Below are 286,703 nucleotides of genomic sequence, written 5' to 3'. Positions count from 1 at the left end.
ATACATAAAAACAACAAGATGAAACCAATAAAAACATGGTGTCAGGCCATTCAAAAACAACAACAAAACTACAATTTGCACTGCATAAAATGACACAATACTAAGGAGAAGAAAGCAACGCAAAGCAAACTAATACACCTTAGATAAAAGTACACAATGCAAAGAGCTTCCAACTCAACCAACACAACAAAGACACTCAAACAAGGTGAGGCAAAACAATGCACCATAAAACTATGCAACACTTATTGACATGGGCAATCCCAGTTCCAAATGGCACCATGCAAAACAGCTCAGCGTAGGAACAGGACACAGCACAAAAGAGAATTATTTCAATGTAGGCCTGGAAGGCATCTGAGAGGTCAGTCTACCCAGCCGCCTGCTGAGAGGCAGAACCAAGTGTTAGGATATAGATATTCAGGCCTGTCTGCAAAGGCCTGTACTTTAAGAATGTAGGTGTATTCTATCACTTAGCTAGTTATAGAGGTATAAAAGAAGGAATCAAAGATCACTGTCTGTGGAATGGCCTCCATACTGTGACAGGCTAAGGCAGCCTTCAGCCAGCACAGTGGTGCGACGTGATCTGGGTCAGCTGTGCAGCCAGACCCAACGGGACACAGATCCAGTCGAGGTCTCTGAAGTGCCCAGCACAATGGAGGCAGCGGTTTGGGTCGCAGTCGCTCATTGCTGCCTGGCACAAGAGGGCTGTGATCTCGGTCCAGGTCTCAGTTTTACCTGGCACAACAGTGGTCTGATCTCACTCCAGGTCTCTTCCAGTGCCTGGGCACAACAGGGCCCAGGATCTCAGTTGGGGTCTCTGCAGTGACCTGGCAGAACAGGCCACGCTCAAATGATAAGAGCCCTGATCTCAGTCACACACCTGGGGAGAGGCAGTGCGGGAAGATTTTCGAGCATTTGATATCAGTATTTCAGAACTGAGAAGAAATTGGGCACAAACTAAATATTTGCCAATATAAGAGAGAAGCACCAACACCTGGGAGATTTTGTGTCACCATGTTTAAAGGCTCAAGAGAAAAGATGGGAAATTTGAGGGATTATACAAGGATACTGAATCAATAAGAGAATGGATGGATTCTTCTTGCCTCACACTCACATGGCTGGCAGGGAGCCCTGGGTGATGTCTTTCACAGGGGAAAGGAGTGGGGCTGAGTGAGAAAGTCATCATCAGTGGGGAGGGCTTGGCAGTGGGTCTGGGAATGTGACTAGCAAGTGGTGGGGGTGCAGTGTATATTGGAAAAGGAGTAAAGAAATGCAAACAAACATGGTACTTAATTAAAATCTGTTAGGCTCCAAAAGGAGCATAGTAGATTGTGCTGTTTTTCAGATCTTCTCTGAGCAGTGTTTTGAGCAGAAGATGAAAGTGAACAGAGTAATAAGAACCCTGGTGGAAGTGAAATGTGTCCTTGAAACAGTCTCTGAGCTGCTGATAGCTTTGAATCCAGAGGCAAGCCAAGAAAGACTTATGTGGATGCAACACCCAGCTGATGGGGAAGGAGGAAACTGCCCTTTGCAGCACAAAGAACCTGAGAATAATGAATGCATCTGGTCAGCAAACAAGCTGACTTCAGAAGACTCAGATTATGGCCTCCAGAAAAGCGGGAGGTGAAAAATGTCAGCCTGAAAATAAGGGGGACAGGTTAACCCCATAAGGAGCATGTGTGGCTACAGAGCATGAAATCTGGAAGCTGTGGGGAAACTGAGGCACTGCCACCTCATAAATTTCCATAAATGGTCAGTGAGTGGGGTAACTCACTAGCCTGACTATAGAACAAAATAAGGACAGCCTGAAGGTAATTCTTCTGTTTTTCCCAATTAGCAAGGACATTTGTAAAAGGAATTGGTATTATTATTAAGAAATAATCTGATCTTCACCAGGGGGTGGAAATCACTTCTTTGTTTTTCAGACACTCTCTACAACCATGCTGGCACCAGTGTGAAGAATAACCCAGAATACAATGGATCTATGTTGTGTGATGTTTGTCTGTGGTGCTGGTCTTGCTGCTAGCATGAGGTGGGTGGGGATGGTTTCAAAAGGCTGACCCGGGGGAGAGGAAGAGGTGTATGGGAATGCAAAATGCTCAACTGGGAGGCCAGCACCTGGGTAATGGCTACTTATGGTGCCTGGAAATAGAACGCCAACTACAGGTGGGCCCCACAAGCCCTATGGGAATAATGAGAAGGAGGAGCCACTGGGAATCAATGGAGGGTGATGAAAAATGGTGCACACTCAAAGGAAATGTTTCATGGCTGTCAGCCCTCTCCCATGACTCATGCAGGAGCAGGATCCATGGCCTATGGCAAGGGGTGGACAGCCTGGTACTGTGTAGGAGGGGTTTTGCTGAAATGCACATTATTTCCCTGGGGGCACAATTACACCAGCCTAACCAACCAACCACACATACACATGCTGCTATCTGACTTTGGTGCACAAATGATCTGTAAATCTTATTGCTGTGAATAATTGCCTATTTAGCCTTTGAGCTTTTGTTGTAAGGTCTCTGTCCCTGTGGGCATGTCCACACTGCAGTCAGACACTGGGGCTGCAGCCCAAGGTCTGCACCTCCCACCTCGCAGGGGTCCTCACAGCCTGGCCTCCCAGCCCGAGCCCCAGACACCTACACTGCAATTAAACAGCCCTTCTGCCTGAACCCTGTGAGCCTGAGTGCACACTGGGCAAGGCCAGCTGGGGGTTTTAGTGGCAGGATAGAGATGGCTTCCTTGGTGTCTGTGCAGCACCTGTCACAATGGGGACCCTGATCTTGGCTCAGTGTTCGTGCAGAGCCCTGCAACAGGGGCCTGACTTCAGTCGGGGGACTCTGCAACCCCAGCATTACAGGATCCCGGATTTTGTTTAGGCCCTGCAGCAACTGGCAAAATGTGGGGCAGGATCTCTGTCAGGTCTGTGCAGTGCCCAGTACAGTGGTGGGGCGTGATCTGGTCGGGGTCAGTGCAGGGCCAGGCCCAACGGGACACGGATCTCAGTCGAGGTCTCTGAAGTGCCCAGCACAATGGGAGGCAGCGTGTTTGGGTCACAGTCATGTGCTGCCTGGCACAAGGGGGCCGTGATCTCGGTCCAGGCCCTCAGTTTTACCTGGCACAACAGTGAGGTCTGATCTCACCTGGGGTCTCTTCAGTGCCTGGCAGAACAGGGCCCAGATCTCAGTTGTGGGTCTCTGCAGCACAGGCCACGCTCAGTACGTGATAAGAGCCCTGGATCTCAGTCACACACCTGGGAGAAAAGCGGAAGATTTTTGAGCATTAGATCTCAGTATTTCAGAACTGAGGAGAAAATGGGGCACAAACGAAATATTTGCCAATATAAGAGAGAAGCACCAATGTCTGGGAGATTTTGTGTCACTGATTTAAAGGCCTCGCTGAGAGAAAAGATGGGGAAATTGGAGGGGATTATACAGGTGATATTGAATCAACAACAGAATGGGAGGGATTCTTCTTGCCCCACACTCACATGGCTGGCAGTGGAGCCCTGGGTGATGTGGCTTTAACAGGGGAAAGGAGGGGGCTGAGTCACAAAGGACTATCAGTGGGAGGGCTGGTAGTGGGTCTGGGAATGTGACTAGCAAGTGGTGGTGGAGCTGTTTGGTTGGGCAGGTTGGGGAGGGGGAAGTAGCTGGACTGGGAAACCTGGGCTGGGCCGTCCCATGGGGACACTTGCCCTCCCTCCCTTCCTGGCCCTTCCCAGGCCCTGCTGCCAGCAGAGGAGTGGCCCCCCAGCCTCCAGCCCTCCAGAGGTGCAATCCTCTCTGTCTCAGGCCCCAGCCTCTGCCCATTCACCTCTGCCCAGCTCAGGAATCGGGAACCATTTCTCACCCGTGACAAGGACAAATCCTGCAGGTGGAATGGGGAAACCCCAAACCTGAGACCTGAACTGGCCACTGGCGAAGGGGAGAGAAAATGGGGCACAATTTGGGGGGGACAGGGAACTTCTCAGGGTTGGGGGAGGGGGCCACCCTGGGCGCGGCTCGTGGCTCTCTAGGGAGAAAGGGGGCAGGACGGGGGAGGAGGGGTCCCCACTGGGAGGGGGCAGCGGTAAATCTGAGGGATCTCAGCCCCCTTTCTCTCCCTCCCTGGGCTCCTCGGGGGTCACCTGCCCCCGGCCATGTCCGGGCTGCACCGACATTTCCTGCCCGCCCCAGCCCGGGTCTCACCCCAGCCCTGCGTGAGATGCCGGGTCCCTCCCCGGACACAGGGCGCAGAGTCACTGCCCGGCCCGCCCCCGGGCCTCGCCCGGGGCCTGGAGGCTGCAGCTTCGCAGCGGGGCGGCGGAGCCCAGGCCGGGCACGGGGTTAATGAAGGGCCTCCGCCGCGATCTGCGCATGCCCAGAGCTCCACCGGCACCAACCCTTCTCCGGCCCGGGAGAGGCTGCCATGGGCCCTTGGCGCGAGCAGAGCCCCAGCGCCCAACGTGGCCCTCGCAGTCCCTGGCTTCTGGCTCCTCTGCCAACGTCACTTCCGCTTCCGGGAGAGTCCGGAACTACATCTCCCAGCCTGCCCGGGCCGTTTCCGCAGCCCAGGTAAGTGAGGGTTTCAGCAGCTGTGAGTCGGCCCGGCTGAGCTGCTGTTGCCCCCCGGGCGGTGTCTGTGCGGGGCCCGGCCGGGGTTTCTCCAGCTGGGCCCCGCCCCTGGCTCTGCTGAGGCTCCCGGTGACGGAGCCCGGGGCGGGGCAGGTCCCGGCTCTGCGCGGTGCCCCCCCATCGCCGCCCCCGGGGCCCGGAGCTGCTGCCGCGCTGAGGCCGGGAGGATCCTTCCTGCAGCGAGTCTGAGCCGCCCCCGACTCTGCTGTGCCCGGTACCGGGGTGAAGCGTCCCCGCCCGGTGCCCCCTTCCCCGCACGGGCGGAGCGGGCAGCCGGGGAGACCCCGGGAACGGGCAGTGACCCTGCTCCCAGCCCGGGGCAGGGCGCTAGGGGAGGGGAGGGGACGGAGAGGTGTGAGGGGGAATTAGGGGGCAGGTTCCCAGATCTCTGACCCCCGGCACAGTCACTGCAGCCTCCTGCCCAGGGTCACTGCCCTGTGACCGAGGTGAGGGGCAGAGAGAGAGGGAAGAAGAACCAGCCCGGACTCCTGTCCCCTGCGGCAGGAGTGCGCTGTCCCTGGGGGCAGGTCAGGGGACCCCAAGGGGGCTCCTTTGGGTCTGGTCACTGGTCCAGGGCTCTGGTTCCACACCCTGTTGCTGGGAGGGCTTCACAATGTCTTGGTTTGTTCCTGCTGCTGGGGGAGCACAAGGGGACAGGAGGGCCGGGAGCCAGGTCTGTGCTGCACTGTGGGGACTGAGCATGTTCTCAGCCTGGCAGAATCTACAATCTCTGTCCCCAGGAAAGGGCCTGGGGAATCGTGATGTGAACTGAACTGAAGCCTGTTCTGGAAACCTCCATAACTGCCCTTCTCGCCTGCCAGGCTGCAGAATGACGCCCACCTCCGCTCCAGCTCGTCCCAGCCTCCCATGGGACAGGAGAAATGGCTGCAGTGGAGCCACCTCAGTGTAGGGGTTATTGGGGGTTACAAGGGTGGGTTCCTGCTGGAGGGGAGGGGCAGGAAATACTGAAGAGGTGGCAACTTCTGGGGAGTTAGGGCTGGAGGGGCAGGGAACACCTGGGTGAGGAAAGGAGTGGGACAGTGTGTGACAAACCTGCTGGGACTTGTTAACTGTGTATAGATTTGGTCTCTCACCTCAAAAGATATTCTAGCACTAGAAAAGGTTCAGAGAAGGGCAATTAAAATGATTAGGCGTTTGGAGAGGGTCCCATAATGAGGAAAGATTAAGAGGCTAGGACTCTTCAGCTTGGAAAGGAGAAGACTAAGGGGGGACATGATAGAGGTATATAAAATCATGAGTGATGTGGAGAAAGTGGATAAGGAAAAGTTATTTGCTTATTCCCATAATACAAGAACTAGGGGTCACCAAATGAAATTAATAGGCAGCAGGTTTAAAACAAATAAAAGGAAGTTCTTCTTCATGCAGTGTACAGTCAACTTGTGGAACTCCTTACCTGAGGAGGCTGTGAAGGCTAGGACTATAAGAATGTTTAAAGGGGGACTGGATGAATTCATGGTGGCAAAGTCCATAAATGGCTATTAGCCAGGATGGGTAAGAATGGTGTCCCTAGCCTCTGTCTGTCAGAGGATGGAGATGGATGGCAGGAGAGAGATCACTTGATCATTGCCTGTTAGGTTCACTCCCTCTGGGGCACCTGGCATTGGGCCACTGTTGGTAGACAGATACTGGGCTAGATGGACCTTTGGTCTGACCTGCACGACCGTTCTTATGTTAACATGGGCCTAGATCCTCAGAACAAACACTTGGGTGTTGGGGAGAAAATTCAATTTGTGAAACAGAAACAGACAAAGCAACTCCCTGGGCGGGGCTGGGAAAACTGACCAGATTTCCAGGGCTGAACCCTCAACCTGCGAGCCAGGGGCTGGTGTGACATGGAAAGGGGGCACCCAGCAGGAGGTGTAGGAAGATGTCCCAGCCCCTCACATCCAGCTGCTGGCAGTGGGGAGGGTGTTGGGTTCCCTACCATGGGCTGTGCCTGGACCCTACTGGGGCTCCATCTCCTGTATCAGCCTCTGGCTAGTAGGTCTGTGGTGGATCTGCTGGGAGAGACAAGGGGCTCTCACTTCTGTCCCCTCACCCAGATGTCTCCTGGCTGCTCTCAGCAGTGTGGGGATAGGACTCTGCTGACTCTCTCAGAGCTTCCATTTGATTGGCTCCTTTCCTCCATGACTAGTGGGGCTGTGAGTGGGGCAGCAGGTCCTGAGTGTTGGGCTCTTGCTCTTCCAGGGGCCAGACCTTCAAGGAGGTGGCTGTGTATTTCACCAGGAAGAGGGGCTCTGCTGGACCCCACTCGGAGAGCCTCTGCAGAGCTGTCATGGAGGAGAACTGTGAGACTGTGACCTGGCTGGGTAAGGATTCCTGTTCCCTCAGTTTTTAGAAGGAGAAATACAGAGTTAAGGTTCATGCCAGTCCCCCAGTGCCACCTCTGCTCTGCCCTGTTTCAGCATCACCCCAACATGCCAGAGACACCCACACTAGCCCTCTCCCCTCCCTGTTACAGAGCGCTCTGGGAACAGAGCAGTACAGCACAATGTCTAACGTGTTCTTCTCTTTGCTAAGATAATATTCGGGTTCAACTCCATCATAGCAAACAGCAGCTTCCTCCCCCTGGCCTGCTCTCCAGTACCGAACCTCCTGCACACAGGCCAGCTGAGCCTTGCACAGTGATACTACCCCCTTGCCCTCAACCTGAGTTATCCTTTTGAGTCACTCCCTTCACTTACCCTCACTAAGCCCCACAGTTCACTGAACATACGCCCCAGGGTGCTGACAATCCCCATGGCAAGAACACACCCTTGGGCACCTTTGCTGACCAAGCCTACAACACTCAGCATGGAAATGAGGCAGAATTGCCCCCCAAGTTTCACATGCCCCCCTCTGCATAGCACAGTCACAGCTCTGCCCAGCTGCTCCAACCCATCCCTCCATCAGCAAGTCACAGCTACAGCTGGCCCAGTGCACACAGCTGGAGGCATGCGGATAAATGCTGGGATTCCTACCTGTGAGCACAGCACAGACAATGTCTTAGTCTTTCCTCGGATCGATTATAGGTTCATAGATTTTAAAGCCAGATATGACTATTAAGTCATCTACTCTGACGTCCTTTATATCACAGACCATAGAATTCAACCCATTACTGCTGCATTGAACTGAATACCTGAGTCCTGTGGCAGTTGGTTAACCTTTGCACGGCTCATGCAGAACCATTCTCACTGGTTCTGGCCAGCTACAGGGTTAAGGGTTGGGAAAGTTTACATTAACTTTTCATTTCCTGGTCTGCAGAGGTTTAAGTTTACTCACTGTCCATATGGTGTAAGGCAGGAGACCGCACTGGGCAACTTTAACTCTGCATTAATGTAGCTTATGAGCATTTAGTTTCCTGTTTTAAAAAATGGATGCTTTTGCCGCTATAGCTGTGTCTGTAATTGAGCTTTGGCCAGCAGAGCCATGTTGGATGGTGTGCGTCTGTGCGCATGCGTGAGTGCACTTTTTCACAGCCTTAAACAATAGAGCTGGACTGGCAAAGCTTTTAAGAGCTACCTAAGACCGACCTAACTAGTTCCTCGACAGACACCTGACACGCCCCCTTTGGGTGAACGAATATGCGTGTACCTGGTCCGTGGGAACCCAGTAAAACATTAGGCACCCTGTGCCCTCTGCCAGGTGGCATCAAGAGGTCCATGATGAGTCATATCCTCCTCCAGTCGCTGCATTAGAGTGTATTTAGAATGAGCCAGCTGATCCCCGCTCCAGCCTTCTGCTTTGGGTTCCACGGGCTCTGTCCTTGGGCCTCTTCTTTTCTTCCTCTGCACCTTATTTCTGGGAATCTCATCCGCGCACACACACATTCAACTACCATCTCTGTGCTCCTAACTCACAGTTCTGCCTCTCTGCTTCTGGCCTGTCTCCTTCTGTCGCAACTGAAATCTCGGCCCCTCTCTCTCTCTCTCTCTCTCATCTCCTCACTGATCTCCAGCCATCAGCTAAAGATCAACAGCTGAAGCAAAGCTCTTAATATTCCCCCAAGCCTCCCCACCTTCTTTCTCTACTGCCGCAGACAGCACCATTGTGCTGCCTGTCACCAGGCCCATAACTGTGCACACGGAGCTCCCTCTGGGGCCTCCTATCCAGGCTGTGCGTGACCTGGCATTTTCTTTGCGTAACATCCTTAACACTTGGCCTTTCCTATCCATCCGTGCAGCTAGAGCTCTTAGTCATCCTCTCCTGTCTCGGTTACTCCAACATCCTTTTCTCTGACCTCACCTTGCGCATCTCCATTCAGAAGGAAAAAGCGCCCTCCTGGTCCTCGAACATGACTTATGAGGAAGGTTGAAAGAACTGGGCATGTTTAGTTTTGAGAAAAGAGTGAGTGGGGAACTGAGAACAGTCTTCAAATATGTCAGGGTGGTTATAAGAGAGCAGTGATTAACTGTTCGTCACGTCCACTGAAGGTAGGAGGAGAAGTAATTGGCTTGATCTGCTGCAAGGGAGGTTGAGGGTGGGTAACACCAAACCTTTCCAGCGATAAGGATAGGGAAGTGCTGGAATGGATTACAAATAGAGGTTGTGGAATTCTTGTCCCAGGAGGGTTTTAAGAACAGGTCAGACAAACTTCTGGCATATTTACACCTGATCCTGCCGCGGGCGATGGGAATGGAGTAGATGACTCCTTGAGGTCCCTTCCAGCCTATATTAGAAGATTTTAGGATTCATTGCCTTAGCCCTTCGCTTTGATCACGTCTCCTGGTGGAGAATTCGAACCATTTTGTGGCTCGTCTGTGGGTGCAAATTTTGTTCCTAGAGCCCTGAAAATCTGCAGATATCCATGGGCCATTTTTATGGATCGCAGATCGAATGCGGATATAAATTTTATCCATGCAGGGCTCTACCTGTCTTACTTCTGTCTATACCTACAACTTAAATCTATTTCGTACACAGTGACTACATCTGAAATAACATGAGATCACCATAACAATGATCAATGAATGATAAACAAACTAATTGGCTCCATGAACCACGGAGACTCTTCCTTTTCCATCCCCACCTGCAAGAGCCGCTGTCTTTCTTCTCTGCATGTTCTTTGGATCTTGAATTTGTCCCTCCTGAAGTCACATGGCCTGATTCTTATTTTCACATTCTCCTTTGGCAGAAGAATTGGTCTGTGGCTCTTGAACTACACCATGTAATTTTGCCAGCTTTCTCCACACAGTGTTTTTTATGCTCCTCCTTTATACCTGACTCACTAGGTTCCCTAATGCCGCAGGATGTGCTCCTGACATCTAATGCTGCTGAGATCCTGCCTTCAGTGATATCCCTGCCCTTCCTGGTCCTTACTCCACTGAATCCCCAGCCCATGCTTCCTGTTCCCAGCTTCCCTGGACTCTCTCTTTGGCTCTGGACCTGTCTGTCAGCAGAAGCAGTGCCAGGGAGACTTGCCCTCTGTCTGGAGTCGTCACTTTCTGGGAAATGCAGTTCCAGTCTCTGTTTTTTAGGAGCCTCTTTGATAATGAGTGTCTGGCTGTGTGTGTTCCCAGCAAAGATGGGGATAGTTAAATTCCTCCTAAGCAGAGTGTTGTGCACCTTTGAGCACCTGGGGAGCTGGCCCTACGATTTTATTGTTTAAAATGGACTGAGGTTAAACTCAAAGAATGTTTTTTATGATGATAAATGGCCTATGAATTCCCCTGAGCTCCTTTGTTTTCTTTCACTTGAGCAGGGTTTCCAGTGTCCCAACCCTCTGTGATCTTCCAGCTGGAAGGAGGGGAAGAGCCGTGGGTCCTGGATCTCCCTGGTTCAGTGGAAAGCGAGATCCTGGGAAGTCCCTGCACAGGTGAGGAAACATTAAACCAACCCAGAAACTGTAAGTGCCTGAGAGAACCCGCTGGGATTCCCCACCCAGACTCTGTGAGCTCAGGACAGTCCCCAGCAGATCTCACTCCTGGCTTCCTACAGATGATGATTGACGCCTTGGCTGGAGCTCCCTCCCTTCCTACTGCGTGTTTGGATGGGATGTGGGCAGGGCCGGCCTTGGGGAAGTGGCACCTTGGGCAAACTTGCATTTTGGTGCCCCTGGCTCCCATGGGCTCCCTAGGCAACCCACGTTCCCTTCCCCCCAATCTCTGCACTGTGTCCCTTTGCCCCAAATGCCTGCTCCCCCTCCTGCACCCCTAATCCCTACACCCCTTCATTCCTAACCTCTGCCCCCCTCGTATACCCCAATACCTGCCCTCCTGAGCCCCTAACCCCTGCACTGTACCCCCTTCACTCCAGCCCTTGCACTCCACTCCTGTGCCGCAGTCATTAATGGTCTGGAGGATGGCGTGTGACTGCACTCTCAGCAAGTTTGCAGATGACACTAAACTGGGAAGAGTGGTAGATACGCTGGAGGTAGGGATAGGATACTAGAGGAGACCTAGACAAATGTAGAGGATTGGGGCCAAAAGAAACCTGATGAGGTTCAACAAGGACAAGTGCAGAGTCAGCACTTGGATGGACAGAAGAATCTCATTCACTGAAAACAGACTAGGGACTGAATGGCTAGGAAGCAGTTCTGCAGAAAAGGACTTAGGGGTTACAGTGGATGAGAAGCTGGCTCATGGAGTCAAACAGTGCCTTGCCCTTGTTGCCAAGAGGCTAACGGCATTTGGCTGTAATACGGGGCATTGCCAGCAGATCGTTCCCCTCTATTTGACATTGGTGAGGCCCTCATCTCTGGAGTATCTGTATCCAGTTTTGGTCCTACACTACAAGAAGGATGTGGAAAAAATTGGAGAAGAGTCTGGCAGAGGGCAACAAAAAATGATTATTGGGCTGGAGCACATGATTTATGAAGAGAGGCTGAGGGAACTGGGATTGTTTAGTCTGCAGAAGAGAAGACTGAGGGGATTTGATCGCTGCTTTCAACTGCCTGTAGTTGGGAGGTTCCAAAGAGTGATGGATCTAGACTGTCTCTCAGTGGCAGCTTGATGACCAGAGTCAAGGAGTAATGACTCCCGGGTTGCAGTGGGGAGGACTGAGTTTGGATACTAGTAAACTGACTATTTCCCACTAGGAGAGTGGTGAAGAACTGGAATGGGTTCCCTCAGGGAGGTGGAGTCTCCCTTCCTTAGAGGAGTTTTTAAGGGGTCAGGCTTGATAAAGCCTGGCTGGGATGATTTAGTTGGGCATTGGTCCTACTTTTGAGCAGGAGGGTGACTAGATACACCCTGAGGTCCTTCCAACCCTGATATTTTATGGTTCCCATGCACCCTTCACTGCTACCCTGCACCACTCTCCTGTGCCCCCAACCCTGCACTGCGCCCTGGCTCCCAACCCCGGCACCCGCCTCGCACCTGGCGGGGAAACCGACCTGATGCACAAAGCAGCTGGCACTGCTGCCTGCTCCCCCCACTGGACTGCTGCTCCCCCCGCCCACAGCCCTGGGGCTGGGAGGGGAGCAAGGGATGACGTCAGGCTTCCTGAAACTCAGGTCACCTTCCTGAGGCTGTGTAAGGGAGGCAGAGAGCAAAGGCCCTGATGTCTCAGCTGGCTGTGCCCAGGTGGGGAAATGACCTGATGCTGAGAGCCCTGTGTGCTGGGGACTGTGTGTGTGTGGGTGGTGTAGTAGGTAGGCAGGCAGTGCATGTGCCTGAGTGAGTGAGCGCGCTGTCTCTTTAAGAAAGTTCTCAGGGTCGGGAGTCTGAACTAGGCCTGTTTCAGACAGAAGCAGTTGCCGGCAGCTCCGGCCCCAGAGAGGCATCCGCCACCACAGATTCCTCTGTCTCATCACTCCCAGCTCAGTGGAAATCACTGGGTACCTGGGTTGGGAGGATCACCTCGCTATCAATCAGCACTCTCTCTGCAGCAGCAGTCAGAGGATGCCCCAGTCGGGGGTGGGACGGGGCGACCTGGGGATGAACGTGGGGCTGGTGACAGGAACAGCAGAAGAAGCTGCACACGTGAGCAGGCGGGAGAGGCCCTCTGCCCGGAGAGCAGTCACCTGACTCTGACTGCTGGTCGCCCAATTTCCTCTGCAAAGCTCAGGTTCATTCCCACTCCCACGCAGTTATTTTCATTCAAGCCTCCCAGCCGCTTTCATCAGCCTAGTTGAGCTTCTGCAGCAGGGTCAGGTGGAAATCCAACTCCTGCACCCAGCACCCTGGGTGGGAGACCTGCACGCCCCCTAGTTGGGTCGGTCCCATGGGAGAATTGATCCTCTAATTGTCCCCTGTGTGGTGAGTTTGGGGGAGTTCAGTCCTGATTTTTATTTTTCTCTCTCCAGCAATTTCTCTGGGTTTGTTCTCAGCCTTCCATCCCCCAATTTGAGATTTCTCCTCTCTTCTAGCAGGTGATGGGGTGGTGAGGGGAGAGCGAGGAGCAGAATCACCAGGAAGATGCTGAGCTGCCGTGGGTTTATGTGGGAATTACTTCAAAGAGCCAAAGGAGCAACCAGCCCCCATGAGCAGGGAAAAGCTATGAGTTACCTCAGACCAGAGGGAGAGTGAGCAGGGAAACCACTCAGAGTGAGAGAGTGGATGAACCTATTAATTGTCAGGAAACCTACAGGGACCCGGCAAACCACAGTCCAGGAGAAAATCCTCACGGAAAAGCGAAAACATATGTAGTGAGGTGGAAAACTTCCATTACCGCTCGCCCTATTCGAATATGAGATAATCCACACTGAAAGAGACATCTTACAAATGTTGTGAGTGGGAAGCTTAATCGTACTCAGCCCTTAGAGGTACCTCTCAGCGAATACACAGAGGAGAAAGATCCTGAATGCTGTGAGTGCGGAAAAGCTCATCCAGAGAGCACCCTTAACTCTCATCAGACAATCCACAGAAGAGCGGACCCTACAAATGCTGCAAGTGTGGAAAAGTTTTACTCAGAGATCAGCCCTTATCTTCACTGTGACAAATACACAGGAGAGATCCCAAGAATACAGTGAGGTGGAAAGCTTCGAGTCAAATCCTGGCCGCACTGAGGATCCACACAGGAGAGAGGACCCTATGCATGCAGTGAGCGTGGGAAAGTTTCACTACCTTCTTCTATCTCTCTCACCAGAGAGTCCACACAGGAGAGAAACCTCATGAATGCAGTGAGGAGTTTCTTCTGAGTCAAACCCTCATTAGCACATTACAGAGTCTAAGCAATTTATATATGACCCATAAGGAAATGCTATGAGGTGGGAAAAGCTCTAATTTAGAAGTTCAGGCTTTTCAAACATCATTAGAGAATCAAAGTAGATAAACTTCATAAACCTTATCTAGTCTGCTGTATTTTCTTTAATTCTTTTGACAGTTCCTGTGTCATATGTTAAGGCTGTTTGCATCTTGCACCCTGTAGTTCCTCTTTAGCTCCCACACATGAGTTGCCCACTTTGAAGCCTGCCTCCGTCTTTGGGGTGGATCCTGTGGTCTTGTATCAACCCATTGTCCCAAGTGAGTTGTGGAGTGGTGTGTCTGCTTACCAGGAATGCTACCACCTCAGGTGGAGATGGCGGTGTCTTCTCAACCAGCCATGCCAGATGTAAATCTACCTGGGTCTCATCACTGTGGTTGTCATGGAGTTCGCTAGCTTGAGTTCACTTTCCTGATGTAAAAAGAGAACTATTCTTGCACTAAAGACATGGGCCATGGATAGTCGGTGGAGTTATCTTGCACATTTCCTCCTGTCTGAGCTAACCATCATCACATTTCCTTTTCTAAACAAACCTGGAGATTCACATTTATACTCCTGCTGCCAGTGCAAAGTTATTGTTAGAGACGTCAAGTTCCTCTTTGAGGAGAGATTTCCTCATTCCCAGTTGTTCTCCGTTACCCGGGATTGTGCAGAACAGCAGTTATTTTGTTGACTTTTTCTCATTTAAAATATATTTAAGTATGATGAAAAGCTGGAGCAGTGTCAGGAAATAAGGGTCATTTTAGGCTCTGTGACACTGGAAGGAGATGGGGCGACTCAGACATTCCATCCTTCCCCATCACCCCAGAACTGTTACCTTGTGCCTGAGCCATGCACAGTTCACCCCTTTGTATTCCTTCGCTTCCGAGTCTGGTGGAGTCATGTTCTTGGCTGTCCATGCTTGGGAATGGTGCTTGTACGTTTTGATCCTAAATCAGAGTCAGTCTGGCAGGAGATGAATGTGTCAGACTTGGAAGGGATTTCAAATGGATCCCAAGCACCGTTCAAATCCCCTTTCCCTCAATGCAAAGCTGCTTCTGGGAAGGTCGGCTGTTTTTCTCCCATTATGAAGGTGCTAAACCTCCTGTAAATAACACTAATGAGAAAGGTATCAGAGGGTAGCCGTGTTAGTCTGGATCTGTAAAAGCAGCAAAGAATACTGTGGCACCTTATAGACTATCAGACTTTTGGAGCATGAGCTTTCGTGGGGGAATACCCACTTCATCGGATGCATGAGAAACCGCTGGGTGAAGCAGGTTTCAGTGGATCATGGGAGAATCTCTCATCCTGATTCTGAGACATCAGATGTAACCTAGTCTGGAATTTCACTTTAAATTAAAATGAAAGTGTCTTCTACCTCTCTGTGAGATGGGTTTTCTATCTTTCATGAAGGCTCCTTGGTCATATAACTGCATGTTAGTTTGTTTGACAGAATGTAGCTCAGATTTTTGGGAAATTTCAGACAAATTACCATTTTTACTTCAGGTTTGTTTTCCCCTATTCCTGCATGATGACATGGAGAAAATTCAAATGCAGTTCAGTCAACAGGAGAGAATACTCCAAGCTGTTGGACATATCAAAGAAACAGTCGTATGTTTAAATCTCCACTCTGAAAAGGTGAACAGAAGCAGACCCCAAATGGGTGCAACTGACCGAAGTAAGTGCACATGGTCACAGGGTAGTTCAGTTGTTTAAGTCAATATTGTCTCAGATGATCCAGGGATAGAATTCCACAGCAAGTGATTCGGAACTAGGAAAACGCCCAGGTATTTGGTTCCCAAGGTATTTGTGACCCAGTCCTTACAGGAGGTTACTCCTGAAGAAATCTAGCTAATCCCAACATTTGGGATATGCTGTCTGTGATGAGGTGTATCCACCCTGCACTGGCACTGCTAGGGGTAACTGCGCCATGTGGGCTGAAGAGGCCACACCCCCTCACCCTCTCTGGGCATGCGCCGACTGGAGACGGAGTATAAACGGGAGCAGCTCAGCCTGTGCGGACTGGGACCAAACCTAGGTTGTTGGCACAGGGGGGTGGGGGGAGAGCCCAGGGCTGGGGTGGCAGGGGCTGTGGGGATGGGGGAAGCCCAGGGCTCAGTTAGCAGGCTCCTCTGGCGGGGGACCCCAGGGCTGAGGGTGGGGGCAGCCAAAATTTTTGCTTGGGCGGCAAAACCTAGAGCCGACCCTGCCTCTACGCACCGTGAAGTAGGTAGGAGCAGATCATTATTATCCCTACTTGAAAGAGGGAGAAGCTAAGGCTGAGAAAGGAGAATTGACTTGTCTTAGGTCACACACCCAGCCAGTGGCGGAGTTGGGAAGAGAACCCAAGAGCCCTGATTTTCAAACTTACCATCGGATCTTGAATTTCAGACAGTGAATGACCTGAGTAAAGTGCTCTGATGAGCTCCAGACCAACAATAGTGACAGTAATTATTCAGCAAGTATTTGAGCAGTTCACGATTCTCTCTAACGTTGCAGTTCTCCTCAGAGACCATTAATGCAGAGAAGCAGCAAAATTCATCAAACATAGAACTGGTTCTGACTTATTTCCATGCTCTTAAAAGAGACCAACAAGGACCTGAGTCTCGTCCCTGTCAATAACCCCCTGCTCAGCCAATCAGGGTAGAGACTGAGGACGGGAGGCTGAGGGTTCTCACCAGAGAGCCCAAAGGATGGCCCAGGTCACTGGTGGGGATCACTGCCCGAGCACTATTTCAGCCCCACATTTTTGTGTGGACCTCCCACAGTGGGAGCTGCAGAGCACTCCCCGCAACACACACATGCACACACACACACGCCCTCCTGGTGTTGGGAGGGGAACAGGTAAAAGGACAAAGGAAGCAAGAGAAAAAGAGGAGGGAGGAAGAGGGGAAGCAAAAAGAACAAACCCTAATGTCCTCAGTGATTCTAAGGGACAAAATCCCAGGTGCAGAATAAAGTTCTGCCTCCTTAAGCTCGTATTTTCCATGCCTAGAATTCAACTGTCACCAGATGGATCAGACTGATCAGGTTCAAACCTCGAGGAGGCTCTTACCTTCTAAACAGGGACGGCTGTTTTCTAGTCAAATCACTAAAAGGGAAGGAGAAAACGGGAAAGAGGTTCCTCCTGGCGCTCACGTCCGTGAACCCGAATACTCTCTCAGTCCTCAAAGAGAGACCTGGAGAAGGAGACTTGCTGAAGCAAAGCCACAGGGGTCTCTGAGGTTTCCCTCGCCCCTGTCCTGCCTCCCTGATGTCAGCATCTCTCTGTGAGGTCACCACCTCCCCACCACCTCTGACCAATAGGCTGAGGTCCTGCAAAAGGCCTTTGTGATGTCACTGCCACACCCCTCCCTTGCTGGGCTAATGTCCTGCCCCTGGCCAGGCACTTTGGAGGTTTGAGATACTCCCTGTGGATCACCCCATTCAAGGAGCGTTCGTTTTAGGCAGCAAGCCGGCTAGACAGGAAAACATCAGACGCTGCTCCCAAAGCTACACTCAGTTTTTTTGAAATTAGTCGACTTTATGGCCAGAAGAGACCATTAGAGCATCTAATCTGACCCCCTGCATATCACAGGCCTCCTGTAGGACACAATAGCTACTTTTGAGGCAAACACATTCCAGAAAGGCATCTAGTCTTCATTAAATGACATCAGGAGATGGAGAATCCACCACTTTCCTTGGTAGCTTGTTCTTGTGATGAATCATCCTCACTGTTTGAATTTTTGTGCCTTAGTTGTAATATGAATTTGTCTTTCTTCACCTTCCAGCCATTGGGTCTTCTTATGCCTTTCTTTCCTAGATTAAAGAGCCCTTAAATACCCAATCTTTTCTCTCCATTAAGGCACTTCAATTAAGTCACCTTTCAATCTTCTTTTGATAAGCTAAACAGGTTGAGCTCTTTCAGTAGCTCACTAGAAGGTATTTTTTCCAGTCCTCAGAACATTAGGTGGCTCTTTGCTGCCCCAGCTCCAATTTCACAACATCTTTTTCAAATGAGGACACCAAAGCTGAAGGCAGTATTCCAGTATCAGACTCACTGATGCTGTGTCACCTCCTGTGATGTTATTGACATAATCTGTAACTGTATAGATCACCATTGCGACCGCTGTTCTATATTTGCAGCCAATATTACAGAGAAGTGGTCGTGTAAGGGGTCTATGGAGAGGTTCTGATTGGTTGAATATAATGATGCTATCTCTAGATGTGTATCATTTTTTTGTAGTTGACATTATGAATATTGGCTCTATGCTGCCTGTATTTCAAACTTGTGCTCTGCTTCAGGGAATGATACCTTTTGTTTAATTGATGAAAACATAAACTAGACACTTAGAGGATTGGTACGGATTTCAGCTGATGGACAGGTTTGCTAGGTTTTTATGCATTTGGACAGCAAAATGTTGAGTGTTCACATTCATTTCAAGCATCCTCGTATGGTGGAGCTCCTGAACATAATGGAGAATGGAAATGAAAATTTTTTTCAAGAGGGCACCTGGGTTTGAACAAAGGACCACTTGATCTGCAATCGAACACTCTACCACTGAGCTATACCCCCATTACAACAGGAATAGGGAATCGTGATCTCCAGGACTTTGAAGGACAGACCCTGCATCATCGAGCTCCTTTGCCATTCCCAGACCACAGGTGGTTTTAAAAATGGGGTTTGATTAAACTTCTTAAATGTGGTAAACACCACAGCTTGCACACCCACTGCTATAGCTTCTCCCCATGACAGAGCTGCCACCTCCTGGGGAAGTGGATTGACTACACCAACGGGAAAACTCTCCCCCCTCAGCATGGAGCAGTGGTTCTCAAGCTGTGGGTCAGGACTGTAAAGTGGGTTGTGATCCTGTTTTAATGGGGTCACCAGGGCTGGCATTAGACTTGTTGGGTCCTAGGGCTGAAGCCAAAAGTCTGAGCCCCCCCGACCCAGGGCTGAATCCCTCAGGCTTTGGTTTTGCCCTCCCCCCACCGGGGCTCAGTCTTTAGCACTCTCCCCCCCCGCCGAGTGGAGGGGCTTGGTCCCTCTTTCCAGGGCTACATATTAAGTTATTTTGGCAGAAGGAGGTTGCAGTGAAAGGACGTTTGAGAAACCCTGGCATAGAGCATCTCCATTACTGAGCTGCAGCAGCATAGACTCACTGTTTGAAACATTGACCTGGCCTTAACCTCTGAATATGTCTAGGCTTGGCTCCCTGTGGCACTGTTGTGAGCAGACCCTGGAAGTACAGCCATGGAGACACCACACACCAGCCTTGCCTAGCTGGCAAGGATCAAACCTTCACAGAAAGACACCCTTGGTTTTCTAGCCCAGCTACCTAAGGCCTCAGCCACAACCAGTTAACAGAGGGGCCTTTCTACACTCTGGTTCTGTTCTCTCTGAAGGGTCATTTCCAATTGTTTGCTCAGACCAGCTTCCCCAGCGCACTCACTGCTGTGCAGCTCTGTACGTGTGGCCATGGCTGAACAGCCAGAGTTCCTGCCCATTTCCCTACTGGCTGGAGCATGATTAGAGTGTGTTTGTGGTTAATGATGTTGCTGTAGATTGTTCATTCCCTGCCTTGGCAATTCAGACAGTCCCTTTTCCCATTGTATCGCCAGCACCTCTGTGATTCCAATAACAGAGGCAGGTTTTCTCTGGGCATTGAGATTTTTGAGGGCGTTGGTGGCTCCTTTCTTTCCTCACCCTGGAGTAAACTCAGCTTTTTATTCCATCCTTGATGACTCATGGAATAACAGCAGTAGCATGAAGAGGAGAGTGAATATCTCACTGCCAGGGGGAAGGTGGACACATTCCCTCTGTCTGACCAATGCCATTGCAGGAGAGAAGGTTTCAGTGGAATCGAATGCCCTGGCTCAGACAATAGACACAGGGAGGTTTTGCTGTTCATGGATCTGTGCAAAGGAAATGGTGTGTCTGTGTGAAAATGAGGAGGGATATGAAATGCCCACGTGGTGGTGACTAAGGCAAAAGGGAACCCTGGAGGATTAGAATAGGATAAGTTCTCAAGCAACATGTTTCTTACTTTGTCCATCTGTTAGTTTTGATTTTTATCGATGGAAAGATTTTGCCATTGGGTCGTGTGTTTACACAGCAATTGACATTTACCAGCAAATACGTAATTCTTCCAAGCCTGCCTAGTTTGCCGGTGGTGAGTTTAGAGGGACACACTCACTCTTCCCACCCCCCACGCCAGGCCTGTGCTCTCCAGCATGTCAACTTTCCACAGAGCTGGGATCCTTTGCTCATCTCCCCCCAGACCACTGCCCCACCCCCACTTCTGGGGTCCCCTTCCAACACGGTCCAACTCCCCTGCTGGCAGGATCCCTTCCCATTCCTTTCATTTCCTGCCTCCCCTCTGAGCAAGAGCTCTGCATTGTTCCCACACTGGGAATTGAACCCAGGCCGCCTGGGTGAAAACCAGGGAGCCCAATCACGAGACCATATGGGACTTGTATAGTCAATAGCACATTTACACATTCACACCCAATAATTCAAAGTAGCCATTCAAAAAAACTTCAAAAACAGACTTCAAAGAGAAATTGCAGAGTTACAATTGATTTGCAAACTTAACACCATTAATTTGAGCTTGAATAAGGACTGGGAGTAGCTGGCTCACGACAAAAGCAATTTTCCCTCTCTTGGTATTGACACCTCCCCATCAATTATGGGGAGAGGACCACATCCACCCTGACTGAATTAGCCTTCAACACTGGTTCTCCCCTTGTACAGTAACTCCCATCACTTCATATTCCAATCTATATTTATGCCTCTATCTGCAATTTTCACTCCATGCATCTGAAGAAGTGGGCTTTTTACCCACGAACGCTTATGCCCAAATAAATCTGTTAGTCCTTAAGGTGCCACTGGACTCCTCATTGCTTTTAATTCTAAGCTGATCTTAACCCTTTCAGTACCCTTACAAACGTAGATGTTTCTCACCACGGGCTGGCTGGTGGCTTTTCAGCCAGGCTCTCCCCTTTCATCAGCGCTTCAGTTGCTTGGTGTGGGGGTGTCTGTAGACGCAGGTGGCAGAGAGAGATAAAGCCTGGCAAATGTCTCTCCTTTTATCATGTCCTTTCTTCCCTCATGGCTTTGCCCCCCTCCCCCCTCAGACTCAGGTGAGCATCACTGCGTCTCTCCAAGCAAGTCTGAGCAATTCCCCTGGGGTGTCCTCATGCAGGTGAGTCATTGCATTGTAGCTCTCTTGCTGGACAATGGCTGTTGATGGGTTGTTTGACACCCTGTCCGGGTGTTGGTTACTTTCCTTGCTGTTGCCACTGGGGAGCTAATATTTGGCTGACTCCCCCACCTTACAGCACAGTGACAACCACACTGCACAATTCTCATAACTTCATATGCATGAATGGTCTACATCTATGGGTAGAGAAGTGACTTTCAGCAGATCATATCCTTTCCCTGATACCTTACAAGTCATGCTCTATATGTAAGATCACGATGATATGAAAATGAGGATTATGGGAGTTACAGCCGCTCCCCCAAAGGTATAGAATGTCACACTGAGATTCTATTTTCCTTTGTTCTGTAACAGCATTACAGAGATCCAGTGACTGACCAATGGCATTTCCAAGTGCTAAAATAGCAAGCGATGTCGGTCTCTCATTGGCCATCAGCAACTGAAGATGTGCTTTAATGAGCCGGAGCTCCAAGGCGAGGGTGGCTCTGTCCACTGCCTTCCGTTGCGCTGCTGGGCCCCAAGTCCGTGGTGGCCAATAAGTGACGCTGGGAGAAGAGAGTGGGGTGGCAAGTGGTGGCAGGACTTTTGCCACCAGGGTCTAGCTGCCCAACTTCCTCCTGGTACTGCTGGCCCCCCGTCGCCTTCAGGTAACCCAGGAACTAAGGCAGGAATAGGGCGAGGAAGCAAGTAAAGCCGAGCAAGGAAGGCAAAAGTGAATCTTGTCTTCATGGGCTGCTCGCAATGACGTCCTTTTTCTGTGCCACAGCTGACAACAACATCCCAGACAGAAAAGCAGGAGGCCAAAAAGAAACCGAGCAGCTGCTGAAGTAGTTCAGTTGGGAGCGTGCTAGACTAACAGGCTCTTCTGTCCCCCTTTGTGCACGGGTGGGATGTTTTCTGAAAGAGCAGCAGTTCCTTTAACTGCCACGAGTCCCTTATTTCAGGCTATGCAGCAGGAAAAGGCAGCATGGGCTTCTGATTTAGTTGGGTTTGGTCCTGCTTTGAGCAGGGGGTTGGACCAGATGACCTCCTGAGGTCCCTTCCAACCCTGAGATTCTATGATTCTATGATTCTGCACCGAGCTGGCCCCCCTGACCTTTCATTCTTCTCTTGCTCTTTGTCAGCAAGGGGAAGAAAAAGAAGCTCTCCCTCAAGCTGGAGTCACAAGGGCGACGTAAGGACGACTTCCTGAGTCCCGGCTCCAGTCCTCTGCTCTGCCAGCTGACCCATCAAAGGGCTGCCATCACTTTCTCTAGGTTTGTCCATCAGTCTGTGCCAGGGTGAGCAACAGACAAGCAGATGGAGTTTCTGTAGTGTAGTGGTTATTGCATTTACATAACATGTAAAATGTCTCTGGTTCGAAACATGCTGGCTTCCTTTTCCCAGATCCCCTTGCTGTTCAGGAAGATGCTCCTCCTTCTCCTATTGGCCTGTCCCTGGGATAACTCCAACCCCTGCATGACAGAGGGTGCTGACAGCAGTGGAGAAAGCACCTTGGCGTCAGGCTGGAGAACCTAGAGGAGTGCGGCGTGTCACCTTTTGGAGGCTTGTGGCTTGGCCTCCTCTGCTGTTGGAGGTTGGCCGGTGGAGGCCGGCTCTTCCTGCTGGCCTCCTCTGCGTGACTTGCCAAAGGAGGAAGTGAGGCAGGAATGGGGCAAAAGAGGAAAGTCGAGCTGAGGAAGGCAGGGCAGAAGCTAAGCACCTCAGTGCGGCTAAGTGGGGTTAGTAGAGCATCACCATTCGTTCTGCAAAGCCGGGGGAGGTGCGGTTGGCTGCTGGGAGGCAGAATCCTGTGCCTGCCTCTTGGCTTCCCAGGGATGGCTCCTTGCAGCCCAGGAGAAGCGGGGTTCTGGGGGGACGGAAAAGCAGCAATGGCGAGGCTGAGTGGGCTCCTTTCTGGCCAAAATGGTGGGCTGTGGTGGGTTTGGGAGTTGCCTGTAAGCCATAAGTGGACTTGGTGCAGTGAAAACCGCTGCTCCATTCTGGCTGACCTGGGGGCGCCATTGATGACATGGGAGTGGGGGCAGGGCGCTGGCTGTGAGCAAATGGGATGCAGGAAGCCCCAGCCTGCCCCTCCAGGGGCCCAGTCTTCTTCTTCTCTCCTGCCATGGGGAGCCCGGCCTAGAGCCTGCCCAGCCTGTGCTGCAGCTCGAGCATTAAGCCTTCCTGTGTGGCCTGTGCTGGAGCTGACCCTGGACCCCTGTGGGGCACTGTTGGGGGAAATCCCGACTGCAAATAATTCTGGCCACAAGATCAGCCCATTGGATTGAATGGGGCAAGCTGGAGGCCTGGTGCCTTAGTCCGTGGGGCCAGCAGGTCAATCCATTTTCCTGCATGTGGGGGAGGCAGCCGCTGTGGTTCGCCCTTCCTGCTTCCTGCGCTGCTGCACCCTAAAATCCCTGTCGGCCGGCAAGATGGGCTGGGAGCCTGGAGAGAGGAGGCAAAGGGGTGGCCGAGCCCCCTTGGCCCCTGCCCCTGCCCCAGGCAGCCCACAGAGACCTGATGCCTCCCCAAGGGACACACGGAGATGTGCCAGCAGCGCTAAGGCAGCTCCCTGCCCACTCTGCCCCCTCCCTCCCTGCCACACTGCTCCTGGAAGTGGCCAGCATATCCCTGCAGCCCTGAGTGCAAACACCACAGCTGACCCGCCCCCGTATCCCGCTGCCTAGGAGCCACTGCCGGAGGGGAGTGTGTGCCAGTCACTTTGGGAGCTGTGCTGCCCGAGGTAAGCACCTCCACCCCCGACCACCTCCTGCACCCCTACCCCTGCCCCAGCACAGAGGCTCTCTGTGTCTTGAACAAGCACTTTCAAGGATTGGCCAAGAACTTCTGCTCTGTTTCTGTGAAAGAGACACAAAAAAGGGAACCCAACGGACAAGTTTAGTTCGCAAGCACAAACTGGCAGGGCCAAGCCTGGATCTCTCAGTTACTCAGAAAGCTCTTCAGCCAGCTCTCCCCAAAGGCCAGTCTCTAGAGGCTTTTGTGACATGATGTACTTCAAAATAGCTCCCTGTAGCTCACATAGTCATCATTCCTATATGGCTGTGATATGTCCTACCAACCATTCCATGTAAGTTATCATATGAAAAGTCATGATCTGCTGAAAACGGTTATTCTGTCCAAATATGTATAGCATGAGGGTGTGTAAAGTTATGCATTTTGCTGTATGGTTGTTACTGAAATAGGCTATAATTTTGCTAGTGACCCCTGCCGAGGAGGGTGTTCAACAGCCATGAATCAGCAGAGGAATTGTAATTAAGGGATTTCCAATTCAGTGACAGATGCCCAAACACAACACTGTGGGGACTGCTCAAGTCTATGACTCAGTTGCACAAGACCACACCAGGAGGATTCCCCAACCTAGTGACTCAGCAGAGCCCACCCGGACACGTCTGGGCAAGTGTCTTCTAGACACTTGAACTAAGGATATAAAATAGGAGACTGGGGCATCATGTTTTTGCCTTTCTTCTCCCCCACCTATGCTGGAAGCAGCAGGAATCCTGAGAAAATGAAAGTCATCTGAGGACAGTAATCCAGGTTTTAGGGGGAATTCTATGTATTAAGGAGGGTAACATCCAGTAGGATGAGAAAATTGCTTGACCTAACTACTGCCTAGTGTAATAAGGTGTAAAGTTTAGATTTTGCTGTGGTCATACAGTGCTTAGTGCTCTGCATTCTGGCCTCAAGAGCCATGGATGCAAGTTGAGTTACGATGACCTTTTCCTTGTCTCCACATTTCTTATGTGCCTACTTCTGACACTTGTCAGAAAAAACAACTGGTTTCTTTTGGAAGCATTTGCATTGCAAGGCAGAGGCAGTCTTCTCTGTTTCTGCAAAAGATTCACCAAAAGGTGGGAAGAGCAGACACATTTGTTAAGGCACTACTGGGAGCTGCATCCCTAACTCCACTTTCCCTGGCAGGTGAGTCACCCAGCTTAGCCACGGTGCGACTCTCTGGGACTTTTCTCCCAACCGCTCCATTTTTCATCAATGACATTCAAAAGGAAGGTGACATGACACCTGTGTGTGAACATCTCCAGGAATCACAAGGATGTGTGGCGCAGGCTCTCGTGTTGCAGCAATTGCAGTTGAAGCAACCGCCATGCCAATGCCAGTCATAGCAGCGTTTTCATCAACTCCAGGTTTGTGATTTGATTGTTTCCAATGCTTCTCTCCAAAGAAGCCTTTTCCTTAGCAAGCAATGACTTGGATACCAAGGGAGGCCTCTTCTGTTTCCTAGGAAGACACAGGAAAATGTGAGCAGAGGAGACAAAAGCCATACACCAAGGCACCACTGGGAGTTGAACCCAGGATCTCCTGTTTACTAGACAGGTGCTTTAGCCAGCTAAGCCATGGCACCTGCCAGATGAAAGTATTTGCAACTGTTTCATTTGATGGTTCAAGTCAACACCTGCAAATTCTAAAGTACAGACGTTCCCCATTTCCCTCAAGACTTGCAGACCTTGAGGTGTCTGGCTCTCTGTGCACAGAAAGCCACAGCTGAGTAGACAGAGGGCTTCTAACATGTGCCTCTCCCACCAGTCACTGTGATCATATAATGGTTAGTGATCTGTGTTTCAGTTGCAGCAACCTCGGCTCAGTTCTGAGTCATGGTAACCTTTCCTTCAGCTCCAGACTTCTCATTTGCCACTTTCCACGTGTGGTGGGCTGTCTGCCCCCAAACAAGCAGGAGAAAGATTAAGGCAGCCTTGAAGAGGCTGTGCAGAACCCAGCCTATCAAGAAAGGGCTTATTGGGAGAGCCAATCAGGAGAAGGCTTGCTGGAGCAGCCCATATATAAAGAGCTGCTCAGCACAGCAAGAGTTAGTCACTCCTTGGAGTTTGAGGAGGGAGGGTTGGCTGCTATGAAGGAAGGAAGGAGCAGGGAGGGCACCATGATCAGAGTAGTGCTGGGGTAATGGGTGCATGAGCGACCTCCTGGCTGACTACTGCCAGACTAAGGCCCTATATAAAGGTGGAGGAAGGTTCTAGGTCTGTTGGGAAATGGTCCAGGGAAACACATGGCAGGGTTGGAGGTTCACACCTTTTGCCTCAGTAGCCACTGACACAGGTGGCTACACCCTGAACTGCAGCTGGCCACTGAGGCAAGTGCCTGGGTAGAGGACATCCCCCCTCACAGCAGCGGGGAGAGAACTGAGTGGGGCACAGCCAGAGGGCTGTGTCCATAAGAGGACACTGAAGTCCTGAGAGCAACATGGGTCCTAATGATAGAACAGATGGTGGCCAGACGCTACTAGATGAAGGCGCACCGGTAAACCAGAGCTAATTGCTAGGATGGTCAGCAGGAGGTGCTGCAGTGAGGCATGCCCCATGGCACCAAGACTTAGCCGCAAGGAAGGCTCTCTCTGTCTTGAACAAGCACTTAGAAGGATTCTGCTGACAGATCTTTTCTTTTTCTGAAAAGAGCTACAAAAAAAGGAGCCAACAGACATACTAGGTTCAGCAAGGAAGAACTGGCAGGCCAAGCCAGGCTCTCCTGGTTAGTAGGAAGGTTCTTCAGCCAGCTCTTCCCAAAGATCACTGTCTAGAGACCTTTTAATAGCCACTGCAGATGTTCACCACAAAAGAGATGCCAAAATGGAGTTCTCCACTGTCTGCAGCCATCACGCTACCAGGAGTTCTGTGCACAGAGAGGCCCCTGCTGGTGGGAAAAGGCTTTGGTAGAGACTCTGCTGACACCAGCCATTCTCATATAGTGTTTAGCGCTCTGTGGTGTGGCTTCAGCATCCACAGATGCCAGTTGAATTGGGGGGCATTTTTCCTGTCTCCACATTTGTCTAATGGCTCCTTTCAACACTTGTCACCAAAAAGACCTGTTTCTTTTGCAAGCGATGTACAGCTAGGCAAAGGCAGTCTTCTCCATTTCCTCAAAAGATCACCAAGCTGTGGGAGAGGAGACACATTCAGCCAAGCTGGATGCTGAATCTCCTCTTTATTCAGCAGGTGTCTGTGAAGGACACAAATCTACACTGTGTAGAGGTCAAGAATAGGAGTTTATTACACACAGTGCTGGCGGAGTGGGCTTATTAGGCTCAGAGACTCTGTTAATTAATTAATTATAATAGAATATATAGATTTTCCATGGGCGGGGGAAAGTGACGGGGTAGGCAGTTCCACACCCCAGGACAGGTTTTGCAGCAAGACAAGATAGCACATTAGCCAATGATTAACAGATTAGATAATGTCTCCACCCATGGTCTCAAGTTAGCAAGTTAACATTTCATTAATACTTTGATAAAATGTTATTAGTATAAAATATATATGTTGAATTCTGATTTGGGATCCATAGGAATGGAGCAACTCCTTTGATTGTCCAACAGGTACATTCCTAGGGGTTAAAGCAAAGAAAGAGTGAAAGTCTATGGCAATAAAGATTGTTTTCTGTGTGTCTTAAGGCAGGCATTGGTCCCGTGGAAGGGAGGTGGAAGGATGCCATATCCATGGGCGGCGAGTTCTATGGGCCCGTGGAGCCCAGGCCCCACCAATAATCCTAAAGGTGGGCCCAGCTCCAGCAATGTTTGGGCCCCAGGCCCTGTGCTTTCAGGGGTCCCCGTGCTGCCATGCCGGGCACTCTCACTGCAGCGGCAGCTCCCGGGAGAGGCCCCAGCCCCGACTGGGCTCACAGCCCATTGGCCGGGAACCCCAGCCAATGGGAGCTGCCGGGGGCGGTGCCGGAGCTGCCTGGCTGCGCCTCCACAGCAGGGAGGGGGAGCGAGCCACCGGCAGCGTCTGAGCCCTGAGCCGAGCAGCAGCATGGTCTGTCCCTATCGGACAGACTCAGCCGGGGAGCTGTGGGGGCAGCCAGACACATGGACACAGCCGGGGAGGGGGGTTTGGTGGGGACAAACAGACACAGCCGGGGGTGGTGGGGCAGCCAGCCAGACACAGCCAGGGGGTTGTGGGACAGACACACACCAGGACACAGCCAGGGGGTTAGTGAGGACAGACAGACGGACACAGCTGGGGGGGTTGTGGGGACAGACAGATGGAGCCGTGGGCGGGGAAAGGAGCAGCAATGGGCACCCCGGGGCTGGTATAAAATACACAGGATGGGGGGAGCTTCCTGAGGGGACTATAGCAACACCCCCCGCAGAGCAGACCCAGGTTGCAGCTGGCTCTGCCCATCACAGCCCCCTGCCCCACAGAGACCCACACAATCCTCTGCCCCCTCGAGAGACTCCCAATGACCCCTGTGCCCCTGTCACTCCTCTCCAGAGAGCCCTCCCCTTTGTGCCAGCCCACTCCCCTCCCCCACTGCCTCCCCTCCTCCAAAGCTCCCTACAATCTCCCCCTTTGCCTTCCACCCCCCAGCCCAGCCCAGCCCATTCCATTGGCCGGGAGGCTCCCAGTCTATTGGCTATCAGGGCCCACGGGAGCTGCACCTGAGGCAGGGTGCCTGCCTGCAGATGCAGACCTGCCTGGCTGTGCCTCCACAGCACAGGGAGGGGGAGCCACAGGTGAGCAAGCCCTGGTCATCATCACAGGCCCAGTAATTCTCTGCATATTTAATTTCACTGAGGCAAAATGTGTGCAATTTTATGGGTTGAATGATTGAATGACGTAATACCCATCTGCCCGCATTGTCCATCACTAAGTCCAGTAATTTTGTCAAGTGTTTGTTGCACAACATGGTGGTGCCTACCCCTACCTTGTGCTTCAGGGGGTGATGGGGTCCAGGGCAGCCTGTTATAGAACTACCTGATTAGTAATTGGATATGTTAGCTGGCATCTTTTTTACATGTTCGCCCTGACGTTAGAACCTGGCTACACCACTGGGAGGAGCTTCCTAGACCTGTGCAGCTGGGGCTTAGGTGAATTTTGTGATACTGTGCCCCTCCCCAGCTACCACCCTGCAGTCCCCACTCCTGCACCATGCTGGGCAAGGGGCAGCCCCATCCCCAGTGGCAGCAGGGGAGGCCACACGTGATGGCAACCTCCCCCCTCGGTACCCACCATAGGGGAGGCGAGTGGGCTTTCTGGACCTGAGAGGGACCTAGGAGCATGTGCAGCTTGCTGCTGCCAGGGAGGGTGGAGGGGAGTCCTCTTTGGCCCTAGCCCTGGGGCAGCCTGTCTGCACCCCAAGTTCCTTATCCCCAGCCCTGCCCCAGAGTCCTCACCTGACAGGAAAAACACGCAACTTAAATTTGGTGGTCAGTTTAGAGTATCATAGAATATCAGGGTTGGAAGGGGCCTCAGGAGGTCATCTAGTCCAACCTCATGCTCAAAGCAGGACCAATTCCCAACTAAATCATCCCAGCCAGGGCTTTGTCAAGCCGGGCCTTAAAAACCTCTAAGGAAGGATATTCCACCACCTCCCTAGGTAACCCATTCCAGTGCTTCACCACCCTCCTAGTGAAAAAGTTTTTCTTAATATCCAACCTAAACCTCCCCCACTGCAACTTGAGACCATTACTCCTTGTTCTGTCCTCTGCTACCACTGAGAACAGTCTAGATCCATCCTCTTTGTAACCCCCTATCAGGTAGTTGAAAGCAGCTATCAAATCCTCCCTCATTCTTCTCTTCTGCAGACTAAACAATCCCAGTTCCCTTAGCCTCTCCTCAGAAGTCATGTGCTCCAGCCCCCTAATCATTTTTGTTGCCCTCCACTGGATTTTCCAATATTTCCACATCCTTCTTGCAATGTGGGGCCCAAAACTGCACGTAGTACTCTAGATGAGGCCTCACCAATGTTGAATAGAGGAGAATGATCATGTCCCTCGATCTGCTGGCAATGCCCCTACTTATACAGCCCCAAATGCTGTTAGCCTTCTTGACAAAGGCCAGAGGAGGGAGTGTTAGTGCCTGTGCGGACTTCTGGGAAGTGCATGGGGTGGAAGGGGATGCTGGGATGCTCTGGAACCACTCCTTCAAAGCCAGTCAGGACTCTGGGGGAGCCTCCTCTCTGAGCAGACTGTCTCCAGGGCAAGAAGCTTACACCTTCCTGGGTCTGACCTCAGAGCATTCAGCATGCCCTTCCACACCATGCACTTTCCGCAGTGAGTCCGCCCAGGCGGGGTCCTGGGGCAGCCAGAGGTCCCTGCACCCCAATTCCGCAGTCAGACGTGACTCTCAGCCAGACTGTAAAACAGAAGGTTTATTAGATGACGGGAACACAGTTTAAACAGAGCTTGTTGGTACAGAAAACAGAACCCCTCTGTCAGGTCCATCTTGCGGGGTGGGGAGCCCAGAACCAAGTTCTGAGTCTCTCCCCATTTCCCCAGCCAGTTCCAAACTGACACTCCCTCCTCTGGCCTCTGTGTCTCTTCCGGACAAGGAGGCCACCTGATCTCTTTGTCCCCAATACCTTCAGTTGGCATCTTGCAGGGGAAACTGAGGCACCCATACAGTATTCAGAGGAAATATTAAGAACATTCCCACTTCATCACAACAGATGCAACAAAATGTAATACTGTATATTGAAGTAGGCAAGTGCTGCTTCTGACTTTCCACTTTTAATTGACCCTTGTAATCTTGTGGCGCTGACGCGTTGTACCTTCATTTTATATCGGCTTACAGGGCGGGAGCGGGGAGGCACCACCATTTTGGGCCCCACCAAAAATTATACAAACCTGCCACCTATGAGGACTGGACAATCTAGGAGAATGGAACTGGAAGTTCCTGCGGTTTTCAAGAAGGGAGAAGAGCAAAAATCTGTGATTTCACCTCACAGTGTTTGATAAGTGGCTAGAAAGTTATCACAGTGACTGGGCCTGGCCGGGGAATGTCGGGCAGTGCTTGGAGCCAGGATTCTGGCATAAGCTAATCAGGGAGAAGAAGTGAGGCGCAGACCCCAGAACCCCAGCCAGCCCCCACCCAGATATTCCCTGGGACCCAGCCCCAGCGTCCCTGGCCAGCGCCCTCCGAGACCCCGCAGAGCCCCCCCGGCCAGACACCCCCCACCAGATCTTCAGGGACCGGGTGGGATTCCCAAAGGGTTCCCCCCACCAAGAGACCCCAACAGCCAGAGACCCCCCAAAAGGGACCCCCACTGGGAACTCAGTCCCTCACTGCCTGCCTAGGATCCCCCGCCCTCCAGCAGGATCTGCCCTGCCCTTTGCCTGGCACCCCTCCTCCCCTGCGGGATCCTGATGCTTTACAGGGGCACCCCTGGCCTAGCACCGGGATTCTCCCCACACACTCTGTGCACTGGGCACGGCAGCGATCCCAGGAGTCTGCGGGAAGCCCAGACAGAGCCCTGGCACAGCACCAGGCTCCCTCTAACCCCTGTCCCGCCTCCCCAAGAGACGCCCACCCGGCTGTTCTGCAGCCACCAGGCCCCCAGCGATACCCACCTCCAGGACCCACAGCCTCAGGGCTGGGCACCTCACAACCACCCCCTGAAACCCCAAATCTCCAGAACCCACCAACCTGACTAGGGTACCCCCTGCCCAGCCACCCAGAGGCCTCCCCCCGCCACAATCCCACTTCAGCTGCTATCTCCCCCCACAGCCCCACCCCCACCCCACAACACTGTTACCTCACAGTGCCTGAGAAGTGGATAGAAAGTGACCACCGCCCCCTGCTGGCCAGTCACAGGGGCAGAGGGAGCCCTGGGGGATGTCTCTGGAACTGGAGTATGGAAGGCCTGCAGGGACAAAATAGGTAAGAAATGTCCATGCCTGTCACGAGCAAATAATGGCCACCCTGGATCCACCCCAGAGGTGGCTGCATCTTAGCAGTGTGGGAATCAACCCCTCACAGAGGCCATTTGCCATGGGGTTTGGGATACTTCTGGACCCACACTGCACTCAGAGTGACCTCCTCATCCCGTGCCAGCTGGAGAAAAGAAAAGGGTCCAGCCAACTCTCCCGTTACCGGCTGGGAACCACTGAGCCCCAAACAGGGGGAGGCCTCTGGCTTTGATGTGTATTAAATATCTGGCTGGTCTCTTTCTTCGGCAAACATTTTAACAGAGGTAAAGGAGGGAACAAATGATTCACAAAGGAGACGGGAAAGATGATCTCTGGGCAATTTAACCCCCTGCGACCTCCAGGATGGAGAAGAACTCAGGGCAAAGGTTCCCTCGAAGGAAGAAGTTGCTGGGATTTAGGAACACGGGGAACAGCCCCAAACCCGAGAGGATTTTTAACTGACATTTGATAATGACATAGAAAAAGGCAAAACCTGAGCTTTGACAGCAACGTTCAGAAATGAAAGAGTTCCCAATCAGAGACATTTTGGATCCATTTTGCAAATTATAGAGAGGAAAGTGGAAAATCAGAGGGATTTTATATCAATTGTTGATAGGAGGTAAAATCTGAGTGTTTCGCATCAATATTTGATAAATGAATAAAGAGGAAATGGGCAACATTTGCAAACATTTTATATCCAGGTTCAAGAATCTGAGAAAAGGTGTAAATCTCAGATTTTCTTGGTATTTTATAATTAGAGAGACAGGGGGAAAATATCAGGGCATATTCAATTAGAAACAGACAACTAGAGAGAAGTGGGGCAAACGTTTAGGTTATTTTATATGAATCTTTGAGATTTGCACAGAAAATGTGTCACAAACTGCGTATTTGGTAACATGAGAGAAAAACACCAAGATCTGGGGATTTTATATTGCTGTTAACGAACTAGTGGAAAAGGGGACTGTTGAACTGGATTTTATACGACTGTCAATACATGAACACAAAGTGATGGCTGCCCCACCCCCACCATTCCCATGGGCAGCAGGGAGCCCTGTGAGGAGCTGATTAAAAGGGAGTGGGAGGGGGAGCTGAAAGGTCCCTGGATAAAGGAAGGGGGCAGCAGTGGGGGATGGACAGGTGACTGGCAACTGATGGTTGCGGGCAACTGTGTTGGTAGTTAGGGGGCAACAACTGGGATTGGGAAACGGGGTCTGGGCAGTCCCCACGGGGGACACGTGCGCCTCCCTTCCAGCGATGACTGCTAAAATCTTAACAACCGGTTCCCTATAAAAAGTTCTGATTTAAGAGATGTGCCACAGTATGGATTTTTTGTACCAATAGGGTTACCATATGTCCGTATTTTCCCAGGAGGAATTTTTAAAATTTACCACCCAGACAGCGATTTAAGAACCTAAAAGCCTGACATCTCTGGGAAAATACAGATGTATGTTAACCCGACCTACAGTTCTTTTTTACAAAGATGGGCCTGAACTAGAACTGAGCTCCATTTCCCATGTGTGGGTCCCCGCCACTCCCTGGGGTGTGCTAGGGTGACCAGATGTCCCAACTTTATTGGGACAGTCTCAATTTTGGGGTCTTTTTTTTTATATAGGATCCTATTACCCCTCACCCTCTGTCCTGATTTTTCACACTCGCTGTCTGGGTCATCCTCGGGTGTGCACATGTGTGGGTCCCAGCTGCTCCCTGCCCCCCTCATTGAAGCAGGTGTGCAGGGTTAGTGCCCTGGGAACTGCAGGGCACCTGTGGCCATGGGGCTGGCTGCAGACAGGGGTGTGGGGCAGGGCTCGCTGGAGGCAGGGAGTGTGACACAGGCTGGCTGCAACAGGAGCTGGCTGTGGGCAGTTGGTGCAGACAGGCTGTGGCGGGGAAAGGGGCTGTGGCAGGGGTCGGGGGGGTGGCAGGGGCTGCGGGCAGGGACGGTGGCAGGAGGCAAGGGGGGTGGCAGGGGTTGTGGCAGGATGGATGGCAGGGGCTGGCTCTGGCCAGGGGGTGCAGACAGGGGCTGGCTGGGGACAGGGGGTGCAGACAGGGGTGCAGACAGGGGCTGGTTGGGGGCTGGGAGCAGGGGGTGCAGACGGGCTGGGGGCAGGGGTGCAATGGGGGTGGCAGGGCAGGGGTGCAGACAGGGGCTGGGGGTGCAATGGGGGTGGCAGGGCAGAGGGTGCAATGGGGTGGCAGGGCAGGGGTGCAGACAGGGGCTGGGGGCAGGGCAGGGGTGCAATGGGGGCAGGGCAGGGGTGCAGACAGGGGCTGGGGGCAGGGGTGCAATGGGGGTGGCAGGGCAGGGGTGCAATGGGGGCTGGGGGCAGGGGTGCAGACAGGGGCTGGGGGCAGGGCAGGGGTGCAATGGGGTGGCAGGGCAGGGTGTGCAGACAGGGGCTGGGGTGCAATGGGGGTGGCAGGGCAGGGGTGCAGACAGGGCTGGGGGCAGGGCAGGGGTGCAGACAGGGGATGGGGCAGGGCAGGGTGCAATGGGGGTGGCAGGGCAGGGGTGCAGACAGGGGCTGTGGGCAGGGGGTGGGAGGGCAGGGGTGCAATGGGGGTGGCAGGGCAGTGGGTGCAGACAGGGGCTGGGGGTAGGGCAGGGGTGCAATGGGGGCAGGGCAGGGGTGCAGACAGGGGCTGGGGCAGGGCAGGGGTGCAATGGGGGGCAGGGCAGGGGTGCAGACAGGGGCTGGTGGCAGGGCAGGGGTGCAGACAGGGGCAGGGCAGGGGTGCAATGGGGTGGCAGGGCAGGGGTGCAGGCACGGGCGCAGGCGGGGCTGGGGCAGAGGGTGCAATGGGGTGGCAGGGCAGGGGCTGGGGGCAGGGCAGGGGTGCAATGGGGGTGGCAGGGCAGGGGATGCAGACAGGGGCTGGTGGCAGGGCAGGGGTGCAGACAGGGGCAGGGCAGGGGTGCAATGGGGGGTGGCAGGGCAGGGGGTGCAGCCAGGGGCTGGGGCAGGGCAGGGGTGCAGACAGGGGCTGGGGCAGGGGTGCAATGGGGTGGCAGGGCAGGGGTGCAGACAGGGCTGGGGGCAGGGCAGGGGTGCAATGGGGGTGGCAGGGCAGGGGTGCAGACAGGGGCTGGGGTGCAATGGGGGTGGCAGGGCAGGGGTGCAGACAGGGGCTGGGGTGCAATGGGGGTGGCAGGGCAGAGGTGCAGACAGGGGCTGGGAGGGGGCAGGGGCTGGCTGCGGCGGGGGGCTGCAGGCAGGGGGCTCTGGGTGGGGGAGGGGCGCAGACACTCACACCGGGGGGGGGGCTGGGAGCAGCAGGAGGCAGCCGGGCACCCACCAGGCAGCAGCAGGAGCCCCAGGGCCAGAGCTCCAAAGAGCAGGAGCAGCAGCAGGGCCAGGAGGCAGCTCACGTGGCTCCCGCAGCGCAGCGCCCCCCGGCGGCCGGGAGGAGGAATTGCACCTTCTCAGCCAGAGCCCATCCAAGCGCCCCGGCTCCAGCTCCCCCTGCCCCCTGCCCTGCCCTGGCAGAGACCCGGCACCTCCTAGAATATCAGGGCTGGAAGGGACCTCAGGAGGTGTCTAATCCAACCCCCTGCTCAAAGCAGGACCAATCCCCAACTAAATCCCCAAATGGCCCCCTCAAGGAGTCAGCTCCCAGCCCTGGGTTTAGCAGGCCAGTGCTCCAACCACTGAGCCATCCCACCCCCACTCCAGGGGCAGCCATGGGCTGGGGAATGACTCAGGGCAACAATTTCCCACCTGCACAAGGACAAATCGCTGCAGATCAAACGGGTGGGAAAATGCCCCTCACTAGAGAAGATTTTAAACTGACGTTTGAGACTCATGGGGAGAACGGGGGAAATCGGGGGAGACGGGAGAGCTGATCATTGGAGGGGATGGGGGGGAATCGCCCCAGATTTTATAGCCCGTGTGAGACACTGAGAGAGAAAAGGGGCAGAACTGGAGAGAATTTGTATCGGGGGCGAGAGGCAAGTGGCACAAAGAGGAGAAGGATCAGTGCCCCCTCCCCTTCGCCTGCCCGCCACTCCCAGGAATTTCCTGGCTGCCCAGAGACAGTTCAACCCCGTGTCCCACTGACCTTCCCCTACAACTCCAGCTTCTCCCCTCCTGCCTGACACCCCCATCTCCCCACACCACAGGGGATCCCCGCCAGGCCCCAGTCTCTGCCCCAAATCCCACTGGGGCTGAGGCAGCTCTGAGGCTTCTCCCAGGTTCCCGGGGCAGAGTCACTTTCCTGCCCAGCCCCAGTGCCCCCGGGGTCTCACTCCCGGGGCTCCGTGGGAGGCTGGACACCAGGGATGCAGGGCGGCAGGAATGGGGTGACAGGCCTCCTGTTCCTCAGTCTCACGGCGGGACCCAGGGGCTCGTCACTCTCGGCTCGGGGCGCTGGGAAGACCCGACCGTGGAGGGCCGTCGCTGGGGCGGCCCAGCGCAGGCGCTGAGCACGTCCTTATATCACTTCTGTGGCGGGAAAAGTGCTGAGGAGATGGGCAGCTGAGGGCTGGTTTTGGCGGGAAAAACCGGTTTGGACTGGTTTGAGCCTGTCCCCTGATGGTAAACAAGTCCCCTCTCAGAGATGGAGTCCAGGGGTAAATAGTTCATATGCTCCAGATTGGATCTTATTCTAAAGCCAGTGATTTACTTCATAAACATCTTATTAACCAACTCATTGAACCTATTGAACAGTTCATACTCCTGACACCTAACAATGAGATAAAAAAAAGAACACAGACAAACCTTGTCAGTAGCAGCTAATGTCCGAACTGGGAAGCATGTGAGCTTGTTGCAGAGCTGCTGCCCAGGGACGGGAACCTCCTGGCACCCAGCCTCCAAAATCACTCAGGCTGCACTTTCTGCACGACTAGGTGCTGGCTGAGGGGCGTGGGGTGGTGGCCTCTGCTGCAGGTGATGGGAATCGCAGGTATTTAAAGCCATGGCCTAGAGGAGGGAAGTGCCTAACTCCAGAGTCTGCAGCTGCCTAGGGCCAGGGCTGAGGATTTAGAGTCCCTAGTGCAGCCGTTGCAAGGTTCAAGCAGGCTCAGCCTTGGCATTGCCACCCCTCCTGCGGCTAGTAGCTGCAGCTGGCTAAGGCTGGCCTCTGGGAACTGGCCCCATGGCCGTAGCCAGAGAAGCTACAAGTGGCTCTGTGACTACTGGGGCCATTAAGCTAGAGCAGCTAAAGACACTGGAGTTCACCTCAAGGAACAGAGGTCACCAGTAGGACAGGAATGTCAGGGGGAGCAGGGAAAGAGGGAGCAGGTCAGGCTGGCAGAGGGAGCTTCCAGCTGGGTGGGAGCATGTCCAAAGTGGAAAGGAAACAAGCATGGGGAGAGGTGGTGGTGACCAGGTAGCAGACTACCATGTAGATGGGAGCAGAGGGAGAGAGGCTGGTGGCTTCAGATTCCCAAGGGCTAAGTCCTGACCTTGGGGAGATGGTGTTTGCAGGTGGCTGGCTCACATGGCAGGATGGGGGCTGAGGGGGGGGATCTGTCAGAACTGATCAGGTATCTGCTGGCTTTAGAACTGAGCTGAGACTAGGACCACATGCCGTGACTGGTGACATGGGGGGTACTGGAGACATGGCTAGAGAAGGTCTGAATGAGGAAGGAGATAAATCTGTGGGGAGTTTCCTTGATCACTATGAAAGTTCTGCTCACTGTGGATACTGGTAAACCCACATGGGTGTACAGCTCAATGAGAAAACCCGGGGGCTGAAGGAGCTGTGTAGGGCAATGCATATAGTCATGTAGGAGTGTGTGATCAAAATGAAAAATGTCTCTGAGGTTCAGTACCGGGTTTGCTATGGCACCAATGGCACTGCCCCACCAGGCCCACACTCGGAGCCCACAGTGACTATATAGGGGCCTACAAATATGTTTGGTACCAGGACCCACAGAAGGTTAATCCGGCCCTGATGGCCTGAGCACTATTTCAGCCCCACATTTTTGGGTGGACCTCCCACAGTGGGAGCTGCCTAGCCCTCCCCCGCAACACACACACACACACACACACACACACACACACACACACACCCCTCTTCCCTGTGTTGGGAGTAGAACAGGAGAAAGGACAAAATAAGCAAGAGAAGAAGAGAAAGGAGGGAGGGAGGGATGGAGGAAAGGGGAAACAAAAAGGACAAACCCTAATGGCCCCAGTGATTCTAAGGGACAAGATCCCAGGTGCACAATAAAATTCTGCCTCTTTAAGCTCGTGTTTTCATGCCTAGAATTCAACTCTCACCAGATGGATCAGACTGAACTGGTTTCAAACCTCCAGGAGGCTCTTACCTTCTAAACAGGGATGGCTGTTTTCTAGTAAAATCACTAAGAGGGAAGGAGAAAACTCGAAAGAGGTTCCTCCTGGCGCTCACGTCCGTGAACCCGAATACTCTCTCAGTCCTCAAAGAGAGACCTGGAGAAGGAGACTTGCTGGAGCAAAGCCACAGGGGTCTCTGAGGTTTCCCTGGCCCCTCGCCCCTGTCCTGCCTGGCTGATGTCAGCATCTCTCTGTGAGGTCACCACCTCCCCACCACCTTGGACCAATAGGCTGAGGTCCTGCAAAGGCCTTTGTGATGTCACTGCCGCACCCCTCCCTTGCTGGGCTAATGTCCTGCCCCTGACCAGGCACTTTGCAGGTTTGAGCTAGTCCTGGGGATCACCCCACCCAAGGAGCGTTCGTTCTAGGCAGCAAGCCGGCTAGACAGGGAAACAGCAGCTGCTCCCAATGCTACACTCAGTTTTCAGAAATGAGTTGACTTTATGGCCAGATGAGACCATTAGAGCATCTAATCTGACCCCCTGCATATCACAGGCCTCCTGTATGACACAAGAGCTACTTTTGGGGCAAACACATTCCAGAAAGGCATCTAGTCTTCATGAAATGACATCAGGAGATGGTGAATCCACCACTTTCCTTGGTATCTTGTTCCTGTGGTGAATCATCCTCACTGTTGAATATTTGTGCCTTAGTTGTAATATGAATTTGTCTCTTTTCATCTTCCAGCCATTGGGTCTTGTTAAGCCTTTCTCTGCTAGATTAAAGAGCCCTTTAATACCCAGTCCTTTCTCTACATTAAGGCACTTCAGCATTTCAATGAAGTCACCTTTCAATCTTCTTTTGATAAGCTAAGCAGGTTGAGCTCTTTCAATAGCTCACTAGAAGGCATTTTTCTCCAGCCCTCAGAACATCTGGTGGCTTTTGCTGCCCGAGCTCCAATTTCACAACATCTTTTCACATGAGGACACCAAAACTGGAGGCAGTATTCCAGTATCAGTCTCACTGATGCCGTGTCACTTCTTGTAATGTTATTGACATAATCTGTAACTGTATAGATCACTGCTGCGACCACGGTTCTATATTTGCAGCCAATATTGTCGAAAGGTTGTCATGTAAGGGGGTCTATGGAGAGGTTCTGATTGGCTGATTATAATGATGCTATCTCTAGATGTGTATCATTTTTGTAGTTGACGTTATGAATATTAGCTCTATGCTGCCCGTATTTCAAACTTGTGCTCTGCTTCCAGGGAACACCCCAGCCAGACAAGTTGGTGTCAATTCTGCCTAGAACGAACGCTCCGTGAGTGGGGTGATCCACAGGGAGTAGCTCAAACCTGCAAAGTGCCTGGCCAGGGCAGGACATTAGCCCAGCAAGGGAGGGGTGTGGCAGTGACATCACAAAGGCCTTTTGCAGGACCTCAGACTATTGGTCCAAGGTGGTGGGGAGGTGGTGACCTCACAGAGAGATGCTGACATCAGCCAGGCAGGACAAGGGCAAGGGTCCAGGGAAACCACATGGACCCCTGTGGCTTTGCTCCAGCAAGTCTCCTTCTCCAGGTCTCTCTTTGAGGACTGAGAGAGTATTCGGGTTCACGGACGTGAGCGCCACAAGGAACCTCTTTCGAGTTTTCTCCTTCCCTTTTAGTGATTTTACTGGAAAACAGCCGTCCCTGTTTAGAAGGTAAGAGCCTCCTGGAGGTTTGAAACCTGTTCAGTCTGATCCATCTGGTGAGAGTTGAATTCTAGGCATGGAAAACACAAGCTTAAGGAGGCCGAATTTTATTCTGAATTTTATTTGATCCCCACCAGTGAGCTGGGCCATCCTTTGGGCTCTCTGGTGAGAACCCTCAGCCTCCCTTCCTCAGTCTCTACCCTGATTGGCTGAGCATGGGGTTATTGACAGGGAGGAGACTCAGGTCCTTGTTGGTCTCTTTTAAGACCAAGGAAATAAGTCAGAACCAGTTCTATGTTTGATGAATTTTGCTGCTTCTCTATATTAATGGTCTCTGAGCAGTTCATGATTCTCTCTAACATTGCAGTTCTCCTCAAATACTTGCTGAATAATTCCTGTGCACTGTTGTTGGTCTGGAGCTCATCTGAGAGCACTTTATTCAGGTTATTCAATGTCTGAAATTCAAGATCCGATGGTTAGTTTGAAAATCAGAGCTCTTGGGTCCTATTCCCAACTCTGCCCCTGCCTGGGCGTGTGACCTAAGACAAGTCAATACTTCTTTCTCACATGTAGCTTCTCCCTCTTTCAACGAGGGATAATAATGATCCGCTCCTACCTACCTCACGGTAGGTGGAGGATGGGGATCCATTGGAGAGTGTCACTAGGAGTAGTACATAATATGAGGTGTCCTATCACATTTACTCAGAGCAGATTATGACATAATAGAATAGCTGAAATACTCTAATTGATTTGGTTTTTTTTAATTTTGAAATTGTTAAGAGCAGCAACGACTTAGCTCAGACTGAAGCATCTTATCTAATGTTTGAGATCAAGTGTCTCCTCTTTGTGTGTGACGAGACAATTTAACGCACTGTGACAAACAGGAGATGCTTTTGTTTTGCAACAAAATATTTTTGCAAAGAACTTTCATCCCACTTGTTATGATTTCGAGAAACAAACTGGTTTAGTCTAAATGGGATTTTCTGACAAACGGTTTCAATGAAATTTCCCCACCATCTCGATTCCTGGGCTCCATCCCTGCCTCTGGGGGTTTCCTGTTTGTTAGAACAGGAGTAAGGACTGGTGGCTTCTCTTTCTGGCTCTGCCACTGCCTTGCTGGCCCTTGGGTAGGTCACTTCCCTTCTCTGTGCCTCAGGCTCCTCCCCATCTGTCCAATGGGAACAGGGACAATTCTCAAGCTCTGGGCAGTCGTGAGCCTGAGTGAGAGAAGGGGCGTTAAAGCCCTCTGTGAAGGATAAAGGGGAGTTTCTTGGTGTTTGCACCAAGGAATTCTAAAGTTTGCTAAAATGTCTAGTCTATGGAAACAAGAAATGGTTGGGGCCAAACTTTTTAATCACTGCTTTTTTTTTAAAGCCCATTCAGGGATGTGAGTCCCTGTCTTTTAGGTACCTGGGGTTCTTTGCCAGCAGGAGAGAAGAGGTTCCTGCCTCCATTTTTGTGGCATTAACAAACCATGTGTTGTGCCCCAGTTCTTGTCTGAGATCCCTGAAAAAGAACATCTTCCCATCCATGAACAAGACAGGACCTATCTTTCAAAGGGTACAAAGAGACCCTGGGACTTACAGACTAGCTAGCCTCACTTCCATAGCTAGAGAGATACTGGAATATATTCTTAAACAATCAGTTTTCCAGCAGCACCTACAGGATAATTTGGTTCTTAGGACGAGGAGCATGGATTTGTCAAGAACAAATCATTCCAAACCCAGCCTCTTTCCTTCTTTGGCAGGGTTCCGGGCCTAGTGGAGGTGGGTAAACAGTAGATGGGATCTATCTCGGGGTTACTAAGGCTTTTGACACAGTCCCGCAGGACATTCTCACAAGCAAATGAGGGAAATGCAGTCTAGATGCAATAAGTGTCATGTGGGTGCAGAGCTGGTTGAAAGCCCAGACTCCAAGGGCCCTTCTCCAGGTTTGGCTGCCCAACGGAGAGGGTGCACCTAGTGGGTCCGGCAGGGATCAGTCTGGGGTCCGGTACTATTCAATAGTTTCATTAATGATTTAGAAAATGGAGTGGAGAGCCTGCTTCCAAAACGTGCAACTGACACCAAGCACTTTGGAGCTCAGGACTGGAATTCAAAACACCCGTAACAAATTGGAGACTTGGTCTTCTTGAGCCAAACCCCATGGCTGGGCCCCGCTCTCTAGACTGGGCTGAAGTGAAATCCCAGAGACAGACACTCCTCCTCCTGGGCAGTGCGCTCCGACCTTGAATGGTCAGATGCTGCTTAGCTCTGTCAGAGCAGCTTTGGCTGGGGGATTCTCCCAGCACTTTCCAATAGTGGGAAGGTACGAAATCCCCATTTGCCTGCTGGGGACAGAGCCCTAGAGGGGGGAGCAACTTGCCCAGAGTCCCCCAGGAAAAGGAAAACAACCAGCAGTGGAACCAATAGGAAACCCAGCAATGGAACTCAGGAGTCCTGGGGGTGTGCTAGGGTGACTAGATGTCCCAATTTTGGGGTCTTTTTCTTATCTAGGATCCTATTAACCCCCACTCCCTGTCCCGATTTTTCACACTCGCTGTCTGGTCACCCTCGGGTGTGCACATGTGGGGTCCCAGCTGCTCCCTGCCCCCCTCATTGAAGCAGGTGTGCAGGGTTACTGCCCTGGGAAGTGCAGGGCACCAGTGGCCATGGGGCTGGCTGGAGGTAGGGCAGGAGCTGGCTGGAGGTAGGGTCTGGCTGCAGGCAAGGGGTGCGGGGCTGGCTGGAGACAGGGGTGTGTGGGGCTGGCTGGCTTCAGGCAGGGATGCAGTGGGGGTGCACCAGGGGTTGGCAGGGCTGGAGACAGAGGAGTGCGGGACTGGCTGGCTTCAGGCAGGGGTGAGTGGCAGGGGGTGTGGCAGGAGTTGGCTGGAGACAGGGCAGGGGGTGTGGAAGGGGCTGGCTGTGGGCAGGGGGTGTAGAGCTGGCTGCAGGCAGGGCAGGGAGGATGTGGCTGGTGCGGGCAGGGCAGAGGGTGCAGGGCTGCAGGCAGGGCGTGGGGTGCGGGGCTGGCCGGAGGCAGGGGCTGGCTGCGGTCAGGTCAGGGGGTGCGGGGCTGGTTACAAACAGGGGCTGGCTGCGGGCAGGGGGTCCGGGGCTGGCTGCAGACAGGGGCTGGCTGCGGGCAGGGCAGGAGGTGCGGGGCTGGCTGCAGGCAGGGCAGGGGGGTGCAGCAGGGGTTGGCTGGAGCCGGGGCATGCGTGGCTGGCTGGAGACAGGGGCTGGTGCGGGCAGGGCAGGGGGTACAGGGCTGACCGCAGACAGGGTCTGGCTGCGGGCAGGGCATGGGGTGCGGGGCTGGCTGCAGACAGGGGCTGGCTGCGGGCCGGGGGTGCGGGGCTGGCTGCAGACAGGGGCTGGCTGCAGGCAGGGCAGGGGGGGCGGGGCTAGCTGCAGACAGGGGCTGGCTGCGGGCAGAGCAGGGTGTGGGGCTGGCTGTGCAGGGCAGGGGTGCGGGGCTGGCGGCAGACAGGGGCTGGCTGCGGGCCGGGCAGGGGTGTGGGGCTGGCGGCAGACAGGGGCTGGCTGCAGGCTGGGCAGGGGGTGCGGGGCTGGATGCCGACGGGGCTGGCGGCGGGCGGGGCAGGGGGGGTGGGGCTGGCTGCGGGCCGGGCAGGGGGTGCGGGGCTGGCCGCAGACAGGGCTGGCTGCGGGCAGGGCAGGGGGTGCGGGGCTGGCTGCGGGCAGGGCAGGGTTGCAGAGCTGGCTGCAGGCAGGGCAGGTGGTGCGGGGCTGGCTGGAGGCAGGGCAGGGGGGTGCAGCAGGGGTTGGCTGGAGCCGGGGCGTGCGGGGCTGGCTGGAGACAGGGGCTGGCTGCAGGGAGGGCAGGGGGTGGAGGGCTGCTGAAAATGTACTGAGAGGTATTTTAAGGTGAAGATAACAGCATGGTTACCAGGTGACTGGCACATCCTGGGTTAAAGAAAGGAAGGGACCTGGAGTTAATAGTCTGAAGTATTTGTGTTACCAACCCTGTCACTGTCTGACCCCCCTTCAGTGCGGAGCAGGTGTGTGCGTTGCTGGGTGGAACGCACAGACTCCTGCAGAGCAGGGGCAGCTGTTTCCATGGCAGAGAGCCTGGCACTTAGGAGACTTTCTTGACTTGCTGTTTTGAAGCAATTCAGTAAAATAACGGTGGAGCTACAATGTCGGTCCAAAATTTCAGCCCCCCCGGTGCAAAAACACTATTTTAGGATCTAAACAGGCGGCTTCCAGCGCTAGGACACCTGACCAGAGAGCTCAGTGGGGGCGTAACAGCTGCTGACTCTGAGGGTCCTGGGCAAAATCCACTTGCAGGTGGAGGCGTTTGATTTATTTGATCGATAATGAGGAAGGTGAAGATTTAATCACGGGTATTTTTAGTAAATGTCATGGACAGATCACGGCAAAACCCAAAGCTCATTGCCCATGACCCGGCCATGACTTATACCATAAATACCCGCATTGAATCATGGGGAGGAGGCCCAGGGGTCCGTGGCACCAGCTGTGGGCGCAGGGAGTCCAGGGCCCGTGGCACCATGTACTGGGAGAAGCCCGGGGACCCACTGCCGCTCCAGATGCTGCCAGGTGAGGGGAGCCCCAGAGGCCAGCCCTGCTCCGGCCACCTCGGGACAGGTGCCAGGAGCCACTGAGCTGTGGCTGCTCCTGCCACCCTTGGAACCACTGCTCAGGCTGTCCCCAGGCCAGCTGCTGGGGCAGCCACGGAGTCAGCCGCAGTGGCCACTGCAGAAGTCACAGAATCTATGACTTGTGCAGCCTCCGTGACACAGAGGGATCCCTAATAAAGACACAAACCCCTCCCTGCTGTGACTGCAGCTCCTGGAAGGAAAGAGTCTAAGAGAGAAGGAGAGCGAGAGTGTCCCTGTCACCTCTCTCCCCTGCTCCCTCCCCCTTGTATTCTGTAACCCCATTTCACTGGGTTCCCTGTGCTGGTGCCATGGGGGTGACACTAGAGTTCTGGGGATTTGGGGGAGAGGAAAGGGGCTCTTCACTTCTCAGCATTTCACACAAATTTGTCTTTGGGCTGAAATTTCTCCTGTTAGGCCTCTCAGTCAGAGCTGTACCCACCCTGTTTGCGGGGGGGGGGGGAGGAAGCGGGGGGAGAGATGTAAATTGCAGAGCAGGCAGAGAAGTCGCCCATAAAGGGTCATATTGTTCTGGTTACTGGTTCTGACCGGGGTCACACGTCCTCTGACACAGGCTCATGTGCAGAACATGGGAGCTCTGGCTTGTCCTAAATGCTGTAGACTGAGAGTTCCTGGAAAGGGCAGGGGAGAGGGAGCAAGAGGAGAAAGGCAGAGACATTGGGGGGAGGAATTGGGGGGAGAAGAAGGAGAGAACAGAGAGACAATAAATCAGGCCTGCACAACTCGTAAAGCGGCGAGGGCCACATTCCTCCAAAGAAAACAGCCGAGGGCTGAAATCTCCCAGCCCGAGGAAACACCCCACCCCAGGGCCGCCCAGCCCTGCGGAAACAAACCCTCCTTCCCCAGCGCCGCCCCACCAAAACAGCTGTGGGCCAAAAAGGAAGGTTGGGGATGGGGAGGTGATACTTTATTTTAAATCAACCAGGGGCTCCCAGCTAAAGAGGTGGCTGGGAGCCCTCAGGGTCAAATTAAAGGGCCCGGGACTCCGGCGGCTGGGAACCCAGCAGGGCCAGCTCTAGGTTTTTGCTGTCCCAAGCAAAAAAATTGTGGCGGTCCCCTTCCCAGCTCTGGGCTCCCCCCATACCCTCCTGCTGCCCCAGTCCTGGGCTCTCCCCCCACCCACACACACCCTGCCACCCCAGCGCTGGGCTTCCCCCTTTTCTCCCCACCAGTGCCCTCCCTCCACCCTGCTGCTGCCCCAGCCCTGGGCTCCCCCTCACCAGTGCCCCCCCCCCCGCTGCCCCAGTCCTGGGTCACTGGTAACTCGCTCCCAGGGCGGGTCATTCAGCCGGAATTTTGGATGTGCACAAAACACAGACAGGATTGGTTCCCATATGGTTACAGAGCTGCAGTAAAGTGGAACAATTTTCAGCTTGTGTGATTGGAAGATATCTGGATGCATATTATAAGACTGTCCTCCATAAATGAGGAAAAGTTGAGGTGCCTTTATTATTCTTTTGTTCCACTCTTTCTTTCTATGGGAATTTGCCAATGCAATATCACTGTCTTCCTTTCAAAGGAACAAAAGGCAATGGCTGTTGAAAATAGCAATTCCAGTCCTAATAAGCATTTCTTGCTCAATTTTATCCTACTTTTTCTACAGCAAGTTACAGTGGATCAGTATATTTGATTTGGGAGAAATGAAGTAACAGCTGCCCAAACCGAGCTTGAGCACTCCTGAATTTTGAGGTGTTCATATCTGGAAAGCAGGTGCTGGGGAGGGCCTGTGGGCTCCATGGGGAGCATAGCAGCAAAGTGTCTAGAGCTGCATGGAGCCAGACACGCTGGTCTGAGTGGCACAGTAAGCAGTTTGGGGTTGGAGAAGGGGTAGGAGGTTCGGGGGCAGTCAAGGGACAAGGAGCAAGGGGGTTGGATGGGGCAGAGGTTCAGAGGGGCAGTCAGGGGACAGGCAGCAATAGGCTAGGCATGGGAATCCAGGAGGTTTAACAGGGGACAGGTAGGGGTGGGGTCCTGGGGAAGTTGGGTGGGGTCTCAGGAGGGCAGTTGGGGACAAGGAGAAGGGAGGCTTAGATAGGGGCTGGGGTCCCAAGGGGCAGGGGTCTCGGGAGGGTAATCAGGGGACAAAGACCAGTGGTGCTTAGATAGGGGTGTGGGGAGGGCAATCAGCGACCAGGGGCTGGAATTCAAAGGGCTCTGGGCTGCTGGCAGCGCGAGGAGCCCAGAGCCCTCTGACTCCTGGCGCGGCTGGGATTTAAAGGGCTCGGGCTCCCTGCCCCTGCGGCAGTGCAGAGCCCTCTGATTCCCGGCCGGCTAGGATTTAAAAGGCTCTGGGATCCTTGTTCCTGCAGGCAGCCCAGAGTCCTTTGATTCCCTGCCGTGGCTGGGATTCAAAGGGCTCTGGACTGCCCGCAGAGCGCCGGCGGGGATTTAGAATCTCGGCGGGCGCACAGTGAGGCTCAGCGGGCCGCATGTTGTGCAGGCCTGTGATAGAGGTATATAAAATCATGAGTGTTGTTGAGAAAGTAGATAAGGAAAAGTTATTTACTTACTCCCATAATACAAGAACTAGGGGCCACCAAATGGAATTAATAGGCAGCAGGTTTAAAACAAATAAAGGAAGTTTTTCTTCACACAGCGCATAGTCAACTTGTGGAACTCCTTGCCTGAGGAGGTTGTGAAGGCTAGGACTATAATAGGGTTTAAAGAAAACTGGATAAATTCATGGAGGTTAAGTCCATTAATGGCTATTAGCCAGGATGGGTAAGGAATGGTGTCCCTAGCCTCTGTTTGTCAGAGGATGGAGATGGATGGCAGGAGAGAGATCACTTGATCATTGTCTGTTAGGTTCACTCCCTGGGCTGCTTCTGCTCTACAACTATAATTGTCTTTTTATACCAGAATCACTAACTTGAGCACCCAATTCCATGTACAGTCCTAGTGGATGTAAGGCACAGGTAACTTTTGCCTCAGGGTAGCTTGTTGGCATCAACCCTCTCTCCCCCACCTGGAGCTGATGAAATTCCTGGCTGGAGGGACACACGCTCCTACAAGTCAAAAGGAAAGGAGCTGATAGAAAAGATCACAGGACTGACCCCAAAGAAGGGTGAGCTGCAAAAGGCAGAAGCAGGCAACTCATCTGGCAGAGCTGAGAGACCACAGTGAAGATGGTGCAAAGATCACTATACTGGAATTAGCAAATGTGATTTTTTTAAAAAACAAATCTTTGGGAAGCCCTAATAAAGACATTTCTTACAGTTCTCTCCCATTTGGATTTTCTGATATCTAATAGGGAATGACATCTGATTGAAGCTTTTCCCAAATGCAGAGCATGTGTAGGGTCTCTCTCCACTGTGGATTCTACGATGTCGGACAAAGTCTGAGTGCTCAATGAAACTCTTCCCGCACTCAGAGCATGTGTAGGGGATCTCTCATGTGTGGATTCTCCGATGTGTGATAAGGTTTGAGCGCCGACTGAAGCTTTTCCCGCACTCAGAGCACGTGTAGGGCGTCTCTCATGTGTGGATTCTCTGATGTGTGATAAGGGTTGAGCGCTGACTGAAGCTTTTCCCGCACTCAGCGCATGTGTAGGGCTTCTCTCCAGTGTGGATTCTCTGATGTGTGATAAGGGAAGAGCGGTGACTGAAGCTTTTCCCGCACTCAGTGCATGTGTAGGGCTTCTCTCCTGTGTGGATTCTCTGATGTGTGATAAGGATTGAGCACTGATTGAAGCTTTTCCCACACTCAGAACATGTGTAGGGCTTCTCCCCTGTGTGGATTCTCTGATGCGTGATAAGGTGTGAGCGCCGATTGAAGCTTTTCACACTCAGAGCACGTGAAGGGATTCTCCTGTGTGGATTCTCTGATGCGTGATAAGGCGTAGCGCAGACTGAAGCTTTTCCCGCACTCAGAGCATGTGTAGGGCAGCTCCCCTGTGTGGATTCTCTGATGTCTGATAAGACTGGAGCGCCAACTGAAGCTTTTCCCGCACTCAGCGCACGTGTAGGGCGTCTCCCCTATGTGGATTCTCTGGTGTGTGATAAGGTTTGGGCGCCGACTGAAGCTTTTCCCGCACTCAGCGCACGTGTATGGCGTCTCCCCTGTGTGGATTCTCTGATGTCTGATAAGGACTGAGCGCCAACTGAAGCTTTTCCCGCACTCAGCGCACATGTAGGGCGTCTCCCCTGTGTGGATTCTCTGATGTGTGATAAGGTGTGAGCGCCAAGTGAAGCTTTTCCCGCACTCAGAGCACGTGCAGGGCGTCTCCCCTGTGTGGATTCTCTGATGTGTGATAAGGTGTGAGCGCTGATTGAAGCTTTCCCTGCACTCGTGGCATATGTAGTGTGTCTCTTCCAAGTTGATTCTCTCATGTGTAATAAGGGCTGAGTGGCTACTGAAGTTCTCCTCTGGCCTCTGCTGAGTCTCAGAGGCTTTACTTTTCTTGGAGTGCACAACTCCTGGAAACATTCCTTTTGGGTCTTCCTGATAATGTCTCATATGGTTCTCCTTGCTCAGCATCTTCCTGCTGGGGTTTCTGCTCCTCAGTCTCACGCACCATCCTATCACCTGATGGGAGACAGAGAGAATCCAGGCATAGGTCACTCCCTGTGCCTGAGAGAAAGGAAATGTCAGAGACAGGAATTTCAAAAGGGATGAACAAACCAAAATATGTGCAGGAGAGATCAAACCTATCAGGAGCTGATTTTCCCCAAAGGAGAGAGCAAGGGATCAGTTTTGGTCTGCATTTCACCAGAACATGCAGGGGAAACTGGGATCAGATAGGGATCTGCTGCCAGTTGTTAGTCAGGATAGGTGGGAAGCCATGAGTGACATCTGCCTAATTATTCCACATCTGCAGGGAACAATCCTGAACTTGGAGAGCTCACAAAGTCTTTGTAGGGCATCCCGAATGTTTCCTGTATTCACGGACAGTTTTTGACTTGCTTTAACTAAGTCCTCACCTGTGCAGGCATCTCTTGGAAGCACTTCTTTCTCAGAACCCTGGAGGTCCAGGACCCACGGCTCTTCCCCTCGTTCAAGCTGTGAGACCACATCAGGTTTGGAATTTAGAAACCCTATGCCAGACAAAGAAAACAAGGAGGTCGGTGGAATTTGTGGGATACTTGTCACAAAGAATAGTCCATGGTTTTAAGCTCAGATCATTTTTAAGCAGTAACATCCCAAGACCAGCTTCCTTGGCTCCAAGTGGCAGGAGAGTTATTATTATTATTAATCATATGCATTACCTAAGTGCCTAAGGACCAACTAACAGTGTGTCTCCATTGTGCTAGGCACAGTACAAATGCAGAATAGTAGATGGCCCGTGCTCTGAAGAATTTACAGTCTAAATAGACAAGACAGACACAGCATGGGGGAAGGGGTAGAACCCTCTGTTAGAATGGCGATATTCAGGCCTGCCTGCAAAGCCTTCCCCACACACTTAGGTGTATTTTTATCAGTTAGCTAGTTACAGGAGTATGAAAACAAAGAATCAAAATCACAGTGTGCCTGTGTCTGGGCCTTCTCTCACTAGGACAGCCTGAGGCCTTGTTCTTAGGCTAAGGCCTTTGGCTAAGCAGCAGGGGCAGCCATAAGCTGGGAAGCGAAGGGTCACATCCTCACATCCCAAACCAGTCACACTGAAATAAGGTGCTATTGGGCTGTTAGGAAGACAGTCCTGTCTGGATCTTAAGATGGTTAAAGAAACCTTAATTTGATAGCATTCTGTCTGGCAAGAAATCACTTATCTATGGTTGTGGTTGTGAAACCCTCATTTCTGTATTGCTTTATCTTTATGGCCACCACTTTTACATTGTTAATCGGTCTGGTTCTCTAATTGTTTCTCTCTCCTGTATAATTAATGTTGCCAGGTGTAAGTTAATTAGGGTAGTGGTTTATAATTGGTTAGAGCAGGAGTAGGCAACCTATGGCGGCACACAAGCTGATTTTCAGTGGCACTCACACTGCCCAGGTCCTGGCCACCGGTCCAGAAGGCTCTGCATTTTTAATTAATTTTAAATGAAGCTTCTTAAACATTTTAAAAACCTTACTGACTTTACATACAATAGTTCAATTATGTATTATAGACTTATAGAAAGAGACTTTCTAAAAACGTTAAAATGTATTATTGGCACATGAAATCTTAAATTAGAGTGAATAAATGAAGACTCAGCACACCAATTCTGAAAGGTGGCCGACGCCTGGGTTAGAGAATTATGTCACAATATGTTAGAATTGGTTAGTTAAATTTCAGCACAATTATTGGTTAAGGTATAGCTGAGACTATTACTCTATAAATGGGGTCAAACTGGAGGGGGGAAGGAAATTGGAATAATAGAATATCAGGGTTGGAAGGGACCTCAGGAGGTCATCTAGTCCCACCCTGCTCAAAGCAGGACAATCCCCAACTATATCATCCCAGCCAAGGCTTTGTCAAGCCTGACCTTAAAAACCTCTAAGGAAGGAGATTCCACCACCTCCGTGGGAACTCATCCCAGGGCTTCACCACCCTCCTAGTGAAATAGTGTTTCCTAATATCCAACCTAAACCTCTCCCATTGCAACTTGAAATCATTACTCTTTATTCTGTCATCTGCTACCACTGAGAACAGTCTAGGCCTGGTCTACACTGGGGGGGGAGTTCGATCTAAGGTACACAACTTCAGCTACGCGAATAGCGTAGCTGAAGTCGAACCTTAGTTCGAATTACTTACCCGTCCTCACGGCGCTGATCGACGTCCGCGGCTCCCGTCGACTCCGCCACCGCCGTTCGCGGTGGTGGAGTTCGAGTCGACAGGAGCGTTCGGAGTTCAATATATCACGTCTAGATGAGACGCGATATATCGAACTCCGAGAATCGATGCTACCCGCCCGATCCGGCGGGTAGTGAAGACGTACCTCTAGATCCATCCTCTTTGGAACCCCCTTTCAGATAGTTGAAAGCAGCTATCAAATCCCCTCATTCTTCTCTTCTGCAGACTAAATAATCCCAGTTCCCTCAGCCTCTCCTCAGAAGTCATGTGTTTCAGTCCCTAACCATTTTTGTTGCCCCCGCTGGATGCTTTCCAATTTTCCACATCCTTCTTATAGTGTTGGGCCCAAACTGGACACAGTGCTCAGATGAGGCCCCATGAATGTTGGTTAGGGGCGAACGGGAACAGGGACACAGGCAAGGCTCTGCAACATCAGAGCTGGGAAGGAACAGACTGTATCGGCGTATAGAGATAAGCCCGACTGGTGTGAAGGGCTTGAATATGTAATCTTATAGGTGTAAAAATTGTACAGACTATACCAGCCTGTGACATCATCAACGAAGTGCCCATTTGTGCCTGGGTAGGGGCCCTGCTCTGGGAGGAGGATGCAGCAAGGACTCAGGATCGGTGGCCGGGGTCTCTGTGCACAGAGATGGGGAGGTTATGTGAGGAGGGGGGTAATGAGTGGGAGAGGGAGGTCAAGTGTTAAAATAATAATATTTGGGGGAAAAATGTATAATAAAGTGAAACTGAACAGAAATAAAACTGGAGTGGAGGCTCTAAAGCAACAAGGCTTCGGTAGGGATTTGGGGTTAAAGGTCTGGGATCCCCCACAGCTCCAGATCCCCAAACCTCTCCTCCCTACCCCAGACCCCCCCCCCCCCCGTCCAGGGTGCCCTTCCTCCACATTCCCCTCCGCTTCTTCCCATTACTCTCAGCCAGCACCACCTCCCGGCACCTTGAGAACTTCTTGTATTTTCTCCTCGTCTCTCACAGCCTCCTACCTCCCTGCTGCTTCTTAGCTCTAAGCCTGCACACACCCGCCCCATGTCCTGGCATATCTACTACCCCCCGTCTCCGTCCCTCCCACGGCTCGCTTATCCCTTCACCCATGGGATCCTGAACGGCAACATTACACGCTCTCCTAAAAGAGCTCATCTGACTGTCACACAAGCCAGGCATGAGTCACACACCTATTTACTCAATTTAGAATTCTACAGGCAGCATATTTTCCTCTTAAAATGAGGAAAAGGCATGAAAGCTGCAGTTATTAATGTAGTTATGAATGTATTCAATAAGGATACATTCAATGCAATTTTAAAATGACTGACGGCACCAAAAAGGCACATATCCAAAAATGATACTAGTGGGTGGGAGATAAGGCAAAAAGAGGGGGGGCAAGGAAACTTGTCAAAACTTGTATGACGAACAAATGTATACAGTTATTACTACTCAGGTTCTTCAGAGACCCCACAGCTTCTAATAACCCAGGGACAGGACTCCTTACCCAGCGAGGTCACCGTCTCATAGTTCTCCTGCATGACATCCCTGTAGAGGGCTCTCTGAACAGGGTCCAGTAGTGCCCATTCCCCCTTGGTGAAATACACAGCCACCTCCTCGAAGGTCACTGGCCCCTGAAAGAGCAAGAGTCCAACACTCAGTACCTGCTGCTCCACTCACAACCCCACTATTCACGGAACAGCAGCACCAGGGAAATGGAAGCTCCGGGAGGCACATGTTAACAGAGTCCCACCCCACCTTGCCTAGAACAAACAGGCGGCATCAGAGGGTAGAAAGAGAGAACCTTTGTGTCTCCCAGCTGACAGACAGAGGCAGGGTCTTCACGTTTATCACATACCTACTAGCCAGAGCTTGATATAGGAGATGGGGCTGGCTCTGGACCCTACTAATGGCTCCCTGGTAGGAAACACTCCCCAAATAAAATATAAGAAAGAAAAGGGAAGTCAGTAGTAAAGAATATTAGTTAGAACAGGGGTAGGCAACCTATGGCACGGGTGCTGAAGGCAGCACGCAAGCTGATTTTCAGTGGCACTCACAATGCCGGGTCCTGGCCACCAGTCCGGGGGGCTCTGCATTTTAATTTAATTTTAAATGAAGTTTCTTAAACATTTTAAAAGCCTTATTTACTTTACATACAACAATAGTTTAGTTATATATTATAGACAGAGAAAGATCTTCTAAAAATGTTAAAATGTATTACTGGCACTCAAAACCTTAAATTAGAGTGAATAAATGAAGACTTCTGAAAGGTTGCTCACCCCTGAGTTCGAAGGTCAGAATTGTAGAAAATTGGTAAGGAAGTGTGACGTTACTGATATAAATTGGGACCATATAGAACATGGGTTGCAACCAAGGTCCTGTAGTGGCACCAAATCTGATGTAAAGGGGTCAATATGAGGTGTCTAAGACCAGGTTATGGGTTGCTGGTTATGATTATGCTGTCTGTATGTATGTATCATTTTGTAGTTGAAGTTATGAATATTAGCTCCATACTGTCTGTATTTCAAGCTGGTGCTGTGCTTCTGGGAGACATCCCAGACAAGTTGGTGTTAGTTCTGCCTAGCCTGCTTGATGGCCCATTAAGGACCATCAGCTACACAACTGACCCATGGAGAGAAGGCAGACACCCCTTGTGACTCAGCAAAGTATGCAGGGACTGGCCCATGTGACCTCAGACTCCATTTTGCTGTAATTTTCCACAGTAAGGACAAAGAGGTTCTTACACCTGGAAAAGCCTATATAAGGCTAATGCCTCATCTCCATCTTTTCTTCAATCCTGCTTCTACCTCTGGAGGACTTTGCTACATGCTGAAGCTCTACACAAGGGACTGATGACCCATTCCAGCGGGGGATGTTCTCCAGAGACTTGATTTGAACCTGCAGTTTATGCCACCACTGCTACAAGCCTGAACTAAGAACTTTGCCATTACTGGATGTAATTAATTCCATTTAACCAATGCTACCTCTCATCTCTACCTTTTCCTTTTATGAATAAACCTTTAGATTTTAAAGGATTGGCAACAGCGTGATTTGTGGGTAAGATCTGATGTGTATATTGACCTGGGTCTGGGGCTTGATTCTTTGGAATCGAGAGAACCTTTTTCTTTTATTGGGGTGTTGGTTTTCATAACCATTCCTCCCCGGGACGGGTGGCACTGGTGGTGATACTGGGAGACTGGAGTGTCTAAGGAAATTGCTCGTGTGACTTGTGGTTAGCCAGTGGGGTGAAACCAAGTCCTCTTTGTCTGGCTGGTTTGGTTTGCCTTAGAGGTGGAAAAACCCCAGCCTAAGGCTGTGACTGCCCTGTTTGAGCAAGTGGTCCTGAATTGGCACTCTCAGTTGGGTCCCGCCAGAACCGCCTCGTCAAGGAAGCTATCAGAAATCAATGACCAATCAATGAAAATAAGAAGGAAGTTTTGAAAAGTATATTAATCCTAACAATGGTAGTGATAAATTACTAGACGGAAATGGCAGAATTATCAAAAATAATGCAGAAGAGGTAAAAGTGTTCAATAAGTGTTCTCTCCTGGATTTGGAGAAAAACAGATGCTGTACTTGTATCATAAGATGTTGACGACACTCCTTCCATTCCAACAAGAACTCACAAGGACATTAAACAGCAGCTATTACAGTTAGACATGTTTAAATAAGCAGGTCCAGATAACTTGTATCCAAGAGTTTTGAAAGACCTGGTGGAGGAGCGTGGTGGACTATTAATGTTGATTGTAATTAGGACTTGGAACACAGGGAAAATTCCAGAAGACTGGAATTAAGCTAATGCTGTGCCAATACTAAAAAGTGTAAAAGAGATGACCCAGCTAATTACAAGAGTGTCAGTCTGATATCAATACTGAGCAAAATAATGGAGCAGTCGATACTGGATTTTGTTAATAAAGAATTAAAGGAAGGTAATATAATTAGTACCTGTTAACAAAGGTTTAGAGAAAATAAGGATATCCTTATTAGATGAGATCAAAAGTTTGGTTGCAGTTAATATTATTGATGTAATATATCTAGACTTCTGTAAGGCATATGACTTGATTCAGCACAATATTTTGACTAAAAAACTAGAATGATACACAATAAACACGGCATACATTAAATAGAATAAAAACTGGGATTGTAAATGGGGAACCATGGTCAAGTGGATTTCTTTCTAGCGGGTTCCCACAAGGATTGCTTTTTGCCCGTGTGCTATTTAACATTCTTATCAATGACCTAGAACAGAATATAAAATCATCACGGATGAAGTTTGCAGTACCACAAAGATTGCGGGTGGTGGTAACTAATGAAGTGGCAGTAGATTCAGGCTCCAGCACTGGGAGTCAGAGAAGTTGTCCCAGCCCTGGCTCGAGGGTTATTTCCTGTTCCACAAAGAGGAGAAGTTCCATTCCCAAATCCCTTGAAATTAGGCCCTATCTGACACTACACCCCCATATTCATCATAGTGGTATGGTTATAATATGATTAGGACATAATTATGATGCATTTTGTGCAAGATGTGTCATGTGCTGAATATGATTATCCTATTTGTGTGCATGGATCATGTTTGTATTTGAAGTTATGGATATTGACTCTGTATCTGTATTTCAAAGGTGCTTACTCTGGGTAACACCCACAACGAGCCTTTCAGGTACAACAATGAAGAAGCCAGACAGAGCTGATGGCTTATCAACAAAGAGAATGGATCGTGGAAGAGCTTAGCCTTCCTGTGAATGTTTCAGCCAGCCTATGAGTCATGGCTACTATGACTCAGCAGGACATGCTAGGACATGTGACTAGACCACATGACAACGAACTCCATTTTGGTACCTGTATTTTTCCACAAACTGGACTGGGAACTGAGTTTGGAACAAATGGTTCCTGCCATATGGAAAAGCTACATAAGGTGGGGAATGAGGCCAAGAGATGATGTCACACCCCACACAAGAGAACTCCTGGAAACACTTGAGGAACAAAGACTGAACTGGGGGAACTGCTGGTCCCAGGGTAAAGGGATTTCTAGCTTGTGTATGGAAACTTGGGGGACTGCTTGTACCATCAGTCAGGGTGAGAAATTGCTAATTCAAATTCTATCCATCTAGTATGTTAGGCTTAGTTTGAGTTTTTGGTTATCTGCTAAGTAATCTGCTTTGATCTGTTTGCTATCACTTAGAATTGTTGGGATACGTTAGGGTTCAGTAAAACAGCTGGGAAGCTGCTAATGTGCTGACATGCATTGGGGACAAAGGCATAAGCAGGCAGTAATTCTTTGCTTAACAAATAAGTTGCCATATTTTTCTCTCTCTGTTGCTTGTAAGAATTGACATTGATGCAGCTGCATGAGAAGTGTAGTTGCTGGAATGAATGTCCTTTGTGTGAAAGAAAGTAAAAGAAATGTTATCTCCCCCTTCCCCTTCCTTTCCCAGCTACATAAACAAGCCCTGGCTTATGGCCCCTTCCTCCCTCCCCGAGAACTGCTCATTGACCCTTCCTCCATACCCTGAGAACTGCTGTTTAGGGAAATTTGTAGCAACACGTTATTGCAAAGAACAGTATTTTCAAGGTAAAAATGCCTCTATGATATGTGTAATACTGTGACAGTGGATAGGGGTGGGTATACTAATTGTATGAGTGTTTCTACTACTTAATAAGGGGTTTTGGGGTGTTGTAACGGATGTAGGTGTTTACATACAAACTTAGATAAAAGGCATGTGATGTAACTTATCCAGTACTTACTCGATAGTTGGGTCAAGGGAACAAGTAACACAATAAAGAAGCCTGTATTCATATCCGCCTCTGGATCAACCGGCTCCTTTTTTGTTCTAACAATAATTACTTAAAATCTACCTTTCTGCCATTAATAAACTTGTTTTATGCTTTATCTTAATCAGTGCATTTTGAATGAAGTGTTTGGGGAAAAGCTGAGCTTGGTTAGCACAGGCTTGTTGTGCACATCTTTCCCATATCGAGGGGAAGGCGAACTATATTAATGAGCTTACATTATACAGATCCCTGTGCACTATAAGATGGTATAATTCTAAATTTATACTACAGCAGGTGTGCAAGGTTGGGGAGCTGGGAAATTGGCTGTTGTCGTCTGTCTGTCCTTGAGTGGCTCAGGCAAAGCACTCAGGTAGCTCAGTTGGATGCATGGCGCCACCTGCTGTCGTGTTGGGTGATAACAGGCCCTGGAGGCTGGCTGAATCTCCAGCAAAGCAGTGTGAAAAGGGCCAGCCCAGCTTGAGGGTTAGAGGGCACAGCGGTTCCCAGAACCATCCCAGACTGCACCCCGGGGTGACAACCCATCACACCCTAAATTACATAAGTTTCAGCAGGTTTGTCACATCCTGTCCCCTCCCTTTCTCCACCCAAGATATTTCCTGCCTCCCACCACCTCCAGCAACTCCTACCCTCCTATGCATTTACTGCTCCTCTCCCTCCAAGCAGATCCCACCACCAGCTCCCTGAGAATCCCTTACCTGAGCCAGCTCCATTGCAGCCATTTCCTTCCCTTTGGGAGGATGAAATGATCTGGAGCAAAACGTGGACGTTAATCTGTAGCCTGCCAGGACGAGAAGGGCAATGTGAGAGAATGCAGGGGGCTTTTGTCCATTCCACGTACTGATCTCCCCCTGATTTTCCCTGTTAATGGACACTCTAGGTTCTGCCACACTGTGAAGCACAGAGTGACCTTATTCCAGTACAGGCCTAGCCCCCTCCCACCATGGTGTAACCCTCTGAGACACGGTGAAACCCTCCCAGTAACATCCTCTGTTATACTTACCAAGTTTGCAGACAATACCAAGCTGGGAGGGGTTGCAAGTGCTTTAGAGGATAGACCAGGGAGGGAGAGCTCAGTGGTTTGAGCATCGGCCTGCTAAAACCAAGGCTGTGAGTTCAATCTTTGAGGGGGCCATTTAGGGATTTGGGGAAAAAATCTGTCTGGGGATTTGTCCTGCTTTGAGCAGAGGATTGGACTAGATACTCCAACCCTGATATTCTATGATTAAAATTCAAAATGATCTGGAGAAAAGGCCTGAAGTAAATAGGATGAAATTCAATTAGGACAAATGCAAAGTGCTTCATTTAGGAAGGAACAATCAGGTGCACACGTACAAAATGGGAAATTCCTGCCCAGGAAAGAGCACTGCGGAAAGGGAGCTGGGGGCCATAGTGGATCACAAGCTAAGTATAAGTCAACAGTGCAAAAGGCAAACATCATTCTGGGATGTATTTGAGGAGTACTGTAAGCAAGACACAAGCAGTAATTCTTCCACTCCACCCTGTGTGGATTAGGCCATAACTGGAGTACTGTGTCCATTTGTGGGTGCCACATATGAGGAAAGATGTGGACAAATTGGAGAAAGTTCAGAGAAGAGCAACAAAAATGATTAAAGGTCTAGAAAACATGACCTATGAGGGAAGATTGAAAAAATTGGGTTAGTTTAGTCTGGAGTAGAGAGGTCATGATAATAGTTTTCAAGTACATAAAAGGTTGTTACAGGGATGTGGAAGAAAAATTGTTCTTAACCTCTGAGGATAGGACAAGAAGTAATGGCCTTAAATTGCAGCAAGGGCAATTTAGGATGGAGATTAGGAAAACACTTCCTAACTGTCAGAGTGGTTAAACTCCAGAACAAATAGCGTAGGGAAGTTGTGGAATCTCCATCATTGGGGATTTTTAAGAGGAGGCTGGACAAACACCTCAGGGATGGTCTAGATAATACTGAGTCCTGCCTTGAGTGCAGGGGACTGGACTAGATGACCTTCCAAAGTCACTTCCAGTTCTATGATTCTATGAACCAAAGGCCAGTGAAGAGCAAAATCAAAGGAGTCACTCTGGGGATTCTCCCTGTCACTGTCCCCAAGGTATCAGGTTAACTAAGTTGTTTGATGCTTTAGCCTTTGTAGAGTCTCTCCTGGGAGTGCCCCTTTCATGGGCTGGGCCTAGTTTTAGCTTTTGACAAGCGTGACCCCGGGGGCTCTGAGACTGGGCCTTCTTGCCTCAGCACATCTTGTTTCTTTCTGTGGCTCCCCAGTGAGTCCCAATGAGTAGATACTCCTCATACAGACTGTGGACATAAGAACATAAGAGCTGCCCACTGCATCAGACCAATGGTCCGTCTAGCTCAGTGGCCAATGCCAGGTGCTTCAGAGGGAATGACCAGAACAGGAATCCTCAAATGATCCACCCCATCACCCATTCCCAGCTTCTGGCAAACAGAGGCTAGAGACACCATCCCTGCCCAGCCTGCCTGTGACACTGGCAGATGAGGTGTTGCTCTTGCAAAAGCCCCATGTCTTCATTGAACAGGGACAAACGCATCGCTGGAATCAGTCTGACTCACCTGTGTTAGTATTAGGTATTAGGATTATAAGAATGCGCTTACACTTTATTGAATGCTTGTGAGTTGCTGCCTGGGTTAATATCTGACTAGCTGCATTGTGAGCCTCCGTGGCTCTGTAAATCACCAGACAGGAGAGAGACTTTACCTAGATGACGTGCTGATTGACAGCTGAATGCATTACACCCTGCCTGGCAGGAAAGGTTCATCAACACCAGATACACTATTATGCGATGTGAAAGACGACAAAAGACTGTTGTTGTGCTCTTCACTTCCCATTAGCTGACTTTGCAGCTCAGAGCACATGGCAGGAAGGGGATAAAAAGCCCCATACAGAAGGAACTGATTATCTGTATGCTGCTTGGACTCTGGGGGGCAAAGTTCCTAGGCATAAGCACGAGATCCCCAGCTGATTAGCCGGGGTTAGTCCTAAAGAATATGCAGAGCTTGCTTATTATAGAAGCTTCTATTACCTTTTGAAATTTAAGACTGTAACTCATCTGCATCTATAGGATTACCTGCTTTGACTTTGTAAACAACTCTCCTTTCCTTTTAAATAAGTCTTAATACAGGTTATTACAGGACTGGCTACAAGTATTGTCTTTGTTGTGAGATCTAAGATTCAATTGACCTCAGTAAGTGACTGGTCCTTTGGCATGAGGTCAGACTTGACTAAGCCCTGGCTGGGATGATTTAGTTGAGGATTGGTCCTGCTTTGAGCAGGTGGTTGGACTAGATACCTCCTGAGGTTCCTTCCAACCCTGATATTCTATGACTGGCAGTAACCGGAACATTGCTGTGATTCGTGGGGTAAGGCAGTGGTTCTCAACTAGGGTCCTGGGCCCCTGGGGCCTCTAGCAGGTTTCAGGGCAGGGGCCAAGCAAGGGCAGCATTAGACTCACTGAGGCCCAGGGCAGAAAGCTCCAGTCCCAGCGCATGAGGCTGAAGTCCAGGGCCCTGAGCCCCACCACCCGGGGCTGAAGCCAAAGCCTGAGCAATGTAAATTTGTGGGGCCCCTGTGGCATGGTGCCCCGAGAGAGGAAGAAAGTGCCCTGAGGACGCAGCCAGAGGGCTGAGCCCTGACACACGACTGGCTCTGAGGGTCTCTGCAGTCAGGAAGGGCTCGCAGCGAGGGAAGCCTGGTAACTGATGGCTGGAGGGGTGAAGAGGTTTGGGGCATGTTGGGGGAAGAAGCATCTGGGACTGGATAACCTGGGGCTGGGCAGTCTCCATAGGGGACACTTGCTCCTCCTGTGCCCTTTCCACATCCTCTTGCGAGGCGAGAATGACCACCCTGTCCCCACCCCTAGCGGCAGCCGTGTCTCAGGACTCTCCCCAGTTGCACCCACTAACTCTCCTCCCATTTGGGGTATAGCTCGGGGCAACAAATTCCCACCAAGATGAACCCAGCTGGATGCTGCCTGTTCTGGTGCCACAGGGGCCTCTGGTGGGTGAAAGGCAGAACTGTAGCACTTCTCAGGCAGAACGTATCTTCTTCAAGCCAAAAAAAAAAAGAAATTCTGCGCTGGACGTGAATTCTGTGCATACGCAGCCGTGCAGAATTCCCACACGAGTAACTCACACTTGGCACAAACACCACCTGCTCCTCCCATCTCTTCTCCCTATGTGTCGAGTCCCAGAGCTGCTGCTGTCATTAATGCACACAGGCTTTCACTCCCGTTAGTGCTGGCAAGACCCAATCCAGCAACAGGACTGAACCCTTATTTTCCTATCACATGGGACAGTCTCAGCTGAGGGGGAGGTGAGATGGGGAGGTGGTACAACGGGGAAAGTTGTTGTACCCATGTTGGTCCCAGGATAGCAAAGAGGTATTTTTAATTGGTTCTAAAACAATTACCTCACCCACCTTGTCTCTCCAAGAGATCTGAAAGTGGCAGGAGGAGACAAACAGGAAGACAGAGCTCAGGACTCTAAACCAAACATTTCAAACCCCTGGAAGAAACTACATTTCCCTTCTGCCCCTGGGTATGTTTGTATCCTCTATGAGGGACCACCCCATTCCCCTCACAGCAGCAACGGGAGACTGCAGCCAGCCCCAGATGGTCTTTCCCAATCCTGGGATGTTTGTTGTGACAAAGTTTGTGTGTGGTGGGTGCACGGGCTGGGGACACCTGGACTGATCTGCAGATTGGAAAGTCAGGGCAACTCTAGCACAGCTTGGGGGCTGTGGGAGCAGTTCTGGAGCTGGGCCTCTGTCCTCTCTAGCTCCCATGGCAGATGGCTCTGGCAGCATCAAGTGGGTCCATCGCTGCAGGGGAAGGTTGGGGTCATGTCTGAGATCAGGGTGAGAATTGGAGTGGGGGGTCTATGCCCAAGAATGGGGGTAGAATTCACCTCCCAACCCCTCTGCAGAGCTCAGCAACTAGGGCTTTATCCAGTGAAGTGAATTTCACTCTGGGTGACTTTGAGCCAGCCACTGAAAGATCCTTGTGCCTTCAGTTCCACACTGGCCACAGGAGTTTACTAGTTCTCCCTCCCCAGACTGCCGGGGCAGCCAGGGATAATTAGTGGGTTATGGGAATTAGAAGATGAAAATTCACTAAGAACAATGATATTTGTGTGTTTATTATTAAATCCCCAGACACCCACCAATCCCCGTCCTCCTTCTGATGAGCTATAAATATCTAAGGGACTCAGCTACTGATCCTGCAGTCAGTTCCTGCCCTTTCCCACTTTCTAAAGCAGCACTTTTAAGAACAGGGCAGGGAAACATGTAAATATTTTGAACCAAATTCCAGGAGCTGCTGAACATGGAGAAGTTAAAATGAAACCAAGGTTCCGTCTCTCCGAGGACCTGGCCCCTAGTGCAAAATAAGACACTCCCCAGGAATCTGAAATGGCCACTTCATAACTGATAATCTTATTAATCTGTTCACTTCTGGGAATTACCACTAAGAGAAACAACCCAGTGACGGTGCTATCCTGAGGAAAAGGTCTCATGTGTCTTTAGATCATATCGATTTGTAACCTGGAACGATATACACTAAAATGCCTAATTCGTAGCCCTACGGCAATTGCCTGGTGTCACTACAGGGCAGAATTAAGGTTGGTGCCTTAGTTGTGAATTTCCATCCCCTAGCATATTGCAATTGCTGCTAAGTGGGTTTGACAGAATTGATTGTGTCTATTTCTTTCTTTTAATTTCAATAGATAGTGATATTTATTTTTAAGCCCTTTTTTCAATGTTTACAATTTCAATGTTCAGAGCTGTGGGAAGTTATGGGGGTCGTCAGACAACAATTATTTAATAACAGTAACTGTTGAGAGTCCAAAAGCCAAATCACAGAACTGTTCAAAGAGAAATTGTCAATGTCACACCCAAAATATACAGTGTAAATATCCTTAAATCAAACTCCACTTTCTCCAGAAGCATTTCTGTATATTACCTATATAAATATTTTTCATCTGTGTGTGTGTGTACAGTGAAATTAACATTTACTGCAATTTATTCATAAAAATCCAATCCTGTCAAGCATAATTTTAAGTAATGAAGTACTTGAATTCTTTCACTTCCTAGACTGGAATGTTTCACTTCAGGATAATTACATCCTCCTTGTGATGTATTTTACTCTCAGTACCGTAACCCTCTTGTGATGTAGCTCCTGTCTAGGAGCTCTGCTGAAGCCAGTGGCATTATGATCAGGTGACACTGACATGAGCAGAGACACATGGGGGAGGATGAGGTAACATGGAGGCTACCAGAGTTGAACGTGGCCGTAAGAGCACACGCTCTCTCAGCCTCTCCTCTCTCCCACCTCCCAGAGTCAGTAATTCTGAATCGTTCCTGAAATCTAAATAGCCCCAGTATGAGAGACAGTGATTAACGCAGGTACCTTAGGGGCTGCAGCAACCCCTGCCTGGATGAGGAGGGTGAAGAATTGCAGTAGAAATGGGTTAGGTTGGGAGAGGGCACAGCTGATGGGGTCTGGGAGCTGAGTTGACCAAGAGGCCAGAACTCATGAGGGGGGTGGGTTGGGAGAAGAAGTCAACAGGACTGCGTAGAGGCATTTCAGTGTATTTTCTTCATTAACCATTCTGCCATGTAGACTCAGACTTTAAAGGTCATAAGGGACCATTATGATCATCTAGTCTGACCTCCTGCACAAAGCAGGCCATAGAATCCTACCCATCCACTTCTATAACAAACCCCTAACCTACGTCTGAGTTACTGAAGTCTTCAAATTGTGGTTTGAAGCCCTCAAGCTGCAGAGAATCCTCCAGCAAGTGACCCATTTGGGCTTTGGCTACACTTGCAAATTTGCAGCGCTGCAGCAGGGTGTGAAAAAACACCCTCTCCAGCGCTGCAAATTGCTGCGCCTAAAGCGCCAGTGTGATCAGAGCCCCAGCGCTGTACATTAATCCCCACAGGGAGGTGGAGTACGGCAGCGCTTTGAAGTGCTAAGTGTAGCCAAAGCCTTGGAAACTTTTCATTCACATCTAAACACCTTGGAGCTAAGCTGGGTTGATGCATTTCCACTTACAGCGGTACAGTTGTAATTAGGTGCTTAATCAGATGCTCATGCAGCACAAAGCAGTCAATAATGGGTGTGCTTTCATTCATTAACTGGACTGTGTGCTGTGCATCGCTTTGAAAAAAGATGCTGTGAGGAGTGTCAAAATTTTAGGCATTAAGAAATGGTAAGTAGGTGTCAGTTCATTTCTCATGCGTTTCTCTCCTAATTTTAATGTCAGTTTTGAATCAGTATTAATACCATGTTGTTTTAACAGAAGTAGGGTCCATTTATATAATTGTTTGCAAGATTTCATTGGATATTGTGAACCTGCCGTCTTCACCTTTTATTTTCAGATTCCTAAATACAACCCAGCGCACCTCCTGACAGACTGCAGGCCCTGGCCGGTGATTTGTCAATTGGAAGTGACAGAGGAGGAGAAAGACCTGGGTGTATTGGTTGATCGCAGGATAATTATGAGCTGCCAGTGTGATGCAGCCGTGAAATAGGTTAATGCAGTCCTAGGATACATCAGGTGAGGTATTTCCAGCAGACACATGAAAGGGTTAGCGCTGTTATACAAGGCACTGATGAGACCTCATCTGAAATACACCTCTACCTTCTGCCCTTCAAGTCTGTGAGTCTATCAACTGTGCCTTGCGTTGCACAGACACTGATGGAGATCAGGGCCCCATCGTGCAGCACATGGCAGAGAACCTGACTGAGATCAGCACCCCATTGTGCTGGGCACTGCACAGACAGAGAGGGACAGTCCTTGCCCCAAAGAGATCACAATCCAAGTAGACAACAGGGAGGAGGAAAACAGAGAGGGGCTGTGACTTCCCCCAGGTCACCAAGCAGGTCAGGGACAGAGCCAGGAACAGACCCGGTAACGCCAGAGTCCGTCACCCGCAGCTTGGAAAGGTCCCCAGACCCCATTGTATTAGGCTGCAGGAAGAGGTGGTTTGTCCATGGATGAACAGGCTGTCTTGGCAGGGCAGCTCAGCTGCGGTCCCTGCACACAGCTGGGGTGTCCCCTGGGTCAGGAGAAGTCAGTGTCCAGCCCTGTGGGGCTGTGCTCCTGGCTCATACCTCCAGCACTCACTGCTGCCCTCCCTTACCAGCTGCACTAGTCAGCCAGCCCCAGGACTCAGGAGGTCACTGCTCCCGTCCCCCATCTCCTGCAAGCCTTCAAACAGGGACATGGTGCACCAGTACCAATCAGAGTGCACTAGTGTAAATTCTGTCTGTACTAAGGGTTTGCACAAGTGCCTAAAACACCAGGGTGGCAGAGACCTTCAGTGCCCAAAACAGCAGTACGGTGGCACTAGAACTGGAATCTAGTTCTAGCTCGGTCACGGACAGCCTGGGTGACCTTGGCCACGTCAATGTTTCTCCTCCCAACTTCAGTCTCTTTACCCAGCTGCCACTCACTGGGGTCTCCTCTCTCTCCAGAGCTGCTCACCACTACAGTCTGTGTGGGTGTCCCCAGAGCTAAGGCAGGTCAGCTCTGGAATAGTCTTACAAGGGGGGCTGGGGAGTCTCTTTCCCTGGAAGTTTTTAAGAACAAGTAGGACAAAGCTCTGTCAGAGACAATCTACATATACTTGGTCCTGCCTTGGCAGAGAGAGCTGGACATGACAACATCTTGAGGTCCTATCTAGCCCTACATGTCTAGGATGCTATGCAATATATACATATAAAACAACAAGATGAAACCAAATAAAAACATGGTGTCAGGCCATTCAAAAAACAACAACAAAAAACTACACTGCACAGCATAAAATGACACAATACTAAGGAGAAGAAAGCAACGCAAAGCAAACTAACACACCTTAGGATAAAAGTACACAATGCAAAAGAGCTCAACTCAATCCAACACAACAAAGACACCAAACAAGTTGAGGCAAAACAATGCACCATAAAACTATGCAACACAACATGGGGCAATCCCAGTTCCAAATGGCCCCATGCAAAACAGCTCAGCGTAGAACAGGACACAGCACAAAAGAGAATTATTTCAATGTACGCCTGGAAGGCATCTTGAGAGGGCGTCTACTCCAGCCCCCTGTGCTGAGGCAGAACCAAGTGTTAGGCTATAGCTATTCAGGCCTGTCTGCAAAGGCCTGTACTTTAAGAATGTAGGTGTATTCTTATCACTTAGCTAGTTATAGAGGTATAAAAGAAGGAATCAAAGATCACTGTCTGTGGAATGGCCTTCTCTTACTGCGACAGGCTAAGGCCTTCAGCCAGTACAGTGGTGCGACGTGATCTGGGTCGGGGTCAGTGCAGTGCCAGACCCAACGGGGACACAGATCTCAGTCGAGGTCTCTGAAGTGCCCACCACTATGGAGGCAGCGGTTTGGGTCGCAGTCGTTCGCTGCCTGCGACAAGGGGTCCGTGATCTCGGTCCAGGTCTCAGTTTTACCGGGCACAACAGTGGGGTCTGATCTCACCTGGGGTCTCTTCAGTGCCTGGCAGAACAGGGCCCAGATCTCAGTTGGGGTCTCTGCAGCAGCTGTCAGAACAGGGCCACACTCAGTATGATAAGAGCCCTGATCTCAGTCACACACCTGGAGAGAAAAGTGGGAAGATTTTTGAGCATTAGATATCAGTATTTCAGAACTGAGGAGAAAATGGGGCACAAACTAAATATTTGCCAATATAAAGAGAAGCACCAACAGCTGGGAGATTTTGTGTCACCATTTAAAGGCTCAAGAGAAAAGATGGGAAATTTGAGGGGATTATACAAGGACATTGAATCAACAACAGAATGGGAAGGATTCTTCTTGCCCCACACTCACATGGCCGGCAGGGAGCCCTGGGTGATGTCTTTTCACAGGGAAAGGAGTGGGGCTGGAGTGAGAAAGTCACTATCAGTGGGAGGGCCTGGCAGTGGGGTCTGGGAATGTGACTAGCAAGTGGTGGGGGTGCAGTGTATATTGGAAAAGGGTAAAAGAAATACAAACAAAACATGGTACTTATTTAAAATCCTGTTAGGGCTCCAAAAGGAGCCATAGTAGATTGTGCTTGCTTTTTCAGATCTTTGGAGCAGTGTTTTGGAGCAGAAGATGAAAGTGAACAGTAATAAGAACCCTGGTGGAAGTGAAATGTGTCCCTTCTGAAACAGTCTCTGAGCTGCTGATAGCTTTGAATCCAGAGGCAAGCCAAGAAAGACTCTGTGTGGATGCAATACCCAGCTGATGGAGGAAGGAGGAAACTGCCATTTGCAGCACATAGAACCTGAGAATAATGAATGCATCTGGTCAGCAAACAAGCTACTAGAAGACTCAGATTATGGCCCTCCAGAAAGGGAGGTGAAAAAACAAGTCAAGCCTGAAAATAAGGGGACAGGTTAACCTAAGGAGCGTGTGTGTGTGTGTACAGAGCAGAAATCTGAAGCTGTGGGAAACTGAGGCACGCCACCTCATAAATTTCATAAATGGTCAGTGAGTGGGGTAATTCACTAGCCTGACTATAGAACAAAATAAGGCCAGCCTGAAGGTAATTCTTCTGTTCTTCCTGCAATTAGCAAGGACATTTGTAAAAGGAATTGGTATTATTATTAAGAAATAATCTGATCCCATCAGGGGGGTGGAAATTGTTTCTTTCGTTTTCAGACACTCTACAACCATGCTGGCGCCAGCGAAGAATAACCCAGAATACAATGGATCTATGTTTTGTGATGTTTGTCTGTGGTGTTGGTCTTGCTGCTAGCATGAGGTGGGTGGGGATGGCTTCAAAGGCTGACCTGGGGAGAGGAAGAGGTGTGTGGGAATGCAAAATGCTCAACTGGGAGGCCAGCACCTGGGTAATGGCTACTATGGTGCCTGGAAATAGAACGGCAACTAAGGTGGGTCCCACAAGCCCTATGGGAATAATGAGAAGGAGGAGCTCACTGGGAATCAATGGAGGGTGATGAAAAATGGTGCACATCAAAGGAAATGTTTGGCGTGCCCCTCTCCTATGACTATGCAGGAGCAGGATCCATGGCCTATGGCAAGGGTGGACAATTGGGTGTACTGTGTAGGAGGGTTTTGCTGGAAATGTACATATTTCTGGGGGCACAATTACACCAGCCCCAACCAAACTACACACATCCACACGCTGCTATCTGGACTTTGGTGCACAAATGGATCTGTAAATCTTATTGCTGTGAATAATTGCCTATTTAGCCTTTGAGTTTTTTGTGGCAAGGTCTCTCTGTCCCTGTGGGCATGTCCACACTGCAGTCAGACACCGGCTGGCCCGTGCCCGCTGACTTGGGCTCACATGGCTCAGGCTGTGGGGCAGTTTAATTGTGGTGTCCATGTTCCAGCTGGGGCTGCAGCCCAAAGTCTGGCACCCTCCCACCTCGCAGGGTCCTACAGCCTGGCTCCAGCCCGAGCCCAGACATCTACACTGCAATTCAACAGCCCCTTCGCCTGAGCCCTGTGAGCCTGAGTCACCTGGCATGGGCCAGCTGGGGGTTTTAATGGCAGGGTAGAGATACCCTTGGTGTCTGTGCAGCACCTGTCACAATGGGGACCCTGATCTTGGTCAGTGTCTGTGCAGAGCCCTGCACAACAGGGGCCTGACCTCAGTTGGGGACTCTGCAACTCCTGGCATTACAGGGTGCCGGATTTTGTTTAGGGCCCCTGCAGCATCTGGCAAAATGTGGGGCCAGGATCTCTGTCAGGGTCTGTGCAGTGCCCAGTACAGTGGTGGGGCGTGATCTGGGTCGGGTCAGTGCAGTGCCAGACTCAACGGGGACACAGATCTCAGTCAAGGTCTCTGAAGTGCCCAGCACTATGGAGGCAGCGGTTTGGGTTGCAGTTGTTCGCTGCCTGGCACAAGGGGGCCGTGATCTCGGTCCAGGTCTCAGTTTTACCTGGCACAACAGTGGGGTCTGATCTCACCTGGGGTCTCTTCAGTGCCTGGCAGAACAGGGCCCAGATCTCAGTTGGGGTCTTTGCAGCACCTGGCAGAACAGGGCCACGCTCAGTACGATAAGAGCCCTGATCTCAGTCACACATCTGGAGAGAAAAGCGGGAAGATTTTTGAGAATTCAATATCAGTATTGCAGAACTGAGGAGAAAATGGGGCACAAACTAAATATTTGCTAATGTGAGACAGAAGCACCAACATCTGGGAGATTTTACGTCAGCATTTAACAGTTCAAGAGAAAGGAGGGGAAATTGGAGGGGATTATACAGGGATATTCAATCAACAACAGAATGAGATGGATTCTTCTTGCCTCACACTCACAGGACCAGCAGGTGCTGGGGAGTAGCTGGACTGGGAAACCTGGGGCTGGGCCGTCTCCATGGGGGACACTTGCTCCTCCCTCCCCTTCCTGGCCCTTCCCAGGCCCCGTTGCCAGCAGAGAGTGGCCCCCCCAGCCCAGCCCAGAGGTGTCCCTGTCTCAGGGCCCCCCCAGCCTCTGCCCATTCACCCTCTGCCCAGCTCAGGAATCACTCGGGGGAACCATTTCCCACCCGCACAAGGACAAATCCCTGCAGGTGGAAATGGGGGAAACCCCCAAACCTGAGACCTGAACTGGCCACTGGCGAAGGGGAGAGAAAATGGGGCACAATCGGGGGGGGGGACAGGGAACTTCTCAGGGGTTGGGGGGGTCACCCTGGGCGCTGCTCGTGGCTCTCTAGGAGAAAGGGGGCAGGACGGGGAGGAGGGGGGTCCCCACGGGAGGGGGCAGCGGTAAATCCGAGGGGATCTCAGCCCCCCCTTTCTCTCCTCGCTCCTCGGGGTCACCTGCCCCCGGCCATGTCCGGGCTGCACCGACATTTCCCGCCCGCCCGTCTCACCCCTGGCCCCACGCAGGGACCCCAGTGGGGCTGGGCCCTCCCGGCACCCGCGGGGCCCCAGGGCAGAGCCTGGCCGGGCCGGGGGCGCTGGGCTCCTGCGGGGCAGCAGCCCGAGCCCCGCGGGCGCTGCCCCACGGGAGCAGATCCCGGCGCTGCGAGATGCCGGGTCCCCCCGGGCACTGGGGCAGAGTCACCGCCCGGCCCCGCCCCCGGGACTCGCTCCGGGGCCTGGAGGCTGCAGCTCCGCAGCGGGGCGGGCGGAGCCCGGGGCGGCCCCAGGGCGGCAGGGCCCGGGCTGGGCACGGGGGGGTTAATGAAGGGCTCTCCCGCCGCGATCTGCGCATGCCCAGAGCCCCACCGGCACCAACCCTTCTCCGGCTCGGGAGAGGCTCCAACGGCCCCGCGCGAGCCAGGCAGAGCCGCAGCGCCCAACGCTCCTTCACAGACCGGTTCCGGCTCCAGCCCCTCTGCCGACGTCACTTCCGCTTCCGGGAGAGTCGGGAACTACATCTCCCAGCCTGCCCCGGGGGCGCTTCCGCCCTCCGCCGCCCAGGTAAGGGAGGCCCCATTTCATGCCCGCCCCTCGCAGAGACCCCGCCCCAGCCGGCGCCTCAGACCCGCCCGGCTGAGCCCCGCCCAGCCCCCGGTCCCTCTCCCATGTGCCGGTCCCTGCCCGCGGCCGGGCGCGTCCCCCCGCGCCAGAGCCCCAGACCCCCAGCTGCCAGTCACCCCGCCCTGCTGCTGCTGCCCCTGCCCAGCGCCCCCTGCTGCCAGTCACCCGCCCGCCCTGCTGCTGCTGCCCCTGCCCAGCGCCCCCAGCTGCCAGTCACCCCGCCCTGCTGCTGCTGCCCCTGCCCAGCGCCCCCAGCTGCCAGTCACCCCTCCCTGCTGCTGCTGCCCCCTGCCCAGCGCCCCCAGCTGCCAGTCACCCCGCCCTGCTGCTGCCCCCACTGCCCAGCGCCCCCAGCTGCCAGTCACCCGCCCGCCCTGCTGCCCCCACTGCCCAGCGCCCCAGCTGCCAGTCACCCCCGCCCTGCTGCTGCCCCCACTGCCCAGCGCCCCCAGCTGCCAGTCACCCACCCGCCCTGCTGCTGCTGCCCCTGCCCAGCGCCCCAGCTGCCAGTCACCCCACCCTGCTGCTGCCCCTGCCCAGCGCCCCCAGCTGCCAGTCATCCTCCTGCTGCTGCTGCCCCTGCCCAGCGCCCCCAGCTGCCAGTCACCCGCCCCCCTTCTGCTGCCTCCTCCCCACTGCCAGGGAGTTTTCCTGCTCCATACTCCCCTCACGTACCCTCTTAAAGCACCTCCCCACAGGGCTCCCTGCTACCCATGTGAAGGGTGGGGGTGTGGGGGGGAATTATTACTGTCTGTTTATGGAACTTCCATATACAATCCCGTCACACTGTCCAACTACTGTCACTTACTTGGTATAAAATCTCTTCAGAACTGGGTGCTTTTCTCTCATTATCAAATATTTCTTTTTAGACCTATTTCTTCCCCAGTTCTCAAGGATAGATTTAAAATATCCCGTGTGCGGTGCTGTAGTAACCATGGTGAGCCCAGGATATTCGAGGCTGCCCCCGTGATTTATATACAAACGTTCCATGTTATTCTCCATCCCATTCCTTATGGATCTGAACACGTTCGCTTTTCTGCTGGCAGCTGTGCCGTGAGTGGAGCTTTGCATTGATCTGTCTACAGCAGTGCTTCCCAACCTTTTTGTGGCCAGTAGCACATTCATGTTTTCAGAAGAGTGTGGCAGGCGCCAACCATTTTTCAAGGCTTATTTTCTGTTTGTACATTAAATATACAAAAAAAGTCATTTAATATTACATAATATATGAATCCATAAGATAAAAACGGTAATTTTACATGTAAAAGGTATTAACTAAATTATTCGGCAATTACTCTTTCACCTTCCCATGTGAATTTGCTCTTTTTTATCTACAAAATATTTTACAAAATAAATATCATAAGCAGTTTTCATCTTCTTTATTTTTAAAAAAGTAAAACATTGCTGAACTGCTGGTCCAAATATATTTATTATCCTTCCTTTAACATAGACTGAAGCCTGCAGCCCCAGAGTTCTCTGTTCCCGGCCAGGGCTGGGCTGCAGCTTCTCTCCAGCTTCGAAGCCGCAGTCCCGCGCCTGCCAGGGACAGAGAACGCCGGCGCCTGCAGCCCCGGAGAAGCTGGAGAAAAGCTGCAGCCCCGCGCCTGCCAAGGACAGAGAACGCAGGCGCCTGCAGCCCCGGAGAAGCCGGAGATAAGCTGCAGCCCCGCGCCTGCCAGGGACAGAGAGCACCGGCGCCCGCAGCCTGCAGCCCCGGAGAAGCTGGAGAGAAGCTGCAGCCCCGTACCTGCCAGGGACAGAGAGCACCGGCGCCTGCAGCCCCGGAGAAGCTGGAGAAAAGCTGCAGCCCCGCACCTGCCAGGGACAGAGAGCACCGGTGCCTGCAGCCTGAGTTCTCTGTCCCCATCAGGCGCAGGGCCACAGCTTCTCTCCCCTGCTGGGCAGTAGGTGGGTGCAGATAAATGCCCCGGCGGGCGCCATGGCGCTCGTGGGCACCCTGTTGGGAGCCACTGGTCTACAGCCACATGCAGATCCCTTTCTTTAGTTGTGTAGCCGATATGTTCTGCTGACGCTGCTAGGTGTAACGCATGTTCAGTAGGGGGTTCTCCTCTACTAATGCTGCAGTGTCCTTCTCCTCTAGGTTAGTATATTAATGATCTCATTTTGGTGTCACGTGTGTCAGTTCGTTGCCATGGCACTCGTGTGCTCAGACATCTGAGGATGCTCTGCAGAAAAGCTCCTTGAGTGGGGTGATCCACAGGGAGTAGCTCAAACCTCCAAAGTGCCTGGCCAGGGGCAGGACATTGGCACAGCAAGGGAGGGGTGTGGCAGTGACATCACAAAGGCCTTTTCAAGGACCTCAGCCTATTGGTCCAAGGTGGTGGGGAGGTGGTGACCTCACAGAGAGATGCTGACATCAGCCAGGCAGGACAGGGGCGAGGGGCCAGGGAAACCTCAGAGACCCCTGTGGCTTTGCTTCAGCAAGTCTCCTTCTCCAGGTCTCTCTTTGAGGACTGAGAGAGTATTCGGGTTCACGGACGTGAGCGCCAGGAGGAACCTCTTTCGAGTTTTCTCCTTCCCTTTTAGTGATTTTACTAGAAAACAGCCGTCCCTGTTTAGAAGGTAAAAGCCTCCTGGAGGTTTGAAACCTGTTCAGTCTGATCCATCTGGTGGGAGTTGAATTCTAGGCATGGAAAACACGAGCTTAAGGAGGCAGAATTTTATTGCACACCTGGGATTTTGTCCCTTAGAATCACTGGGGACATTAGGGTTTGTCCTTTTTGTTTCACCTTTTCCTCCATCCCTCCCTCCCTCCTTTCGCTTCTTCTCTTGCTTCTTTTGTCCTTTCTCCTGTTCCCCTCCCAACACCAGGAGGTAGGATGGGGTGGGTGTGTGTTTTGCGGGGGAGGGCTCTGCAGCTCCCACTGTGGGAGGTCCACCCAAAAATGTGGGGCTGAAATAGTGCTCAGGCAGTCAGGACCAGATTAACCTTCTGTGGGTCCTGGTACCAAACATATTTGTAGGCCCCTATGTAGTCACTGTGGGCTCCGAGTGTGGGCCTGGTGGGGCAGTGCCATTGGTGCCATAGCAAACCCGGTACTGAACCTCAGAGACATTTTTCATTTGATCACACACCTCTCCATGACTGTATGCATTGCCATACACAGCTCCCTCAGCCCCCAGGTTTTCTTATTGAGCTGTACACCCAGGTGGGTTTACCATTGTCCACAGTGAGCAGAACTTTCATAGTGATCAAGGAAACTCCCCACAGATCTATCTCCTTCCTCATTCAGACCTTCTCTAGCCATGTCTCCAGTACCCCCCATGTCACCAGTCACGGCATTGCTTGAACCTTGCAACGGCAGCACTAGGGACTCTAAATCCTCAGCCCTGGCCCTAGGCAGCTGCAGACTCTGCAGTTAGGCACTTCCCTCCTCTAGGCCATGGCTTTAAATACCTGCGATTCCCATCACCTGCAGCAGAGGCCATCAATTCTCATGCCCCCCTCAGCCAGCACCTAGTCATGCAGAAAGTGAAGCCTGGATGATTTTGGAGGCTGGGGTGCCAGGAGATTCCCGTCCCGGAGCAGCAGCTCTGCAACAAGCTCACATGCCCCCCCTCCGCTGTGAGACCAGGACCCTGTGAAGACAGTGGGGTTACCCCGTGTATAACCAGTTCTGGCCAAAGCCTGTTGAAGTGAGTGGGAGGCTTTTCATTGTCTTTAATGGGCTGTGTATAGATGCAAAGGCCCCATTCTAGACTCCAGGAGCAAAGTGCCTGCTGTGCGGCACTGGTTTACTAGTGTAACAGGAAGGTTACACTAGTGAATAAGCAACACCTCCTACAGCACCTAACTTTTTCTGAGACGCTTCCCACCCAATTACTAAATGTGAACCTGCTTCCCTTACAAGGGCTGAACATATCAGGTGAGATGGTCACAAAAGAGATGGTGAGATGGTGATTCTGAGTTCAGCAGGGATTTTGGATGCGCACAGAACACAGACAGGACTGGTTCCCGCATGGTTACTGCAGTAAAGTGGAATAATTTTCAGCTTGTGTGATTGGAAGATGTCTGGATCCATCTTATAAGACTGTCCTACATAAATGAGGAAAACTTGAGGTGCCTTTATTATTCTTTTGTTCCACTCTTTGTTTCTATGGGGGATTTGCCAGTGCAATATCACTGTCTTCCTTTTAAACAAGCAAAACTAAAAAAAAAAAAAAATGGTAATGGCTGTTGAAAATAGCAATTCCAGCCCTAGTGAGCACTGGGAAGACCCCAGCATTTGTTGCTCAATTTTATCCTACTTTTTCTACAGCAAATGATAGTGGATCAGCATATTTGATTTGGGAGAAATGAAGTAACAGCTGCCCAAATTGAGCTTGAGCACTCCTGAATTTTGAGGGTGTTCAAATCTGGAAGGCAGGCGCTAGATTCCCTTTCTGAACATTAGCTAAATCTGGAAAGGAAAAAGTCAATTTCTATTTTCATGGCTCAGAAGTGGAAATCCTCCTGTGCTGTTTCTGAAGCTGCCCAGGTCCTCTAGTAAAGCCTCCCCTCCCTTACTTACCATTTTAACTTCTGGTGGGATCCACATACCTCCCTTGCCAGGCTTCAGATAGAAGGGGACACTGTCCATTTAGTCCACCCAGTTCCTTCCTTGGGGGCTGCCAGGCGAGGTCACACCAGCATCCCTAAGCCAGTCTGGGGAAGTCTTCTGAGGGTGCTACCTGGGCCAAAGCCTTCTACTCCTTGGGCACACTTGTTCCCCATTCACACTGCCACCCACTTCTAGCAGCCAGCTCCCCAGCCACAGCAAGCTGCAGCGCATGGAGTCTCGCAGCTTCCCCCCTCCCTTTCCTGTTGATAGCAGCCAAGGGAATGCTGGGAAATGTAGTTCCTTCCCTGCTCCAAGGCAGGGAGCTGGCCAAAGAACTACAGCTCCCAGGGCCCCGTGGAGTCTCAGCTCCCATGCTGGATCCGGGCTGCTCTAAGGCTCCGTTTCTGCAGAGGGGAGGAAGCGAGTGTTACAGGCCTGGAAAATCCTTGGCGTTCTCGTTACACAGGCATTCCCCGGCATGTCTTGCTGACTCAATCGGTGTATCCCCTTGATCCTTTCCATGGATTCATTGTACAGCTGATGACCCTGGACGGGCCATCAAACAGGCTAGACAGTGCTGATGCCAATAGATCTGAGGGTGTCACCCAGAAACACAGTCCACAGTCCACAGTCTGGAATACAGATATACCCTACGTATCTATATCTCACAATACAAAGGCGATACAAACAAAAAAAATGATCATACTTGGAAAAGTATAACATTTTCCCTGACACCTAACATGGCATATCTAGCACAATTCATTATTAATACCAATATGATAAAATTGCAAAGTAATAATAATAGGAAGCGTCTCACAATTCCATGCAGTGTCACACTTAGTAAACCAGGTTCTTGAAGATGCAGAACACTTTGCTTAGGAGGGATTGAAAAATCCACATATCTGCTGGGAACACACACACAGGCCCTGTGTCAGTCTGTAATCCTATGTTCACTCTTCTGGAAAATTATGATCAATTTTGTACACAGTATGGTTTGTGAAGTATCACTTGAAATCACATAATCTACTGAATATTATCCTCCTGTTAAAATGTGTAGCAACACTGTATGTAAAGTTATGAGATTTTACTGTAGGATATTACAAAAAGTTACAATTCTGGGGAACACCCACAGACCAGTTCCTCAGAGACAGCAAGGCAAACAGCAATTCGCTGGCAGGGGGAAGGTGTGAAGAAGACATTTACATTCTATCAGAGGGAGACCTGAAACTCATATCTCCAACAGACAGCCTGTCACCATGACTCAGCTGAGAATTGAAGTTGTTTCTAATAGAAAGGACTGAATTATAAAAAGAGGTGAGGAAAATGCTTGGGACTCTCTCTCTCTCTCTCTCTCCTCTGCCCATGACAAATCCTGAAGAACTGAACTTGGGAGGCAGGGGCAGGTTACGGGGGAGTCCTGGCTGAAAGGAAAGCCAGCCTGTCTCAGCACATGGAGAGAGAAACATTTGCTTTGAATCCATTTTAGCTTGTTAACTTAGACGTTAATTTGTGTTTTATCTTTGCATTTCTTTTGTAAACAATTCTGACTTTTATGCCTCATTACCCTTAGCCACTGAAAAGATTTTTTTCCGGCAGTTAACAATTTTGTTTTATTGTTTTACCTAACCAGTGTGTTTGGATTCAAGTGTGTTGGAAACTCCATTTGGAATGACAAGGTTGGCACATGTCATTTTCCACTGATGAAATGACAGATTTCATATGAGCTCCCATTGTTCAGTAGTGTGCTGGACAGTGCAAGATGCACATTTCTGGGAGAAGTCTGGGAGCAGAGAATTTTCTGGGGTTCTCTTGTGGGATACTGTAATTCGAGAGTCACTGACTAGCAGCACTTAGTACTGTGTAGCTGGGAGCAAGTTACATGCTGGAGACTGTGTGTTACCTGCCCAGGAGTGGCTGTTCTCACAGTAAAGCAGTGTAAAAGGCACCCCAGCTTGGGAACTGAGTCTCACAGCTGTTCAACAGTCCACATTGCACTATGGTTAATGTCACAGACACTCAATTTCAAAGAGTCTCCTAGAACACATAGAAAGTAAATCCATGTCCCAGAAATCGAAGTCTCTAGAGAGAGGGCAAGTCTCCCTGGCACTGCTTCTTGCTGACAGACAGGTCCAGAGACAATGAGAGAGTCCTGGGGAAGCTGGGAACAGTAACTATGGGCTGGTGGGGTTCAGGGGAGAAAGGGAACAGGAAGGGCAGGGATATCACTGAATGCAGGATCTCAGCAGTACTAGATGTCAGGATAACACATAGTGCAGCTCATTGGAAAACAATCTCAACTATACATAAAATTATGGGGTCTAAATTATGTTTCCACTCGAGAGATTTTGGAGTCACTGTGGATAGTTCTCTGAAAACATCCACTCAACGTGCAGTGGCTGTCAAAAAGCAAACAAGAAGTTGGGAGTCATTAAGAAAGGGATAGATAATAAGACAGAAAATGTCATATTGCCTCTCTATAAATCCATAGTACACCCACATCTTGAATACTGCGTGCAGATGTGGTCTCCCCATCTCAAAGAAGATATACTGGAATTGGAAAAGGTTCAGAAAAGAACAAAAAAATGATTAGGGTATGGAACAACTTCTGTTTGAGGTGAGATTAAAAGACAGGGACTTTTCAGCTTGGAAAAGAGACAAAGGGGGGATATGAGAGAGGTCTATAAAATCATCACTGGCGTGGAGAAAGTGAATAAGGAAGTGTTATTTACTGCTCATAACACAAGGACTAGGAATCACCAAATGAAAATTAATAGGAAGCAGGTTTAGAACAAACAAAAGGAAGTATTTCTTCACACAACGCACACTCAGCCTGTGGGACTCCTTGCCTGAGGAGGTTGTGAGGGCTAGGAATATAACAGGGTTTAAAAGAGAACTGGATAAATCCATGGAGGTTAACTCCATTAATAGCTATTAGCTAGGCTGGGTAAGGAATGGTGTCCTTAGCCTCTGTTTGTCAGAGGGGGGTGATGGACGGCAGGAGAGAGCTCACGAGTCCAGAATGCTGTGGAAGATAGTGCCATAGTGTAGCACTCCTTCCCACTTCCCTCACCCTCCAGATCTAGGAGGGTGGAAGTTCCTGCAGTTTTCAAGAGGGGAGAAATGCAAAATCTGTGATTTCACTTCACAGTGTTTGATAAGTGGCTAGAAAGTTATCACGGTGACTGGGCCTGGCCAGGGAATGTCGGGCAGTGCTTGGAGCCAGGATTCTGGCACAAGCTGATCAGAGAGAAGGAACATAGTTAGTAGCAGCCCCCAGAGCCTCCATCCAGGGGCCCCCAACACCCCCAGTACCCAGAACCCAGATCCCCCCCGCCAGGGTCCCCCCAGATAGTTCCGGGGACCCAACTCCCAGAATCCCTGGCCAGAGAGATCCCAGATACCCCTCAGAGCCCCACCGGCCAGAGAACCCCCACCAGATCTTCACTGCCAGGCTGGGAATCCCACCAAGAGCCCCCACCAGCGAGGGACCCCAATTAGGAACTCACTGCCTTCCTGGGATTCCCCCACTGCCCTCCTAGGATCCCCGCCTGCCCTTCAGCAGAGAGGTAAGACATGTCCATGCCCTGTCACTAGCAAATAATGGTCACCATGGAGCCACCCCAGAGATGGCTACATCACAGAGACCATTTGTCATGGGGTTTACAATACTTCTGGACCCACACTGCACTCAGAGTGACCTCCTCATCCCGTGCCAGCTGGAGAAAAGAAAAGGGTCCAGCCAACTCTCCCGTTACCAGCTGGGAACCACTGATCCCCAAACAGGGGGAGGCCTCTGGCCTTGATGGGTATTAAATATCTGGCTGGTCTCTTTCTTCGGCAAACATTTTAACAGAGGTAAAGGAGGGAACAAATGATTCGCAAAGGAGACGGGAAAGATGATCTCTGGGCAATTTAACTCCCTACAACATCCAGGATGGAGAAGAACTCAGGGCAACAGGTTCCCTCGAAGGAAGAAGTTGGTGGGATTTAGAAACACGGGGAACAGCCCCAAACCAGAGAGGATTTTTAACTAACATTTGATAATGATATAGAAAGAGGGAAATCCTGAGCTTTGAGAGCAACATTCAGAAATGAAAGAGAAAGGGTGGAACTCTGAGAGATTTTGGATCCATTTTGCAAATTATAGAGAGGAAAGTGGAAAATCAGAGGGATTTTATATCAGTGGTTGATAGGAGGCAAAATCTGAGTGTTTCACATCAATATTTGATAAATGAATAGAGCGGAAACGGGCAACATATGCAAACATTTTGTATCCATGTTCAAGAATCTGAGGAAAGGTGTCAATCTGAGATTTTCTTTGTATTTTATGATGAGAGAGACAAGGAAAAAAATCTCAGGGGATATTCACTTAGAATTAGACAACTAAAGAAAAGTGGGGCAAATGTTTAGAGTATTTTATATCAGTCTTTGAGATTTGCAGAGAAAACAAGCCACAAGCTAAGCAATTGATAACATGAGAGAAAAATACCAAGATCTGAGGGGGATTTTATGTTGCTATTAAATAACTAGAGGGAAAAGGGAGACTGTTTGACTGCATTTTATGAGACTATCCAATGTATAAACACAAAGTGATGGTTCCCCCCCCCACTGCCACCATTCACATGAGCAGCAGGGAGCCTGGGAGGAGCTGATTTAAGGGGGGAGGGGGAGCTGGAAGGCTCCCTGGATAAAGGAAGCGGGCGGAAGTGGGGGACGGGCAGGTGACTGGCAACTGAGGGCTGGGGGAAACTGTGTTGGTAGTTTGGGGTCAGTGGGTGGGATTGGGAAACTCGGGTCTGGGCAGTCTCCATGGGGGACACGTGCTTTTCCATCCCCGCCCTGGCAGAGAACGGGCATCTCCTCCCACCCCCACTCCAGGGCAGCCATGTGCTGGGGCATGACTCAGGGCAACAATTTCCCACCTAAACAAGGACAAATCGCGGCAGATAAAGTTGGGGGGGGAGGGGAAGCTGCCACATCGGAGAGATTTTAAATGGACACTTGAGAAGTAGAGAGAGACCAGGGGAAATCGGGGGAGATTAGAGAGCTCATCATTGGGGGGGGGGGGGAATCTCCCTGGATTTTATAGCCACGTGTGATAATGGGGGAAAAGGGGAAAAGCTGGAGAGACTTTGTAGGTGGGCGGACGGGGCACAAACAGGGCAGGATTCAGTGAACTCCCCTCCCCCCGCCCCCCCGCGGGAATTTCCTGGCTGCACAAAACAGTTCAAATGTCCCGCCCCAATGACCTCCCCGCAAACTCCCCTGCGCCCCTTCCCTGCCCGGATCTTCCCTTTAGCCCCCCCCAGCCCCGCCCGACCACCACCCCGCCCCTCCCATCAATTCCCTGCTCAGCCCCCCTCCCAGCGGAACGTTCCGGCTGATTCGGGCAGGGGGAAGGGCAGCGGCTTCAGCAGCTTCTACTGAGCATGCGCAGTGCCCGGGAGTAGCACAGGGCTATTGGGAAGCAGCAAAGAGTCCTGTGGCACCCGCCCCGCCGGGCCCCGGGCCCCCCCCCATCCCAGCGGGGGGGGGCAGATCCTGCTGCGGCTCCGCTGGGGCCGAGGCGGCTCCGAGGCTTCTCCCGGGTTCCCCGGGGCAGAGTCACGTGCCCGCCCCCCGGGGTCTCTCACTCCCCGGGGGCTCCGGGCGGGGCTGGGGCGGGCAGAGCCCGGGGGGCGGGGCCCAGCTGGAGAAACCCCCCCCCCGGAGAGCAGCAGCGGCTCAGCCCGGGCCCGGCTCACGCGGAGGCGGCAGCAGCAGCAGCTTTGTTCTCCCGCCCCCAGCGGAGCTCGCACGGAGCATGCGCAGTAACAGCTACTGGAACCCTCCCTTCCCTGGGCTGGAGAGGGCGGAAGCGGCCCCGGGGCAGGCTGGGAGATGTAGTTCCTGACTCTCCCCGGAGCGGAAGTGATGTCAGCGGGGGAGCCGGAGCCGGGCTGTGAAGGAGCGTTGGGCGCTGGGGCTCTGCCTGGCTCGCGCGGGGCCGTTGGAGCCTCTCCCGGGCCGGAGAAGGGTTGGTGCCGGTGGGGCTCTGGGCATGCGCAGATCGCGGCGGGAGAGCCCTTCATTAACCCTGGGGTCCCTGCGTGGGGCCGGGCGGGAAATGTCGGTGCAGCTCGGACATGGCTGGGGGGGGGGGCAGGTTACCCCCGAGGAGCGGGCAGAGAAAGGGGGGGGCTGAGATCCCCTCGGATTTACCGCTGCCCCCCCCCGGGGGGACCCCCCTCCTCCCCCGGCCTGCCCCCTTTCTCCCTAGAGAGCCACGAGCAGCGCCCAGGGTGACCCTCCCCCTCCCCCCAAACCCTGTGAAGTTCCCGGTTACCCCCCCCCCATTGTGCCCCCTTTTCTCTCCCCATCGCCAGTGGCCAGTTCAGGTCTCAGGTTTGGGGGGTTTCCCCCATTCCCCCCTGCAGGGATTTGTCCGTGTGCGGGTGGGAAATGGGTCCCCCGAGGGAGTCCTGAGCTGGGCAGAGGGTGAATGGGCAGAGGCTGGGGGGGCCCTGAGACAGGGACACCTCTGGGCTGCGCTGGGGGGGCCACTCTCTGCTGGCAACGGGGCCTGGGAAGGGCCAGGAAGGGGAGGGAGGAGCAAGTGTCCCCCATGGAGACGGCCCAGCCCCAGGTTTCCCCGCCCAGCGACTTCCCCTCCCCAACCTGCCCAACCCAGCAGCCTCCCCCACCCCATCACCTGCTAGTCACGTTCCCACTCCTGTCCCCTGTGAAAGCCACATCACCGAGGGCTCTGCTGGCCATGTGACTATGTGACAAGAAGAATCTGTCCCAGTCTGTTGTTGATTGAATAACCCTGTAAAATCATCTCCAGTTTCCCATCTTTTCTCTTGCACTGTTAAATGGTGACATAAAATCTCCCCAGATGTTGGTTCTTCTCTCTTACATTAGCAAATATTTAGTTTGTGCCCCATTTTCTCCTCAGTTCTGAAATACTGATATCAAATGCTCGAAAATCTTCCCGCTTTTCTCCCCAGGTGTGTGACTGAGATCAGGGCTCCTATTGTACTGAGCGTGGCCCTGTTCTGACAGCTGCTGCAGAGACCCCAACTGCAATCTGGGCCCTGTTCTGCCAGGCACTGAAGAGACCCCAGGTGAGATCAGACCCCACTGTTGTGCCAGGTAAAACTGAGACCTGGACTGAGATCATGCCCCCCCCCTCCCCTTGTGCCAGTCAGCGCATGACTGTGACCCAAACCGCTGCCTCCATTGTGCTGGGCACTTCAGAGACCTCAACTGAGATCTGTGTCCCTGTTGGGTCTGGCACTGCACTGACCCTAATGAAGATCACACCCCACCACTGTACTGGGCACTGCACAGACCCTGACAGAGATCCTGCCAGTTGCTGCAGGGGCCCTAAACAAAATCTGGGATCCTGTAATGCTGGGAGTTGCAGAGTCCCCGACTGAGGTCAGGCTCCCTGGTGTGCAGAGCTCTGCACCGACACTGACCAAGATCAGGGTCCCCATTGTAACAGGTGCTGAACAGACACCAAGAGTATTTCTACCCTGCCACTAAAAACCCCCAGCTGGCCCATGCCAGGTGATTCAGGCTCACAGGGCTCAGGCGAAGGGGCTGTTTAATTGCAGTGTAGATGTCTGGGCTCGGGCTGGGGCCAGGCTGTAGGACCCTGCGAGGTGGGAGGGTGCTGCCAGACCTTGGGCTGCAGCCCCAGCTGGAACATGGACACCACAATTAAACAGCCCCACAGCCTGAGCCGTGTGAGCCCAAGTCAGCGGGCACGGGCCAGCCACCGGTGTCTAACAAGTTTGCATGGAGAATTTGGGGCAAAACTGGGAACTGAACCCAGATTGTTTGAATTCTTGCCTCTCCCCTTAACCCCAAGCCCAGCGTGTGTGTGTGCAGCGTTGTTTTGGTCTGTGTTTGCCTTGCATTGGCTTCCAAGGGAGGCTGTGGAATTTCCTTCACTGGAGGTTTTTAAGACCAGGTTAGAGATACACCAGTCTGGGAATGTCTAGGGATACTTGGTTCTGCCTCAGCACAGGGGGCTGGAGTAGACGCCCTCTCAAGATCCCTTCCAGGCCTACACTGAAATAATTCTCTTTTGTGCTGTGTCCTGTTCTACACTGAGCTGTTTTGCATGGTGCCATTTGGAACTGTGATCGCACCATGTTGTGTAGCAGTTTTATGATGCCTCAGCTTGTTTGGTGCCTGTGCTGTGTTGGTTTGAGTTGAGCTATTTTCCATTGTCTGCTTTTGCCCTAGGATGTCATCGTTTGCATCGTGTTGCTTTCTTCTCCTTTGTATTGTCATTTTATGCTGTGGAGTGTAGGTTGTGGTTGCCCCGAATTGCCTGACATGATGTTGTGGTGGGTTTTATTCTGTATGTTGGGTTTTTATATGTATATATTTCATGGCATCCTAGACATGTAGGGCTAGATAAGACCTCAAGATGTCATCAAGTCCAGCTCTCTCTGCTGAGGCAGGACCAAGTATCTGTAGGTTATCTCTGACAGAGCTTTGTCCTACTTGTTCTTAAAAACTTCCAGGGACAGAGACTCCCCAGCCCCCCTTGTAAGACTATTCCCGAGCTGACCTCCCTTAGCTCTGAAGACACCCACACAGAGTTTAGTGGTGAGCAGCTCTGGAGAGAGAGGAGACCCCAGTGAGTGGGCAGCTGGGTAAAGAGACTGAAGTTGGGAGGAGAAACACTGATGTGTCCAAGGTCACCCAGGCTGTCCGTGACCGAGCTAGAAATAGGTTCTAGTGCCACCGTACTGCTGTTTCTGAAGGTCTCTGCCACCCTGGTGTTTTAGGCACTGGTGCAAACCCTTAGTACAGATAGAATTTACACTAGTGCACTCTGATTGGCACTGGTGCACCATGTCCCAGTTTGAAGGTTTGAGGTGGGGCTGGGGAAGTGCCCTCACAGAGGCCTGGGGCTGGCTGACCAGTGCAGCTGGTAAGGGAGGGGCAGCAGTGAGTGCTGGAGGTATGAGCCAGGAGCACAGCCCCACAGGGCTGGACACTGACTTCTCCTGACCCAGGGACACCCGCCCAGTGAGGTGGTTTGTCCACGGATGCACAGGCCGTCTTGGCAGGGCAGCTCAGCTGCAGTCCCTGCACACCTCTTCCTGCAGCCTAATACAGTGTGCTCGGGGGACCTTCCCAAGCTGCGGGTGACGGGGCTCTGGAGCTAACAGGGTCTGTTCCTGGCTCTGTCACAGACCTGTTCAGTGACCGTGGGGAAGTCACAGCCCCTCTCTCTGTAACGCTGTCTTCAGTGACTCGAGAGCACGGGCACCAGCCTCGGGCAGACTGGTAAGAAGCAGGGAACAAACCCCAAATTGGGTGTGAGGTCTGTATGGAGATTTCACCAACCTAGAATCCAGTGTAAACGCTTCAGGCTCTGTAACAGCATTAACATGGAATCACAGCCAGTCCCCTTGGGTGATCCCATATATCTCACCACGCAGGTGAGCTCACCTTTGTGACAGATGGTCCCTTACTCCAGGCGTTCTCAACCTTTTTCTTTCTGAGCTCCCCCCGCTATAAAAACTCCACTGCCCACGTGGGCCTCAATCCCTGGTTTTCTGCATATAAAAGCCAGGGCTGGTGTTAGGGGCAGCAAGCAGGGCAACTGCCTGGGGCCCCATGCCACAGGGGCCCCCACAAAGCTACATTGCTCAGGCTTTGGCTTCAGCCATGGTGGTGGGGCTCAGAACTCTGGACTTCAGCCCCATGCGCTGGGACTTCAGCTTTCTGCCCTGGGCCTCAGCGAGTCTAATGCCGGCCTTGCTTGGTAGCCCCCTGAAAGCTGCTCATGGCCCCCCAGGGGGCCCCAGACCCCTGGTTGAGAACCACTGCCTTACCCCACGAATCACAGCAATGTTCAGTTTACTGCCAGGCCCAAAGGACCAGTCACTTCCTTAGGTCAATTGAATCTTAGATCTTCCAACAAAGACAACACTTGTAGCCAGTCCTGTCATAACCTGTATTAAGACTCTCGTGCTTTATGTTTGCGCATGCGGGCGGATAATAAACAACAAACAAATATGATTGCAGCTGAATCATTTATTATATTAATGCATCATATTATATATATCTCTATTCTCCAAATTAGTCAGACAGACACACATTTGCATGCTGCTGCTGCTGATTGGTTCTTTGTTGATACACACACACTTTACATGCATGGCTGGTTTGTTTGGTTCCCCATTTCCCATAACTTTATCTGTCCCAGTTAGGCCACCTGGCATTTGCCTCGGCTCTTCCTCTTCTACTTTCTCAACTTTATCTTTATCCTCTATTCTATTGTTTGTGCTGTGCTGTTCCACACCACCAAGGCAGGGCATATGTAACCCGACATGCTTATGCCTAGAAACTTTGCCCCGCAGAGTCCAAGCAGCATACAGATCATCAGTTCCCTCTGTATGGGGTTTTTCATCCCCTTCCTGGCATGTGCTCTGAGCTGGAAACTCAGCTAATGGGAAATCAAGAGCACAACAACAGTTTTGTGTATTCGTTAATATCCCATAATAGTCTCTCTGGTGTGGATGGATCTTTCCTGCCAGGCAGGGTGTAATGCATTCTGTTGCCAATCAGCACTTCACCTAGGTAAAGTCTCTTTCCTGTCTGGTGATTTACAGAGCCACAGAGGCTCACAATGCAACTAGTCAGATGTTAACCCAGGCAGCAACTCACAAGTGTTCAATGAAGTCTAAACACTAAACACATTCTCATGTTCACAGTCTGTATGAGGCGTATCTACTCATTGGGACTCGCTGGGGAGCCACAGAAAGGAACAAGATGTGCTGAAGCAAGAAGGCCCAGTCTCAGAGCCCCCGGGGTCACGCTTCCCAAAGGCTAAAACTAGGCCCCGCCCATGAAGGGGGCACTGCCAGGAGAGACTGGATAAAGGCTGGAGCATCCAACAACTTAGTTAACCTGAGAGAGCTGCCTTGGGGACAGTGACAGGGAGAATCCCCAGAGTGACTTCTTGATTCTGCTCGTCTCTGGCCTTTGGTTCATAGAATCACAGAACTGGAAGGGACCTCGAGAGGTAGCTAGTCCAGTCCCCTGCCCTCAAGGCAGGACGAAGTATTATCTAGACCAGGAGTGGCCAACCTGAGCCTGAGAAGGAGCCAGAGTTTACCAATGTACATTGCCAAAGAATCACAGTAATATGTCAGCAGCCCCCATCAGCTCCCAGCGCCTCCCACCCATGGGAAGCCACAATAATCAGAACCTCCCCTCCCTCCTCGCACCTCCCGATCAGCTGTTCACGCTATGCAAGACACTGGGGGTGGGGCGTTAATGGAGCAAGGGCACTGCAGGCTCAGGGAAGGAGTGGACTGGGGGCAGGGCCTGTAGCTGAGTAGTGAGCACACCCAGCACACTGGAAAGTTGGTGCCTGTAGCTCGAACCCCGGAGTTGGTGCCTATACAAGGAGCCGCATATTAAATTCTAAAGAGCCACATGTTGCCCACCCCCGATCTAGACCATCCCTGAGAGGTGTTTGTCCAGCCTGCTCTTAAAAATCCCCAACGATGGAGATTCCACAACCTCCTAGGCAATTTATTCCAGTGCTTAACCACCTGGACAGTTAGGAGTTTTTCCTAATGTCCAACCTAAATCTTCCTTGCTGCAATTTAAGCCCATTTATAATTTTCCTGTCCTCAGAGGTTAAGAACAATGCTTCTCCCTCCTCTTTGAAACAAAATTTTATGTACTTGAAAGCTGATCATATCTTCTCCAGACTAAACATACGCAGTTTTTTCAGTCTTCCCTCATAGGTCATGTTCTCTAGACCTTTAATCATTTTTGTTGCTCTTCTCTGGACTTTCTCCAATTTGTCCACATCTTTCCTGAAATGTGGCCCCCAGAACGGGACACAATACTCCAATTATCACTTCAAAGGTTTTTTTCCTCCCTGCTAACGAGCTCATCTCAATTGATTAGACTCTGCCTGTCGGGTATGCATCTTCCACTTTTCATGTTCTCTGTATGTATAAAATTTCCTGTCTGTGTGTTCCATTTCTATGCATCGAAGAAGTAGCTGCTGCTCACAAGCTCATGCTAAAATAAAATGTTAGTCTTAGTCTTTAACACAAGTACTCCTTGTCCTTTTGTGGATACAGACTAACACGGCTGCTACTCTAAATACTCCAGTTGAGACCTAATCAGTGTGAAGTAGAGCGGAAGAATTACTTCTCGTGTCTTGCTTACAATACTGCTGCTAATACATCTCAGAATTATACTTGCTTTTTTGGCAACAGTGTAACACTTGGACTCATATTTAGCTTGTGATCCACTGTGACTCCCAGATCCGTTTTTGCAGTGCTCCTTCCTGGGCAGTCATTTCCTGTCTTGTATGTGTGCAACTGATTGTTCCTTCCTAAGTGGAGTACTTTGGGTTTGTCCTTATTGAATTTCATCCTGTTTACTTCAGACCATTTCTCCAGTTTGTCCAGATCATTTTGAATTTTAATTCTATCCTCCAAAGCACTTGCAACCCCTCCCAGCTTGGTATCGCCCACAAACTTGATAAGTGTAACAGAGCTACTGGGAGAGTTTCACCATGTGTCAGAGGGTTACAGCCTGGTGGGAGGGCGCTAGGCCTGTACTGGGATAAGGTCACTCTGTGCTTCACAGTGTGGCAGAACCTAGAATGTCCATTAGCACTGAACAATGCTGGGGGGAATCGACATGTGGAAAGGACAGAAACCCTGTCTGAATTCTCTCACATTGCCCCTCTCACCCTGGCAGGCTACAGAATAATGTCCACGTTTCACCCCAAATCATCCCCTCCTCCCAGCAGGAAGGAAATGGCTGCAGTGGAGCTGGCTCAGGTAAGGGATTCTCAGGAATGGGTTCTGCTTGGAGGGACAGGAGCAGTATATTTATAGGAGGGTGGGATCTGCTAGAAGTAGTGGGAGGCAGGAACTATCTAGGGTGTGGAATGGGAGGGGACAGGATGTGACAAACCTTCTGAGACTTGTGTACTCTAGGGTGTGATGGGTTGTCACCCCGGGGTGCAGTCTGGGGGGCTTCTGGGAACCGCTGTGCCATCTAACCCTCGAGCTGGGCTGGCCCTTCTCTCACTGCTTTGCTGGAGATTCAGCCAGCCTCTCCAGGGCCTATCATCACCCAACACGACAGCAGGTGGCGCCATGCAGCCAACTAAGCTACCTGAGTGCTTTACCTGAGCCACTCAAGGACAGATAGAGACAACAGCCAATTTCCCAGCGATAAGTGATAGCAAACAGATCAAAGCAGATTACTTAGCAAATAACCAAAAACTCAAACCAAGCCTAACATACTATCTGGATAGAATTTGAATTAGCAATTTCTCACCCTGACTGATGATAGAAGCAGTCCACCAAGTTTCCATACACAAGCTAGAAATCCCATGTTCAGATCTGGCCTTGTGGGAGCTTTGGGGGCTGGGGCTGGGGAAAGTGGGGACTGTCTGAAGTTGGCTGCTTGGGATGTGGGTGAGGCCCCGGGGAGCTGGGGGTTGGGCTGCACCCCTGGCACTGCAGCCTGGGGCCCTGCATTTCCTCTGGAAAAGCTGCTCCCTGTTTCACCATCTCCTCTTAGTCTGAGTCCCAGGGACCCTGCACAGGCGTCTGCAGGGCAGGATGGGCCCTGAAATCTGGCAGCTTGGAGGTTTGCAGCAGTTTCTAACCCTCCTTCCCCTGCTTCTTCCAGGAGGCACCACAAAAGCATCTGGCCCCTCTGGGAAAAGAGAGAGAAGCAGCCAAAGCCGAGGAGGAGCGGCAGAGCGAGGAGCTGCTGGTAGTTGCCCAGTGCCCCCTGTCACTTAGGTTTGCCTGGCATAAGAATGACCTGGTGAATGCAGGGCCCACCCTGCCAGCCTCAGCCAGGGACCCATCCCCTCTGGAGCCCAGGGAGCCTGCAGGGTCAGACACGGGGGTAACATGATGCCCTTAGGACGCAGGAGGCTGCTGGGCAGGAGAGGGTCAGTCTGTGTTAGCCCGGAGCCCCTGCCCACGGTCTGTCTGGATGTCACAGTGACCAGGGATCCTTTCTAGCTCCTGGGGGGATGGGGAGGAAGGAGATGAAATGTGGGCTGCAGAGATGGAGGATTTGGCTCAGTGCAAGTTGATGAGGTTTCGGGGAGAAGTGTCCCTCCTGTAGGTGATGTACAGCTCACCCCGGTCCTGATCCCTCCTCCCTTCCTGGGATAAATGAACTTCGCATCCCCCACCACCAGAGATCTTGTGTTCTGGTAAATAACTCTGCCACCCGCCCCCAGGTGCATTTATGATTTTCCCCTGTTATGGAGCAGATGAACTTCGATGTTGATAAATGCAAAATAGTTCACATTGGAAAAGATAATATCAAATGCACATAAACTGATGAGGTCTAAATTAGCTGTTACCGCTCAAGAAAGAGATTTTGGAGTCACTGTGGATAGTTCTCTGGAAACATCCACTCAATCTGCAGCAGCAGTCAAAAAAGCAAACAGAATGTGAGGAATCATTAGGAAAGGGATAGACAATAAAACAGCAAATATCCTATTGCCTCTATATAAATCCATGGTATGTCCACATCTTGAATACTGTGTGCAGATCTGGTCGCCCCATCTCAAAAAAGATATATTGGAATTGGAAAAGGTTCAGGGAAGGTCAGCAAAAATGATGAAGGATATGGAACAGCTTCCGCATGAGGCGAGATTAATAAGACTGAAGCTAGGCTACACGCCACAGCTTTTAGCCACACGGCTGTGCCGCTACAGCCGTTCTGCTGCCAGGCGTGCAGTGTAGCTGCTCTTTGTTGGCAGGAGAGAAGTGCCAGTGTAGACAAAGCCTGAGACTGTTCACCTTGGAGAAGAGACGACTAAGGGGGGATATGGTAGAGGTCTATAAAATCATGACTTGTGTGGCGAAAGTAAATAAGAAAGTGTTATTTCCTCCTCATAACACAAGAACTAGGAGTCATCCAGTGAAATGAATAGGCAGCAGGTTTAAAAGAAACAAAGGAAGTATTTCTTCACACAACACGCAGTCAACCTGGGGAACCCCTTGCCAGGGGATGTTGTGAAGGCCAAGACACTAACAGGGTTCTAAAAAGAACTAGAGAAGTGCATGGAAGAAGAACTAGAGAAGAACTAGAGACAGGTCCATCAGTGGCTATTAGCCAGGATGAGTGGGATGGTGTCCCTAGCCTCTGTTTGCCAGAAGCTGGGAATGGATCACTTGATGATTCTCTGTTCTGTTCATTCCCTCTGGGGCACCTGGCATTGGCCACTGTCAGAAGACAGGATACCGGGCTAGATGGGCCTTTGGTCTGATCCAGTCTGGCCGTTCTTATGTTCTGTGTTCCCCCGTTACTGAGCCGCCCTCTCCCTGATGCAGAAACAGACGGCAGCCGAGAGGCAGAAGATCGTCTGGGAGTGGCAGGAGCTGCGAGGGTTTCTGGAGGAGCAGGAGCAGCGGCTGCTGGCCCGGCTGGAGGAGCTGGAGGGAGCCATTGTCCAGAGAAGGGATGAGGGCGTCTGCAGCCTGTCCTGGCAGATTTCCCTGCTCAGCAAGAGGGGAGGAGAGAAGGGGCAGCAGCCGCTGAGCGAACCCCTGCAGGTCAGGCTGTCATTGCAATGATCATACGCAGCGTTTCTCTAGGCGCTTCTGAGCCCTAGACCCCAAAGCACTTTACAGAGTCGGATCAGGGGCATTATCCCTATGGGACAAATGGGGAAAGTGAGGCAGAGGGAGGGGCAGAGCCCTGCCCAAGGTCACCCAGTGAGTCTGGCAGCGGTGCCAGGGATGGGCCCTGGGAGTCTGGATGCTGCAGCCCCAAGACCTTCTCTCCTGGAAATGTGTCTCTGCGTTTGCACTTGGAGGGTGAAATCCCCTCCCCCACCATGCTGAGGTCCCGAGCCAGGCCTAAGGCCCCTGTCACTGCAGGTTAATGGGTTTAGTGGGGCCAGGGGCCTTCTGGGTCTCTCAGCCCTGGGGGGAATTTGATTCTCAATGCAGAGAAATATCTTCTGCCTGTAAAGTGCCCGGGGAGAAGATTTCCACAGTGGGACCTGCCCGCAGGGTTTGCTGGGGCTGGTAGGGGGGCAGCAGCTCTGGGAATGGAAACCTGAAATTCCCCTACTGCCCGAGGCCTCAATGGTGACCCCTGCAGAGCAGGAGGCCTCCCCACCCAGGGACACTCCCCCTGACGGCCTCCTCTTTCTCTCCTTTGTAGGGTGCTGGGAGCACTGGGGGCAGGTAAGTCCTGGGCTCCATTTCGCTCCCCCTCATGGGCTGCTAGGTTTGATAACTGCACTGAATAGGAAGCTGCCCCCTGGCAGGAAGCGAGAGAGAAATGGGGAAAGGAGGGTGGGAAAGGCAGGGAAACAAAGGGAAGAACCAGCAGGGGCCCTACAGGGTGTCCAGGACGGGGCTGTTTTCCTCCTGAGTGACACTGAACGTGATCGGCAAAGACTTGGCAAAATACTAAGAACTAAAATTTATTTCCCATACGAAGGGCAGATTCCTCCCTTGTTCTTCGTACGTGGGTGTCCCATGGAGAGCAGTGGGTGTTCTGCTGTGAATGGAGCAGGGCACAGAGTCCTAAACCGATGCCCTGGCCACTGGCCATAACGGACGGTGCAATGTGGCCCTCTCTGCCAAAGGAGCTGGACGCCCCAGGGTTACTGCTTCAGCTGAAGGGTTGGGGGGTTTTGGCATTAAAGGGCCCACGTTCATTCCCTGCTGGAGCCCTGGGCTCTGTCTGTGGCCACTGTCAACATATAGGACCTGCCCACTCTTTGGTCTGTGTCTCCTCCCTTTCCACATAATCCCCGTGCTGGTGCCCCTTGTTACTGCCGTAAACCAGCGTAGGGGATGGCTCTGCCCCCCCCAGAACCAGAGCGTCCCTGAGAAAGCTCCTGAACAATGTCTCCGTTCCTTGCTCTAGTGTCTCCCCACTTCCTGTCTCTCTGGGGAGCACAGGGCTGGGGTGACTCACCCTGACATTCACTATCTCAGGCTACAAAGCTCAGATCCAGGTTTTGTGAAGTTTGGGGGTTGCTGGGCTCAGGGTCTGGGGCTCAGGCCTATTTCTCACCCCTCCTTTCCCCAGCAGGGAGGATGGGACGTTTCGGAAGCCAGAGCCGTCGTTTGCGGAGCTGGAGAAGAGACTCAGTGATTTCTCTCTGCAAAGTGCCATGCTGCAGGAGGTGCTGCTGGGATTCAAAGGTGAGTTGGAGTCTGGGGGTGGCGTCTCCTCTGGTTAGAGCGACCCTGACCCTGGGAAGGAGTCGGGGACTCTAGTGATGTCACTGATCCTGGGCTCCATCTCACAGCGCAGCTCAGCGAGTCGCCCTTCCCCATGGAGCAGCCCTGTGGGGCTGGCTCTGTCTGCAGCGGCTGCGTTATTGGCCTCTGATCTCTGTCACCATCTCGTCGTTAACAGCAGTTCCATTAATAAGCAATGGGGGTTTCTCCATGAATGTGAGGGCCTGAATTCTCACCTCTCCCATCTTCTCCTTCCCCTAGAGACGCTGAGTCGGGAGCTTGGGAGCTATACAGGTACGTGTCTGTCTCTGACTGGCCGTGGGGAGATTTCAGCCCAATAACCATGTTAACGACAGGGGATTGCAGCCTCCAGCAGCTAGAAGCTGTGTAACAATGGGAAGCGATGTTACTTTGTTCTTGCATCACTATATTTTCAACTGACTTGTCTCTTAAATATTTTAGCTCAGGGATCAGCAACCTTTGACACGCGGCTCACCAGAGTAAGCACCCTGGCAGGCTGGGACAGTTTGTTTACCTGCGATGTTGGCAGGTTTGCCCGATCGCGGCTCCCACTAGCCACAGTTTGTCACTCCAGACCAATGGAGGCAGCGGGAAGTGGCAGGCAGCACATCCTTCAGCCTGCGCCGCTTCCTGCATCTCCCATTGGCCTGCGACGGCAGACCGCGGCCAGTGGGAGCTGCAATCAGCCGACCCGTGGATGTGGCAGGTAAAGAAACTGGCCCGGCCCACCAGGGTATGTGGATTGGCGTTTCCCCAAGGTCCTTTAAGTGTTTCTTGATTGGGCACTTGATTTGCAAATTCCTTTCTGAAGAAGCTGATCTAATGCTTTACTAAGGCTACTTCAGAATCAAAACACACTGATGTACAAGAACGTAGCCAATATTCATAACTTTAACTGCAAAAATGATACGCCCACACAGCTAGTATCATCATCAGGAGCAAATTATAACCTTTTCATAGACACCTTACACGACAACCGTTGTACAACATTTGCTGCAAATATATAAGTGGTTGCACCAATGAACTATACAGTCACAGGTTATATTAATAACATCACAGCCAGGGCTGGTGTTAGGGGGTAGCAAAGAGGGCAACTTCCTGGGGCCCCAGACCCCCACAAAGCTACATTGCTTCAGCCCTGGGCGGTGGGGCTCAGGGGCCCAGACTTCAGCCCCATGCGCTGGGACTGCAGCTTTCTGCCCTGGGCCTCAGCGAGTCTAATGCCGGCCTTGCTTGGCAGCCCCCTGAAAGCTGCTCATGGCCCCCTAGGGGGCCCCAGACTCATGGTTGAGAACCCCTGCCTTACCCCACGAGTCACAGCAACGTTCAGGTTACTGCTAGGCCCGAAGGACCAGTCACTTCCTTAGGTCAAAGACAACACTTGTAGCCAGTCCTGTCACAACCTGTATTAAGATTTATTTGAAAGGAAATGAGAGTTGTTTACAAAGTTAAAGCAGTGTGACAAAGCTCTGTCCTTGTCTCCATGGGCCCTGCATTTCCTGGTGGATTTCGCTAGCCTCAGAGGCTCACTGTGACCCTCCACGTAGCCCTTCTCTCTAGGGACAAGTGTCACAGCCCACTGAGCCATTTTCATCGTAAGCCAGCGAGGGAGGGGAGGCAAAGCTCCCCTCCCTTGCAGAGTCTCTGTTGTCTCCCAGTCTCAGTGATTAATCAGGGCAGCAAAGGGGGGAGCCCAGGACCCCCCTCTACTCTAGGCTCCAGCCCAGGGACCCTAATAATATCAGCTGTGGTATCTGACCTTTTAGAAACAGGACACATACAATTCCCTATTCTACTTCCCCACAGCAGGCCCCACTTCCTCAGGCTCCACTTCACCCTTACCTCAGGGCTTCCTTCCTTGTGCCTGATCTGGTGTGTACTGATCAGTCGCTCCCACAGCTCCTGTTCTGCACACCCACCTGCCTAACTGGGAGCTCTTTAACTAGTTTCAGCCAGCCCCTGATTGGCTTCAGGGGTCCCCATCAACCTAGCTGTCTCCAGGGCTTTCTGGAAGGATGTTAATTGGCCCCAGGTGTCTTGATTAACCTGGAGCAACTGTCATTTGGTTACCATGGTAACAGGGATTTGTTTAGCCTGGGGCTAACATACCTGTTTCTCACTACTTTCCTATAGCCAGCTGGCCTTGCCCTGTCACAGCAGCTAATCATCCAGATGCAGACAAATTACAGTCTTAAATTTCAAAGGTAATAGAAGCTTCTCTAATAAGCAAGCTCTGCATATTCTTTAGGACTAACCCCGGCTAAGCAGCTGGGGATCTCGTGCTTATGCCTAGGAACTTTGCCCCCCAGAGTCCAAGCAGCATACAGATCATCAGTTCCTTCTGTATGAGGTTTTTCATCCCCTTCCTGCCATGTGCTCTGAGCTGCAAACTCAGCTAATGGGAAGTCAAGAGCACAACAGTCTTTTGTCTTTAACATCCCATAATAGTCTCTCTGGTGTGGATGGACCTTTCCTGCCAGGCAGGGTGTAATGCATTCGGCTGTCAATCAGCACTTCACCTAGGTAAAGTCTCTCTCCTGTCTGGTGATTTACAGAGCTACAGAGGCTCACAATGCAACTAGTCAGATATTAACCCAGGAAGCAACTCACAAGCACTCAATAAAGTCTAAACATGTTCTTAGAATCCTAATACCTGTTTTAACAATACTAACACAGGTGAGTCAGACCGATTCCACTGTGTGTTTGTCCATGTTCAATTAAGACATAGCTCTTACACACGCCTCTAACACCTCGTCTGCCAGTGTCACAGGCAGGATGGGCAGGGATGGTGTCTCTCGTCTCTGTTTGCCAGAAGCTGGGAATGGGTGACAGGGGATGGATCATTTGATGGTTACCTGTTCTGTTCATTCCCTCTGGGGCACCTAGCATTGGCCACTGAGCTAGATGGACCATTGCTCTGATGCAGTGGGCCCTTCTTATGTTCACAGTCTGTATGAGGAGTATCTACTCATTTGGACTCACTGGGGAGCCACAGAAAGGAACAAGATGTGCTGTGGCAAGAAGGCCCAGTCTCAGCACCCCCAGGGTCACGCTTGCCAAAAGCTAAAATTAGGCCCTGCCAATGAAAGGGGCACTGCCAAGAGAGACTGGATAAATGCTGGAGCATCCAACAACTTAGTTAACCTGAGAGAGCTGCCTTGGGGACAGTGACAGGGAGAATCCCAGAGTGACTCCTTTGATTCTCCTCTTCTCTGGCCTTTGGTTCTTAGAATCATAGAACTGGAAGGGTCCTCTAGAGGTCATCTAGGCCAGTCCCCTGCCCTCAAGGCAGGACTCAGTATTATCTAGACAATCTCTGACAGGTGTTTGTCCAGCCTGCTCTTAAATATCCCCAGTGATGGAGATTCCACAACCTCCCTGGGCAATTTATTCCAGTGCTTAACCACTCTGACAGTTAGGGAGTTTTTTTCCTAATCTCCATCCTAAACCGCCTTAAATCCATTGCTTCTTGTCCTATGGTCATGTCCCCTCTGAGTCTTCCCCAGTTTTTTTCAATCTTCCCTCATAGGTCATGTTTTCTAGATCTTTAATCATTTTTGTTGCCCTTCTCTGGACTTTCTCCAATTTGTCCACATCTTTCTTGAAATGTGGCCCCCAGAACTGGACACATTACTCCAGTTGAGACCTAATCAGCGTGGAGTAGAGCGGAAGAATTTCTTCTCGTGTCTTGCTTACAATACTCCTGCTAATACTTCCCAAAATGATACTTGCTTTTTTGCAACACTGTTGACTCCTATTTAGCTTGTGATCCACTACGACCCCAGATCCCTTTCATAGCGCTCCTTCCTAAGCCGTCATTTCCCATTTTGTATGTGTGCCACTGAGTGTTCCTTCCTAAATGAAGTACTTTGGATTTGTCCTTATTGAATTTCATCCTATTTACTTCAGACCATTTCTCCAGTTTGTCCAGATGATTTTGAATTTCAGTTCTGCCCTCCAAAGTCCTTGCAACCCCTCCCAGCTTGGTATCGCCCGCAAACTTGATAAGTGTAACAGAGAGACTCTGCTGCTGGGAGGGTTTCACCATGTCTCAGAGGGTCACGCCCTGGTAGGAGGGGGCTAGGCCTGTACTGGGATAAGGTCACTCTGTGCTTCACAGTGTGGCAGAACCTAGAATGTCCATTAGCAGGGAACAATGCTGGGGGGAATCGACATGTGGAAAGGACAGAAACCCTGTCTGAATTCTCTCACATTGCCCTTCTCGCCTGGCAGGCTACAGAATAACGTCCATGGTTTGCTCCAGATCATCCCCTCCTCCCAGGAGGAAGGAAATGGCTGCAATGGAGCTGGCTCAGGTAAGGGATTCTCAGGGAGCTGGTGGTGGGTTCTGCTTGGAGGGAGAGAAGCAGTAAATGTACAGGAGGGTGGGAGCCAGTGATGAGCTGCCAAAATATTAACAACAGGTTCCCTTGTCCTCACCTCACGAGGGGTTCATGCCCCCCCCAGTGGTCATGCCCCTTCCAACCCCCCATGCTCCTTGACACCCCCCCCGGGGACCCCTGACCCATCCCCCCGTCCCCTGACTGCCCCCTGCCGCCCCATCAAACCCCTCCTCTCATTCTTGATGCCCCCAGGAACCTCTGCCCCATCCAACCACCCCTTCTCTCTGTCCCTGACTGCCCCCCACCACCTCATCCAACCCCTGCTCCTTCCTGTCTGCCCCCCGGGACCCTTGCCCCCATTCAGCCCCCTTGTATCCTGCCCTCTGACTGCCCCGACCCCTATCCAGCCCCCCACAACCTCAAAGGGGGAGGAGAAGAAGGGTGGAGCTTTCAGAGGAGAAGGGGAGGTGAGCTGGGGCCGGGGGCCGGTTGGACAGCTGCCCGAGCATTTGTTAAATTTAAAAGCTTTTTTAGAACCAGTTGTCCTGGAACAACCGGTTCTAAAAAGGCTTCTAAATTTAACAACCGGTTCATGCGAACCGGCTGGAGCTCACCACTGGTGGGAGCTGCTAGAGGTGGTGGGAGGCAGGAAATATCCTGGGTGGAGAAAGGGAGGGGACAGGATGTGACAAACCTGCTGACACTAGTGTAGTTTAGGGTGTGATGGGTTGTCACCCCCAGAGGGCAGTCTGGGAACCGCTGTGCCTTCTAACCCAGGTCCCCAACCCCCGGGCTGCAGACCAGTAGGAACCGGGCCACGAACTGACCCTTAGCACATCAAGCGGCGTGTCTCCAGCGGGGCCCCTGAGCCCCGCTCAGAGCCGCGTGGGGAGGGGCAGGGCTGTGGGGGCAGGGCTGAGCTCAGCTGCCTCCGCTCGGCGTGGAGCTCCCAGCCCCGCCCCTCCCACGTGGCTCGGAGCAGGGCGGAGCTCAGGCCCCGCCGAGACACGCTGCAGCTGTCGGGCGAGGCGCTGAGGCTCCGGGTGAGGAGGAGCCGGGGGTAGAGGCTGGGGCCAGGGGTTGGCTAAGGGGCAGGGAGTCCTGGGGACAGTCAGGGCACAGAGAGGGGCGGAGGTTGGGAGCGGTCAGGGAATGCCGGGGTTGGATTGTGGGTGTTCGGGCAGGGTCTGTCAGGACTCAGCGGGAGGGGGGGATAGGGGTTGGGGCAGTCAGGGGACAGGGAGCAGGGGTGGGGTCCCAGGGTGGTGGGGGTCTCTGGGGGATGGTGAGGGGACAAGGAGCAGGATGGGTCGGGATTCTGAGGCGGGCAGTCGGGGGCAGGAAGTGGGTGGGGTCAGATAGGGGCAGGTCCGCTGAAATTATTTTTCTCTGAAACCGGTCCCTAGTGCCAAAAAGGTTGGGGACCGCTGCTCAAACCCTCAAGCTGGGCTGGCCCTTCTCACACTGCTTTGCTGGAGATTCAGCCAGCCTCTCCAGGGCCTATCATCACCCAACACGACAGCAGGTGGCGCCATGCAGCCAACTAAGCTACCTGAGTGCTTTACCTGAGCCACTCAAGGAGAGAGACGACAACAGCCAATTTCCCAGCAATAAGTGTTAGCAAACAGATCAAAGCAGATTACTTATATAACCAAAAATTCAAACTAAGCCTAACATACTATCTGGATAGAATTTGAATTAGCAATTTCTCACCCTGACTGATGATAGTCCACCAAGTTTCCATACACAACCTAGAAATCCCTTTACCCTGGGACCAGCACTTCCCCCACTTCAGTCTTTGTTGCTCAGGTGCTGCCAGGAGTTCTCTTGTGTGTGGGGAATGAGGCCAAGAGATGATGTCACACCCCACCGTATGTAGCTTTTCCATAGGGCAGGAACCATTTGTTCCAAACTCAGTTCCCAGTCCGGTTTGTGGAAAAATACAGGTACCAAAATGAAGTTCATTGTCATGTGGTCTGGTCACATGCCCTAGAGTGCCCTACTGAGTCATAGTAGCCGTGACTCATAGGCTGGCTGGCACATTCACAGGAAGGCTAAGCTCTTCCACAGTCCATTGTCTTTGTTGATGAGCCATGAACTGTCTGGCTTCTTCATTGTTGTACCTGAAAGGCTCGTTGTGGGTGTTACCCAGAGTAAGCACATTTGAAAGACAGATACAGAGTCAATATCCATAACTTCAGATACAAACATGATCCATGCACACAGGTAGGATAATCGTATTCAGCAAATCATAACTTTTCCAATGACACCGCACGTGACTCATCTTGTACAAAATGCCTCATGTCCTAATCATATAATCCTGCCACTATGCTGAATATGGACTGTAGTGTCAGATAGCTCCTAATGTCAAGGCACAGGTGTTGGGAATGGAACTTGCCCTCTTTGTGGAACAGGAAATAACCCTCCAGCCAGGGCTGGGACAACTTCCCAGACTCCCAGTGCTGGCGCCTGAACCTACTGACACTTCATTAGTTACTCCCACCCCCGATCTTTGTGGCAACTGCAAACGTTATCGGTGATGATTTTATATTCTCTTCCAGGTCATGGATAAGAATGTTAAATAGCACAGGGCCAAGATCCAATCTTACGGGGAACCCCCTAGAAAGAAATCCACTCAACCATGGTTCCCTATTTAAAATCCCAGTTTTTAATCTATTTAATGTATGCCGTGTGTATTTTGTACATTCTAGTCAAAATATTGTGCTGAAGCAACTCATATGCCTACGTATATTACATCAGTACTATTAGCTGCAACCAAACTTTTGATCTCATCCAATAAGGATATCCACTTAGTTTGATAGAATCTATTGTGTCTAAACCTTTTTAATGGATACTAATTACATTACTCTCCTTTCTTTATTAATGAAATCCAGTATCAGCTGCTCCATTCTTTTGCCCAGTATCGATTTCAGACTGACACACTTGTAATTAGCTGCGTCATCTCTTTTATACTTTTTAAAATATTGGCACAGCATTAGCTTTATTCCAGTCTTCTGGAATTTCCCAAGTGTTCCAAGTCCTAATTAAAATTAACAGTCCACCACGCTCCTCCAGCAGGTCTTTCAAAACTCTAGTTATCTGGACCCACTGATTTAAACACATCTAACTTGAATAGCTGCTGTTTAACGTCCTTGTGAGTTATTGTTGAAATGGAAAGACTGTCACCGTCAACATCTTATGATATGAGTTACATCATCTGTTTTTCTCCAAATCCAGGAGAGAAATATTTATTGAACACTTTTACCTCTTCTCCATGATTGTTGATAATTCTGCCATTTCCATCTAGTAATTTATCACTACCATTGTTAGGATTAATTTTGTACTTTTAAAAACTTCCTTCTTATTTTCATTGGTTAATCATTGATTTCTGATAGCTTCCCTTGCCAGCTTTCTACAATTCTGACCTTCGAACTTAAATTCTTTACTATTGACTTCCCCTTTCTTCCATATATTTTATTTGGAGAGAGTTGGGATTCCAACCAGGGAGCCAACAGCAGGGTCCAGAGCCTGCTCCATCTCCTATATTAAGCTCTGGTTAGTAGCTACGTGATAAATGTGACGACCCTGCCTCCGTCTGTCAGCTGGGAGACACAAAGTTTCTCTCTTTCCACCTTCTGATGCCACCTGGCTGCTCTAAGCAAGGTGAGGTGGGACTGTTAACATGGGCTTCCCGGAGCTTCCATTTCCCTGGTGCTGCTGTTCTGTGAACAGTGGGGTTGTGAGTGGGGCAGCAGGTCCTGAGTGTTGGACTCTTTCTCTTTCAGGGGCCAGTGACCTTCGAGGAGGTGGCTGTGTATTTCACCAGGGAAGAAGGGCCTCTGCTAGATCCCGCTCAGAGAGCCCTCTACAGGGATGTCATGCGGGAGAACTATGAGACGGTGACCTCGCTGGGTAAGGAGTCCTGTCCCCTGGGTTATTAGAAGCTGTGGGGTCTCTAAAGAACCTGAGTAGTGATAACGTTATACCTTTATTTGTCACACAAGTTTTGAGAAGTTTCCTTGCCCTCTCCCACCCACTAGTATCATTTTTGTCATGTGCCTTTTTGGTGCCGTCAGTCATTTTAAAATTGCATTGTATGTATCCTTATTGGATACATTAATAACTGCAGCTTTCATGCCTTTTCCTCATTTTAAGAGGAAAATACGCCACCTGTAGAATTCTAAATTGAGTAAATGGGTGTATGACTCATGCATGGCTTGTGTGACAGTCAGATGAGCTCCTATTTTGATAGGAGAGCGTATAATGTTGCCATTCAGGACCCCATGGGTGAAGGGAGAACAGAGCTGTGGGAGGGGAGGAGAAGGGGGGAGTAGATAATTCTGGGGTGCCAGGACATGGGGAGGGTGTGTGCAGGGTTAGAGCTAAGAAGCAGCAGGGAGGGATGAGGTAGTGAGAGACGTAGAGGGAACACAAGAAGCTCCCAAGGTGCCGGAAGGTGGTGCTGGCTGAGAGTAATGGGAAGAAGTGGAGAGGAGTGTGGAGGAAGGGCACTGAGGAAGTGGCTCATTCTCAGGTGTTGAAGCTAAGTGGCCTGTCCTTGTGGAAGAGTGGGAGCTCTTGGGGGGTCTAGTGCACTCAAGGGGCACCTCCCAAGGACTGATTAAAAGCCAGGGCATTGCAGAGATCCTATGGATCCATGACAGTGCCAGAGGTTCAGCCTTATGGTGGAAAAGATATAAAACATTTTTTAGATCCATTTTTAGAAAAGGATCTAAATGTGTATTTACCATCACCCCCTCATCAGTCCTCAGGGGAATCCCTGATCAGTTCCAAAGTGTATTAAAACCTTCCTTAAAGGCTCACCTCCTTGGTTATCAGGTGGCGTATTTTCCCTTCACCCTCCCACTTCCCTGGTTCTTGTCACGCAGACAGCAAGCAGCAAAAGACCAGAAGGCCGAAGCACAGATAATGCGATGTTTATTGTGGTTATTTCCAAGCAAGCATATTCCACTGCCCTAATGAACTTACACCTAGAAAAATTAATTCTTCTTGGTGATTGCTCCTATGCATTCCAGTTAGGTGTGCGCGCGCGCGTGCAGCTCTTGAACATTTTACCCGAGCAACTCCGGCGGGCCGGCTGGGCGCCCCCTGGAGTGGCGCCGCCATGGCGCTGAATATATACCCCAGCCGGCCCGTCCGCTCCTCAGTTCCTTCTTACCGCCCGTGACGGCCAGTTGGAACAGTGGAGTGCTCCTTTACCTCCACAGCCCTAGCGTTTCTCCATTTCCTATGTGTTCATAGTTGGTGAAGTTAGTTTAGTTGTTAGATTAGTTGAATAAGTTTAGTTAGATATAGTATAGTTAGGGAATTAGGGGGGTTTAGCCCCTCTTCTTCCACAACCGGTGCGGGCTCATGCCCAAGGCACCGGGGTTTAAGCCCTGTGCGGCTTCGGGGACCCGCACGACTCCTGCCTGCGCTGCCTCGCGGAGACCCATCGTCCAGATAAGTGTCCCATCTGCACGGCGTTTAAGCCGAGAACTAGAAAGGAGCGGGACACTCGCCTAAAGCAGCTCCTTATGGAGGCGACACTTCAACCTCCTGAGCCGACCCCAGCGGCACCGAAATCGTCATCGGCGCGCAGCGCACCGGCGGCCCCAAGCCGCTCCGGTACCGAGACTGCTCGAGCTCCGCAGCCGGCACCGGCGTCCCGGCACCGTTCCCTCTCCAACGAGAAACAGAAGGCGGCGCAGGCGGCCTCCAAGCCGCATGCCGGGACCGCGTGCCCAGCCACCACCAGCCCCTCCGGTACCGGCTGTGGAGGTGCACAAACCGGGCACGGTACCGTCGACTCCGGCGCCGCAAGAGCCGTTGAGTCCGGTACCACCCTGCTCCCCGGTGCCAACGGCGGTTGAGCTGCAGCTCCGTCCACGCCGAGACATTCTTGACGGCGAGAGCTCATCGAGCTCACAGAGGCACCGAGCCTCTGGCCCCCAGCACCGCCGGTGCGGGCCGTTCAGTCAGCGGGCAAGCCGGCGATGATGCGGCCGCCTCCCCCTGACGGACGAGAGAGACGTCGGTCCCGGTCCCACAGACGGTCACCGCCACGCCGTTCCAGATCTCGGCACCGTTCACCATCGCGGTACCGCTCCCCGTCTCGGCACCGGTCGCAGTCCCGGTACCGCTCAACATCGCAGTACCGGTCGCACTCCCGAAGCCGCTCCCGACGCCGTCGGTCGAGATCACGGTCGAGCTCCCAGCACCGCAACAGTTGCTGGTCCCGCTCTCCATCCCGGCACCGCGATGACCGGCACCGATCCTTGACACTGTCCAGGGACCTACTGCCGGCATCCACGGCGCAATCTTTCAGCGCCTCTGCCCCGTCTTGGCCTTCGCGTCAGCCCTCAGTCGCCTCTCCGGCGGGCAGCGGGAGAGATCTCCGGGCCGTCCCCCAAGGCCAGGACCACGGACCGCAGCAGTGGGGTTTTTGGGTCCCTTGGGCCTACCACGAGCCTCAAGGTCTCCCCTTTCCCCCAAGGCACGTGGGCGCCGAACATAGGGTGCCCGAAGCCACGGTGAGCAGACCTCCCCCATCTCCACCGGGTGAGGCCCTGTCGCCACCTGGTCCCGCTCAGCATCCAGGGTCCGAGGCGGCTTCACACCCCTGGAAGAACCAGCTCCAGAAGCGGTGGTCCAGGGTCTGTCCTCATCATCCTCGCCGGATGAGGCGGTGGCAGGGGCTTCTACCGCAGACCCCCCTCCTATTGACTTGAGGGCCCACCAAGACCTTCTTCGCCAGGTGGTGAAGGCTATCGACCTCCCCGTGGCGGAGGTCCAGGAGGATGACGACACTGTGACCAACGTAATTGGATCTGAGGCCCCGCTGCGGGTGGCCCTGCCCTTCATCCGCACCATTCAGCAGAATGCCACTACCATCTGGCAGTCACCGGCGTCTGTCCCTCCCACCGTGCGTGGCGTGGAGCGCAAGTACTCGGTCCCGCCCACCGGATACGAGTACCTCTATACGCACCCGACTCCGGACTCCCTCGTGGTACAGTCCGTAAATGACTGGGAGAGGCATGGGCAGCTCTCCCTGGCGCCAAAATCCAAAGACGCACGGCGCATGGACCTGTTGGGCCGGAAGGTCTATTCGGCGGGTGGCCTCCAGCTCCGGATTGCCAACCAGATGTCTCTTTTCGCTCGTTACACCTTTGACATCTTGATGTCCCTGGCGAAATTTTCGGAGCTGATCCCGACCGCCTCACGTCAAGAGTTTTCGGCCCTCTTGGAAGAAGGCAAAAAAGCCTCCCGGTCCTCCATCCAGGCCGCTCTGGACTCTGTGGACTCAGGAGCCAGAACCCTGGCCTCTGGTGTGACCATGCGGCGTATCTCCTGGCTGCAGTCCTCCACCTTGCCGCCTGAGGTGCAGTACACCCTTCAAGACCTCCCGTTCGACACCTAGGGTCTCTTGTTGGAGAAAACGGACTCCAGAATTCAGACCCTCAAAGATGGTCGAATTGCCATTCGCACCTTGGGTATGCACACACCGGCTACCCAGAGGAGGTCATTCCGGCAACAGCCCTACCGGCCCTTTACCCAGGCCAGGTCCCGGCCCGAGAATAGTCGGCGTGCTCCCCTGAACCCCCGTCGCCCAGCGGGCGACAGGCGCTCCCAGGCCCAGGCCCCTTCCAAGGCCCCTCAAGGGCCCAAACAGGCCTTTGATGGGACGCCGAAGACGGCCCATCAGTCTCCTTCCTGGATCCTACCCCGTTATTTTACAACCACCTGTCCCACTTCCTCCTGGCGTGGTCCCAAATAACATCGGACAACTGGGTCCTTCGCACTATCCAGTATGGTTACCGCCTTCAGTTTGTTTCGCCCCCTCCTTCCCACCCACCTTCCCCGTCCCTCTTCAGGGACCCCTCTCACGAGCAATTCCTCCTACAAGAGGTCGAGACTCTGCTGGGCTTGGGGGCCATAGAGGAGGTGCCGCACGACATGCGGGGCAGGGGATTTTATTCCCGATATTTTCTCATCCCCAAGGCGAAAGGAGGTCTCCGACCCATACTAGACCTCCGGGAGCTCAACAGGTACCTGCTCAAGCTCAAGTTTCGCATGGTCACCCTGGGGACCACCATTCCCTCCCTGGATCCGGGAGACTGGTTTGCCGCCCTCGATATGAAGGACGCCTACTTCCATGTCGCGATTTACCCTCCCCATCGACGCTACCTGCACTTCATGGTCAACACCGCGCGCTACCAGTTTGTGGTGCTGCCCTTCGGCCTGTCCACCGCGCCAAGGGTCTTTACCGCAGCCCTCCGCCGTCGTCGCATACACGTCTACCCATATCTCGATGACTGGCTGGTTCGCGGGACATCCCGACAGCTGGTAATGGACCAGATGACGGAAATACTATCCCTATTTCGGCTCCTGGGCCTTCTCATCAATGCCGAGAAGTCCACTTTAACTCCATCACAACGAGTGGAGTTCGTCGGAGTGGTCCTCGACTCCAGTTTAGCCAGGGCCTGCCTCCCTCGGTCTCGGCACCAGACAATGGTCTCCATCATTCGGGACCTACACACCTTTCCCACGACGACAGTTCGGTCCTGCCTGCACCTCCTGGGCCACATGGCATCCTGCACATTCGTGACCACGCACGCCAGGCTGCGCCTTCGCCCATTTCAATCTTGGCTGGCGTCGGTGTACCGCCCGCATCGCGACCCCATAGACATGGTGGTCACGGTCCACGAAGCCTACCCTCGATTCGCTTAGCTGGTGGCTGGACCCAGAGGTCGTGTGTGCAGGAGTCCCGTTCCGCCCTCCTCGCCCATCCGTCACCATGACCACAGACGCCTCAGTGTTGGGATGAGGGCTCACCTGGGCGACCTTCACACGAGGTCTCTGGTCGCCCCAAGAGCTCTCCCTCCATATCAACGTCCGGGAGCTGCGAGCGATCCGCTTGGCGTGTCTCGCCTTCCGCGCCCGTCTGCAAGGCCACTGCGTGGCGGTGTTCACGGACAACACGACGGCGATGTTCTATGTGAACAAGCAGGGCGGAGCTCGCTCCTCCCTGCTCTGCAAGGAAGTGATGCTCCTGTGGGACTTCTGCGTGACCCACTCGATTCGCCTGGAAGCGTCCTTTCTTCCAGGAGTGCAGAACACGCTGGCCGACCATCTCAGCAGATCGTTCCTCTCCCACGAGTGGTCTCTCCGTCCGGATGTGGCGCACACAATTTTCCAGAGGTGGGGGTTTCCCCAGATAGACCTGTTTGCCTCCAAGGAGAAAAGGAAGTGCCACCTGTTTTGTTCGTACCAGGGTCGCTCCCCAGGCTCCCTGTCAGACGCATTCCTGTGCTCCTGGACTGATCACCTCCTCTACGTCTTCCCTTCGTTCCCGCTCATACACCGGGTGCTACTCAAGCTTTGGAGGGACAGGACCCACGTAATACTCGTCGCTCCGGCCTGGCCGAGGCAGCACTGGTACACTCTGCTGCTCGAGCTCTCCGTTCGGGATCCCGTTCCCCTTCCGTTATGGCCGGACCTCATCACACAGGACTTCGGCAGGACTGCCACCCAAACCTACAGTCCATCCATCTTACAGCTTGGTACCTGCGTGGTTGACCCACGCAGAGAGGGGCTGTTCGGTGGCAGTACAGCAAGTCCTACTTGAAAGCAGGAAGCCTTCCACTCGCTCCACCTACCTCGCAAAATGGAAGCGTTTTGCGCTCTGGTGCGATCAGCGCGGCCTTAATCCCTTCCTAGTCCCTATCCCTACAATCCTGGACTACCTCTGGTACCTTAAAGAACAAGGACTCGCGGTCTCCTCCTTGAAGGTGCACCTGGCAGCCGTGTCCGCCTTTCGTCCATCCATGGGAGGTCGGTCCATCTTTTCCAACCAGATGGTTTCCCGCTTCCTTAAGGGCCTGGACCGCTTGTACCCACCGGTGTAGCGTCCTTCCCCAACCTGGGATTTAAATCTCGTTCTGGCCAAGCTTATGGGAACGCCCTTCGAGCCCCTGGCCACGTGCTCTCTACTCTACCTCTCCTGGAAGACAGCCTTCCTAGTCGCAATTACATCGGCAAGACGAGTTTCTGAACTCCGGGCACTAACGGTTAGTCCACCATACACCGTCTTCCACGGAGACAAGGTGCAGCTTCGACCACACCTGGCCTTCCTCCCTAAGGTGGTGTCGGCCTTTCACCTCAATCAGGAGATCTTCCTTCTGGTCTTCTTCCCGAAGCCGCACGCCTCACCTCGTGAGCAACAGCTTCACACCCTGGACGTCCGCAGGGCCCTTGCTTTTTATATCGAGCGGACGAAGCCCTTCCGGCGTTCGCCACAGCTGTTTGTGGCGGTTGCCGACCGCATGAAAGGCGAGCCGGTCTCCTCGCAGCGGATTTCCTCCTGGGTGACAGCATGTATCTGGACATGCTACGAGCTTGCTCGCGTGCCACCATGCCGCCTCACCGTTCACTCAACAGAGCGCAAGCCTCGTCGGCGCTTTCCTGTCCCATGTTCCCAGCCAGGACATCTGTAGAGCGGCCACCTGGTCTTCTGTCCACACCTTCGCTTCCCACTACGCATTGGTGCAACAATCCAGAGACGATGCAGCCTTCGGCTCAGCAGTCTTACACTCTGCCACGTCTCACTCCGACCCCACCGCCTAGGTAAGGCTTGGGAATCACCTAACTGGAATGCATAGGAGCAATCACTCGAAGAAGAAAAGACGGTTACTCACCGTAGTAACTGTTGTTCTTCGAGATTTGTTGCTCCTATCCATTCCAGACCCGCCCTCCTTCCCCACTGTCGGAGTAGCCGGCAAGAAGGAACTGAGGAGCGGACGGGCCGGCTGGGGTATATATTCAGCGCCATGGCGGTGCCACTCCCGGGGGCGCCCAGCCGGCCCGCCGGAGTTGCTAGGGTAAAAATGTTCCGAAGAGCCGTGCACGCGCGGCGCGCACACCTAACTGGAATGGATAGGAGCAACACATCTCGAAGAACAACAGTTACTACGGTGAGTAACCGTCTTTTATACAGCAGACAGAAACAATTAGAGAACCAGACTGATTAACAAGGTAAAAGTGGTGGCCATAAAGATAAAACAATACAGAAATGAGTGTTTCACAACCACAAGCGTTGAGAAGGGATTTCTTGCCAGACAGGCTGCTATCAAACTAAGTTTTCTTTAACCATCTTAAGATCTGTTTCTTTATCTGGTGGTGATGGGCACTATCAGGACAGGATCGTCTTCCTAAAAGCCCAATAGCACCTTATTTCAGTGTGACGAGTTTGGGATGTGAGGATGTGACCCTTGGCTTCCCAGCTTATGGCTGCCCCTGCTGCTTAGCCAAAGGCCTTAGCGTAAGAACAAGGCCTCAGACTGTCACAGTGAGAGAAGGCCCAGACACAAGCAGACTGAGATTTTGATTCTTAGCTAGTTACAGGGGTATAAAGACAAGTGATAAAAATACCCCTAAGTTCTTAAAGTCTAGGCTTTACAGGCAGGCCTGAATATGTCTATTCTAACAGTGGGTTCTAGCCCTTCCCCCGGTCTCTGTCTGTCTTGTGTATTTAGATCAGGGGTCGGCAACCTTTCAGAAGTGCTGTGCCGAGTCTTCATTTATTCACTCTAATTCAAGGTTCCGTGTGCCAGTACCACATTTTAACGTTTTTAGAAGGTCTCTTTCTATAAGTCTATAATATAGAACTAAACTATTGTTGTATGTAAAGTAAATAAGGTTTTTAAAATGTTTAAGAAGCTTAATTTAAAATTAAATTAAAATGCAGAGCCCCCTCGGACCAGGGCCAGGACCCAGGCAGTGAGAGTGCCACTGAAAATCAGCTCGCTGCAGGTTGCCTACCCCTGATTTAGATTGTAAATTCTTCAGGGCATGGGCCATCTACTATTCTCTGTTTGCACTTTGCCTAGCACAGTGGGGACCCACTGTTAGTTGGTCCTTAGGCACTAAGATAGTGAATATGATTTGTTATAATAGTAACTCTCCTGCCACTTTGAGCCAAGGAAGATGGCCTTGGGATGCGTAGCCTTATTTGGAGTGTGTTAGTAATGTTCATTTGATTTATCAACTTAATTTAATTTGTATTGTAATTATTTCAATTCATTAATAATAATACTTAATCATTTATATTAATTAATATGAGTTTAGGCTCGTCAATTTGTTTGATCAGAAGATAAAAGTTCGTGTTTCGAATCGGGTTCCACAGAATTGATAAAGGGACCTTCGGGGGTATGACAGGAAGCTCACAGTGAGACAGATATAGTCATAACGACTTTTTATTAAACTCAATGAAATAGTAAGTAAATTGTAAAACAGGTAGAATTACAGAGTTACAATTGTATTACTGTTATTCAGGAGATACATATGATGATACAATATTATGTGCTGCAAAGTTTGGTTAATATTCACACCCTATTTTGATAAACTGGCGTTGGCCTTGCCTCTGGTGGTTCTGGTTTCACAGCTCTTGCAAGGGAAACTAATGTAAAGAGCTGCCAAAGCTACTTTGGAATTTACTTTTTAGCTCAACTAAATAATCTAATACACAAATTAAAATAAAGTTTTAGAGAGACCAAGCTTAGCTGAGTCCCTTTTGAACTTAAGGTTTGAAAAGAAAATAAGTGCGGCCTATTACTGGTTAATAGCTGTCGTAGATGCATAGCATGAATACGTAGTTGAAGATGGTGAAGTGTAGAGAAGAAGGAGGAGGTCGAGGTGGGGGTGGGGATACCATAGTGAGGTAGGTTACCTCTTTTTATAGAAATAAATGCCGGAAATCCTTCCTCTTATACCCAAATTTCAGTCTTCCCACATAGAAATGTTAGAGTGCAGCTTACTCCATAGGCTAGTATGTGTGTGCGTATGGATGGCAGGTATCTGCACACTTGTGGGGTACTTGTTAAGTCTGTGAGTTCAACTTTGAAAAATCCCCTTTGCTATTCTTCATTGTTTATTGGTCTAGGTAAAGGGTCTTAGACCTAAGCATAGGCACTTTATTTGGGTATAGGAAAAACAGTTCCTTTTCTGGGTAAAAGGGCACAGGATATAGCTATGCTAACTTTGCTTTTGCTTAAAATGCAGGTTTTTGTCCTGTAGGTTTCTTGCATTACAGCCAAACGTATTTTTAATATGAATTAATAAACCTATCACAATACTGTACTTACAAGAAAAGAGATATTTATGCAGGCAAGCAGATGAATCCTGAGGGCTACAGATGTTACTGTCTAGAAATGAGATGGGGTTAAAACTATGGAATATTATTTGTGACAAGTATCCCACAAATTCCACTGACCTCCCTCGTTTTCTTTGCCTGCAGTAGGCTTTCCAATTTCCAAACCTGATGTGATCTACTTGGCTGGAGCAGGGGAAGAACCGTGGGTCCCGGACCTCCAGGGCTCTGAGAAAGAAGTGCTCCCGAGAGCTGCCTTCGCAGGTGAGGAATTGGTTAAACAACTCAACAACTGCTTAGGAATGCAGGAAACATTTGGGATGCCCTACAAAGACCCCGTGAGCTCTTCAATTTCAGGATTGTTCCCTGCAGATGTGGAATCATTATGGCAGATGTCACTCATGGCTTCCCTCCTATGCTGACTGACAAGTGGCAGCAGGTCCCTCCCTGATCTCACTTTCCCCGAGATTTATGGTGCAATGAGGACCCAGAACTGATGCCTTCCCCTCTTCTCTGTGGAAGGGTTTGGGGAAAATCAGCACCTGATAGGTTTGATCTCTCCCAAATATATTTTGGTTTGTTCATCCCTTTTTCCATTCCTCTCTCTGACATTTCCTTTTTCTCAGGCACAGGGAGTGACCTATGTCTGGATTCTCTCTGTCTCCCATCCGGCGATGGGCTGGTGAGTGAGAACGAGGAGGAGAAACCCCAGCAGGAAGACACTGTGCAAGTAGATCCACATTGGATGTTATCAGGAAGATCCAAAGGGAATGTTTCCAGGAGTTGTGCACTCCCAGAAAACACAAAAGCCTGTGAGACTCAGCAGAGGCCAGAGGAAAACTACAGTAACCCCTCAGACCTTATTCCATGCAACAGAATCAACTTGGAAGAGAGACGCTACATGTGCCATGAGTGCGGGAAAAGCTTCAATCAGCGCTCAAACCTTATCACACATCAGAGAATCCACACTGGGGAGATGCCCTACATGTGCTCTGAGTGCGGGAAAAGCTTCAGGTGGCGCTCTCAGCTTATCACACATCGGAGAATCCACACAGGGGAGAAGCCCTACACGTGCTCTGAGTGCGGGAAAAGCTTCAGGTGGCGCTCTCAGCTTATCACACATCAGAGAATCCACACAGGGGAGCTGCCCTACACATGCTCTGAGTGCGGGAAAAGCTTCAGGTGGCGCTCTCAGCTTATCACACATCAGAGAATCCACACAGGGGAGACGCCCTACACATGCGCTGAATGCGGGAAAAGCTTCAATCGGAGCTCAAACCTTATCACACATCGGAGAATCCACACAGGGGAGACGCCCTACACGTGCTCCGAGTGCGGGAAAAGCTTCAGGTGGCGGTTTCACCTTATCACACATCAGAGAATCCACACAGGGGAGACACCCTACATGTGCTCTGAGTGCGGGAAAAGCTTCAGTTACAGCTCAAATTTTATTAGACATCAGAGAATCCACACAAGAGAGAACTGTTATAAATCCCTTGACTAGGGCTGGGCAAAATTAAAAAAAAAATCACATTTCCTAATTCCCACATTGTGATTTTTGCACCATCTTCACCGTGGTCTCTCAGCTCCCCCAGATGAGTTACCTGCTTCTGCCTTTTGCAGCTCACCCGTCTTTGGGGTCAGTCCTGTGATCTTTTCTATCAACTCCTTTCCTTTGAGTCATAGGAGTGTGTGTCCCTCCTGCCAGGAATGTTCATCAGCTCCAGGTGGGGAGAGAGGTTTGATCCCAACAAGCTACACTGAGGCAAAAACTACCTGTGCCTGACATCCACTAGGGCTGTACATGGCGTTGGCTGCTCAAGTTAGTGATCTTAATGTAAAAAATTGTAGTGCAGATGCACCCAGGTGCAGGGGTTGGCATTAGCTTCCCCCTTGACCTGACCTAAACTCCATCACTTTCCCTAGTCTAAACAAACCCTGAGCATCACGGTTATACTGTTCCCCCATTTCATAGCCATTGTTAGTCATCGAGTTCACTCTTGGGGAAGAAGTTGTTTCACTCCCAGTTGCTCAGATGTTGGTTCAGGTTGTGCTGCAGAGCAGATATTTTTACTACCATTTTTCTCACTTAAAATATATTGAATTACAACAAGGAGCAGGAACAGGGCATGGATAGGGGGAAATGTCATTTCACCCTCTGTAACAACAGAGGACGATGGGTAAATCAGAGGGATTCCCTTATTCCCCATCACCATCCCAATCCCCCTGTTGTGCAGTTGGTTAGGTCAGTACTTTTTCTAAAGGGCTGGGAAGAGGATTCCCTCGTAAATAACTTGTAACTAAACAAAGTACCCATGCATAGGGCTCCCAAAGCAGTTGTGGCCCAGGCCCTGCAGGAAGTGGCTCCTGAAGAGATCTCCTTCCTCATTAGCTGCATGTTGCCTATTATTTGGGAAATACAATCCCTATCTAGGTAGAGATGGGAAAAATGGAAGTGACTTTTCTCATCAGCTCACCCCTGGGCGATGCTGCAAATGTGTAGAAAATGAAATCTGTGTTGAATGTGCTATAGCTGCAGAAAGATACCTATTTTTAATAGAGACCTGACATTTGGTGTCTTACAGGGATTCTAAGTCGCACCTGAATTTAGTCCCTAATTTAAATCTGTGCCTCCAGATTAAAGAAATAAGGGGGCATAGTTGGGGGAGTTGTACCTCACTGTCGCTACTGATCTGTTGTGTGGTTGGTGAAGAATTCTACATCAGAGAAGTGTCAAATTACTCCAAATAAGGTCAAAGATTTGACAAGAACTCAGGCAAAAATTGCAGGTACTAGTGGTTGATTTTCACCCCCGAGATGGAAGCTATGGTGACCTGTGGCCCAGGTAAACTATTTTTAGAAACTGCTCCCTAGTTAAGTGGCATTGGTCACACTCCTGAAGGATGCCATGATTAAATTGGGCACAACTGTCTTTTACCATTTGGATCCAAAGTTAGATGAAGCACAGAGAGAAACAGTTGATTCCTTCAGAGCCATTCCATGCCTCTGGGTCTCAATCTGGCTGCCTTGTTGGACAAGAAGCACTTCCATGCTGGGCAAACAATGGTAGCCAATGAGGAATGTATCAGATGCGAAGTTCAGGCTGCAGGATACTTGAATGCTGAGTCCAGAGTCTGTGGAGTAGTCTAGGCCTGCACAACTCGTAAAGCAGCGAGGCCATATTACTCCAAAGAAAACAGCTGAGGATGAAACCCCTGCCTCACTGAACACCACCCCCCAGCGCCGCCAAGCCCCTCCCCGAAACAATCCCCCCCAAGCGCCACCCCCCCCCTGGGAACAAACCCACCATCCCAAGCACCCGCCTGCCCAAATGGTGGTATTGAACCGTGTTAATAAGTTATAGCGGGCCCCTAAGATAGTATAATTAAGGTAAAAGAAAACTGTCTTTTTGCTAGAAGTAGAATAAGATCTTCCCCCCACTTGGTAATCAGTTGCCTGTGGAGTGAATGAGGTGGGACTGAGGAAGGCAGCACCTCCAGACAGCTGCAACCCTTGGAGAGGGGCTGGGAGCCAGACCAGATCAGCAGAACAGGTCAGCCACTGACTCATAGCTCGTCTCCTCAGTCCCCTGCTGCCGGCTCACCAGCCCCTCCCACTCGCCTCCTCAGCCCCCCACCCTCACCTGCTATTGTGTCCTACAGGAGGCCTGTGATACACAGGGGGTCAGATTAGATGCTCTAATGGTCTCTTCTGGCCATAAAGTCGACTAATTTCTGAAAAACTGAGTGTAGCATTGGGAGCAGCATCTGATGTTTCCCGTCTAGCCGGCTTGCTGCCTAGAACGAACACTCCTTGAGTGGGGTGATCCACAGGGAGTAGCTCAAACCTCCAAAGTGCCTGGCCAGGGGCAGGACATTGGCACAGCAAGGGAGGGGTGTGGCAGTGACATCACAAAGGCCTTTGGCAGGACCTCAGACTATTGGTCCAAGGTGGTGGGGAGGTGGTGACCTCACAGAGAGATGCTGACATCAGCCAGGCAGGACCGGGGCGAGGGGCCAGGGAAACCTCAGAGACCCCTGTGGCTTTGCTTCAGCAAGTCTCCTTCTCCAGGTCTCTCTTTGAGGACTGAGAGAGTATTCGGGTTCACAGACGTGAGCGCCAGGAGGAACCTCTTTTGAGTTTTCTCCTTCCCTTTTAGTGATTTTACTAGAAAACAGCCGTCCCTGTTTAGAAGGTAAGAACCTCCTCGAGGTTTGAAACCTGTTCAGTCTGATCCAGCTGGTGACAGTTGAATTCTAGGCATGGAAAATACGAGCTTAAGGAGGCAGAAGTTTATGGCGCACCTGGGATTTTGTCCCTTATAATCACCGGGGACATTAGGATTTGTTGTTTTTGTTTCACCTTTTCCTCCCTCCCTCCCTCCTTTCTCTTCGTCTCTTGCTTCTTTTGTCCTTTCTCCTGTTCCCCTCCCAACATTAGGAGAGGTGTGTGTGTGTGTGTATTGCGGGGGAGTGCTCTGCAGCTCTCACTGTGGGAGGTCCATCCAAAAATGTGGGGCTGAAATAGTGCTCGGGCAGTGATCCCCACCAGTGACCTAGGCCATCCTTTGGGCTCTCTGGTGAGAACCCTCAGCCTCCTGTCCTCAGTCTCTACCCTGATTGGCTGAGCAGGGGGTTATTGACAGGGAGGAGACTCAGGTCCTTTATGTTCTCTTTTAAGACCAAGGAAATAAGTCAGAACCAGTTCTGTGTTTGATAAATTTTACTGCTTCTCTGCATTAATGGTCTCTGAGCAGTTCATGATTCTCTCTAACATTGCAGTTCTCCTCAAATACTTGCTGAATAATTACTGTGCACTACTGTTGTCATCTGAGAGCACTTTACTCAGGTCATTCAATGTCTGAAATTCAAGATCCGATGGTTAGTTTGAAAAATCAGGGCTCTTGGGTCCTATTCCCAACTCTGCCCCTGCCTGGGCATGTGACCTAAGACAAGTCAATTCTCCTTTCTCAGCCTTAGCTTCTCTCTCTTTCAAGTAGGGATAATAATGATCCGCTCCTACCTACCTCAACACACTCACTCTTCCCCAATACACACACTCCCCCAACACACACACTGTCTCTCCCCACACACAAACAGTCTCCACACTGCAGTTGAAAAGCAGCTCGCAATCCAGTAGGATGCCCATGGAACAATGGGATGGAGAAACCTGTATCGTGTGATGCTATGCCATCCTCTGAGACATCGCAAACCCTTCTCAAATCACCCTGCACCTGTTGCACAGTGGGATAGCTACCCACAGTGCACTGCTGTCTGGCGATCCAAGAGATGCTAGCGTGGATGTGCTCTGGTGACACAAGGGGCATATTGTGGACATGCAACAGCGGTTTAATTAAAACACTTTAAAGCAGCAATGCCAGGGGCTTGGTGGCTCCTTTCTTTCCTCACCCTGGAGTAAACTCAGCTTTTTATTCCATTCTTGATGTTTCATGGAATAACAACAGACGACCGAAGAAAGACGTGGACTGGGTGGGTCTCCGGGGTGGGGCTGGTCTTGGAGGAGGGGGCAGAGAGGTGGGGGCAGTGGGCAGGGAGGTTTCAGGGGAGGGGCACAGAGGTGCAAGTGGTGCAGGGCAGGTCTCAAGGGAGAGGCAGAGAGGTGTGGGTGGTGGGCAGGGTGGGTTGCAGGGACGGGTCAGAGAGGTGGCGGTGGCGGCTGGTGGGCAGACCGTGTGGTAGGGGGTGGAGAGGCACGAGCAGCAGGCAGGAAGGCCTTGGGGGAGGAGGGGAGCGAGCGAAAGGTGGCTCAGCAGTCCTCAGCCAAAGAGGAAGAGCGGGGGTGGGAAGTGGCCAAATAGGAGCAAGGGGGGAGCACAGGTGGGACCTCAGAGAGAGGAGAAGGGTGGGGGGGGCAGTGCCATGGTCTGGGCACCAATGGGCCCCCCACTTCTAGGGAGCTTCCAGCGCTCACACCCAGCCTCCCCAAATGCAAGAGCCATGGGCCACCTATTCTCTTCATCTTCACTAACCAAGCCCCTCCCCAAGCTATGTTGATGGGAGAAGCCCTCCTGTTGGCACAGCGCTATCTGCACCGGGGTTAGGCTGATATAACTGCATTGCTTAGGGAGGTAAATTTTTTACACCCCTGAGTAATGTAGTTACACCGATCTAATTTTGTAGTGTAGACCTGTCCAAAGAACCTTGGGAGTAAAACTTCACCTGCTCCTCTGCTTTACTGAATCCAAACACCAGCAAAGCTTGTCAGGCCCAGATGGAGGTTGGCAGAGAGTCAGGTGTGTGCAGACATGATCCCTTCAGCAACTCTAGGCACCATGGCTTAGCTGGCTAAAACCACTGTTTTGTATACAGGAGATCCTGGGTTCAAGTTCCAGTGGTACCTTACTGAGTTGCTTTTGGGGCACCTGGTATTGGCTACTGTCAGAAGACAAGATTCAGAGCTAGATGGACCTTCGGTCTAGCCTAGTGTGGTTTTTCTTATGGTTTAAATTACACTCACAGGCACTGAGGATAGAGTTACTGAAAGTTTGGGAGTTAGGAGCTGATAGGTCAGTGGTCCAGTCCCCTCTCAGACAACCTCCTCCCTCTGGGACAGGGGCAGGTCTGAGCTCTCACACCAAATGTTCATTGTGGCTGCCAGAATCTGTGGGCAGCTCGTTTAGTTTATGCCGAGGGTTGAGTCCTATTTTGTGCACCGTGTCTGAGAATGAAAATCCTAAACCATCCTTTGAAATGACGAATGCAGCAGGACATGTCATTGTCCCCGCCCCAAAGCAGACAGACTGATGGAGAAATGCCATGAGTCCAGGGTAATACTCCCCTGCGGTTTTACCATTTCCACTTGCTAAACCCCCTCCCAACCTTCTGGGCTCCTGGAGCAGAGGACTGAGCCTGAGCCAAGACACAGACACTGCAACTTTACAGCCCAAGCCGCACGAGCCTGATTAACGTGACACGGGCCAGTCGTGGGTGTTTCATTGCACTGGAGACGTAGCCTAATGTTATGTCTACACTGTGATTAACACACCCAGGGCACCTGTCGCAAAGCCCGGGTCAGCTGACTCAGGGTTATGGGGCTTGGGCTGCAAGACTATAAAATTACAGTGCAGACAGATGGGCTTGAGCCCAGTCTCTGAGACCCACGAGGGGTGAGGGTTTCCGAACCCAGGCTTCAGTGTGAACACAAATATCTGCACCACAGTTTTTAGCCTCTCAGCTTTAGCTTCATGAGCCCACGTCAGATGGTCCAGGCCAGCCATGCTGCCATCTTTATCCCAGGAGAGATGGACTCTAAGGGTACGTCTCCATTGCAATGTCAGCCCAGGTGTGGCTCGCTGTACTCAAAGCAGCACCCTGGAAGCCCCATATTCACCAGTCTCATACAATGATGATACGGTTTGTACAAAGTCTGCCTGGTGAGGTGTCATTTCAAAAGTCTTGGTCAGTTGAACATTAATATTGTGTTGGATTGTGTGTGTAGCATTGGCTGGGAAGTTTTGTTCTGTGTGTGTTACTGAGATGAGGTTGGGAAATGCCCTCCACCAGCCTTTCAGGTGTGACAAGGGAGGAGCCAGACCGCTGCTGGGATCCACACTGCCAAGGACTATCCCAGGAACCATGTACAATGCAGACGTCTCCGAGATAGCACAGCGACAATGGACACTGCTTGCTCACATCCTAGCAAAGGTACTTCCTAGCCAGCTGGAAGAAACTATGAAAGGGGGGGTAGAGACATTATCAGTTGGCCTCTCTCCCCCACAACTCAACAGCTGGAAACACACCTGGATGACAAAACTGATTCAGAAATCAGAAGAGAATAATAATAGTACATTCAAACCAAAGTCCCCAAACAGACTAGTAGTGGTTTTTCAGCAGAAAATTTTCAGTTTGGGGAATTCTGTTTTCTCAGTCAGACTTTGCCAAGGGAAGCAGAGAGAAAATGGTTGAGTTGCCTCCTTCAGAACAGCTTGGCCTAGGCACTAGCTCTGGTTCACTGTTGTGGCCTTGCTCAGGTTGCGGGTAGTTTAATTATTTGGGGAGGTCCCAGGGTGTTTGGGGGAGATTATGAGGCTGTTCCCTTTTGAGATAAAAACTAAGAAATGCCGGACTAGAGAATTGTTTTAGAAATCTGGTATTTAGACATTTTATTTGAAGCAACGGGGGTGGGGTGGGGGAGAGATTCTGAGAAGGTTTTTGTTTGCAAGAAGCAACATTGTTTGATCTGTCATTGTACCAAAGGGGGGAGACGGTTGTCTATAAAGGAGGGTGAAGACTAAATGCAGCCGCTGAGGATGGGATTTTTACCCATGTGTGCAGACCACAATGGATTAACAGTCCATCACCTTAACCACTCGGCCACCTCATCTGAGCTATCAAGAAGTGGACAGGAGGAGAAATCTAAGGCCGGCAGAGAGAGGGCCACTAAGGAGTTTTTAAATACTAAGCGTAAGCAGGGGCTGAATGAGCTCCCCCCTCACATCTAGTGAGGAGCTGGGGGAAGACTTCAGGAACAGGCCGTGTTTGCACAGACACCCCTGCTCTGCCTAGCTATGCAGCACGATGGGGCCGCTTCCCCAAAATGACCAGTTTGGGATGGTGGTGGGTTGCAAATCACTTTAGCATTGAGTGCAATGAAATGTTATTCTCCTTCCTGTACGAGTGAAGGGCAGCGGAACGTACCTAGGCCGTCCTGATGGAGGGGTGGGTGGGGGAGGAATCACTTTCATTGGACTGCAGAGAAGTGATTGAGGACGTCACCCTAACCCAGTGGGCCCCAAACATTTCACACTGCGCCCTCGTATCCATAGCTGTGGCCCCTCGGAAGCCGCGGTCGAGAACCGGGGCTGGGAGTGGGGCCAGTGCTTGCTGGGGAGGGGGGTGCGGACAGGGGTCAGGGGGTCGAGGCCGGGCCAGGAGCCAGGGGCCCAGGCTGAGGGTGGGATTGGGGAAGAGCTGGGACAGAGTGGGGCTGAGTGGGGCTCCCTCCCTGCCCTCCATGGGGGCTGGCTCAGGCCCTGAGGTGCCCGCATCAATCTTCCTCTGTGTCCCCCTAGGAGTCACACCCCACATTTTGGGGTCCGCTGCCCTAAACTGACCCCTAGTCACTAAGCAGGGGCTAGTGATGCTAAAGCCCAGGGACAGGGAGCTTTGCCAGAGTGGAGCCTGTAGGTCACATGCTGCGGGGCTGTGACGGGCACACAGGCTCCGTGCTCTGGAACAGCTCTGAGTCAAACCCAGGCAGGAGCCTCCTCAGTGTGACACCCCCAGGGGATGCTCTCACTGGGAGAAGCCTCCTTGGCTTCAGCCCCTCCTGGGACTGACCTTGGACCTTTCAGCCCCCCTGGTCCACACCAGGAGCTTCCTGCAGTGAGTCCACCTGAATCGGACACCTCGGAAAGCCCCCCCCCACGAAGGGGAGTCCTGCACCCCCAACTTCCACAGTCCCCAGTGACTCTCAGCCAGCGCTGTACAACAGAAGCTTTGTTAGGGGTCTGGAATCCAGCCTGGGAAAGTTCTGTGTTCGCACAAGAAGATTCAGCAACGTCCATCTTGGGCAGACCCCGAACTCAGAGCCTGGGCTCTCCCCTCGAGTCCCCAACCCAGCAGACTCCTTGCTCCCAACAGCCCGACTCAGCCAGGCCCTTTGCCCCTCGTCTGTCCTTTGTCCTGTTTCCCTGGCAACCTGCTCACCTGGCCTCCAGCTCGTTCTTTGTTCTCCGACTCCTCCCGGCCAGCTGGCCTCTTGCAGCAGGTGCGCCCCGGCCATCGGTTGCTAGGAGACAGAATTTGTGGCCATTGTCTGGGCCCAGGCAGCTCGACAGCAGCCACACCTGCCCTTTGGGGGTCTCTGCCAAGATTTACCCCCCTTGTCCCACCACCGAGATCAGTGGTCCCAAAACACTTCAGGGTCATGCCCCCCACCCCTGTCCATGCTCCCCCCGGGTCGTGGCTGGGAGTGGGGCCGCAGCTAAGGAGGAAGGGACACAGACAGGGGTAAGGGGGCTGAGGCAGGGGCCAGAGCTGGGGCTGGAGCCAAGAGTGGAGCTGGGTGGCTCCCCCTCCGCACCCCCATGGGGGCTGGCCCAGGCCCAGTTGCATCCCCCTGAATGTTACTCCATCCCCCTGGCAGGGGGCACCCCACATTTTGGACCTTTAACCTAGATAATCGTGCAACAAATAGGGGAAACTGAGGTACACACAAGATGCAAACAAAACATCCAGAAAATTCCCCCTTCGTCACAGGGGTGTCAGTGGGGTCAGAGCTGGGCAGCAGCACAGGAAAGTGGGGAGGTTAAACTGCAAAACATCCCCCTGTGTTCCCGCAAAAGCCTCTCGTTTATCCCCTAACCCCCTCCCCATTAAAATCTCCACCCCTGCCCTGGCCCACACAGACCCCCTCACTCCAACGCAGATTTTTAACTTTTCTTACTTGTCCTTGGCCTTCCACAAACACTGTTCCCATCAAAACCATCAAAGGCTTTTACAACGAGAATGAGAAAACAAACTAAATCAAACCCAAAGAAACCGCTACTGACCTCCCCACCAGACACAAGTTGGGTCTGAATTTTTCTACTGAAATGTTGAGGCAATAAAACTCTCACTGCTCTTGTCCAGAAACAAACCTAAGCCCCCCCCCATGCAGTACCTGGGGCATCTATGTCTGACCCACCAAGGCTTCAGCTCCTTTGGGGAGATTTCCAGCTGCCCAATTCTGCTGCTATTCCAGGGGAGCAATTCCTGGCTCCTGTCAGCATTTATCTCAGCCCCGTTCTGGGCATCACAGGTTTCTCCGGGAAAGGGCAGCGAGTGGTTCTAGGGTCCAGTGATCCTCCTCCAAATCGAGCTAGAACCAGAGACTCCTTCCCCTTCCCCAGGCTGTGGGCGGGGAGGCATTTCACAGAGCTCTCGGAGCTATAGCCCATGGCTAAGGAGAGAGAAAAAGCCTCCTATCCCCCTCTGCTCTGGGGGCTGGGTTTCCTCCTGAAGCCTCTGCCCCCCACCTAGTGCCTATGGCTCATACCTGACCCTTGCTGCTGCTCCTTGCTATAGACTGTGAAAGGAGCAGAGGCAGCACAGGAGCCTTCTGGGGACGCAGATCTGAGGCTTTGGGGAGACACATTGTCTGAGACATCAGAGCGCTGCAAACCCTGCAACCACCCCCTCCATCCGGGGCCTGTTCCAGCCCTGAGTCTGGGCTGCCGCGATCCCTCCCCCAGAGCAGGGCGCCCACAGATTACAGCCTGGAAATAGGCGTGTGAGACTAACTCCTGCTTTCCCTGACAGGGCCTCCCCTAGACCAAGTGGCATCCCAGGCAAGACGTGTCTTCAGTGCCCCCCACCCCCACTCCATATGTTAAACCATTGAATACCTTATTTTTATTGCATTTGTAGCTCATTTCATGATTTTGATGCACAATCTGGATGCAGGATTTTCTCTATCATATAAGACAATAAATGTTCATGCTAGGATGTGTAAATCTGTATTTATTCATGCCGTATACAAGCAAATTAAAAAATCATTTCTTTTAAGCATATAGAAACTTTTAATTTTGACAGTAACTGAAATGTACTAACATCTAGCAATGGAGCACTCACCAGCACAGGGTGGGCCGGTATTAAATAGTGTTACAGTCGGAGACAGACAGCGTTAGGATGTTAACCCCAGGCCCTTTGTTCAAAGGTTGCTTCTCTCACCTTTCCACCATGAACTGAAGTGCAGCATTAAAGAGATCCAGAGACTAATTGATGATGTTTCCAAGGGCTAAAATAGCAAGCTATGTCCATCTTGCATTGGCCATTGTTGACTGGAGAGATGGTTTATGGAGACTAAACTCCAAGGTGAGAAACAGCAGCCCAAAAAGATCCCCTGCAGGTGCTGAAGTAGCTCAGTTGGGAAAGCATTAGACTGAAGATCTAAAGGTCCCTGGTTCAATCCCAGGTTTCAACAGGCTGTTTCATCCCTCTTCCTGCAGCAGTGGGCTCTTTCCTGGAAGCCCAGCACTGCCTTTACTCAATGCAAGTCCCTCATTTTGGGCTTCACTGCAGGAAAAGGCAGCATTGGCTTCTGCACCCAGTTGCCCCACGGGACCTTTCTTTCTTCTCTTGCTGCTTCTCAGCAAGGGGAAGAAAAAGAAGCTCCCCTTCAAGCTAGAGTCACAAGGGTGATGTAAGGACGACTTCCTGATCCCTGGCTCCAGTCCTCTGCTCTTCCAGCTGACCCACCAAAGAGCTGCTGCCAGTTTCTCCAGGTTCGCCCATCAGTGTGTGCCAGGGTGAGCACCACCAAAGTGCAGGGAATTTGAGGGCAGGGCAGGGCAGTGCACTGTAATGGAGTTTCTGTAGTGTAGTGGTTCTCACATTTCCCTAACCTGCATCAAGCCAGCTAGGCAGAACTGACACCAACTTGTCTGGGGTGTTTCCCAGAAGCAGAGCACAAGTTTGAAATACGGGCAGCATAGAACCAATATTCATAACGTCAACTACAAAAATGATACACATCTAGAGAGAGCATCATTATCAGCCAATCAGAATCTCTCCATAGACCCCTTACACAACAGCCTTTATACAATATTGGCTGCAAATATAGAACAGTGGTCGCAACGGTGATCTATACAGTTACAGATTATGTCAATAACGTCACAAGAGGTGACATGGCATCAGAGAGACTGATACTGGAATACTGCCTCCAGTTTTGGTGTCCTCGTTTGAAAAAGATGTTGTGAAATTAGAGTTTGGGACAGCAAAGATCCACCAAATGTTCTGAGGGCTGGAGAAAAATGCCTTCTAGTGACCTATTGAAAGAGCTCAACCTGTTTAGCTGATCAAAAGAAGATTGAAAGGTGACTTCACTGAAGTGTTGAAGTGTCTTAATGGAGAGAAAAGACTGGGTATTAAAGGGCTCTTGAATCGAGCAGAGAAAGGCATAACAAGACCCAGTGGCTGGAAGGTGAAAAGAGACAAATTCATATTATAACTAAGGCACAAATATTCAACAGCGAGGATGATTCACCACAGGAACAAACTACCAAGGGAAGTGGTGGATTCTCCATCTCTTGATGTCATTTCATGAAGACTAGATGCCTTTCTGCAATGTGTTTGCCCCAAAAGTAGCTCTTGTGTCATACAGGAGGCCTGTGATATGCAGGGGGTCAGATTAGATGCTCTAATGATCTCTTCTGGCCATAAAGTTGACTCATTTCTGAAAATCTGAGTGTAGCATTGGGAGCAGCGTCTGATGTTTCCCTGTCTAGCCGGCTTGCTGCCTAGAACGAACACTCCTTGAGTGGGGTGATCCACAGGGAGTAGCTCAAACCTCCAAAGTGCCTGGCCAGGGGCAGGACATTGGCACAGCAAGGGAGGGGTGTGGCAGTGACATCACAAAGGCCTTTGGCGGGACCTCAGACTATTGGTCCAAGGTGGTGGGGAGGTGGTGACCTCACAGAGAGATGCTGACATCAGCCAGGCAGGACAGGGGCGAGGGGCCAGGGAAACCTCAGAGACCCCTGTGGCTTTGCTGCAGCAAGTCTCCTTCTCCAGGTCTCTCTTTGAGGACTGAGAGAGTATTCGGGTTCACGGACGTGAGCGCCAGGAGGAACCTCTTTCGAGTTTTCTCCTTCCCTTTTAGTGATTTTACTGGAAAACAGCCATCCCTGTTTACAAGGTAAGAGCCTCCTGGAAGTTTGAAACCTGTTCAGTCTGATCCAGCTGGTGACAGTTGAATTCTAGGCATGGAAAACACGAGCTTAAGGAGGCAGAATTTTATTCCGCACCTGGGATTTTGTCCCTTAGAATCACTGGGGACATTAGGGTTTGTCCTTTGTGTTTCACCTTTTCCTCCCTGCCTCCCTCCTTTCTCTTCGTCTCTTCCTTCTTTTGTCCTTTCTCCTATTCCCCTCCCACTACCGTGTGTGTGTGTGTTGTGGGAGAGGGCTCTGCAGCTCCCACTGTCGGAGCTCCACCCAAAAATGTGGGGCTGAAATAGTGCTCGGGCAGTGATCCCTACCAATGACCTGGGCCATCCTTTGGGCTCTCTGGTGAGAACCCTCAGCCTCCCGTCCTCAGTCTCGACCCTGATTGGCTGAGCAGGGGGTTACTGACAGGGAGGAGACTCAGGTCCTTGTTCTCTTTTAAGACCAAGGAAATAAATCAGAACCAGTTCTATGTTTCATTAATTTTGCTGCTTCTCTGCATTAATGGTCTCTGAGCAGTTCATGATTCTCTCTAACATTGCAGTTCTCCTCAAATACTTGCTGAATAATTCCTGTGCACTGTTGTTGGTCTGTCGCATATCTGAGAGCACTTTATTCAGGTCACTCAATGTCTGAAATTCAAGATCCGATGGTTAGTTTGAAAATCAGGGCTTTGGGTTCTATTCCCAACTCTGCCACTTGTCTGGCTGTGTGACCTAAGACAAGTCAATTCTCCTTTCTCAGCCTTAGCTTCTCCCTCTTTCGAGTAGGGATAATAATGATCTGCTCCTACCTACCTCAACGTGCGTGGAGGCAGGGCCGGCTCTAGATTTTTTGCCGTCCCAAGCAAAAAAATTGTTTGGCTTCCCCCACCCCACCCCTGGGCTCCCCCCTGCACCTCCCTGCCACCCCAGCCCTGGGCTCTCCCCCCACACACATACCCCTGCACTCTTCTTCCACCCCAGCCCTGGGTCACTGGTAACTTGCTCCCATGTGGGTCATTCAGCAGGGATTTTGGATGTGCACAGAACACAGACAGGACTGGTTCCCATATGGTTACAGAGCTGCAGTAAAGTGGAACAATTTTCAGCTTGTGTGATTGGAGGAGATCTGGATGCATATTGTAAGACTGTCCTCCATACATGAGGAAAAGTTGAGGTGCCTTTATTATTCTTTTGTTCCACTCTTTGTTTCTATGGGGAATTTGCCAATGCAATATCACTGTCTTCCATTTTAAACAAATAAAACAAAAACAAACAAAAAGGCAATGGCTGCAATTCCAGTCCTAATAACCCCTGGGAAGCATTTCTTGCTCAATTTTATCCTACTTTTTCTACAGCAAATGACAGTGGATCAGTATATTTGATTTGGAAGAAAACAGCTGCCCAAACTGAGCTGGAGCACTCCTGAATGTTGAGGTATTCAAATCTTGAAGGCAGGTGCTAGATTCCCTTTCTGAACATTAGCTAAACCTGGAAAGGAAAAGTCAATTCCTGCTTCCATGGTTCAGGAGTGGAAATCCTGCTACGTGCCTGGTGCTGTATCTAGAGCTGCCCAGGTCCAGCAGAGCCTCCCCTCCCTCACTTTTCATTTTAACTTCTGGTGGGATCCACGTACCTCCCTTGCCAGGCTTCAGCTAGAGAGGGGCCCTGTCCATTTAGTCCCCCCAATTCCTTCTTTGGGGGCTGCCAGGTGAGGTCACACCAGTATCCCTCAGCCGGTCTGGGGATGTCTTCTGAAGGGGATGTCTGGGGCAAAGCTTTCTAGTCCAAAACGTCAGTGGCTGGAGGGGGGCACCATTTTCAGTAGTTTAATTTTTGGTATTGCACTGATTGACCCCTGGGTCTCTGAATGAGGCTTTACACTTGGGGGTGGTGAGAGGGCAAATGGGGAGCAGGTGGGGGAGCGGGTGGGTGAGTGGCAGGTGGGCACAGAGGTGAGCAGTGAGCCAGCTGGGGCTCTTGGGGCTGGCAGGGGGGTTTCTGGCTGGGGAGGGAGGAGGTGAAAGGAGGGGAGTGGTGGGTGGGGACTGACTAGCTGGAGAGGCAGCAGGCCAGCAGGGGGCTAGGGGTGAAGAGGGGTGTGACAGTGAGATCTGGTCACCCTATGGGGGCCATTTCTTCTCCCTCCCCCCAAACCTTCCTTTTTGGCCCACAGCTGTTTCAGGGGCGGTGCTGGGAAGGAGGCCCTGAGCCTCTGCTGCCCAACTTCTTCTGACTCCATTTGGATCACACCTGCCCCCACCAAAAAACCCACCTTTCCAAGAGTCCTTCTTTCCCTGCCCCTGATTCTGCTTTCACACCTGGGCCCATCTCCTCTCTTCATCCCTCCGCCCCAGGTGAGCAAAGATGGAGGCAACTTCAGCCACTGGAGCCAGCCCCAGCGAGCGCTGCAGCCTGCCCTGGGGTGTTTGCAGACACAGGAAGGGAGCAGCTGGGGTGGGGGTGCTGGGAAGTAGGAGGCAGGAGAACAAATCCCAGAGGGGGCAGCTCCTGGGGCGGGGCTCTGGCACAGCCCAGGGGCAGGGCAGCTCCTGGGGGCGGGGCTCTGGCACAGCCCGGGGCAGGGCAGCTCCTGGGGCGGGGCTCTGGCACAGCCCGGGGCGGGGCAGCTCCTGGGGGCGGGGCTCTGGCACAGCCCGGGGCTGGGCAGCTCCTGGGGCAGGGCTCTGGCACAGCCCGGGGGCAGGGCAGCTCCTGGGGCGGGGCTCTGGCACAGCCCGGGGCAGGGCAGCTCCTGGGGCGGGGCTCTGGCACATTGTGACGCAGGAGCCCGGGCCCAGCAGCTGCTCCTGGTGGCCACGTGCTGCCAGCAGCGCTGGAGCCGCCGGGCCGGAGCGGAGCCGCTGTTCTCAGCTGCAGCAGGAGCTGCCCCCGGCCCCGCTGGGCTCCAGGTGGGGACAGAGCCTGGGGCCCAGGGCTCCCCTGGGTGCGGCTGGCGGGGCAGGAGAGGCCGGAGCTGCAGGCGGGGAAGGGCGGTGGGGCAGGCGGGGGGGTTGATCGGTCTCTGGGCACCAGGGGAGCCCCGGGGCAGAGTGTGTGTGTGAGTGTCCCGGGCCCAGGCGTGCGCAGGGGGGGAGCCCCGGCACCCCAATGCCCTGAGCCCGGCTGGGGAGGCTGCTCCCCCCTCCCGTGGGGGCTCCGGGGGGGGGGGAGGAGGCTGCGGCAGCTGCAGGCGGGTGCTCGGCCCCCCCGGGAATGACCCGCTGCCGGCAGCTTGTGGCGCCTCCTCCGCGGAGCTTTTCCCCGGGGGCGGCCTGGGCGCAGCTGCGATCAGCTGTTTGCGGGGTAGGCTCCGCTCCGCTGCTCCCCCGGGGTCAGTGGGGGGGCGGGGCCAGCAGCTCCAGCCCGAGGAAGCTGGAGCAGTTGGGAGGGTTGCGGGGCACGGGAAGGGGCTGGGGCAGCTGGGAGCGGGGCAGCCGCGGGAGCCCCGGGAACAGGGCGGTGACCCCGGCTCCTAGCCAGGGCAGGGCGCTAGGAGGGGACGGGAGAGGGTGTGAGGAGAAATTAGAGGGGGGGGCAGGTTCCCAGATCTCTGACCCCCCCCCCCCCGGGCACACTCACTGCAGCGTCCCTGCCCAGGGTCACTTCCCTGTGAGCGAGGTGAGGAGCAGAGAGAGGAAGAACCGGCCCCGGACTCTCCCTGTTCCCCCTGTGGCAGGAGTGCGCTGCCCTGGGGGCAGGGTCAGGGGGACCCCCCCCCAAGGGGGCTCCTTTGGGTCTGGTCTGGTCCAGGGTTTGATTCACACCCTGGTGCTGGGAGGGCTTCAAAATGTCTTGGTTGGTTCCTGCTGCTGGGGAGCACAAGGGGGAAAGGAGGGGCCAGGTCTTTGCTGCACTGTGGGGACTGAGCATGTTCCCAGCCTGGCAGAATCTACAATCTCTGTCTGCAGGGAAAGGGCCTGGGGGAATCGTGATGTGAAATGAACTGAAGCCTGTTCTGAAACCTCCACAACTGCCCTTCTCGCCCTGCCAGGCTGCAGAATGACGCCCACCTCTCGCTCCAGCTCGTCCCAGCCTCCCATGGGACAGGAGAAATGGCTGCAGTGGAGCCAGCTCAGGTAGGGGTTATTGGGGGGTTGCTGGTGGGTTCCTGCTGGAGGGGGAGGGGCAGGAAATACTGAAGAGGTGGCAACTTCTGGGGAGTTAGGTCTGGAGGGGGGCAGGGAATACCCTGGGTGAGGATAGGGAGTGGGGACACAGTGTGACAAACCTGCTGGGACTTGTTAACATGGGCCTAGATCCTTGGAACAAACACTTGGGTGTTGGGGAGAAAATTCCTAATTTGTGAAACAGGAAACAGACCAAGCAACTCCCTGGGCAGGGCTGGGAAAACTGACCAGATTTCCAGTGCTGACCCCTCAGCCTGCTAGCCAGGGGCTGGTGTGACATGGAAAGGGGGCACCCAGCACGGAGGTGTAGGGAAGATGTCCCGGCCCCTCACATCCAGCTGCTGGCAGTGGGGAGGGTGTTGGGTTCTCTACCATGGGGCTGTGCCTGGACCCTACTGGGGGCTCCATCTCCTGTATCAGCCTCTGGCTAGTAGGTCTGTGGTGGATCTGCTGGGAGAGACAAGGGGCTCTCACTTCGTCCCCTCACCCAGATGTCTCCTGGCTGCTCTCAGCAGTGTGGGGCTAGGACTCTGCTGACTCTCTCAGAGCTTCCATTTGATTGGCTCCTTTCCTCCATGAATAGTGGGGCTGTGAGTGGGGCAGCAGGTACTGAGTGTTGGGCTCTTGCTCTTTCAGGGGCCGGTGACCTTCGAGGAGGTGGCTGTGTATTTCACCAGGAAGAGGAGCTCTGCTGGACCCCGCTCAGAGAGCCCTCTACAGGGAGGTCATGCAGGACAACTGTGAGAATGTGACCTCGCTGGGTAAGGGTTCCTGTTCCTTCGGTTTTTAGAAGGAGAAATGCAGAGTTAAGGTTCATGCCAGTCCCCCAGTGCCACCTCTGCTCTGCCCTGTTTCAGCATCACCCCGACATGCCAGAGACACCCACACTAGCCCTCTCCCCTCCCCTGTTACAGAGCGCTCTGGGAACAGAGCAGTGCAGCAGAATGTCTAACATGTTCTTCTCTTTGCTAAGATAATATTCGGGTTTAACTCCATCATAGCAAACAGAAGCTTCCTCCCCCTGGCCTGCTGTCCAGTACCGAACCTCCTGCACACAGGCCAGCTGAGACTTGCACAGTGTTACTACCCCATTGCCCTCAACCTGAGTTTTCCTTTTGAGTCACTGCCTTCACTTACCCCTCACTAAGCCCCACAGGTCACTCGAACATACGCCCCCAGGGTGCTGACAACCCCCATGGCAAGAACACACCCTTAGGCATCTTTGCTGACAAAGCCTACAACACTCAGCACGGAAATGAGGCAGAATTGCCCCCCAAGTTTCACATGCACCTCTCTGCATAGCACAGGCACAGTTCTGCCCAGCTGCTGCAACCAATCCCTCCATCAGCCAGTCTCAGCTACAGCTGGCCCAGTGCACACAGCTGGAGGCATGCGGATAGATGCTGGGATTCCCACCTGTGAGCACAGCACAGACAATGTCTTAGTCTTAGTCTTGCCTCGGATCGATTATAGGTTCATAAATTTTAAGGCCAGATGTGACTATTAGGTCATCTACTCTGACGTCCTTTATACCACAGACCATAGAATTCATCCCGTTACTGCTGCATTGAGCTGAATACCTGAGTCCCTGTGGCAGTTGGTTAACCTTTGCACGGCCCACACAGAACCATTCTCACTGGTTCTGGCCAGCTGCAGGGTTAAGGGTTGGGGGAAAGTTTACATTAACTTTTCACTTCCTGGTCTGCAGAGGTTTAAGTTTACTCACCGTCCATATGGTGCAAGGCAGGAGACAGCACTGGGCAACCTTAACGCTGCATTAATGTAGCTTATGAGCATTTAGTTTCCTGTTTTACAAAATGGATGCTTTTGCCGCTATAGCTGTGTCTGTAATTGAGCTTTGGCCAGCAGAGCCATGTTGGATGGTGTGCGTGTGTGCGCATGCGTGTGGGCACTTTTTCACAGCCTTAAACAATAGAGCTGGACTGGCAAAGCTTTTAAGAGCTACCTAAGACCTACCTAACTAGTTCCTCGACAGACACCTGACACGACCCCTTTGGGTGAACAAATATGCGTGTACCTGGTCTGTGGGATCCCAGTAAAACATTAGGCACCCTGTGCCCTCTGCCAGGTGGCATCAAGAGGTCCATGATGAGTCGCATCCTTCTCCTCCTCCAGTCGCTGCATTAGAGTGTCTTTAGAATGAGCCGGCTGACCCCCGTTCCAGCCTTCTGTTTGGGTTCCACGGGGCTCTGTCCTTGGGCCTCTTCTTTTCTTCCTCTGCACCTTATTTCTGGGTAATCTCATCCGCACACACACATTCAGCTACCATCTCTGTGCTCCTAACTCCCAGTTCTGCCTCTCTGCTCCTGGCCTGTCTCCTTCTGTCGCAACTGAAATCTCAGCCCCTCTCTCTCTGTGTCATCGCCTCACTGATGTCCAGCCATCAGCTAAAGATCAACAGCTGAAGCAAAGCTCTTAATATTTCCCCCAAGCCCTCCCCCCACCCTCTTTCTCTACCACGCAGACAGCACCATTGTGCTGCCTGTCACTCAGGCCCATAACTGTGCAATACCTTTGGCACGGAGCTCCCTCTGGGGCCTCCTATCCAGGGTGTGCCTACACATGGCATTTTCTTTTTGCATAACATCCTTAACAATTGGCCTTTCCTATCCATCCGCACAGCTACAGCTCTTAGTCATCCTCTCCTGTCTCAGTTACTCCAACATCCTTTTCTCTGACCTCACCTTGCGCATCTCCATTCAGAAGGAAAAGTGCCCTCCTGGTCCTCGAACATGACTTATGAGGAAGGTTGAAAGAACTGAGCATGTTTAATTTTGAGAAAAGAGTGAGTGGGGAACTGAGAACAGTCTTCAAATATGTCAAGGGTTGTTATAAGAGAGCAGTGATTAACTGTTCGTCACGTCCACTGAAGGTAGGAGGAGAAGTAATTGGCTTGATCTGCTGCAAGGGAGCTTGAGGGTGGGTAATACAAAAACCTTTCCAGCGATAAGGATAGGGAAGTGCTGGAATGGATTACAAAGAGAGGTTGTGGAATTCTTGTCCCAGGAGGGTTTTAAGAACAGGTCAGACAAACTTCTGGCATATTTACACCTGATCCTGCCGCAGGGCGATGGGAATGGAGTAGATGACTTCTTGAGGTCCCTTCCAGCCTATATTAGAAGATTTTAGGATTCATTGCCTTAGCCCTTTGCTTTGATCATGTCTCCTGGTGGAGAATTCAGACCTCTTTTGTGGATCGGCTGCAGGTACAAATTTTGTTCCTAGAACCCTGAAAATCTGCAGATATCCATGGGCCATTTTTGCGGATCGCAGATCGGATGCGGATATAAATTTTGTATCCATGCAGGGCTCTACCTGTCTGTCTTCTGTCTATACCTACAACTTAAATCTATTGCGCACACAGTGACTACATCTGAAATAACATATGAGATCACCATAACAATGATCAATGAATGATAAAACAAACTAATTGGCTCCATGAACCACGGAGACTCTTCCTTTTCCATCCCCACCTGCAAGAGCCGCCGTCTCTCTTCTCTGCATGTTCTTTGGATCTTCGAATTTGTCCCTCCTGAAGTCACATGGCCTGATTCTTATTTCTCACATTCTCCTTTGGCAGAAGAATTGGTCTGTGGCTCTTGAACTACACCATCTAATTTGCCAGCTTTCTCCACACACAGTGTTTTTTATGCTCCCTCCCTTTATATCTGACTCACTAGGTTCCCTAATGCCGCAGGAGGTGCTTTCCTGACATCTAATGCTGCTGAGATCCTGCCTTCAGTGATATCCCTGCCCTTCCTGGTCCTTACTCCACTGAACCCCCCAGCCCATGCTTCCTGTTCCCAGCTTCCCCTGGACTCTCTCTTTGGCTCTGGACCTGTCTGTCAGCAAGAAGCAGTGCCAGGGAGACTTGCCCTCTGTCTGGAGTCTTCACTTTCTGGGAAATGCAGTTCCAGTCTCTGTTTTTTAGGAGCCTTTTTGATAATGAGTGTCTGGCTGTGTGTGTTCCCAGCAAAGATGGGGATAGTTAAATCCCTCCTAAGCAGAGTGTTCTGCACCTTTGAGCACCTGGGGAGCTGGCCCTGTGATTTTATTGTTTAAAATGGACTGGGGTTAAACTAATAGAATGTTTTTTATGATGATAAATGGCCTATGAATTCCCCTGATCTCCTTTGTTTTCTTTCCCTTGAGCAGGGTTTCCAGTTTCTCAACCCTCTGTGATCTTCCAGCTGGAAGGAGGGGAAGAGCCGTGGGTCCTGGCTCTCCCTGTTTCAGTGGAAAGCGAGATCCTGGGAAGTCCCTGCACAGGTGAGGAAACATTAAACCAACCCAGAAACTGTAAGTGCCTGAGAGAACCCGCTGGGATTCCTCACACAGACCCTGTGAGCTCAGGACAGTCCCCAGCAGATCTCACTCCTGGCTTCCTACAGATGATGATTGACACCTTGGCTGGAGCTCCCTCCCTTCCTACTGAGTGTTTGGATGGGATGTGGGCAGGGCCGGCCTTGGGGAAATGGCACCCTGGGCAAACTTGTATTTTGGTGCCCCTGGCTCCCATGGGCTCCCTAGGCAACCCACGTTCCCTTCCCCCCAACCTCTGCACTGTGTCCCTTTGCCCCAAATGTCTGCTCCGCCTCCTGCACCCCTAATCCCTACACCCCTTCATTCCTAACCTCTGCCCCCCTCGTGCACCCCAATACCTGCCCCCTCCTGAGCCCCTAACCCCTGCACTGTGCCCCCTTCACTCCAGCCCTTGCACTCCACTCCTGTGCCGCAATCATTAATGATCTGGAGGATGGCGTGGACTGCACTGTCAGCAAGTTTGCAGATGACACTAAACTGGGAAGAGTGGTAGATACGCTGGAGGGTAGGGATAGGGCCCAGAGTGACCTAGACAAATTAGAGGATTGGGCCAAAAGAAACCTGATGAGGTTCAACAAGGACAAGTGCAGAGTCCAGCACTTAGGACAGAAGAATGCCATTCACTGTTACAGACTAGGGAAGCAGTTCTGCAGAAAAGGACCTAGGGGTTACAGTGGATGAGAAGCTGGCTGACTCAACAGTGTGCCCTTGTTGCCAAGAAGGCTAACGGCATTTTGGCTGTAAATAGGGCATTGCCAGCAGATCGTTCCCCTCTATTCGACATTGGTGAGGCCTCATCTGGAGTACTGTATCCAGTTTTGGGCCTCACACTACAAGAAGGATGTGGAAAAATTGGAAAGAGTCCAGCAGAGGGCAACAAAAAATGATTAGTGGGCTGAAGCACATGACTTATGAGGAGAGGCTGAGGGAACTGGGATTGTTTAGTCTGCAGAAGAGAAGACTGAGGGGGGATTTGATCGCTGCTTTCAACTGCCTAAAGGAGGGTTCCAAAGAGGATGGATCTAGACTGTTCTCAGTGGTAGCAGATGACAGAACAAGGAGTAATGACCTCAAGTTGCCGTGGGGGAGGACTAGGTTGGATACTAGTAAAAACTATTTCACTAGGAGAGTGGTGAAGCACTGGAATGGGTTCCGTAGGAGGTGGAGTCTCCTTCCTTAGAGGTTTTAAGGTCAGGCTTGACAAAGCCCTGGCTGGGATGATGTAGTTGGGACGTGGTCCTACTTTGAGCAGAAGGGTGGACTAGATACACCCTGAGGTCCCTTCCAACCCTGATATTTTATGGTTCTATGCACCCCTTCACTGCTACCCCCTGCACCACTCTCCTGTGCCCTCAACCCCTGCACTGTGCCCCCTTTGCCTCTAACCCCGGCATCCCCCTTCTGCACCCAAGTGGGAACCTGACCTGGATGCACAAAGCAGCTGGCATTGCTGCTCGCTCCCCACTGGACTGCTGCTCCCCGCCCCACACAGCCCTGCGGCTGGGAGAGGGAGCAAGGAGCGATGTCAGGGCTTCCTGCACCCAGGTCACCTTCCCTGCAGGCTGTGTAAGGAGGGCAGGAGAACAGCTGCTCCTGATGTCTCAGCACAGCCCAGGTGGGAAGTGACCTGGATGCAGGAGCCCTGTGTGTGTGTGTGTGTGTGAAGGTAGTATGTGCCTGAGTGAGTGAGCGCTGTCTCTTTAAGAAAGTTCCCAGGGTCAGGAGCCTGAACTTGGCTTGTTCAGACACAAGCAGCTGCCGGCAGCTCCGGCCCCAGAGAGGCAGCAGCACAGATTCCCCTGTCCCGTCACCCCAGCTCAGTGGAAATCAGGTACCCGGGTGTGGGAGGGGATCACCCGCCATCAATCAGCACCTCCCCTGCAGAGCAGTCAGGAGGATGCTCCCAGTCGAGGGTGGACGGGCGACTCCGGGGTGAACGGGGTGGGGACAGGAACAGCAGCAGCTGCACACGTGGAACAGGGCGGAGAGGGGCCCCTCTGCTCCGGAGCAGTCACCTGACTCTGACGGCTGGTCGTCAATTTCCCCTGCAGCTCAGGTCTATCCCACTCCCCACGCAGCTGCTTATCTGCCTCCTGTGCCGCTTTCATCAGCCCAGCAAGCCTCTCGGCAGCAGGTCAGGTGGGAATCCAAACCCTGCGCCCGGCACCCCCTTGGGTGGGGCACCCATACGGCCCCCCCTAAAGGCCGGTTCTGGGTGGGGAGCAGAATTGATCCCCTCCACTGTCCCCTGTGGGGGAGAGTTAGGGGGAATTCAGTCCCTGATTTTTATTTTCTGTCTCTCCAGCACTTACTGGGGTTTGTTCTCTGCCTTTCCATCCCCAATTCTGAGATTTCTCCTCTCTTCTAGCAGGTGATGGGGTGGTGAGGGAGAGCAAGGAGCAGGAAGATGCTGAGCTCGCCGAAGCGCATGGGGAATTACTGCGAAGAGCCAAAGGGAGTGTGTCCAGCCTCCATGAGCAGGGAAAAGCTGGTGAAAATTACCCCAGACCAGAGAGAGAGCAGGAAACCACTCAGAGGAGAGAGTGGATGAACCCATTAATTGTCAGGGAACTCACAGGGACCTCAAGGAAACTACGTCCCAGGAGAAAATCCTCACGGAAAAGCGAGAGAATACATGTAGTGAGTGTGGGAAAAACTTCCATTACCGCTCAGCCCTTATTCAACATGAGATAATCCACACGAAAGAGACACCTTACAAATGCTGTGAGTGTGGGAAAAGCTTCAATCGTACCTCAGCCCTTAGTAGGCATCAGCGAATACACAGAGGAGAAAGACCCTATGAATGCTGTGAGTGCGGGAAAAGCTTCACTCAGAGATATACCCTTAACTCTCATCAGAGAATCCACACAGAAGAGCGACCCTACAAATGCTGCAAGTGCGGGAAAAGCTTCACTCAGAGATCAGCCCTTATCTCTCATCAGACAACGCACACGGGAGAGAAACCCTACGAATGTTGCGAGTGTGGAAAAAGCTTCTCTCAGAGCTCAAACCTTACTGTGCATCAGAGGATCCACACAGGAGAGAGACCTTATGAATGCCGTGAGTGCGGGAAAAGTTTCAGTCACTTCTCCTCCCTTATCTCTCACCAGAGAGTCCACACAGGAGAGAGACCCTATGAATGTTGCAAGTGTGGAAAAAGCTTCTCTCGGAGCTCACACCTTACTGTGCATCAGAGGATCCACACAGGAGAGAGACCCTATGAATGCAGTGAGTGCAGGAAAAGTTTCACTCACCTCTTCTCTCTTATCTCTCACCAGAGAGTCCACACAGGAGAGAAACCCTATGAATGCAGTGAATGTGGGAAAAGCTTCTCTCGGAGCTCAACCCTTGTTACACATTACAGAGTCCACACTGGAGAGAGACCATATGAATGCTGCGAGTGTGGGAAAAGCTTCACTCATAGTTCAGGCCTTTCTAAACATCAGAGAATTCGTAAAGGAGATAAACTTCATAAAACCCTCTCTAGAGCTGTCAGGAGATTTTTTCTTTAATTCTGTTGACAGTAGTGAGTGTTAAGGCTGTTTGCATCTTTTGCACACTGTAGTTCCTCAGCTCCCCATACATGAGTTGCCCACTTTTGAAGCTCGCCCGTCTTTGGGCTGGATCCTGTGGTCCTTTGTATCAACTCCATTGTCCTGTGAGTCATTGGAGCGTGTGTCCTTTCTACCAGGAATGTCATCACCCCAGGTGGGGGAGATGGGGTGTCTTCAACCAGCTACGTTGAGATAAAATCTACCTGGGTCTCATCACTGTGGTTGTCATGGAGTTAGCTAGCTTGAGTTCACTTTCCTGATGTAAAAAGAGAACTATTCTTGCACTAAAGACATGGGCCATGGATAGTCGGTGGAGTTATCTTGCACATTTCCTCCTGTCTGAGCTAACCATCATCACATTTCCTTTTCTAAACAAACCTGGAGATTCACATTTATACTCCTCCTCCCAGTGCAAAGTTAGTGTTAGAGACGTCAAGTTCCTCTTTGAGGAGACATTGTCTCATTCCCAGTTGTTCTCACATTACCCTGGATTGTGCAGAACAGCAGTTATTTTGTTGACTTTTTTTCTCATTTAAAATATATTTAAATATGAAGAAGAGCTGGAGCAGTGTCAGGGAAATAAGGGTCATTTTAGGCTCTGTGACACTGGAAGGAGATGGGGCGACTCAGACATTCCATCCTTCCCCATCACCCCAGAACTGTTACCTTGTGCCTGAGCCATGCACAGTTCACCCCTTCGTATTCCTTCGCTTCCCAACGTGTCTGGTGGGGTCATGTTCTTGGCTGTCCATGCTTGGGAATGGTGCTTGTACACGTCTTTGATCCTAAATCAGAATCAGTCTGGCAGGAGATGAAAGTGTCAGACTTGGAAGGGGATTTCAAATGGATCCCAAGCACCGTTCAAATCCCCTTTTCCCTCAATAGCAAAGCTGCTTCTGGGAAGGTCGGCTGTTTTTTCTCCCGTTATGAAGGTGCTAAAACTCCTGTAAATAACACTAATGAGAGAGGTATCAGAGGGGTAGCCGTGTTAGTCTGGATCTGTAAAAGCAGCAAAGAATCCTGTGGCACCTTATAGACTATCAGACTTTTGGAGCATGAGCTTTCGTGGGTGAATACCCGCTTCGTCGGATGCATGAGAAAGCGCTGGGTGAAGCAGGTTTCAGTGGATCATGGGAGAATCTCTCATCCTGATTCTGAGACATCAGATGTAACCTAGTCTGGAATTTCACTTTAAATTAAATTGAAAGTGTCTTCTACCTCTCTGTGATATGGGTTTTCTATCTAATAACTGCGTATTAGTTTTGTTTGACAAAATGTAGCTCAGATTTTTGGGAAATTTCAGACAAATTACGGTTTTTTTAACTTCAGGTTTGTTTTTCCCCTTATCCCTGCATGATGACATGGAGAAAATTCAAATGAATACTCTCTCAGTCCTCAAAAGTGCCTGGCCAGGGGCAGGACATTAGCACAGCAAGGGAGGGGTGTGGCAGTGACATCACAAAGATTTTTGGCAGGACCTCAGCCTATTGGTCCAAGGTGGTGGGGAGGTGGTGACCTCACAGAGAGATGCTGACATCAGCCAGGCAGGACAGGGGCGAGGGGCCAGGGAAACCTCAGAGACCCCTGTGGCTTTGCTCCAGCAAGTCTCCTTCTCCAGGTCTCTCTTTGAGGACTGAGAGAGTATTCGGGTTCACGGACGTGAGCGCCAGGAGGAACCTCTTTTGAGTTTTCTCCTTCCCTCTTAGTTCTAGGCAGCAAGCCGGTGTAACAACAGAAACAGCTCCTGCTCCAGTTTTGCTACTTGGGCTGCACTGAGCATGCGCACCCGAACGGAGCATGCCCAGTAATCTCTGCTGTTGCCACTGCCCTCACTTCTACTTACGATTTGCTGCCTCCTCTTCGGAGGGGGGGTTAAAAACAGCAAGGGGGCAAATCGCAGTGGGGGGGGGCTGCCAAGGTCCAAGCGGGGCAGAAATTTACTGGCCAGGCGGGGATCAAGCTGCTGCAGGTAGCGGCAGGAGAGGGGCTGAAGGGGAAAAATCAGGGGTGGGGGTTAAGCTGGGAGGGGAGACGCTGCCAGACCCTGTGCGGGGACAAAACCCCTGTTTAGGGAGGGGGTAGGGGGAAATGGGCCCCTCAGGACGAGCTACCTGCTGGTCTCCCAAATCTGGGGTTGGGGTTGTGGGGGCACCGGCTGTCTCAGTTCTGCAGCGTCAGCCCGGGGGTGGAGGCGGGTTCCGGGGCTCCAGGCACCGGCCTGTCGAGCTCCGACCCCGCAGCGCCGCTCGGTCTGTGCCAGTGCTGCGGGCGGCCCCTGCTCGGCCGGGAGCCGAGTGCGGGACACACGGCCAGACCCCCGCCCCACTGCTCTGCCTCCCGCCCGAGACTGTGGGAAAGTGTCTGTGTCCGTGTGAAACCCCCGCAGCCCCTTCCCCTGGTACAGCGCCGAGCTGCCAACTCCCCAGCCCACGTGTCTGCACCCCATCCCTGCCCCAGCTCAGAGCCTGCCCCCTCACTCAACCTCCCCATAGCATGCACCCCTCCCGCCCCCAACTCCCCCAGAGCCCGCGTGTCCGCACCCCTGCACCCCATCCCTGCCCCAGCCCAGAGCCTGCACCCCTCACTCAACCTCCCCATAGCCTGCACCCCTCCCACCCCCCCACTCCATCCCGGAGCCCGCGTGTCTGCAGCCCCCCTGCACCCCGATCCCCTGCCCCAGCTCAGAGCCTGCACCCCTCACTCAACCTCCCTATAGCCTGCAACCCTCCCGCCCCCAACTCCTCCCAGAGCCTGTGTGTCTGCACCCCATCCCTGCCCCAGCTCAGAGCCTGCCCCCTCACTCAACCTCCCCATAGCCTGCAACCCTCCCGCCCCCAACTCCCTCCCGAGCCCGCGTGTCCGCACCCCTGCACCCCTATCCCTGCCCCAGGTCAGAGCCAGTCCCCGCACTCAACCACCCCATAGCCTGCAACCCAACCCCCCCCCCACTCCAACCCACAGCCGGCACCCCAAACACGGCCGGAGTAACCTTTGTGGGCCGGGTGCTAAACATATTTGTAGGCCCCCATGGGAAATGGGGGCTGAGGGCAGAGTCCTCAGAGCGAGGGGCTGGCTGGGGGAAATGGGAGATGGGTCATGGCACGGCAGGGATAGCCCCACTCCACCCAGCCCAGTACAAGGGCCCTGTTTACAAACCGGGAGCTGCCAGCCCCACACTGTCCAGCCCAGCCCTGCACTGCCATTGTGCGTCTTACCCTTGGGAGCGGGCCCATGCTGCACCATGCTACTGCCTGCCCAGCACCCCTCCGACTTCCTACGCCCAGCGCCGCAGCACCCAGAGACCCCCACCTCCACCCTGCCCGGCACCCCTCCGGCTCCCTACGCCCAGCGCCGCACCACCCAGAGACCCCCACAAACCCCCTGCCCGGCACCTCTCCGACTCCTCGCCCAGCGCCGTGCCACCCAGAGACCCCCACAAACCCCCCGCCCCGCGCCCCTCCGACTCCCTTCGCCCAGTGCCGTGCCACCCAGAGACCCCCCCAAAGCCCCCAGTGCTCAGCACCCCCCAGACCCACTAGAGACCTACTCTCCCACACCCTAACCCCCAGCCACAGTAGCCGGCCCTGATGGGAGGTGACTGTGTCTGCCAGGCTGAGCTGGCAGCGCAGCCAAAGCTGGTCCTGGGGCAGGAGAACTCCGGCCCCTTTGGAGTGGTGGAAGCAGCCAGGCTGGAGCAGGAGCAGAGCCTACCTGGGCCAGGCTCCCTCAGGATCCAGCTGAGCCTCCCCCATCCCCGACTGTCCCCTGTGAGTGGCTGAGACTGGCCCAGCCTCTGCACCAGTCCCAGGTGGCTCTTCCCCGGGGAGGCAGGTGGGGCCACACAGGTCCCAGGCAGTGGAGACAGCTCAGAGCTGGAGCAGTGCTGGGAGTGGGGCAGATCCTGAGACGTGACTCCTGAGATCCCACCCAGCCCACTCACACCCATTGGCCCCGTGGCCATCAGCCTTGCAGAGCACACACCTCTCTCTCTCCCTGCTTTCCTATCACCAGTTATGTTACTACAGGAATGAAATCGAGCCATCCTGTAAAACAGCGAGTTCCACATTGTTCTTCAAACCTCAGATCATTTAAATGCAGCTTTGCATTTGAAATACTATATGACTGTAGTACATTTTGCACTGCCTGCATCTACACTGACATCAGGAGAGGAGAAGAGGACAAGACTGTCCCTAGCATATGTGATTTTAAAGAAAGGTGAGACACACCCACCCACTATCAGTACAACAAGAAAGGAGAACAGTAGCTGGTGCCAAGAGATGAAACCCTCCTGTACCCACAACTGATGTCTGAAAAGCATCAGTCACTCTGCAGATCAAAGAAAGAAAGAGCAGCCAGTTTCAGACAGATAAGATCCTTTTGACCTATATAGGAGAAGTGCACTTCCCTATAGCAGTTTCCCAACATACTTTTCTTATGGATTTATTTATAAAGCAAAAATTAAGATTAGGAGTCTGATTTAAATTATGTACATTTTCAGTGTTAGTTAAGTATGAAACTATTGCAGCTACTTTTATCTTACTCCTGCCTTCATAAAAAGCTACCGAGTTTTAACAGATAATAACAAAGACTAAAGTACATGCTTTAATATAATTAGGACCGGGCAACCCAAGAAGAAGAATACACCGTGGAAGAGTCCTACAACCAGGTATTGGAGGCCAATCCCTTTATCAATGGAATCCTCAACCAAAATATAAGGAAAACTTTTGACAATAGCTCAAGGTCAGACACCAAGAAGACCAGCACCATTCGTATTCTGGTTTTGGATAAAATACTTGATCTTGCCTACATCATAGAAACCTTCCTCTCTCCAAGTCTACACCCCACTACACCCTTTAGCAATAAAGTAACCATTAAACAAGTTCTGAATCAGTTGTCTTTCTTCCCAATTTAGTTTTAACAATAAAGCTGCAACGTACGTAGCTATGGGAGAAGACAGTGCAACTACTAGGTATTGGTGGGGGAAAAGTGTGCTACTAATGTCCTGGATATACTGGCAGGGCCGGCTTTAGGCCAATTCAACCAATTCCCCTGAATCGGGCCCTGCCCTAAGAGGTCCCGCGCCCAAGCCCCGGTTCGGTGTATTGGCAGAGTCGGTGCACTGTACCAGGGTGGCCCAGCTTCTCCAGGGGACAATTTAAAGGGCCTGGGGCCCTTTAAATTGCCACCACAACCACACTGCTGGAGCCCTGGGGTAGGGCTGTGGGGATCTGTGGGCTACTTAAAAAGTCTGTGGCTCCCGTTGCTTCTATCGCCCCAGTCCTTTAAATAGCCCCTGGAGCCCCGCCGCTCCCCCAGGGCTCCGGCAGCTGTGTACATGGCCAGGGCTGTGGAAGCAGGGGAGCCCCAGGCGGCTGCTGCTACCCTGGTGGGGGAGAGAGGAGGGGGAGGGAGCACTTACCATGCGGGGTGGTCTGTACCCCTGTACCCACACCCCCTGCCCTGTCTCCAGCCAACCACTCCCTGCCCTGTCTCCAGCCAACCCCTGCTGCACCCCCCCTGCCTGAAGCCAGCCATTCCTGCACTTCTCTGTCTTCAGCACTGCAAATCTATGCCGCACCCCCCTATGGCCCTGCTTGAAGCCAGCCAGCCCACCCCACCCCACACCCCCGTCTCCAGCCATTGCTGCACCCCTTGCCCTGCCTGCAGCCAGCCCCATGTCCACTGGTGCCTTGCAATTCCCTGGGCAGTAACCCTGCATACCTGCTTCAATGATGGGAGAAGAGAGCAGCTGGTACCCACACACATGTGCACACCCTGGGGTGACAAGATAGCAAGTGTGAAACATCGGGATGGGGTGGAGGTTAATAGGATCCTATATAAGAAAGAGACCCCAAAATTGGGACTGTCTCTATAAAATCGGGACATGTGGTCACCCTAGCACACTCCCAGGGAGTGGCGGGCACCCACACACATGAAGCGGAGTCATTTCTAGTTCAGGCCCATCTTTGTAAAAAAGAACTGTAGGTAGGGTTAACATACAGCCGTATTTTCCCAGACATGTCAGACTTTTTGATTCTTGAATTGCTGTCCGGGAGGAATTTTTAAATATGGACTTATGGTAACCCTATTGGTACCAAAAATACATACTCTGGCACATCCCTTACATCAGAACTTTTTATAGGGAACCGGTTGCTAAGAAAGGAAAGGCTTTTTTTTAACCTTGTTTTCCTTTTTTAAAAAGTCATCCCTGCTGGGGCCCCGCCGAAAATGTTTGAATTGGGTGGGCCCCAAACTTCCTACAGCTGGCCCTAACTAGTCTGTTCAGTGTTATAGCTTTTAATAAGCTAATGCAAACACTGTAATAGAGCATTAATGTCCCAATGTACTGTACCTTGTTTTAACTTACCGTAATACTAGACGTGGTGCATGTGAACATTGCCGTAACAAGAGCAAAGCGAGCGAGGCACTTGCCTCGGGCACGGAAAGTGAGGGGCTCAGAAAGTCTCTCCTTCAGCGGCAATTCGGCAGCAAGTCCTTCCCTCTGAGAGGGACTGGGGTACTCATTGCCGAATTGCCGCTGGTCGTCAGCAATGGAGAGGGGCGGCACATATGGCTCTTTTGCAGAAATTCGTTGGTGGAGCCTTCCCTCCAATAGGGAAGAGCCAGACATGCTGCCTCTGTTCCTTGCCTTGTGTGCAAAAATCCCTAGTTACGGCTCTGCATGTGAAGCTCTCTTAAAAGCTGACACTACAGTAGTGATATTCCCAAGCCAGCATGCATAGAGCTGGGAGTGGGGAATGCTAACACACTTTCATACATAGCATGAGAAAAGCACAATTTAATTCAGTGAGTTAAACACAGTGTGAAACAGCAAATGCAGTGGTATGTTTGATGTGGAGGAGTAGTCTAATAGTAATACATGTAATGAATTTGGGAAATACAGTATAATGTATATTTCATGGTTTGCTTCACTGGAAACTATAATTGAATTTCTAATTTTTTAAATAAACAGAGTGAATTACTTCAGAATGATATATTATTGCTTCCTTACCACAAACCAGGTCATTGGGTTATTGCGGTAAGATGTTTTATATTGTACTATAATTTTCCTTGTTGCGGGTTTTCAGTGAGTTCAGTGCATGCAAAGGAAAGAGGAATGTGAATGTTATAAAAAATTGCTACTGTCACTTTACATTGTTCATGTATCCTGGAAGAATACATTCTGTAAAGAATTGATTGATTTCACAATATGCTTATATCTTGTGTGTTACTGAGACATTACAAACGACAATATGTTAATTGCATAATGATTGTTGATAAATCAGTATAAAGTTTTTGAAAAAATCTCATTACCAATAAAATTTGTGAATATATTGAAACTTACAGATAGCCTTGATGAAAAAAGGAATTGTTAATAATTGACCCCTTGTGTGATGAGATCAGATATGAAAGAACATGCCTGAGGAATTGGAGGTGATTTATTAGATACTTACTTTTACATTGGACATTAACTGTTCCACTGAAATTTTTTTAAAGGGAATGTAACAATAGTGAGACTAATATCTTCCTGTTAGCTACAAGTAAACATTGAAACAGCATGTACTTCTACTGAATATGCTTAATAATGGACTTTGAGTGAACTTGTGTGACTTGACTCTGGGGAAAGACTTCACAGAATGTGGACACAAAACAGTAGCATGTTGCATGTTTGAGAATGTATTATCATCAACATGGGGCACAGCAAATCAGGTGATACTTTGTGTAAGTGTGAGACAATAATATGAAAACAAGTGTGTATATATGTGAGCAATAAGTCATTTCAATTACTAATTAAAAAGAGAGAGAATGGATTTTTATCTATGTCCAGAAACCAGAGGGGGGAAAAAAGGAAAGCAAAGCTCATTTATGCAATCTGCTAATGTACTCTCTAAAAATTTCAAAAACTTTATCAAACGATTAACTAGTAAATCCTCATCTGATTGGAACAGTAAAATTGTTCTGCAACCCAGACAAAGTGATGGCCACAACTGCGGACCACTCATCTTAAAGTTATTGAATACTGTCGGAGAAAAACTCAGTTCTCGCTTTTTCTTTGGGTGCAGCAAAATCAAATACTTTATTATTTCTCCAGTAATTACAATAGAGGGAGAGTGCCCTAGGACACAGGGTCGCCCCAGTCCCGGACAGGTCTCTCAACAGGTAAACAATTACAGCAAGCATTTATACCTTTGTTACAGACAATAACAAGCAATAATACAGACAATAATGAGCAACAACTGCATTTTGTTTATACATAAGCCATCCTGCTATCTTATTTTTCTCACTTCTAGGAAACACCAGTCTACATATTTGGTTATCAGTTGCAAGGTCGTAATAACTCCTTACACAGTTCTTTCCCTCTCGCCTCACACCATCCTCGCTTCTACAAGTCTCACGTCATTAGGGTTACAGTGTGGCCTGACTCTTGCTAACTACTAGCCTGACTCTTGCTAACTGACTGACATGCATTAAAATCCCCTTCAAATCCTTGTTAATTCTTTCCCTACTTCCACAATACCAAATTGCCATTAATATTGGTTATGTATGTTTACTTATCCATGTTGAAAGTAAATGCCAGAGATTACCAGTGGGCACTGCACCGGTGTCCTTGCCAGGGTGTACGGGGTGCGCTTCTGGCCCCAAGAACGGATGGAGTCTCCAGTGGAAGGTGCGGTGCTTGGGGACCAGATTCTACCAGCCAGCCCTTCCTGACAGCTGCTGCTGCTGCAGTGGCCAGGAGCACCAGGTGCTTGTAAATCACTGTAACCCAGAGCCCCTTTCGCTCCCCCACTGTAGGCAGCCCTGCCAGGAGCATTCAACAGCATTGTCGGACCCTATGGCTGGGCCGCTGATGCGGGGGAGATGGGATAAAGGGGGCAGCGCCGTTAAAGCATAAAGCACTGCCACAGCGGAAGTGTCATGTCAGCCATGTACGGGAAGGAACCAGTGGACAGTTCTTACCGGTACACTGGACCGGCCCACTTTCACCTCTGGTACTTATGTGTATTCTAAATATCTGTGTTGTTAGGTTGCAGAAACGTATTTGCAGCACAAAGACATCAGTGCGGTAGAAACAACACAAGAGGCTAATACTGCGTTTAGAAGACATATAGCAATTCTTCTAATGAAGGAGTCAGGTAATTACTTTCTTCCATGTCTTGTGGACTCATTGGGCACATGTGAAGATAACATGAAGAGTGGAACTTTGTCACATAGTAGACAGTTATTTTAATACCCCTAAAATGGGATATCTCATAGGTTTGGTTCTATAATGGTGACTGTGAATCAATAATATCTCTAAGTACTCAAAAATTTGAATGGGGTGAATGATTGCTATTGATCGACCAGTTGAATGAAATTTGCACTTTTAGATACAGGTGCAGTAAAGTAAAAATTTGAGAAAATATGATTCCAAAAAAAGAAAAAAAAAGTTCAAACCATTGACTGCATTAAAATATTGACAAGTAATAAATTAAGGTTTGCATTTTCAGAGTTGGTTGTATTATATTCATCATTTCATAACACTATAATTATTTTTAAGAAAGCGTGGAGGACTACTGCATATACTGCAACTTTATCAACTGTGAAAAAGAAATTGAGGATTGCACAATGGTAAGAAATGTAGGATTGAATGAAAAATATATGCCATAAACTGGCTAAGGATCATAATTCCTGTAAAAATTCCACAACAGTAATCATTTTCTTCATGCTGATAGTCATATATTAGGTAACGCTCCCATGTGGAAGGAACAGCATGAGTGAATGCAAAGTATGTGTAACATTATAACTTCTGTGATTTCATTTCTTAATTGTTACTTATCAAAGGTCCAGTGTGATTCTTGCAAGAGGTGGGCACGTATACCCTGCATTACAGAAGGAACCAATCAAGAAAACCTGACAGATGAGAAGAAAGAGTACAACTGCAAGAAATGTGCATAGTTCACTTCATTACCCCGCCCAAAACAATAAAAAACCCATAGTTTAAATGCCGGTTTCAAAACATAATGCAATCCTGTGACAGAGCCAGGAACAGACCCTGTTAACTCCACAGCCCGTCACCCGCAGCTTGGAAAGGCCCCCGAGCACACTGTATTAGGCTGCAGGAAGAGGTGTGCAGGGACTGCAGCTGAGCTGTCCTGCCAAGACAGCCTGTGCATCCCTGGACAAACCACCTCGCTAGGGGGTGTCCCCTGGGTCAGGAGAAGTCAGTGTCCAGCCCTGTGGGGCTGCGCTCCTGGCTCATACCTCCAGCACTCACTGCTGCCCCTCCCTTCCCAGCTGCACTGGTCAGCCAGCCCCAGGCCTCTGTGAGGTCACTTCCCCCCGCCTTCACCACCTCAAACCTTCAAACTGGGACATGGTGCACCAGTACCAATCAGAGTGCACTAGTGTAACTTCTGTCTACACTAAGGGTTTGCACCAGTGCCTAAAACACCAGGGTGGCAGAGACCTTCAGTGCCAAAATAGCAGTGCGGTGGCACTAGAACCTATTTCTAGCTCGGTCACAGACAGCCTGGGTGACCTTGGCCACGTCAATGTTTCTCCTCCCAACTTTAGTCTCTTTCCCCAGCTGCCCACTCACCGGGGTCTCCTCTCTCCAGAGCTGCTCACCTCTACAGTCTGTGTGGGTGTCCCCAGAGCTAAGGCAGGTCAGCTCTGGAATAGTCTTACAAGGGAGGCTGGGGAGTCTCTTTCCCTGGAAGTTTTTAAGAACAAATAGGACAAAGCTCTGTCAGAGACAATCTACAGATACTTGGTCCTGCCTCGGCAGAGAGCTGGACTTGATGACATCTTGAGGTTCTGTCCAGCACTACATTTCTAGGATGCCATGCGATATATACGTACAAAACACAACATCCAGAGTAAAAGCCACCACAACATAATGTCAGGAAACTCAGGGAAAAAAAAGAAAAAACAAACAACAAAAGCCACAGCATAAAATGACAATACAGAGGAAAAGAAAACACGATGCAAACTAACACACCCTAGGACAATATTACACAATGAAAAAAAAAAAAAAAAGAGCTCATCTCAAACCAGCACAACACAGGCACCAAACATGCTGAGGCAAAACAATTCACCGTAAAACTGCTCCACAACATGGTGCGATCACAGTTCCAAATGGCACCATGCAAAACAGCTCAGCGTAGAACAGGACACAGCACAAAAGAGAATTATTTCAGTGTAGGCCTGGAAGGGATCTTGAGAGGGCGTCTACTCCAGCCGCCTGTGCTGAGGCAGGACCAAGTATCCCTAGACATTCCCAGACTGGTGTATCTCTAACCTGGTCTTAAAAACCTCCAATGAAGGAAATTCCACAGTCTCCCTTGGAAGCCAATGCAAGGCAAACACAGACCAAAACAACGCTGCACACACACACGCTGGGCCTGGGGTTAAGGGGAGAGGCAAGAATTCAAACAATCTGGGTTCAGTTCCCAGTTTTGCCCCAAATTCTCCATGCAAACTTGTTAGATACCGGCGGCTGGCCCGTGCCCGCTGACTTGGGCTCATACGGCTCAGGCTGTGGGGCAGTTTAATTGTGGTGTCCATTTTCCGGCTGGGGCTGCAGCCCAAGGTCTGGCACCCTCCCACCTCGCAGGGTCCTACAGCCTGGCCCCAGCCCGAGCCCAGACATCTACACTGCAATTAAACAGCCCCTTCGCCTGAGCCCTATGAGCCTGAGTTACCTGGCATGGGCCAGCTGGGGGGTTTTAATAGCAGGGTAAAGATACCCTTGGTGTCTGTTCAACACCTGTTACAATGGGGACCCTGATCTTGGTCAGTGTGCAGAGTCCTGACCAACAGGGGAGCCTGAGCTCAGTTGGGGGCTCTGCAACTCCCAGCATTACAGGATCCCTGATTTTGTTTAGGGCCCCTGCAGTATCTGGCAAAATGTGGGGCCAGGATCTCTGTCAGGTTCTGTGCAGTGCCCAGAACAGTGGTGGGGTGTGATCTTCATTAGGGTCTACAGCAACGTGCAGATCCCTTTCTTTAGTTGTGTAGCCGATATGTTCTGCTGACGCTGCCAGGTGCAATGCATGTTCAGTAGGGGGTTCTCCCCTACTAATGCTGCATTGTCCTTCTCTTCTAGGTTAGTATATTAATGATCTCATTTTGGTGTCATGTGTGTCAGTTCGTTGCCATGGCACTTGTGTGCTCAGACATCTGAGGATGCTCTGCAGAAAAGCTCCTTGAGTGGGGTGATCCACAGGGAGTAGCTCAAACCTCCAAAGTGCCTGGCCAGGGCAGGACATTAGCCCAGCAAGGGAGGGGTGTGGCAGTGACATCACAAAGGCCTTTGGCAGGACCTCAGCCTATTGGTCCAAGGTGGTGGGGAGGTGGTGACCTCACAGAGAGATGCTGACATCAGCCAGGCAGGACAGGGGCGAGGGCCAGGAAACCTCCGAGACCCCTGTGGCTTTGCTCCAGCAAGTCTCCTTCTCCAGGTCTCTCTCTGAGGACTGAGGGAGTATTCGGGTTCACGGACGTGAGCGCCAGCAGGAACCTCTTTCGAGTTTTCTCCTTCCTTTCTAGGGAGCCCTGTGAGGAGCTGATTTAAGGGGGGGGAGGGGAGGGCTGGAAGGCTCCCTGGATCAAGGAAGGGGCGGAAGTGGGGACGGCAGGTGACTGGCAACTGAGGGCTGGGGGAAACTGTGTTGGTAGTTTGGGGGCAGTGGTGGGATTGGGAAATGGGGTCTGGACAGTCTCCATGGGGGACACATGCTCTTCTCATCCCCACCTTGGCAGAGAACGGGCACCTCCTCCCACCCCCACTCCAGGGGCAGCCATGTGCTGGGGAATGACTCAGGGCAACAATTTCCCACCTAAATGAGGACAAATCACTGCAGATAAAATGGGTGGGAAAAGCTGCCCCATTGGAGAGATTTTGAATTGACACTTGAGAAATACAGAGAGACCAGGGGGAAAAGGGGAAAAGCTGGAGAGACTTTGTATGTGGGAGGACGGGCACAAACAGGGCAGGATTCAGTGAACTCACCTCCCCCCCCACACGGGAATATCCTGGCTGCACAAACCAATTCATATTTCCCGCCCCCCTGACCGTCCCCTGCGCCCCAGCTCAACTCCAGTGCCCCCAGCCCGGATCTTCCCTTTAGCCCCAGCCCCGCCCCCACCTGCCTGACGCCCCACCATCAATTCCCTGCTCAGCCCCCGCCCCCTCGCCCCGTCCCAGCTCCGCCGCCAGCGCCCGGCGGACCGTTCCGGCTGATACGGGCGGGGGGAAGGGCAGCGGCTTCAGCAGCTGCTACTGAGCATGCGCAGTGCCCAGGAGTAGCACAGCGCTATTGAGAGCAATTTAATGCACCGCCCCCGCCCGACACCCCCAGGGCCCCGGCCCCCCCCCCATCCCAGCGGGGGCGGATCCCGCTGAGGCTCCGCTGGGGCCGAGGCGGCTCCGAGGCTTCTCCCGGGTTCCCCGGGGCAGAGTCACGTGCCCGCCCCCCCAGCGCCCCCCCCCCCCGGGTCTCTCACTCCCCGGGGGCTCCGGGCGGGGCTGGGGCGGGCAGAGCCCGGGGCTGCCCGGGGGGCGGGGCCCAGCTGGAGAAACCCCCCCCCCCCCGGGAGCAGCAGCGGCTCAGCCCGGGCCCGGCTCACACAGAGGCGGCAGCAGCAGCTTTGTTCTCCCGCCCCAAGCGGGGCTCGCACGGAGCATGCGCAGTAACAGCTGCTGGAACCCTCCCTTCCCTGGGCTGCGGAGAGGGCAGACGCGATCCCGGGGCAGGCTGGGAGATGTAGTTCCTGATGCTCCCTGGACCGGAAGTGACGTTGATGGAGAGACCAAACCGATCTGCAAACGCGCGCGAGCCGCTGCGGCTCTGCCTGGCTCGCGCGGGGCCGTTGGAGCCTCTCCCGGCCGGAGAAGGGTTGGTGCCGGTGCCGGTGGGGCTCTGGGCATGCGCAGATCGCGGCGGGAGAGCCCTTCATTAACCCCCCCGTGCCCGGCCTGGGCTCCGCTCGCCCCGCTGCGGAGCTGCAGCCTCCAGGTCCCGGAGCGAGCCCCGGGGGCGGGGCGGGGCGGGGCCGGGCGGTGACTCTGCCCCAGTGTCCGGGGAGGGGGGAACCCGGCATCTCGCAGGGCTGGGGGGTGGGACCGGGCGGGGGGGGAGGGGGGGGCGGGCAATGTCTGTGCAGCCCGGATATGGCCGGGGGCAGGTGACCCCCGAGGAGCGAGGAGAGAAAGGGGGCTGAGATCCTCGGATTTACCGCTGCCCCTCCCGTGGGGACCCCCTCCTCCCCGTCCTGCCCCCTTTCTCCCTAGAGAGCCACGAGCAGCGCCCAGGGTGACCCCGCCCCCAACCCCTGAGAAGTTCCCTGTCCCCCCCCCCCGATTGTGCCCCATTTTCTCTCCCCTTCGCCAGTGGCCAGTTCAGGTCTCAGGTTTGGGGGGTTTCCCCCATTTCCACCTGCAGGGATTTGTCCTTGTGCGGGTGGGAAATGGTTCCCCCGAGTGATTCCTGAGCTGGGCAGAGGGTGAATGGGCAGAGGCTGGGGGGGCCCTGAGACAGGGACACCTCTGGGCTGGGCTGGGGGGGCCACTCTCTGCTGGCAACGGGGCCTGGGAAGGGCCAGGAAGGGGAGGGAGGAGCAAGTGTCCCCCATGGAGACGGCCCAGCCCCAGGTTTCCCAGTCCCAGCTACTCCCCAGCACCTGCTGGCCCTGTGAGTGTGAGGCAAGAAGAATCCATCTCATTCTGTTGTTGATTGAATATCCCTGTATAATCCCCTCCAATTTCTCCTCCGTTCTCTTGAACTGTTAAATGCTGATGTCAAATCTTCCAGATGTTGGTGCTTCTGTCTCACATTAGCAAATATATTGTTTGTGCCCCATTTTCTCCTCAGTTCTGAAATACTGATATCGAATTCTCAAAAATCTTCCCACTTTTCTCTCCAGGTGTGTGACTGAGACCAGGGCTCTTATCGTACTGAGCGTGGCCCTGTTCTCCAGGCGCTGCAGAGACCCCAGGTGAGATCAGACCCCACTGTTGTGCCAGGTAAAACTGAGGCCTAGACCGAGATCACGGCCCCCTTGTGCCAGGCGGTGCACGACTGTGACCTAAACTGCTGCATCCATTGTGCTGGGCACTTTAGAGACCTCGACTGAGATCTGTGTCCCCGTTGAGTCTGGCACTGCACTGACCCCAACCCAGATCACGCCCCACCACTGTACTGGGCACTGCACAGACCCTGACAGAGATCCTGCCCCCACATTTTACCAGTTGCTGCAGGCGCCCTAAACAAAATCCGGGATCCTGTAATGCTGGGAGTTGCAGCATCACCGACTGAGGTCAGGCCCCTGTTATGCAGGGCTCTGCACAGACACTGAGATCAGGGTCCCCATTGTGACAGGTGCTGAACAGACACCAAGGGTATCTCTACCCTGCCATTAAAACCCCCAGCTGGCCCATGCCAGGTGACTCAGGCTCACGGGCTCAGGCGAAGGGGCTGTTTAATTGCAGTGTAGATGTCTGGGCTCGGGCTGGGGCCAGGCTGTAGGACCCTGCGAGGTGGGAGGGTGCCAGACCGGAACATGGACACCACCATTAAACAGCCCCACAGCCTGAGCCGTGTGAGCCCAAATCAGCGGGCATGGGCCAGCCGCCGGTGTCTGACTGCAGTGTCGACATGCCCACAGGGACAGGCCTTGCCACAAAAAGCTCAAAGGCTAAATAGGCCAATGGTGGGAGGCGACTCTCCATTTTACAGATGGGGAAACTGAAGCTCAGAGAGCTGAAGTAATTTGCTCAAGTTTGCATGGAGAATTTGGGGCAGAACCTAGATTGTTTGAATTCTTGCCTCTCCCCTTAAACCCAAGCCCAGCGTGTGTGTGTGCAGCATTGTTTGGCCTGTGTTTGCCTTGCATTGGCTTCCAAGGGAGGCTGTGGAATTTCCTTCACTGGAGGTTTTTAAGACCAGGTTAGAGATACACCAGTCTGGGAATGTCTAGGGATACTTGGTCCTGCCTCAGCACAGGGGGCTGGAGTAGACGCCCTCTCAAGATCCCTTCCAGGCCTAATTGAAAGAATTCTCTTTTGTGCTGTGTCCTGTTCTACGCTGAGCTGTTTTGCCTGTTGCCTTTTGGAACTATGATGCACCATGCTGTGTTGCATAGTTTTATGATACGTTATTTTGCCTCAGCTGGTTTGGTGTCTGTGTTATGTTGGCTTGAGTTGAGCTCTTTTGCATTGTGTACTTTTGTTCTAAGGTGTGTTAGTTTGCATTGTGTTGCTTTCTTCTCCTTAGTATTGTGTCATTTTATGCTGTGCAGTGTAGGGTTTTTTTTGTTTTTTGAATTGCCTGACACCATGTTTTCATTTGGTTTCATCATGTTGTTTTATACGTATCTATATTGCATAACATCATAGCAATGTAGAGCTGGACAGGACCTCAAGATGTTGTCATGTCCAGCTCCTTCTGCCGAGGCAGGACAAGTGTATGTAGATTGTCTCTGACAGAGCTTTGTCCTACCTGTTCTTAAAATCTTCCAGGGACAGAGACTCCCCAGCCCCTTTGTAAGACTATTCCCGAGCTGACCTGCCTCAGCTCTGGGGACACCCACACAGACTGTAGTGGTGAGCAGCTCTGGAGAGAGAGACCACCCCAGTGAGTGACAGCTGGGTAAAGAGACTGAAGTTGGGAGGAGAAACATTGACGTGTCCAAGGTCACCCAGGCTGTCTGTGACCGAGCTAGAACTAGATCCCAGTTCTAGTGCCACCGTACTGCTGTTTTGGGCACTGAAGGTCTCTGCCACTCTGGTGTTTTAGGCACTGGTGCAAACCCTTAGTACAGACAGAATTTACACTAGTGCACTCTGATTGGCACTGGTGCACCATGTCCCTGTTTGAAGGCTTGCAGGGGATAGGGGAGGGGGGGCAGTGACCTCACAGAGGCCTGGGGCTGGCTGAACAGTGCAGCTGGTAAGGGAGGGGCAGCAGTGAGTGCTGGAGGTATGAGCCAGGAGCACGGCCCCACAGGGCTGGACACTGACTTCTCCTGACCCATGACCCATACACCCAGCTGTGTGCAGGGACCACAGTTGAGCTGCCTGCCAAGACAGCCTGTGCATCCATGGGCAAACCACCTCTTTCTGCAGCCTAATACAGTGGGGTCTGGGGACCTTTCCAAGCTGCAGGTGATGTGGCTCTGGCGTTAACGGGATCTGTTCCTGGCTCTGTCCCTGACCTGCTTGGTGACCTTGGGGAAGTCACAGCCCCTCTCTGTTTTCCTCCTCCCCATTGTTTACTTGGATTGTGATCTCTTTGGGGCAAGGACTGTCCCTCTCTGTCTGTGCAGTGCCCAGCACAATGGGGCTGCTGATCTCAGTCAGGTTCTCTGCCATGTGCTGCACGATGGGGCCCTGATCTCCATCAGTGTCTGTGCAACACAAGGCACAGCTTATAGACTCACAGACTTTAAGGGCAGAAGGTAGAGGTGTATGTCAGATGAGGTCTCATCGGTGCCTTGTATAACAGTACTGACCCTTTCATGTATAGCTCAGTGGTTTTAGCACTGGCCTGCTAAACCCAGGGTTGTGAGTTCAATCCTTGAGGGGGCCATTTAGAGATCTAGGGCAAAAATCTGTCAGGGGATTGATCCTGCTTTGAGCAGGGGGTTGGACTAGATGATCTACTGAGGTCCCTTCCAACCCTAATAATCTATGATTCTATGTGTCTGCTGGAAATCCCTCACCTGATGTATCCTAGGACTGCATTAACCCATTTCACGGCTGCATCACATTGGCAGCTCATAATTATCCTGTGATCAACCAGTCTCCTCCTCTGTCACTTCCAATTGACAAACCCCCAGCTTATTGCAAAATTTTGCACTTGGGGACTAACAAGTCGAATTTGTGCACTATTGATTTTCATCCCATTTCTATTACTCCAGCTTTCAAGGACATGCAGCTTTTCTTGTATGATGTTCCTGTCCTCCTCCGTATTGGCAATCCCTCCCGGCTCTGTGTCCCACTCCTACTTCTTGTGCCAAGATCACTAATAAAAGTGTTGAGTAAGATTGGTCCCAAGACTAATCCGAGGAACTGCACTAGTAACTCCCTCCAGCCTGACAACTCACCGTTCAATATGACCCCCTTGTAGACTCCCCTTTAACCAATTCTTTATTGACCTTTCGGTTCTCATATTAATCCCCATAGTCTCCAATTTAACAAATAGTTTCCCATGTGGAACTGTATCAAAAGCCTTACTGACGTCCAGATCAGGTTTCTCTGCACAATCTACCTTTTGTAACACCATGTTTTATGTATTTATAGTGCTGAAGGCTGGGAGGAAGTGTTAGCAGTAGGCTGAGAATGGCCATGTGGAGGTGAGGGAGGGGATGGCAGACAGTGGGGAGGCAGGAGGATCCGGCATTGGAGGTGTATGTGGGATTGTGTTTTGTAGGAGTCCATGTCTCTGCTCCCTGTGGCCGTGGCTCGTTCCGTACCAAAGCAGCATGTCAGCAGAGCAGATGCACACACCGTAGCTCTGCCTGGAACACGCAGCGTTCACTGCCAGACGGGCTGGGCGATTTTTCACGGACCCTGCTTGATATGCCTGGCTGGGGTGGGTTCAGTTGGGCGGGGGTCTGGGCTCTGATAGTTTGCGATGTTCCTTTTTGCATAGTCAGTTCTTTCCATTTATTGTTTTACCCCCGCCTATGCCCGAGGCCGCTCTCTTCGTAACTTGCTTCGGTTATTTCACTTCCAGTTTTTAAATGGGATCTAAGAATTGCAAAGCTGAATGAAAGATGACCAAACAGAACCATTTGAATGTCGGCCCAGAGCTGGTAGAATGGTACCTAGTGCGGTCGGCTGTAATGACCGGGTTCCCTACAGCGTTTTCTGGTGGGGCGGATAAAGCAACGTCAAAGAGCCAAATGCGCATTTGAGGGCGAAAGGGCTCGTTAGGTGTTTGCTCTCTAAGGAACATGTCACCGGCCAGGGCCTGCAGTCTGTCAGGAGAGGTGCGTTGGGGTGTATTTAGGAATCTGAAAATAAAAGGTGAAGACGGCTGGTTCACAATATTCAATGAAATCTTGCAAACAATTATACAAATGGACCCTACTGCTGTTAAAACAACATGGTATTAATGCTGATTCAAAACTGACATTAAAATTAGGAGAGGAATGCATGAGAAATGAACTGACACCTACTTACCATTTCTTAATGCCTAAAATTTTGACACTCCCTCACAGCATTTTTTTTTCAAAGTGATGCACAGCACACAGTCAAGTTAATGAATGAAAGCACACCCATTATTGACTGCTTTGTGCTGCATGAGCATCTGATTAAGCACCTAATTACAACTGTACCACTGTAAGTGGAAATGCATCAGCCTAGCTTAGCTCCAAGGTGTTTAGATGTGAATGAAAAGTTTCTAAATTAAATACATGGCAGAATGGTTAATGGGGAAAATACACTGAAGTGCCTCTACCCCGTCCTGTTGACTTGTTCTCCCAACTCCCCCATGAGTTCTGGCCTATTGGTCAACTCAGCTCCCAGACCCCCATCAGCTGTGCCCTCTCCCAACCTAACCCATTTCTACTGCAATTCTTCACCCTCTTCATCCAGGCAGGGGGTTGGCGCTGCAGCCCCTAAGGTACCGGCATTAATCACTGTGTCTCATACTGGGGCTATTTAGATTTCAGGGAACGATTCAGAATTACTGACTCTGGGAGGTGGGAGAGAGGAGAGGCTGAGAGAGCGTTTGCTCTTAGGGCCATGTTCAACTCTGGTAGCCTCCATGTTACCTCATCCTCCACCCTCCCCCATGTCTCTGCTCATGTCAGTTTCACCTGATCATAATGCCACTGGCTTCAGCAGAGCTCCTAGACAGGAGCTACATCATGAGGGGGTTACGGTACTGAGAGTAAAATACATCACAAGGAGGGTGTAATTATCCTGAAGTGAAACATTCCAGTCTAGGAAGTGAAAGACTTCAAGTACTTCATTACTTAAAATTACGCTTGAAAGGATTGGATTTTTATTAATAAATTGCAGTAAATGTTAATTTCACTGTACACACACACACACACGAAAAAATATTGATATAGGCAATATACAGAAATGCTTCTGGAGAAAGTGGAGTTTGATTTAAGGATATTTACACTGTATATTTTGGGTGTGACATTGACAATTTCTCTTTGAACAGTTCTATGATTTGGCTTTTGGACTCTCAACAGTTACTGTTATTAAATAATTGTTGTCTGACGACCCCCATAACTTTCCACAGCTCTGAATATTGAAATTGTAAACATTGAAAAAAGGGCTTAAAAATAAATCTCTATCTCTTGAAATTAAAAGAAAGAAATAGACACAATGAATTTTGTCAAACCCACTTAACAGCAATTGCAATATGCTAGGGGATGGAAATTCACAACTAAGGCACCAACCTTAATTCTGCCCTGTAGGGAGACCAGGCAATTGCCGTAGGGCTACGAATTAGGCATTTTAGTGGATATTGTTCCAGATTACAAATCGGTATGATCTAAAGACACATGAAATCTTTTCCTCAGGATATCACCGTCACTGGGTTGTTTCTCTTAGTGGTAATTCCCAGAAGTGAACAGATTAGTAACATTATCAGTTCTGAAGTGGCCATTTCAGATTTTTGGGGAGTGTTTGTTATTTTGCACTAGGGGCCAGGTCCTTGGAGAGACGGAACCTTGGTTGCATTTTAACTTCTCCATGCTCAGCAGCTTCTGGAATTTGGTTCAAAGTATTTACATGTTTCCCTGCCCTGTTCTTAAAAGTGCTGTTTTAGAAAGTGGGGAAGGGCAGGAACTGACTGCACGATCCGTAGCTGAGCCCCTTAGATATTTATAGCCCCGGAAGGAGGACGGGGATTGGTGGGTGTCTGGGGATTTAATAATAAACACACAAATATCATTGTTCTTAGTGAATTTTCATCTTCTAATTCCCATAACCCACTAATTATCCCTGGCTGCCCCCGGCAGTCTGGGGAGGGAGAACTAGTCGACTCCTGTGGCCAGTGTGGAACCGAAGGCACAAGGATCTTTCAGTGGCTGACTCAAATTCACCCAGAGTCAGTGATGAGCTGCAGCCGGTTCGCACCGGTTCGCGGGAACCGGTTGTTAAATTTAGACGCTCTGTTAGAACCGGTTGTCCTGCCTGGGACAACTTGTTCTAAAAGGGCATTTAAATTTAACAACCGCTCCCTGCTGTGGCCCCAGCTCACCTCAGCTCTGCCTCCACCTGCTGCCATGAATGCTCCGCCCTGCTCCTCCTCCTCCCCCCCCCTGCTTCCCGCGAATCAGCTGTTCACGCGGGAAGCCTGTGGGGGCCGAGAAGCAAGCAGGCTTCCCGCTTAGGAACAGGAAGATGGAGCTGAGGTAGGGGTAGAGGGAACGAGGAGGGCCATGCGCCCCGGCTGGTCTCCAGCCGTGTCCCTCCCCGGCCCTGCCCGGCTCTGGCCGCGTCCCTGCCCAGCCCCGCGTCCCTCCCCGGCCGCCTGTCTCCGGCCCTCCCCAGCCCCGCGTCCCTCCCCGGCCCCGAGTCCCTCCCCAACCGCCCGGCCCCGCCTCCGGCCCTCCCCGGCCCCGCGTCCCTCCCCGGCCCCGAGTCCCTCCCCACCCGCCCGGCTCCGCCTCCAGCCCTCCCCAGCCCCGCGGCTGCCCGGCTCCAGCCACGGCCCTCCCGGCACCGCGTCCCGGCCGCCCGGCTCTGGCCGCACTCTCCCGGCCCCGCCGCAGCCCAGCTCCGGGCCTGGCGGCCGCGACCTCACCTACCCAGATGCCAGGGTCCGGGCGCGGCGGTGGCCCCGGCTGTGTGGCTCTGGCGGCGGCCCTCCCCGGCTCCAGCCGGCCAGCCACCCGGCTCCCACCGTATCCTCCGGCTCCGGCTGCGCGACTCCTGCCCCGGCCCCGCGTCCCCAGGCTCTCGGCTCCAGCCATGGCCGGAATGTAGCACCGCCAGCCACGTCCAGGCAGCGTGGTAAGGGGGCAGGGAGGGGGTGTTGGAGAGAGGGCAGGGGAGTGGATAGGGGTGGGGAGGAGTGGATAGGAGTTGTGGGGGTCAGAGGGAAGGGAAGAGGGGGATTGAATAGGGGCAAGGGTCCCGGGAGGGCAGTCAGAAAGGATCAGGGGTTGTCAGGGTACAGGAAGGGGGGTGGATGGGGCAGGGCTTCCTGGGGGGGGGCATGATCCCTCCTGGGGTGAGGAGGGAACCGGTTGTTATGATTTTGGCAGCTCATCACTGCACAGAGTGAATTTCACTTCACTGGATAAAGCCCTAGTTGCTGAGCTCTGCAGAGGGGTGGGGAGGTGAATTCCATCCCCCATTCTTGGGCATAGACCCCCCCTCCAATTCTCACCCTGACCTCAGACACTACCCCACCTTCCCCTGCAGTGATGGACCCACTTGATGCTGCCAGAGCCATCTGCCATGGGAGCTAGAGAGGACAGAGGCCCAGCTCCAGAACTGCTCCCCCTGCCCACAGCCCCCAAGCTGTGCTAGAGTTGCCCTGACTTTCCAATCTGCAGATCAGTCCGGGTGTCCCCAGCCCGTGCACCCACCACACACAATCTTTGTCACAACAAACATCCCAGGATTGGGAAAGACCATCTGGGGCTGGCTGCAGTCTCCCGTTGCTGCTGTGAGGGGAATGGGGTGGTCCCTCATAGAGGATCCAAACATACCCAGGGGGAGAAGGGAAATGTAGTTTCTTCCAGGGGGTTGAAATGTTTGGTTTAGAGTCCTGAGCTCTGTCTTCCTGTTTGTCTCCTGCCACTTTCAGATCTCTTGGAGAGACAAGGTGGGGGAGGTAATTGTTTTAGAACTAATTAAAAATACCTCTTTGCTGTCTGGGGACCAACATGGGTACAACAACTTTCCCCTTTGTACCCCCTCCCCATCTCACCTCCCCCTCAGCTGAGACTGTCCTATGTGATAGGAAAATAAGGGTTCAGTCCTGTCGCTGGATTGGGTCTTGCCAGCACTAACGGGAGTGAAAGCCTGTGTGCATTAATGACAGCAGCAGCTCTGGGACTCGACACATAGGGAGAAGAGATGGGAGTGAGCAGGTTGTGTTTGTGCCAGGTGTGAGTTACTCATGTGGGAATTCTGCACCGCTGCGTATGCACAGAATTCACGTCCAGCGCAGAATTTCTTTTTTTGGCTTGAAGAAGATACGTTCTGCCTGAGAAGTGCTACAGTTCTGCCTTTCACCCACCAGAGGCCCCTGTGGCACCAGAACAGGCAGCAGCCAGCGGGGTTCATCTTGGTGGGGATTTGTTGCCCCGAGCTATACCCCAAATGGGAGGAGAGTTAGTGGGTGCAACTGGGGAGAGTCCTGAGACACGGCTGCCTCTGGGGTGGGGACAGGGTGGTCATTCTCGACTCGCAAGAGGGCGTGGAAAGGGCACAGGAGGAGCAAGTGTCCCCTATGGCGAGTGCCCAGCCCCAGGTTATCCAGTCCCAGACGCTTCTTCCCCCACCGTACCCCAAACCTCTTCACCCCTCCAGCCATCAGTTGCCAGGCTTCCCTCGCTACTAGCCCTTGCTGACTGCAGAGACCCTCTGAGCCAGTCGTGTGTCAGGGCTCAGCCCTCTGGCTGCGTCCTCAGGGCACTTTCTTCCTCTCTTGGGGCACCGTGCCACAGGGGCCCCACAAATCTACATTGCTCAGGCTTTGGCTTCAGCCCCGGGTGGGGGCTCAGGGCCCTGGACTTCAGCCCCATGTGCTGGGACTGGAGCTTTCTGCCCTGGGCCTCAGTGAGTCTAATGCTGCCCTTGCTTGGCGCCCGCCCTGAAACCTGCTAGTGGCCCCCAGGGGGCCCAGGACCCCTGCTTGAGAACCACTGCCTTACCCCACGAATCACAGCCATGTTCAGGTTACTGCCAGTCATAGAATCCTAGAATATCAGGGTTGGAAGAAACCTCAGGAGGTATCTAGTCCAACCCCCTGCTCAAAGCAGGACAATCAGGAGTATCTACTCATTTGGACTCACTGGGGAGCCACAGAAAGGAACAAGATGTGCTGCGGCAAGAAGGCCCAGTCTCAGAGCCCCCGGGGTCACGCTTCCCAAAGGCTAAAACTAGGCCCAGCCCATGAAGGGGGCATTCCCAGGAGAGACTGGATAAAGGCTGGAGCATCCAACAACTTAGTTAACCTGAGAGAGCTGCCTTGGGGACAGTGACAGGGAGAATCCCCAGAGTGACTCCTTTGATTCTGCTCGTCTCTGGCCTTTGGTTCTTAGAATCATAGAACTGGAAGGGGCCTCGAGAGGTCGTCTAGGCCAGTCCCCTGCACTCAAGGCAGGACTCAGTATTATCTAGACAATCCCTGACAGGTGTTTGTCCAGCCTGCTCTTAAATATCCCCAGTGATGGAGATTCCACAACCTCCCTGGGCAATTTATTCCAGTGCTTAACCACCCTGACAGTTAGGAAGGTTTTTTTCCTAATCTCCATCCTAAACCGCCCTTGCTGTAATTTTAAGTCCATTGCTTCTTGTCCTATCCTCAGAGGTTAAGAAGAATAATTTTTCTCTGGCATCTTTGTAACAACCTTTTCTGTACTTGAAAACTGTGATCATCCCCTCTGAGTCTTCCCCAGTTTTTTTTTTCAATCTTCCCTCATAGGTCATGTTTTCTAGATCTTTAGTCATTTTTGTTGCTCTTCTCTGGACTTTCTCTAATTTGTCCACATCTTTCTTGAAATGTGGCCCCCAGAACTGGACACACTGCTCCAGTTGAGACCTAATCAGTGGACAGTAGAGCAGAAGAATTACTTCTCGTGTCTTGCTTACAATACTCCTGCTAATACTTCCCAAAATGATACTTGCTTTTTTGCAACATTGTTGACTCCTATTTAGCTTGTCATCCACTGTGACCCCCAGATCCCTTTCCACAGCGCTCCTTCCTAGGCAGTTATTTCCCATTTTGTATGTGTGCAACTGATTGATCCTTCCTAAGCGGTGTACTTTCCATTTGTCCTTATTGAATTTCATGCTATTTACTTCAGACCATTTCTCCAGTTTGTCCAGATCATTTTGAATTTCAGTTCTATCCTCCAAAGTCCTTGCAACCCCTCCCAGCTTGGTATCGCCCGCAAACTTGATAAGTGTAAGAGAGAGACTCTGCTGCTGGGAGGGTTTCACCATGTGTCAGAGGGTCACACCCTGGTGGGAGGGGGCTAGGCCTGTACTGGGATACGGTCACTCTGTGCTTCACAGTGTGGCAGAACCTAGAATGTCCATTAGCAGGGAACAATGCTGGGGGGAATCGACATGTGGAAAGGACAGAAACCCTGTCTGAATTCTCTCACATTGCCTTTCTCGCCCTAGCAGGCTACAGAATAACGTCCACGTTTTGCTCCAGATTATCCCCTCCTCCCAGGGGGAAGGAAATGGCTGCAATGGAGCTGGCTCAGGTAAGGGATTCTCAGGGAGCTGGTGGTGGGTTCTGCTTGGAGGGAGAGAATCAGTAAATGTACAGGAGGGTGGGAGCCAGTGATGAGCTGCCAAAATCTTAACAACACGTTCCCTCCTCCTCACCTCACGAGGGGGTCATGCCCCCCTAGGGGTCGTGCCCCATCCAACCCCCCATGCTCCTTGACACCCCCCTGGGACCCCTGACCCATCCCCCCCTTCCCTGTCCCCTGACTACCCCCTGCCGCCCCATCAAACCCCTCCTCTCATTCTTGATGCCCCCCTGGAATCCCTGCCCCATCCAACAACCCCTTCTCTCTGCCCCTGACTGCCCCCCAGCACCTCATCCAACCCCTGCTCCTTCCTGACTGCCCCCCGGGACCCCCATTCAACCCCCTTGTACCCTGCCCTCGGACCGCCCCAACCCCTATCCACCCCCCACAACCCACTGAACACCCCCTCCCTGTTCCCTACCCCCTTACCACACTGCCTGGGGCCAGGACCGCAACTGGCACCACAGGATCCGACTCCCCGATCCGGGCTGGAGCCACTCGGCCGGGACCGGTGCTGCGGGGCCCATGCTGGGCCGGATCGGAGCCGCTCGGCTGAGACCAGCCCGAGCCAGGGGTGCTTGGCCAGGACCCGGCTGGGGCGCTTGGCCGGGGCCAGGGGGAGCTGCTCAGGTGGAGCCGGACTGGGCCGTGTACGCGGTTCCCCCCCCCACCTCAGCCCGGCTTACCTGCCTGATGCTTGTTTCAGGCTTCCCGCAAATATTTGATTCGTGGGAAGCAGGGGAGGGGGAGGAGAAGGAGGGCGGAGCGTTCAGAGGAGAGGGGGAGGTGAGCTGGGGCCAGGGGCCGGGTGGACAGCTGCCCGAGTCTTTGTTAAATTTAAAAGCTTTTTTAGAACTGGTTGTCCTGGAACAATCGGTTCTTAAAAGGCTTCTAAATTTAACAACCGGTTCATGCGACCCAGCTGGAGCTCACCACTCCAGTGCCCCCCTAGGGGTCGTGCCCCATCCAACCCCCCATGCTCCTTGACACCCCCCGTGGGGACCCCTGACCCATCCCCCCCTTCCCTGTCCCCTGACTGCCCCCTGCCGCCCCATCAAACCCCTCCTCTCATTCTTGATGCCCCCCTGGAATCCCTGCCCCATCCAACAACCCCTTCTCTCTGCCCCTGACTGCTAGAGGTGGTGGGAGGCAGGAAATATCTTGGGTGGAGAAAGGGAGGGGACAGGATGTGACAAACCTGCTGAGACTTGTGTACTCTAGGGTGTGATGGGTTGTCACCCCGGGGTGCAGTCTGGGGGGCTTCTGGGAACCGCTGTGCCCTCTAACCCTGTAGCTGGGCTGGCCCTTCTCACACGGCTTTGCTGGAGATTCAGCCAGCCTCTCCAGGGCCTGTTATCACCCAACACGACAGCAGGTGGTGTCATGAAGCCAACTAAGCTACCTGAGTGCTTTACCTGAGCCACTCAAGGAGAGAGAGAAGACAACAGCCAATTTCCCAGCGATAAGTGTTAGCAAACAGATCAAAGCAGATTACTTAGCAAATAACCAGAAACTCAAACCAAGCCTAACATACTAGATGGATAGAATTTGAATTAGCAATTTCTCACCCTGACTGATGCTACAAGCAACCCACCAAGTTTCCATACAGAAGCTAGAAATCCCTTTACCCTGGGACCAGCACTTCCCCCAGTTCAGTCTTTGTTCCTCAGGTGTTTCCAGGAGTTCTCTTGTGTGGGGAATGAGGCCAAGAGATGATGTCACACCCCACCTTATGTAGCTTTTCCATATGGCAGGAACCCTTTGTTCTAAACTCAGTTCCCAGTCCAGTTTGTGGAAAGATACAGGTTCCAAAATGAAGTTCATTGTCATGTGGTCTGGTCACATGCCCTAGCATGGCCTGCTGAGTCATAGTAGCCATGACTCATATGCTGGCTGAAATGTTCACAGGAGGGCTAAGCTCTTCCACAGTCCATTGTCTTTGTTGCTGAGCCATCATCACTGTCTGGCTTCTTCATTGTTGTACCTGAAAGGCTCGTTGTGGCTGTTACCCAGAGTAAGCACATTTGAAAGACAGGTACAGAGTCAATATCCATAACTTCAGATACAAACATGATCCATGCACACAGGTAGGATAATCATATTCAGCAAATCATAACTTTTCCAGTGACACCGCACATGACTCATCTTGTACAAAATGCCTCATGTCCTAATAATATTATAATCCTGCTACTATGCTGAATATGGGCTGTAGTGTCAGATAGATCCTAATGTCAAGGCACAAGTGTAGGGAATGAAACTTCCCATCTTTGTGGAACAGGAAATAACCCTTTAGCCAGGGCTGGGAAAACTTCCCAGACTCCCAGTGCTGAAACCTGAACCTACTGACATTTCATTAGTTACCCCGCATCCCCGATCTTTGTGGCAACTGCAAACATTATCGGTGATGATTTTATATTCTCTTCCAGGTCATTGATAAGAATGTTAAATAGCACAGGGCCAAGATCCAATCCTCATGGAACCCACTAGAAAGAAATCCACTCGACCATTGTTCCCTATTTAAAATCCCAGTTTTTAATCTATTTAATGTATGCCGTGTGTATTTTGTACATTCTAGTCAAAATATTGTGCTGAAGCAACTCATATGCCTACGTATATTACATCAGTACTATTAGCTGCAACCAAACTTTTGATCTCATCCAATAAGGATATACAGTTAGTTTGATAGGATCTATTGTGTCTAAACCTTTTTAATGGATACTAATTATATTACCCTCCTTTCTTTATTAATGAAATCCAGTATCGGCTGCTCCATTCTCTTGCCCAGTATCGATTTCAGACTGACACACTTGTCATTAGCTGCGTCATCTCTTTTATACTTTTTAAATATTGGCACAGCATTAGCTTTATTCCAGTCTTCTGGAATTTCCCAAGTGTTCCAAGTCCTAATTAAAATCAACATTAACAGTCCACCACGCTCCTCCAGCAGGTCTTTCAGAACTGTAGTTCTCTGGACCCACTGATTTAAACACATCTAACTTTAATAGCTGCTGTTTAACATCCTCATGAGTTACTTTTGGAATGGAAAGACTGTCAGCGTGAACATCTTATGATATGAGTTACATCATCTGTTTTTCTCCAAATCCAGGAGAGAAATATTTATTGAACACTTTTACCTCTTCTGCATGATTGTTGATGATTCTGCCATTTCCATCTAGTAATGTACCACTACCGTTGTTAGGATTAATTTTGTACTTTTAAAAACTTCCTTCTTATTTTCATTGGTTGATCATTGATTTCTGTTAGCTTCCCTTGCCAACTTTCTACAATTCTGACCTTCTAACTTAGATTCTTTACTATTGACTTCCCTTTTCTTCTATATATTTTATTTGGAGAGTGTTGGGATTCCTACCAGGGAGCCATCAGCAGGGTCCAGAGACAGCCCAATCTCCTATATTAAGCTCTGGCTAGTAGGTATATGATAAATGTGATGACCCTGCCTCCATCTGTCAGCTGGGAGACACAAAGGTTCTCTCTTTCCGCCCTCTGATGCCTCCTGGCTGTTCTAGGCAAGGTGAGGTGGGACTCTGTTAACATGTGCCTCCTGGAGCTTCCATTTACCTGGTGCTGCTGTTCTGTGAGTAGTGGGGCTGTGAGTGGGGCAGCAGGTACTGAGTGTTGGACTCTTGCTCTTTCAGGGGCCGGTGACCTTCGAGGAGGTGGCTGTGTATTTCACCAAGGAGGAATGGGCTCTGCTGGACCCTGTTCAGAGAGCCCTCTACAGGGATGTCATGCAGGAGAACTATGGGACGGTGACCTCGCTGGGTAAGGAGTCCTGTCCCCTGGGTTATTAGAAGCTGTGGGGTCTCTAAAGAACCTGAGCAGTAATAACTTTATTCATCATCCAAGTTTGACAAGTTTCTTTGCCCCCTTTTTTTTCCTCTCTCCCATACACTAGCAGGCAGCAGAGAGGGAGGAGGTAATGAGAGATGAGGAGGGAACAGAAGAAGCTCCCAAGGCGCCGGGAGGTGGTGCCAGCTGCCAGTAATGGGAAGAAGGAGAGGGGAGTGTGGAGGGAAGGGCACCCAGGAAGTGGGCTGGGTGGGTCAGTGGGAGGGAGGAGAGGTTTGGGGCTATAGAGCTGTGGGGGATCCCAGACCTTTAACCCCGAATCCCTACCCAAACCTCAGGTAAATCCCAGACATCAGCATAACCACTCTCACAAAACCTCAGCTTAATATAAGGCCCTGAACTGTAGCAATCTTAGGCTATGTTTACTAAATCGTATCACTAAATCGACCACGGCTGGATTGATCTCAGAGCGTCGATCCCGGCTGTAGTGTCGACCTGCCCTTAATAACCCATTTATCTATGTTCACCTCCTTGCCCCTCCACACATGGTCCAAGCTAATAAGCAATTCTCTGATCATGACATCTTATCTCTAGCGAGTATAAAATTGCCCACAAGACGTGAGACTGGGTCATAGATCGTAAAATCAGGTCAGGGTCAACAAGAGTGAGAGTTTGGAGAGAGTCTTGTCCCCCCTCTCCCCATCTGCAGCAGCCACAAGCTGTCTTCCCTCAGGCTCCTTGGATCTCTGAGCCTGTCCCTCCTGAGGCTGCCTGGCCCAGTTCTTGTTTCTGACCTTCTCCTTTTCCGGAAGAATTAGAGGCTGTTGCTCCTGAATGTTAGTGTGTAATTCCCCAGCCTTCTCCTCCCACTGGGGGAGTTTAATTCTCCCTCCCATTACCCCTGAGTCACTAGATTTCCTAATTCCCCAAAATGTGCTTTTGCAATGTCACAGTTCTGGGGTAACGAAGCCTTTGACCTGCCTCCATGGTCTGCTCACGGAATGGCCCCTCAGGTGTCAGGCCTCCAGCCAGCCCCTCTCTATGGGCAGGGACCCACCTGCCTCTCCTTTTTGACCAGGGTGTGAGGATTGCAGCTTGTCCTCCACTGTGTTCGCTGGACTAACATCCAGTTCCTGTGCGTTGCTTTCTCTCCAGGGGCTGTGAGCAGTGTGTGTGTGTGATAGAGGTGGGACTTTTCGTGATACTTGTATGATGCCAATACACACCTCGGTTTCCTGCTGTCATTGGTATTGTTGTGATTATAAAGAGCAGGAGACGTGAGGTGTTTTGTCACGGAACTGTCATGGGGTGATATGAATGGGTCATTAAGGACTGGCTGGGAGTAACCTACATCAATGGAATACCCGACAGAGACAAGGGAATGATTGTCACCCAGGGCCGCCCAGAGGATTCAGGGGGCCTGGGGTCTTCGGTGGCGTGTCCCCCTTATCCGCTCTGACGCTTTTACCCTGTGTCCCCCTGTAAACGTGGGTGTCCGGGGCTCAACCCTCCCTGGGGAGGAGGGGAGCCACGCCGGCCTTTTACACTGAGCAACAACACAAAGAGACAGTTAGGGGCTCAGGCCTTCTGCTGCAAGGCTGCGCAACAATATACAAGTCAGTGAGGTTAGGGAGGCCCAGGCCCTTTGGTGCAGGGGCTGGGCCACAATACAAGTAGTCCAGGACAGGCCCAGGCCCTCTGGTGCAGGGGCTGGGCAGCAATGCAAACAGTTCAGGACAGGCCCAGGCCCTAGGTTAAGGCAGGGCAACAACAGTCAGGGCTCAGGCCCTCTGGTGCAGGGGCTGAGCACTGGGGTGAGGGGGGAGACTGCCACCCACGAGTGGGGTGGCAGGGGGACGCAGGCCCACCCACTCCACTGCATCCCGGCCCGGGGCCCTAGGCAGCAGCTACCACCGCTGATGGTCAGTGGGGATCCTGACCGTAACACACTGACATAGGCATTGGTTGACCTGCAGCCTGACTGGGGTCAGCTGCTCCCGGGCCACTTCCAGTTCCCCCCTCTGGGCCTACCTGGTCCGTGGCGTCTGCTCCCGGGAAGTCCAACAGCATGGGCTCCTCGCAGCCCGGGCTGGGGCGTACATCCAGCAGTTCCTCAGGGAAGTCCGGCCAGTTCTGCTCCGGGGGTTCCTTGGGGTAACAGCAAGGGAGAGGTGAGGTCTCCGGCGGTTCCTCCTCGTAGGTGGCATGGGGAAGCTCCTGCGGGTCCTCCCAGTAGCGAGCGAGGGGAAGCTCCGGCCAGTCCGGGCAACTGCTCGGGGCCCCTGCAGCTTCCCAGTCCCGAGCCCTCTCGGGCAGGTCAGCTCCCGACAGTGGCTGGGCTCTGACTGAGTTCTGGTGGCCGGCTTTTATGCTTCTGGGTCGCTGCCTGGCCCTCTGAGGGGCGGGCTCACTGCTCTGGAGCCCCGCCCCTTCCGGTGTCCGGGGCTCAACCCTCCCCGGGGAGGAGGGGAGCCACACTGGCCTGTTACACCCCCTTACCAGCTCTGATGCCGCAGAGCATTTACCCCGTGTCCCCTGTTCCCCCTCCTGTTTGACTCAGTTTATATAGGAATATTCTCAGCGATACCTTTGCTTAACCAATCATTGTACTGAAATTTAATTAACCAATCCTAACACATTGAAACATAATTCTCTAACCAATTCTATCCCACTACCCTAATTAACTTACACCTAGCAAAATTAATTGTACAGCAGAGAAAAACAATTAGAGAACCAGACTGATTAACATTGTAAAAGTGGTGGCCATAAAGATAAAACAATACAGAAATGAGGATTTCACAACCACAAGCATTGAGAAGTGATTTCTCGCCAGACAGGCTGCTGTCAAACTAAGTTTTCTTTAACCATCTTAAGATCTGTTTCTTTATCTGGTGCTGATGGGCACTATCAGGACAGGATCATCTTCCTAACAGCCCAGTCGCACCTTATTTCAGTGTGACTGGTTTGGGATGTGAGAACGTGACCCTTTGCTTCCCAGCTTATGGCTGCCCCTGCTGCTTAGCCAAAGGCCTTAGCCTAAGAACAAGGCCTCAGATGGTCACAGTAAGAGAAGGCCCTTACAAATACAGACAGTGATTTTGATTCTCTCTTTTCATACTCCTGTAAGTAGCAAAGAGATAAAAATACCCCTAAGTTCTTAAACTATAGACTTTACAGACAGGCCTGAATATCTCTATTCTAACAGTGGGGTCTACCCCTTCCCCCATTCTGTGTCTGTCTTGTGTATTTAGATTGTAAATTCTTCAGGGCATGGGCCATCTACTGTTCTCTGTTTGTACTTTGCCTAGCACAATGGGGACCCACTGTTAGTTGGTCCTTAGGCACTAAGGTAACGAATATGATTTATAATCATCATAACTCTCCTGCCACTTTGAGCCAAGGAAGCTGGCCTTGGGATGCTACTTCTTAAAAATGAGCTGGGGGTTAAAACCATGGACTATTCTTTGTGACAAGTATCCCACAAATTCCACTGACCTCCCTCGTTTTCTTTGCCTGCAGTCGGGTTTCCAGTTTCCAAACCTGATGTGATCTCCCAGCTGGAACGAGGAGAAGAGCCGTGGGTCCCAGACCTCCAGGGCTCTGAGAAAGAAGTGCTCCCAAGAGCTGCCTGCACAGGTGAGGACTTGGTTAAACCAACTTAACAACTGTGCAGGAATGCAGGAAACATTTGGGATGCCCTACAAAGACCCTGTGAGCTCTCCAAGTTCAGGATTGTTCCCTGCAGATGTGGAATCATTATGGCAGATGTCACTCATGGCTTCCCTCCTATTCTGACTGAAAACTGGCAGCAGGTCGCTCCCCAATATCTCTTTCTCCTGAGTGTTCTCATGAGATGCAGACCAAAACTGATCCCTTCCTCTCTCCTTTGGGGAAGGTTTTGGGGAAAATCAGCTCCTGATAGGTTTGATCTCTCCCCCACGTATTTTGGATTGTTCATCCCTTTTTCCATTCCTCTCTCTGTGATTTTCTTTCTTTCCGGTGCAGGTAGTGATCTATGTCTGGATTCTCTCTGTCTCCCATCAGGTGATGGGCTGGTGAGTGAGAATGAGGAGGAGAAACCCCAGCAGGAAGATGCTGAGCAAGGAGAACCACATGGAACTTTATCAGGAAGATCCAAAGGGAATGTTTCCGGGAGTTATGCACTCCCAGAAAAAACAAAAGCCCGTGAGACTCAGGGGAGGCCAGAGGGAAACTTTAGTAGCCACTCAAACCTTATAACAAGTGAGAGAATCAACTTGGAAGAGAAACGCTACACATGCCATGAATGCGGGAAAAGCTTCAATCAGAGCTCTGCCCTTATCAGACATCAGACAATCCACACGGGTGAGAAACCTTATGAATGCTCTGAGTGTGGGAAATGCTTCATCGATAGTTCAGCCCTCATCTCACATCAGCGAATCCACACAGGAGAAGTGCCCCACACATGCTCAGAGTGCGGGAAAATCTTTAGTTGGAGCTCACACCTTATCAGACATCAGAGAATCCACACAGGAGAGAAGCCCCACACATGCTCAGAGTGTGGGAAAAGCTTTAGTCGGCGCTCTGCCCTTATCACACATCAGAGAATCCACACAGGAGAGACGCCCTACACATGCTCAGAGTGTGGAAAAAGCTTTAGTCGGCGCTCACACCTTATCAGACATCGTAGAATCCACACAGGAGAGAAGCCCTACACGTGCTCTGAGTGTGGGAAAAGCTTTGGGCTGCGCTCTCACCTTATCACACATCAGAGAGTCCACACCGGACAGACGCCTTACATGTGCTCTGAGTGCGGGAAAAGCTTTAGTCAGAGCTCAGACCTTATCAGACATCGTAGAATCCACACAGGAGAGAAGCCCTACACATGCTCAGAGTGTGGAAAAAGCTTCAGGCGGCGCTCTCACCTTATCACACATCAGAGAGTCCACACAGGACAGACGCCTTACATGTGCTCTGAGTGCGGGAAAAGCTTTAGTCAGAGCTCAGACCTTATCAGACATCGTAGAATCCACACAGAAGAGAAGCCCTACACATGCTCAGAGTGCGGGAAAATCTTTAGTTGGAGCTCACACCTTATCAGACATCAGAGAATCCACACAGGAGAGAAGCCCCACACATGCTCAGAGTGTGGGAAAAGCTTTAGTCGGCGCTCTGCCCTTATCACACATCAGAGAATCCACACAGGAGAGACGCCCTACACATGCTCAGAGTGTGGAAAAAGCTTTAGTCGGCGCTCACACCTTATCAGACATCGTAGAATCCACACAGGAGAGAAGCCCTACATGTGCTCTGAGTGTGGGAAAAGCTTTGGGCTGCGCTCTCACCTTATCACACATCAGAGAGTCCACACAGGACAGACGCCTTACATGTGCTCTGAGTGCGGGAAAAGCTTTAGTCAGAGCTCAGACCTTATCAGACATCGTAGAATCCACACAGGAGAGAAGCCCTACACATGCTCAGAGTGTGGAAAAAGCTTCAGGCGGCGCTCTCACCTTATCACACATCAGAGAGTCCACACAGGACAGACGCCTTACATGTGCTCTGAGTGCGGGAAAAGCTTTAGTCAGAGCTCAGACCTTATCAGACATCGTAGAATCCACACAGAAGAGAAGCGCTACACATGCTCAGAGTGTGGAAAAAGCTTTAGTCAGAGCTCAGACCTTATCAGACATCAGAGAATCCACACAGGAGAGAAGCCCTAGACATGCTCTGAGTGTGGGAAAAGCTTCAATCAGCGCTCAAGCATCATTAGACATCAGAAAATCCACATGAGATAGAACTGTAATAAATCACTTGACTAGGGTTGGCCAAAAAAATTTCTTTTAAAAAATCACATTTGCTCATTCCTACATAGTGATTTTTGCACCATCTTCACTGTGGTATCTCAGCTCCACCAGATCAGTTGCCTGCTTCTGCCTTTTGCAGCTCACCCTTCTTTGGGATCGGTCCTGTGATCTTTTCTATCAACTCCTTTCCTTTTGAGTCACAGGAGTGTGTGTCCCTCCTGCCAGGAATGTTCATCCCTCCAGGTGGGGGAGAGGTTTGATCCCAACAAGCTACACTGAGGCAAAAACTACCTGTGCCTGACAGCCACTAGGGCTGTACATGGCATTGGCTGCTCAAGTTAGTGATCTTAATGTGAAAAATTGTGGTGCAGATGCAGCCCAGGTGCAGGGGTTGGCATTAGCTTTCCCCTTGACCTGACCTAAACTCCATCACTTTCCCTAGTCTAAACAAACCCTGAGCATCCCGGTTATATTGTTCCCCCATTTCACAGCAATTGTTAGTCATCGAGTTCTCCCTTGGGGAACAAATTGTTTCATTCCCAGTTGCTCTGATGTTGCTGCATGTTGAGCTGGAGAGCAGATATTTTTATGATCATTTTCCACACTTAAACTATATTGAACTATAACAAAGAGCAGGAACAGGGCAGGGATAGGGGAAAACATCATTTCACCCATTGTAACAACAGATGTAGTTAGGGTAAGTCAGAGGGATTCCCTTATTCCCCATCACCATCCTCCTTCAATCCATGCTAGAACCTAAGAATCGTTTTCCTTTCCCCCGTTGTGGGATGGGAGACTTCCAAAAGTGCTCCCTGTGCTATAGCACATGGCTAAGCTCAGAGAATAAACCCCCAGTAGCCCCTGGGCTTTGCTTTTTGAATTCTCTGTTTCCGATTACTTCAAGCCTGGGCATTGTGATTATTTACCAGTTTCTCTAGCACTGTTTCTACCACTGTTTCTGTAACATTTTTTGTTTTTTATGGGACAGGGTTGTTATTCCTTTGCCTAACCCCAACCTGGAAGGCCAGAGTGTCTGTTTTCTCTGGCCCCTCCCCACAGACAAATCTGACAGGGTTGAACCTGCCAGGAGCAAACAAAAAGGCCCACCGGTCACACACACAAAGCAGATAGACACACACAAGACAGAAGAAACTGAATTATTTGAGCTATCAACATTTCCACTTTCCCACAGCATGTTAGTTCTGATGGTTGTTTTAATTTGTTTATTTTCTTGGAACCAGAAATGGGAAAGAGACACTGGAGACAGTGGAATTTCAGCATGAATGGATAAGTCTCTTGATTCGTCACTAACCAAAGGCTTTGTGAACAGAGCGATAATGTTACTGAATGGTCTGCCTAACCCTGCAGTTAGAAACAATCAGCTCTATGGGTGGCAAATTGACAGAGGCTCTGCTGCTGATCATGAAATGGAAGCACATTGTCTTTAAACAGCTGCTATTTCAATGCCTCTGGAAGTACAGAAAACAATGATCTATGTTAAAGGAAAGTTGCCATTTCTCAGAGCCCCAATTTCTATTGTGTGTGTACAGGAAGGTTTGAATGTGTAGCAGGTAGTTTGGTCAAGCTTAGCTATTTTATGTGTGTAACAGGCTCCTGCCCACCTCCAGCAGAGGTTTCAATCACATACGATGGCAACTTACCGAATGTCACACAAATTAGTCCATCCCTCCCCATGTTCAGTCTCTGACCGGAATGTTCGAATGAGGCAGAGAACTGGGAAAGTATCGCAGTAGGAATACATTAACAAGTGGGATTAATCAGAGCTGGGCTGCAGACAGAGCCTGTTCTAGAGCTGGTGAAGTGACAGGGACACACTCCCGCTTGTGCTGGCTCTGAAATAACAGCAGAAGCAGATAGAAGAGAATGAGCTCATGGGCAGCTACCCTGTCAGTGCATCACTCACCTGGCAGGTGTTACACAAAACACAACACTTCCCCCCACTGCCAACACTTCATTATACTGTCCATGGGGCTGTTTGTCCTGCAGGACTTTGATCTCTCCGGGTGGTCCATGGTGATTCATAACAGAGCCATTAGGGGAGCAGGAGTCATCCCAATGGAAATCTCTCCACTTCTTTCTCAGTGTTACCTTCTTAGCCCTGGCTTTGGAGATGACATTAGCCTTATCCTGTCTTGATTTTAGGTAGGATATTGATCACCACCTGGGGCTTGGCAGCTTAGAACTTTTGAGGGCTTTTCTCTGCCTTTTTGGTCCCCGCTGCAGTCAGTACATTCTAGACATGGGCATGGTGACCTCCCTGAGGATCTTGACAGCTTTAGCCAGCTTCTTGGTGGCTATTTTCCTGCTCACAGCCACTGTCGTCTTCTCATGCCTTGTCCTGGGGGTCCAGCTGCTGGTTTAATGTGAAGGAGCCAAAGTGCTGGTGACTTTAGCCCGCACCAAGTGGCCTTTGCTCATCAGACTCCTGAACCCCAACTGGATGTGGTTCTTGTTCTTCTGCACAGCACAGCCCTGGAGAGGAGGGATCTGCAAATGTACATTCATATGATCCCTTTGTTTAATTGATGAAAACATAAACTAGACACTTAGAGGCTTGGAACTGATTTCAGCTGATGGGCAGGTTTGCTAGGTTTTTATGCATTTGGACAGTGAAATGTTGAGTGTTTACATTCATTTCAAGCATCCCCGTATAGTGGAGCTCCTGAACATAATGGAGAATGGAAATGAAAATGTTTTCCCTTTTTTCAAAAATAAAAAAAAAATAAGAGGCTTATTAGAAAGCACTTGGATTTGAAACAGGGACCACTTGCTCTGCAGTCAAACTCTCTACCACTGAGCTATACCCCCTGAGAGCAGATGCTCTCCCCATTGTAGCTGAAGCACATCAGTGATTCCAATAGGAGGGGCAGGTTCTCTCTGGGCACAGAGATTTTTCGGGGAGTTGGTGGCTCCTTTCTTTCCTCACCCTGGAGTAAACTCAGCTTTTTATTCCATGGTACATGTTTTATGGACTAACAGCAGCAGCTTGAAGAAAGAGCAGAGTGAATATCTCACTCTCAGGGCTGAAGGTGGCCACGTCCCCTCTGTCTGACCGTTGCCATTGCAGGAGAGAAGGTTTCAATGGAGTTGAATGCCCTGACTCAGACTAGAGACACAGAAAGGTTTTGCTGTTCATTGAACAGCAAGGGAAATTGTGTCTGTATGTGAAACTGAGGAGGGACATGAAACGCCCACAGGGTGGCGCAATGCGCTAAGCTAAGGCAGGAGGGTGAAGGAATGGGGCTGAGGAATGACTGAAGTGGACTCACCTGGGATTGAAATGACATTTGTTTGTGCCGGATAGTGAGAAATGTGACATTAATTCAGATGCAGGGTTGAGGCTTCTTTAGCTCCTTGTAGAACGTGAACTTGATTTCCCTGAAGGGAGAAAGGGAAAGTCTGGGGCGGCCTTTAGTCCCTGGCTGGAGCAGTGTATAAAAAAGGCTCCAGAGACGCAGCTGGCAATTACAGGCCACTAAGGCTAACGTCAGTACCAGGCACATTGGGTGGAATTGTAGAGCCCAATGATTAGACTCATAGCTAACCAGGATTTGCTGGGTAAATCTATTGGGTTTCCGGGAAACGGGGCGGGCAAAGCCCGCCCCATGCTAACGGATCCCCCCCAGCCTAAGGGGAGGTTCCACAGGGCCTCAGAAACCCACTAATTGCGGGGGACAACTAATAAAAGAACAGGGACAGGAGTGTGGTCAAAGGGTCATAAGAAGGGAGCCTGACAGGGACACCAAGCAGAGAACCCCGGACAGCGCCCACAGCCCCTCGAAGGCTTCAAGGGAGCCAGCGGACGCCACCCAGAGGAACTCTGCCCAGAGACGTGAACGGACTAAGGATCAGAAACAGGCCCCACAGTCGTAGGAGTCTCTGTTGGCCAACCGCCTCTCCCTGGTCGTGTAGATGGCCATTTTAGCCAGGGCGAGGAGCAGGTTGACCAGGAGATCCCGCGACTTTGTGGAGCCATGGATAGGGAGTGCATGGAGAAGGAGGTAGGGGGAAAAGTGCAGCCAGAAACGCAATAGGCTATTGGTGAGGAGCCGGTATAGGGGCTGCAGCCTGGCGCACTCTAAATAAACGTGCGCCAGGGTCTCCACTTTGTTGGGTGTAGCGGGGTGGTCCCGTGCTCCTGCCCTGTGGGGCTTGAAGCAGCCCAGGAGAGGGCTGGGGCTGGGGCAAGGAGCCTGGGCTGATTGGGGGAAGCAGGCTCAGCTGTGGCCATGCTCCAGTCAGGCCCAGCTGGCCCCTAAAAGAGGCTGTGAGCCAGGAGCCCAGTCAGTCTCCCTCTGTTTGTAGCGAGAGAAGGGCCTGGCTGCAGGGACCTAAGCAAGACACCTAGATTGGGAGCAGGGCTGGGGAAGGGCCAGAGGAGCTGGGACCTCTGGCCTGGAAAGCCCCAGGCTGCAGGCCTGACTATAGGCTGAATAGGTGCAGGGCTGCAATGGGGCGGTGCAGGGCTGCAATGGGGCAGCCCAGGGGGAAGCAGAGGCAGCAGGTCCAAACCCCTTTGCCTGTGATGAGTGGCTCATACTGCAGTCTGCCCCAGTGAACGGGGGCTGGATGGAGACTGGGCAGTAGCCAAGACTGAGGTGAAGTGGGGATAGTGGGTGGGGGTTCCCCTGGGAGGGGGAGACCCAGAACTGGGGGGGTACTGCCAGGGTAAAAGGGGTCCTGGGAGGGACAGGGGGCCAGCTGCGGTAAGGCAGATCACCGGCCTGCAGAGTGTGCTCTGACGGCTGGAGAGCTAATTCCCAAGACGACCAGCAGGAGGTGCCGCTGGGTGAGTCTGCCCCTGCTTACATTGGGGAAGAATGAACATGGTTTTTGTAAAGGAAAATCATGCCTCACGAATCTACTATAATTCTTTGAGGGAGTCAACGAGCATGTGGATAAAGGTAATCCCGTGGATATAGTATACTTAGATTTTCAGAAAACCTTTGAGAAGGTCTCTCCCCAAAGGCTCTGAAGCAAAATGGGATAAGATGGAAGGTCCTCTCTGGGTTAGGTAACTGGTTCAAAGACTAGAACGAAAGGGTCTGATTTTCAGAATGGAGAGAGGTAAATAGTGGTGTCCCCCTGGGGTCTGTACTGGGACCAGCACTGTTCAACATAGTCCTAAGTGATCTGGAAAAAGGGGTAAACAGTGAGGTGGCAACATTTGCAGATGATACAAACCAACTCAATTTAGTTACGTCCAAAAGAGAGTGCAAAGTGTCACAAAGGGATCTCACCAAACGGAGTGACTGGGCAGCAAAAAGGCAGATGAAATTCAATGTGGATCAATGCAAAGTAATGCACATGGGAAAACATGATCCCAATTCTACATCTAAACTGATGGGGTCTAAATTAGCTCTTACAACTTAAGAAAGAGATCTTGGAGTCACTGTGGATACTTCTCTGAAAACATCTACTCAATGTGCATTGGCAGTCAAAAAAGCCAACACAATGTTGGAAAGTCATTAGGAAAGGGATGGCTAGCGAGACAGAAATATAATATTGCCTGTCTATAAATCTGTGGTCTGCCCACATCTTGAATACTGGAGCTGGTCCCCCATCTCAAAAAGATATATCGGAATTGGGAAAGGCACAGAAAAGGGCAACCAAAATGATTGGGGTATGGAACAGCTTCCATGTGAGGTGAGATTAGTAAGACTGAGGGGAGTTTTCAGCTTGGAAAAGAGATGACTAAGGGGGGGCTAGGATAGAGGTCTATAAAATGACGACGGGTTTGGAGAAAGTAAATAAGGAAGTATCAGAGGGGTAGCCGTGTTAGTCTGGATCTGTAAGGAAGTGCTATTTACTCCTCATAACCCAAGAACTGGGGTCACCCGATGAAATGAATAGACAGCAGGTTTAAAATAAACCAAAGGAAGTATTTTTTCACCCAACACACAGTCAACCTGGGGAAACTTTGCCAGAGGATGCTGTGAGGGCCAAGACTATAACAGGGTCCACCAAAGAACTAGATAAGTTGATGGAGGATGGGTCCATCATTGGCTATTAGCCAGGATGGGCAGGGATACAAAACCATGCTCTTGAAGTGTCCCCAGCCTCTGTTTGCCGGAAGCTGGGAATGGGCGACGGGATGGATTGCTTGATGATTCCCTGTTCTGTCAATTCCCTCGCGGGCACCTGGCATTGGCCACTGTGGGAGGATAGGATTCTGGGCTGGCTGGACCATTGGTCTGATCCAGTATGGCTGTTCTTATGACCAATAGAGGGCAGTCCCCACCAGCAATATTTATAGTTGGTGCACTGAAAGGGCTAACTTTCCAAAGCTGACCCAAATGATTAGTGAAAGTGTTTTGGAGAAAAACACTAAACAGAAGAATGTAAATGAAAATTGGGAGCTATTGTTTAAGGAGCTTGTTAGATGGGGCATAAGCCCCATTGCCTAATTAGCTGAGCTTGCAATGGCCTTCCACTCAACTCGCTGACATTTCTCCGTCTGCAAATGTGGTACCCATTTTAAAACCTAGATCCAATCAATTACAACATGTCCGGGAAGATTCTAGGCATCAATGATCTGATTATTGGGTTGATGGTGGTAAACAAGAGATTCCCATAAGGCTCCCTCCCTCCCTCTTCCCAAGAGCCACCCTCATCCTCTCTCCCCTTTCTGCTCCCACATCCTCTGCAAATTTTCAAAGACAGATGCCTCGTGATGGCCTTTGCTCTTGGGGAAGTTGCCTAGTGGTCAGGATTTTGGTCCTTTGGGATGGAAGGATGCAGCAGATGGCGGGGGAGCCCAGGGCCTCCCATGGGCTCTGACCCAGGCCACTCTGAGGACCACACTTCCTGCCACCTCACTATTGTCCAAAGTTTGCAGTTTGTCACAGGAAGCTCTGAACGGTATCAGCTCACTGCTTGGCACCTCTTTGCAGCCAGGTATGGCAAGGCAACTCTCTTCTTCTTGGGATGGCAGCTGTGTCTGTTACGCTGACAGATCTGGGTCAGTGACTTGTCAGTGGGTGGGATTGAACTGGGAACAGGAGCTTAGTGTGTGGGCCTCCACAGCATGAACTGAAAGCCACCTGGCTGTTAGCTAAGACTGTAGAAAAGACTCATTTTCTCTCTCCCTCTAAGTGATCTCGGTGCCACTAGCTGGGACACCCCACCACCCCCTGGAGGTGTGTGGGTTACGTACTTCCCCTAGCGGAGGAAGCGCATCCTGAGCTTCGGAGAGTTCCCTGCTGTAATCCCGGACGACCCCTGTAACGATGCGACCACTGGCGGGACACTGCTGAGAGTATCAATTCAGGACAAATTGCTTGGAGCAGGGCAGTCACAGCCCGAGGCTGGGTGCCCTTTACTATTCAAGCACGTCACAGCAGCCATGCAGAGAGGACTTTGGTTTTACCCCACTGGCCAATCGGACGTCATACAAGCAATTCCCTCAGCTATTCCAGTTCCCTTCTATCACCACCAGCCCCGCTCCTTATGGGGATGAATGGTTATGAAAACCAATACCCCAGTAAAAGAAAACGGGTTCTCTCAAAGGATCCCAAAGGACCAAAGCCCAGATGCTGGTCAATAGACAAGTCAGATCTTACCCACAAATCACGCTCTTGCAAATCCTTTAGCGTTGTTATGGAAAAATCGATCCACCTGTTGTGTTTTCAATCAGAGCTGTCTGAGGTGGGAGGGATAGCTCAGTGGTTTGAGCATTGGCCTGCTTAAACCCAGGGTTGTGAGTTCAATCCTTGAGGAGGCCACTTAGGGATCTGGGGCAAAAACTGGTCCTGCTAGTGAAGGCAGGGGGCTGGACTCGATGACCTTTTGAGGTCCCTTCCAGTTCTAGGAGATGGGAGGCCTTTTATTGATTAGAAGCACGCAGGGGAGAACCGTTATGGAAACGGCCTCCCGAAAGCTGGTTACAGACAGCCTTATAAAGCTTAAAACCACAATCAGAATATGCAAGTTACATCATTTCCTTATTATTTTCCTAAAAAAATATTGCAAAGTTAATGCTGATTGGAGCAGGAGTAAATTTATTCCATATTAGGCTTTTCCTGTTCTTACTTATCTGTTCTATGCGGTTACGTGTTGACAGTAGGGGATATTACAAAATTGTTTTTCAGTCAGGGACTGTTAGGACTTTCCACTGTCTCCTCTGTGCCCCCCTACTTGGCTTGTCTGGCCGGCCCTGGCAGCCTGACATGAGGCCTGGGCCTACAAGGCCTTGGATAACACTGGATTTTCCCTTACAACATCTAAAATATAAAGGTTTATTCATAAAAAGAAAGAAATATAGATGAGAGTTAAAATTTTTAAAGGAATCAATTACACACAGTAATGGCAAAGTTCTTGGTTCAGGCTTGTAGCAGTGATGGAATAAAGGTTCAAATCAAGTCTCTGGAGTCCATCCACAGCTGGGATGGGCCATTCAGTCCTTTGTATAGAGCTTCAGTTTGTAGCAAAGTCCCTCCAGAGGTATTAAGCAGGATTGAAGACAAGATGGAGATGAGGCATCAGCCTTTTCTAGCCTCTTGCCATGTGGTCTTTGCTTTCTTTGTGCTAAGGACACTCTGTCCATCACATGGCATAGAAACACCTTAGAGTTCTGTCCATAGGCAGGTCCCTGCAGACCTTGTTGAGTCACAAGGCGTATCTGCCTTCTCTCAATGGGTCGATTGTATAGCTGATGATCCTTAATGGGCCATTAAGCAGGCTAGGCAGAACTGACACCAACTTATCTCGGGTGTTCCCCAGAAGCAGAGCACAAGTTTGAAATACAGGCAGCATAGAGCCAATATTCATAACGTCAACAACAAAAATGATACACATCTAGAGATAGCATCATTATAATAAGCCAATCAGAACCTCTCCATAGACCTCTTACACGACAACCTTTCTACAATATTGGCTGCAAATATAGAACAGCGGTCGCAACGGTGATCTATACAGTTACAGATTATGTCAATAATGTCACAGGAGGTGACACGGCATCAGTGAGACTGATACTGGAATACTGCCTCCAATTTTGGTGTCCTCATTTGAAAAAGATGGTGTGAAATTGGAGCTGGGGCAGCAAAGAGCCACCAAAGGTTCTGAGGGCTGGAGAAAAATGCCTTCTAGTGAGCTACTGAAAGAGCTCAACCTGTTTAGCTTATCAAAAGAAGATTGAAAGGTGACTTCATTGAAGTGCTGAAGTGCCTTAATGGAGAGAAAAGATTGGGCATTAAAGGTCTCTTTAATTGAGCAGACAAAGGCATAACAAGACCCAATGGCTGGAAGATAAAAAGAGACAAATTCATATTACAAATAAGGCACAAATAGTCAACAGCGAGGATGATTCATCACAGGAACAAGCTACCAAGGAAAGTGGTGGATTCTCCATCTCCTGATGTCATTTCATGAAGACTAGATGCCTTTCTGGAATGTGTTTGCCCCAAAAGTAGCTCTTGTGTCATACAGGAGGCCTGTGATATGCGGGGGGTCAGATTAGATGCTCTAATGGTCTCTTCTGGCCATAAAGTCGACTAATTTCTGACAAACTGTAGCATTGGGAGCAGCGTCTGATGTTTCCCTGTCTAGCCGGCTTGCTGCCTAGAACGAACGCTCCTTGAGTGGGGTGACCACAGGGAGTAGCTCAAACCTCCAAAGTGCCTGGCCAGGGGCAGGACATTGGCACAGCAAGGGCGGGAGGGTGGCAGTGACACGACAAAGGCCTTTTGCAGGACCTCAGACTATTGGTCCAAGGTGGTGGGGAGGTGGTGACCTCACAGAGAGATGCTGACATCAGCCAGGCAGGACAGGGGCGAGGGGCCAGGGAAACCTCAGAGACCCCTGTGGCTTTGCTTCAGCAAGTCTCCTTCTCCTGGTCTCTCTTTGAGGACTGAGAGAGTATTCGGGTTCATGGACGTGAGCGCCAGGAGGAACCTCTTTCGAGTTTTCTCCTTCCCTTTGAGTGATTTTACTAGAAAACAGCCGTCCCTGTTTAGAAGGTAAGAGCCTCCTTTCTCAGCCTTAGTTTCTCCCTCTTTCAAGTAGGGATAATAATGATCCGTTCCTACCTACCTCACGGTGCATGGAGGCAGGGCCGGCTCTAGGTTTTTTGCTGTCCCAAGCAAAAAAAATTTTGGCTGCCCCCACCCCAGCCCTGGGCTCCCCCCTGGACCTCCCTGCCACCCCAGACCTGGGCTCTGCTCCCTCCACCCACACCCCCTGCCATCCCAGCCTTGGGCTCTCCACTCCCAACCCGCACCCCTCTGCCATCCCAGCCCTGGGCTCTCCCCCCCACCCCTGCCATCCCAGCCCTGGACTCTCCCCACCCCTGCACTCTCCTTCCACCCCAGCCTTGGGCTCTTCCCCCCCCCCTGCACTCTCCTGCCACCCCAGCCCTGGGTCACTGGTAACTTGCTCCCAGGGTGGGTCATTCAGCAGGGATTTTGGATGTGCACAGAACACAGACAGGACTGGTTCCCATATGGTTACAGAGCTGCAGTAAAGTGGAACAATTTTCAGCTTGTGTGATTGGAGGAGATCTGGATGCATATTATAAGACTGTCTTACCTAAAAGAGGAAAAGTTGAGGTGCCTTTTTTATTCTTTTGTTACATTCTTTCTTTCTCTGGGGAATTTGCCAATGCAATATCACTGTCTTCCTTAAATAAATAAAACAAAAACAAACAAAAAGTCAATGGCTGTTGAAAATTGCAATTCCAGTCCTAATAACCACTGGGAAGCATTTCTTGCTCAATTTTATCCTACTTTTTCTACAGCAAACGACAGTGGATCAGCATATTTGATTTGGGAGAAATGAAGTAACAGCTGCCCAAACTGAGCTGGAGCACTCCTGAATGCTGAGGTGTTCAAATCTGGAAGGCAGGCGCTAGATTCCCTTTCTGAACATTAGCTAAATCTGGAAAGGAAAAGTCAATTTCTGTTTCCACGGCTCAGGAGTGGAAATCCTCCTACGTGCCTGGTGCTGTATCTAGAGCTGCCCAGGTCCAGCAGAGCCTCCCCTCCCTCACTTTTCATTTTAAATTCTAGTGGGATCCACGTACCTCCCTTGCCGGCTTCAGCTAGAGAGGGGGCCTGTCCATTTAGTCCCCCCAATTCCTTCTTTGGGGGCTGCCAGGTGAGGTCACACCAGTATCCCTCAGCCCGTCCGGGGATGTCTTCTGCAGGGGATGTCTGGGGCAAAGCTTTCTAGTCCAAAACGTTGGTGGCTGGAGGGGGGCGCCATTTTCAGCAGTTTAATGTTTGGTGCTGCAGTGAGTGACTGCTGGGTGGAGTGATATAGTGACCCCTGGGGCTTTGAATGAGGCTTTATACTTGGGGGGGGTGAGGGGGCAAGTGGGGAGCGGGTTGGCAAGTGGCGGGTGGGCACAGAGGTGAGCAGTGAGCCAGCAGGGGCTCTAGGGGTGGGCATGGGGGTACCTGGCAGGGGAGGAGGAGGTGAAAGGAGGTGAGTGGTGGGTGGGGACTGACTAGCAGGAGATGCATCAGGCCAGCGGGGGCTAGGGGTGAAGAGGGGTGTGATGGTGTGAGATGGTCACCCCTATGGGGCCGTTTCTTCGCCCTCCACCCCAAACCTTCCTTTTCGGCCCACCGCGGTTGCGGTGGCGGCGGGGCAGCTCCTGGGGGCGGGGCTCTGGCACCGGCCAGGGGCGGGGCCGCTCCTGGGGGCGGGGCTCTGGCACAACCCAGGGGCGGGGCAGCTCCTGGGGGCGGGGCAGCTCCTGGGGGGGGGGCTCTGGCACAGCCCAGGGGCGGGGCAGCTCCTGGGGGCGGGGCTCTGGTGCAGAGCGGGGGCGGGGCAGCTCCTGGGGGCGGGGCTCTAGCACAGCCCAGGGGCGGGGCAGCTCCTGGGGGCGGGGCTCTGGCACATTGTGACGCAGGAGCCCGGGCCCAGCAGCTGCTCCCTGGTGGCCACGTGCTGCCAGCAGCGCTGGAGCCGCCCGGGCCGGAGCGGAGCCGCTGTTCTCAGCTGCAGCAGGAGCTGCCCCCGGCCCCGCTGGGCTCCAGGTGGGGACAGAGCCTGGGGCCTGGGGCTCCCCTGGGTGCGGCTGGCGGGGCGGGAGGGGAGAGGCCGGAGCTGCAGGCGGGGAAGGGCGATGGAGCAGGCGGGGGTTGATCGGTCTCTGGGCACCAGGGGAGCCCCGGGGCAGAGTGTGTGTGTGAGTGTCCCGGGCCCAGGCGTGCGCATGGGGGGAGCCCCGGCACCCCAATGCCCTGAGCCCCGGCTGGGGAGGCTGCTCCCCCCTCCCGTGGGGGCTCCGGGGGGGGGAGGCTGCGGCGGCTGCAGGCGGGTGCTCAGCCCCCCCCTCCCCCCGGGAATGACCCGCTGCCGGCAGCTTATGGTGCCTCCTCCGCTGAGCTTTTCCCCGGGGGCGGCCTGGGTGCAGCTGCGATCAGCTGTTTGCTGGGCAGGCTCCGCTCCGCTGCTCCCCCCCCCCGCTCCTGGGGGGCTGAGTGACCCCCCCCAAACAGCCCCAGGGGTCGGTGGGGGGGCGGGGCCAGCAGCAGCAGAGCCCCCCCCGCTCCCCTGGGGCTGCCCCGCCCCGCTCGGGCTGGGGGTCTGCCAGGGCCCCCGCGTGAATCGCTGCTCCCTGCCCGCCAGGCTCGGCTCCGGCCACAGCAACAGCGGGTGCCCTGGGGAGCCCAGCTGGGCTGGGGCGGGGGCAGGTTGGGGGGAGGAGAAGCTCCAGATACCGGCAGAAGCTGCTGGGGGGAGAGGAGCCGAGCTGGCGCGGGGGGGGAGGAGAAGCCCCGGGCCCCTGCAGGAGCTGCAGTGGGGGGGGGCGATGGAGGGGGCGAGGAGCCACCCTGGGGCAGGGAGGAGAACCCCGGACCCTGGCAGAAGATGTGGGGCTGAAGTCCCCAGCTCGGGAGCCCCAGCCACCTTAGTGGCAGAAGTTGCAGGGCTGAAGCCCTGACCCCCCTCTGTGTGGAGCTGGCCTGAGCCCCTCTCGCTCCCATCCCCCGTGTGGAGCTGGCTCCCGCTCTCCAGCTGCAGAGAAATTCAGCCCAACTCTCCCCATGTTGGTATCTCCATTCTCCCCCCCCCATCACCCAGCCATGGATGGATTTAGCCCAGGAGGCAGGGTCAGTGTTGGCCCCATTGGGTAGGTGGGATCTAGGGCAGAAAGAGGTGAAGTGACTTTCCCAAGGCTGAGCAGGGAGTCTGTGGCAGAGCAGAGACTCAAACCCAGAACACCTGAGCCTGAGTCCTGTGCCTTAACCACTAGGCAACCTTCCCCCTGAAGGAGAGGGAACCTCCTCTGCCCCTTTGTGTGGGTGGGTGGGAGCAGCCACTAGACAGAGCTGCCAGGAGGTGGGGAGGGGGCTGGGGGTGATTAGGGGTTGGGGGTCTCTGGAGGGAGTGGTCAGGGGAGAAGGATCAGGGGTTGGATGGGTTGAGGTTTGGGGGTGCCTGGGGGTGGAGCAGGGTCGGGGCAGGCAGGCTGCAGAGGGAGTTGGATGGGTCGGGAGTTCTTGGGGTCCTGTCAGGGGCGGTGGAGCGGGGTCGGGGCAGGCAGGGAGCAGAGGGAGTTGGATGGGTCGGGAGTTCTGGGGTCCTGTCGGGGCAGGGAGCAGTTGGATGGGGCGTGGGAGTCCCGGGGTCTGTCTGGGGTGGGGTGTGGATAAAGGGTCAGGGGGATGGGTAAGATCCTAGGAAGGCAGTTACAGTGGGGGGGGTCTCAGGAGGGGGCAGTCAGAGGACAAGGAGTGGGGGGGTTGGGGATTCTGAGGGGGGCAGAAAGTGGGAGGCAGTGGATGGGGTCGGGCTAGGGCGGGACTCCCTGGGTGCACACCCTAATGAAATGTGCCACACACGCCTATGGTCACAGGGGTGAGCTACTCGCATCCTTTTCCTGTTTGTGCCTTTTCTTTCCATCTCAAGACCTGAGAACAATTCTCCCTGGTTCTTCCCCTTCTCTCTCCCCTCCCCACATGTGGCTAGAAAATCCAAGGAGAGTCCCTCATTTTCCCTAAAATTATTGACTCTCTAGTCTCTCATTTTCCCTATTTTCTCCATAATTCTTAAATTCTCCTCAGCTTTGGGATGTGAACCCAACACGTTTATCTGCAGCAATTTGTCCTTGGGTAGGTGGAATTTGCTGTCCTGTGTCACTCCCCCAGCGTGGGTGGTGGTTAGTAGATGCTGGCTGGGGAAGCCCGCAGACACGGCTGCCTCTGGGGGAGAGATAGGGGGGGCCGATCTCTGCCAGCGACAGGACATGGCCGCACAGGAGGGGAAGGGAGGAGCCAGTGTCCCTATGGAGCCTGCCCAGCCCCTTTGGTTCTGCTCCTTTCCAGCATTTTGTTCAGAGACTTTATTACTGGGGAGGCTGAAAAATCTCCCTGTGGGCTTAGCCTGGCAGGAGGGGCCAGGTCTCCCCTGCAATAAAGAGCTGGAGCATGTTCCCAGCATGGCAGAGCCTAGGCTGTGTCTCTGCAGGGAAAGATCCTGGGGGAATCGTGATGTGACATGAACTAAACCCTGTTCTGAAACCTCCACAACTGCCCTTCTCGCCCTGCCAGGCTGCAGGATGTCGTCCATGTTTCGCTCCAGCTCATCCCATCCTCCCATGGGACAGGGAAGGGAAACGGCTGCAGTGGAGCCAGTTCAGGTAGGGATTATCGGGGGGTTGCTGGTGGGTTCCTGCTGGAGGGGAGGGACAACAAACGCACCGGAGGTGGGAGGCTTGGGCAGTCTGGTTTGGAGGTTGGAGTTTGCCAAAAAATTCCCAGGGTGGAGAATGGGAGGAGGCCAGGGTGTAGCAAACCTGTTGGGACTTGTTCAATATGCAGCTTCCATTCTAGGAACAGACCCATGAGGTTAGAGGGTGGAAATGCTCTAATTTGTGGAACAGGAAACAACCCCCCTAGGTGGGGCTAGGAAAATGGGCCAGACTCCCAGGGCTGGAGCCCGACCTGATTAACCAGTGGCTGCTGTGAGATGTGAGGGGCACCCACCAGGGAGGCTTAGGGGGGGTTCTTAACCTTTTTCTTTCTAAGGCCCCCAATGTGCTATAAAAACTCCATGGCCCTGCATGTGCCTGGTTCTCTGCATATAAAAGCCAGGGCTGGCGTTAGGGGGCGGCAACCAGGGCAGTTGCCTGGGGCCCCATGTGACAGGCCCCCCCGCAAAGCTAATTGCTCAAGCTTTGGCTTCAGCCCCTGGTGGCAGGGCTCATGGCCCCAGGCTTCAGCCCCAGGCAGGGAGGTTTGGGCTTTCTGCCCTGGGCCCAAGCAAGTCTGACACGGGCCCTGCTTGGAGGCCCCCCTGAAACCTGCTCGCAGCCCCCCCAGAGGCCCAGGGACCCCTAGCTGAGAACCACGGCCTTAGGGGATGTGCCCCTCCCCCATACCGGGCTCCAGGGCTGGGCTTAGAGAAAATGGCACCTTGGGTGAACTTGTATTTTGGTTCCCCCCATCCCCTGTGGCCCTCACGGGCTCCCCACCATCATGTCCAGACCCCGATGCCTCCCTCTAGTGCTTAATTTTATTGAAAGAGGCGCCAGAGCTCAGCCCTGGCACAAATTCAGCACTGGCTGGGCGGCCTCACAGCAGCGGCTGCTGGCCGAGCGCCCAGCTCTGAAGGCCATGCCACCGCCAGCAGCAGCGCAGAAGTGAGGGTGGCCTGGTGTGTGGTGTATTGTGCAGCCTTTTATTTTATGTAAAGTGCAGTTTGTAATGTGGCATTTCACCCCCGCGGGGTCGGCTCTGGTGGCGACAGTTTCAAGCTTAACAGAGTGAAAGTCGCCTCTGCTACTTGCTTCAAACGTACAGTCTCTAGGAACACACAGAGACCAAGGGTAGTGACCACACAGACATTCACAAGCACAAGGTCTAGTTGGTTTTACAAGTTTTATTAAAGTTACAGTTAAGGTTATGACGCCCCAAGTGCAGATAAATTCTATAAAGACCTGTGCAAAAGTTACAACTCTAGTTCTACTCACACCCTGAACAGTAGTATTAGGGTCTGATGTGTCTCTCATGGATTGACCATCAGTAGAGGGATGGTTCCTGCTGGAGTTTCCCACAGGGAGCTCAATTTTCCCGCTCTGGGGACCCCCTTTATATAATGTGATTCTGATTATACCTCATTAGCATAGACACACGACCTGTATCCTGTGGTTAAGGCACATTTGGAAACAGAGGAGCCTTTCCAGAATTTTTTTATTTAAAATTAATCTTCTGGCTAATTTTTCACCCTGTTACCACTTGGTACCTCTTTTCCCATCATCTTAGGGCATCGGGTTATTCCTCGGCCGTTTACTTATGTCAGCACACAGGAGGCTCCTGGGAGCAGCTTGGCCGGGGCAGCTCCAAGTGGGGGGTGGGGGCAGGGCTGCAGGAACAGTTGCAGGGGAGGCAGCTGAAGAGAAGTGGGGGGAGGAGAGACAGGACACCCCTGCTGGAGGAACCCCCTCAGCAAAGCCCCCCTGGACCGTCATGTCGTCTGCTCCCCACTAAGTCTGGCCCCGTCCAGCTCTTCACAATGAGAACAGCGCTGGGCTCCCTGCCAGCGAGCTCTCCCTGCACCCTGCCAGGGCCTCCATCTCCTGTGTCCGTCTGTGGCTAGTGGGGGGGGGACGGGTCTGCTGGGAGAGACAAGGGGCTCTCGCTTCGTCCCCTCCCCCTGGCGTTTCCTGGATGCTCTGAGTGGGGTGTGGGGGGGACTCTGACTGTGAGCCACCCAGAGCTTCCATTTGATGGGCTCCTCTCCCCCATGAGTGTGGGGCTGTGAGTGGGGCAGCAGGTACTGAGTGATGGGCTCTTGCTCTTTCAGGGGCCGGTGACCTTCGAGGAGGTGGCTGTGTATTTCACCAGGGGAGAGTGGGCTCTGCTGGACCCCGCTCAGAGAGCCCTCTACAGGGATGTCATGCAGGAGAACTATGAGACGGTGACCTCGCTGGGTAAGGAGTCCTGTCCCCTGGGTTATTAGAAGTTGTGGGGTCTCTAAAGAACCTGAGTAGTAATAACTTTATACCTTCATTTGTCATAAAAGTTTTGACAAGTTTCCTTGCCCCCTGTTTTTTGCCTCATCTCCCACCCACTAGAATAATTTTTAGACATTTGTCATCAGTCATTTTAAAATTGCATTTAATGCGTCGTTATTGGCTACATTAATAACTGTAGCTTTCATGCCTTTCCCTCATTTTAAGAGGAAAATATGCCTCCTGTAGAATTCTAAATTGAGTAAATAGGTGTTTGACTGATGCAGGGCTTGTGTGACAGTCAGATGAGCTCCTCTTTTGATAGAAGAGAGTATAATGTTGTCATTCAGGAGCCCAAAGGTGAAAGGAGAACAGAGCAATGTGAGAGGAGGAGAAGTGGGAGAGTAGATAATTCTGTTGTGCCTGGACGTGGGGAAGGTGTGAGCAGGGTTAGAGGTAAGATGCAGAAAGGAGGGATGAGGTAGTGAGAGACGAGGAGGGAACAGAAGATGCTCCCAAGGTGCTGGGAGGTGGTGCCGGCTGAGAGTAAAGGGAAGAAGGGGAGGGGAGTGTGGAGGAAGGGCACTCAGGAAGTGGGCTGGGTGGGTCAGTGGGAGGGAGGAGAGGTTTGGGGGTCCAGAGCTGTGGGGGATCCCAGACCTTTAACCCCGAATCCCTACCCAAGCCTTGTTCTAGATCCTACACTCCAGTTTTCTTTCTGATCAGTTTCCCTTATATACATGTTTTCCCCAAATATTATTTTAACTCTTGACCTCCCTCTCCCACTCATTACGCCCTCCCCATATAACCTCCCCATCTCTGTGCACAGAGACCCCGGCCACCGACCCTGACTCCTTGCTGCATCCTCCCTCCTATAGCAGGGCCACTACCCAGGCACAGATGGGCAATTTGTTGATGATGTCACAAGGTGGTGGTGTAGCCTGTACAGTTTTTACACCTATAAGATGACGTATTGGGGCACAACTCGCCCTTGTACATGGCTACGCAAAGTTAATTGAGAAGATGAAATTTGGTGAAACACACAGAAACTTGATTGAATGGAGACAGTTATAACTGAAATCATAGGCAAGGATCAATCTACATAATGTACCTGTCGCCGAATTGCTGCCGAATCCACGGGACCGGCGGACCTCCCGCAGGCAAGCCGCTGAAGGCTGCCTCACTGCCGCCCTCACAGAGACCTCCAGGGCAGCCCCTGCGGCTTGCCATCCCGGGCACGCGCTTGGATAGGCACTCACATGCCTCTCCTTTTTCACCAGTATGTGAGGATTGCAGCTTGTCCTCCACTGTGTTTGCTGGACTAACGTCCAGTTCCTGGGCTTTGCTTTCTCTCCAGGGGCTGTGAGCAGTGTGTGTGTGTGTGAGAGAGGTGGGAATTTTGGTGATACTTGTATGATGACAATACACACCTCAGTTTCCGTCTGTGGTTGGTATTGCTATGATTAGAACGAGCAGGAGACATGAGGTGTTTTATCACGTAGCTGTCATGGGGTGATATGAATGGGTCATTAAGGACAGGCTGGGACCAACCTACATCAATGGAATACCCGACAGAGACAAGGGAATGATTGTCACCTGTCCATGGGAGGATCTCCGCTTGGTTGAGTGAAGCACACATGGACTCGTTACATTTTTGGGAGCAGGAATAACTGGGCTCATAGATGCAAGGAGCTCTACTGGAGCAAAGACAAATGGACAGGTGCAGATAAAGGAAACCAAAGCGTTTTCTACAGCAGCCTGGCTCAAGGGCATTGGCCAATATGGACTATATTGTCATCTTCGCTTCCCTGTGCTAATCTAAGGACTCTCCGGTGCTGAGTTTCGGTTCACTAATGAACCCTGCCATGTTTTAACAGTCTGCCCAGTGCCACAGCAAAAACTTGCTCTGTGCATTGACTGAGGAACAGTCTCTGAACAGGAGTGTTGTTCAGCTGGGCCTGCTGGCAGAGCTCACAGGTTGAAGTAGGAGTGTTGAAGCCAGAGGCTTCCCAAGCACTGTTTAAAAGCCCAGGCATTGCACAGATCCCATGGATCCATGCCAGTGCCAGTGTGCCTAATGGGGAAAGGATATAAAACAAGACAAGGATCTAAATGCAAATTTTGCATGGTCCCCTCATCAGTGCTCATGGGAATCCCTGATCATTTCCAACGTGTATTAAAACCTTCCTTAAAAGCTCACCTCTTAGTTATCAGGTCATGTCAGTTGTTAGAGGCCTCCGCTTCCTGGTTCTTGTCACGCAGACAGCAAGCAGCAAAAGACCAGAAGTCGAAGCGCAGACAATGCCATGTTTATTGGGGTTAGTTTCTAAGCAAGCATATTCCGAAGCCCTTCACACCAGTCGGGCTTATCTCTATACTCCCATAGAGTCTGTTCCCCAGTGTTTCCTTCCCAGCTCTGATGCCGCAGAGCCTGGCCTGTGTTCCTGTTCCACGTTCCCCCCTGTTAACAAGCATGATTCCAATTTCCCTTCCCCCTCCTGTTTATAGAGTAATATTCTCAGCTATACGTTAACCAATCATTGTACTGGGATATAATTCTTAGCCTAAGAACAAGGCCTCAGGCTGTCACAGTAGGAGAAGGCCCTTACAAATACAAACAGTGATTTTGATTCTCTCTTTTCATACTCCTGTAAGTAGCTAAGTGATAAAAATACACCTAAGTTCTTAAACTATAGGCTTTACAGGCAGCCCTGAATATCTCTATTCTATCCCTTCCCCCATTCTGTGTCTGTCTTGTCTATTCAGATTGTAAATTCTTCAGGGCATGGCCCAGCTACTATTCTCTGTTGTACTTTGCCTAGCACAATGGGGACCCACTGTTAGTTCGTTCTTAGGCACGAAGGTAATGCATATGATTAACGACTCTCCTGCCACTTTGAGCCAAGGAAGCTGGCCTTGGGATGGTACTGCTTAAAAATGAGCCGGGGGTAAAACCATGGACTATTCCTTGTGACAAGTATCCCACAAATTCCACTCACCTCCCTTGTTTTCTTTGCCTGGAGTAGGGCTTCCAGATTCCAAACCTGATGTGACCTTGCAGCTGGAACGAGAGGAAGAGCCGTGGGTCCCAGATCTCCAGGGCTCTGAGAAAGAAGTGCTCCCGAGAGCTGCCTTCACAGGTAGGGACTTGGTTAAACCAACTCAAAAACTGTGTGTGAATTCAGGAAACATTTGGGATGCCCTACAAAGACCCTGTGAGCTCTCCAAGTTCAGGATTGTTCCCTGCAGATGTGGAATCATTAGGCAGATGTGACTCATGGCTTCCCACCTACATTCTAACAAATGGCAGCAGGTCCCTGCCCAATGTAGCTTTCCCCAGAGTGTTCTGGTGAGATGCGGACTAAAGCTGATCCTTTCCTCTCTCCTCTGGGGAAGGGTTTGGGGAAAACCAGCTCCTGATAGGTTTGATCTCTCCCACGTATATTTTGGTTTCTTCATCGCTTTTTCCATTCCTCTCTGACATTTCCTTTCTCTCCGGTGCAGGGAGTGACCTGTGTCTGGATTCGCTCAGTCTCCCATCGGGTGTTGGGATGGTGAGTGAGAATGAGGAGCAGAAACCCCATAAGGAAGATGCTGAGCAAGTAGAACCACATGGAACGTTGTCAGGAAGATCCAAAGGGAATGTTTCAGGGAGTTGTGCACTCCCAGAAAAAGAAACATCCTGTGAGACTCAGCAGAGGTCAGAAGAAAACTTAAGTAGCCTCTCAGACCTTATTCCACACGAGAGAATCAACTTTGAAGAGACACGCTACACGTGCCATGAGTGTGGGAAAAGCTTCAATGGGAGCTCAGACTTTCTCACTCATCACAGAATGCACATTCCTACATGTGCTCCGAATGCAGGAAAAGCTTCAGTCAGAGCTCTACCCTTATCACACACTGGAGAGAAACCCTACATGTGCTCTGAGTATGGGAAATGTTTCAATCAAAGCTCTGCCCTTATCACACATCGGAGAATCCACACAGGTGAGAAACCTTATGGATGCTCTGAGTGTGGGAAACAATTCATTGATAGTTCAACCCTCATCTCACATCAGCGAATTCACACAGGAGAGAGACCCTACACGTGCTGTGAGTGCGGGAAAAGCTTCAGTTGGAGCTCACACCTTATCAGGCATCAGAAAATACGCGTAAGAGAGAACTGTAATAAATGCCTTGACTAGGGCTGAGCAAGGATTTTTTTTTTAATCACATTTGCTAATTCCCACATAGTGATCTTTGCACCATCTTCACCGTGGTGTCTCAGCTCCCCCAGATGAGTTGCCTGCTTCTGCCTTTTCCAGCTCACCCTTCTTTGGGGTCAGTCCTATGATCTTTTCTATTGAGCTGTAGGAGTGTATGTCATAGAACCATAGAATATCAGGGTTGGAAGGGACCTCAGGAGGTATCTAGTCCCTATTGAAAGCAGGTCCAACCCCAACTAAATCAACCCAGCCAGGCTTTGTCAAGCCAGGCCTTAAAAATCTCTCAGGATGGAGATTCCACCACGTCCCTAGGCAACCCATTCCAGTGCTTCACCACCACCTTAGCAAAATTAGTTTCCTAATATCCAACCTAGATGGCTCCCACTGCAACTTGAGACCATTGCTCCTTGTTCTGTCATCTGCTACCACTGAGAACAGCCAAGCTCCATCAGCTGCAGGTGGGAGAGAGGTTTGATTCCCAACAAGCTACACTGAGGCAAAAACTACCTGTGTCTTCCATCCACAAGGGCGGTACATGGCGTTGGCTGCTCAGGTTAGTGATCTTGGGGTAAAAAGACAATTATAGTTGTAGTGCAGATGCAGCCCAGGTGCAGTGGTTGGCATTAGCTTTCCCCTTGACCTGACCTAAACTCCATCACTTTCCCTAGTCTAAACAAACCCTGAGTATCACGGTTATACTGTTCCCCCATTTCAAAGCCATTGTTAGTCATCGAGTTCTCCCTTGGGGAACAAATTGTTTCATTCTCAGTTGCTCTGATGTTGCTTCACATTGTGCTGAAGAGCAGATATTTTTACTACCATTTTCCTCATTTAAAATATATTGAACTATAACAAAGAGCAGGAACAGGGCAGGGATAGGGCAAAACATCATTTCACCCTCTGTAACAACAGAAGAAGATAGTGTAAGTCAGAGGGATTCCCTTATTCCCCATCACCATCCCAATCCCCCCAGTTGTTCAATTGGTTAGGTCAATATTTTTTTTTAGGGGCTGGGAAGATTTATACCCTAGTAAATGAATTGTAAATAAGAAAAATACCCATGCATTGGGCTCCCAAAGCCATTGTGGCCCAGGCGCTGCAGGAGGTCGCGCCTGAAGATATCTCCTTCCTAATCAGGTGCATGTTGCCTATTGTTTGGGAAATGCAATCCCTTTCTAGGTAGAGATGGGGAAAATGGAAGTGACTTTTCTCTTCAGCTCACCCTGGGAGATGCTGCAAATGTGTAGAAAATGGGATCCGTGTTGAATGTGCTATAGCTGCAGAAAGATACCTATTTTTAATAGAGACCTTAGATTTGTTGTCTTACAGGGATTCTAAGCCGCACCTGAATTTAGTCCCTAATTTAAATCTGTGCCCCCAGATTAAAGAAATAAAAGGGCATAGTTGAGGGAGGTGTACCTCACTGTCGCTACTGATCTGTTGTGTGGTTGGTGAAGAATTCTATGCCAGAGAAGTGTCAAATTACTCCAAGTAAGGTCAAAGATTTGACAAGAACTCAGGTAGAAATTGCAGGTACTAGTGGTTGATCTTCACCCTGAGATGGAAGCTATGGTGACCTGTGGCCCAGGTAAACTATTTTTAGAACCCGGCTCCCTAGTTAAGTGACATTGATCACACTCCTGGAGGCTGCCATGATTAAATTGGGCACAACTGTCTTTTACCATTTGGATCCAAAGTTTCATGAAGCACAAAGAGAAACAGCTGATTCCTTCAGAGCCATTCCATGCCTATGGGTCCCAATCTGGCTGCCTTGTTGGACAAGAAGCACTTCCCTGCTGGCCAAACAATGGTAGCCAATGGGGGAATGTATCAGATGCGAAGTTCAGACTGCAGGATACTTGAATGCTGAGTCCAGAGTCTCTGGTTTCGTCTCTTAAGTCAGGTCTACACTATCCGTCGGATCAGCGGGTAGTGATTGATCTATCGGGGGTTGATTTATCGTGTCTAGTCTAGATGTGATAAATCAATCCCTGAGCGCTCTCCCGTCGACTCTGGTACTCCAGCACCATGAGAGGCGCAAGCGGAGTCGACAGGGGAGCAGCAGCAGTCGACTCAGCGCTGTGAAGATGCCGAGGTAAGTCGACCTACGTACGTCGACTTCAGCTCTGCTATTCCCGTAGCTGAAGTTGTGTATCTTCGATCGATCCCCTCTCCTAGTGTAGACCTGTCCTTAGTTTTTCTCTTGAGTCTAATACATTTGTATCACGTCTCTGCCTCCTGCTTCTTTGAAAGGTTAGAAAGTGTGAAAATAGAGCACAGGTGGTTCTACTTCCTCAGCATCTTCCTGCTGGGTTTCTCCTCATTCTCACTCATGGTCCCATCACCCGATGGGAGACAGAGAGAATGAGACATAGGTCACACCCTGCACTTGAGAGAGAGGAAATCTATGCCATTACCTGGTTCCTAAACTGCAGCTACAGTTCCTACTCCGGGCGAATCCAAAGCCCGAGAGGTGCAGAGATCCAACCCCTTATTATCTTAGAAATGTTTTGTTCCCTTTTCTATTTTTTGTCTTTCTTTTTATGAAGTTGGCAACCTCCCAGCCTTTCTATTAGATTGGGATATAACAGTGTGGCTCGATGAGGGTGTGAACACCTCTGAAATCTACAAGGGGAAGATGCTAGGAAGAAGAGTTCCCCAAATCGTAATAGCCTTAAAACCCTGCCCTATGGAATGACTGAACGCATGCTCCTCACCTGTGCAAGCATCACAAGGAATTGAGTGGTCAGATACGTATTGTTCAGCGAGAGCTGTTTGAATTCTTTTACTAATGTGTCTCTTAAGGTCTGTATGTGTTTTAGGGCGAGGAGAAGTATTAGCTACATAATAGTGAAATCTAAGGAGAAGACTGTAATTAGCTTTGAGGTTGTGGGCTAAATGTAAGCAATGATTAGGTTTCGGCATTGAAATATTCAGCTGGCTAAATCTGGGTTTCACTGCCTGGGTGAGAAATCTCTGGGGTTTCAGCATCACTGAATGCGCACCTGCCTTCTTGGGTTGCTCTTTCAGGATTTATAAGGGTTGGTTTTTCTGCTGTATTAATCTGATGGTTGGACTAAATTGACGACTTGATTCCAGCGCAATATCCTTGTTAACTCATTGATTTCCTGATTTGACCTGAACTTTATCACTGTGTTGTTTAACCCTTAGCTGAGTGGTGTCTATAGTCATTTAGCCTTAGTGACATGCGCTCTTGGGATTATTTGTTCATGTTAATAAAACCTGTAACTGGGAAATGGAGTCATTTCTTTCAATAAGCAACCGGGGCTGGAACTTTTCTTTGTCTATTTCCCTTTAATTCACTCTCCATTTTCTTCATTTCACACTGTTCTAAGTTAAGGAACGTGGAGCAACAAAAACTGACACAAACCTGTTGCTGCCCCATTCTGTGCCCATCCAGCAGGAGCAGAGAACAAACCCTCCTGGAGCCGGGATTGTCACACTGGACTGTAAATACAGACACGTGTTCCCAAGCTTTGCTGTCTTTCTCCAATCATGGCATAAGGGTGACACCTACACCTATGTGTAATCACGCCTGGCAGGAAGGAGACCCCTATGTGCATTGCCTTGGGAGCAGGGGGATCTGGGAGACACTGGGGGCTATCTACCCAGAGCTCAGGAGCAATCTGCTCAGGGGTGATGCAGCAGAAAAGAGCTTGGTGCTGCTTTCCTCACTTATTTCTCCTTATCCCCGTTCAGTCTCTCCTCTTTCCCTTTCTTCCTCCTCCCCCACCCTCTGGCAGGGAGACTTGGTCACTTCCCTGCTCCCAGGGGCGCTCACTCTCCCGTAGCTGGATTGGCCCCTGCGAGTGCTAAGCTGAGGGTCTCGCAGCTCTTGGGTGGAGTCGGGACAGCGATGGAGCCCCTGCCTCAGGTGCAGTGTGAGAAACTGCTGTGTGTAGGAATTTGCTACTTATGGTGCACTGAACATGCTCACATGAACTGAGCATGCTCAGTAAATCTGCTGAAGCCACTTCCCTTCACTCTGCCCTTACTCAGAATCAGATTCTGCAGATAGCTATTTACAGGGTGTCATAAACATGTAGCTACAGGTAGCATAAAATACCCTGTAAAGGGTTAAAAATCTCAGATAACCTGGTTGGCACATGACCAAAAGGACCAATAAGGGAAGAAAATACTTTCAAATCTGTAGGGGACGGTTTTTGTTTTCGTGTTCCTTTGTTCTCTCTGGGTCAGCGAGGAACCAGGGCATGGAAAATACATCTCCCTAAGCACATGGCATAGAAAAACCTTAGAGCTCTGTCCATAGGCAGGTCCTTGCATAGCTTGCTGAGGCTGTGGCTACACTTAGCACTTCAAAGCGCTGCCGCGGTAGCGCTGCCGCAGCAGCGCTTTGAAGCGCTAAGTGTAGTCAAAGCGCCAGCGCTGGGAGAGAGCTCTCCCAGCGCTGTCCGTACTCCACCTCCCTGTGGGGAATAACGGACAGCACTGGGAGCCGCGCTCCCAGCGCTGGGGCTTTGACCACACTGGCGCTTTGCAGCGCTGCAATTTGCAGCGCTGGAGAGGGTGTGTTTTCACACCCTGCTGCAGCGCTGCAAATTTGTAAGTGTAGCCAAGCCCTGAGTCACAAGGTGTATCTGCCTTTTCTCAGCGGGTCAATTGTGTAGCTGATGGTCGTTAATGGGCCATCAAGCAGGCTAGGCAGAACTGACACCAACTTGTCTTGAGTGTTCCCCGGAAGCAGAGCACAAGTTTGAAATACAGAGAGCCAATATAATGTCAACTACAAAAATGATAGCATAATTATAATCAGCCAATCAGAACCTCTCCATAGACCCCTTACACGACAACCTTTCTACAATATTGGCTGCAAATATAGAACAGTGGTCGCAACGGTGATCTATACAGTTACAGATTATGTCAATAACATCACAGCAGGAGACACGGCATCAGTGAGACTGATACTGGAATACTGCCTCCAGTTTTGGGGTTCTTATTTGAAAAAGATGTGAAATTGGAGCTGGGGCAGCAAAGAGCCACCAAATGTTCTGAGGGCTGGAGAAAAATGCCTTCTAGTGCGCTATTGAAAGAGCTCAACCTGTTTAGCTAATCAAAAGAAGATTGAAAGGTGACTTCACTGAAGTCTTGAAGTGCCTTAATGGAGAGAAAAGATTGGGTATTAAAGGGCTCTTAAATCGAGCAGAGAAAGGGCTAACAAGACCCAATGGCTGGAAGGTGAAAAGAGACAAATTCATATTACAACTAAGGCACAAATATTCAACAGTGAGGATGATTCACCACAGGAACAACCAGCAAGGAAAGTGGTGGATTCTCCATTTCCTGATGTCAGTCAATGAAGACTAGATGCCTTTCTGGAATGTGTTTGCCCCAAAAGTAGCTCTTGTGTCATACAGGAGGCCTGTGATATGCAGGGGGTCAGATTAGATGCTCTAATGGTCTCTTCTGGCCATGAAGTCCACTAATTTCTGACAAACTGAGTGTAGCATTGGGAGCAGCATCTGATGTTTCCCTGTCTAGCCGGCTTGCTGCCTAGAACGAACGCTCCTTGAGTGGGGTGATCCACAGGGAGTAGCTCAAACCTGCAAAGTGCCTGGCCAGGGGCAGGACATTAGCACAGCAAGGGAGGGGTGTGGTAGTGACATCACAAAGGCCTTTGGCAGGACCTCAGACTATTGGTCCAAGGTGGTGGGGAGGTGGTGACCTCACAGAGAGATGCTGACATCAGCCAGGCAGGCCAGGGGCGAGGGGCCAGGGAAACCTCAGAGACCCCTGTGGCTTTGCTTCAACAAGTCTCCTTCTCCAGGTCTCTCTCTGAGGACTGAGGGAGTATTCGGGTTCACGGACGTGAGCGCCAGGAGGAACCTCTTTCAAGTTTTCTCCTTCCCTTTTAGTGATTTTACTAGAAAACGGCCGTCTCTGTTTAGAAGGTAAGAGCCTCCTCGAGATTTGAAACCTGTTCAGTCTGATCCATCTGGTGAAAGTTGAATTCTAGGCATGGAAAACACAAGCTGAAGGAGGCAGAATTTTATTGCACATCTGGGATTTTGTCCCTTAGAATCACTGGGGACATTAGGGTTTGTCCTTTTTGTTTCACCTTTTCCTCCATCCCTCCCTCCCTCCTTTCTCTGTCTCTTGCTTCTTTTTTTCTTTCTCCTGTTCCCCTCCCAACACCAGGAGGGGTGTGTGTGTGTGTGTGTGTTGCAGGGGAGTGCTCGGCAGCTCCCACTGTGGGAGGTCCACCCAAAAATGTGGGGCTGAAATAGTGCTCGGGCAGTGATCCCACCAGTGACCTGGGCCATCCTTTGGGTTCTCTGGTGAGAACCTCAGCCTCCGTCCTCAGTCTCTACCCTGATTGGCTCAGCAGGGGTTATTGACAGGGAGGAGACTCAGGTCCTTGTTTTTCTCTTTTAAGACCAAGGAAATAAGTCAGAACCAGTTCTATGTTTGATTAATTTTGCTGCTTCTCTACATTAATGGTCTCTGAGCAGTTCATGATTCTCTCTAATATTGCAGTTCTCCTCAGATACTTGCAGAATAATTACTGTGCACTGTTGGTCTGGAGGTCATCTGAGAGCATTTTATTCAGGTCATTCAATGTCTGAAATTCAAGATCCGATGGTTAGTTTGAAAATCAGGGCTCTTGGGTCCTATTCCCAACTCTGCCACTGACTGGCTGTGTGACCTCAGACAAGTCAATTCTCCTTTCTCAGCCTTAGTTTCTCCCTCTTTCAAGTAGGGATAATAATGATCTGCTCCTACCTAGCTCAACACACTCACTCTTTCCCAGCACACTCAATGTCTCTCCCCCCACACAAACAGTCTCTACCATGCCACACACACTGCAGTTGGTAATCTAGTAAGATGCCCGTGGAATGGTGGGATAGAGAAACCTGCATCATGTGATGCTGTACCAGCCCGTGAGGCATCGCAAACCCTTCCCAAAACACGCTGCAGCCAGTTGCACAGTGGGATAGTTACTCACAGTGCACTGCTCTTTGTTGCCATCCAAGAACTGCTAGCATGGATGTGCTCTGGGGACACAAGGGGCATAGGGAGGACGTTCAATAGCTGTTTAGTTAAAACACTTTAACTAAAGCAGCAATGCCGGGGGGTTGGTGGCTCCTTTCTTTCCTCACCCTGGAGTAAACTCAGCTTTTTATTCCATTCTTGATGTTTCATGGAATAGCAACAGACGACCGAAAAAAGACGTGGACAGGGTGGGTCTCAGGGGAGGGGCAGAGAGGTTCGAGCGGTGGGCAGAGCAGGTCTCAGAGGTGGGGGCAGTGGGCAGGGAGGTTTCAGGGGAGGGGCAGAGAGGTGTGGGTGGTGGGCAGGGTGGGTTGCAGGGATGGGTCAGCGAGGTGGCGGTGGCGGCTGGTGGGCAGACCTTGTGGTACGGGGTGGAGAGGCACGAGCAGCAGCCAGGAAGGCCTTGGGGGAGGAGAGGAGCGAGCGAAAGGTGGCTCAGCCATCCTCAGCCAAAGAGGAGGAGTGGGTGTGGGAAGTGGCCAAACAGGAGCAAGGGGGGAGCACAGGTGGGGCCTCAGAGAGAGGAGAAGGGTGGGGGGGCAGTGCCATGGTCTGGGCACCAATGGGCTCCCCACTTCTAGGGAGCTTCCAGCGCTCACACCCAGCCTCCCCAAATGCAAGAGCCATGGGCCACCTATTCTCTTCATCTTCACTAACCAAGCCCCTCCCCAAGCTATGTTGATGGGAGGAGCCCTCCTGTTGGCACAGCGCTATCTGCACCGGGATTAGGTTGATATAACTGCATTGCTTAGGGAGGTAAATTTTTTACACCCCTGAGTAATGTAGTTACACCGATCTAATTTTGTAGTGTAGACCTGTCCAAAGAACCTTGGGAGTAAAACTTCACCTGCTCCTCTGCTTTACTGAATCCAAACACCAGCAAAGCTTGTCAGGCGCAGATGGGGATTGGCAGAGAGTCAGGTGTGTGCAGACATGATCCCTTCAGCAGCTGTAGGCACCATGGCTTAGCTGGCTAAAACCACTGTTTTGTATACAGGGGATGCTGGGTTCAAGTTCCAGTAGTACCTTACTGAGTTGCTTTTGGGGCACCTGGTATTGGCTACTGTCAGAAGACAAGATTCAGAGCTAGATGGACCGTCGGTCTAGCCTAGTGTGTTTTTTCTTATGGTTTGAATTACACTCACAGGCACTGAGGATAGAGTTACTGAAAGTTTGGGAGTTAGGAGCTGATAGGTCAGTGGTCCTGTCCCCTCTCAGACGACCCCGTCCCTCTGGGACAGGGGCAGGTCTGAGCTCTCACACCAAATGCTCATTGTGGCTGCCAGAATCTGTGGGCAGCTCGTTTAGTTTATGCCGAGGGTTGAATCCTGATTTGTGCACCGAGTATGAGAATGAAAATCCTAAACCGCCCTTTGAAATAACAAAAGCAGCAGGACGTGTTTCTGTCCCTGCCCCAGAGCAGACAGACCAATGGAGAAATGCCATGAGTCCAGGGTAATACTCCCCTGCGGTTTTACCATTTCCACTTGCTAAACCCCCTCCCAACCTTCTGGGCTCCTGGAGCAGGGGACTGAGCCTGAGCCGAGACACGGACACTGCAACTTTACAGCCCAAGCCGCATGACCCTGATTAATGTGACACGGGCCAGTCGTGGGTGGTTCATTGCACTGGAGACGTAGCCTAATGTTATGTCTACACTGTGATTAACACACCCAGGGCACCTGTCTCAAAGCCCGGGTCAGCTGACTCAGGTTATGGGGCTTGGGCTGCAAGACTATAAAATTACAGTGCAGACAGATGGGCTTGAGCCCAACCTCTGAGACCCCACGAGGGGTGAGGGTTTCTGAACCCAGGCTTCAGTGTGAACACAAATATCCGCACCACAGTTTTTAGCATCTCAGCTTTAGGTTCATGAGGTCAGATGGTCCAGGCCAGCCAGGCTGCCATCTTTATCCCAGGAGAGATGGACTCTAAGGGTACGTCTCCATTGCAATGTCAGCCCAGGGGTGGCTCGCTGTGCTCAAAGCAGCACCCTGGAAGCCCCGTATTCACCACTCTCATATAATGATGATACGGTTTGTACAAAGGCTGCCTGGTGAGATATCATTTCAAAAGTCTTGGTCTGTTGAACATTACTATTGTGTTGGATTGTGTGCGTAGCATTGGCTGGGAAGTTTTGCTTTGTGTGTGTGACTGAGATGAGGTTGGGAAATGCCCACCACCAGCCTTTCAGGTGTGACAATGGAGGAGCCAGACTCGCTGGTGGCCCATTAAAGGGATCCACACTCCCAAGGACTATCCCAGGAACCGTGTACAATGTAGACTTCTCCGAGATAGCACAGCGACAATGGACACTGCTTGGCTCACATCATAGCAAAGGTACTTCCTAGCCAGTTGGAAGAAACTATGAAACGGGGGTAGAGACATCATGAGTTGACCTCTCTCCCTCACAGCTCAACAGCTGGAAATACACCTGGATGACAAAACTGATTCAGAAGTCAGAAGAGAATAATAATAGTACATTCAAACCAAAGTCCCCAGACAGACTAGTAGTGGTTTTTCAGCAGAAAATTTTCAGTTTGGGGAATTTTGTTTTCACAGTCAGACTTTGCCAAGGGAAGCAGAGAGCAAATGGTTGAGTTGCCTCCTTCAGAACAGCTTGGCCTAGACACTAGCTCTGGTTCGCTGTTGTGGCCTTGCTCAGATTGGGGGCATTTTAATTATTTGGGGAGGTCCCAGGGTGTTTGGGGCAGATTATGAGGCTGTTCCCTTTTGAGATAAAAACTAAGAAACGCAGGACTAGAGAATTTTTTTAGAAATCCGGGATTTAGACATTTTATTTGAAGCAATGGGGGAGGCAGCTGAGATTCTGAGAAGGTTTTTGTTTGCAAGAAGCAACATTGTTTGATCTGTCATTGTACCAAGGGGGAGATGGTTGTCTATAAAGGAGGGTGAAGACTAAATGCATCCAATGAGGATGGGATTTGAACCCTGCGTGCAGAGCACAATGGAGTAGCAATCCAGCACCTTAACCACTCGGCCACCTCATCTGAGCTGCTAAGATAGGGACAGGAGGAGAAATCTAAGGCTGGCAGAGATAGGGACACTAAGGAGTTTTTAAATACTAAGCATAAGCAGGGGCTGAATGAGCTCCCCCCTAACATCTAGTGAGGAGCTGGGGGAAGACTTCAGGAACAGGCCGTGTTTGCACAGACACCCGTACTCTGCCTAGCTATGCAGCATGAGGGGGCCGCTTCCCCAAAATGACCAGTTTGGGATGGTGGTAGGTTACAAATCACTTTAGGATTGAGTGGAATGAAATGTTATTCTCCTCCCTGTATGAGTGAAGGGCAGCAGAACGTACCTAGGCCGTCCTGACGGAGGGGGGGGGGGGGAGGAATCGCTTTCATTGGACTGCAGAGAAGTGAATGAGGACATCACCCTAACCCAGTGGGCCCCAAACATTTCACACTGTGCCCTCGTATCCATGGCTGTGGCCCCTCGGAAGCCGCGGTCGAGAACCGGGGCTGGGAGTGGGGCCGTTGCTTGCTGGGGAGAGGGGTGCGGACAGGGGTAAGGGGGTCGAGGCCGGGCTGGGAGCCAGGGGCCCAGGCTGAGGGTGGGGTTGGGGAAGAGCTGGGACAGAGTGGGGCTGAGTGTTGCTCCCTCCCTGCCCTCCATGGGGGCTGGCTCAGGTCCTGAGGTGCCCCCATCAATCTTCCTCTGTGTCCCCCTAGGAGTCACACCCCACATTTTGGGGACCACTGACCCCTACTCGCTAAGCAGGGGCTAGTGATGCCAAAGCCCAGGGAAAGGGAGAACAAGTGCGGGGGCCCCAGCACCGAACCATCCCCACTTCTGTGTGTGGCTCCGCCCCTTCCACACCTTCCACCCACGGCCCCACCCACTGTCACCTCTGTTCCACCCTTCCCCCACTGGCCCCACCCTGTCACTCCTTTACCCCGGCCCCGCTGCGGCCCCGAGACCAGAGAAGCTCTGTGCCCTGCTGCAGCCCCCAGGCCGTAGCAGGGAGTGGGAGCTCCTCCAGCCCTGGGGCCGACATGGGGGAGACTTTTCCAGGGGGGCCCAATTTGGCCAGGGCCCCTAGTCATGGGCCCCACTGTCCCCTTGGCGACGCAAGGTTTGGGGAGGCTGAGCCCCCCCCCCCCCGAGCCTCCATTACGAGCCGCCCAGGCTACCTCTGCTCAGTGGGTGGCCAGTCTCCCTGTGTCTCTGCTGTTCGTGCTGGGGAGCCTGGCCGGCCTTAGGGGTGGGGCCCCCGGCAGCCGCCCAGGGCTCCAGGGGGTCAAAGGGCACCGTGTGGCCGTGCAAAGGTGCTCACTGCTCTCTCCTGCCCCAGTGCTCCTCCGTGGCCCCACAGAGGGTGGGGGGAGCGAGGAGCAGCACTATGTGCTCCCTGCGTCCTGGTCACTTTCCCACCTGGGCTGGGCTGTGAGGGGAGCATCAGAAGCTGCTGCTCTCTGCCCTCCCCTGACACAGCCCGGCTGAGGAAAGTGACCTGGATGCAGGCAGCTCAGATGATGTCCCTTCTCGCCCCCCTGCCCCTGCTAGGGAAGGCTGGTGTGTGGTGTCTCCATGGCTGCACTTTCAGCGATGCAGGTTTCTCTCTCCCCTTGTTCCAGGGGCATCCTACTAGATTGCCAGCTGCTTTTCAACTGCAGTGTGAAGACTGTGTGTGTGTGGGGAGAGACTGTGTGTGTGTTGGGGAAGAGTGAGTGTGTTGAGCTAGGTAGGAGCAGATCATTATTATTCCTACTTGAAAGAGGGAGAAGCTACATGTGAGAAAGAATTGACTTGTCTGAGGTCACACAGCCAGTCAGTGGCAGAGTTGGGAATAGGACCCAAGAGCCCTGATTTTCAAACTAACCATCGGATTTTGAATTTCAGACATTGAATGACCTGAATAAAGTGCTCTCAGATGAGCTACAGACCAACAACAGTGCACAGGAATTATTCAGCAAGTATTTGAGAACTGCAATGTTAGAGAGAATCATGAACTGCTCAGAGACCATTAATGGAGAGAAACAGCAAAATCCATCAAACATAGAACTGGTTCTGACTTATTTCCTTGGTCTTAAAAGAGAACAAGGACCTGAGTCTCCTCCCTGTCAATAACCCCCTGCTCAGCCAATCAGGGTAGAGACTGAGGACGGGAGGCTGAAGGTTCTCACCAAAGAGCCGAAAGGATGGCCCAGGTCACTGGTGGGGATCACTGCCCGAGCACTATTTCAGCCCCACATTTTTGTGTGGACCTCCCACAGTGGGAGCTGCAGAGCACTCCCCCGCAACACACACACACCCCCCTCCTGGTGTTGGGAGGGGAACAGGAGAAAGGACAAAAGAAGCAAGAGATGGAGAGAAAGGGAGGGAGGGATGGAGGAAAAGGTAAAAAAAAAGGACAAACCCCAATGTCCCCAGTGATTCTAAGGGACAAAATCCCAGGTGTGGAATAAAATTCTGCCTCCTTAAGCTCGTGTTTTCCATGCCTAGAATTCAACTCTCACCAGATGGATCAGACTGAACAGGTTTCAAACCTTGAGGAGGCTCTTACCTTATAAACAGGGACGGCTGTTTTCTAGTAAAATCACTACAAGGGAAGGAGAAAACTCGAAAGAGGTTCCTCCTGGCGCTCACGTCCGTGAACCCAAATACTCTCTCAGTCCTCAGAGAGAGCCCTGGAGAAGGAGACTTGCTGAAGCAAAGCCACAGGGGTCTCTGAAGTTTCCCTGGCCCCTTGCCCCGTCCTGCCTGGCTGATGTCAGCATCTCTCTGTGAGGTCACCACCTCCCCACCACACCTTGGACCAATAGTCTGAGGTCCTGCAAAAGGCCTTTGTGATGTCACTGCCACACCCCCTCCCTTGCTGGGCTAATGTCCTGCCCCTGGCCAGGCACTTTGGAGGTTTGAGCTGCTCCCTGTGGATCACCCCACTCAAGGAGCGTTCGTTCTAGGCAGCAAGCCGGCTAGACAGGGAAACATCAGATGCTGCTCCCAATGCTACACTCAGTTTTTCAGAAATTATGGCCAGAAGAGACCATTAGAGCATCTAATCATATAATCATAGAATATCGGGGTTGGAAGGGACTTCAGGAGGTCATCTACTCCAACCTACTGCTCAAAGCAGGACCAAGCCCCAACTAAATCATCCCAGCCAGGGCTTTGTCAAGCCTGAGCTTAAAAACCTCTAAGGAAGGAGATTCCACCACCTCCCTAGGTAACCCATTCCAGTGCTTCACCACTCTCTGAGTGAAAAAGTTTTTCCTAATATCCAACCTAAACCTCCCCCACTGCAACTTGAAACCATTACTCCTTGTTCTGTCATCAGGTACCACTGAGAACAGTCTAGATCCATCCTCTTTGGAACCCCCTGTCAGGCAGTTGAAAGCAGCTATCAAATCCCCCCTCAGTCTTCTCTTCTGCAGACTAAACAAGCCCAGTTTCCTCAGCCTCTCCTCATAAGTCATGTGCTCCAGCCCCCTAATCATTTTTGTTGCCCTCTGCTGGACTCTTTCCAATTTTTCCACATCCTTCTTGTAGTGTGGGGCCCAAAACTGGACACAGTACTCCAGATGAGGCTTCACCAATGTCTAATAGAGGGGAATGATCACATCCCTCAATCTGCCGGCAATGCCCCTAATTATACTGCCCAAAATGCCGTTAGCCTTCTTGGCAACAAGGGCACACTGTTGACTCATAGCCAGCTTCTCGTCTACTGTAACCCCAAGGTCCTTTTCTGCAGAACTGTTTCCTAGCCATTCGGTCCCTAGTCTGTAGCAGTGAATGGGATTCTTCCGTCCTAAGTGCAGGACTCTGCATTTGTCCTTGTTGAACCTCATCAGGTTTCTTTTGGCCCAGTCCTCTAATTTGTCTAGGTCCCTCTGTATCCTATCCCTACCCTCCAGCGTATCTACCACTACTCCCAGTTTAGTGTCATCTGCAAACTTGCTGAGGGTGCAGTCCACGCCATCCTCCAAATCATTAATGAAGATATTGAACAAAACCGGTCCCAGGACTGACCCTTGGGGCACTACGCTTGAAACTGGCTGCCAACTAGACATGGAGCCGTTGATCACTACCCGTTGAGCCCGACAATCTAGCCAGTTTTCTATCCACCTTACCGTCCATTCATCCAGCCCATACTTCTTTAACTTGCTGGCAAGAATACTGTGGAGACCGTATCAAAAGGTTTTTAAAGTCAAGGAATAACACATCCACTGCTTTCCCTCATCCACAGAGCCAGTTATCTCCTCATAGAAGGCAATTAGGTTAGTCAGGCATGACTTGCCCTTGGTGAATCCATGCTGACTGTTCCTGATCACTTTCCTCTCCTCTAAGTGCTTCAGAATTGATTCCTTGAGGACCTGCTCCATGATTTTTCCAGGGACTGAGGTGAGGCTGACTGACCTGTAGTTCCCCGGATCCTCCTTCTTCCCTTTTTTAAAGATGGGCACTACAGTAGCCTTTTTCCAGTCATCCAGGACCTCCCCCGATCGCCATGAGTTTTCAAAGATAATGGCCAATGGCTCTGCAATCACATCTGCCAATTCCTTTAGCACCCTCGGATGCAGCGCATCCGGCCCCATGGACTTGTGCTCGTCCAGTTTTTCTAAACAGTCCTGAACCACTTCTTTCTCCAAAGAGGGCTGGTCACCTTCTCCCCATGCTGTGCTGCCCAGTGCAGCAGTCTGGGAGCTGACCTTGTTTTTGAAGACAGAGGCAAAAAAAAGCATTGAGTACATTAGCTTTTTCCACATCCCCTCTCCACTAAGTTACCTCCCTCATTCAGTAAGGGGCCCACACTTTCCTTGACTTTCTTCATGTTGCTAACATACCTGAAGAAACCCTTCTTGTTACTCTTAACATCTCTTGCTAGATGTAACTCCACATGTGATTTGACCTTCCTGATTTCACTCCTGCATGCCTGAGCAATATTTTTATACTCCTCCCTGGTCATTTATCCAATCTTCCACTTCTTGTAAGCTTCTTTTTTGTGTTTAAGATAAGCAAGGATTTCACTGTTAAGCCAAGCTTGTCGCCTGCCATATTTACTATTCTTTCTACACATCGGGATGGTTTTTTCCTGCAACCTCAATAAGGATTCTTTAATCCTTTAGAGGATTGGAACTGATTTCAGTGAAGGGACATGTTTGCTAGGTTTTTATGCATTTGCACAGGAAAACATTGAGTTTTTCTATTCATTTCAGGAATCCCTATTCAGTGGAACTCCTGAACATAATGGAAATCCCATTATTTTTGTTGAAGGAAGAGGTTTGTAAGGGGGTACTTGGATTTGAACCAAGGACCATTTGAACTGCAGTCAAACACTCTACCACTGAGCTCTACCCCCATGACTGCTGTGTAGGTAAGTCAGAGATCTTAAAGATTTTGAAGGACAGGCCCTGCCTCAGCGATCTCCTGTTCTGTTCCCAGACCACAGTGCTTTTAAAAATGGGGTTTGATTAAATTTATAGATCCATGTAAACACCACAGCTTGCACACCCACCCCCATAGCTTCCCCCAGTGACAGAGCTACCACCTCTCGGGGAGATGGATTAACTACACGGACGGGACAGCTCTCTCCCCTCCGCTTAGAGCATCTTCATTATTTATGAATAGGTGGGAAATAAACTCCTGAATGGACAGTAACCAATTTATCAAATATTGCTGGGTCTGCATTCAATATGGGTACCTGGTCGTATTGGCTGGATTAGTAGGAGCATTGCCGGCAGATCGAGGGAAGTGATTATTCCCTTCTAGTCGGCACTAGTGAGGCCACATCTGGAGCATTGAGTCCAATTTTCGTCCCCCCCACTACAGAAACAAATTGGAGAGAGTCTAGGGGAGGGCAACAAAATGATTAGGGGGCAGGGGACTTACAAGGAGAGGCTGAGGGCAGAGCCGCCCAGAGGGAGGGCAGGGGGGCAATTTGCCCCAGGCCCTGCAGGGCCCCCAGGTGAATACAGTATTCTAGAGTATTGCAACTTTTTTTTTTATGGAAGGCCCCAAAATTGTTTTGCCCCAGGCCCCTGAATCCTCTGGGCAGCCCTGCCCACTCCACCCCCTTGACTCGTTCGCCTCCCTCTCAGGCCCCACCTGTGCTCAGCCCTCACTCCCCGTGGCCACTTCCCACCCCCGCTCTTCCACTGAGGCTGGGGCCTGCTGGTCCACCTTCCGCTCGCTCCTCTCCTCCCTGAAGGCCTCCTGGTGCCTCTCCACCCCCTAACCCCCCGCCGGCCAGCGGCCCCCACCTCTCTGCCCCTCCCCTGAGACCCGCCCCGCCCACCGCCACCCACCTCTCTGCCCCTCCCCTGAGACCCTCCCTGCCCACCGCCCCCACCTCTCTGCCCCTCCCGAGACCCGCCCTGCCCACCACTTGCACCTCTCTGCCTCTCCCGAGACCCACCCTGCCCAGCGCTCACACCTCTCTACCCCCTCCCCTGACCTTCCCTGTCCACCACCCCCACCTCTTTGCCCCACCCCTGAGACCCGCCCTGTCCACCTCTTTCCTCGGTCATCTGTTGTTATTCCTTGAAACATCAAGGATGGAATTAAAAGCTGAGTTTACTCCAGGGTGAGGAAAGAAAGGAGCCACCAACCCCCTGACAAATCTCAGTGCCCCAGAGAAAACCTGCCCCCTGCTATTGCAATCACTGCTGTGCTGGGGATATGGCAGGAAAGGGACTGTGTGAATGATCGAGGCAGGAAATGGACAACAATCTACAGCAACGTCATTGACCACAAACACACTCTAATCATGCTCCAGCCAGAAGGGAAATGAGCAGGAATTCTTGCAGTTCAGCCCTGGACACACTTACACAATGGCACAGCAGTGTGTGTGTTGTGGAAGCTGGTCTGAGGAAACAACTGGAATTGATCACTCAGTGAGAACAGAACTAGAGTGCAGTGAGAGATGCACCCCAACCAAGTAGTTGTGGCTGAGTGGTTAAGGTGGTGGACTAGAAATCCATTGGGGTCTCCCTGCGCAGGTTTGAATCCTGCCAACTACAGAGGAAGCTGTGGTTCTTTAGTTTCAAAGGAGCTGGGTCTTGTCTCACTCTCAAGCTGTGTCTACACTATTGGGCAATGCGCCTTTAAAGTGTTTTAATTAAACAGCTGCTGCATGTCCGCACTATGCCCCTTGTGTCACCAGAGCACATCCACGCTAGAATCTTGGATGGCCACAGAGAGCAGTGCACTGTGGGTAGCTGTGCAACTGGCTGCAGGGTATTTTGGGAAGGCTTTGCAATGCCTCACGGGCTGGTACAGCATCACAAGATGCAGGTTTCTCTATCTCACTGTTCCATGGGCATCTTACTAGATTGCCAGCTGCTTTTCAACTGCAGTGTGCGTGGCGGGGCAGAGACTGTGTGTGTGGGGGGAGAGTGAGTGTGTCGGCACACTGTGTCTATGTTCAGACAGCTGCTGCAAGCAACCAGGCCTGAGGCAGGGGGAGGGGGCAGCCCCAACATCAGCCCCCGCTTCCCTCACTGGCTCAGCTCAGCACAGCAGCCTCTGTCGCACACACACACACACTGCTGCTGCTGAGCTCTGTGTCAGGGGTGCTGGAACAGGGGGTTTAGAGGGCCGTGGCCCCACCACTCTTAACTGGCTGTTAGGACAAATGATGGAGGGGGGAAAGGGGGAGTCTTGGGGGGGGGAGAGGCGTTCTGTGGGTGTGGCCTCGGGGGGAGAGGTGGTGTGAGTGGGGGTCCTTGGAGAAGGGGTGTCATGGGAGTGCCACAGTTCAGACAATAGTGACCCCCCACTGTAAGGAAGCTCCCGCCGCCCCTGCTCTGTGTTGGTAGCGGGAGAGAGCTGTGTTCCAGGGCAGTGATTTGCTCCCCGGGGCTCCGCCAGGGGCGCTTGGGAGGCTGAAGGGAGCCCTGGGCCCTTTAAATCACCAGCCTGGGGAAGCCGGGCCGGGCTGGCACAGCGTACCCGCTCTTGCCAGTACCCCATACCGGAATGTACCAGCTTACGTTCACCTCCGGAAGGTCCTCACGTGGATCAATAACTGGTTAAAAGCCAGGAAACAAAGGGTAGGAATAAATGGACAGTTTTCAGGATGGAAACAGGTGCCTGTACTGGGACTAGTCAACATCTTCATAAACGATCTGCTGAACAGGGAGGTGACAAAATTTGCGGATGATCCAAAACTACAGAGGATAGTTAAGTCCAAAGCAGACTGTGAGGAGCTAAAAAGAGATTTCACAAAACTGGGTGAAAGGGCAACAAAATGGCAGATGAAATTCAATGTTGATCAATGCAAAGTGATGCACATTGGCAAACATGATCCCAACTCTACATATAAAACGATGGGATGTAAAATAGCTGTTCCAACTCAAGTGAGAGATCTCGGAGTCACTGTGGATAGTTCTCTGCAAACATCCACTCAATGGGCAGTGGCAGGCAAAAAGCGAACAGAATGTTGGGAATCATGAAGAAAGGGATAGAGAATAAGAGATAAAATCTTATTGCCACTGTATAAATCCATGGTACGCCCATATCTTGAATACTGCGTGCAGATATGGTCGCTCCATCTTAAAAAAGATGTATTGAAATTGGAAAAGGTTCAGAAATGGGTATGGAGTGTCTGCCATATGAGGAGAGAATAATAAGACTGGGACTTTTCAACTTGGAGAAAAGATGACTAAGGGGAAATATGCTAGAGGTCTATAAAATCATGACTGGTGTGGGGAAAGTAAATAAGGAGTGTTACTTATTCCTTCTCATAACACAAGAACTAGGGGTCACCAAATGAAATTAATAGGCAGCCCGTTTAAAACAAACAAAAGGAAGTATTTTTTCACACAACGCACAGTCAACCTACAGAACTCCTTGCCAGAGGAGGTTGTGAAGGCCAAGACTATAACAGGGTTCCAAAAAAGAGCTAAATCAATTCATGGAGGACATGCTCTGAGCCAGGATGGGCAGGGATGGTATCCCTAGGCTCTGTTTGCCAGGAGCTGGGAATAGGTGACAGGGGATGGGTCACTTGGCGATTCCCTGTTCTGTTCATTCCCCTCTGGGGCACCTGGCTTTGGCCGCTATGGGAAGACAGGATACTGGGCTAGATGGACCCAGTCTGATCCAGTCTGGCCGTTCGTACGTCCTTACGTCCTTATGCTCCTTTCATACAGGTGCCTGGGATTCTGCCTCACAATGTGTCCCTGAGGTCTCAGCCAAAATGCCCAGACAGGCAAACACTCTGGGCTCCTGAAGCCTCGGCCCCCCACCTAGTGCCCTATGTCTCATCCCTGACCCTTGCTGCTGGTCCTTGCTATAGACTGTGAGAGAAGCAGAGGCAGTGCAGGAGCCTTCTGGGGACGCAGATCTGAGGCTTTGGGAGACACATTGTCTGAGACATCAGAGCGCTGCAAACCCTGCAGCCACCCTCAATCCAGGGCCTGTTCCAGCCCTGAGTCTGGGCTGCCACGATCCTCCCCAGAGCAGGGCGCCCACAGATTACAGCCTGGAAATAGGCGTGTGAGACTAACTCCTGTTCTCCCTGACAGGGCCTCCCCTAGACCAAGTGCCTCTCCCAGGCAAAACGTGTCTTCGGAACCCCCCCAGCCTCGCTCCATATGTTAAAATTTTGAATATCTTATTTTTCATTGCATTTGTAGCTCAGCTCATGAATATTGACGCACAATTTCGATGCATGATTTTCTCTGTCATATAAGATGATAAATGTGCAGGCTAGGTTCTGTAAACCTGTATTTATTCATGCCATATATAAGCAAATAAAACAAATGCATTTTCTTTAAGCATATAGAAACTTTTTAATTTTGACAGTAACTGAAATGTACTAACATCTAGAAATGGAACTGTCAGTAGCACAGGGTGGGCCGGTATTAAATAGTGTTACAGTAGGAGACAGCGTTAGGATATTAACCCCAGGCCCTTTGTTCTAAGGTCGCTTCTCTCGCCTTTCCCCCATGAACTGAAGCACAGCATTACAGAGATCCAAAGATTGACCAATGGCATTTCCAAGTGCTAAAATAGCAAGCGATGTCAGTCTCTCATTGGCCATCAGCGACTGAAGATGTGGTTTAATGAGCCGGAGCTTCAAGGCGAGGGTGGCTCTGTCCACTGCCTTCCGTTGTGCTGCTGGGCCCCAAGTCCCTGGTGGCCAATATGTGACACTGGGAGAAGACAGTGGGGTGGCAAGTGGCGGCAGGACTTTTGCCACCAGGGTCTAGCTGCCCAACTTCCTCCTGGTACTGCTGGCCCCCCGTCGCCTTCAGAAAACCCAGGAACTGAGGCAGGAATAGGGCGAGGAAGCAAGTAAAGCCGAGCAAGGAAGGCAAAAGTGAATCTTGTCTTCATGGGCCACTCGCAATGACGTCCTTTTTCTGTGCCACAGCTGACAACAACATCCCAGACAGAAAAGCAGGAGGACAAAAAGAAACCGAGCAGCTGCTGAAGTAGTTCAGTTGGGAGCGTGCTAGACTAACAGGCTCTTCTATCCCCCTGTGTGCACGGGTGGGATGTTTTCTGAAAGTGCAGCAGTGCCTTTAACTGCCACGAGTCCCTCATTTCAGGCTATGCAGCAGGAAAAGGCAGCATGGGCTTCTGCACTGAGTTGGCCCACCTGACCTTTCATTCTTCTCTTGCTCTTTGTCAGCAAGGGGAAGAAAAAGAAGCTCTCCCTCAAGCTGGAGTCACAAGGGCGACGTAAGGACGACTTCCTGAGCCCCGGCTCCAGTCCTCTGCTCTGCCAGCTGACCTATTGAAGGGCTGTCACCACTTTCTCTAGGTTTGTCCATCGGTCTGTGTCAGGGTGAGCAACAGCCAAATTAATGGAGTTTCTGTAGTGTAGTGGTTATCACGTTTGTCTAACATGTAAAAGGTCCCTGGTTCAAAACCAGGCAGAAACATGCTGGCTTCCTTTTGCCAGATCCCCTTGCTGTTCAGGAAGGCCTCCTCCTTCTCCTATTGGCCTGTCCGTGGGATAACTCCAACCCCCGCATGACAGAGGGTGCTGACAGCAGTGGAGAAAGCACCTTGGCATCAGGCTGGAGAACCTAGAGGAGTGCGGCGTGTCACCTTTTGGAGGCTTGTGGCTCGGCCTCCTCTGCTGTTGGAGGTTGGCCGGTGGAGGCCGGCTCTTCCTGCTGGCCTCCTCTGCGTGACTTGCCAAAGGAGGAAGTGAGGCAGGAATGGGGCAAAAGAGGAAAGTCGAGCTGAGGAAGGCAGGGCAGAAAGTAAGCACCTCAGTGCGGCTAAATGGGGTTAGTAGAGCATCACCATTCGTTCTGCAAAGCCGGGGGAGGGGCGGTTGGCTGCTGGGAGGCAGAATCCTGTGCCTGCCTGTTGGCATCCCAGGGGTGGCTCCTTGCAGCCCAGGAGAAGCGGGGTTCTGGGGGGAAGGAAAAGCAGCAATGGTGAGGCTGAGTGGGCTCCTTTCTGGCCGACATGGTGGGCTGTGAGGGGTTTGGGAGTTGCCTGTAAGCCGTAAGTGGACTTAGTGCAGTGAAAACCGCTGCTCCATTCTGGCTGACCTGGGGGCGCCATTGATGACATGGGAGTGGGGGCAGGGCGCTGGCTGTGAGCAAATGGGATCCAGGAAGCCCCAGCCTGCCCCTCCAGGGGCCGAGTCGTCTTCTTCTCTCCTGCCATGGGGAGCCCGTCCTTAAGCCTGCCCAGCATGCACTGCAGCTCGAGCATTAAGCCTTCCTGCGTGGCCTGTGCTGGAGCTGACCCTGGACCCCTGTGGGGCACTGTTGGGGGAAATCCCGACTGCAAATAATTCTGGCCACAAGATCAACCCATTGGGTTGAATGGGGCAAGCTGGAGGCCTGGTGCCTTAGTCCGTGGGGCCAGCAGGTCAAGACATTTTCCTGCATGTGGGGGAGGCAGCCGCTGTGGTTCGCCCTTCCTGCTCCCTGCGCTGCTGCACCCTAAAATCCCTGTCGGCCGGCAAGATGGGCTGCGAGCCTGGAGAGAGGAGGCAAGGGGTGGCCCGAGCCTTGGCCACTGCCCCTGCCCCAGGCAGCCCACAGAGACCTGATGCCTCCCCAAGCAACACACGGAGATGTGCCAGCAGCGCTAAGGCGGCTCCCTGCCCACTCTGCCCCCTCCCTCCCTGCCACACTGCTCCTGGAAGTGGCCGGCATATCCCTGCAGCCCTGAGTGCAAACGCCACAGCTGACCCGCCCCCGTATCCCACTGCCTAGGAGCCACTGCCGGAGGGGAGTGTGTGCCAGTCACTTTGGGAGCTGTGCTGCCTGAGGTAAGCACCTTCACCCCCGACCACCTCCTGCACCCCTACCCCTGCCCCAGCACAGAGGCTCTCTGTGTCTTGAACAAGCACTTTCAAGGATTGGCCAAGAACTTCTGCTCTGTTTCTGTGAAAAAGACACAAAAAAGGGAGCCCAACGGACAAGTTTAGTTCGCAAGCACAAACTGGCAGGGCCAAGCCTGGATCTCTCAGTTACTCAGAAGGCTCTTTAGCCAGCTCTTCCCAAAGGCCAGTCTCTAGAGGCTTTTGTGACATGATGTACTTCAAAATAGCTCCCTGTAGCTCAAATAGTCATCATTCATATATGGCTGTGATATGTCCTACCAACCATTCCATGTAAGTTATCATATGAAAAGTCATGATCTGCTGAAATCGGTTATTCTGTCCAAATATGTATAGCATGAAGGTGTGTGAAGTTATGCATTTTGCTGTATGGTTGTTACTGAAATAGGCTATAATTTTGCTAGTGACCCCTGCCGAGGAGGGTGTTCAACAGCCATGAATCAGCAGAGGAATTGTAATTAAGGGATTTCCAATTCAGTGACAGATGCCCAAACACAACACTGTGGGGACTGCTCAAGTCTATGACTCAGTTGCACAAGACCACACCAGGAGGATTCCCCAACCTAGTGACTCAGCAGAGCCCATCCGGACATGTCTGGGCAAGTGTCTTCTAGACACTTGAACTAAGGATATAAAATAGGAGACTGTGGCATCATGTTTTTTGCCCTTCTCCTCCCCCACCTATGCTGGAAGCAGCAGGAATCCTGAGAAAATGAAGGTCATCTGAGGACAGTAATCCAGGTTTTAGGGGGAATTCTATGTATTAAGGAGGGTAACATCCAGTAGGATGAGAAAATTGCTTGAACTAACTACTGCCTAGTGTAATAAGGTGTAAAGTTTAGATTTTGCTGTGGTCGTACAGTGCTTAGTGCTCTGCGTTCTGGCCTCAAGAGCCATGGATGCATGTTGAGTTACGATGACCTTTTCCTTGTCTCCACATTTCTTATGTGCCTCCTTCTGACACTTGTCAGAAAAAACAACTGGTTTCTTTTGCAAGCATTTGCATTGCAAGGCAGAGGCAGTCTTCTCTGTTTCCGCAAAAGAGTCACCAAAAGGTGGGAAGAGCAGACACATTTGTTAAGGCACTACTGGGAGCTGCATCCCTAACTCCACTTTACCTGGCAGGTGAGTCACCCAGCTTAGCCACGGTGCGACTCTCTGGGACTTTTCTCCCAACCGCTCCATTTTTCATCAATGACAATCAAAAGGAAGGTGACATGACATGTGTGTGTGAACATCTCCAGGGAATCACAAGGATGTGTGGCGCAGGCTCTCGTGTTGTAGCAATTGCAGTTGAAGCAACCGTCATGCCAATACCAGTCATAGCAGCGTTTTCATCAACTCCAGGTTTGTGATTTGATTGTTTCCAATGCTTCTCTCCAAAGAAGCCTTTTCCTTAGCAAGCAATGACTTGGATACCAAGGGAGGCCTCTTCTGTTTCCTAGGAAGACACAGGAAAATGTGAGCAGAGGAGACAAAAGCCATACACCAAGGCACCACTGGGAGTTGAACCCAGGATCTCCTGTTTACTAGACAGGTGCTTTAGCCAGCTAAGCCATGGTGCCTGCCTGAAGAATGTATTTGCAACTGTTTCATTTGATGGTTCAAGTCAACACCTGCAAATTCTAAAGTACAGACGTTCCCCATTTCCCTCAAGACTTGCAGACCTTGAGGTGTCTGGCTCTCTGTGCACAGAAAGCCACAGCTGAGTAGACAGAGGTCTTCTAACATGTACCTCTCCCACCAGTCACTGTGATCAGATAATGGTTAGTGATCTGTGTTTCAGTCACAGCAACCTCGGCTCAGTTCTGAGTCATGGTAACCTTTCCTTCAGCTCCAGACTTCTCATTTGCCACTTTCCACATGTGGTAGACTGTCTGCCCCAAACAAGCAGGAGAAAGATTAAGGCAGCCTTGAAGAGGCTGTGCAGAACCCAGCCTATCAAGAAAGGGCTTATTGGGAGAGCCAATCAGGAGAAGGCTTGCTGGAGCAGCCCATATATAAAGAGCTGCTCAGCACAGCAAGAATTAGTCACTCCTTGGAGTTTTAGGAGGAGGGTTGGCTGCTGTGAAGGAAGGCAGGAAGGAGCAGGAGGGCACTATGATCAGAGTAGTGCTGGGGTAAGGGGTGCATGAGTGACCTCCTGGCTGACTACTGCCAGACTAAGGCCCTGATACAAAGGTGGAGGAAGGTTCTAGGTCTGTTGGGAAATGGTCCAGGGAAACAGATGGCAGGGTTGGAGGTTCACACCTTTTGCCTCAGTAGCCACTGACACAGGTGGCTACACCCTGGACTGCAGCCGGCCACTGAGGCAAGTGTCTGGGTAGAGGACACCCCCCCCCCAGAAGGGGGGAGAGAACTGAGTGGGGCACAGCCAGAGGGCTGTGTCCATAAGAGGACACTGAAGACCTGAGAGCAACATGGGTCCTAATGATAGAACGGATGGTGGCCAGATGCTACTAGATGAAGGCGCACCGGTGGACCAGAGGTAATTGCTAGGATGGTCAGCAGGAGGTGCTGCAGTGAGGCATGCCCCATAGCACCAAGACTTAGCTGCAAGGAAGGCTCTCTCTGTCTTGAACAAGCACTTAGAAGGATTCTGCTGACAGGTCTTTTCTTTTTCTGAAAAGAGATACAAAAAAAGGAGCCAACAGACACACTAGGTTCGGCAAGGAAGAACTGGCAGGCCAAGCCAGCCTCTCCTGGTTAGTAGGAAGGTTCTTCAGCCAGCTCTTCACAAAGATCACTATCTAGAGACCTTTAAACAGCCACTGCAGATGCTCACCACAAAAGAGATGCCAAAATGGAGTTCTCCACTGCCTGCAGCCATCACGCTACCAGGAGTTCTGTGCACAGAGAAGCCCCTGCTGGTGGCAAAAGGCTTTGGTAGAGACTCTTCTGACACCAGCCATTCTCATATAGCGTTTAGCGCTCTGTGTTGTGGCTTCAGCATCCACAGATGCCAGTTCAATTGGGGGACATTTTTCCTGGCTCCACATTTGTCTAATGGCTCCTTTCAACACTTGTCACCAAAAAGACCTGTTTCTTTTGCAAGCGATGTACAGCCAGGCAAAGGCAGGCGTCTCCATTTCCTCAAAAGATCACCAAGCTGTGGGGAGAGGAGACACATTCAGCCAAGCTGGATGCTGAATCTCCTCTTTATTCAGCAGGTGTCTGTGAAGGACATAAATCTACACCGTGTAGAGGTCAAGAATAGGAGTTTATTACACACAGTGCTGGCGGAGTGGGCTTATTAGGCTCAGAGACACTGTTAATTAATTAATTATAATAGAATATATAGATTTTCCACGGGCGGGGGAAAGTGAGAGGCTAGGTAGTTCCATACCCCAGGACAGGTTTTGCAAGACAGGATAAGCACATTAGCCAATGATTAACAGATTAGATAATGTCTCCACCCATGGTCTCAAGTTAGCAAGTTAACATTTCATTAATACTTTGATAAAATGTTATTAGTATAAAATATATATGTTGAATTCTGATTTAGGATCCATAGGAAGGAGCAACTCCTTTGATTGTTCAACAGGTACATTCCTAGGGGTTACAGAAAAGAAACAGTTAAAGTATATGGCAATAAAGATTGTTTTCTGTGTGTCTTAAGGCAGGCATTGGTCCCTTGGAAGGGAGGTGGAAGGATGCCATATCTTATACTGACAGGTGCCAACTTTTCATAAACTCAAGGTTGGATCTGTGGGAAGAACGTCTCCCTACAGAAGAAACAAACACAATAGGAATAGGGATTCTTTGTTCAATCTGCAACTCTGAATAAGACACAATTCTTTAGTTCTTAGCTCCAACACCTGGCAATTTGCTGACCAGCCCTATCTTAGCAAGCAAGGCTTTCTGTTTACCCAGCTTTCTCTTAGCTGATCACTATTTGCTAGGCCTCTGGTCCCTTGACCATACTCTGGACTTTGGGTCTGGAAAAGAGCTGGCACAATCCATAGACCAGGTTGTTATACAAAATGCACATGGATTTTAACCCTTCACATACAGTAATGGCAAAGTTCTTGGTTCAGGCTTGTAGCGGTGATGGAATAAACTGCAGGTTCAAATCAAGTCTCTGGAGTACATCCCCAGCTGGGATGGGTCATCAGTCCTTTGTGCAGAGCTTCAGTTTATAGCAAAGTCCCTCCAGAGGTATGAAGCAGGAATGAAGACAAGATGGAGACAAGGCATCAGCCTTTTCTAGTCTCTTGCCATGTGGTCTTTGCTTTCTTTGTCCCAAGGACTCTCTATCCAGCATGTGGCATAGAAAAACCTTAGAGTTCTGTCCATAGGCAGGTCCCTGCAGACCTTGCTGAGTCACAAGGTGTATCTGCCTTCGCTCAATGGGTCGATTGTAGAGCTGATGGTCCTTAATGGGCCATCAAGCAGGCTAGGCAGAACTGACACCAGCTTGTCTGGCTGGGGTGTTCCCCAGAAGCAGAGCGCAAATTTGAAATAGGGACAGCATAGATCCAATATTCATAACTTTAACTATGAAGATGATACACATCTAGAGATACCATCATTATAATAATTCAGTCAGAACCTCTCCATGGACCTCTTACACAACAACCTTTCTACAGTATTGGCTGCAAATATAGAACAGTGGTTGCAATGGTGATCTATAGTTACAGATTATGTCAGTAACGTCACAGGAGGTGACACGGCATCAGTGAGACTGATACTGGAATACTGCCTCCAGTTTTGGTGTCTTCATTTGAAAAAGATATTGTGAAATTGGAGCTGAGGCAGCAAAGAGCCACCAAATGTTCTGAGGGCTGGAGAAAAATGCCTTCTAGTGAGCTATTGAAAGAGCTCAACCTGATTAGCTTATCAAAGAAGATTGAAAGGTGACTTCATTGAAGCGTTGAAGTGCCTATTGGCTATTAAAGGGCTCTTTAATCTAGCAGAGAAAGGCCTAACCAGACGCAATGGCTGGAAGGTGAAAAGAGACAAATTCACATTACAACTAAGGCACAAATATTCAACACCGAGGATAATTCACCACAAGAACAAGCTTCCAAGGAAAGTGGTGGATTTGCCATCTCCTCATGTCACTTAATGAAGACTAGATGCCTTTCTGGAATGTGTTTGCCCAAAAGTAGCTATTGTGTCATACAGGAGGCCTGAGATATGCAGGGGGTCAGATTAGATGCTCTAATGGTCTCTTCTGGCCATAAAGTCGACTAATTTCTGAAAAACTGAGTGTAGCATTGGGAGCAGCGTCTGATGTTTCCCTGTCTAGCCGGCTTGCTGCCTAGAACGAACACTCCTTGCGTGGGGTGATCCACAGGGAGTAGCTCAAACCTCCAAAGTGCCTGGCCAGGGGCAGGACATTGGCACAGCAAGGGAGGGGTGTGGCAGTGACATCACAAAGGCCTTTTGCAGGACCTCAGACTATTGGTCCAAGGTGGTGGGGAGGTGGTGACCTCACAGAGAGATGCTGACATCAGCCAGGCAGGACAGGGACGAGGGGCCAGGGAAACCTCAGAGACCCCTGTGGCTTTGCTTCAGCAAGTCTCTTTCTCCAGGTCTCTCTTTGAGGACTGAGAGAGTATTCGGGTTCACGGACGTGAGCGCCAGGAGGAACCTCTTTCGAGTTTTCTCCTTCCCTGGGGACATTAGGGTTTGTCCTTTTTGTTTCACTTTTTCCTCCCTCCCTCTTTTCTCTTCGTCTCTTGCTTCTTTTGTCCTTTCTCCTGTTCCCCTCCCAACACAGGGAGGGAGGGGTGTGTGTGTGTGTGTTTGTTGTGGAGCTCTGCTCTGCAGCTCCCACTGTGGGAGGTCCACACAAAAATGTGGGGCTGAACTAGTGCTCGGGCAGTGATCCCCACCAGTGACCTGGGCCGTCCTTTGGGCTCTCTGGTGAGAACCCTCAGCCTCCCGTCCTCAGTCTCTCCCCTGATTGGCTGAGCAGGGGGTTATTGACAGGGAGGAGACTCAGGTCCTTGTTGTTCTCCTTTAAGACCAAGGAAATAAGTCAGAATCAGTTCTGTGTTTGATGAATTTTGCTGCTTCTCTGCATTAATGGTCTGCTGCCGCTGAGGGGAGCCTGAGCCCTTTAAATCCTGGCCCCCAGCCCAGCCGCCAGAGCTGTGGCCGGGATTCAAAGGACTCTGGGCTGCCCGCAGCCCTGGGGAGCTCTGAGCCCTTTCAATCCTGGCCCCAGCCCGGCTGCCGGAGCCCTGGCCGTGGGCAGTCCAGAGCCATTTCAATCCCCGCCGTGGAAGCCGGTGTGGTCCAGCACGGCGTACTGGTTCTTGCCGGTACGCCGTACCAGACCAGACCGGCTTACTTTCACCTCTGAGTGGGTGGGGGGTGCTGCAATCCCCTGCTAGAAAGTAATGGTGGTGGGGGACTCTGTGAGCGGCTCAACATCCAACTCTGGTGGCAGATGCGGTGTGGGGGACTCCAGGTATTTCTAGGATCCACTATTTCCACCTGCCTGTAAAGTCCAGCCTTCCCCAGCACATTCACTGCAGTGCAATTGGGTCACTGTTTCCATGGCTGCACAGCAAAGAATCACTCCCAGTTTCCTTTTCATCTGCAGCAGGATTAGCCTGTGGCGGTAGTTAATGATGTGGATCTTGTAATTTGTTATTCATTCCCCACCTTGACAATTCAGACAGTCCCTTTCCTACTCAAATCCCCAGCACCTCAGTGACCCCTGATAGCAGGGGTTGGGTTTTCCCTGTGGCCCTGAGATTTTCAGGGTTCTTTCCTCCACCTGGAGTGAACTCAGCTTTTCCCCATCCCAGACAATCCATGAAATAACAACAGGGGCATAAAGAGAGGGGAGGGAACATCTCACGGCCAGGGCTGGATGTGCCCAGAGCCCCCTGCTTGTCCATTGTTTCCATGGAATTTGGCCTCCTGCTTTGCACAAGGGACAGAGAAAGATCTTGCTGTTCCTGTGTCTGTGCAAAGAAAATTGTGCTTCTGTATGAAAGAGAGGAGGGAAATGGGCCCATGGTGGGGCAATAGCCTCAGGATTAAGACCTAAGGACTCAGGCTGAGAACTGATTTAACTCCACTCATCTGGGATTTAACAAATTCTCTTCCATGGAGACACTGGGAACTTGTGACATTGATCCAGACTCTGGGGGTTCAGGCTGCTTTAACTCTTGGTAAAAACATGAACTTGATTCCAAGAAGGGAGAGAGAAGCCCGAAGCTGACTTTAGTCCCAGGCTGGGGTCTCCTGGATGGGTGGAAACTTCCTTCCCTGCAACCAGGGGACAGCAGCTACTGGAGACATACCAGGGCTCGGAGGAAGGGGGATTGTTGCATGGACTTTATGCGCACAGGGCCCCACTAACTCTAAATCCTCCACTGTAGAAGGAACTTAGAAAGTCAGACCTTGGTCAACGGTAGGACTGGGGTTTGAAAAAGATTCTTTTTTCCTCCCCTTCATGAGAAAGAAAGGAAGAGCTGGCAGCTCAGGTGCAGAAAACCACGTTTTCCTCTGGCTGAGGAGCTGGCAATCAGGTACAGACGACTGGTGTCTCCTGAAGGGAGGGGGCACAATGTCAAGGTTCAGCCCCACCCCCCTTATGATCAACAGCCCCTCCCAGCTGTGAACAGTGCAGGAGAGGAAGCAGCAAAGGCAGCCCTCTCCACTCACCCTCCAGCAGCTGCTGTGCAGGAGGGAGCCTGGCAGCACCACATGATGTAGCAGGCCATAGCTAACCCAGGTGGGGCACAGGACCCCACACACGCCCTCTGCGAGTGTTGCCTCTGAAATTAGGAAAACTGGTGAGTTCAAGGCACAGCTGCACACCCAGAGGAAAGCCCAGCACGACACGCCCAGGGTGAAGGGGGTGCTAAAGCCTGGTATCAAACCAGAAACCTTCAGATCTTCAGGATAATGCAATCCCAACTGAGCTACTTTGGCAATGACCAGGCCAACCAGGAAGGCTTAATACACGAGCCGCAGCACATGCTGGGAAGATTTAAACCTGGATGTCACAACACAGGAGACAACCAGTGGACTTGGCCCGGAGGCGCAGGCTGGGTTTTCCTACATCCCAGTCACTCAAGCCAGCACCTGCCCCCTCGCAAGCTGTCACTGGCACCCCCAGCTCTGGCCCCTGCCTGTCCTCTCACCCCTGTCTGCATCCCTTTGCCTGTAGCAGTGGCACCATTCCCAGCCGTGGACCATGGGGGACATGGAAAAAGGTAAGGGGGGACATGACCCTGAAGTGTGTTGGGACCACTGATCTCGGTGGTGGGACAAGGGGGTTAAATCTTGGCAGAGACCCCCAAAGGGCAGGTGTGGCTGCTGTCGAGCTGCCTGGGCCCAGACAATGGCCACAAATTCTGTCTCCTAGCAACCGATGGCCGAGGCGCACCTGCTGCAAGAGGCCAGCTGGCCGGGAGGAGTCGGAGAACAAAGAACGAGCTGGAGGCCAGCTGAGCAGGTTGCTAGGGAAACAGGACAAAGGACAGACGAGGGGCAAAGGGCCTGGCTGAGTCGGGCTGTTGGGAGCAAGGAGTCTGCTGGGTTGGGGACTCGAGGGGAGAGCCCAGGCTCTGAGTTCGGGGTCTCCCCAAGATGGACGTTGCTGAATCTTCCTGCTTCCTGTGCGAACACAGAACTTTCCCAGGCTGGATTCCAGACCCCTAACGAACCTTCTGTTGTACAGCGCTGGCTGAGAGTCACTGGGGACCGTGGACGTTGGGGGGGCAGGACTCCCCTTCGGGGGGGGGGGGGTGAGGCTTTCCGAGATGTCTGATTCAGGTGGACTCATGACTGGAAGGGCTTGGGGTGGAACAGGGATGCTGAAAGGTCCAAGGTTGGTCTGAGGAGATGCTGAAGCCAAGGAGGCTTCCCCCAGTGAGAGCATGTGGGAGGAAAGACTTGGACCTGCCAACTTTGGGAACCTGTGAATGTGAAGTGACCAAGTGGTGAGTTAACAACGATGCTGTTGCACAGGATTTGACTGGAATGAGAAAACAAAAAGTCCTTAAAGTGGAACTCTTGGGTGAATAGAATGAGCTGATTTGTATTCAACCTTGGAAGGCAATAGCTTGTTACATCCGTCAGACCAGCCTGGTTTGGTTTGGTTGGTTCATGGGTTGGCTGCTTTCCCTGGTAAATTGCAGAGGGTTCAGAGAAGAGCCACAGGAATGATTAAAGGCTTGAGCAGGAGAGAAGTTTTAAAAATCCTGAGGCTCTGACAGCCCAGGATAACCTGCCACTGCTGGCAATGGGAATTGAATTCAATGTTTGTAACTAGCTGCTGGTACCTGAGGTCTCAGCTATGGATTAAACTGGTGGCAAATGCAGCTTCGTCCAAAGCAGTGAAGGATGTAAGTCAGGCCTGCACAAATCGTAAAGTGGCGAGGGCCATATTACTCCAAAGAAAACAGCTGAGGGCCGAACCCCCCTAGCCCTGCTGACCCCCCCCCCAGCACCGCCAAGGCCCCCCCAAAACACATCACCCCAGTGCCGCCCAGCCCCTGAAATACTCCCCAGCACCGCCTGCTCCACGGAAACAAACCCTCCTTCCCAGCGCTGCCCCACCAAAACATTGAACCTTGGTAATAAGTTATAGGGGGCCCCTAAGGTAGTATAATTAAGGTAAAAGAATTTTGTCTCTTTGCTAGAAGTAGAATAAGATCTTCCCCCCCCCCCCCCCTTGGTAATCAGTTGCCCTGTGGAGTGAATGAGGTGGGACTGAGGAAGGCAGCACCTCCAGACAGCTGCAACCCTTGGAGAGGGGCTGGGAGCCAGACCAGATCAGCAGAACAGGTCAGCCACTGACTCACCATTCACCTCCTCAGCCCCCGCCACTGCCCCCACTCGCCTCCTCAGCCCCACCCTCCCAGCTCGGCTCCTCAGCCCCGCCACTGCCCCCACTCGCCTCCTCAGCCCCACCCTCCCGGCTCACCTCCTCGGCCCCCGCCACTGCCCCCACTCGCCTCCTCAGCCCCCACTCCCAGCTCGCCTCCTCAGCCCCTGCCACTGCCCCCACTCACCTCCTCACCCCACTCCCAGCTTGCCTCCTCAGCCCCTGCCACTGCCCCCACTCGCCTCCTCAGCCCCGCCACTGCCCCCACTCGCCTCAGCTCCCCACCCTCCCGGCTCGCTGACTCAGCCCCCGCCACTGGCCACCCGCCTCTTCAGCCCCGCTCTCTCACCTACCACTTGCCTACTCACCTCCCACAGGCCGCACAGTGAGCCCACCCGGGCCGCGTGTTGTGCAGGCCTGATGTAAGCGAAAGAGCAAAGCTGGCCATCTGGGAGCTGCTGCAGTCCCGTAACCACAGCTGGATGGGAAAAGAGGAAAACTCCCTAAGTGCTGGGAGCAGCCCTGAGAAAAGGAAGTTTGTCAGTGAGATCAGTAACAATAAATGTGAACTGAAGGAGTGCTTTCTCCTCTGTGCCGACAGGTTTGAATTGTGTTACTGTACTATGAGATAAAGCTTTACAATATCCTGCTCTAATTTCAGGAGGGGTCTGTAACCATAATCAGTCTCTGTGGGAAGTGGGACATTCAAAATTCCCAAGGAATTTAAAGGGTGGGGTTCACGGTTGGTCACCTGAGGGCCATGCAGTTCAAACCGCTGACCAGAGAGGAGAGAGCAGGGATTGTGGGACATGTACCCGAGGCCAGCTGCAGCGCTGTAATCAAGCAGGGTGTCTACACTGGTACCGCGGCACTGTAGCCCCGGTGCAGAAGCTGTATGCCTCTTGTCAGGGTGGATTTTTACAGCACTGCAACTGTGCAGTTTCTGTGCACTAAGTGGCTTGGCAGTGTGCACACCTCAGGAGTTACACCACAGAAATCTGGTTTACTGTACAGAAACCTGCCAGTGTAGACAAGGCCGTAGATGGCTTAACTAAGAACCCAAGACTGGTCAAACTGGGTCAGACCAATGGTCCATCTAGCCCAGTGTGCTGCCTGAGAGTGACCAGTGCCAGATGCGTCAGAGGGAATGAACAGAACAGGCTTGTTGACCTGCAAGATGAGGGTTTTTCACCATTGCCTTTAACTTCATTGTTGTTGATTCCTACTTATCCTATCTCACCACAACTCCCCCAGGGTCTCTGGGCAAATCAGGTGTGAACCACTCCTGTGATACAGGCCTGTCCCAATCCAGCTGAATTGAGGCAGACTTTGGGCCAATGTCCGTTTGGAAAAGGCCCACTTAGGCCAGCAGGTTTCTCAAAGTATCTGTTGCTGTGAACAACATGTAGTGTGGATGTGTGAACCCTAGCATATTAAACATGAAAGAAACAGAAGGCCAGCACTGAGGAGGTTTCCAGAGCCAGGCCTGAGGATGAAACAGTTGTGCTCAAAAGGAAAAGCGGCCTCACCACCTATAAAAATAACTGGTTGCAAAAACAAAACAAAAAATAATTAAATAAATAAAAATGAAAAATAAAAAAAACCAACCCAGAAAAGCTCCTATCACACACCCATCACCACTTCAGATTTTGACATCTCCTGCCAAATCACAGCCTCGGACTCAGCATTCATGTATCCTGCAGTCTGAACTTGGAATCTCATACATTCCCCCATTGGCTACCATCATTTGCCCAGCATGGAAGTGCTTCTTGTCCAACAAGGCAGCCAGATTGGGACCCATAGGCATGGAATGGCTCTGAAGGAATCAGCTGTCTCTCTCTGTGCTTCATCTAACTTTGGAGCCAAATGATAAAAGACGGTTGTTCCCAATTTAATAATGGCGTCCTTTGAGTGTGTGCCAGTTAATTAGGGAGCAGGTTCTAAAAATAGTTTACCTGGGCCACAGGTCACCATAGCTTCCATCTCTGGGGTGAAAACCAACCACTAGTATCTGCAATTTCTACCCGAGTTCTTGTCAAATCTTTGATCTTACATGGAGTAGTTTCACACTTCTCTGGCATAGAATTCTTCACCAACCGCACAACAGATCAGTAGCGACAGTGAGGTACAACTCCCCCAACTATGCCCTTTTATTTCTTTAATCTGGAGGCACAGATTTAAATTAGGGACTAAATTCAGGTGCAGCTTAGAATCCCTGTAAGATAGCAAATGTCAGGTCTCTATTAAAAATAGGATCTTTCTGCAGCTATATCACATTCAACACGGATTTCATTTTCTACACATTTGCAGCATCTCCCAGGGGTGAGCTGAACAGAAATGTCACTTCCATTTTTCCATCCCTACCTCAATAGGGATTGTATTTCCCAAATAATAGGCAACATGCAGCTGATTAGGAAGGAGATCTCTTCAGGAGCGACCTCCTGCAGGGCCTGGGCCACAACTGCTTTCGTTGTGAAATACATGGGTATTTTGCTTAGTTCCAAATAATTTACTAGGGAATCTTCTTCCCAGCCCTTAAGAAAAAATACTGACCTAACCAATTGAACAACAGGGGGATTGGAATGGTGATGGGGAATAAGGGAATCCCTCTGACTTACCCTAACTACGTCTGTTGTTACAGCAGGTGAAATGACATTTTCCCCTATCCCTGCCCTGTTCCTGCTCTTTCTTATAGTTCAATATATTTTAAGTGAGGAAAATAGTAGCAAAAATATCTGCTCTGCAGCACAACCTGAAGCAACATCAGAGCAACTGGGAATGAAACAATTGGTTTCCGAAGGGAGAACTCGATGACTAACAATTGCTGTGAAATGGGGGAACAGTATAACCGTGATGCTCAGGGTTTATTTAGACTAGGGAAAGTGATGGAGTTTAGGTCAGGTCAAGGGGAAAGCTAATGCCAACCCCTGCATCTGGGCTGCATCTGCACAACAACTCTAATTGTCTTTTTACACCAAGATGACTAACTTGAGCAGCCGACGCCATATACAGCCCTAGTGGATGTAAGGCACAGATACTTTTTGCCTCAGTGTACCTTGTTGGGATCAAACCTCCAGGAGCTGATGAACATTCCTGGCTCAAAAGGAAAGGAGTTGATAGAAAAGATCACAGGACAGACCCCGAAGAAGGGTGAGCTGCAAAAGGCAGAAGCAGGTAACTCATCTGGGGGAGCTGAGAGACCACGGTGAAGATGGTGCAAAAATCACAATGTGGGAATTAGGAAATGTGATTTTTTTTTTTATTTTGCCCACCCTAGTCAAAGGATTTATTACAGTTCTCTCTCATGTGGATTTTCTGATGTCTGATAAGGGCTGAGCTGTAACTGAAGCTTTTCCCGCACTCAGTGCATGTGGGGGGTGTCTCCCCTGTGTGGATTCTCTGATGTCTGATAAGGGCTGAGCTATAACTGAAGCTTTTCCCGCACTCAGCGCACGTGTAGGGCGTCTCTCCTGTGTGGATTCTCTGATGTGTGATAAGGCGTGAGCGCAGACTGAAGCTTTTCCCGCACTCAGCGCACGTGTAGGGCTTCTCTCCTGTGTGGATTCTCTGATGTGTGATAAGGTTTGAGCGCAGACTGAAGCTTTTCCCACACTCAGAGCATGTGTAGGGCGTCTCTCCTGTGTGGATTCTCTGATGTGTGATAAGGTTTGAGCGCTGCCTGAAGCTTTTCCCGCACTCAGAGCACGTGTAGGGCGTCTCCCCTGTGTGGATTCTCTGGTGTCTGATAAGGGCAGAGTTCTGAGTGAAGCTTTTCCCGCACTCAGAGCACGTGTAAGGCTTCTCTCCTGTGTGGATTCTCTGATGTGTGATAAGGTTTGAGCTCCGACTGAAGCTTTTCCTGCACTCAGAGCATGTGTAGGGCATCTTCCCTGCGTGGATTTTCTGATGTCTGATAAGGGCTGAGCTGTAACTGAAGCTTTTCCCGCACTCAGTGCATGTGGGGGGTGTTTCCCCTGTGTGGATTCTCTGATGTGTGATAAGGTTTGAGCTCCACCCGAAACTTTTCCCACACTCAGAGCACATGTAGGGCGTCTCCCCTGTGTGGATTCTCCGATGTCTGATAAGGTGTGAGCTTCGACTGAAGCTTTTCCTGCACTCAGAGCACGTGTAAGGCCTCTCTCCTGTGTGGATTCTCTGATGTAAGATGAGGGCTGAATGACAAATGAAGCATTTCCCACACTCAGAACATTCATAAGCTTTCTTACCCATGTGGATTTTCCTATGTGTGATAAGGGCAGAGCTCTGATTGAAGCTTTTCCCGCACTCATGGCACATGTAGTGTGTCTCTTCCAAGTTGATTCTGTCACTTGTTATGAGGTCTAAGTGGCTACTAAAGTTTTCCTCTGGCCTCTGCTGAGTCTCACAGGCTTTTGGTTTTTCTGGGAGTGCACAACTCCTGGAAACATTCCCTTTGAGTCTTCCTGATAAAGTTCCACGTGGTTCTCTTTGCTCAGCATCTTCCTGCTGGAGTGTCTCCTCCTCATTCTGACTCACCATCCCATCACCTGATGGGAGACACAGAGAATCCAGGCATAGGTCACTACCTGCGCCAGAAAGAAAGAAAATTTCAGAGAGAGGAATGGAAAAAGGGATGAACAATCCAAAATATGTGTGGGAGAGATCAAACCTATCAGGAGCTGATTTTCCCCAGAGGAGAAAGGAAGGGATCAGTTTTGGTCTGCATCTCATGAGAACACTCAGGGGAAAGTGAGATCAGGGAGCAACCTGCTGCCAGTTGTCAGTCAGAATAGGAGGGAAGCCATGAGTGACATCTGCCATAATGATTCCACATCTGCAGGGGACAATCCTGAACTTGAAGAGCTCACAGGGTCTTTGTAGGGCATCCCAAATGTTTCCTGCATTCCCGCACAGTTTTTGAGTTGGTTTAACCAATTCTTCACCTGTGCAGGCAGCTCTTGGAAGCACTTCTTTCTCAGAGCCCTGGAGGTCCGGGACCCACGGTTCTTCCCCTTGTTCCAGCTGCGAGATCACATCAGGTTTGGAAATAGGAAACCCTACTCCAGGCAAAGAAAACAACGGAGGTCAGTGGAATTTGTGGGATACTTGTCACAAAGAATATTCCATGGTTTAACCCCCAGCTCATTTTTAAGCAGTAACATCCCAAGGCCAGCTTCCTTGGCTCCAAGTGGCAGGAGAGTTATTATAATAAATCATATGAACTACCTTAGTGCCTAAGGAGCAACTAACAGTGGGTCCCCATTGTGCTAGGCAAAGCACAAACAGAGAATAGTAGATGGCCCATGCCCTGAAGAATTTACAATCTAAATATACAAGACAGACACAGAATGGGGGAAGGGGTAGAACCCACTGTTAGGTGTATTTTTATCACGTAGCTGGTTACAGGGTGTAGATGAGCGGACTCACCCCTGCGGTGCCTTCTGCTGGTGACTCCTGGGAATTAGCTCATTCCAGCTCTGGAGCGCTTTCTGCAGGCCGGTGATCCGCCTGTCCTCTGGCCCCCCTGCCCCTCCCTGGACCCGGTGCCCCTTTATTTGGGGTGCTACCCACTGGCAGTACCCCACCAATCTGGGTCTCCCCTCCCTGGGGAACCCCCAAACCACTATCCCCACTTTGCCTCAGTTACTGCCTAGTCTCCATCTAGCCCCCGTTCACTGGGGCAGACTGCAGTGTCAGCCACTCACCACAGGCAAAGGGGTTTGGACCTGCTGCCTTTGCCTACCCCTAGGCTGCCTCTGCAACCCCCAGTACCTGTTGGCTTTGTGCTAGGCCGCAGCCTGGGGCTTTCCAGGCAGGAGCTCCCCAGCTTCTCTGCCTTTCCCCAGCCCTGCTCCACTCAGGTACCCTGTGTCCAGCTCCCTGCAGCCAGGCCCTTCTTCCTCTACAGGCAGAGGGAGACTCTTGTCTGCCCCTGGCTTCTCTGTCTTTATAGGGCCAGCTGAGTCTGTCTGGGGCATGGCCCCAGCTGCAGCCACTTCCCCCAATCCACCCAGCCTAAAGGCTGCTTTCTCCAGCCACAGCCCCTCCCGGGCTGTTTTAATCCTTCAGGGCAGGAGCAAGGGACCACCCTGCTACACAGGGGTATAAAACAAAGAATCAAAATCACAGTCTGCCTGTGTCTGGGCCTTCTCTCACTAGGACAGTCTGAGGCCTTGTTCTTAGGCTAAGACCTTTGGCTAAGCAGCAGGGGCAGCCATCAGCTGGGAAGCGAAGGGTCACATCCTCACATCCCAAACCAGTCACACTGAAATAAGGTGCTACTGGGCTGTTAGGAAGATGATCCTGTCCTGATACTGCCCATCACCACCAGATAAAGAAACAGATCTTAAAATGGTTAAAGAAAACCTAGTCTGACAGCAGCCTGTCTGGCAAGAAATCCCTTATCAATGCTTGTGGTTGTGAAAAAGACGGTTACTCACTGTAGTAACTGTTGTTCTTCGAGATGTGTTGCTCCTATCCATTCCATGTAGATGTGCGCGCCGCGCGTGCACGGCTCTTCGGAACATTTTTACCCTAGCAACTCCAGCGGGCCGGCTGGGCGCCCCCGGGAGTGGCACCGCCATGGCGCTGAATATATACCCCAGCCGGCCCATCCGCTCCTCAGTTCCTTCTTGCCAGCTACTCCGACAGTGGGGAAGGAGGGCGGGTCTGGAATGGATAGGAGCAACACATCTCGAAGAACAACAGTTACTACGGTGAGTAACCGTCTTTTCTTCTTCGAGTGATTGCTCCAATGCATTCCAGTTAGGTGATTCCCAAGCCTTACCTAGGCGGTGGGGTCGGAGCGAGACGTGGCAGAGTGTAAGACTGCTGAGCCGAAGGCTGCATCGTCTCTGGATTGTTGCACCAACGCGTAGTGGGAGGCGAAGGTGTGGACAGAAGACCAGGTGGCCGCTCTACAGATGTCCTGGATGGGGACATGGGCCAGGAAGGCGGCAGACGAGGCTTGCGCTCTTGTCGAGTGAGCGGTGAGGCGGCACGGTGCCACGCGAGCAAGCTCGTAACATGTCCGGATACATGCCATCACCCAGGAGGAAATCCGCTGCGAGGAGACCGGCTCGCCTTTCATGCGGTCGGCAACCGCCACAAACAGCTGGGTCGAACGCCGGAAGGGCTTCGTCTGCTCGATATAAAAAGCGAGGGCCCTGCGGACGTCCAGGGTGTGAAGCTGTTGCTCACGAGGTGAGGCGTGCGGCTTCGGGAAGAAGACCGGAAGGAAGATCTCCTGATTGAGGTGAAAGGCCCACACCACCTTAGGGAGGAAGGCCGGGTGTGGTCGGAGCTGCACCTTGTCTCCGTGGAAGACGGTGTCTTCCAGGAGAGGTAGAGTAGAGAGCACGTGGCCAGGGGCTCGAAGGCGGTCCCATAAGATTGGCCAGAACGAGATTTAAATCCCAGGTTAGGGAAGGACGCTGCACCGGTGGGTACAAGCGGTCCAGGCCCTTAAGGAAGCGGAAACCATCTGGTTGGAGAATTATAGACTGACCTCCCATGGATGGACGAAAGGCGGACACGGCTGCCAGGTGCACCTTTAAGGAGGAGACCGCGAGTCCTTGTTGTTTAAGGTACCAGAGGTAGTCCAGGTTTGTAGGGATAGGGACTAGGAAGGGATTAAGGCCGCGCTCATCGCACCAGAGCACGAAACGCTTCCATTTCGCGAGGTAGGTGGAGCGAGTGGAAGGCTTCCTGCTTTCAAGTAGGACTTGCTGTACTGCCGCCGAACAGTCCCTCTCTGCGTGGGTCAACCACGCAGGTACCAAGCTGTAAGATGGAGGGACTGTAGGTTCGGGTGGCAGAGTCTGCCGAAGTCCTGTGTGATGAGGTCCGGCCATAGCGGAAGGGGAATGGGATCCCGAACGGAGAGCTCGAGCAGCAGGGTGTACCAGTGCTGCCTCGGCCAGGCCGGAGCAACGAGTATTACGTGGGCCCTGTCCCTCCGAAGCTTGAGTAGCACCCGGTGTATGAGCGGGAACGGAGGGAAGGTGTAGAGGAGGTGATCCGTCCAGGAGCAAAGGAATGTGTCCGACAGGGAGCCTGGGGAGGGACCCTGGTACGAACAAAACAGGTGGCACTTCCTGTTCTACTTGGAGGCAAACAGGTCTATCTGGGGAAACCCCCACCTCCGGAAAATTGTGTGCGCCACATCCGGACGGAGAGACCACTTGTGGGAGAGGAACGATCTGCTGAGATGGTCGGCCAGCGTGTTCTGCACTCCTGGAAGAAAGGACGCTTCCAGGCGAATCGAGTGGGTCACGCAGAAGTCCCACAGGAGCATCGCTTCCTTGCAGAGGAGGGAGGAGCGAGCTCCGCCCTGCTTGTTCACATAGAACATCGCCGTCGTGTTGTCCGTGAACACCGCCACGCAGCGGCCTTGCAGACGGGCGCGGAAGGCGAGACACACCAAGCGGATCGCTCGCAGCTCCCGGACGTTGATATGGAGGGAGAGCTCTTGGGGCGACCAGAGACCCTGTGTGTGAAGGTCGCCCAGGTGAGCCCCTCATCCCAACGCTGAGGCGTCTGTGGTCATGGTGACGGATGGGCGAGGAGGGCGGACCGGGACTCCTGCACACGACCTCTGGGTCCAGCCACCAGCTGAGCGAATCGAGGGTAGGCTTCGTGACCGTGACCACCATGTCTATGGGGTCACGATGCGGGCGTACACCGACGCCAGCCAAGATTGAAATGGGCGAAGGCGCAGCCTGGCGTGCGTGGTCACGAATGTGCAGGATGCCATGTGGCCCAGGAGGCGCAGGCAGGACCGAACTGTCGTCGTGGGAAAGGTGTGTAGGTCCCGAATGATGGAGACCATTGTCTGGTGCCGAGACCGAGGGAGGCAGGCCCTGGCTAAACTGGAGTCGAGGACCACTCCGACGAACTCCACTCGTTGTGATGGAGTTAAAGTGGACTTCTCGGCATTGATGAGAAGGCCCAGGAGCCGAAATAGGGATAGTATTTCCGTCATCTGGTCCATTACCAGCTGTCGGGATGTCCCGCGAACCAGCCAGTCGTCGAGATACGGGTAGACGTGTATGCAACGACGGCAGAGGGCTGAGGCCACCACTGCCATACACTTGGTAAAGACCCTTGGCGTGGTGGACAGGCCGAAGGGCAGCACCGCAAACTGGTAGCGTGCACTGTTGACCATGAAGTGCAGGTAGCGTCGATGGGGAGGGTAAATCGCGACATGGAAGTAGGCGTCCTTCATATCGAGGCGGCAAACCAGTCTCCCGGATCCAGGAGGGAATGATGGTCCCCAGGGTGACCATGCGAAACTTGAGCTTGAGCAGGTACCTGTTGAGCTCCCGGAGGTCTAGTATGGGTCGGAGACCTCCTTTCGCCTTGGGGATGAGAAAATATCGGGAATAAAATCCCCTGCCCCGCATGTCGTGCGGCACCTCCTCTATGGCCCCCAAGCCCAGCAGAGTCTCGACCTCTTGTAGGAAGAATTGCTCGTGAGAGGGGTCCCTGAAGAGGGACGGGGTAGGCGGGTGGGAAGGAGGGGGCGAAACAAACTGAAGGCGGTACCCATACTGGATAGTGCGAAGGACCCAGTTGTCCGATGTTATTTGGGACCACGCCGGGAGGAAGTGGGACAGGTGGTTGTAAAATAACGGGGTAGGATCTGGGAAGGAGACTGATGGGCCGTCCTCGGGCATCCCATCAAAAGGCCTGTTTGGGCCCTTGAGGGGCCTTGGAAGGGGCCTGGGCCTGGTTGCGTCTGTTGCCCGATGGTCTACGGCGGTTTAGGTTAGCACGCCGACTATTATAGGGCCTTGACCTGGCCTGGGTAAAGGGCCGGTAGGGCTGTTGCCGGAATGACCTCCTCTGGGTAGCCGGTGTGTGCATACCCAAGGTGCGAATGGCAATTCGACCATCTTTGAGGGTCTGAATTCTGGAGTCTGTTTTCTCCAAGAAGAGACCCTGGGTGTCGAACGGGAGGTCTTGAAGGGTGTACTGCACCTCAGGCGGCAAGGTGGAGGACTGCAGCCAGGAGATACGCCGCATGGTCACACCAGAGGCCAGGGTTCTGGCTCCTAAGTCCACAGAGTCCAGAGCGGCCTGGATGGAGGACCGGGAGGCTTTTTTGCCTTCTTCCAAGAGGGCCGAAAACTCTTGACGTGAGGCGGTCGGGATCAGCTCCGAAAATTTCGCCAGGGACATCAAGATGTCAAAGGTGTAACGGGCGAAAAGAGCCATCTGGTTGGCAATCCGGAGCTGGAGGCCACCCGCCGAATAGACCTTCCGGCCCAACAGGTCCATGCGCCATGCGTCTTTGGATTTTGGCGCCGGGGCGGGCTGCCCATGCCTCTCCCGGTCATTTACGGACTGTACCACAAGGGAGTCCGGAGTCGGGTGCGTATAGAGGTATTCGTATCCGGTGGGCGGGACCGAGTACTTGCGCTCCACGCCACGCGCGGTGGGAGGGACAGACGCCGGTGACTGCCAGATGGTAGTGGCATTCTGCTGAATGGTGCGGATGAAGGGCAGGGCCACCCGCAGCGGGGCCTCAGATCCAATGACGTTGGTCACTGGGTCGTCATCCTCCGGGACCTCCGCCACGGGGAGGTCGATAGCCTTCGCCACCCGGCGAAGAAGGTCTTGGTGGGCCCTCAAGTCAATAGGAGGGGGGTCTGCGGTAGAAGCCCCCGCCACCGCCTCATCCGGCGAGGATGATGAGGACAGACCCTGGACCACCGCTTCTGGAGCTGGTTCTTCCAGGGGGTGTGAAGCCGCCTCGGACCCTGGATGCTGAGCGGGACCAGGTGGCGACGGGGCCTCACCCGGTGGAGATGGGGGAGGTCTGCTCACCGTGGCTTTGGGCACCCTATGTTAGGCGCCCACGTGCCTTGGGGGAAAGGGGAGACCTTGAGGCTCGTGGTAGGCCCAAGGGACCCAAAAACCCCACTGCTGCGGTCCGTGGTCCTGGCCTTGGGGGACGGCCCGGAGATCTCTCCCGCTGCCCGCCTGAGAGGCGACTGAGGGCTGACGCGAAGGCCAAGGTGGGGCAGAGGTGCTGAAAGATTGTGCCGTGGATGCCGGCAGCAGGTCCCTGGACGGTGCCGAGGATCGGTGCCGGTCATCGCGGTGCCGGGATGGAGAGCGGGACCAGCGACTGTTGCGGTGCTGGGAGCTCGACCGGTGCTGGGTGCTCGACGGGGACCTCGACCGACGGCGTGGGGTGCGGCTTTGGGCGTCGGGGTGACGGGATCGGTACCGGGATCCGGACCTCCCTCGGTACCGACGGTCGAGCGACCGGGACCGGGAGCGTCTCCGGGAGTGCGACCAGTACCGCGATGTTGAGCGGTACCGGGACTGCGACCGGTGCCGAGACGGGGAGTGGTACCGCGATGGTGAACGGTGCCGAGATCTGGAACGGCGTGGCAGTGACCCTCTGTGGGACCGGGACCGGGACCGACGTCTCTCGTCCGGCAGGGGGCGGCGGCCGCCTCCTCGCCGGCTTGCCCGCTGACTGAACGGCGCGCACCGGCGGTGCCGGGGGCCGGAGGCTCGGTGCCTCTGTGAGCTCGATGAGCTCTCTCGCCATCGAGAATGTCTCGGGCGTGGACGGGAGCTGCAGCTCAACCGCGGTTGGCACCGGGGAGCAGGGTGGTACCGGACTCAACAGCTCTTGCGGCGCCGGAGTCGACGGTACCGTGCACGGTTTGTGCACCACCACAGCCGGTACCGGAGGGGCCGGTGGTGGCTGGGCAAGCGGTCCCGAAGCATGCGGCTTGGAGGCCATCTGCGCCGTCTTCCGTTTCCTCGTTGGAGAGAGGGAACGGTGCCAGGACGCCGGTGCCGGCTGCGGAGCTCGAGCAGTCTCAGTACCGGAGCGGCTCGGGGCTGCCGGTGCGCTGCGCGCCGATGACGATTTCGGTGCCGCTGGGGTTGGCGCGCGAGGTTGAAGTGTCGCCTCCATAAGGAGCTGCTTTAGGCGAGTGTCCCGCTCCTTTCTAGTTCTCGGCTTAAACGCCGTGCAGATGGGACACTTATCTGGACGATGGGTCTCCCCGAGGCAGCGCAGGCAGGAGTCGTGCGGGTCCCCGAAGCCGCACAGGGCTTAAACCCCGGTGCCTTGGGCATGAGCCCGCACCGGTTGTGGAAGAAGAGGGGCTAAACCCCCCTAATTCCCTAACTATACTATATCTAACTAAACTTATTCAACTAATCTAACAACTAAACTAACTTAACCAACTATGAACACGTAGGAAATGGAGAAACGCTAGGGCTGTGGAGGTAAAGGAGCACTCCACTGTTCCAACTGGCCGTCACGGGCGGTAAGAAGGAACTGAGGAGCGGACGGGCCGGCTGGGGTATATATTCAGCGCCATGGCGGCGCCACTCCAGGGGGCGCCCAGCCGGCCCGCCGGAGTTGCTAGGGTAAAAATGTTCCGAAGAGCCGTGCACGCGCGGCGCGCACACCTAACTGGAATGCATAGGAGCAATCACTCGAAGAAGAATTAATTTTTCTAGGTGTAAGTTCATTAGGGCAGTGGAATATGCTTGCTTGGAAATAACCCCAATAAACATCGCATTATCTGTGCTTCGGACTTCTGGTCTTTTGCTGCTTGCTGTCTGCATGACAAGAACCAGGGAAGTGGGAGGGTGAAGGGAAAATACGCCACCTGATAACCAAGGAGGTGAGCCTTTAAGGAAGGTTTTAATACACTTTGGAACTGATCAGGGATTCCCCTGAGGACTGATGAGGGGGTGATGGTAAATACACATTTAGATCCTTTTCTTGTTTTATATCTTTTCCACCATAAGGCTGAACTTCTGGCACTGTCATGGATCCATAGGATCTCTGCAATGCCCTGGCTTTTAAACAGTCCTTGGGAGGTGCCTCTTGAGTGCACTAGACCCCCAAGAGCTCCCACTCTTCCACAGGGACAGGCCACTTAGCTTCAGCACCTGAGAATGAGCCACTTTCTCAGTGCCCTTCCTCCACACTCCTCTCCACTTCTTCCCATTACTCTCAGCCAGCACCATCTTCCGGCACCTTGGGAGCTTCTTGTGTTCCCTCTACGTCTCTCACAACCTCATCCCTCCCTGCTGCTTCTTAGCTCTAACCCTGCACACACCCTCCCCATGTCCTGGCACCCCAGAATTATCTACTCCCCCCTTCTCCTCCCCTCCCACAGCTCTGTTCTCCCTTCACCCATGGGGTCCTGAATGGCAACATTATACGCTCTCCTATCAAAATAGGAGCTCATCTGACTGTCACACAAGCCATGCATGAGTCATACACCCATTTACTCAATTTAGAATTCTACACGTGGCGTATTTTCCTCTTAAAATGAGGAAAAGGCATGAAAGCTGCAGTTATTAATGTATCCAATAAGGATACATACAATGCAATTTTAAAATGACTGACGGCACCAAAAAGGCACATGACAAAAATGATACTAGTGGGTGGGAGAGGGCAAGGAAACTTGTCAAAACTTGTGTGACAAATAAAGGTATAAAGTTATCACTACTCAGGTTCTTTAGAGACCCCACAGCTTCTAATAACCCAGGGGACAGGAACCCTTACCCAGCGAGGTCACCGTCTCATAGTTCTCCTGCATGACATCCCTGTAGAGGGCTCTCTGAGTGGGGTCCAGCAGAGCCCCCTCTTCCATGGTGAAATACACAGCCACCTCCTCGAAGGTCACCGGCTCCTGAAAGAACAAGAGTCCAATACTCAGTACCTGCTGCCCCACTCACAACCCCACTATTCACGGAACAGCAGCACCAAGTAAATGGAAGCTCTGGGAGGCACATGTTAACAGAGTCCCACCTCACCTTGCTTAGAGCAGCCAGGTGGCATCAGAGGGTAGAAAGAGAGAACCTTTGTGTCTTCCAGCTGACAGACAGAGGCAGGGTCATCACATTTATCACATACCTACTAGCCAGAGCTTAATATAGGAGATGGGGCTGGCTCTGGACCCTGCTGTTGGCTCCCTGGTTGGAATCCCAACACTCTCCAAATAAAATATATGGAAGAAAGGGGAAGTCAATAGTAAATAATTTAAGTTCGAAGGTCAGAATTGTAGAAAGCTGGCAAGGGAAGCTAACAGAAATCAATGATCAACCAATGAAAATAAGAAGGAAGTTTTTAAAAGTACAAAATTAATCCTAACAATGGTAGTGATAAATTACTAGATGGAAATGGCAGAATTATCAACAATCATGGAGAAGAGGTAAAAGTGTTCAATAAATATTTCTCTCCTGGATTTGCAGAAAAACAGATGATGTAACTCATATCATAAGATGTTGACAGTGACAGTCTTTCCATTTCAACAATAACTCACAAGGACGTTAAACAGCAGCTATTCAAGTTAGATGTGTTTAAATCCGTGGGTCCAGATAACAAGAGTTTTGAAAGACCTGCTGGAGGAGCGTGGTGGACTATTAATTTTAATTAGGACTTGGAACACTTGGGAAATTCCAGAAGACTGGAATAAAGCTAATGCTGTGCCAATATTTTAAAAAGTATAAAAGAGATGACGCAGCTAATTACAAGTGTGTCAGTCTGAAATCGATACTGGGCAAAAGAATGGAGCAGCCGATACTGGATTTCATTAATAAAGAAAGGAGAGTAATGTAATTAGTATCCATTAAAAAGGTTTAGACACAATAGATTCTATCAAACTAAGTGGATATCCTTATTGGATGAGATCAAAAGTTTGGTTGCAGCTAATAGTACTGATGTAATATATGAAGGCATATGAGTTGCTTCAGCACAATATTTTGACTAGAATGTACAAAATACACACGGCATACATTAAATAGATTAAAAACTGGGATTTTAAATAGGGAACCATGGTTGAGTGGATTTCTTTCTAGGGGGTTCCCGTAAGATTGGATCTTGGCCCTGTGCTATTTAACATTCTTATCCATGACCTGGAAGAGAATATAAAATCATCACCGATAACGTTTGCAGTTGCCACAAAGATCGGGGGTTGGGGTAACTAATGAAGTGTAATTAGGTTCAGTCTCCAGCACTGGGAGTCTGGGAAGTTTTCCCAGCCCTGGCTGGACGGTTATTTCCTGTTCCACAAAGAGGGTTCCATTCCCAACACCTGTGCCTTGACATTAGGAGCTATCTGACACTACAGTCCATATTCAGCATAGTGGCAGGATTATAATATGATTAGGACATGAGGCATTTTGTACAAGATGAGTCACGTGCGGTGTCATTGGAAAAGTTATGATTTGCTGAATACGATTATCCTACCTGTGTGCATGGATCATGTTTGTATCTGAAGTTATGGATATTGACTCTGTATCTGTCTTTCAAATGTGCTTACTCTGGGTAACACCCACAACGAGCCTTTCAGGTACAACAATGAAGAAGCCAGACAGTTCATGGCTCATCAACAAAGACAATGGACCATGGAAGAGCTTAGCCTTCCTGTGAATGTTTCAGCCAGCCTATGAGTCATGGCTACTATGACTCAGCAGGGCACTCTAGGGCATGTGACCAGACCACATGACAATGAACTTCATTTTGGTACCTGTATTTTTCCACAAACCGGACTGGGAACTGAGTTTGGAACAAATGGTTCCTGCCCTATGGAAAAGCTACATAAGGTGGGGTGTGACATCATCTCTTGGCCTCATTCCCCACACACAAGAGAACTCCTGGCAGCACCTGAGCAACAAAGACTGAAGTGGGGGAAGTGCTGGTCCCAGGGTAAAGGGATTTCTAGCTTGTGTATGGAAACTTGGGGGACTATCATCAGTCAGGGTGAGAAATTGCTAATTCAAATTCTATCCAGATAGTATGTTAGGCTTGGTTTGAGTTTTTGGTTATTTGCTAAGTAATCTGCTTTGATCTGTTTGCTATCACTTATCGCTGGGAAATTGGCTGTTGTCTTCTCTCTCCTTGAGTGGCTCAGGTAAAGCACTCAGGTAGCTTAGTTGGCTGCATGGCGCCACCTGTTGTCGTGTTGGGTGATAACAGGCCCTGGAGAGGCTGGCTCAATCTCCAGCAAAGCAGTGGGAGAAGGGCCAGCCCAGCTTGAGGGTTAGAGCAGCGGTCCCCACCCTTTGTGGCACTAGGGACCGGTTTCGTAGAAAAAAAAATTTCCGTGGACCTGCCCCCTATCTGACCCCACCCACTTCCTGCCCCCGACTGCCCGCCCCCTCAGAATCCCGACCCATCCTGCTCCTTGTTCCCTCACCATCCCCAGAGACCCCACCACCCTGGGACCCCACCCCTGCTCTCTGTCCCCTGACTGCCCCAACCCCTATCCCCAAGCCCCGCTGAGTCCCGCTGAGTCCTGACAGACCCCCGGAACACCCACAATCCAACCCCCGGCATTCCCTGACCGCTCCCCCAACCTCCGCCCCCTCTCTGTGCCCTGACTGTCCCCAGGACTCCCTGCCCCTTAGCCAACCCCCCTGGCCCCAGCCTCTTACCCCCGGCTCCTTCCTCACCCGGAGCCTCAGCGCCTCGCCCGACAGCTGCAGCGTGTCTCCGGCGGGGCCTGAGCTCCGTCCTGCTCCGAGCCACGTGGGGAGGGGGTGGGGCTGGGAGCTCCACGCCGAGCGGAGGCAGCTGAGCTCAGCCCGGAGCTCGCAGCCCCGCCCCCTCACCACGCGGCTCTGAGGGGGCGGGGCTTAGGGGCCCTGCCGGAGACACGCCGCTTGATGTGCTAGGGGTTGGTTCGCGGCCCGGTTCCTAACAGGCCGCGGCCCGGTACCGGTCCGGGGGTTGGGGACCCCTGGGTTAGAGGGCACAGCGGTTTCCAGACTGCCCCCGGGGGTGACAACCCATCACACCCTAAACTACACTAGTGTCAGCAGGTTTGTCACATCCTGTCCCCTCCCTTTCTCCACCCAGGATATTTCCTGCCTCCCACCATCTCTAGCAGCTCCCACCAGTGGTGAGCTCCAGCTGGGTTGCATGAACCGGTTGTTAAATTTAGAAGCCTTTTTGGAACCGGTTGTTCCAGGACAACTGGTTCTAAAAAAGCTTTTAAATTTAACAAATGCTCGGGCAGCTGTCCACCCGGCCCCCGGCCCCAGCTCACCTCCCCTTCTCCTCTGAAAGCTCCACCCTTCTTCTCCTCCCCTTTGAGGTTGTGGGGGCTGGATAGGGTCAGGGCAGTCAGAGGGCAGGGTACAAGGGGGCTGAATGGGGCAACGGTCCCAGGGGCAGTCAGGAAGGAGCAGGGGTTGGATGAGGTGGTGGGGGGCAGTCAGGGACAGAGAGAAGGGGTGGTTGGATGGGGCAGAGGTTCCAGGGGGGCATCAAGAATGAGAGGAGGGGTTTGATGGGCAGCAGGGGGCAGTCAGGGGATGGGGGAGGATGGGTCAGGGGTCCCCGGGGTGTCAAGGAGCATGGGGTTGGAAGGGCACGACCCCGGGGCATGACCCCCTCGTGAGGTGAGGACAAGGGAACCTGTTGTTAATATTTTGGCAGCTCATCACTGGCTCCCACCCTCCTGTACATTTACTGCTTCTCTCCCTCCAAGCAGAACCCACCACCAGCTCCCTGAGAATCCCTTACCTGAGCCAGCTCCATTGCAGCCATTTCCTTCCCCCTGGGAGGAGGGGATGATCTGGAGTGAAACGTGGACGTTATTCTGTAGCCTGCCAGGGCGAGAAGGGCAATGTGAGAGAATTCAAACAGGGTTTCTGTCCTTTCCACATGTCGATTCCCCACAGGATTTTTCTCTGGTAATGGACATTCTAGGTTCTGCCACACTGTGAAGGACAGAGTGACCTTATCCCAGTACAGGCCTAGTCCCTACCCAGCAGGGTGTAACCCTCTAAGACATGGTGAAAACCTCCCAGTAACAGAGTCTCTGTGTTACACTTATCAGGTTTGTGGACGATAAGCTGGGAGGGGTTGCAAGTGCTTTGGAGGACAGAATTAAAATTCAAAATCATCTGGACAAACTGGAGAAATGGTCTGACGTAAATAAGATGAAATTCAATAAGGACAAATCCAAAGTACTCCACTTAGGAAGGAACAATCAGTTGCACACATGCAAGACAGGAAATGACGGCCTAGGAAGAAGCACTGCAGAAACGGATCTGGGAGTCACAGTGGATCACAAGCGAAATATGAGTCAACAATGCTACACTGTTGCAAAAAAAGCAAGTATCATTTTGGGATGTATTAGCAGGAGTATTGTAAGCAAGACACGAGAAGTAATTCTTCCGCTCTACTCCGCACTGATTAGGCCTCATCTGGAGTAGTGTGTCCAGTTCTGGGTGTCACATTTCAGGAAAGATGTGGAAAAATTGGAGAAAGTCCAGAGAAGGGCAACAAAAATGATTAAAGGTCTAGAAAACATGACCTATGACGGAAAGCTGAAAAAACTGCATTTGTTTAGTCTGGAGAAGAGAAGACTGAGAGGTGATATGATCTACTTTCAAATACATAAAAGGTCACTTCAAGGAGGAGGGAGAAAAATTGTTCTTCCAAACCTCTGCAGACAGGACAAAAAAAAAAAAAAAAAGGGCTTAAATTGCTGCAAGGAAGGTTTAGGTTGGACATTAGGAAAAACTCCCTGTCCGAGTGGTTAAACACTGAAATAAATTGCCTAGGGAGGGACAGGCAACAGACAGAGAGATTGGAAAACAGGTTGGAAAATTTTGAGGGTGTAGTGGAAGGAAGGAGTAAGTAAGTATAAGCATGGGGATTTCAAATACCCAGGACAATACTTGAAATGGTGGTTTGAGTTGATAAAAGTGGCTGTTGGGAGACAAGCAAGTGATTTAAGGAAGAAGTGAGATGTTACCTCTGTAGTTGCTGGAGGGAACAGCAGTTGAACTTTGTAAAAGTGCTAAAGAGGAAAGTTCTTGGTGTCTTTGAAATGTTTGTAAATAAATTCAGGCAAAGAAATTATTAGATTGCAATTATTTGGCTATGAACAATTTAGTCGAATTAGCTAAAGAAATGTATACAGTGCTATGTAATTGAAATCCTATTAGGCGCTAAGGGGCCTTATAAGGGTAGGTCTATACTTACCGTCCGGGTCGACGGGTGGCATTCGACTTCTCGGAGTTCGAACTATTGCGTCTAATCTAGATGCGATAGTTCGAACTCCGAACGCGCTCCCGTCGACTCCGGAACTCCACCACCGCGAACGGCGGTGGCGGAGTCGACAGGGGAGCCGCGGACTTCGATCCCGCGGCGTCTGGACAGGTAAGAAGTTTGAACTAAGGTAGTTCGACTTCAGCTACGCTATTCGCGTAGCTGAAGTCACGTACCTTAGTTACACCCCCTCCCCTAGTGTAGACCAGGCCTAAGAAGTGCTTTTCTTTCAGTGTTTGAAAGCAGGAGTTAGAACTAAAAAAAAAAAAGCCATCAAAATTCTGGTAAAGTTAATTATGTCCCTTTTAAGGTAAGAATCTTTAAGCTGTGAATAGCTTTGGATCCAGAAGCAAGCCAGAAAGCAACTGTATTAATGCAAATTATCTAACTGATAAGCTGGAAGCCACTGAAACCTGGGCTGCCTATGAAACACATACAATAAAATATGGGGTAATTCCTCTATTTTGCCAGAAATCAACGAGGGTATTTGTATATTTTAAGCAATAATTGACTGCCCAGAAGGGGTAGACCTCTGTTTTTGTCTTTCAGATAATCAGAGAAAACTGACGCCAGCTGAACAGCATTTAACGTACCATGCATGTACTGGCACAATAGGAATTATGTTTTGTGTTTTATGTCCTGTCTTGTGGTGTTTGTCTCATGGCCAGAATTCTTGTGTTGAATATTTTCATAGGATGGTCTAGTTTAAAAAAAAATCAAACAGAAGAATTAAAATGCAGATACTTGTTTTATTCAACTTGGAATACAAAGTGTTTGGATAAATCAGGAAAATATGATATACTAAAGTCTAATACATTTCCTTAAGAAAGAAAAAGAAACTTCATTGGCCAGATTCTTAATTGAAAATTGTTGTTAACATTTGCATACCAACAGTCTTTGGAAGCAAGGACATGCAAAGTTAACTCACTCCCCATATTGTACATGGGCTCATTCTGGCTACCTCAGATTTCTAGCCAGAGGGCTGGCGGGAAGCTATTGGACTAGAGGTTATATTGAGTGAACGCCTCAAAGTGGGTGTGCTTGTTCTGGCTTGTTGCGCCAAAGCTCTGTAATAAAGTTATTTCAGTGGAAGGGTATATGTTGCATACATTGCATAATAAGACTAATGTACTGTATAACGGCAATGTTTATGTGTTCATGGTTGGGAAAAGGTGTATGAGTGAAGAGTGGAAGTTTCCTTTGTAGGTTAAAAGAAGCCAAGAAGGGGAGAAGGAAAAAGAACAGAATGAATTAACTGGAAAAAAATAGCTAGCAAGCTCAGGCTAAAGATAAGACACTGGCCCCAGTCAAGGACACTGCTCACAGCTAAGACTTGGCTGACAACCAAGAAAAGGGGGGGGGGCTTGAATGTGCCCAAGCAGCTATGAGATCTGCAAAACAGTGCCAGGCACTAATGAAATGTGTTAGGTTTCTTTTCTCACAGGTAAAAAAGCGCTACCCAAAGACCCTAGCAGCCCTGCCACTCCTTGGAACCAGGAGACTGGATCTATGTAAAGGTCCACCAATGAAAGACTGCTTTGACTCCATGCTGAAAAGGCCCTTATTAAGTCCTGCTGACTACCAACATGGCTGTGAAGTGCCAAAGACTAACTGCCTGGACCCATGATTCACACTTCAAAAAAGACCCCTCCACCTCGGGAGGATTCTCCTACTGATGATTAGTCTCTTCCTTCTTCTAGCTCTGCTGTGCCTTCTGGACAGCAGGGAAAAAGGACAAGGTAAAGTGCTAGTAACCTCTCCCTTGTCCACTGACAGATCTACTGTGCCTTTGAATTTTTCTAGAAGAAGCAAAACCATTACAGGGTGATGTGCTGGTAACCTCTCCCCTGTAGGATGCTGAACCACGACTGTTTCGGGAAAGAAGAAGGAACACTCACTCCACTGCCATTGCCAAAGTCCAGGAATTCCTGACTAGAAAGGACATTAAGAACTGATCCTGGTGAAGAAAAAGACGGTTACTCACCGTTGTAACTGTTGTTCTTCGAGATGTGTTGCTCATATCCATTCCATGTAGGTGTGCGCGCGCCGCGTGCACGTTCGTCGGAGACTTTTTACCCTAGCAACTCAGTGGGTCGGCTGGGCGCCCCCTGGAGTGGCGCCATCATGGCCGCGGATATATACCCCAGCCGACCCACCCACTCCTCAGTTTCTTCTTGCCGGCTACTCCGACAGTGGGGAAGGAGGGTGGGTGTGGAATCGAGGCTTGAACGACTTACAAATTGGGCACTTAGCTGTTAAGTGCGACTCCCCCAGGCACTTCAAGCAGGAGGAATGTGGATCCCCCATCAGCATCGGGCGATGACAAGCCGAGCACGGCTTGAATCCCGGGGAGCCGGGCAAGAGCTCCGACCCCGGGCGGGGAGGGCCTAAGCCCAGAACCCGACTAACTAACTAAACTGTAACTAATCAACTAACACTAACTACTCTATCTAAATTAACAACTTAGAGAACTATATACACAATAAGAATAGAAAATTGAGAGAATGCTAGGGAGGTGGAGGTCACACGCTGCACTCCACAGTTCCAAACGACCGACACGGGCGGTAAGAAGGAACTGAGGAGTGGGTGGGGCGGCTGGGGTATATATCCGCGGCCATGATGGCGCCACTCCAGGGGGCGCCCAGCCGACCCACTGAATTGCTAGGGTAAAAGTCTCCGACGAACGTGAACGCGAGCACACACCTACATGGAATGGATATGAGCAAGCACTCGAAGAAGAACAAAGAATTATACACTGGCAGGAAGAAATTTGTGGGACCCCTGCTTGGGAATGTGGTATTGATTGGATTTTGGGGTTTATTCTACAGGCTGCGCCCTGTGTTCTGGATAAATCCTTCAGCATGTATTGCCCTCCTTAATTGGATTTTTAAATGACAAGTACCAAAGGCACCTTGTTGCCACTGCCCCTGCCCATCTCCTCCATTACACTATTACCCTGTAATACATCCAAATACAGACAATGCCATATATCTGATAAAACCAATGGCCAAGGCACTCAGACTTTAGTGATTTATTTAAAGATTTTTTGGAATAAAATATGTTTAAAGTTCATGATTTCCCATATAAGCAAACAATTGAGTGGAGAATAAATGGATCAGTGGAAATAAAAATCTATGATCACTGGAATGATCTTGAGCACCAGACTTGGCCCACTGTTCTTACAGACACATCAGGAACCATCTGATCTGTGGCCATGGAGACATACTTGGACGCTTTCTGGGTGGAAGTGTGGACATTCACAGTGCTCCTTCCAAGCATATGGACCGGTTAGGGGTGTGGGCTCCACATATCGAATCTTGCCGGGTCCATGGGGAGGATGCATGTGGGACTGGATTATTCACCGAGACATCTGGGAGATTAGACCACCTAGTATACCTAACTGATTTATAGTCAGTGCCCCTAGAATAACACCTGACATTTTGGATACGAATGGGGAGTCACTGGACATTTCAGCTGTTAGAACCCCTACAGCTTCAGTGTATCCATAAACTGAAGCCAGGGGAAGTTGTCACTGTTCATGATAACGTTTGCTGGGAGGACAGAGGACAAGGAACTATCCTGACAGGAGACCTACTTTTTCAAGCTAATGATAGCTGTGTGTATGTTAAAACCACCACATTGCAAGATATACATTTTAATCTCATTACCACTGCAGGCAATCATATTGTTTACTGGCCTGCAGATACAATTTTGAAAGTAGCCTTAGGTTCCAGATACTCTTTAATTGGACTAGTTTAGTACCTGAATGGTTTCAAGATTTGCTTTCGTTGTTACCAGAGGTTCAAAGAATCTCTGAAGTACAAGGGCAAATTCATGTTTCAAAATATATATCAAGTGGAAAAGTATGCCTTTCATACAGCTTATAGAGTGTCTATTTTATCTACTAAGTATGATGTATTGTGCTTTGTGACCAAAACTGTATAACAATCCCATCATATTATTGTTATGGAAATGTTATTGCTTGTATTGCTATTAGTTAGCTTAGGATTATGTTGTTGTAAAGGATGTACTAAAAGTAATACCTTTCATGTCCATGCTAATTATGCATTGTCATTACATCCAATCAAAACCCCTAAGGTTGAAACATCTGATGTAAAATCTGAAATCCACGGCTTAATGCAAATAGAGGTTTGAAAATATTTGTTGTACTAGAAGTACAAAAGGGGGGAGTGTGGAAGTAGAGAAAGAACTGGCAGGGATTTGTAGGGGATCTTAATGCATGACAGTCTCTGTTAGCAAAAGTCAGACTAGCTGTTAGCCAGAGTCAGGCTAGCTGTAACCCTAATAATGCGAGCTCTGTAGAAGCGAGGATTGTGTGAGGCGAGTGGAAAAGAACTGTGTGAGAAGTGGTTGCGACCTTGCATTGATAGCAAAATACGTAGACTGGCGTCTTCTAGAAGTGAGAAAAATAAGATAGCAGGATGATCTATGTATAAACAAAATGCAGCTGTTGCTTATTATTGTCCGTAACAAAAGTATAAATGCTGCTGTAATTGTTTACCTGTTGAGAGACCTGTCTAGGAAGGGGAGACCCTATGTCCTAGTGCACTCTCTCCCTGTTGTAGCTGCTAAACAGAATAAAGTATCTGACTCTGCTGCATCCAAACAAAAAAGCGAGAACTGAGTTTTTCTCTGACAGTACTATAAGAATTAATGTATGGTTTAATTATTTTGTTAGTTTTTTTTTTTTAAAATAGCGAAAAGGAATGTTTTTTTGGGGATATTGGTAGAAACGCATTTGATCGATTGCTAGTGTTTGTATTGATGTTAAGGCAGGGACAGATTAGAATAATTTTTAAGATTGATTATGGTTATTTTTTTGGTTTAGAATAAGGGTACGTCTACACTACCCGGCGGGTAGTGATCCATGTATCGGGGATCTAGTGTAGATGTGAAAAATCGATCCCCGATCGCTCTGCCGTCGACTCCTGTACTCCACCGCGGCGAGAGGCGGTAGCGGAGTCGACGGGGGAGTGGAGCAGTTGACCCCTCGCCGTGAGGACGCGAGGTAAGTTGACCTAAGATACATTGACATCAGCTCCACTATTCTCGAAGCTGAAGTTGTGTATCTTAGGTCGATCCCCGCAGTGTATGGGGGGGGGGAAGTGGTGGAATGGACGATATTTTCTCTCACATTTTGGTGGTGGATTGTTCAGTTTCATGGGTAATCAGAATAGAAGTCATAATGGTAGAAGAAGAGGAGAAGATATGATGCATCCACTTAAAGTGTCTTTAGAAGATCTATATAATGGAAAAGTTATAATTTTTTTTATATGTATTATAAATTAGACATTTCAGTTAAATATCAATGTTTTTGTTTCAAGGTTTAGTAAGTAAAAAATAGAATTTTGTATTGGGTTTACGTTAAGGAAATGAGAGGAATGTTAAAGGCTCAGGCCACAATGTGCACTGTTTTAATTACAAAATGTAGTAAGGTTTAATTTGTAATGCTTTTTTTTGCTTACTATAAAAATTGCTGTATATTTTTTGAAGGTTTTTGTAAAAAAACGGTTTGTGTGAAGGCCACTGTTAACCAAATTTTCTTATTTACTTTCTCCACACCTGTCGTGATTTTATAGACCTCTATCATATCCTCCCTTCGTCGTCTCTTTTCCAAGCTGAAAACGCCAGGGTTTTTAATCTCTTCTCATACGGAAGTTGTTCCATACCCCTATTCATTTTCGTGACCTTCTCTGTACCTTTTCCAAATCCAATTTATCTTTTTGGAAATGGGGTGGCCACACCTGAGCACAGTATTCAAGATGTGGATGCACCATGGATTTATACAGCGGCAACATGATATCTTGTATCTTATCTATCCTTCCCTAATAATCCCCAATATTGTTACCTTTTCAGAGAACTATCCACAGTGACTCCAAGATCCCTTTCTGGAGTGGTAACAGCGAACTTAGACTCTGTCATTCAGTGCATAGGGTTGGGATGTTGTTTCCCAATGTGCGTTACTTTGCATTTATCAACGCTAAATTTCATCTGCCATTTTCTTGCCCGGTTGTCCAGATTTCTGAGATCCCTTTGGATCTGCTTTGGACTAAAACTCTCCTGAGTAGTTTTGTATTGTCTGCACATTTTGTCACCTCCTTTTCCAGATAACTTATGGATATGCTGACCAGCGCAGGTCCAATAGAGACCCCTGGGGGACCCCACTGTTCATCTCTCTCCATTCTGACAATTTAACATTTATTCCTGATTTGTTTCCTCTCTTTTAACCAGATCCTGAGAGGACCTTCCTTCTTAATCCATGACAGTTTACTTTGCTCAAGAATTCTAGTAGATTGGCGAGGAATGATTTTCCTTTACAAAAGCCATGTTGACTCTTCCCCAACAAAATATGTTAATCTATGAGTCTGATAATTCTGTTTACTAGAGTTTCAACCAATTTGCCCGATATTGAAGTTAGGCTTACTGGCCTGTAATTGCCGGGATCGCTTCTGGAGCCTTTTTTTAAAAATTGGCATTGCATTAGCTATGCTCCAGTCATCTGGTACAGAAGCTGATTTCAGTGATAGCTTACATACCACAGTCAGCAGCTCTGCAATTTCACATTTGACTTCCTTCAGAACTCTTGGGTGAATCCCATCTGATCCTGTGGACTTACTGTAGTTTAATTTATAATTTTCCCAAAACCTCTTCCAATGACACCTCAATCTGGGACAGTTCCTCACATTTGTCACCTAAAAAGAATGGCTCAGGTCTGGGAATCTCCCTCACAATCTCTGCAGGGAAGACTGACGCAAAGAATTAATTTAGTTTCTCCACAATGGCCTTATCATCCTTGAGTGCTGTTATAAGCAAGCATCCTGTTTAGCAAGCGTTCTGCTTCTGGTGTGCTTCAAAATTTTGTTGTTGTTACTTTTTGAGTCTTCGGCTAGCTGCTCTGCAAATTCTTTTTTGGCCTGCCGGGTTATATTTTTACACGTGGCTGTGACGTTCTCTGATTAAACTATGACCATATAGGTCATTGTTGCAACCACTGTTAGAGCTTTGCAACCAATCTTCTACAAAACGGGGCACGGAAGATGTCTATGGAAAGGCTATGATTTGCTGAAGATGATTATGCTCTTAGCATGCATGTAGTTATGAATATTGGCTCTACCTGTATTTCAGATGTTTGCTCCTGGGGTAACACCCACGCGGTAGTTAGCCAGCGCATCCTGGAGGGACTATGCAAATTGCGTGGCCCATTAAAGGGGGGGGAGGGACAGCTCAGTGGTTTGCGCATTGGCCTGCTAAACCCAGGGTTGTGAGCTGACACCTTGAGGGGGGCCATTTAGGGATTTGGGGCAAAAATCTATCTGGGGATTAGTCCTGCCTTGAGCACCCTATTCTTAATGGACTTTCCTGCCAGGACTAAGTGAGGTCAGGCATTGCCATGTGACTCCAAACTCCATCTTGGACCTGTAATTTTCCACTAGCTGTGCCGAGGGCTTTGTTTGAAGCCATGGGTTTCCCTCCACATGGCAGAAGCTATAAAAGACCCTGGAAACACCTCCACCGTGTCTCTATCCTGCTCCACCCGCTTTCCTACTCAAACCTCTGGACTATGGACTTATACTGATGGGACTCAGGGACTGAGGACTGTCCAGTTATCTAGAAGCAGCCAGAGACTTATCAAGCCAGAAGTTTATTCCATCACTGCTACAAGTCTGAACCAAGAACATAAGAACGGCCGTACTGGGTCAGACCAAAGGTCCATCCAGCCCTGTATCCTGTCTACCGACAGTGGCCGATGCCAGGTGCCCCAGAGGGAGTGAACCTAACAGGCAATGATCAAGTGATCTCTCTCCTGCCATCCATCTCCATCCTCTGACAAACAGAGGCTAGGGACACCATTCCTTACCCATCCTGGCTAATAGCCATTAATGGACTTAACCTCCATGGATTTATCCAGTTCTCTTTTAAACCCTGTTATAGTCCTAGCCTTCACAACCTCCTCAGGCAAGGAGTTCCACAAGTTGACTGTGCGCTGTGTGAAGAACTTCCTTTTATTTGTTTTAAACCTGCTGCCCATTAATTTCATTTGGTGACCCTAGTTCTTGTATTATGGGAATAAGTAAATAACTTTTCCTTATCCACTTTCTCCACATCACTCATGATTTTATAGACCTCTATCATATCCCCCCTTAGTCTCCTCTTTTCCAAGCTGAAGAGTCCTAGCCTCTTTAATCTCTCCTCATACAGGACCCGTTTCAAACCCCTAATCATTTTAGTTGCCCTTTTCTGAACCTTTTCTAGTGCTAGAATATCTTTTCTGAGATGAGGAGACAACATCTGTACGCAGTATTCGAGATGTGGGCGTACCATGGATTTATATAAGGGCAATAATATATTCTCTGTCTTATTCTCTATCCCTTTTTAATGATTCTTAACTCTCCTCTTTCTTTCTTTCTATAAACCTTTAGATTTTAGATCCTAAAGGATTAGCAGCAGCGTGATTTTAGGGTAAGATCTGATTTGACCCGGGTGTGTGGCTAGTCCTTTGGGATCAGAAGAACCTCTTATTTGCTGAAATTGGTTTTAAAGAAGCACTCATTTCTAGTCTAGTGTTTTTGTTGGTGACACAAGGGACTGGAATTCCCAAGGAAACTGCTGTTCTGACTTCTTGTTAGCCAGTGGGGTGAAACGGAAGTTTACTTTTGTTGCTGGTCTGGTATCTCTCAGGGGAAAATAACCTCCTGTTTTGGGGTTTCTCTGCCCTATTTCTCAGCAGTTTGTCCTGAATTTGGGTATTGTCAGTTGTGACCCACAAAGGCTTGGTTCCCGTGGCTTTCCACAGTTTCTGTTCCTTTCTATTTTCCTCAGTAGGATATTACTTCCTTTTTGCCTCTAACAGCTTCTTTTACTTCGTAGGTTAGACACGGCGGCACTTTCTTGGTTGCCTTACTAGGTTTTTTTTTTAAATTTAGGACACATACTTAATTTGGGCTTCCACTGTCATGTTTTTACGTTTCCATGCAGTTTGCAGGCATTTCTCTTTTGAGACCGTACCTTTTAATTTCTGGTAAACCAACGTCCTCATGTGGGTGCCAGTCCCCTTTCTGAAATTAAATGCTACTATGGTGGGGTTCTTTGGTGTTTTCCCCCTTCCACAGGGATGTTGAATTTAATTATATTATGGGCACTATTACCAAGTGGTCCAGCTACATTCACCTCTTGGACCAGATCCTTGGCTCTACTTAGGACTAAATCAAGGATTGCCTCTTCTCTGGTGGGTTCCAGGACTAGCTGCTCCAAGAAACAGTCATTTATGGTGTCAAGACACTTTCTCTCTGCATCCCAGCCTGAGGTGACATGGACCCACTCAACATGGGGATAGTTGAAATGTCCCATTACTGAGATTATTTTTACAGCCTCTCTAATCTCCCTGAGCATTTCATGGTCACTATCACCATCCTGGTCAACCAAAGAAGGGCTGGAAAGATGGACATAACTCAGGGACTGAATTTCCCCAAAATTCTTTCCCACGGGGTAGAGGGGATCAATTCTGCCTGTAAATCCCGTCCAAGCACTTAGGGGAAGGGAGGTGAAGGAGGGAGCTACTGCCAGGTGTCGCACAGGATAGGTAGAAAGTCACGAGTGACATCTCCCCGGAGGATACATACCTGCTGGGGACAATCCTGAACTCGGAGATCTCCCAAGGTCTCTGTCGGGAATCCCAGCTGTTTCCTTCAGCCACGGACAGATTTCAAATTGGCTGAATGATTCCTCGCTTGGGCAGGTACCGCTCAGGATCTCGCTTTCCTCTGAATCATGGAGATTTGGGACCCACGGGTCTTTGTCTTGTTGAGGCTGAGAGAGCTCATCAGGTGGGAAAACTGGAAACTCTGCACGGGGAAAGGATATCAGGTGAGCTCAAGGGGATTGCTCACAAATGTATTATTATTTTAACCCAAGGCCATTTTAACCTAGCAATATGCTGAGGCTAGCGCCACAGAGGCTCAAACGTGTAGGCCGTTCTGCTTAAAGAGGGACTGAACACACTCCATCTCTGCTGGGAAAACACCCTGCCATACAATCATCCTCACAGGGGAGTCCTTAAAACACTGAGACTGTAGCTCCATAGCCTAGCAGGTGAAGATTGTAGCCAGCAGGGAAACCACCTGCTTCTTTCCAAGAAAGAGAGGACAAGCGAAAAACAGTCACACAGAAGGTGGGAAGAGTTGGTGGGGTTCAGGGAGCTACTGCGTGTGATGCATTTTTCCTGCATTCTGCAGGAGCTCCTCTGGGGCGTTGTGCCCATCGAAACCACAATTTCTGGGCTAAGAGCAATATTTTACAGTGCTCTAATATCCACCGGCAGATGACGACTTGGTCTGCACTTTCGAACCTGGTAGCACACTTCGCTCGGTCACACGCTTACAGGGTACGAAGACTCACACCCTGAACCAAAAAACAAAAAAGATAGTCTAGGCTCAGGGAATTCACTTAGGGTTGCCAAGGGCTGCCGTGTGTCCTTCCAGAACGTGGACGGTGACTAATTGTAGAGCTCTGAAAACCAGGAAATGAAGCGTGAAAGTTCATACCATCCTGGCAACATCACCTTAACTCTGCCCTCTAACCCCTGACCATGGTGCAGTAAGGATGGTGCAAAGGTTACTGCGCTACCGAGGAAACGGGATTCGCCTTCTCTTGGGAGTCTTCAAGTCAAGACTGGATGCCTTTCTGGATGATGATTTAGTCTAACGCAAGGTGTTCGACTCAATACAAAAGGTACAGCAGAAAACGCTACGGTCGGAGTTATACAGAAGGTCAGAGTAGACAACCGAATACTCCCTTTGGCCATAAAAATCTACAAATTTATAACAGAGATGAGGAAGGACTAAGAGAACGTGCCACTGTTTGTGTTGTGTTCAGAGATGGGAATCCCAGCATTTATCCGCACGCCCTCTAGCGGCGTGCCCAGATCCAGCTGTAACTGGATGATGGAGGGAGTCATTGGAGCAGCTTGGCAGAGCTGTGACTGATATAAAGGGAGGGGCGTGGGATCCTTGAAGGAGCAAAGATGCCTCATTTCATTCCCGAGCGTTGCAGGTTGCAACACTAAAGGCGCACAAGGGTGTGTTCTTGCCGTGAGCGTTGTCGGCGCCCCGGGGGAAACATGTGCTGGCCCTCGAGAACGGTCATAGACGCAATGACTCAGAAGGAATCATTTGCAGGACGCTGGTGTGATGCAGGAGGGAGCGGGGCGGATTGACCTGGGAATGTCGTTTAGTTTTACAGGGACTGTCTGCACGGGGGATGGGAGAGCAGGGGACGACTTTAGGTGAGGGACGGTACCTGAGCCAGGAAGGGGGGTGAGCAGGGAAGCTGGACAAAGGGGGAGAGCCGGCTGGAGGGGTTTTGGGTTTCAGTTTGGGGCTGGCTGGGAAGAGGCAGGAACCCCAAGTCTGGGGTCAGAGGGACCTGGCTGAGGGGTGCTGGTTGTACCTACAAGCCCTGCTCGGGACTGTGTTCCTATTGTCTAATAAACCACCTGTGTAACTGGCTGGCTGAGAGTCCCGGTGAATCAAAGGGAGTGGGGGTGCAGGGCCCTGACTCCCCCACACTCCGTGGCAGCTGGGATGGATCCCTTGGTGATTCCCTGCTCTGTTCATTCCCTCTGGGGCACCCGGCATTGACCAGTGCCGGCAGACAGGACATTGGGCTCGATGGACCTTTGGTCTGACCCAGCCTGGCCGTTCTTAACCCTCAGGGGCGAAGACGGTGATACTTTGCAGGTCTGAGATGGCTCGTGTGGTGTAGGCTCCACCTCTGCGGGCCCGGCCAGGGATCGGACGCTTCTGTTTGCTAGGCTGGACCTAAAGCCAAGTTTTGCCTCAGCCAGGAGAAGTTGTTCGACTTTGTGCTGTTCTCAAAGTGTTCTGCAGCAGGGGAGGGTCTCTGGTAGTGTGTGTGTGTCACTGGCATATTGGGGTGATGCTGAAACAGGACAGAGTAGAGGTGGCATTGTGGGGTAGCGTGAACCTTAACTCTGCATTTCCCCTTCCAAGAACCGAGGGGACAGGAACCCTTACCCAGCGAGGTCACATTCTCACAGTTCTCCTGCATGACATCCCAGTATAGGGCTCTCTGAGCGGGGTCCAGCAGAGCCCACTCTTCCCTGGTGAAATACACAGCCACCTCCTCGAAGGTCACCGGCCCCTGAAAGAGCGAGAGTCCAACACTCAGTATCTGCTGCCCCACTCACAGCCCCACTATTCCTGGGGGAGAGGAGCCCATCAAATGGATACAGTGTCAGGGGAGTCCCACCCACAACCCAACCTTCCTAAAAACTCAGCCCCAGATTTACCAAATCCCAGTAGGTCCATCACACCTTGTCCCCCTCCCTTTCTCCACCCCGTGCACGGCCTGCACCCTCCCACCCTTAAATCAAACTCCCACTTCCCGTGTCTTCCCTGTCCCTCTGGCTCGTACAGGAACCTCCCTCCCCCCCCCCCCCCCAGCCTGTCCTCAGCATCCCTACCTGAGCCAGGTCTGCTGCATCCATTTCCCTTCCCCGGGCAGGCTGGGAGAATCTGGAGGGACCCGGGAATGTTATTCTGCAGCCTGTCGGGGGGAGAAGGGTTATTTTGGGGGGGGGGCGGGTTTCAGATCAGACTTTAGGTCATTTCACATCACAAGTCTCACTGGCGCTTTCTCTGCAGAGACGTTTTCGACTCCATCGCGGCAGTGCAGACCCATCCCCTCCCACCAGGGCTAAACCCACCGAGACCCTTTAAAACTGAGATGGTTCCCCAGGACAGAACATAAGAACTGCCACACTGGGTCAAACCAAAGGTCCATCTAGCCCAGTATCTGTCTACCGACTGGCCAGTGCCAGGTGCCTCAGAGGGAGTGAACCTAACAGACAATGATCAAGTGATCTCTCTCCTGCCATCCATCTCCACCCTCTGACGAACAGAGGCTGGGGACACCATTCCTTACCCATCCTGGCTAATAGCCATTAATGGACTTAACCTCCATGAATTTATCCAGTTCACTTTTAAACCCTGTTGTAGTCCTAGCCTTCACAACCTCCTCAGGTAAGGAGTTCCACAAGTTGACTGTGCACTGCGTGAAAAAGAACTTCCTTTTATTTGTTTTAAACCTGCTGCCTATTAATTTCATATGGTGACCCCTAGTTCTTGTATTATGGGAATAAGTAAATAACTTTTCCTTATCCACTTTCTCCACATCACTCATGATTTTATAGACTTCTATCATATCCCTCCTTAGTCTCCTCTTTTCCAAGCTGAAGAGTCCTAGCCTCTTTAATCTTTCCTCGTATGGGACCCTCTCCAAACCCCTAATCATTTTAGTTGCCATTTTCTGAACCTTTTCTAGTGCTAGAATATCTTTTTTGAGGTGAGGAGACCACATCTGTACACAGTATTCGAGATGTGGGCGTACCATGGATTTATATAAAGGGCAATAATATATTCTCAGCCTTATTCTCTATCCCCTTTTTAATGACTCCTAACATCCCGTTTGCTTTTTTGACCGCCTCTGCACACTGCGTGGACATCTTCAGAGAACTATCCACGATGACTCCAAGATCTTTTTCCTGACTCGTAGCTAAATTAGCCCCCATCATATTGTATGTATAGTTGGGGTTATTTTTCCCAATGTGCATTACTTTACATTTATCCACATTCAATTTCATTTGCCATTGCAATCACTTAGTTTTGGGAGACAGCAGAGGGGGAACCACGCAAAACCCGTCCGGTGCCGAGACAGGAACTGGATCTGAGCCTGTCGGCACATTCCCCCAGCGCAGGGGGACGGATTTCTTATCATCTTCAGCAAAGGAAATCTCACTTCCTGCACGTTTCGCCCTCAGGGACACCCCTTCTCCGTCAGCCTCTTGAGACGCACACATGCACGTTCTATAGGATCGGCCTTGTTACGGGTTTTATTCTTATTCCTTGCTAACTGTCAGGGGTTTGCCAAAAGAAAAAAAACGGGGGGACCCCTTTTTTAGAAGTCAGTATGAAAAACGTGACCCCCCCCTCCTCACGCCCGAGACTCTGCTGCCCACATCTGATCACTTCCACTCGCTCGTGGAAGCTCTCAGACGCCTCAGGGTCTGGAGATTATTGTCCTTGTTTCATCCTCTCTCACACCATTCAGGTGGTTGTTCCTTTCCCCAAAGGGAAACACACCCCTGAGATCCGGATTCGCTCTGAATCCGTCACACGTCACGGCAGGAGTGAGTCAGCCACGGGGGTCACCCGGCTTCACATTGTTCCACCATTTCCAGCTGCACATCGGGGCTGGAGGCTGCAATCCCCTGTCGCTAACATGGTTATGAGTCTGAAATCTCCCCACGGCCCGTCAGAGACAGACACGTACCTGTGTCGCTCCCCAGCTCCTGTCGCAGCGTCTCTAGGGGAAGGAGAAGATGGGAGAGGTGAGAATTCAGGCCCTCACATTCATGGAGAAACCCCCATTGCTTATTAATGGAACTGCTGTTAACGACGAGATGGTGACAGAGATCAGAGGCCGATAACGCAGCCGCTGCAGGCAGAGCCAGCCCCACAGGGCTGCTCCATGCGGAAGGGCGACTTGCTGAGCTGGGCTGTGAGATGGAGCCCAGGATCAGTGACATCACTAGAGTCCCCGACTCCTCCCCAGGGTCAGGGTCGCTCTAACCAGAGGAGATGCCACCCCCAGACTCCAACTCACCTTTGAATCCCAGCAGCACCTCCTGCAGCATGGCACTTTGCAGAGAGAAATCGCTGAGTCTCTTCTCCAGCTCCGCAAACGACGGCTCTGGCTTCCCAAACGTCCCATCCTCCCTGCTGGGGAAAGGAGGGGTGAGAAATAGGCCTGAGCCCCAGACCCTGAGCCCAGCAACCCCCAAACTTCACGAAACCTGGATCTGAGCTTTGTAGCCTGAGATAGTCAATGTCAGGGTGAGTCACCTCAGCCCTGTGCTCCCCAGAGAGACGGGAAGTGGGGAGACACTAGAGCAAGGAACGGAGACATTATTCAGGGGCTTTCTCAGGGACGCTCTGGTTTTGTGGGGGGCAGAGCCACCCCCTACGCTGGGTTACTGCAGGAACAAGGGGCACCAGCACGGGGATTATGTGGAAAGGGAGGAGACACAGACCAAAGAGTGGGCAGGTCCTACATGCTGACAGTGGCCACAGACAGAGCCCAGGGCTCCAGCGGGGAATGAACGTGGGCCCTTTAATGCCAAAACCCCCCAACCCTTCAGCTGAAGCAGTAACCCTGGGGCATCCAGCTCATTTGGCAGAGAGGGCCACAGTGCCCTGTCCATTACGGCCAGTGGCCAGGGCATCAGGTTAGGACTCTGTGCCCTGCTCCATTCACAGCAGAACACCCACTGCTCTCCATGGGACACCCACGTACAAAGAACAAGGGGAGAATCTGCCCTTTGTATGGGAAATAAATTTTAGTTCTTAGTATTTTGCCAAGTCTTTGTCTGTCACGTTCAGTGTCACTCAGGAGGAAAACAGCCCCCTCCTGGACACCCCTGTAGGGCCCTGCTGGTTCTTCCCTGTGTTTCCCTGCCTTTCCCACCCTCCTTTCTCCATTTCTCTCTCGCTTCCTTGTTGTTGTCTCTCCTCTGTTCTTCCCTCCCTACAGCAACCCCCTATTCCCACACCACAAAGGTTTCACTCCCGCCCTCTCCCCGTTCCACCGGCTTGAGTGATCAGCCAGGGAACGTTTAATGTTCACATCAAAGTGCTGCCATTTCAGTTGACACCCTGCTGACATTAGCAGGGGACAGGAGAGTTCACGCTCTCAGAGCTACGGCTTCAGGCTGCTGGCAGCCCCAGCAAGGCAACACTGTCTCCGTTTACACTGGGGAGGTGCTGAGGGCCGGCAACTCACTTTAACAAAGGCGAAAGCTGAGATTCTGCGCCCTCGGAGTACGTGACGCGGCCACGTCAGTCCAGGAGACAGGCCTGGTCTGTCCCATCGGCCCTGGGTCTAGCAGCCCTGCTGTGACCTCATGAGCGACCAGACAGTAACCGGCTCGTCTCCTACCCGAGTCAGCCACTATGGGAGACAGAATCACACACTCGCAGGGCAGGGGGCAGCTTCCTACTCAGTGCAGTTATCAAACCTAGCGGCCCATGAGGGGGAGCGAAATGAAGCCCAGGACTTACCTGCCCCCAGTGCTCCCAGCACCCTAAAAAGGAGAGAAAGAGGAGGCCGTCAGGGGGAGTGTCCCTGGGTGAGGAGGTCTCCTGCTCTGCAGGGGTCACCACTGAGGCCTCGGGCAGTAGGGGAATTTCAGGTTTACATTCCCAGAGCTGCTGCCCCCCTACCAGCCCCAGCAAACCCTGCGGGCAGGACCCACTGTGGAAATCTTCTCCCCGGGCACTTTACAGGCAGAAGATATTTCTCTGCATTGAGAATCAAATTCCCCCCAGTGCTGAGAGACCCAGAAGGCCCCTGGCCCCACTAAACCCATTAACCTGCAGTGACAGGGGCCTTGGGCCTGGCTCGGGACCTCAGCATGGTGGGGGAGGGGATTTCACCCTCCAAGTGCAAATGCAGAGAGACATTTCCAGGAGAGAAGGTCTTGGGGCTGCAGCATCCAGGGCCCCCAGGGCCCATCCCTGGCGCCGCTGCCAGACTCACTGGGTGACCTTGGGCAGGGCTCTGCCCCTCCCTCTGTCTCACTTTCCCCATTTGTCCCATAGGGATAATGCCCCTGACTCCACTCTGTAAAGTGCTTTGGGGTCTAGGGCTCAGAAGCGCCTAGAGAAACGCTGCGTATGATCATTGCAATGACAGCCTGACCTGCAGGGGTTGGCTCAGCGGCTGCTGCCCCTCGTCTCCTCCCCTCTCGCTGAGCAGGGAAATCTGCCAGGACAGGCTGCAGACGCCCTCATCCCTTCGCTGGACAATGGCTCCCTCCAGCTCCTCCAGCCGGGACAGTAGCCGCTGCTCCTGCTCCTCCAGAAACCCTCGCAGCTCCTGCCACTCCCAGACGATCTTCTGCCTCTCGGCTGCCGTCTGTTTCTGCAACAGGGAGAGGGCGGCTCAGTAATGGGGGATCACAGAACATAAGAACGGCCAGACTGGGTCAGACCAAAGGCCCATCTAGCCCGGTATCCTGTCTTCTGACAGTGGCCAATGCCAGGTGCCTCAGAGGGAATGAACAGAACAGGGAATCAAGTGATTCATCCCCTGTTGCCCATTCCCAGATTCTGGCAAACAGAGGCTAGGGACACCATCCCACTCATCCTGGCTAATAGCCCCTAAGGGACCTGTCCTCCATGCACTTCTCTAGTTCTTTTTAGAGCCCTGTTAGTGTCTTGGCCTTCACAACATCCTCTGGCAAGGGGTTCCCCAGGTTGACTGTGTGTTGTGTGAAGAAATACTTCCTTTTATTTGTTTTAAACCTGCTGCCTATTCATTTCACTGGGTTACCCCTAGTTCTTGTGTTATAAGGAAATAACACTTCCTTATTTACTTTCGCCACACAAGTCATGATTTTATAGACCTCTACCATATCCCCCCCCAGTCATCTCTTCTCCAAGATTAACAGTCTCAGGCTTTGTCTACACTGGCACTTCTCTCCTGCCGACAAACAGCAGCAACACTGTGCGCCTGTCAGCAGCACGGCTGTAGCGGCACAGTCGTGTGGCTAAAAGCTGCAGCATGCAGCCATAGCCTCAGTCTTATTAATCTCGCCTCATACGGAAGCTGTTCCATATCCTTCATCATTTTTGTTGGCCTTCTCAAAAAAAAAAATACATTGGAATTGGAAAAGGTACAGAGATCAGGCGACCAGATCTGCAAGCAGAATTCAAGATGTGGACATACCATGGATTTATATAGAGGCAATAGGATATTTTCTGTTTTATTGTCTATCCCTTTCCTAATGATTCCCCACATTCTGTTTGCTTTTTTGACTGCTGCTGCAGATTCAGTGGATGTTTCCAGAGAACTATCCACAGTGACTCCAAAATCTCTTTCTTGAGCGGTAACAGCTAATTTAGATCCCATCATTTTATGTGCATTTGATATTATCTTTTCCAATGTGCATTACTTTGCATTTACCAACATTGAAATTCATCTGCTTGGTAACTGGGGAAAATCATAAATGCACCTGGGGGCGGGTGGCAGAGTTATTTACCAGAACACAAGAGCTCTGGTGGTGGGGGATGGGAAGTTCATTTATCCCGGGAAGGGAGGAGGGATCAGGACCGGGGTGAGCTGTACATCACCTACAGGAGGGACACTTCTCTCCAAAACCTCATCAACGTGCACTGAGCGAAATCCTCCATCTCTGCAGCCCACATTTCATCTCCTTCCTCCCCATCCCCCCAGGAGCTAGAAAGGATCCCTGGTCACTGTGACATCCAGACAGCCCGTGGGCAGGGGCTGTGGGCTAACACAGACTGACCCTCTCCTGCCCAGCAGCCTCCTGCGTCCTAAGGGCATCACGTTACCCCCGTGTCTGACCCTGCAGGCTCCCTGGGCTCCAGCGGGGATGGGTCCCTGGCTGAGGCTGGCAGGGTGGGCCCTGCACTCACCAGGTCATTCTTATGCCAGGCAAACCTAAGTGGCGGGGGGCTCTGGGCACCTACCAGCAGCTCCTCGCTCTGCCGCTCCTCCTCGGCTTTGGCTGCTTCTCTCTCTTTTCCCAGAGGGGCCAGATGCTTTTGTGGTGCCTCCTGGAAGAAGCAGGGGAAGGAGGGTTAAAAACTGCTGCAAACCTCCCAGCTGCCAGATTTCAGGGCCCGTCCTGCCCTGCAGACACCTGTGCAGGGTCCCTGGGACTCAGACTGAGAGGAGCTGGTGAAACAGGGAGCAGCTTTTCCAGAGGAAACGCAGGGCCCCAGGCTGCAGTGACAGGGGTGCAGCCCAACCCCCAGCTCCCCGGGGCCTCACCCACATCCCAAGCAGCCAACTTCAGACAGTCCCCCACTTTCCCCAGCGCTAGTCCCCAAAGCTCCCGCAGGGCCAGATCTGAACATGGAGCCCCCCAAACATCCCCCAGCCCTGACCCCCCAGCGCAACCCAAACTCCCAGAAGCCCCACAGCCCCCATCCCCTCCCCCCAGCCCTGACCCCCCAGTGCACCCCAAACTCCCAGCTCCCAGCAGCCCCAATCCCCAGCCGCTCCCCCCAGCCCTAACCCCCCCAGCACACCCCAAACTCCCAGCTCCCGCACAGCCCCATCCCCAGCCGCTGCCCCCCGGCCCTGACCCCCCCAGTGCACCCCAAACTCCCAGCTCCCCACAGCCCCATCCCCAGCGTCTCCCAGCCCTTACCCCAGCTCCCAGCAGCCCCATCCCCAGCCGCCCCCAGCGCATTCCCAGCTCCCCACAGCCCCATCCCAAACTCCCAGCTCCCCACAGCCCCATCCCCAGCCAGGCTCTGACACCCCAGATCCCCGGGCCCAGTCTGGGCTCCGAGCTCTGCAGCCGAGCCGCGCTCCGGCCCCTCCTGCAGCCCCGGCCCAGCCGCTCCGGGCTCCGTCGCCCTGCCCCGGGCGGCCCCGCTCCGGCCGCGCGGAGCTCGGGGACCCCGGGCAGGGGCGAACCAGGCAGCCGGGCCCGCCCCGGCAGGAGCGTGTCCGCCCCACGCGTGTCCCCGGACCCACCGCGCTGCCCCGCGGGCTGCAGGGCTGGAGCAGCCCCCACGCCGCGCTCCCGGCCCCGGCCATGGCCCCGCTGCCGCACAAAGGGGCGGGGGCGGGGGGGGCAGGAAGGGGCGGCTCCTCCCCGGGCCTGGCCCCGCCCCCGGGCCCCACGCAGAGGGGTGGGACACGCGGGGACCCGCCTCAACCCGGAGGGGGCAGGAGGGGGCCGGGGCTCCCCAGGGGAAAAGCGGGGGCGGGGCTGGTGCTGCTGAACCATCAGACTCAGGCGCCCCCGGCTGAGAATGCAGCGAGCACGTGTCCGTTCAGCGCTGGGGGTGGGACCCAGCACGTGTCAATCACCTGCCTCTAAAGCGTCTAAATCCCCTGGGCACAGCTCGCCAGGGCACAGCTTGGGAGCTGCACTGGGAATCCATCCTGCAGGAAATCCCTTCCCCCCCCTCTGCTAGCTTGTGTTTTGTTACAGCCCTGGAGATAATCCCGCTGCCTGCACGTGTTCCGCAGAGACCAGAGGGGCAAATTCTCTCCCTGTTCCCCCTTCCACAGCCATTAAAGGACGGAATAAACCCCCAGCAGCGCCCTGCCCCACAGAGTCCCCCCCTGTAAGGAGAGAGATGTGCCTTGACTGGGGCTCCAGCTCAGCGTCACCAGGTTTATATAACTGTTGGTGATGCCCAGAACTGGTCCAAGTCTTGTCCGTCCTTCCTCACCCCCGCCCCCTGGGCTGGGCAGGGGGTTGGGGTGCAGGGGAGGCGGGGGGTGGACCCTGGGAGGGAGTTTGGATGTGGGCTCTGGGCTGGGGCAGGGAGTTGGGGGGCAGAGGGGCAGTGGTGGGCTCTGGGAGGGAGTTTGGGTGTGGGCGGGGTGTGAGATCTGGGCTGTGGCAGAGGGTTAGGGTGTGGCACCTATCTTGGGCAGCTCCCGAAAGTGACCCACACCCCCATCTGGCAGCAACTCCTACATGGAGGAGGCCCGGGGGGCGTGGGTCTCCTGGCACCACTGCCCGCTGGCACCACCCCTTCAGCTCCCATTGCCGCAGTTCCAATGGCAGAGTTGGCACTTGGGGTGCGGGCAGCATGCGAGAGACACACCCCACGGGGGCTGCAGGGATGTGCCAGATGCTTCTGGGAGTGGTGCGCTGTGCAGAGCGAGGGTGGGCAGGAATCCACTTTAGTCCGGCTGTGCTGCCGGTAGTGGTGGCAGGAGCCCCCAGGCCCTTTCAAATCGCCCGGGGCCAGCTGCTCAGGCTTTCTGACTTTCTGATGGGGAAGCAAAGGGAAGGCACATGTGTCCCTCATGAGCAGTTCTGGGGAGTCTTTTTGGGGCTCCTGAAGCAGGCAGCAGAGAGGTGCAGCCCCACCACCAAGTCTGTTTCACTGGAGGAGAGTGGGGGCTGCAGGGTGATCTCCCACCTCCGTGCATCCAGCAGCCTGTGCTCCCCCCTGCAGTGCTGGAGCCTCTACATTTATTTATTGACAAATAACATTTGCAGAATTTTAAAATATTGTGCACAGAATTTTTTTGGTGCAGAATCTCCTCAGGAGTGAGACTGACTCAGGGAACCTCCTTGGATTGTCACTGCTTGGTGAACCACTCAGCCACCACACCAATGCACAGAGAGTGCCAAGCCCCACTGCTGCTGGGGGCTGGGGTCGGGTCATCCACATTCAGACTGTGCACTCCCCCCGCTACAAACCGCTGCTGATTTCCCAGTTAGGACATTAGCCGTTACTGACAAGGTTTGTCTGTGTTGTTTTTTTTTTATCTCATTGTTAGGTGTAAGAAGTATAAATTGTTTAATAGGTTCAATTAGTTGGTTAATAAGATGTTTATGAGGTAAATCACTGGCTTTAAAATAAGATCCAATCTGGAGCATATGAACTATTGACCCCTGGACTCCATCTCTGAGAGGGGACTTGTTTACCATCAGGACACAGGCTCAAACCAGTCCAAACCGGTTTTTCCCTCCCAAACCAGCCCTCAGCGTTCCATCTCCTCAGCACTTTTCCCGCCACAGAAGTGATATAAGGACGTGCTCAGCGTCTGCGCGGGGCCGTCCCCCCCAGCGACGGCCCCTCCACGGTCGGGTCTTCCCAGCGCTCCCGAGCCGGAGAGTGACGAGCCCCCTGGGTCCCGCCGTGAGACTGAGGAACAGGAGGCCTGTCACCCCCATTCCTGCCGTCCTGCATCCCTGGTGTCCAGCCTCCCACGGAGCCCCCCAGGGAGTGAGAGACCCGGGGGGGGGCACTGGGGCTGGGCAGGAAAGTGACTCTGCCCCAGGGAACCTGGGAGAAGCCTCAGAGCTGCCTCAGCCCCAATGGGATTTGGGGGGCAGAGACTGGGGCCTGGCAGGGGGGATCCCCTGTGGTGTGGGGGGAGATGGGGGGTGTCTGGCAGGGAGGGGAGAAGCCGGAGTTGGGTGGGGAAGGTCAGTGGGACGCGGGGGGGGTTGAACTGTCTCTGGGCAGCCAGGAAATTCCCGGGGGCGGGGAGTGGCGGGTGGGCGAAGGGGGGAGGGGGGTTAATTGGATCCTGTCCCTGTTTGTGCCACTTGCCTCTCACCCCCGATACAAATTCTCTCCAGTTCTGCCCCTTTTCTCGCTCAGTGTCTCACACGGGGCTATAAAATCTGGGGCGATTCCCCCTTTCCCCTCCAATGATCAGCTCTCCCATCCCCCCTGATTACCCCCGTTCTCCCCATGAGTCTCAAACATCAGTTTAAAATCTTCTCTAGTGAGGGGCATTTTCCCACCCATTTGATCTGCAGCGATTTGTCCTTGTGTAGGTGGGAAATTGTTGCCCTGAGTCATTCCCCAGCACATGGCTGCCCCTGGAGTGGGGGTGGGATGGCTCAGTGGTTGGAGCACTGGCCTGCTAAACCCAGGGCTGGGAGCTGACTCCTTGCGGGGGCCATTTGGGGATTTAGTTGGGGTTGGTCCTGCTTTGAGCAGGGGGTTGGACTAGACACCTCCTGAGGTCCCTTCCAACCCTGATATTCTAGGAGATGCCGGGTCTCTGCCAGGGCAGGGAAGGGAGGCGCACGTGTCCCCCATGGGGACTGCCCAGACCCCCGTTTCCCACTCCCAGTTGCTTCCCCCTCCCGACCAACACCGCAACCCCCAACCACCAGTGGCCCGTCACCCACCGTCCCCACTGCTGCCCCCTTCCTCATCCAGGAACCTTTCAGCTCCCCTCCCTTGCCCTTTTAATCAGCTCCTCAAAGGGCTCCTGCTGCCCATGGCATTGGTGGGGGTGGGGGAACCATCACTTTGTGTTTATGTATTGGACAGTCGTATAAAATCCAGTCCAACAGTCCCCATTTTCATAAAATCATAGAATCATAGAATCTCAGGGTTGGAAGGGACCTCAGGATGTCATCTAGTCCAACCCCCTGCTCAAAGCAGGACCAAACCCAACTAAATCATCCCAGCCAGGGCCTTGTCAAGCCTGACCTTAAAAATCTCTAAGGAAGGAGATTCCACCACCTCCCTAGGTAACCCATTCCAGTGCTTCACCACCCTACTAGTGAAAAAGTTTTTCCTAATGTCCAACCTAAACCTCCCCCTCTGCAACTTGAGACCATTACTCCTTGTTCTGTCATCTTCTACCACTAGTTCGTTAACAGCAATATAAAATCCCCTCAGATCTTGGTGTTTTTCTCTCATGTTATCAAATACGCAGTTTGTGACACATTTTCTGTGCAAATCTCAAAGGTTCATATAAAATACCCTAAACATTTGTCCCACTGCTCTCTAGTTGTCTATTTCTAATTGAATATGCCCTGAGATTTTCCCCTGTCTCTCTAATTATAAAATACCAAGAAAATCTCAGGTTTACACCTTTGCTCAGATTCTTGAACCTGGATATAAAATGTTTGCAAATGTTGCCCATTTCCTCTTTATTCATTTATCAGATATTCATGTGAAACACTCAGATTTTACCTCCTATCAACAACTGATATAAAATCCCTCTGATTTTCCACTTTCCTCTCTATAATTTGCAAAGTGGATCCAAAATGTCTCAGATTGGGAACTCTTTCATTTCTGAACATTGCTCTCAAAGCTCAGGTTTTGCCTCTTTCTATGTCATTATCAAATGTCAGTTAAAAATCCTCTGGGGTTTGAGGCTGTTCCCTATGTTTCTAAATCCCAGCAACTTCTTCCTTCGAGGGAACCTGTTGCCTTGAGTTCTTCTCCATCCTGGATGTTGTAGGGGGTTAAATTGCCAGAGATCATCTTTCCCGTCTCCTTTATGAATCATTTGTTCCCTCCTTTACCTATGTTAAAATGTTTGCCGAAGAAAGAGACCAGCCACATATTTAATACCCATCAAAGCCAGAGGCCTCCCCCTGTTTGAGGGATCAGTGCTTCCCAGCTATTAATGGGAGAGTTGGCTGGACCCTTTTCTTTTCTTCAGCTGGCACGGGATGAGGAGGTCACTCTGAGTGCAGTCTGGGTCCAGAAGTATCCCAAACCCCATGGCAAATGGCCTCTGTGAGGGGTTGCTTCCCACAGTGCTAAGATGCAGCCACCTCTGGGGTGGATCCAGGGTGGTCATTATTTGCGAGTGACAGGGCATGGACATTTCTTACCTATTTTGTCCCTCCAGGCCTTCCATTCTCCTGTTCAAGAGACATCCCCCAGGGCTCCCTCTGCCTGTGGGACTGGCCAGCAGGGGCCGGTGGTCACTTTCTATCCACTTCTCAGGCACTGTGCGGTAACAGTGTTGCTGGGTGGGGGTGGGGCTGTGGGGGGAGATAGCAGCTGAAGGGGATTGTGGTGGAGGCCTCTGGGTGGCTGGGCCGGGGGTACCCTAGTGAGGTTGGTGGGTTCTGGAGATTTGGGGTTTCAGGGGGTGGGTGTGATGTGCCCAGCCCTGAGGCTGTGGGTCCTGGAGGTGGGTATCGCTGGGGGCCTGGTGGCTGCAGAACAGCCGGGGTGGGCGTCTCTTGGGGAGGCGGGACAGGGGGTTAGAGGGAGCCTGGTGCTGTGCCAGGGGCTCTGTCTGGGCTTCCCCCGCAGACTCCTGGGATCGCTGCCCTGCCCAGTGCACCGCGTGGGTGTGGGAGAATCCCTGGCGCGAGGCCCGGGGGTGCCCCTGTAACGCATCCGGGGATCCCGCAGGGGGGAGGAGGGGGTGCCAGGCAAAGGGCAGGGCAGATCCTGCTGGAGGGCGGGGGTGGATCCTAGGCAGGCAGTGAGGGACTGAGTTCCCAGTGGGGTCCCTTTTGGGGGCTCTCTGGCTGTTGGGGTCTCTGGGTGGGGGGAACCTTTTCGGATTCCCAACCTGGCAATGAAGGTCTGGTGGGGGTTGTCTGGCCGGTGGGGCTCTGAGGGGTATCTGGGGTCCCTGGCCAGGGACTCTGGGGGCTGGGTCCCAGGGAATATCGGGGGGGGGGGGTCTGGGGCTCTGGGTGCTGCTCCTGACCTTGCTGCTTCTCCATGATTAGCTTATGCCAGAATCCTGGCTCCAAGCACTGCCCGACATTCCCCGACCAGGCCCAGTCACCGTGATAACTTTCTAGCCACTTATCAGACACTGTGAGGTGAAATCACAGATTTTTGCTCTTCTCCCCTCTTGAAAACTGCAGGAAATTCCAGTTCCATTCTCCTAGATTGTCCAGTCCTTGTCCTGGATCTGGGGGGTGAGGGAGGTGGGAAGGGGGTCAGCACTGCCGCACAATGGTCTCTTCCACAGCATTCTGGACTCATTCTTTCTGAACTCTGGTTTCATTGAGACCATTGTTAATCCAGAGTCACTGTATGGAAAGACAAGGAGTGACTCCGGATCGACAGTGGGGCAAATGAGATCAGCAATTCTCCCTGTGAGGAGGGGCTCTCATTAGCTGCTCTCCCCAGACAGCTAAAGGAGGGAAGCTGCTCAAACGCTCTGTCCCTCTCTGCTCAGGATATTGGGGTTCAGCTTCCTGGGTCAGATGCTGCAGCCTCCATTGTGATCTGGGAGACCAGGCTTAGTAGCTGCTGCTCCCCCAGTGGGGTTCTGTGCTGGGAAGTGACCTGAATTAAAGTTGCTTCTCTGCCCGGCCCAGGGGATGACTTTCTCCAGCTGGTCCTAGCCCCCTAGGGCAGCCCTGGGCCCTGTTAATACTAAATTCTGAGCCAGAGTCTCCAGGTAACTGAAAGACCTCAGGGAAAGTCTTCGGGTCTGGCAAGAAAGTGACTCTGCACAAACAGCCCCTCCCTATTTCTCCTCCCAGTAGCAATTGCCAGGAGAAAATCCAGCCCTGGGAGAGCAAAGCCCCCAGGAATGGGACTGTCCCAGCCAGAGGGGCAGGGAGAGAGGACGGGGAAGGAGAGACTGAAAGGGGCAGTGGGAGAAATGAGTTGGGGGAGAGATTTCCAGCTCTCTAGTCCACCCAGACACATGTATTGCTGCATCCCTGGGCAGAACCACTTTCCAGTGAACAAAACAAGGATCAGAGAGAGGAAAAGCCAGTTCCTGACTCCATATTCCCCCTGCTGGGGTGTGGCTGCCGTGGGGTCAGTGTCTGAGGGAATCCCCCACAGTGACTCCTTTGGTTCTGCTCTTTTCTAGCCTTGTGTTCAGAGACTTTGTTAGGGGGTGAGGGGAGGGAGAAGGGAGGTTAAAAATGTCTCTGTGGGCTTAGCCTGGCAGGAGGGCCATATCTACATTGTAATAAACAGATTGAGCATTTCCCAGCATGGCAGAATCTAGGGTGTCTGTCTGCAGGTAAGGGGCCTGGGGGAATTCTGATGTGAAATTAACTAAAACCGGTTCTGAAACGCCCACAACTGCCCTTCTCCCCCAGACAGGCTGCAGAATGGCGTCCATGTTTTGCTCCAGCTCATCCCAGCCTGGCGTGGGACAGCGAAGAGAAATGGCTGCAGTGGAGCCAACTCAGGTAGAGATTATCGGGGGGTTGCTGGTGGGTTCCTGCTGGAGGAGAGGGAGAGCAAATACACCGGAGATGGGAAGGTTTGCACAGTCTGGTCTGGAGGTTGGAGCGGGGCAGGAAATTCACAGCGTGGGGAAATGAGGAGGCCAGGGTGTGGCAAACCTGCTGGAAGTTATTTAATAAGTGGCCTAGATTCTAGGAACAGACCCAGGAGGTTGGGAGGTGGAAATGCCCTAATTTGTGAAGAAAGAAAATAGCCCACCTACATGGAGCTAGTCAAACTGACCAGACTCCCAGTGCTGGAGCCTGAGCTCACTATCCAGCGTCTGCTGTTATATATGAATTGGGCACCCATGAGTCAGGCTTATTGGAGCTGCCTCTCCCTTCAGATCCCGCTCCTCACAATGAGGAGGCTATTGGGCTTCCTACCAGGGAGCTCTTCCTGGACCCTGCTAGGGGCTCCATCTCCTGTATCAGTCGATGGCCAGTAGGTGTGTGATGGATCTGCTGGGAGAGACAAGGGGCTCTCGCTTCGTCCCCTCACCCTGGTATTTGCTGGATACCCTGAGTGGGGTCAGGCTGGGACTCTGTTGACTGCGATCCACCCAGAGCTTCCATTTGATTGGCTCCTCTCTGCCACAAATAGTGGGGCTGTGAGTGGGGCAGCAGGTGCTAAGTGTTGGACTCTTGCTCTTTCAGGGGCCGGTGACCTTCAAGGAGGTCAAAGGCTGTGCATTTCACCAAGGAAGAGTACACTCTGCTGGACCCCACTCAGAGAGCCCTCTACTGGGATGTCATGCAGGAGAACTATGATACTGTGACCTCGCTGGGTAAGGGTTCCTGTCCCCTCCGTTCTTGGAAGGGGAAATGAAGAGTTAAGGTTCACGCCAGCCCCACAATGCCACCTCTACTCTGTCCTGTTTCAGCATCACCCCAATATGCCAGTGACACACACACACTACCAGAGACCCTCCCCTGCTGCCGAACACTTTGGGAACAGAGCACAGGAGCCGTATCGCACAGTGTCAAATAGCTCCTCTTTACTCAAGTAAAACTGGGGGTTAGGTCCAGCGTAATGAACAGAAGCTTCCCCCGGCTTTCTCTCAAACCCTGAGCCTTCTCTACCCAAACCAGAAAGTGCTTGGGATGTAACAAGCAGGCGGCTGGAGTCAGAGCTGCTGGTCCAGGGTTACTTTTCACACAGACACTTGGTGCGTCCTTGAATGCTGGCTGGGGGTATCCAGACAGGGGATCTCCAGCAGCAGAACACTGAATCTCACCCAGGGTTACAGATGACACAACTCACTGATCTTGATTGCGCCCCAGCATGTGAAAATGGCCTAGGTTGGTAGTGACATTTCTTGAGACATGCAGAGTCTTGCTCCCATATCACCAGGTGTAATAACAATAACAGGAAAGGCCGAATATGGAAAACTGATTGTTCAGCTTGCTTTTGACCTGCATCATATTTTGCAATATATTCCAAGTAAGGAAATTAATGTGCAACGTATGTGTCATTGTTTGGGGTTTTAAGCTTTAAAAGGCTTGTGTGATTTTTAGCTCAGGGGGACAGTATTCCAATAGCTGTTGCTCCTGTGCACTTTAACCAAGAAAAGAGCCTCAGGCTAAGCTGATTCAAAATCAATCATGTGGTTGTTTTCCACAACAGCTTCAAGAGGTCCCTGTGATGGAATGTAAATGTCTTCTTCACACCTTCCCCCTGCAGGAGAATGGCTGTTTGACCAGCTGTTTGCCTTGCTGTCTCTGAGGAACTGCTCTGTGGGTGTTCCCCAGAATTGTAACTTTTTCAGTAATATCATACAGTAAAATCTCATAACTTTACATACAGTGTTACTACACATTTTAACAGGAGGATAATATTCAGAAGATTATGCGTTTTCAAATGATACCTCACAAGCCATACTGCGTACAAAATTGATCATAATTTTCTAGAAGAGTGAACACAGGGGTATAGACTGACACAGTGTCTGTGTGTGTGTTCCCAGCAGATATGTGGGTATTTCAATCCCTCATAAGCATAGTGTTCAGCATCTTCAAGGACCTGGGGTACTGGTCCTGGGAATTCACTGGTTTACCAAGTGTGACACTGTATGGAATTGTGAGACACTTTGGTATTAATAATAAAATAATAATATAATCTGATAAAATTGCAATGAATCATGCTAGATATGCCATGTAAGGTGTCATGAAAATGTTATGATTTGCCAAGTATGATAATATTGTTTCTATGTTTGTATCACCTTTGTATTGTGAGTTATAGATATGTAGGGTATATCTATAACTATATCTATACCGAATGGCTGGGCAGCAGTTCTGCAGAAAACGACCTAGGGGTTACGGTGGACGAAAAGCTGAATATGAGTCAACAGTGTGCCCTTGTTGCCAAGAAGGCTAATGGCATTTTGGATTGTATAAGTAGGGGCATTTCCAGCAGATCGAGGGACGTGATCATTCCCCTTTACTCAGCACTGGTGAGGCCTCATTTGGAGTACTGTGTCCAGTTTTGGGCCCCACACTACAAGAAGGATGTGGATAAATTGGAGAGAGTCCAGTGGGGGGCAACAAAAATGATTAGGGGGCTGGAGCACATGACTTATGAGGAGAGGCTGAGGGAACTGGGATTGTTTAGTCTGCAGAAGAGAAGAATGAGGGGGGATTTGATAGCTGCTTTCAACTACCTGAAAGGGGGTTCCAAAGAGGATGGATCTAGACTGTTCTCAGTGGTAGAAGATGACAGAACAAGGAGTAATGGTCTCAAGTTGCAGAGGGGGAGGTTTAGGTTGGACATTAGGAAAAACTTTTTCACTAGTAGAGTGGTGAGGAACTGGAATGGGTTACCTAAGGAGGTGGTAGAATCTCCTTCCTTAGAGGTTTTTAAGGTCAGGCTTGACAAAGCCCTGGCTGGGATGATTTAGTTGGGTTTGGTCCTACTTTGAGCAGGGGGTTGGACTAGATGACCTCCTGAGGTCCCTTCCAACCCTGAGATTCTATGATTCTTTATTTCCAGACTTGTGCAGTGTTTCTGGGTGATACCCCCAGACATATTGACATCAACACTGCCTAGCCTGTTTGATGGCCCATTGAGGGTCATCAGCTGTACAATGAGCCCATGGCAAGGACCAAGGGGATACACCTATTGAGTCAGCAAGACATGTCAGGGTATGCCTGTCTACTGAGAACTCCAAGGCTTTTCCATGCCACATGCTGTGAATCTTGTGTTTGGAACACAGGAAGTACAGGCCACATGGCAAAAGGAATGTAAAGGGCAGCTGCATCATCTCCATTTTATCTGCAATCCCCCTTCCTACCTCTGGAGCAACTTCTCTACAAACTGAACTCTGGAACAAAGGACTGAATGACCCATCCAATCTGTGGATGTGTGCCAGATGGACTTTCAAGCCAGCAACTCACCAATACTGCTAAGAATGGGGGGAGGGATAGCTCAGTGGTTTGAGCATTGGCCTGCTAAACCCAGGGTTGTGAGTTCAATCCTTGAGGAGGCCACTTAGGGATCTGGGGCAAAAATTGGTCCTGCTAGTGAAGGCAGGGGGCTGGACTCAATGACCTTTCAAGGTCCCTTCCAGTTCTAGGAGATTGGTATATCTCCAATTATTACCTAACCTGATATATCAATTTTGGAATGTATCTGACTGCTTTCCCATTTAACGTCTTTCTTTCTTTCGTTTAAACCTTTAGTTTAGATGCTAAAGGATTGGCTGGAAGGATGGAATTTCGGGTAATATCCAAACCTATACTGACCTGGTGATGTGGCTGAGCCTTTGGGGTCAGAGGAACACTTTGTTTATGTGAGCAGAGTTTTTAAATAACCTCTCACTGTACTGGACCTAGTTGCTGATTGGGAGTCAGAGAACTGGGATTCAATAATGGGGGCCGTGTGATTTCTTTTTTCAGCTTCTCGATAACCCATGTGGGGGATCAGAAGCACAGCTGGTGACTGGTCGGTGAGTTTAACTTCAGTGTTAACCAGCAGTTTTGGGAGCATCTGCTCTCCCTTTTTCAGCCTGCCCTAACTTTGGCATTTTCAGTGAGAACTGCCCCTGGCCCACCAGGTCACACTAAGCACTGAAGTTAAATTAATAGAATGTTTTTTTATGACCAAGTCTTATGAAATCAACTGAATTCCTTTGTTTTCTTTCATCTGAGCAGGGTTTCTAGTTTTCCAGCATGATGTGATCTCCCAGCTGGAACAAGGGGAAGAGCCATGCGTCCCAGACCTCCAGGGTTCAGAGGAAAGAGAGATCCTGAGATCTCCCTGCACAGGTGAGGAAACATTAAACCACCTCAGAATCTGTAAGTGCCTGAAGGAAACATCTGGGATGCCCAACAAAGCCCTTGGGAGGTCTCTCAGTTCATTATTGTCCCTAGCAGGGGTTATATCCTCAGGGTAAATATAGTTCTTCTTCGAGTGCTTGCTCATATCCGTTCCAGTAAGTGTGCACGCGCTGTGTGCACTCGCTGCGTGCACGCTCGTCGGAAGATTTTTAGCCTAGCAACACTCGGTGGGTCGGCTGGGCGCCCCCTGGAGTGGCGCCGCTATAGCACCGGATATATACCCCTGCCGACCCATCCGCCCCTCAGTTCCTTCTTACCGCCCGTGACGGTCGTTGGAACTGTGGAGAGTGGCTTTGCTGACCTCCACATCCCTAGCTTCTCGGAGTTATTTACCCTTTATCGTGTATATAGTTCAAGCTCTTGTAGTTATAGTTAGTTTTAGTACGTTTTTTCATAGTTAGTGTATATAGTTAAGCGGGGGATTGGGGGAGTAGCCCCCTTTCCTCCGACCCGGTGTGGGCTCATGCCCAAGGCGCCGGGATTTAAACCCTGCTCGGCGTGCTAGAAGCCGATGCCGGTGGGGGATCCTCATGACTCCTGCCTAAAGTGTTTAGGAGAATCCCACTTGACAGACAAGTGCCGAATTTGCAAGTCGTTCAAGCCAAGAAGGAGCGGGACTTCCGACTAAAGCAGCTCCTTATGGAATCGGCCTTTAGTCCCACGGTGCCGGCACCGACCGCCCAACAGACCGCATCGGTGAGGAGCGCACCTTCAGCACCGGATCGCTCTGGTACCAAGAAGGACTCCTGGCACTGACATCTGCCGGCACCGGCTCTCCGGCACCGCTCCCTTTCCCCGATGGGGAAACGATGTACTGCTCCGACCCCATCCTCGCAAAAGGAGCAAGCATCAAAGTCCATCCGTCAGACCCCAGTAACGGCTGCGGCACTGTCAACACCGGCACCGCAGTTGGCAGCTGCTCAGCGCAGCGGCACCGTCGATTCTGGTACCGCAAGGGCTGTTGAGTCCGGTGCCACATAGCTCCCCGGCTGACGCTGTGATCGAGCTCGCTCTCCCTTCTACGCCGGAGACATTCTCAATGGCAAGAGAGCTCATCATGCTGATGGAGTCGATGCAGCCTCAACCCCCGGCACCGCCGGTGTGGGTTATCCAATCCATCGGCAAGCCAGCCCTCATAAGGCCTCCTTCTGTTGGTCCACCGGAGAGACGTCTTTCCAGGTCTCGGTCTCGGAGACGTTCCCGCTCCCGCCGTTCCCAATCCCGGCACCGCTCGCAGTCCCGGCACCGCTCTCCATCGCGGTACTGGTCGTACTCGCGGAGATGTTCAAGATGTCGATCACCGGACAGATATTCCCGGTACCGATCCGGCTCTCGGTACCAATCTCGGTACCGTGCGTCCCGCAGTCACTCTCGGCACAGGGACTCGAGATCCCGGTCGACCTCCCGGCACTGGCACAGTAGAAGGTCCCGGTTTCGTTCGCAGCACCGACAAAACCGGTACCGCTCACTGGTACCGCCCCATGACCGCACGTCAGCAACAGCAGTACCTTACCAGGGTCTCTCGGCCCCGCCGTGTCCTTCGAGACACACATCAATATCGTCTCGGGCTGGGAGTGCTTCTTACCGCCAGGACCGGGCATCTGATATTCCGTGCCACCATCCAGAGGCACAAAGCCAGGAGCAAGGTCCTCATCAATGGGCCTTTTGGACTCCGTGGGCATATCACGAGGCCCAAGGTGCCCCACTTGTGGCTCAACGCTCCGGCCCCTCAGAGCACAGGGTTCCTGAAGTGACTGTAAGCCATCCTCCTCCCGCAGGCACGGACAAGGATCCACTTCAATCTGCAGACCCTGAGATTCCACCTGATGCAGATGGTGCTCCACCAGTCCATGACCCACCTCAGGACCCGTTGGTACCGGGCCTCTCCTCCTCCTCCTCTCCTGATGAGGCAGTGGCAGGAACATCCTCCTCTGGTCCTCCGCCTATTGATCTCAGGGCCCATCAAGACCTCTTGCGGAGAGTAGCACAAAACATGAATTTGCCAGTGGAGGAGGTTGCTGAAATAGAGGACCCTGTCGTAGACATATTATCGGCGGATGCGCCCCTTCGAGTGGCTCTCCCGTTCCTCCGCACTATTCAAGCCAATGCAGACACAATTTGGCAATCCCCAGCTTCTATTACACCTACAGCTAGGGGAGTAGAGAGAAAATATATGGTCCCCGCCAAGGGGAAAATATATGGTCCTACACCCACCCACCTCCCTGCCCCCTGGTTGTCCAATCCATGAACGAACAGGAGCGTCATGGCCAGCAAGCACCGGCTCCTAAGGCGAAGGAGGCGAGGCACATGGACCTCCTAGGCCGTAAGGTCTACTCGGCTGGAGGCCTCCAACTTAGGGTGGCAAACCAGCAGGCCCTCCTAAGTCGTTATAATTTTAATACGTGGGTGTCTGTGGGGAAGTTTGCACAACTCCTTCCCCAGGAGTCCCACGCAGAGTTTACGGCCCTACTAGAGGAGGGTAAAAAAGTGGCGAGAACTTCCCTCCAGGCCTCTCTGGATGCAGCGGACTCAGCAGCCAGAACGCTTGCATCCAGGGTAACGATGAGACGCATCTCCTGGCTACAAGCTTCAGGCCTTCCCCCAGAATTGCAGCAGACAATTCAGGATTTACCTTTTGAGGGCCAGGGCCTTTTCTCGGATCTGCGCAGAGCCTCAAGGACAATCGAGTCATAATGCGCTCGTTGGGTATGCACACGCCGGTGACCCAACATAGGTCCTTCTGGCCCCAACCATACCGCCCTTATAACCAGCCTAGACCGCGCCAGAATACGACCAGACGGCGCGGCAGGGGCAATCAGTGGAGACAGTCTGGCCTTCAGGGAAACCAAAGTCAAGCGCCCCCTAAACCACCTACGGGGCCAAAACAAAACTTTTGATGGGATGTTTGAGGACGGCCCACCAGTTTCCCTGCCAGATCCTTCTCTCTCCTTCTTCAACCGCCTCTCCCATTTCCTCCCTGCATGGTCCCAGCTCACCTCCGACCGTTGGGTCCTTTGCACGGTGGAAACAGAATACCACCTCCAATTTGTTTCTCCACCCCCATCCCACCCTCCCCACCCGTCCGTCTTCAGGGACCCCTCTCACGAGCAATTCCTCTTACAAGAGGTTCAGGCGCTCCTAACGCTGGGAGCCATAGAAGAGGTGCCAGAGGGCATGAGGGGCAAGGGGTTCTATTCCCGCTACTTTTTAATCCCCAAGGCAAAGGGTGGTCTACGACCGATCCTCGACCTGCGAGAACTCAACAAATTCATGATAAAGCTCAAGTTCCGCATGGTATCCTTGGGGACCATCATCACCACCCAGACCTGCAGTCCCTTCATCTCACTGCATGGCTCCTGCGTGGTGGAACCAATCCGAGCTCTGCTGCTCTGCTTCGGTACAACAGGTCCTCTTGGGAAGTAGGAAGTCTTCCACCAGGACGACTTATCTCGCCAAGTCGAAGCGTTTCTCGCACTGGTGTGATCAGAGTAACTTGGTCCCAGGACAGGTTTCCATCCCTACTATCCTGGATTGTCTCTGGTCTCTCAAAGAGCAGGGCCTGGCGGTCTCTTCTATAAAGGTTAATCTGGCAGCTATTTCCGCCTTCCACCCAGGTGAAAGTGACTGTTCAATTTTCTCTCACCCCATGGTTTCCAGGTTCCTTAAGGGACTGGAACTGTTGTACCCCCAAGTCCATCACCCAGCCCCCACCTGTGATCTAAACCTGGTGTTGACCAAGCTTATGGGGGCCCCCTTCGAGCCTATGGCCACATGTTCCCTGCTCTACCTTTCGTGGAAGACGGCTTTCCTCGTCGCTATCACCTCGTCGAGGCGAGTTTCGGAGCTTCGTGCCTTGACGGCTGATCCCCCTTATACGGTCTTCCATAAGGACAAGGTACACCTGCGGCCACACCCCTCTTTCCTCCCTAAGGTGGTGTCTGCTTTTCATGTCAATCAAGACATTTTCCTCCCAGTTTTTTTCCTGAAGCCGCACTCATCGCGCCGGGAACAACAACTACATACTTTGGATGTCCGTAGGGCTCTCGCCTTTTATATAGAGAGAACAAAACCCTTCCGGCGTTCACCTCAGCTCTTTGTAGCGGTGGCAGACCACATGAAGGGCATGCTGGTCTCTTCCCAATGGATCTCATCTTGGGTAACATCCTGCATCAGAACGTGCTACAAACTGGCTCACGTTCCCGCTGGACATCTGACCGCCCATTCTACGCGGGCGCAGGCCTCTTCTGCCGCCTTCCTGGCTCATGTCCCCATCCAGGAAATATGTAGGGCGGCTACCTGGTCATTGATTCACACCTTTGCCTCACACTACGCATTGGTCCAACAATCCAGAGACGATGCAGCCTTTGGCTCAGCAGTTTTGCATTCTGCGATGTCTCACTCCGACCCCACCGCCTAGGTAAGGCTTGGGAATCACCTAACTGGAATGGATATGAGCAAGCACTCGAAGAAGAAAAGACGCTTACTCACCGTTGTAACTGTTGTTCTTCGAGATGTGTTGCTCATATCCATTCCGCACCCGCCCTCCTTCCCCATTGTCAGAGTAGCCGGCAAGAAGGAACTGAGGAGTGGACGGGTCGGCAGGGGTATATATCTGGCGCTATAGCGGCACCACTCCAGGGGGCACCCAGCCGACCCACCGAGTGTTGCTAGGGTAAAAAACGTCCGACGAGCGTGCACGCGGCGCGCGCACCTAACTGGAATGGATATGAGCAACACATCTCAAAGAACAACAGTTACAATGGTGAGTAACCATCTTTTTCAGTGTGACGGGTTTGGGATGTGAGGATGTGACCCTTCGCTTCCCAGCTTATGGCTGCCCCTGCTGCTTAGCCAAAGGCCTTAGCCTAAGAACAAGGCCTCAGACTGTCACAGTAAGAGAAGGCCCTTACAAATACAGACAGTGATTTTGATACTTTGTTTTCATACTCCTGTAAGTAGCTAAGTGATAAAAAATACACCTACGTTCTTAAACTATAGACTTTACAGGCAGGCCTGAATATTTCTATTTTAACAGTGGGGTCTATCCCTTCCCCCATTCTGTGTCTGTCTTGTCTATTCAGATTGTAAATTCTTCAGGGCATGGGCCATCTACTGTTCTCTGTTTGTACTTTGCCGAGCACAATCGGGACCCACTGTTAGTCGGTCCTTAGGCACTAAGGTAATGCATATGATTTATAATCATAATAACTCTCCTGCCACTTTGAGCCAAGGAAGCTGGCCTTGGGATGTTACTGCTTAAAAATGAGCTGGGGGTTAAAACCATGGAATATTCTTTGTGACAAGTATCCCACAAATTTCACTGACCTCCCTCGTTTTCTTTACCTGCAGTAGGGTTTCCAAATTCCAAACCTGATGTGATCTCACAGATGGAACGAGGGGAACAGCCGTGGGTCCCAGACCTCCAGGGCTCTGAGAAAGAAGTGCTTCCAAGAGCTGCCTTCACAGGTGAGGACTTGGTTAAACCAACTCAAAAACTGTGTGGGAATGCAGGAAACATTCGGGATGCCCTACAAAGATCCTGTGAGCTCTCCAAGTTCAGGATTGTTCCCTGCAGATGTGGAATCATTATGGCAGATGTCAGTCAGAATAGGAGGGAAACCATGAGTGACAACTGGCAGCAGGTCCCTCCCCAGTCTCACTTTCCCCCGAGTGTTCTTGTGAGATGCAGACCAAAACTGATCCCTTCCTCTCTCTTCTGTGGAAGGGTTTGGGGAAAATCAGCACCTGATAGGTTTGATCTCTCCCACACTTATTTTGGATTGTTCATCCCTTTTACCATTCCTCTCTCTGAGATTTTCTTTCTTTCCGGCAAAGGGAGTGACCTGTGTCTGGATTCTCTCTATCTCCCATCAGGTGATGGGATGGTGAGTCAGAATGAGGAGGAGAAACCCCAGCAGGAAGATGCTGAGCAAGGAGAACCACATGGAACTTTATCAGGAAGATCCAAAGGGAATGTTTCTGGGAGTTGTCCACTCGCAGAAAAAACAAAAGCCTGTGAGACTCAGCAGAGGCCAGAGGAAAACTTTAGTAGCCACTCAGACCTTATAACAAGTGACAGAATTAACTTGGAAGAGACACACTACATGTGCCATGAGTGCGGGAAAAGCTTCAATCGGCGCTCTACCCTTATTAGACATCAGAGAATCCACACAGGGGAGACGCCCTACACATGCTCTGAGTGTGGGAAAAGCTTCAATCAGAGCTCTGTCCTGAGTACACACAGGAGAATCCACACAGGGGAGAAGCCCTACACGTGCGCTGCATGCAGGAAAAACTTCAATCAGAACTCAGACCTTATCAGACATCAGAGAATCCACACAGGGGAGACGCCCTACACATGCTCTGAGTGCGGGAAAAGCTTCAATCAGAGCTCTGTCCTGAGTACACACAGGAGAATCCACACAGGGGAGACGCCCTACAAATGTTCTGAGTGCGGGAAAAGCTTCAATCGGCGCTCAAACTTTATTAGACATCAGAGAATCCACACAAGGGAGACGCCCTACACGTGCGCTGAGTGCGGGAAAAGCTTCAGTCGGAGCTCACACCTTATTAGACATCAGAAAATCCACATGAGAGAGAACTGTAATAAATCCCTTGACTAGGGCTGGGCAAAATTTAAAAAAAAAATCACATTTCCTAATTCCCACATAGTGATTTTTGCACCATCTTCACCGTGGTCTCTCAGCTCCACCAGATGAGTTACCTGCTTCTGCCTTTTGCAGCTCACCCTTCTTTGGGGTCAGTCCTGTGATCTTTTCTATCAACTCCTTTCCTTTTGAGCCAGGAATGTTCATCAGCTCCTGGAGGTTTGATCCCAACAAGGTACACTGAGGCAAAAAGTATCTGTGCCTGACATCCACTAGGGCTGTACATGGCGTCGGCTGCTCAAGTTAGTGATCTTGATGTAAAAAGACAATTATAGTTGTAGAACAGATGCCCAGGTGCAGTGGTTGGCATTAGCTTTCCCCTTCAACTGATCTAAATTCCATCACTTTTCCTAGTCTAAACAAACCCTGAGCATCACGGTTATACTGTTCCCCCATTTCAAAGCCATTGTTAGTCATCGAGTTCCCCTTTTGGAAATAAATTGTTTCATTCCCAGTTGCTCTGATGTTGCTTCAAGTTGTGCTGGAGAGCAGATTTTTTTTTCTACCATTTTTCTCACTTAAAATATATTGAACTAATACAAAGAGCAGGAACAGGGCAGGGATAGGAAAAATTGTCATTTCACCCTCTGTAAAAACAGTAAATCAGAGGGATTCCCAACGAGAGGCGTACAGCTTTCTGCACCGGGACTACAGCCCCATGGTGCCAGTGTAGACACCCTGGTCGATTACAGTGCTGTGATTGGCCTCCGGGAGGTGTCCCACAATCCCTGTTCTCGCCTCTCTGGTCTTTGGTTTGAATTCTACTGCACACCCTCAGGTGACCAACCGTGAACCCCACCCCTTAAATTCCTTGGGAATTTTGAAAGTCCCACTTCTACAGAGACTAATTATGGTTACAGACCCATCCTGAAATTAGAGCAGGATATTGTAAAGCTTTATCTCACAGTAAAGTAACACAATTCAAACCTGTCGGCACAGAGGAGAAAGCACTCCTTCAGTTCACATTTATTGCTACTGATCTCCCTGACAAACTTCCTTTTCTCAGTATTGCTCCAGGTGTTTTCCCTCTGTTCCCTCCCAGCTGTGGTTACGGGACTGCAGCAGCTCCCCAGGGCCAGCTTTGCTCTTTCACTTACATCCTTCACTTGTTTGGATAGAGCTGGGTCTGCCCCCAGTTTAATTCACATCTGAGACCTCAGGTACCAGCAGATCGTTACAAAGGCTAAATTCCCATCACCACCAGTGGGAGGTTATCCTGGGCTGCCAGGGCTGCAGGATTTAGCCCATGGTCAGTCAAGGTGCTACAGCAGCTGCACTCTTACATTGTGAGTCCTGCAACTTAATACCAAACTGTTCTGCCATAGTCTGCAGGGGGCCTGACTTGCTGAGAATCTGGCAGAAGAGAGACCCTGGAGTAGAGAAGGAAAATGTCCTCAGCAGTCACAGCCGGCAGGAGCAGGAAACGTTCAGTTTGTTTTTAAACTCCTCTCCCTGCTCAAGCCTTTAATCATTCCTGTGGCTCTTCTCTGAACCCTCTGCAATTTACCAGGGACAACAACCAACCAACCAAACCAGGCTGTTCTGCCCAGTGTAACAGTCTATTGCCTTTCAAGGCTGACTATAAATCAGCTCATTCTATTCACCCAAGAGTTCCACTTTAAGGGCTTTTAGTTTTCTAATTCCAATCAAACCCTGTGCAACAGCATCACTGTTAACTCATCATCTGCTCACTTCACATTCACAGGGTCACAAAGTGGGCAGGTCTAAGTCTTTCCTCCCACACCAACATGAAGAAAATCAGTGACAGAAAATGCCGTAAAGCGCCTCTGCTGCCTTGCACAACAGCCTGGGGAAATACACGAGGGGAAGTGCTTTCCTCTCTCCTCCTGACACCGGGTAACATTTCTGTCTGTCCTTGAGATCCTGCCACAAGGACAAGGCTTGAGGATCAAATGACATGTTAAGGCTGCATTGGTTTGCACGTTCCTTTACTCCTTCAATAGTGATAAGGGTGCATGAGCTCGAAACAATCCAGCTCTGACTTTCACACTGGAGGCAATTTTCAGGGTCGCAATAAAAAAACAACTTTTTTTATGAGCAAGTTGAATCGAGTCGTTGCGAGATGATAAATCCAGAGCCCCAGGCTGACTTTCTGTCATCACATGTTTTGAGAGTAGATCACATTCACTGGGTGGTGCTCCTGCTGGGAAGTGTCTCTCCAGTGGCAGCACCCAGTGCACATCCCCCACTTACCAACTCATCTTCAGTATATCGGCCACTCAACCTAGCGAGTGGGGAGGGTCCCAGTGGTCGGGCTCCAGCCCCTGGATCCCGAGCCTGGCAAGCCCGAGTCAGCCGGCCTGGGCCAGCTGTGGGGTTTAATTGCAGTGCAGACATACACGGGTGTCACAATCCCAGCTTCCTCCTCAGGGAATCAAGCCCTCGTCCCCCCCATGACAGGCAGGGAAAGTCACCACTGTACTCGTGAGGTCGGAACTGACACTGCCCCTGCACAGGGACCCAGGGGAATGGCTCGGGCAGCTCCTTGGCCAGCTGTGGCTGGCAGGAGACCCAGCGAGGCAGGAGCTGCTCTGGGTTCTCTGCAGGGGAGATTAACTGGGAGAAGGGGGGAGTTTGTCTCTGATTTACAGGGAGCTTTGCCAGAGTGGAGCCTGTAGGTCACATGCTGGGCGGCTGTGACGGGCACACAGGCTCCATGCTCTGGAACAGCTCTGAGTCAAACCCAGGCAGGAGCCTCCTCAGTGTGACTCCCCCCAGGGGACGCCCTCACTGGGGGAAGCCTCCTTGGCTTCAGCCCCTCCTGGGACTGACCTTGGACCTTTCAGCCCCCCTGTTCCACACCAGGAGCTTCCTGCAGTGAGTCCACCTGAATCGGACACCTTGGAAAGCCTCACCCCCCCCCCGAAGGGGAGTCCTGCACCCCCAACTTCCACAGTCACCAGTGACTCTCAGCCAGCGCTGTACAACAGAAGGTTTGTTAGGGGTCTGGGATCCAGCCTGGGAAAGTTCTGTGTTCGCACAGGAAGCAGGAAGATTCAGCAACGTCCATCTTGGGGAGACCCCGAACTCAGAGCCTGGGCTCTCCCCTCGAGTCCCCAACCCAGCAGACTCCTTGCTCCCAACAGCCCGACTCAGCCAGGCCCTTTGCCCCTCGTCTGTCCTTTGTCTTGTTTCCCTGGCAACCTGCTCACCCGGCCTCCAGCTCGTTCTTTGTTCTCCGACTGCTCCCAGCCAGCTGGCCTCTTGCAGCAGGTGCGCCCCGGCCATCGGTTGCTAGGAGACAGAATTTGTGGCCATTGTCTGGGCCCAGGCAGCTCGACAGCAGCCACACCTGCCCTTTGGGGGTCTCTGCCAAGATTTAACCCCCTTGTCCCACCACCGAGATCCGTGGTCCCAAAACACTTCAGGGTCATGCCCCCCACACATGCTCCCCCCAGGTTGTGGCTGGGAGTGGGGCCGCAGCTAAGCGGGAAGGGACACAGACAGGGGTAAGGGGGCGGAGGCAGGGGCCAGAGTTGGAGCCAAGAGTGGATCTGGGTGGCTCCTCCTCCCCACCCCAATGGGGACTGGCCCGGGCCCAGTTGCATCCCCCTGAATGTTACTCCATCCGCCTGGCAGGGTGCACCCCACATTTTGGACCTTTAACCTAGATAATCGTGCAACAAATAGGGGAAACTGAGGTACACACAAGATGCAAACAAAACATCCAGAAAATTCCCACTTCGTCACAGGGGTGTCAGTGGGGTCTGAGATGGGCAGCAGCACAGGAAAGTGGGGAGGTTAAACTGCAAAACATCCCCCTGTGTTCCTGCAAAAGCCTCTCGTTTATCCCCTAACCCCCTCCCCATGAAAATCTCCACCCCTGCCCTGGCCCACACAGACCCCCTCACTCCAATGCAGATTTTTAACTTTTCTTACTTGTCCTTGGCCTTCCACAAACATTGTTCCCATCAAAATCACCAAAGGCTTTTACAATGAGAATGAGAAAAAAACTAAATCAAACCCAAAGAAACCGCTATCGACCTCCCCACCAGACACAGGTTGGGTCTGAATTTTTCTACTGAAATGTTGAGTCAATAAAACTCTCACTGCTCTTGTCCAGAAACAAACCTAACACCCCCATGCAGTACCTGGGGCATCTATGTCTGACCCACCAAGGCTTCAGCTCCTTTGGGGAGATTTCTAGCTGCTCAATCCTGCTGCTATTCCAGGGGAGCAATTCCTGACTCCTGTCAGCATTTATCTCAGCCCCGTTCTGGGCATCACAGGTTTCTCCGGGAAAGGGCAGCAAGTGATTCTAGGGTCCAGTGATCCTCCTCCAAATTGAGCTAGAACCTGAGACTCCTTCCCCTTCCCCAGGCTGTGGGCGGGGAGGCATTTCACAGAGCTCTCGGAGCTATAGCCCGTGGCTAAGGAGAGAGAAAAAGCCTCCTATCCCCCTCTGCTCTGGGGGCTGGGTTTCCTCCTGAAGCCTCTGCCCCCCACCTAGTGCCTATGGCTCATCCCTGACCCTTGCTGCTGCTCCTTGCTATAGACTGTGAAAGGAGCGGAGGCAGCAGAGGAGCTTTCTGGGGACGCAGATCTGAGGCTTTGGGAGAGACACATTGTCTGAGACATCAGAGCTCTGCAAACCAGGCAGCCACCCCCTCAATCCGAGGCCTGTTCCAGCCCTGGGTCTGGGCTGCCGCGATCCCTCCCCCAGAGCAGGGCGCCCACAGATTACAGCCTGGAAATAGGCGTGTGAGACTAACTCCTGTTCTCCCTGACAGGGCCTCCCCTAGACCAAGTGGCATCCCAGGCAAGAAGTGTCTTCAGTGCCCCCCCCGCTCCATATGTTAAACCATTGAATACCTTATTTTTATTGCATTTGTAGCTCATTTCATGATTTCGATGCACAATCTGGATGCAGGATTTTCTCTATCATATAAGACAATAAATGTTCATGCTAGGATGTGTAAATCTGTACTTATTCATGCCGTATATAAGCAAATGAAAAAATAATTTCTTTTAAGCATATAGAAACTTTTAATTTTGACAGTAACTGAAATGTACTAACATCTAGAAATGGAACTGTCACCAGCACAGGGTGGGCTGGTATTAAATAGTGTTACAGTCGGAGACAGACAGCGTTAGGATGTTAACCCCAGCCCTTTGTTCAAAGGTCGCTTCTCTCGCCTTTCCCCCATGAACTGAAGCGCAGCATTCAAGAGATCCAGAGACTAGTTGATGACGTTTCCAAGTGCTAAAATAGCAAGCGATGTCCGTCTTGCATTGGCCATTATTGACTGGAGCAATGGTTTATGGAGAATAAACTTCAAGGTGAGAAGCAGTAGCCCAAAAAGGCCCCTGCAGGGGCTGAAGTAGCTCAGTTGGGAGCAGGGGCGGCTCTACAGTTTTGGCCGCCCCAAGCAGTCATGGCGGGAGGCGCCCCGGAGCCGCGGGAGCAGCGGACCTCCCGCGGGCATGACTGCAGAGGGTCCGCTGGTCCCGCGTGGCCCGGCTGGATCCCCCGCGGCTGCGGACGGTTCGCGGGTCCCGCGGCTCCGCTTGAGCTGCCGCAGTCATGCCTGCGGGAGGTCCAGCCGAGCCGCGGGACGAGCGCTCCCTCCGCAGTCATGCCTGCGGCAGGTCCGGTCGTCCCGGGGCTCCGGTGGACCTCCCGCAGGCATGACTGTGGCAGGTCCGCCGGCGCAGCCGGCCGCCCCCTAGATTTGGCCGCCCTAGGCACCAGCTTGTTTTGCTGGTGCCTAGAGCCGCCCCTGGTTGGGAGAGCATTAGACTGAAGATCTAAAGGTCCCTGGTTCAATCCCAGGTTTCAGCAGGCTGTTCCATCCCTCTTCCTGCAGCAGTGAGCTCTTTCCTGGAAGCCCAGCACTGCCTTTACTCAATGCAAGTCCCTCATTTTGGGCTTCACTGCAGGAAAAGGCAGCATTGGCTTTTGCACTCAGTTGGCCCACCGGACGTTTCTTTCTTCTCTTGCTGCTTCTCAGCAAGGGGAAGAAAAAGAAGCTCCCCTTCAAGCTAGAGTCACAAGGGTGATGTAAGGACGACTTCCTGATCCCTGGCTCCAGTCCTCTGCTCTTCCAGCTGACCCATCAGAGAGCTGCTGCCAGTTTCTCCAGGTTCGCCCCTCGGTGTGTGCCAGGGTGAGCACCACCAAAGTGCAGGGAATTTGAGGGCGGGGCAGGGCAGTGCACTGTAATGGAGTTTCTGTAGTGTAGTGGTTATCACATTTGCCTAACCTACATTGAGCCAGCTAGGCAGAACTGACACCAACTTGTCTGGGGTGTTTCCCAGAAGCAGAGCACAAGTTTGAAATACAGGCAGCATAGAACCAATATTCATAACGTCAACTACAAAAATGACACACATCTAGAGATGGCATCATTATAATCAGCCAATCAGAACCTCTCCATAGACCTCCTTACACAATAACCTTTATACAATATTGGCTGCAAATATAGAACAGTGGTTGCAATGGTGATCTATACAGTTACAGTTTATGTCAATAACGTCACAGGAGGTGACACGGCATCAGTGAGACTGATACTGGAATACTGCCTCCAGTTTTGGTGTCCTCGTTTGAAAAAGATGTTGTGAAATTAGAGTTTGGGACAGCAAAGATCCACCAAATGTTCTGAGGGCTGGTGAAGATTGAAAGGTGACTTCATTGAAGTGTTGAAGTGTCTTAATGGAGAGAAAAGACTGGGTATTAAAGGGCTCTTGAATCGAGCAGAGAAAGGCATAACAAGACCCAGTGGCTGGAAGGTGAAAAGAGACAAATT

The 286,703-nt window shown here is 51.7% G+C and overlaps 1 protein-coding gene, 5 non-coding genes and 1 pseudogene across 6 annotated transcripts; 3 read left to right on the top strand and 4 right to left on the bottom strand.

Annotated features, from left to right (window-relative positions):
* Nucleotides 1-25,215: 25,215 nt before the first annotated feature.
* On the bottom strand, nucleotides 25,216-25,289 carry TRNAT-AGU. Its single transcript has one exon. It is a non-coding gene; the product is annotated as a tRNA-Thr (tRNA).
* A 76,958-nt stretch (nucleotides 25,290-102,247) lies between these two features.
* LOC120381549 lies at nucleotides 102,248-279,771 on the top strand (annotated as a pseudogene).
* On the bottom strand, nucleotides 206,543-206,614 carry TRNAC-GCA. Its single transcript has one exon. It is a non-coding gene; the product is annotated as a tRNA-Cys (tRNA).
* On the top strand, nucleotides 208,193-208,274 carry TRNAS-AGA. Its single transcript has one exon. It is a non-coding gene; the product is annotated as a tRNA-Ser (tRNA).
* Nucleotides 212,075-212,147, top strand: TRNAV-AAC. The gene has a single exon. It is a non-coding gene; the product is annotated as a tRNA-Val (tRNA).
* On the bottom strand, nucleotides 215,066-215,139 carry TRNAT-AGU. The gene has a single exon. It is a non-coding gene; the product is annotated as a tRNA-Thr (tRNA).
* LOC120381376 (zinc finger protein 271-like) lies at nucleotides 226,647-227,835 on the bottom strand. The gene has a single exon (XM_039499573.1). It carries the CDS (start codon nucleotides 227,667-227,669, stop codon nucleotides 226,647-226,649), a length of 1,023 nt encoding a protein of 340 aa, XP_039355507.1. The 5' UTR covers nucleotides 227,670-227,835.
* Nucleotides 279,772-286,703: the final 6,932 nt, after the last annotated feature.

This window comes from Mauremys reevesii, linkage group 14, assembly GCF_016161935.1.
Source record: "Mauremys reevesii isolate NIE-2019 linkage group 14, ASM1616193v1, whole genome shotgun sequence".
In the NCBI taxonomy this organism is placed as follows: domain Eukaryota; kingdom Metazoa; phylum Chordata; order Testudines; family Geoemydidae; genus Mauremys; species Mauremys reevesii.
Note: the sequence above shows the minus strand (reverse complement) of the source record. Positions and strands in the feature narration are given on the sequence as shown.

Bases quoted from the DNA above. Each gene is read 5' to 3' on its own strand.
- LOC120381376 (XM_039499573.1), bottom strand. From the start codon at position 227,669: ATGTGCCATGAGTGCGGGAAAAGCTTCAATCAGAGCTCTGCCCTTATC.